Genomic DNA, 288,358 nt, shown 5'->3' with positions numbered 1-288,358 from the left:
AACTAAACCAGAGTCATTCAAAACACATGGACAAGCAGATGGATTCTGGGATCCCACTTAATTCTAGTCCCAATCCAAAAACATTTATTTCTAATAACGTGGCTATGCGCCATACTCGCCTTCATGAAGAGATCTCTGAAGATAAGGGTCCTACAGCAAGATGTGGTGAAGGAAGCAGATGGTGCCCAGCTAGCAATTGGAATAGTATCTGGGGTCTTAATGACTTGTATTCAAACAAGCCATCATCTAAGTGAGGAGTCAACTAAATCCACATGGAAGAAGCACACCAGCTGGTGTGACCCAGAGATGACAATTACAAAATCCAAATATGATGAAGGAAAAAGTATCAGAGCTTAAATTGTGAACACCCAATTTGTAGAAGGCAATGGCAGACAGTGGGACCCAAAGTCCATCTGCGAGTATATAGTGAGATTAAGCCTCTGGCTGATCCACTCTAGCCACAGGCAAGGGACATGGACAGCTTTCCTATCAGACAGAGATTATTGTACACTAGACTCTGGTGGATAGCACCATGGTATAATATGATACTTGGCCATTTGATCTCCCTCTTGAACCAACCTGAATTTGCTCTGGGTCAAGTATTTCTCTCTTTTTCTAGGACAGAATTTTCTTCTCTGTCTTTTAAAATATTGATGGCGGTCTTTTCTTTCTTATTCTTTATTTTATTCTTTTTGAAATAGTTTTATTAGGGGTTCATACAACTCTTATCACAATCCATACATACATCAATTGTGTAAAGCACATTTGTACATTCATTGCCCTCATCATTCTCAAAGCATTTGCTCTCCACTGAAGACCCTGGCATCAGCTCCTCAATTATCCTCCCTTCCTCCCTGCCCCACCTCCCTCATGATCCCCTGATAATTTATAAATTATTATTTTGTCATATCTTGACCTGTCCGATGTCTCCCTTCACCCACTTTTCTGTTGTCCATCCCCCAGGGAGGACTTACTCTTTATGTTTATCTCTATATTATTATTTTCTTCTGTTTTTTATGGTTTCTCAGTTTGTGAAACACAGTAGGCATGGATGCATAGAAACAATACCAGATGCAATGGTTTATCGGGACATTAGTGGGGGAGGGTGAAGGGACTTGGGGAGTAAGCAATGAAGCAGGGGGAGGGCGCATTAGAACGTATTGTGATGATATAGATGCAACTCTTTAAAAAAGTGATTTCAGTATGGAAGTGTATGATGTGTGAATACTGTATCAAGAAGGAGGAAGAGTTTTTGCTTCCGGGGCATTGAGTTTATGTTAATGGTGGGGGACTAATTTGGAAAAGGATATCAAGAATGACTGTACAACAAGAAGAGTCTAATCAATAACACTGAATTATACATGTAGAGGTTGTGTCATTGGAAAATGTTTTGTTGTATATGTTTTTGCCACAATTTTTAAAAATTACATGAATGAATGCAAAGGAGAAAATGTTCTAGAACTGAGAGTGGCAATAATTGCACAACTCTTCTTGACATGACTGAATTATTGAATTGTATGACATGTGATAAGTGCCAATAAAACTATTAAAAAATAAGAGAAGAAAAACAACAGATTCTAAAATGTATATTCATAGTATGAGAACAGTTTGCTCACGTGGACAATAAGTTAAACATATAAAGCACCTCATATGAATGTATTGACATTTATAGCAAACAGGGAAATGTTAAGTGTTGAGTCCTGTTGGGATAACCAACCTTCTCAAGAATGCATGTATAAAGAAGAGTCCACCCCAAACCTCATGACCCCAACTCCAACATTCTTGACCACAATATTCCTTATAAAAATCCCATATGAGAAGGATGATTTTATGACGGTCTAGATGAAGGTGAGTTGATTGTCCTGAATTTCAGGTATTTAAAATTATTAGATAGGGAAGAACAGAGAGATTTCAGGTGAATATGCAGGATTGGTAGCTTAGGAACCAGGTGAAAAATGTGAAGGTGTAACGATGAAATCTGTCATAGGAACCTAAATCTGAAATGGCTTTGAGATCGCAATTGATAAATCCCGCCCCCCCCCCCAAATCACCAAACATACTTTGTTTAAGTTTACATTTTCATGGAGCTTAGTAGAAACCAGAACCCTGGATCTGAAGATGCCAAGAACGTTCCTCTATGAGATGTAAGTTCCCTGTACAAACCCACAACAGAGTCGGCCTTTCCTCCGCTTTCCTCTTCTTCTAGTGACAACAGATGTCCAATGTGAGGATCCAAGCAGCAGAGATAAATGTGTGCTTCCACTGGTGGACCCCACTGACATAGCTGCATCCTATGCTCTGTAGGTCTTTGGAGGATGCAAGGAAGCTGGTAGCCATGAGTAAATCGAGATACCTAATGACTTTGAAAAAGCAACAATGTAGGATGTAGAAATGTGTAAAGAAGAAAGCAATATGAGTTTTGGAAGGAAAAATAAGTCTCAAGGTGGAACATCAGCCTTTAGGGTGACTAGAGGAAGGGCTTCAAAGGAAACTGATTTCAATTTTCAGTCAGTCTATTCACAGTATGAATCTTCCAGGTTGTTGCATAGATTTATGTTATTGTTTCCCTAATTTACTCATTTCACTGCTGTGTGGCATCCCTATATAGTTACCATTTAGTCTACTATAGTAACTATATAGGAAACCATTATGGATGGATATTTCAAATGTTTCCATTTTGGGGGTATTGGTACAATAGAATTTATATAATACAGTTGAACACGTTTTGTTGAGCACGTGTGTTAATTTCATTTGGTTATATTGCTCTTTTTGTATAGAATGGAGTAAATTCTGACCCACAGTGACTCTACATGATGGACGAGCACAGCTCTGTGGGTTTTCCCAGATGTGGTCTTACGGTGGCATAGTGATTGCATGTTGGGCTGCTAACTGCAAGGCCAGGAGTTTGAAACCACAAGCCACTCTAAGGGAGAAAAACCAGCATCACTAAGAGTTGGAATAAGCTCAATACTAGTGAGTTTGGGTTTTTGTTTTGTTTGAATCCTCATGAGAGCATATTGCCAGCTCTTTTCTCCTGCAAAGTAGCTTCAAACCATTGCCTTTCTACTAGCCTAGCACCAAGCACTAGCCGCCACCAGAGCGCCTCCTTCATGATACAGCAAGGTGTGAATTTACTGGTGAATGAGGTGCATATGCTGAGCTTTAATAGGCTCTTTCAAACAATGTTCTGAAACGGATGAACGTTTTTAAATTTCTGGGAGAAATTTGAGAACTGAGTGGCCAGTACTTTGTTGTAGAGGTCTTTTAAGTTTATCTTGGTTGCTTTGTGCACAATGAGGACTCATTGTTTTAATTTGCCTTTCCTTCATGTGGTCTTTCATGAGCCTACTTTTCATTGGACATGACTTAGTGGAAGGCGCTGTTCAAGGCTTTATTCACCTTTATTTTGTGTTCTTTACTTTTCTATATTGAAGTAGAGTCTTTATGAATTCTAGAAACGAGTCTTTTGTCCTCTATTTAAATACATATTTTTCTTCAGATGTGGTTTCTCAATCCTTTTTTTCATGACTACTGAGGAATAGAGACTCGTCATTTTAATATTATTCACATTAGAATGCATAGTTTTGTGGTGAGAATGTTTGACAACTTGTATCCCATAAAAATCTATCTCCACTGTAGTCATGAAACTATTATCTTCTGTTTTCTTAGGAATGCTACTTTTAGTTATTAATTTAAATCCTGTCATTTCAAATATATCTTTTTTGTATTGTCCAGAGGGTAAAAAACTTTTTTCATCTGAACATTTTACCAATTCAACATAATTTATTGAAAGATAATTCTTTACCTACTCTACTGATGTCATCTTTGTTATGCTACAAGATCATCTATAGTTGTAGTTCTTTTACGTGGACTTAATAAGTTGTATTTTTCAAGTAATTAGTTTGATCTATATTTAAGATTTTATTTTGAAATATAAGCAGAATACACCGATTCAATACTTTCAAACCATATGGCTTTTGGGCATGTGTTATAATTTTATAGATTAATTAATTTTTCAATGTATAATCCAGTTACAGGTCTGAAAATATCCCAAAGAATATTCACTCATTAATGTTTCTCTTCATCTTTGCCCTGATGCCAGGTTCTACATAGGCCCATGTAGTTGCAAACTCTTCTACAACTTGTATTGTTGTTGTTATTGTTGTTACTATCTCCTAGGAGATATCTATATGTACACAAACACTGAGAAGTTACTGTTTTTCTTAAACTGCATTGGGTTTCACTGCTTGACTTAGCCTAATTAATTCAACACAAAATCAATGTGCATGAAAGCTGCAGTCAAACAACCAAACGACCCACTGAATTGGGCCCATCTGCTGTGGATGACCTTGCTAAAGAGCAAGGATGTCACCTTGAGAACGAAGGTGGGCCTGAGCCAAGCCATGGTATTTGCAATCCCTTCATATGCATGGGAAAGTTGGATAGCGAATAAGGAAGACTGAAGAAGCGTTGATTTATCTGAAGTATGGTGCTGGTGGAGAATTTTGTAAGTACCTCGGACTGCTGAAAGAACAAAGAAATCTGTCTTGGAAGAAGTCCAACCAGAATGCTCCCTGGAAACGAGAATGCAAGGCTCCCTATCACAGATTTTGGACATAGAGTCAGGGGAGCATGCGCACTGAAAAAGGACATCATGCCTGGTATGTTGGACAGGGTTCTATAGAGAAGCAAAACCGGAATGCTAATAATTATATATATTTACACATAGATATATAACATAAGAAATAGGCAGTTAATTAAATTATAAAGCAGTACAAATGGCTCAGTGCAACTCACTCCCCTGAGACAGTTGTGAGACACTGGCAGTCCTGTAAGTCTTGAGAGCAATTCAGGCTATCCGGGCACAGGCAGCAAACAGCAAGGCAGGTCACCAACAGTCAGCCAGATGACACAGTCCTAGAGTCCCCAGCTCAAGAGATGTAAATTCCAATGGTGTGGCGAAGCAGGTCTTGAAGGAACCTGAAATTACAGCCACACAGTCCACGGGTTAGGTGTCCCACAGGTAGTGTAGCTTGCAAATCGAGGCAAAGAACAAGCAAGGCAATCACACACTGGTCCGATGATCAAAGAACAAGAAACAAAAAAGGCAAGGCTTGCCCAGCCATTTAGCGCTCCGCCTTTCAATTAATCCCACATGTGTTTATCAGTCAGGTTGGCACAATACACTAATTACCTCACTTGGTACAGCAGGCCAGTGAAAAAGAGGAAGACAGAGCAGCTGAAACATAACAAGTGTGAGGCTAGGGCACGGCCAGGCAGTATTTCATCCTGTTGTGCTTATGTCAGATCCAACTGGATGGCACTTAACAACAACAACAACAACAACCACCACCACCAATCAACCAGTACCAAATTAGTAATCATGTATGTTGTACCCAGTCCTTGAAATTATAAACCATGCTGATGTGTATATTTTGGGAGTGGATTAATTTTTTTCACAGAGATGTATGCAGCATTCATTTCTCAAAACACAAAGTAATTGAATCAAAATACATACACGCTCCTCATTTTATTATCACAATCTTGGCAACAGTAAAGACTTTTTTCCACCAGCAATGCATGAGAGCAGTTTATATGTTTTTGCACACTGTTTTCATAAGGTTCAGTTAATTTATGATGATACCTGCTGGGCCAGAAATATCAAGAAGTGGCTTACCTTTAGTGGATGGAGAAATCAATTTCTTCCATCAAAATGTGAGCAGACCAGGACCTAACCAGGTGGGCATCCCTGCTGATTGACATGAGGGAACTGAGGCTGACATAACTATTAGAAGTATTTTAATATTAAATATGGTTGGATCATTTGTCAAGAAACAAACAAAAAAATCAGTGCTACTGAGTTAATTCGGATCCACAGCAACCTTACAGGACAGGGTAAACTGAACCTGCCTGTACCTGGGACTGTAACTCTTCACAGGAGTGGAAAGCTCCATCTTTCTCTTATGGAGTGGCTGGTAGTTTCAAAATGCTGACCTCATAGTTAGCAGCCTGAGGTGTTACCACTACGCCATAGGGTTCCTATTTGCCAAGAAGGAACCTATATAAAAGAGTAGAATGAAATCTGCCCTCAATACTCTAAAGAGGTCTTGTGAAGCAGATTTCCCTAATGCAATCCATCTGTGATCGCTTCCATGAACAATGGTTGTGGACTAAATCCTTGACAACTTCAAACTTGTTTCCCGTCCATTTATCATGATGGTATCTATTGGTGCAGTTGTGAGGATTTTGGTCTTTCTTACATTGAGTTATAATTCATAGTGAAGGCTAAAACCCTTGGTCTTCATCAGCAAGGACTTCAATTCCTCCTTACTTTAAGCAAGCATAGTCGTGTCATCTGCGAACCACGGGTTGCTCATAAGCCTTCCTCCAATCCTGATGCCACATTCTTCTTCATATAACCCAGCTTCTGTGATTACTTGCTCATTATACAAATTGAGTATTACTTATAGTATTAAGTAATACTTACAGCAATAAGTATGGTGAGAGGATACAACCCTGATATAGCATTCCCTTGCTCTCTTTCCACAACTGACTCTTGATTCATGTAGACGTTCCAAATGTACATAATGGAATGTTCCAGAATTCTCATTCTTCTTAAGGTTCTGCACAGTTTATTATGGTCGACACAGTCGAATGCCTTTGCAGAGTAACCATGGTTCTGGTGTTCTCGGCTTTGAGCTAAGACCCGGCTGACGTCAGCAAAGATATTCCTTGTTCCATGTACCCTTCTGAATTTGGCCCGATTCCTGGCAGCCCCCTGTCAATGTACTGCTACAGCTGTTGTTGAATGATCTTCAGCAAAATTGTACTTGGGTGCGATATCAATGACATCATCCTATAGTTTGAGCATTCTGTTGGGTCACCTTTCTTTAGAATGGGCACAAATATGGGTCTCTTCCAGTCAGCTGGTCAACTACCTGTCTTCCAAGTTTCATGCATAGACAAATGACAATTAGACAAAAAAAACCCAAACAAACGAGTGCTTCCAGTGCTTCTTCAGATTACTGAAACAGTTCAGTGGATGTTCCATCAATTCCTGAAGCCTTGCTTTTGACCAACGCATTCAGTCCAAGAGATAATTGATGTTATAATCTATATTCCATTCATATGGTAGAAGATTGGGTAGCTATTTGCGGGGGAAAGGGTCAGCCCCTCCCAACTAATCACGGGTTCTATAGGTACAATTATACAGTTGAGATAGATAAGGATTATAATAAAGCCATAGAGAACAGAGAGATAGAAGAGAGATTGAAATAATGGAGTCAGACACATTTCATATTAGCATGCTCACCTCCTGGATGGCCATGATCTTACCAGCCAGGTCTGCGCACAGCGTGGGCAGAGGCAAGGTGGGACAGGGACCTGGCAGGAGGCTCTAGGACTCCCTTTATTGCTAACCAAGGGTTATATCTACATTGGGGGGCGTGATTGCAGGTAACCACCTGTAAAGGAAGGGGCAGTACCATAGGCATAAACATCATAGGAAGGGGATGTACAATAGGCATAAGTGTGACTGGAAGGGGATGAGCTAGGGGTGTGCACATAGGAGTGGGAGGGACTAGAGGTATACATGTGACAGGATGAGCGGACCCTAATGGCGACCTAACCTTGGTCATCCTTGGGTGGGCTTCACCTCTGGGGTCTCCTAGAAGGAAACAGTCAACTACTGTCCTTATCAGAAGGGAGTGGGTCCTACTTGTTGTGGGATGAACAGTGGTGACTGCTTGCTCTAGATGGCTGATAACCCTTAGGGAGAATAACCCCTGATCTACTTCTGATGGCCTCCAAGTGTATCGTCATTCGCAAGCAGCTAAAAAGACAACTTGAGAGAAATCCTCTGTTTCCCATAGCTATTCAAAGAAATACTGCACTGGATGCAGTTCTTTGAAAAGCTACCCAATCTTCCACTATATGGATGTAACACATTGTTTTTCTTCTTCAACTAGTTCCCTTTTGGATGTCAGTGTCATTTTCATAATTTCCAATTGTAAATTGCACTGTAGGAAACACATCATTTGGTGTTTTTGCCACTAATTCCCTTGGATAGATCTCTAGAGGATGGCGTACTGTATCTATTGGTTAAATCATATATTCTTTACTTCACTTTATTCAAATAGGTCTAGAGTGTATGCTCATTAGTGCAAAACACCTCACAGTTAACTATAAGAGAGCCAGAAATTAGCTCCACAAGTGGGATACCTTCGAGGGAATGTATTAGAATTTAGAACAGATATCTAAACTACAGCAAAAACACCAATGTTATGTACTCATCTAGATTTATTTTGGGGTGTGTGCATACTGATGTAATTATCACCAAGACTGAGGCACAGAATATTTGTTAGCCTAGAACATTGTCTCATGCTCCATCCCATCTTTAAAATTGCAGAGCTAAATACTCGTCTGATTATATTACCTTTGAATAGATTGACCTGCTTTTGAATTTTATGTATATGGAATAACATACTATATATACTCTTAAGTCTAGGCTCTTTTTGCTTAATGTAATGTCTGTGAGAGTCTTCCATGTTGTTGCATTTATCATTAGATTGCTTAGCCTATTGCTGTCTGTAACATATTATATAATACAATATCATACATTTCTACTTCTGGTGAATATCTCAGATGCTCCCAATGGTTGGCTATTATTATTATAAGTACTAGAGATAATATTGAACATGTCTTTTGATGAACATATTCCTCATTTAGTCATATAGTTGTTGTTGCTGTGTGCCATGGAGCTAATTCTGAATTACATAGACACTATACGACAGAGTAGAAATGCCCAGTAGCGTTTCCTAGGCTACAATCTTAATGAAAATAGATCATCAGGTCTTTTCTCCTGTAGAACCATTCTCAGAATTGTTATGTTTGAGCCCATTATTGTAGTCACTGTGCCAATCCCTCTGTTGCGAGTGTTCCTCTTTAACGCTACCCCTCCACTTTACTAAGGCTGATGTTCTTCTCCAGGGACTCGGTTCTATTGATAAAAGATGCAACAGACAAGAGACAATATCTCACCATTCTTGCTTCCAAGGAATATTCTGGCCATACTTCTTCCAAAACAGTTGTTTGTTCTTCTGACAGTCCAATACTCTTTGCCAACACAATAATCCAAGCGCATCACTTCTTCTGCTGTCTTCCTTATTTATTATCCAATTTTCACAGGCATATGAGGAGATTAAAACTACCATTGCTAGGGCTGGGTACGCCTTCGTCCTCAAAGTGACTTCCTTGCTCTTCACCACTTTAAAAAGGTCTTGTAAAACAGATTTATAGAGCCCTGCTGGTGTAGCAGTTGCCAGTTGGGCTGCTAACCACAACTCAGCCGTTTGAAACCACCAGCTGCTCCTTGTGAGAAAGAAAGGGCTTTCTACCTCCATAAAGAGTTACAGTCTCCGAAACCTGTAGGGGCAACTCTACCCTGTCCTATAGGCTTGTCACGGATCAGAATTGCACACATGTCTAAGCAGCTGGACATGACAGCCCAAGGGTGGCAACCATGTCTTGGGCTCTAGCGGCTGCTTTAACCAAGGAGGCCCTCAAGTTAACCTTGGGGCAGCCCCTCCAAACACTGTCTTCACATAGACTTCAGGATCTTTTGTCGCATTGCTCCCTCTGTTTGCTCCCTCCGGTCTGGATGCAGGAAATCTCCCTCCTTTTCATGGAAAATCCTGATTTAGGCCTGGGCCAATCTCCCTCCCTAAACCCTGCAACTCTGCTGCCATGGGTGCACATCAGACCTGACGATCACTCAGATCCCCCGATAACCGAGGAGCTTACCTTTTCTGACCAGGTCTACCCTAACCCTGATTTGACCCTGTTTGTGGATGGGCAGTCCTCTATTGATGCCCAAGGACAGCGGCAGGCGGCCTACACCGAGGTCTCACTCGACAGTCTGGGAGGCAAAGCGCCTTCCATGGGGCACTATCTCCCAGAAGGCCAAACTTATTGCCCTTACTCATCTAGCAATGGGAAAAACTACCAATATATAACGGACTCCAAATAGTCTTATCTGATAGCCATTGTCACGTTGCAATCTGGAAAGAAAGAGGGTTCCTCTCGACCAAAGGATCCCCAATAATCAATGGCAGATTAATTTCCCATCTTTTGAAGGCTCTCCAGCTGCAGCCCAGGTGGCCATTATTCACTGCAAAGGCCATCAGACTGACAATTCCCTCAGCTCACAGGGCAACGCCAAGGCCGATGCCACAGCTAGCGGCCTCACAGCTGACCCCGCATTATGGGCCACCATAATGTTAGTTTTTTTTTTTTTTTTACCATATGAGGTAGTTAGTTTATTGTGCCAACCTGACCGATAGACACATGTGGGGTTAATTGAAGGGCAGAGAGATAAATGGCTCTGTGAGCCTCACCTTTCTAGTTCTTGGGTCTCTTGCTTTTTGATGGTCGGACCAGGGTGCAGCTGCCTTAGCCAGTTTCCTTCTTCACCTGGCAAGGCTCACTTCCTGTAAGACATGCCCGAGGAGAAGCCACATGGACCTACCCCGATGCAGCCCTGGATACTGGAGCACCCGTGTGGAGACCCCTGCCAGCGCTGAGATGCTTACACAGTCACTGATTCAGTTTTCCTCCTGCAGTTAGCATCATTGTGTGTGTCTTGTGAGATGGAGGAGGACTTTGTGGATTGGTGTTGGACATATGGATTAATAGGTTAATGTTGGACTTGTGTGCTTGGGCAGCACTGGGTTGGGATGTTTTCTTGATGTGCACTTAATCTTTATATAAAACCCTCTCTTATACATAAGTTTCTGTGGATTTGTTTCTCTAAAGTAGCCAGACTAACACACCATACCTGAAGCCCAGCCCTCATATACCCTGCAAGAGCTAGCCAGGCTGATGGGAAAGGGAGGTAGGGCTATGCCAGAGGATGGATACTTCTATATGACAAATTGGCTCTGCCCTCCCAGCAGGCTGAAGACCTTAGTCACCAAATACATGGCTCCATGCATATAGGACCCCAGGCCTTATCACAGTTTTTGCAGCCAGTTTTCTATCACCCTGCTTTATTACAAATCATTCAAACAGTCAGTTCTTCTTATACGGTTTGCAAAGCCAATAATACCCAAGGCGGACTTAGACTCCGAATACCAATACACCAGTTGCGTGGCCATTTACTGGGTCAAGATTGGCAAATTGATTTTATACATATGCCAATACACAAAGGTCTCAAATTCCTCCTCACCATGGTTGACACCTTCTCAGGGTGGGTCGAAGCCTTCCCTCCCAGATGGTAAATTGTGGATACCGTTTTTTTTGGGGGGTAGGGGTTAAAAATCATTTTATTGGGGCTCGTACATTTCTTATCACAATCCATACATACATACACTGTGTCAAGAACATATGTACATTTGTTGCCATCATCATTCTCAAAACATTTGCCTTCTTGAGCCCTTAATATCTGCTGCTCATTTTCCCTCTCCCACCCCACTGCCCCCTACCTCATGAACACTTCATCATTCATAAATTATTATTATTTTGTCATATATTACACTGTCTGATGTCTCCCCCCCCCCCTCCTGCCTTCTACCCCCAGGGAGGAGGCTATACCTAAATTCTTGTAATCAGTTCCCTCTTTCTACTCCACATTCTCTCCACCCTCTAGGCATCACCACTCTCACCACTGGTCCTGAAGGAGTCATCTGTCCTGGATTCCCTGTGTTTCCAGTTGCTATCTCTACCTATGTACATCCTCTGGTCTAACCAGATTTGTAAGGTAGAATTGGGATCATGACAGTGGGTGGGGGTGGGGGGGGAGGAAGCATTTAAGAACTAGAGGAAAGTTATATGTTTCATTGTTGCTCCCCTGCAACCTGACTGGTTCATCTCCTCCCCACAACCCTGCAGTAAGGGGTGTCCAGTTGGCTACCAATGGGCTTTGAGTCTCCACTCTGCACTCACCCACATTTTCAATATGATTTTTGTTCCTTGGTGCTTGATACCTGATCCCTTTGACAGCTCGTGGTCACACAGGCTGGCGGGTTTCTTCCATGTGGGCTTTGTTGCTTCTGAGCTAGATGGCCACTTGTTTGCCTTCGAGCCTTTAAGACCCCAGATGCTATATCTTTTGATAGCTGGGCACCATCAGCTTTCTTCACCACATTTGCTTATGCACCCATTTGTCTTCATTGATTGAATCAGGGAGGTGGGCACCACATTCTTATCTCCCAAATTATTCCTAGGTTTGGACTCCCCAAATCCACCCAATCACAGGCTGTATATCAAAGCTCACACAGCAGGTCTCTTTCACATTAGACATAAAGTGGAAGCTGCATATCCCATATTGGCCCCAGTCATCAGGGAAAGTGGGGAGGATGAATGGCATAATTAAAAGTCACCTGTCCAAACTAGCGTTAGGGCTCCGCAAGTCATGGGTGGATCTGCTCCCTTTAGCTCTGGCCCGTGTTCGTGCAGCTCTATGCTCCCCATCCTGCTTAATCCTATTTGAGTTCATGTACAGCAGGCCTTTCTTAATTAACCACAACCTACCAATGCAACCTCCTCCTCTAGCCACTTACCTGCCTTACCTCTCTCTCCTAAGCCAGCTCCTTTGAGAACACTCAGATCAGTGTTTGTCTAGCCCGGACCCAAAATGGCCTGACCTGATTGCTGTCAGCCCCAGAGACACAGTTCTCCTGAAAGAACTACAACCACAGACCCTCCAGCCAAGGTGGAAAAGACCTAACGTAATCCTTACTACCCCAACAGCGGTTAAGGTACTTGGGAACCCCAATTGGCATCATCTCAGCTGAGTTAAGCAAACAACTCCAAGACATGGCCCCCTGTATTCCACCCAAGTTGTGGGGCCCGCTCACATTCGCTTTACAAGGGTGTCCCCTGCAAGTCATCCTAAACCAAGGTAAAGCTCCGAAGCCCAGAGTAAACCCTTTGCGTGGCAATTCATTGTCCACGAAACCTATCAGGCTAACAAAGCCGCACAAGCCCATGTGGCCGGACAAGGACGTTGCACCACAGCAGGGTGCCAGTCACAATTTTCAATTTACCTTCCCCCTGGCATCCTAAAATCAATAGCTACTGGAGCCCCCATGACGGCCCTGTGTTTCCATTTGGACCAAACTGAAAAGTATTGCCAACGGTGGCCAGACATCTATGGTGGATGATGACCATACTCCTCTTGCAAAATACACGTAGCATGGGATTGGGGTGCAGAGCTCAGCATAAACAGGGCAGGCGTTTTTGTAGGGGATGGAAGCAGAACCTATCACTCTAATATCACAGACCCTTGGGACAACAGATGGCTGTCAGGGGTAGAGGGCAAACGATATTCTTGGCGATGCAGTGGCAAGCCCTCCGGCACCCGTAGGATTCATTGGCAATATGTAAGAACTCTTCCTGGAAATTTTGATAACTTAGACCAAGTGGCACAGGAAATCCAGGACAGTGGACAATCCTTAGCCAACCAGCTACCGGCAAGAGAGGGTTCGGCACAGACAAAATATCCTGACAACGCGCTCACCCGGGTAGAAATAATGCAGTAGACCACTACACTCCTTAATGCCTCAGGAGTTGACAACGCTTACTGTTATCTCTGTGCCTCCCTACAGCGTCCATTTATAGCTGCTGTACCCCTGCTGACTTTCTCCCTTTCCAATAAAAGTATAAGCTGTTCAGCTCATCACTTAAATGTCCCCTTGTATACTCCTGAAGGGAATTTAAGTGTTACGTATCGTATGTGCTATAAGCCACCCCAGGCTCCTGGAAACCCAGTGTGAAACTCTACTCACGATGTCACAGGCACCCTCAGAGCCTCCCCAGGTATGGTTTTTTTTTGGTGTAATGGGACCCTCACTAAATGCATCAATAATTCGACACCACACCCCTGCTTCCCAGTTAGCATACTATTGCAATTTACCGTGTATGGGCAAGCAGAGTTTAAATGGCTGTGGAATTTAAAAACTAGTTCTGTTCCCTGCAACTGCAGGAATGCATTCTTCTTCTTCTTCTTTTTAATCATTTTATTGGGGGCTCATACAACTCTTATCACAATCCATACCTCTACCGCCCCTTAAAAAACCTGTGCCCCCGACTGCTGGGCGTGACTTCCCTTACCTGTTTGCCTAGGTCACAGAACCTCATCTGGGAGCTTCCCTCTAATAAAGTTATTAGAGATTCTTTCCTCCCTTTGTCCTGTCAGCTAGTTTTGTCTGTCTCCTTGTGCCTCAGTTTACCTTTACAGACTCGACTTACCTATTTCTACAGCTGGGTAAGCCATTTCTTGACATAAATCTCTTTCTATTTATAAGGGTCATTGATTTTGTTTCTCTAGAGAACCCAATCTAAATACTCTTAATTTATATATTGTTCATATTATAATTTATTCCTTTATGATTGGCGTGTTTGGCAACTTGTGTCCTTTAAAAATTATCTGCACTGTGATCGCAAAAATTCCCTTTTATTTCCTTATAAATGCTTTAATACTGTAGTTATTTCTTTAAATGTTCACGCTTCCTCAAATAAGTATTTTTGTATCCCGAAGTTTATAAGATCAAGTGTATTTTTCCTTATGGATATTGCACCTAGCTAACACATTTTATTGAACCTTGATCCTTTATCCACTACAGTTGCATAAAGTTTTTCATTAAACAGATGGCTATACACATATGGTCTGGGGTGTTTTCTGGTTCGTTTATCGGTATGCCTATTCTGGTAACAAAAATCACACAACTTTATTACTGTATATTTATAATATCTATACTAGAAACTTCTACTGGGGTGACCTTATGTACATATGAATAGAACTGCATTTCATAGGTTTTAAAGAGCTGACTATTTCAAAAGAATATCACTAGGCCTTTCTTTCTAGGCTCTCTGGTTAGACTTGACCCTCCAAGCTTTGGGTAGACATCCAAGCATGTTGATTATTTGCACTATAAAGGCACTCCATGCATTTATAATGGATGGAAGATTCTTTGGAGTTATACTTTTTCTTGCATCAATTTTGATAAGTTATATTTTTCAATTAATTCATTTGATCTACATGAAATTTTATTTTATTTGGGAATATGAGCATAGAAATCTCTTTCAATACTTCAAATGTGGAGAGATTTCTAGGCATTTATGATAATTTTATAAATTTAGTTAACTTGCATTTCCATGGGTATTTCAGCTAAAAAAAATCTAAAATACCATCCATTTATTAATTTTCATCCCCATCTTTGCTAATTGTGAAAGAATTGTGGCTCATGTATTTACCACTCACGTGACCTTTATTTTAGAAATACTAAGGGGTACCCAAAAATCCTGGACTTGTGCTGGGTGGAGTGGAGCTTTCATAGAATGCCTTTTTCCCACTAGGTGAGTATCCAACAACTCACTCTGAGTTAGTGCTCCCAGTGGTAATGCCTGGGAAGGTTCTCTCTGGTCACAGTGTATTTTTTTCGTAAAAGTTTTGCTTGAACCTCATTTTTTTGGTGAAGGCTGATTTAAGAGAATAGTGTGTGGCTGTGAAATTTTGTTTCCTCCTTGGGAAAAATGCCACAGAAACTGTTGTGATGTAGAACGCAATTTACAAGAATAGCGCTATGGGAAAAACTCAAGTGTGGGAGTGATTTTCTCATTTCAAAAATGGTGAAGTGGTGATTGATGACAAACCTCATTCTGGACATCTGTCAACTTCCCGAACAGAGGAAAATGTCTAATGGTAGTGCATTTGGAGTTCATTCTACCAGGTCAGATAGTCAAGCGTTCTATTTACAGGTTCTAAAAAGATTGTGTATCAATATGCGACCAAAAAAGCCTGATTTGTGGCAGACGGCGGACTGGTTTTGCCACCACAACAATGTGCTTGCTTACGCAGCCATCTTAGTGTGCCAGTTTGGGGTAAAAAAAAAAAATCAGCATGCCTCTCTTGCTGCACACACCTGACTCACCTGACCTTGCTCTGCGTGACTACTTTTTGTTTCCATGAATGCCAAGGGACATGAAAGGACAGCGATTTGAAATGTAGAAGAGGTGAAGAAAAAAATGAGGGAGGTCTGTCAGCCATCCAAACAGATGGGTTTGAAAAATGTTTCCAAGAATGGAATTGCATTATATAATATAATAAATATAATATATATAATGACAAATACATTAAGTGTACTGGAAAGTACTTTGAAGGTGATAGGCTGTTTAGTAAAAGCATTTAAATACATAGCTTAAAAAAATCTTGGCCTTTTGGGGCACCCCTTGTATGTAATTCCTTCTTTTTAATATAAACAGCAGTACATTTGGTACTCATCCAAAGCTTGATTTTTTCCCCCATTTATTAATAGTTTGAGGTGATCCTCATACATTGGCACATTGAGATATTCTTATTTTTCTCAAAGTTACCTAGTATTCCTCTGTTTGATGTGTCCTAATTTGCTCTACTGGTTCCATATTAAGAAATATATATATTATATCCAGTTCTTGAAATCGAATGCCATGCAGAAATGTATATTTTGAACATAGAACACCCTTCACATATATGCAGCAGCATTCATTTCTTGAAACAAAACAAAACACTGAATTAACGCATGTTTGTATTACATGATAGTTAGGTTTTGTGTCAACTTGACTGCGCCAGGATTCTCAGTGGTTTTACAGTTATTACCTAGCAGTGAGGTGACCTAACACAATGTAAGTAGCACTGTAATGAGATCTGCTGGACCAGCCAAGCAGGTGTAACAGGACTAGAGTAGAATTCAAACCCCATTCTCAGCCTTGATGCAACGGAAAAGAAGTTTCTGTGGAAGTATAACTTACTTCCTATGTAAGTGGACGCTGTGGGAAAACTTGATTGATTTTTCTGGGGTCTTAATCCTGCATCTGGTAAGTCAACCTCCAGTTCTTTGGACTTGAGTCAATGGCTTTCTATGTTGCCTGTCAGTCCTGTTCTGTCATCTGATTTGCCAAACTTGGAATCATTCACCCCTCCAGTGACAAACCTGACCTACTGACTGGATTCATTCTCCTCTGCAGCTGCCACTCTGTGGTGGCACTTCCAATAATGAGTTCATCAGTTCCTGAAGCTACTCAAGTTAGAAGAAAATTCAAAACTCACTGCCATCAAATCAATTCTGACTCATAGTGGTCCGATCAGACACAGTAGAACTGTCCTTTGGGGTTTCTGAGGCTGTAAATCTTTACAAGAGCAGACTGCCTCTTGTTCCTTCCACAGAACAGTTGATGGGTTCCAGTTGCTGTATTTATGGTTAGCAGCCCAGCACATAAGCCACTACAATACCAGAGCTCCTAGATCAGAAGAAATCATCAGCTTAACATGCTGACCCATGGCTTGAACCGGACTTTCCCACTTCTACAACTGTGTAGGTCATTTTCTTGCTTCTCTAGAGAAACTAGCCTAAGATGCTTGGTACTTGGAGTGGTTCTAGAGAAATAAAATCATAAGGGTGAGTTTTCTAAATTGGTTCTCAAATCTCATCTGTGTCCAAGATATTGATAACTCAGTTTCCATTACTGCTGATATCTCTGCCTTCATTAGTACCAATGTGGTAGTTACATAATCTGTTGCTAACTTGAGACTTAGGAGCGAAGGGGTGGAGTTTAGCCTGTCAATCAGGTTGCAGCTTGCTGACCTCATTTGGAGATAAAAAGCTCGCTGGAAGCAGGGCACACACTTCCTGTGAAACCTTCCTGTTGACAACCCATATGGAGCTATATACTAATGGAGCCAGAGCCCTGGAGCTGGAGGAGACCCATGCCAGTACTGAGATGCTTCCACCACCATTGGATCCATAAGACTTCCCACCCACTGGCCTGCAATCTTTCTGCATTTGGCATCATTGCTTGTGTTGCATGAGTCTGAAGAGGAATTCATGGATTGGTATCAGACATATGGGCTAATTTTGGACTTATGGACTTAAACTGGAATGGGCTGGGATGTTTTCTTAATAAACAATTACTCTTTTATACAAAGCTCTTTCTTATACACCTATGAGTCTCCCTAGATTTGTTTCTCTAGTCTACCCAGAATAACACAAGCAATAACTCTGACTCTATTAGTAAAGAGGATGTTGTTCATCCATAGCATATGGTGGCAATAGTAATTGAAAAATATCACCACAAACAGATGAAGTATTGATGAGAAACAAGGTTCTGGGTGACCGTGTGTTTGATATATTTCAGTACTTTTGTCAGGATAAGAATTATAGGAAGCTGGTTGGTTGGTACTGCCTTCAATAGACAAAATGGTACAGGAAAGAGATGAGCTCAGGGCTTCAGTCACAGTTCAAGCACTGCACACAACACTCAAAATTCCCCATGTGCCCTGAAAGAAAGCCCTTTTCTTGTAGTAAAAGAAAAGATACCGCTGAAAACCAAACCCAGAGTCTTATCATACGAATGGCTGAATGACAACCCCAGTTGAAATCCCAGACTCAAATGGTGTCTGATGTTAAAGTGAGGGCATTGGTTGAGGGAAACAAAATGTGACCCTGAAACTTGGAATGGGGACATATGGGCAGGAAGATGAGACATCGGGCCCCTGAATTTAACTGAGTAACTTCAGCCAACACCACATCCCTCCAATCTAAAGAGATTACTCCACCTTTTGCCTGTCAATCCATTCTGAGTCCAACCATTATCCCCTCAACCCATATTTGAGGGGGTTTTCCCAATTTTTGTACATACTGATTTGGCCCCTGGGGCTTGGTCTGAAGTAGCGCATGAGGCAGATACCTTAAAAGACATTGCTTAGTGTTCCTAGGAAACACCCTGACCTCCATTAATATCTCCAGACCTATAACTAGACTTAAGCCCAGTAAGAAACAAAAGGTAAAGAAACAAATGATGACCCAAGAAGAGTTGTGCCGGACTTGTACTCCTACATAGCGGCTAAGCATTTTCTAATATATACAGACAGAAAACTGGAGAATGTATGTGGCAATGGATATTAAAAGTGTGAGACAATAGTGCAGCGAACATAGCATTGGATCAGGTTGAATTTGTTGACATGGGTCACTAAACACAGATTTTTCTTTTGTTTTTTTTAAACAATTTTCTTTTTCATGTTAGCAATTATTTTATCTCATAGTTTTATTAAATAAACTTATATATGTACTTTACATCTATAATTCAATTGTTCAATCACATAAAGATTTGTGCAATCATCGTCACAATCCATCTCAGAACATTTTCTTTTCCAGCTCATTGTTGCTAAAATCCCCACTCCCCTTGCCTCCTACAATTCTCCTAGGAAACTATCAATCCAATCACTCTATCTATAGATCTACCTATCTAGATTTTATATACATTAAATCAGGCAAAACAAACCAGAGTCAAATAAAGAAACAAAAATCAACAACAACAGACAAAACATAGAAAACTTCATTAAGAAAACAGAAAATATTAAAAACTGAAACAACTTTAAAATGGATCACAAGGGCGAGCGCATGATGAGGTATTACATTTTAACGTAACTACGTCTGCCATAATCAACTTTATAATGCTTTCTGTCTCATAGCAAGGTTATTCACATGCCTGTACTATGGTCAAAGGTGATTCTCTCACAGCCACTGAGTCAGTGCAAACTCTTAGTGACCCTAGGATAGGATAGAACTGTCCCTGTGGGTTTCCAAGACTAACATTTAAAACATTTTTTTAGACTATAACTCTTTAAGAGAGCAGAAATCCCCATCTTTATCCCATGGTGTGGCTGGTGACCTTGATGGTCACAGCTCAGCTCCTCACCAGGACACGATCAGGGCTCATGTACAGGATATTAATCCATGTGGGCACCCTGAAATGGATTATCAATAGCATTTTTTCCAAGCCACATGTTCACAATCGAAGCTCTGATCTCATTGTGTCCTTTGGATTTGAATATTATTATTTACAATCCTGGGATCACATGGGTTGATGTGCTTCTTCCATGTGGACTTAGTTGATGACTCACTTAGAAGGATGCTTGTTTGAGCACAAGTCATTAAAAATGACCCCAAGTGCTATTTTTCTGATAGGCATCATCTGGTTTCTTCACCATGCTTTGCTATAGCACCTGCATCTTCAATGATTTCTTCATGAGGGAGAGCATTAAGCAAAACCATGTCATAAGAATTAATTATTCAAAATTGTACAGATTTTTTTGATGTTTTAGAGGGAGATAATTAGGAGAGGACCTTATAGTTTATTTGCTTGAATTAAGACACCTAACTACAATGAAGTTGATTGACTGTGACAAGGTGGTAGTGATTACTGTGATGGACAGCAGCAGCAAAGTAGTAATCAGAATAGCCTGACTCGTATGGAATTATCGAATTTGCTACTTAGAGTGTCCCTAAAAGTGAAATCAATGGGAAACCCTACTAAGTATTTACTTCATCTGTACAGCAAGGATTTGAGGTCCGGTGAATAACAATATAATTTGAATCACGAGAAGAGAGAGCCACGACCCCTCAGTTAACAGACACGCAACCCCTTGAATAAAGGGAAGGGTGGGCTCCTTTGAGGAAGCGACCCACTACACCACCTAAAACAGCCTTTCTCCCAGCCTTCCTCAAAGAGCTCTGTAGCCTTTTACAAGTGAGTGTTCATTGGGGAAAAGAAAATAATCAGACTCTGCAGAGAGTATTGGAGGTGCTAACTCAGAATTGACACTAATCCCAGGCCACCAGAAACATTGTGATGGCCCACAAGTTAGAGTGGAGGCATATTGGGTTCAAGTTAATAGTGGAGTCTTAGCTCAGGTTCATCTCAGTGTGGGCACATCTCTGAAGCCATCTTGTAGTTATCGTATATATTTGAATATGTCAACCCAAGAAAACAGAAAATATTAAAAACTGAAACAATTTTAAAAGTCAAGGTGCCTAATTATTACCTGGGAAACCAGAAAAACTGATTGACTCGAGTATAAGCCTAGGGTGGAAAATGCAGAAGCTATTGGTGAGTTTCAATAATCAAAACAAATGAAAATAAAATTGCTAAAAGTTGAGACATCAGTGGGGTAATGTATTTAAATATTTATTTTAAATAAAAACATAAATAAAAGGACAACAAGTCATTTAACATTAGTGAACCAGCACAGTAAGTGGAAAATAGGTTCAACAAACACAATATGGTATTAACAATGATTCCTTAAGAGTACTATTCCCTGAGCTCAATCAGCAACCAAGCTAAAATGTAAAGAGTTAAAATCCTTCGAAACTGGATTCTTCATCATCATCCGTATCCCAGTGCAGAGCTTCAGCTGGTGTGAAGTCATCATAGACGCTGTCCTCACTGAGATTGCCGTCATCACCATCACTGCTGTCATTTTCATACAAAGCGCAGTCTTCACTGCCATCCATGGTATTACTAATACTACATTTCTGGAAGGCAGGTCACACCATGTCTTCTGGAATGTCTTCCCATGCATCTCGAACCCACTTTGCTATTAACTCTATGTCAGGCTTCATGAGATTTCCTCGTTTTGTTAGTCAGGCTTGACCAGATGACATCCATTCATGTCACACCATTTGCACACGGTCTTTAAAAGGCTTTTTGAGAAATACACGTCATAGGACGGCTCTGATTGGTTAGATGTGAGTAAACAAACATTCAAAGCCCTGCAGTGTTAGCGGTTCCGTTACCTTGGGGGTGGGGGGCAGCGAGATGTTACACCTCGCCGGGGTACCACTGACAGAATCCCAGCACATTTTTTTGTGTTGAAAAACTCGGCTTATACATGAGTATATATAGTATTTTCCCAGAATGCATAAACGAAATAGATGTACTCAGCATCTGGTGGAAGCCCATATTGTATCCCAGACACATGGACTATGGGTTTGTGGTAGGAAAAACTAACTGAAGCCATTAGACCACCTTTACTCAAAGCAGTGCCACCTTCTTTCCTGTAGGGATTATAGAGATGAGCAACACCACGAAGGATTTGAAGGATATAGAGGTGCTGAGTCTCATCACATCTCCATTTTAACTGGCCTATTTAGTCTGTACAAAAGAACAACAAAACCAGATGGATCTTGTAAAATGACAGTGGAGTATTGTATGCTTTACCAGGTGTTGACTTGAATAGCAGCTGCTGTTATAGAAGTAATTTTGTCACATAAGCAAAGTAATACTTCTCCTGGTACCTGGTATGCCACTGTTGATTAGGATCATACTTGTTTTGTGGTCCATTGACTTTATTAGCCTCCCGGCCCACTCCTCATATCTCTCAGGAGGGTTTGCTCTAATAAATTCCTGCACATCTAATTTTTCTTGATATATTCTTCTCAAATCACCCAGAGCAAGCACACTATTTTTATAAGGCCCCATTAATTTATGCTGAGACATCCTTGGCAAGAAATGACAGTACATGATATTGCTTATTTGATGGAGGAATCAAATAGAAAGTAGTTTCCTAACTTCTCAATGAGTAGGCCAGCAATTATCCATATGGAAATTCCTACTGATGAACACAAAGGGACTAAGACTGGCATAACCAAGTGTTAGAAATATTTCAATATTCAATATCATGGGATCAAATGTTGACATGGAACCTATGTAGAAGGAGGAAATGAAATCTGCCCAATAAAAGAATAGGAAACAGATCATGAGAATGAGAGTGCTCTGAGTAGCTCTGATCTCGGGCCTGATTTTGTTTTTCTGGATTAACCTGGATTTCTGAAGGTAGAGGACACGCTTATGATGCATATACAGACAAACAACCATATACCCACTGCTCCAACCCATGAGACTCTGGAAGATGATATCCCGAACAGCCATCAGAATAAGGAAAAGCCACCTAACAATTTGTGTAGATGGCAGTAGATAACAATATCCAACATGCTGACTGGCTTCAGATCTGTTCATGCTTTTGACTGATGTGATGTAGTAGAGCAAGTTAAAGCTTGTCAAGGTATTAAAGGTCCAGAAGATGAGGAGACAGAAAAGAAGTTGCCCCGCAGTCCACAGTTTGAGTTTTGTCCAGGGGGTGGTCCTAAAACTAATGGTGATGGCCTGAACCACACTGAGGAGACAGGTGGTACAAATGGAAAGGCCCCGCGCCACCCTTCCCAGGTAAATCACAGTTTTACAACCAACATTACTTAGGAAGTTACTTGGATGAAAAACTGGTATTACATCCGAGATTCCTTTGGCACAAAGGCTCATTGAATTTGTGAAAGCCAAGTGCATCATAATAAGGTTTATGTTTTTCTTCTCTGGACTTCTAATAAACGTGTACATATGCTCCACAAACATAAAGAAGTTCCCGCCAAGTCCAGGTCCAATAAGAGAAAGAGCAAATATGGCCTTGATGAAGTTACTCCAATTCATCTTCTTCCTTCATGGACAGAAACAGAAAAACGTTTTAAGAAACACAAATAAGTAAGTATGGTATATTTAAAGACTGTGGCGTCTCTGATTTATCAGAGTGAATCGAACATCAGAAATAGACCATCAGACTAGAACATCAAACTGGAATTTGTCACACCCAACCACTTCCTGATTGTAAATTATGCAAATGCGCACGGTTCTGTTCATTATATCCTATCTTCTGTTCTTTCACTTTTCTGTGACTTGTGTTGACTTTGGGACAGTAACGACTCCTAACTCTATGCGTGCAGTCCGTGATTTTTCTTCTATGTTCCACCCTCTATGGATTCCGCATGTCTGAAACACAGACCTATGGGACAACCTTTCCCCTGAAAATCCTGATTTCTGTCTTTTCTAACCTATAGTCGATTTATGTCCTGTGTAGCGAACCTTGATGCCCCTTTCCTGACTCTCAACAGCAAACCCATTTCGCATGGTCGTGTGTACTGTGGGGGCACTGGCCCACTCATCCTTAGAAGCACTGTGCCCTACCCCAGCTGCTGGGATTGTTGACTGCAGACAGTTCATGGCTGCCACTTTCTCTGGAGAATTGCTCTTAGTCGAAAAGAGTAATTTCTACCAAACAGACAAGCACTCTCCCTCCTCACCCGGAAGACTCAGGCCGTTGACTAATTGAAATGGACCAGCTTCCTCCTCATCCTCAAGATGCTTATGAATTTTTGCTTCCTTGTCCTCATGGACTGGTGACCGTCTGACACTCTCTGATAGCTGAAAGTAAATTATGGTTGCTTCTCCTCTTGTCACTCCTACTTTCTCACCTCCTTTTTCCTCTAACTTGCTCCAATCACACGAGGAACACTTTCATTCTCAGAATCTCCCTGTGGAGAACCTAGCTGAGAAAAATGTTAATTTTATCGATTTGCATCTGTCGCACCTAACCTCTTCCTGATTAGAAGCAGAAGCATGATGCTTGGTACAATAGTTTTCTTTCTAACTCATCATTCCTTCAAGGTTTGCCCAATCCATTTTTTGGAAGATTCAGATTTCAAAACAGACCCCTGCTTTTTGAATTCACATCTTACATTTCTTGAATTACTTTATATTAGCCCAACAACACTCATCCTCCTGTGAGCTGTGAAAAATTTACATCTTTGGCCTCTGTTTTTTTATGAAACATATGCTGGGCTGTAAAAACTACATTCAACTCTCCAAATAAATGAAATCTTACCAGTCTTTCCATCCACAGCTTAGACTTCTTTTGCAAAATAGGCATTGACTGAACTTATTAGCCCGTGTGGCCATTATCTGTTCATCACTTTTCTTCTTCCATTTAACTGTGGAATACGTTAAAGACTTCCCATCTAATATTTAAGTGTCTGACTCAGGGCCTGAGAAATAATATTCAATAAGGAATTTATAAATAATCAATTGAGGCATAACATTTTGGTCGTAAAAATACATACTACTGTTAATGATATAGTTCACAGTGGAGCCAATTCTTGGTTTTAAGCATTGCTTTCAGATGAAGACTAAGGTCCGAGGTTCCAAAGGTTCACACCACTTGGCTTCCCCGGAGTGGCTGGGGGTTTGGAGCAGCCATCCTTGCGGTTCAAAGGAGCAGGAGTCAGGGGCCATGCCATCGCGGATGCAGGAGCCAATTCTTAGGGATAGTTGAAGACGTCTTTTTCCTTATGAATGCAAAAGGAATGTAATCTAGAGATGTTCATTAGATCCATATGGGCTAGCGCATTCCTTAAGGATTCACTAACACCTCAAATTCAGAAATGGGTTTGAAGCTCAAGGTCACCAGTATTGATAAAAGTTCCAGGAAGTCACGTACACGATCCCTCAAGACATATAAATGGACAAATGTATACGTACTCTGCCCTGCACTGTCCTCCTTCTGACCAAGCAGTTGTTATTTTACGTGTGCACACTCTGATACACTACTAGTAGTTTGGGGGATTGAGAATTTGGTCTTTGCTACATAGAAGATATGATTCATTATAGCAAAGGTTCTGATTTCTCCCATTTATATAGACAAGAATGGCATCTGGCTTTGAGAGTTCCATGATAAGAAAAATCTGATCAAACCTGTTTCCACATTATGTCAACTCAGGGAAGCCCATCACTCACTCGCTGACTGCCATCAAGTCGATTCTACCCATAACAGTCCTATGAGACAGGGTAGAACTGCCCCCTTTGAGCTCCCAAGATGAGCTGGTGAGTTCAAACTGCTGACTTTGCAGTTAGCAGCCTAATTCCTAGCTACTGCACCACCACGGTCCCTTTAAGCCTGACTTAAATTCTGATTCTGGCCTAAAGCCTTCATTGATCATCAAATAGATATAAGTCCCTAGTATGGTTCCCCCCCCCCCTCTACCTGATTTAAGACATTCAAAATGAACCAGACTAGAACATAGGACAGGGGTACTCATAGGGAGCATATGATCTCTACCTTAAAATATATTTATTGAAGTACAGTTCTGAATGCTTCACTACGGATCAATTCAACATCTGGTACAAGAAATGGATGGACCCAGGATCACAGATTGTGCACCCCTCCCTAGTTTATGGAGGTTTCTGCCTGTGGTGGCCAGGAAGCCCAGCTGCAGGACAAGACTCCAAAAACCTAAACTCATTGCCATTGAGTTGGTGCCGACTGATCATGAGTCTCTAGGGTAGAGTAGATCTGTGTCTGTACATTTTAGAGACCGTAGCTGTCTATATTCTAGAAAGCCCAGTCTTTCTTCCTCTGAGCTGCTGGTGGTTTGAACTGTGACCTTGAGGAGTGCAGGCCAAAGTCTAATCACCGTGCCACCAGGGTTCCCTAGAAGAAGAAAGAGAACTTAAATGGAAAAAATAAAATAAAACAGCAAGTGGTAGACCAAAACAAACTCACTGCCACCGAGTCAATGCCGACTCATAGTGACCTAATAGGACAGGGTAGAAGTGCGCCTGTGGGATGCTGAGACTTTATTTTTGTCAGCTTTGGCAAGAGAACTCTTGCAAGACACAAAAGAAAATCCCTCCAATATTCCTGACTGGTTAATCTCAGAGTTCCAGAGATGTGTCAATATTGATCCGAAAGCAGAGCAGAATTTTCCCTTGATTAGCCTGATTTTCTGAGACCACACCCAAAAGGAAACTGGGAAATCAGAAGAGTGTGCCCACAGAAAGTCCCATAGGATCTTGGAAAACAGGATCGATTTTGGCGGAAATGCTCTGCATAATAAAACATTAAGGGTTCTTTGTAACAAGGCATATAGCGTCAGCAGTCCTTACCAGCTAGTGTGCGTTGGCTGAAAAAAAAATCAATCCTAAGATTATTTCCAAACTAGATTTGTTTTGTAGTGGGTTTAATAGATGGAGTGGAAAACTGTATGTGGAATGTTTTATCACTTTATAATAAGACAAATACACAAAGACCGAGATTTAATTTCCTAAAGACAAAGGAGACAGAGCAAGCAAAGGGAAACCGGAGGCTGGGGTAAGTAGAGTCTCACCTTCCCACACTCATTGTGGACCACATTCAGTCCTGCCTCCCCATCAGGGCGATCCCCTCTCAGAAGGTGCCAGTGGCTGGGGAATTGCCAGGCAAACCAGTCTGTTTCTGCCTCTAACTCAAACAACTAGAAATAGCACCTGCCAGCCTACCCAACTGAGCTTTTTGATAAGACTGAAATTTTCCTCATGTGTTTGCTACCCACCAGGACGGATTGTCAGGCTTTAATAGACGCCCTCCTGGTGGCTCCGGAAAGACAGATGATCCAGCACAAAACACTAGAGAAACGGTGGCAGAAAGATAAAGTGCGGATTTTAGTTACTGGAAGCCCTGCAGCAGACGACCAGCTGGGATCCCAATACCAGCGTAGAAGGACATTTCATTGCTAGCTGGGAACTTATTCTTCATGAATTGAAGCATCGAGCACCATGCCAGGTACGTTTTGGCCAAAGAAATCTTGCAAGACACAGAGGAACATCCCCCACTTCTCTTGACCAATCCATCACATAGTTCCAGAGATGGATCCAGAGTAATCAGGAAGCGCAGCAGAATGCCTCTCTGATTGGCCTCCTGTCACTGGCCGAGGTGGCCCACATGAAGGTGAACAGAGGGCTAGGGATGCTGTCCGTTTCACCGTTTCAGTTTCCACGAATAGACATGAGTTTAGGGAAGCAGCCTGGCAGAAGAAAGACGAGAACATAAAGAAGCCAGTTGTCCTTGTTCTAAATGGCCGAGAAAGAGTTAGCGAAGTAGGAGAAAGATGGGGAACTTTGAGAAAGAAGAAGAAAAAAATGTCAGTGTGCCTTTGGTTAAAAAAGGAAGGGTTTAACAAAATGAGTTTCTGAATTAAGGGAGAGAGCAAGAATGAAGGAAGTTAAGGCAAGGAAGAAGTGATTTTCAGGGAGTAATGAGGGGAAAGAAAGTGGAAGAATAAGGACAGCCAGGGGGACGATCAGCGAGTTCCTATCCCTCCTCTTGAGCCCCTGGCAGAAGTAGCTGAAGACGTTCTTACAGATGCCGGGGCAGCTTATTCCATTCTGACTTGACCTCTTTCTGGTTCATGCATGACCAGGAAGGCTCAGGTAATAAGAGTCACAGGAAAAGAAATGTTCCTCTCTTGCCTACATACACCTCATAAAATATAAATTAAGGAAAACTGCAAGCCAGCTAGACAGCAGTTAAAAATCCTCAGGCTTTTTAATAACTCAGCGGCTTCTGATGAAGTGCAGGGAGGCCAAAGCCAGTCTTGCCCCATCCAGAAATGGCAGGCATTCAACCCTTATATCTGACTACCCAAGGAGCCACGACGACCCATTTGGAATAGATCTTTCAGTGCCAGCATGTGTTTACAAAGATTAAACAGGAGCTCATGAAGGTCCCCCCTCCCTCCGGGACTTCCCAGACTTTGAAGTACCCTTGAAGAAGAACACTTTCCCTAGCTTGGTCACGCCAGCATCTGGAGACACCCTACAGCCTACTTGTTTAAAAACCTGGATTCTATGTCTCAGGGCCATGATTGCTACTAATATCATTGCAACATAAGTAGATCCATTGCGACAAAAAAACCTAACAGAACTGTTATGTTTACTCTGCATGCAGTGACGGTGTGCTGAAAACAACAACAAGCACTTGGGACTGGCTTCCAGCTCACTAGCTTGGTACCAGACCACTGCGGAGCCAGGTACTACGACTTCGCCTTCCCGACTCTTTGACAAGAATGGAAGGCTTAAGCGGGCTTAAGCGTTGGTCTATGCCAAAGCTTCTTAAACTGGGGGTCACCCCTTATGGGGTAGAGTAGAGGTCGCAAAAAATTTTTGGCAACATTTAGAGGCTTTCTCAACTCTCAACAACCCCACATTAGTTCAAAATAAAAAACGTCATGAGTTCAAGATGTGTCTGGCAGCACTTTCCCATGTTGCAAATCTCCCCGTCTCAAAGGGTTCACAGTGGAAAACGTTTAAGAAGCCCTGGGCCAGACCACAGCACCATCAGTTCCAAGTAGCTAAACCCCCCACCCCCTGCCCTCCTCCCGCACACCCTTTGTTCACAGACGAATGGATTGCTTTCCTGCTGGGACCAGGGCCAGCCCTGCCACTGACATTTACTTCAGCCAAAATCGGGTTCCAGAACCGGCTATACAAGAGCAGTCAGCGCACCAGGAGAAGTCCCTGGGACAGGTGGCACAGCCCTCCAGGGAGGCCATAATTTCAGCGACACAAGTTTTATAAGTTGCTATTTCTTTTGTACCGGGCAATACATTTAGAGAAGCTATGTTTGATTGCCTCTATGAAATATTGGCAAGTGTTTATTGATTTCCTTGTAGAATTGGTAGAGCACAAGAAGTTGCCCATGCCCTCTTGCAAAAATCCTCCTTGGAGGTGGGAGGGGCAAAAAGAGGAGCTGATACCAAGGGCTCAAGTACAAAGAAAATGTTTTGAAAATGATGATGGCAACATATGTACCAATGTGTTTGGTACAATTGATGTATGGATTGTTATAAGAGCTGCAAAAAGCCCCCACTAAAATGATTTATTTAAATTAAAAAAAAATCCTTCCCGGAAGTGACCTCTCCTACAGCCTAAATCACTCACTGCCATCGAATCAATTCCGACTCATAGGAACCAAAGAGGACAGGGCAGAGAACTGCCTTGCTTTGTAGCTGGTGGTTTCGAACTGCTGACCTCTCATTAGCAACCCAACGCGTAGCCACTATCTGAAGAATGGTAACAATCGTAACAATCACTCCAAGTGTTTTTCCACAGAGGACTAAAGCCGGAATGCCCTTCTACTTGGAAATCACCATCAAGTGGAAAGAGAAAGACAGAACCCAAACCTGACTAAGCAGCTCAGCAAACTGTTAGCGGGAACTGAATGCCTTTGGTGTTAGAGACCACTTACTATACAACTCCCAGGGAAACATCTCAATGTAGCCCTTTTTGATGCTAATGGGCAGATGAACGTAGTAGCTCCATTTCCTGCCCCGTGTGCCCTCTACCCAGTTTGGAAATGAAATTTGGACTAATTGCTTGCTTTATTAGACCTCAGTTCTACCAAACCTCACAAGGCAGTATAGGTTAAGACAGCAGTTCCCATTAGAAATCACTGCACGTTTCTTTTCCCCAACCAGGAAGCGAGTTGTTCCTGCATTCCTGGAAGGACTTTCTGCTTCAGCCAACACGACTGTGAAGCTGGACGAAGGGGAATCTTAAGATTCATCACACCAAGCCTATCCAGTTGACGCTGAAACAAACATAGCCCAAGTCCAAAGGAAACACCAACAGCAGGGACTGGACCCTTCACCCCCTTCAAAACCATTAAGTATAAGCGGAAACGAATGCCGAGTGAGTCTTTCCATATTGCTTTTCACTGCCACCAAATCAGGGCAATGGTTTGTGTTGTGTCTCTGAAATAGCAGTGGTATTGTTTAGAGGTGAGTGTTCATAATCAACTGCAGGATCGTTTGGATGATGGAGTCGCTGACATGAGGACTCCTATTAAACCCCTTAGGCGGGTTCTTACTTTGTGGCGTACCCCTGTATCTCGGCCAGCTCTACAGAAGGGCCTTGGTCTATTAGGTAACTAAGCTTAAACTGAACTTGGAAGCCCTTACTTCCCCTGAGATCTGCCACAGAACTGAGTTTGACCACGTGTTGAACTGTGACCCATCTCACCTTAGCAAAACTGAATGGGTGTCCTCGAATGCCGTCCTAGTCAGTGTCCAGGGTCTGGCTATCCGGGATCACAAAGAAAGCAGCGCTTTGCTTGACTCACGGCTGAAACCGCACATGCCACCTCTCGGGTTTTAGATGCCAACAGTCAAGAAATAGGTGAGTCCAAAAAGTCCCTTAAAAAAATACAGTTATCGTGGACTATTTTACACGAGTATCAAGAATTTAAGAAAGCATGTTGCTTGAATCTCTCCGACAATTCCCAATCGATAGAATAAAAGGTCCACCATAACCATGTAAAATTCAAGAAAGTGTGCAGCCATGCTGTATTTTTTTGCCTTAGAGTTTTATGGTTTATAGTAGAGCTCTTCAATTACTTATAGTTAAAGTCAGTTTTGTTAAGAAGAATAACTTTCTTATGCTTGAGCCTCTTGGTCTACTGCTATAGTCAGCAGGCCCCCAATATCACAGCAATAAAAAAAGTGCACTCTGTTATGTTTTGGGACTGGATATTACTTTAAAGGAAAATGCAGAATAGGTTTGAAATGAACTAAAACAGTAAAATTTAATAACGAGGGCAAAAAATTAATGAAGGCAAGACTACAGGAAGACTACAGGAAATAAGAAACATACATAACTGAAAATGCCCACTGCTTGGAGGAAGAGTAAACAGATGTGAAAGGAAGCCTGCTTACATGAGCCCAGGTTGACTCCTACACTTTCCTCCGTTGTGTGAACAGGGCCTGCTCTGACATCAAACACTCTGGTGCACAATAATTCCCAGAGAAAAGAAATGATTCTGGCCAGCACCTAGGAAACGGTCAGCTGCACTCTCATTGGACCCTGGCACTTTCCTCTTGCATAAATCAAAGAGGTGCTCAGACTCCTCTCTCATGATTGTCCTGAACAACCCTGCCTGAGCAGCCCCCATTGCAAAGCCAAAGATAGCGCCAACCCACAGTCGACAAGTATCCTCACCTGGATAGCTCTGCACCACATGACTGGAAGTGAGTGATCTGGCAAAGCAACACCTGCCAGGTCCTCTTTGCACTTCCCAGAGGCCCAGTGTCCACAGCCAACTCTCCTGGCTGTCAACATGTCAACTTGCTACGTTCTGGCTTCTCCGAGGGAAAAGGCCTCCTTTGCACAATGTCCACCCCTGGGGCACAACTCTGCCCTCTGCCTGCTGCTTCAGAGTCTATAAAACCCCCCTCCTAATTAATAGTCAATGTGCAGTAATGATTAGGAGATGCTTTAACACGGAGCATTTACTAAAGCTTCAGTGGACCCAGGTGTCTTGATTTTATTATATTTACATTTGACAGGCCTCATTAAAGCTTGAGAACCAACTTGAAAGAAAGTGAGAATCAAGAGTGGGTATTTCGAATGGTGATAATAACAGACCGTCAAGTGATTTACCTGTGCTGCAAATAGATTCATGGATGTGGTGGAGCATGCATGAGGGAAAGTTATGAGAACTCCTTAGACAAGCAAAATACCTTGAGGGACTAAGTCCCTGTTCACAGAAACTTACGGGTCATGAAGTTCAATTGGCATAACACAGTTCATATGAACAATGTTCTACATCCTGCTCTGGTGAGCAGTGGCTGGGGTCTTACAAGGTCATTAGCGATCAACTAAGGCGCAACTATCAATCTTTCCCTGTGTGGAGGTAAGAAGAATGAAGAAAATAAAAAAATACAGGAAAAAATTAGTACAATGGTTTAATGGGGCTATGTGAATATCATCTTCGACAACCCTATAAAGCAGTGGTTCTCAACCTTCCTAATGCAGCAGCCCTGTAATATAGTTCCTCATGTTGTGGTGACCCCCCAATCATGAAATTATTTTCATTGCTACTTCATAACTTAATTTTGCTAAAGTTATGAATCGGGTGACCCCTGTGAAAGGGTCCTTTTACCCCCAAAGGGGTTGCAACCCACAGGCTGAGAACCACTGTAGAGGATGGTGTCTAGCTGCTACTAGATGCTGTCTGTCTACTATTATCAATGGCTCTGAAAGGGATCACGTTAGAAGGGCTGTGAGAGATTGGGAGAAAATGTGAAATAAATCTCAGAATTATGAAAGAGACCAGGCTTCCTTGTCAGACAGACACTGGTGGAACCCCCAAGACTATGACCCTTTGTCACCTTCAGGCCTGCAAATAAACTCATCTCCATGGCTCAACTTTCAGTCAAATAATAGGTCTATAAAAGGAAGCATAACATCAGTGTGGTATGCACACCTTAGAGTAATCAACCGTTTGAGATCAAATAGGGCAGAACTTACCCCTAATCAAAGTTATTAAAGAAAAGTTATTAAAGAAGGAGAAATGGAAGCAGAGAACAAAGAGAGGAAGTGGGGCAAGTGATCAATATTGTGAGGATTGCAATCAGTGACATGGATCAACATGTGTATGAATTGTTGCCTGGAAAACTGAACTGCTCTGTAAACCTTTATCCAATTGGCAATTGGAAAAACAAAACATGATGAGTAACCACTTAGGTTACAACTATTAATCTCTCCGAGTCCAGAGGGAAAAAAAGGACGAAGAAATGAAAAGACTACAGAAAATAATTAATCTAAAGGACTTATTGACTCATTGAAGCCAGCCTTCACTACATGAAGACGAGAAGACTTGGATAGTGCCAGCCGACCACTCTGATACGGGTCACAATAAAGAGTTCTGGACAGAGAGGGATGGGAGGCTGTAAAACAAAATGCAAAACCATGAAGAAGACCAGGTCTATTGGTCTGACTGAGACTAGTTGAATCAGAATCTGCCCCAAGCAAATCTCGAAAGGCAAGAAGGAGCAGAGAGAAGAAAAACTAGAAATGGGGAACCCAGGGAAGGAGGGGAAGGAATACTCTTATATTGAAGGGACGTAACCAATGTCTGAAACAAAATGCGTATAAAGTATTTGAATGGCAAACTAATATGTCCTGTAAACTTCCACTCAAACTACAATACAAAATAAGTTGTTACTAACCGAAGAAATAAAATTAAAATGATAATTCCAAAATTAAAAGATCAACAAGTGCTAGAATCATGGTTCTGACTACCTGTGGAGCAATCTGTCTAGAACAGTGGTTCTCAGCCTTCCTAATGCTGTGACCCTTTAATACAGTTCCTCATGTGTGGTGTACCCCCAATCATAAAATTATTTTTGTTGCTACTTCATAACTGTAATTTTGCTACTGTTATGAATTGGGCAACCCCTGTGAAATGGTCGTTTGACCTCCAAAGGGGTCGTGACCCACAGTTTGAGAACCGCTGGTCTAGAAGATGGCAGGGTTTCTACTGTGCTCGGCCTGTTTGCTTCGTGATCTGTATGCCAATTATAGGCACATGAATCAAGACATACAATTAATATACTTATGATTTCTTACTCATTTGTACGTATATTTGTGTGTATGTGCATTTTACACTTTTATTACCTATCTTAGGCTGGGTTCTCTAGAAATGCAAAATCAATGAGAGCAAGAGAGAGAGAGAAATTTGTATCAAGGAAATGGCTCACCCAGTTGTACAGGCAGCCAAATCCAAAATCTGTGAGTCAGATATCAAGCTGAAGGCTTGATCAGCTGGTTAGAAGACAGACTGCAGGTTGCAGAGGCAAATAAATTCAAGGTGAGCAGGTAAGGTAGCAGGCTGCCGACAACTCTAAGGATGAGCCCATGTGTCAGTCTGGGTAATTTAGAGAAACAAATCCACAAAAACTTATATTGTGTCAACCTGGCCAATAAACACATGTGGGATCAATTGAAGGGCCGATGAATAAAAGGCTCAGTGAGCCTCGCCTTTCTAGTTCTTGGGTCTCTTGCTTTCTGATGGTCGACCAGGGTGCAGCTGCTTTAGCCAGTTCCCTGCTTCAGCTGGCAAGGTTCGCTTCCTGCAAGATATCCCTGAGGAGAAGCCACATGGACATACCCCGATGCAGCTCTGGGTGCTGGAGCAGCTGTGTGGAGACCCCTGCCAGTGCTGAGATGTTTACACATTCACTGACTCAGCTTTCCTCCTGCAGTCGGCATCATTGTGTGTGTTTTGTGAGATGGAGGAGGACTTTGTGGATTGCTGTTGGACACATGGATTAATGTTGGCCTTGTGGGCTTGGGCAGCACTGGGTTGGGATGTTTTTTTGATGTGCACTTACCCTTTATATAAAACTCTCTCCTATACATGTGAGTTTCTGTGGATTTGTTTCTCTAAATTACCCAGACTGATACAGCCTGCAATACAGGAAGCTGTGTTGAAAGGCCAGGTGCAGAATCCAGACCCAGCAAAAAGCAAGCAAGCTTTTCCAAAATGTCCACTTATATTGGAAGCAGGCCAGACCTTCATATCTCATCAAGTATCATAACTGCCAAACTATTGAAAATCCTGGCCCAGCCAAGGGGATATAGAATCTTAACTATCCTATAGCCGAACATTGCCTTTGGTTCTAGAAGCTCAAGTCATGGATTCATGGCACAGATCCAGCTCTGGGTGGCATGGGCATAGCTCTGGCTGACAGAATAGTGGTTTTGTTCTTCATTCCTAATGCCATTTTAAAAAAAGGTTGCATTGACCCTTGTTCATTAAATAACAAAGGAGATTCAAGGAGGGGAGAGCAGCTGCTTTCGATATTCACTACTAGCCGGCAATGCAGACTGATTTCCATAAAGTATTTCTGATCTCTACCCTATTTTTCTGATGCATGTAGCCTGGCCCCAGATGGGAAGAAAGGCACTGAACTGGTGGGGACCTAGCTCTCAGGACACATGAATCTTCTAGTCACAAGAGCAGCTGTTTCTATTTGTTGAGTTAGGTAACTACTGAGAGCGAGAGAAAGAAAAGGAAAGCTCCTAAAAATGTCCACAAAACCGGCCCCAAGGCACAGCCTATGGGATTTCCTGGCACCCTGCTGAGTAATGCAACGCCAGTTTTCTCTACTGTTGTCCTCTGAGTCTCACTGATAATCACTCTGAAACCTGCCCTGCTGGTGGCTACTCACAAGGCAATATTTCTTACATCTATCATGGCTACTCACTACTTTGAGTTCCCCTTAATTTTAATTGTATGTGTGTGTGTGTGACATTATAAGCACAAGCATAAGATCTACTATGATTAGAGCTTGTGTAGGGATAGTGAAGACATTGACAGTAGTAACGTCCTTTAAGAAAACAACAGATTCTAAAACTTGTGCTCATGACTAGAAATGAGGGAGGGAGAGAGAGAAAGAGAGAGAGAGAGAGAGAGAGAGAGAGAGAACAAGACAAAAAACCAAGGTGATGGGGGAATAGGGCATTAATACACCCATGGGGAGGGTATTGTTTATGTCTCCACAGGAAAGGGAGAGACGGAACAGACTCCATCCCAGAGCACCAAACCTTGAGAACAACATACCAGCATGGAGCAGTGAAGTAACAGAGAGGATGACCAGGGCGGACCTAAGCACAGCTATATTGACCCCCTACCCGAGAAACAAAGTAATACAGAGAAAAACACTGAAGGTATGTGGCAAGTCTGTTCTGACCACACTGGTACAAATGAAGAAGAAGAAGAAGAAGAAGAAGAAGAAGAAGAAGAAGAAGAAGAAGAAGAAGAAGAAGAAGAAGAAGAAGAAGAAGAAGAAGAAGAAGAAGAAAGAGAGAGAGATTGAGAGAGAGAGAGAACCTCATCATGGCCCATCAAGCCCCTTTGGAGCAGCCAATGCACAGAGAGGACTGTAGGTCCAGCCCACCATGAGACACAATGTCCCCTCGCTGAACCATGGGACTATGGGGAACAGCACTGGCGACATTGTGTGGAATGTGTGCCTGGTCTTCCCCATGCACAGCGGGGCCAAATACGAAGGGAGTGCAACAGGGCAGCAAGGGGGGCCAAGTAACAAAGTCCCTGAGAAATCCTGAAAATAGACTTTTGACTTGGGGTACAGGGCTTGGCGCCTCATCAGACCCGACTGGAAACCACTCATAAGGTTCAGCAGCCAGACCTGGGACTATCTATCCTTTTCTTTCTTTCTTTCTTTCTTTCTTTCTTTCTTTCTTTCTTTCTTTCTTTCTTTCTTTCTTTCTTTCTTTCTTTCTTTCTTTCTTTCTTTCTTTCTTTCTTTCTATGTCTATTTATATAAGATAGGCAGGACAAATAATCCCAAGGAGAAAACAACAGGTCCAGTGGTCCTGGGGGAGCAGAGGGGGCGGAAACATGCGAGAGGTGGGGAAGCAGGTAGCTAACAAATTCAGGGATAAGGGAACAATAAGAGATCTATAAATTGCCTAGTGGGGTTTGATCAAGGGCAATGTATCTGAGAGGAATTACTGAAAGCCAAATGGAGGGTGAGCATGATAGTGGGACAGGAGGAAGGTGAAAGGAAATAGAGGAAAGAAGTAGGAGGCAAAAGCTATTTATAGAGGTATAGGTATAGGCATGTACATATGTAAATACATTAACTTTTAAAGAGTGGGATAGAGGTCAATGTACATATATTTATGTTAAGTAATAAGATCGCAGATGGATTTGGGGCCTGAACTCTAGGGCCCCCTCAAAAAGACCATTTTGCTGTAATAATCTGGCACTCTTTGATACTCACCTTCCCAACACAATCACTGAAAATAGTACTTAAGCAAATGTGGTGAAGAAAACGGATGGTACCCGGCTGTCAACAAATATGGTGTCTGGGGTCTTAAAACTGAACAAGCAACCATCTAGCAGGGAAGCAAATACCCCACATGGAAGAAGCACACCAGCCTACAAACATGATCATGAAGTGTCCATGGTATCAGGTATCAAGTATCAAAAGATCCCCAAACAATTATATCAATGCAAAAGAGGGGGTTGGAGTGGAGACTCAAAGCCCTTCTGTAGATAATTGGATGTCCTCTCCTAGAAGGGTTACAAGGAAGGGATGATTCAACCAGGATGCAGTATAGTATTGATGAAACACACACATCCCTCTAGTTCCTGAATGTTTCCTCCCCCAACCCCTCACTACCCTGACCCAGTTATGCCTTCCAAATCCAGCTAGAAGAGAGTGCTTACATTGGCACAGATATGAGCGCTCAACATATGGCATTCAGGACATATAAAACCCTCAGGAATAGTAGTGGTAGTCGTGATATCATGGCGGTAGGACAATGGTGTGGGGGGCGGAGCAAAGGGGAACCCATCACAACATTGGATATATAGTCCCTCCCACCCCCAGAGGGATGAATAATAGAAATGTGGGTGAAGGGAGGCAACAAACAGTGTAAGGCATGAAATAACAATAATAATAATAATATAATTGATCAAGGATTCATGAGGGTGGAAGGGTAGGGGAGGGAGGGGCAAAAAGAGGAACTGATACCAAGGGCTCAAGCAGAAAGAGGATGTTTCGGAAATGTTGATGGCAATATATGCACAAGTGTGCTTAATACAATTGAATGATGTTATAAGATTTGTAAGAGCCCCCAATATATTTTTTAATAATAAATTTGTGCTCAGAGTATAAGAAAAGTTGGCTACAATACTAATAATAACTTACACATCTAAAGCAGTTCATATAAATTATTTGACTTTTATAACAACTGAAGAAATACGTTAGGTGCTGAGGATTTATAGCAAAAATACACATGGAAGGTGTCAGTCCATCCAGTGGATTAATGGACCAAGCAAACATCAGTCTCCACAACCTTGTGACCAGAAGAACTAGATGCTGCCTGGTTGCCACTACCCAGTACTCTGAAATGGATCACATTAGAAAACCCTGGATTGAATGGGAGAAAAATTCGAACGGAACTAAGAATCATAAAAGGGATCAGGCTTACTGGTTACAGAGAAAGTGGTGGGACTCGCAAGGCTATAGCTCTTACTCCTCAGATCTGGAGCGGAACTTACCTGCATTTTAGAATAATCAATCATTTAAGATCAAAAGGGAAGAGCTCACTCAAAGGAAAGTTCAGAGAGTTAAGAAGGAGGGAGAAATGGAAGTGGGACATAGAGAGGAAGAGGTGTAAACAATCATCCATTGAGGCCATTGCAACAAGGAGTCGAATTGGATGTGTATGAATTATTGAATATAAAACCATGGTCTGCCATATAAGCCTTCACCTAGCTCACACTAAAAAAGTTAAAAGGGAAAAATGGAATACATTTACTCAATGACACAGAAGAATGCAAAAGTGACCTGCAACTCACACATCATGAGCCCATGTGGTTTCCAAGGCTACAAACCTGCCGAAGGAGGTTGCCACGTCTTTCTCTCAGAGTCATCTGGTGGGTTTGCATTGCCAACTTTTCTTTCAGTTAGCCCCGTTGGGTGTTTCTCCACTGTACCACCGCCAAGTCTCCTCAGTGAACATCCAATCAAAACCCAAACCCTCTACCACTGAGTCAATTCCAACTCACAGTGATCCTCCACGGGGTCTCCACGCTGGTAAATCAGACAGTCTCATCTCTTTCCCAAGGAGTGACTACTGGGCTTGAACTGTGGATGTTATAGTTAGCAGCCCAATGTCTAATGTACAGCATTACTGGCACGCCACTGGACACATAGTCACTTCGTCTTAGCAGTCACTTTGCATCCACTTGAACGCTAAGGTGCACCCAACTCAAGTCATGATATTTTCAAACACCTCATGTGCAAAGATTGAAGAATTGATACCTTTGAATTATGGGGCTGATAAAGGATATTAATTTGGACTGCCAAAAGAAAAGAAATAAATTTGTGTGAAAGAAGTATAGCACCCCACCCACCCCCCCCCCCAAAAAAAAAAAAGTATAGACAGGATGCTCCTTCGAAGCAAGGATGGCAAGACTTTGTCTCGTGTGTTTTGGACATATTTTTAGGGACAACCAGCCCCTGTAAAAGGACATAATTATTGGAAAAGTAGAGGGTCCCTGAAACAGAGAAAGACCCCAATGAGATGGATCAACACAGTGACTGAAGCTATGGGCTCAAACATAACAGCAGTTGTGAGCATGACACAGGCGTAAGTAAGCAAGGTTTCTTTCTATTACGTACGGTCCCTATGAGCTGTAACGGACTCCATGGCAAAAACAATTTGGGTGAAATATTTAACGATGTAGGAAGCATCAAACGAAGTTAGAAGGAATACATAGAGTCGCTGTGCCCCAAAGAATTGGTCGGCATTCAACTGTTTCAAGAGGTAACATGTGATCAAGAACCCATAATCTTAAGGAAAGAAGAACAGGGTTCATTGAAGGCATTGGTGGAAAACAAGGCTCCAGGAATTTACAGAATATGAATTGAAATGTTTCAACAACTGATGTACCAATGGAGGCACTCATTCATCTATTCCAAGGAATTTTGAAGACCGTTACCTGACCAACCGACTGGAAGAGATCCACATATGTACCCATTCCAAAGAAAAGTGACACCGCAGAATGAAAGAAGGCATCAAACAATATCATTAATATCCATGCAAATAAAACTTTGCTAAAAATAATTCAAAATAGATTGCAGCAGTACACCAACAGGGAGCAACTTGTCAGATTCAAAGGAGAACATGGAATAAGGGTTATCATTGTATGAAGATGAAGAGAGTACCAGATTAGAGGGAAGCTTATTAATAACCTTCCACGGGCACATAATGCAACCTTGGTTGCTGAAAGCGAAGAGGTCTTGAAACACTTATGGAAGAAAAGCAAAACCACAACCGCTCAACACAAAGAAAACAAAAATCCTTACAACTGGACCAAAAAAACGTCATGATACATGGACAAAAGATTGACGTTGCCAAGAATATAATTTCCCTTGTATCCATAATCAACACATGTGGAAGCAGCAGTAAAAAAAAAATCAAACTATATATTACATTGGAAAATTTGCTGCAAATGCTTTCTTTAACATGTAAGAATCAAGGTGTTAGTTTGAGGACTAAAAATCACCATATTCTAAAATATCCAAGACATAGTATTATCCATCATCTTCTATGCCTAGGAAAACTGGACAATAAATAAAGGAGACTGGAGAAAAATTGATGCCATTGAATCGTGATGTTGGCTAAGAACTTCCTCCGATGCTGATGCTTCATTCCTTTTCCTATAATCCTGCTTCTCTGAATTTTTGATAAAGCAGGTCAGTGAATAAGAGGAATACAATGAGATGGACTTACACAATATCTGCAACAATGGGTTTGTGATAGGTAGGCTTATTGTGCCAACCTGGCCAATAGGAACATTTGGGATTACCAAGGTCACAGTTTGATTAGAGGGCAAAGAGACAAATGGCTTGGCAAGGCCCTCCTCTTTTTCTCTTGCTCTTTGGTGATTGGACCAGCATGCAGCTGCTTTAGCTAGTACTTTGCCTCAAGTTGTGAGTTACATGACCTGTGGGACAGCCAACCCGTGGATCATGTTGCTAGAGCTTGAGGTTCCTTCGAGACCTGCTTCACCATGCTGCTGGTGTGTACATCGCTTGAGTTTGAGACTGGTGGTTCCTGTTGTCTTGCATTGCTTGAGTTTGATATCCCATCAGGACCTTCTTCACTAAGCTCCTGAGCTGGTCACCACCCTGCTGTTTGCTGCCTGTGGGAAGACTACCTGCATTGCCTGAGGGAAGACTCAGCTGTCTGCTTCCTTGACCTTGGACGCAGCAACCCTCTTGAGTTGAAGGACTTTCGGTTCCACGGAAGTGAGTTGAACTGAGCCCTCTGTACTTCTATGTGGACTAATTAGCTGTTATATTCCTACGTCCCGTATAAATCTATATACCTATCTATCTGTTTATCTATCTATCTATCTATATCTATATGTGAAGATATAATCATGTGTCCTGGAGTTGTTTCTCTAGAGAACCCTGCCTAACACAATTGTGAGACTTGTGTAGGATCAGGCAGCGTATCATTCTGTTTTACAGAGAATCACTACCTAACAACACGTGTATACAAATTCTTGCAGAGACAAAAGACAGAGCGTGACTTTTAATTAATAGATTTATTTAGGGATGTGAAATTTCTAGAGAACAGGAAATCTAAGGAAATGAGGTGAAAGGGATTTAGGATAACCAGATAAAGAAGGTTAGAGGTGGTCCTTTGTCTAAAGCCAGAGAATTAACTAACCTAAAAGCTATAGAGACACGAGAAGCCATTTTTACAGAAAGGAAGAGAAAATTAGGTTTAACACAGACTCACTAACTAACTCCAACAGAGTTTGGCGGGGATAGAGTTAAACGCCTCTGGTGCCACAGCCACTGCTTCTGCTGTGAGCACTGAACCTGGCAGAGAAAGGGACAGTGGGGGGAGAGAGAGAGACAGACAACACAACGCACTGCAGGCATTTAGGGTAGTGAGTAGGGGTGAGAGGCAAGAGAGAACCAAGCCAAAGGAAATTCCACAGCATTTAGGTTTTGGTGACATCTATAAATTTTGGTCGGTGCGGATAACTCCAATGGGCCGGGCACCAGCTTGGGTAGGCTGACTTCGCTTAACCTGGCTGGACGTTTGAAGAGCACGCTTTGTAAACAGAAGACATGGCTGCTGCTGTCCTTAGTTACTACCACTGCCACTGGATCCTAGACTACGAAGGGGCTTAAATAATTCATGGAAAAATTCCATTATCTTCTCTTCTATCTTTCCATAAATGTTTAAGCTCCCTTGTATATATCTCGGGAGCTATTATGGCATAGTGGTTCTGTGTTGGACTGCCGACAACAAAGTTAACAGTTCCAAACCACCTGTCCCTCTGAGGGGGAAAGACAAGGCTTTCTACTCACGGAAAGAGTTACAGTTTCAGAAACCCACAGGGGCAGTTCTACCCTGTCCTCAACTGTGGGAGAACCTGTCCACGGAGGCTGGCCTCAGCCATGGGAGGTGATGGTCCTGTGCTACTTGCCCAAGGAGAAGACAGCTTCACCCGTAACAGTAATCTATTGAATAAGTTGAAATTCCACTAGTCCGTAACTGAACCAAATTAACAAATTAAGTGAGTGATCAAGAAGAAACAGCTCCAAATTCATTAAAAATGCAACTCACAATGTAAAAAGAATAATGAAGTCAGAAAGTTGCCACTTGGCTGCTAATTCTGTATTATACTGAATAGCTTTATCACCATAAAATACTCTCCTGGGTGTTTTATTTTTAAGTCAATAATTCACCCATCCTTTAACGCTGGCAACCACTGATCTGTTTTCTGTCAGGTTGAACTTTCATATTTAGATTGTCATATAAGTGGAATATATTTAACTTTGGGGCAGGGGTTCTGTTTTGGGTTTTTGTCAATTGGTAAAATGCATTAAAGTTTCACTTATGTTGTTGCATAAATCAATAATTTGTTCCTTAATTTTCCTGAGTCCTATTGCATTGTATGACAATTGTGTTAGTTACACGATCCTGTGTCAACTTGATAAAGAGGGTGAGGGGGTGGAGTCTAGCCTCTAAAGTAGGGCTTAGCCTAATTATGCTTCCTTGTGGGCGTGGCATTCTCATGAGGATTCTGGGTCCCTCCACTCTCTGCTTCAACTCCCTGTTGACAAGCTACATGGAGCCACACTGATGGCCGCCAGAGCCCTGGAGATATCCTGTTTCCCCGAAAATAAGACAGTGTCTTATATTAATTTTTGCTCCCAAAGATGCGCTAGGTCTTATTTTCAGGGGATATCTTATTTTTCCATGAAGAAGAATACGGTACACATTTATTGTTGAACAACAAAAAAGGATTTTATGGTAATAGTTGTCATCACAAACCAGCATAACCAGACAAACTGAATCTTACAGTATCAATAATTTCTTCTTACTATCATTATTTCCATGTACAACAATCGTACATTTACTCATAATCCATGGTGCATTTACTCACACTTCCTGCCTGTTCTGACTGCGCCATGGCCAACAGTGAGCTGCGCGGCGGCGCCCTCCACTACAGTCCAGAATCCAGGGTCCAGAGTTACGATAGCTGTGGGGGGCCTTATGTTCGAGAGGTCTATTTTCAGGGGATGCCTTATATTTCAGTGAGAGGCAAAACTGTAAGTAGGTCTTCTTTTCGGGGGGATGTCTCACTTTCAGGGAAACACGATACATCCACTGCCATTGGATCCACAAGACTTTGCACCCACTGGCCTGTGATCTTCCTGCATTCAGCATAATTGCATGTGAGTCTGAAGAGTGATTGATGGGCTAGTATCAGATTTATGGGCTCATATTGAATTTATGGACTTGATCTGGACCAGGCTGGGTGGTTTTCTTAATACACAATTTCTCTTTGATATAAAGCTTTTTCTTATACACATACAAATGTCCCTAGATTTATTTCTCTAGTTAGGCTAACACAACAATGCAGACATTTGTTCATTTATTTGCCTGAAGGACATCTTCTTAACATTCCTTGCCCCCCACCCTCCTTGGGCTCTGGAACCATATTAAAGGAGCCCTGCTGTCACAGACAGTTAAGCATTCAGCATCTAGTGTACTGACTGAATGCTTGCCTCTTTCTTCACACACCAGGAGTTCTTGGGAGAAAGGCCTGACAGAAGGATGACAGATAAGCCAGTGTGAGCAGCAAATCAAAATAGTAGTTTTGGCATCCTCGGTGGACTCAAGCCATGTGCTTTTTCAATGACCTTGGAGAGTGGAGCACAAACACAAGTCTGAAGGAGCACATTAGGACAGGAGGGTAAGTAGGGTCAGATTTGCCAGTAGAATATGAGCAGGTGTGTTGTAATGGGGGGGGGGAGGGGGGTTCCCTGGTGCAACTTTCTTGGCCTCTTCTCACCAATACATTTTCAAGTTTCTTAACGCTCCCTGATAAGTATTCCATGTGATCATCCTATGTCATTCGAGATAACTTTCAAACATGACTCTTTTGGAATTAAAAATTGTCATAACTTTTGGAGCTGACCACTCTGTCTTAAATTTAACTGGCCCAGAAGAGCCCCTTCAAAGCCACTGTTTTGATTGGACCTTGCTCTCTGAATTCTATTGATAAATCCAAGACTCACCTCAGTTACAACTCGTTCCAAAAAATCATCTTCCTCAGCTTTGGTCTTTCTTAAAGGACTTGTGGAAAACTCAGCTCTCTGAGCTAGCTGATCGCACTCAACCCCTTTGGCACCCGTTGTACAAATATCACTGGGACCAAGATGTTCACTTAAAACTGAAAATGCCAAAGCATGTGAGATCACAGTTTTAGTAGCGGCCACACAGATTACTCTAGACTTATTCTACCCTATAGAATCTATAATCTGCTTCCAGCAGTTCCTGGACTTAAGTACAATGTCTTTATTCATCAAGGTTGATGGTCGTCCCTCTCCTGGCTCATCTTTGAAGTCTGCCTGACCATACTTAAACCTTTTGGTCCAGCTAAAAATTATTTCTCCATGTGGCCAGCATTCCTATATGCTTGTGGAAAGCTTTAATGATTTAGGAAGAAGTCCACTGACTTTGTTAAAATTTGATAGTAGCACTGACATAAATTCATTTCTTCCATGGTACAAAAAATATCCTTTCTATAAAATATATACTAAGGTCACTATGAGTCAGAACGGACTCAATGGCAGCAAGTTTGGTTTCTTTATTTTAATAAGACTAGGGGAGCACATTATGAAGACTAATTGTCAAAAGCCATCCACTGGTTACAGTGACACATTTAAATATGTTTTATTTGGAATAAATCTGTGCATGAACTGAAATACTAGTACTAGTACTTTTTGACTGACCTTCACAACTTTAAAATCAAGGCTGTAAAACAAGAAACGTTCAGGGAAATAGTTCATATATCCCTGGCTCTTCTCCACATTCTTACTCTTCTTCAATAGTCAAAAATAACTTTAATTTCTCTTTCCTTTTGTTTGAAAATAAAATCAAATACATGAGAATACTCCCATTTCATCATTCTTTTTTTTAACTAAAGGCATTACGTCTTCACTAACTTATTTATCTGTTTCACAATATATCCTGAGATTAACTTGATATGTAGCATCATTCCTTTGAACAGCTGCCCATTCTTCCATTATATGGATGTAACATAGGCATTTTTTTCAAGCAGTCCTCTCCCTGTGTCATTTTCATCATTTCCAATTGCACATCACACTGTAAGAAACATAAGTCCAGAATAGATTCCTAACACGGGCATGCTGGGCCACTTGGTAAATCCATATGTACTTTATTCAATGTTCTTCACTATGAAAACTTCTCTATTGGTAGATCAAAGTTCAGTAGTGAAAAACACTCTAAACTGAAAGAGATACACTTTTTCTCTCTAAAAGTAGAATACCTCAGAAATAATTTCTACAGGTTAACAAAAGGTCTGTTACACACTCATTTACTTTTAAAAATAGGCATTACTAATATATGGTAAATGTACAAATCTTACAAATGCATCTTGACTTGTTCCTGTGTTATGGAGACTGATGTAAGAGACACCCAGATGGAGGCTTAGAGGATTTGCTACTCTAGCACTGTTTCATTGTTTCCCCAAGAGGACAATACCAGCCCCCACCCCCACCCACCGGTGCCTGGCACTACAACAATCCTAGAGGGCTGCAGAAGCAGATAACTACACTTTGTATGGGACTGTGGACTACTGTACAAAAATTTTTAATTGTCAGAGGAGCATGTAGTAATTTTTTTCCTGAAAAGGGGGAAATAGGGCAAATAATTCCCCTATGCAACGTTTCCTTATGCTCCATCTGGTCAGCACTACTCCACAGGTGCCCACTCTTCTAATTCTTTCACCTTCCAAACTCCAGAACACAAACTCACTGCGACGGAGTCTGTCTCGACTCATAGCGACCTTGTGGACAGAACAGTGCCCCCTCGGGTTTCTTTATGAGAGTAGATAGCCTCATTTTCCTCCCCAGGGCTCAAAAAGCTAACCTTGTGGTTGGCAGCCCAGTGCTTAGCCACTACACCACCAAGGCACCTTTAATCTGTTCTGGGATTTTATGTATATGGAATTATATTTATGTGCTCTTAAAACTGTCCTGGCAAGAGGTTGTACACTGGTACATATGAGGGCTGGAGGCACAGGGAATCCAGGGTGGATGATACCTTCAGGACCAAGGGTGTGAGGGGCGATGCTGGGAGAGTGGAGGGCGAGTGGGTTGGAAAGGGGGAACTGATTACAAGGATCTACATGTGACCTCCTCCCTGGGAGAGGGACGGCAGAGAAGTGGGGGAAGGGAGACTCCACATAGGGCAAGATATGACAAAATAACGATGTATAAATTACCAAGGGCACATGAGGGCAGGGGGAGCGGGGAGGGAGGGAAAAAAAAAAGGACCTGATGCAAAGGGCTTAAGTGGAGAGCAAATGCTTTGAGAATGTTTGGGGCAGGGAATGTATGGATGTGCTTTATATAATTGATGTATGTATATGTATGGATTGTGATAAGAGTTGTATGAGTCCCTAATAAAATGTAAAAAAAGAAAAGAGGAGGAAAAAAAAAGAAAATGATTAGGGCAAAGAATGTACAGATGTGCTTTATACAACTGATGTATTTTAATGTATGGACTGTGATAAGAGTTGTATGAGTCCCTAATAAATTGTTAAAAAAAATAAAATAAAATTGAGCGCTTAAAAAAAAACTGCCCTGGCAGTCTAATTATGGCAGTAATTTTGTACCCAAAGTGGTACATTGTTTTGCACAAAATGTGTTGTTTTATATTGCAGGCCTGTAATTCTTAAGAAAGTACTCATTTTGATCTCTCTAGTAGACATTCCAGGTACGATCCACTTTAATACACAGTTAACATTTACCCTGAGATACACTCGGGATTACCGCCAGGGAGGTTCAATCTGGCCTCGTTCTGTTACCAGGAGGTTTGAGTTTCGTCCATGTTGCTGCATTTATCCTTAGTTTGTTCTTTCTATTGCCGTGGGATATGCCACTGCTGATATGCCATTCTGTAATATATTTTTACTGCTAGTGGGTATCTCAGATGTTTCCCACTTCTGATTATGGTGATTGTAGGCACTAGAACTATTGTGGGTGAAAGAAGGGCCCCCTAAGAAATCATCACTGATCTGGTAGGCACAATTGTACGGCGATAATAAGTAAAGATTATAGTGAAGTCACAGAGAGTGTGAGAGATAGAAGTAATGGAGTCAGACACAATTCATGGTAGCATGCTCACCTCAGCACCACTTGGTGATCCTCGTGGGAAGACCCCTGAGAGCAAGAGCAGGAGAGCCCCAAATTTTATTGCCGACCAAGGGTTATCACTACTTAGGGGGGCGTGATTACGGGTAACCACATGTCACAGGAAGGGGCAGTACAATAGGCATACACATCATAGGAAGGGGATGTACGATAGGAATAAGCATTACAGGAAGGGGATGAGCTAGGGGTGTGCACATAGGAAGGTGGTGGTGGTGCTAGAAGTATACATGTGACAAGATGGGTGGTCCTAGATTCATGATGGCGGTCTAACCTTGGTCACCCTGAATGGGCTTGACCTCTCAGGGGCCTCCTACAAGGAAACAGTCAACTACTATCCTTATAAGAAGGGAGTGGGTCCTACTTGTGGGATAAACAGTGGTGACTGCTTGGTCTAGATGGCTGATAACCCTTAGGGAGAATGACCCCTGACCTACTCTGTTGACCTCCAAGTGTATAGTCATTTGCCATGTGTAGCAAGCAGCTAAGTTGGGGATATATTTGGCGGGGACAACTTGGGAAAAACCTTTCTGTTTCCTACAAACTATTATTACACATGTCTTTTGGTGAACTTTTGTATTCATTTCTTTTGGTCAGGTGACTGTCATGGGGTGCCATTGTTATCTTAAACCCATCCCACTCCAATCGAGTGGATTGTCACACATAGGGATCTCATATCGCATTTCCAAGGCTGTAAATCTTTATGGAAGCAGATCGCTTTATCTCTTGCAGGTAAAGATAAAGCTTGCAGGTAAAGATAAAGCGATCCACTTCTGCAACAGCTTCCTGGACCTTGGAGCACCTGGGGGATTTGAACCGTGGATCTGGTAATGAACAGTCCAAAACTTACCTGATAGTGCTACCAGTGGCTCCTTCTGGTACCCTAAGGAAACTAAGGCTCAGGAGCCATATGTGGCTCTGAAGTAAGATTAAAAATGAAAATAAAATGATCATTCATAAAATTATATAAAAATTTGTCAGGATGTTATTCAGATAATGATAATTTCATTTGTTTGTAAAAAATATTTTATGGCTCTCAAATAATTTTTTAATTGTCTTGAGGGACAGGATTGGCTCTTCAATCTAAAAATTTACTGACTCATGCCCTAGTCGGCTTCAAAAATTTCTTGGAAAAAATTGCATCATCTTTTAATTCCATGTTTCCAGGAGCTTTTTGGAACCCGCTATTATGACAGAATAGAACGGTCCCATAGTGTTTCTTAGATTGCAATCGTTACAAGCACAAAGCACATAGTCTCTTTCATATTGAAGAGCTGGGTGGCTTCTAACCATTGACTTTCAACCCCTGCAGCCAGTCACATAATAGTGTAACAAAGCCTCCTCTTTGGTTATATTACTTTAAAAATAACAAAACAAAACAAAACAAAAGACGTCACTACCATTGAGTTGATGCTGACTCCTAAGACCCTATCGGGTGGAACAGAGCTGTCCTTGTGAGTTTTGGAGACTGTACCTCTTTAGTAGATGTATTAGTCCAGGTAGACTAGAGAAACTAATCCAGGAAGACTCATATGTGAGTAATAGAGAACTTTCTATCAAAGAGTAATTGTATATTAAGAAAACAAAACAAATAAACCATTCCAGCCCAATCCAGATCAAGTCCATAATTCTGATATTAGCTCATATGTTCCTCTTCAGATTCACACAACACATGCAATGATGTCGAATGCAGGAACATCATAGGCCGTAGGTGGAAAGTCTTGGGGATCCAGAGGCGGTGGAGGCATCTCAGCACTGGTGTAGCTCTCCATGTTGCTCCTCCTGCTCCAGGGCCCCGGCCGTCATCACTGTGTCCCCATGTGGCTTGTCAACAGGGATGTCTCACAGGGAGACAAGCAGAGAGACTGGTCTATTTGGCCTCCATTGAGTTACTTATCTCCATCGTGCCTCCAAATGATGTCATCAAGCTGCGACCCGCTTGACAGTTTAGACTCAGGCGATTATGTAACTACCACACTAGAGTAGAAGACAGCTCGGTCTTCTCCTGTGGAGCAGCTGGTGGTTTCAAACTGCTGACCTTGCAGTTAGCAGTCCATATCGTAACCACTATGTCACCAGTGATCCTTAGTTATAGCACAAGGTGTGGGATTATTGGCTTATGAATAAATCACATGTTTAGTTTTAATAGATCCCTCCCCCAAAGTTTCTGAAATGGATGAGCAGGTTTAAATTTCTGTGAATATTTTACAAGAATTTGAATTCTTCTATATTTTGGCCAACATACTGACATACACTGGTCTTTTAATTTTATCCCTGTTGGTATGTATAGTGATTACTCATGGTTTTCATTTGCAGTTCCTTGACGTGTCCTTTTCTTGAGCTCATAGGACATGGCATGCTATTTAGTGGGAGGGGCTTTTCAAGGCTGCTTCCATTTTTAGCAGGTTGTTGATTTTTCTATATTGGTCTTTAAGAGTCTTTCCATAATTGAGACCTAGTCCTTTATCACCTATATGCATTGGGTATTTCTTCTTTCTACATATGGTATCTCTATTCATTTTCTTAATGGTAGCTACTGATAATAGTTCTTGAATTTAATATTGTCCACATTATAATTTATTCCTAGAGCCAAACACTGGTGATTCATTAAGTGAAACAGGCAGTTCTCTGGTTAAAAAGAGCTTCAGAAGCCAGGCATATGTGTTTCTGCGATATGGGGAAGGAAACAATCTACCTCCCCCTCACTTCCTTCATTTTCTATTTTCTAAAAATATCCTGCCTCAAGGGACCCCTCACATGAGATCTGGACAGCCAAGAATGCCATACAAGTGAAACTTCACTGACAAATAGAAATTTAATTTATTTTTATTTTTTTAAAGAACCCAGATTATAATCTTGAGCACAAGAAATGGCCTCATGAGAACATGCATTTCTCAGGCTACTGTAAAATAGCAACGATGGAGTAATATATTTTTGCCAAAGAACATATCCCAATATCTGGAAGACATTTCTAAGAATGTCTTGCTCTTCTAACATAGATGTTTCTCATTCACCTGCTTGTTGCTTTCTTCTTTTCTTCCTTACTAAGAATGTTGTAAAGACAAGGTGACCGACTGATCGTTACATAAGAATGAAAGGCTTCATCAAACTATGGTGGACAGAAATCCTGGAAGAAATCTGTCTTTGTGACGCCATTAGAGCTGCTAACAAAATTTAGACTGCCCAGCACTAGACTGCATCTTATAAAGAACAATAATAGTAAACCCCATTTATGGTGAACATGAGATTGTGTCTTATGAAGCCACTCATAAGGGAAACTGTTTAACAAGCACCCATAGCTGTCTTATTCTGAAATGCTTTGCTGTGTTGACACTGAGTCCAGGATTCCCATAAACTGTCAATCGCTGGAGGCAACAGAAATGTTAGTGTGAGCCCATTCCTGAGACCCCAGACAGGTGGTCGGATGGTAACTTTGATTCCACAACTCCTCAATGGTTTTTCTCACCTCGACTTTGGGGTTGTGCAAGGGGCTGCTGTCCTTGCAGATAGCAATTTGAAACTGCCAGCTGCTCCTCTTTTCTGTCAGGTTGTCGTACTGTGGTGACTTGTGCGTTGTTGTGATGCTGGAAGCTGTGTCACTGGTGTTTCAAATGCCACAAGAGTCAACAAAGTGAACAGGTCTCATTGGAGTTTCCAGACTAAGACAATGAAGAAGGACTTACCTGCCTCATTCGGAGAGAGTAGCCACTGAAACCTATACATCGCTTCCAAACATCAGATCCTAGAGGTTTAATGAATGGAAGCAGAACATTCTCATAGATAATGCTGCAGGATGGGCCCCTCAGATTGGCGGGGACTCAAAATGTGACTGAGGAAGCGATAACTTCTCAAAGTGGAGTCCATCATGGTGCCATGCATGCAGTAAAGTCTGTGGTAGTGGACACTCTGGATCTTCATTTGCTGATAGGACACGAATAAGGTGTGCAGAAATACCCGCAGCATTTTACTAATCATCGGAACTTGCAATGTGGGGAGTATGAATCTAGGAAAATTGAAAATCCCAGAAATGAAATGGAATGCGTAGAGACAGATACCTAGGCATGGGTGAGCTGAAATGGACTGGTATTGGCCATTTTGAATTAAAAAAAAATCATCATATGATTTGCTAGGCCAGGAGTGACACATTCAAGAGGAATGGTGTTGCATTTATGATCAAAAAGAACATTATAAAATCAATCAAGAAGTTCAATGCTGTCTGTAATTTGATTATAGCTATCTATAGCTTCAAGGAAATCCAATTACTACAACTGTTGTTCAGACTTATGCACCAACCACAAAAACTAATGATGAAGAAATTGTAGAATTCTACCAACATCTTCTGTCAGAAATTTATCAAATGCGCCATCAAGCTCAATTGATAATTACGGATGATTGGAATGCAAAAAATTGGCTAACAAACAGGAAGGAATAGTAGTTGGAAAATATAGACTTGGTGAAAGAAACTAAGCTGGAGATTGCATGGTGGAATTTTGCAAGACCAGCAACTAGGTCATAGCAAATACCTTTATTGAACAACATAAAAGCTGACTCCTCCAGATAGAATACACAGAAACCAAATGGACTGCATCTGTGGGAAGAAATGTTGGGAAAAGCTCAATATCAGAAGCTAAAACTAGGCCATGGGATGACTGTGGAACAGACCACCAATTGCTCATATGTAAGTCCAGGTTGAAGCTGAAGAAAATCAAAATAAGTCCACAGGAGCTAAAACGGACCTTGAATCTATCCCATCTGAACCATGAGAACATCTTAAGAACAGACTTACACATTGAACACTCATGGCAGAGGCCTGATGAGCTATGGGAGCACACCATTCATGAAGAAAGCAAACTGATGCCAAGGGCTCAAGTAGAAAGAAAATGTTTGAGAATGGTGATGGTAACAAATGTACAAATGTGCTTGACATAATGGATGGATGTAGGGATTGTGATAAGCGTTGTATGAACCCCCAATAAAATGACTTTTTTTAAAAAAGAAAAAAAGCTAAAGGTCATTAAAAAGACAGGTGTGTTAGTCTGGATAGACTAGAGAAACAAATCCAGGGAGACTCATATATGTATAAGAAAGAGGTTTACATACAAGAGCAATTAGATATTGAAACAACATCCCAACCCAGTCCAGTCCAAGCCCATAAGTCCAATATTAGCCCATATGTCCGATACAAATCTATAAAGGCTCAGACTCATGAAACACATGCAATGACCCCGAATACAGGATGATTACAGGCCAGTGGATAGAAAGTCTTTGGATCCAGTGCCGCTGTAAGCATTTCAGTGCTGGCAGAGGTCTCCATGTGGCTTCTCCAACTTACCGGGGTCTGGTTGCATCAGGGTAGATCCATGTGGCTTCTCCAGCTCAAGGCACTAGTGTAGTTCTACGTATCTTGTCAGCTGCAATGTCTCCCAGGGAGTAAGCAGAGAGAGAGAGAAGTGTCTCCCACCTCCAACAAGGAAATACCAGATTTCCCAGAATCCTCAGGAGAAGTCTATGCCCACACAGAGGCCTCACTCACTATGACCCAATTGACTGGCTAGACCCCACCCCTTTACTCTTAATCTTCTCAAGTCCCATATTGACACCAGATTATATAACTACCACAGAAGGACAGAAAGAAAAGATCAAAGTGGATGTCAGAAGAGATGCTGAAACTTTCTCTTGATCATAGAGTAGTTAAAGCAAATGTTCACTGCTCCCTTCCCCCTAAGTCCCTTTGGAACTGTCTTTCCCATTGCTTTCTCCATGAGATTCCTTCCCAAAGTACCACGGACTGCTAAAAGGATAAACAAATCTGGGAACAAGTATAGCCAGAGTGCTCCTTAGAGGCAAGGATGGCAAGACTTCACCTTACATACTCTGGCATTGGGTCAGGAGAGACCAGTCTCTGGAGAAGGACATTGTGCTTGGTAAAAGAGAGGTGTAACAAAAAAGAGGAGGGCCTCCAGGAGGTGGGTTGACACAGTGGGGCCACAGTCGACTCAGGCATAGGAACAATGAGAGGATGGCGCAGGATCAGGCAGTGGTTCATCCTGGTGTACACAGGTTCCCTGTGGGTTGGAATCAATGTGATGGCACCTAACAGGCGCTCTGGTGGTGTAGTGGTTACTGTTGCGCTGTGATCCAAATGGTTGGCAGTTCGAAACCATTACCATCTGGGAAGAAAGACTGAGCTTTCTACTCCAGTAAACAGTTGCAGACTCGGAAACCCACAGGGGGTCACTCTGAGTCAACATTGACTAGATGGCAGTGAGTTTAAGAACAACCACGGCTGCTCCTTGGGAGAAAGATGATGCTTTCTGCTCCCATAAAGACCTATGATTTAGTGACTCTCTGCTCCTCCAGTCATATCTTCTCATGCAGTTCCAGATGCATCCCTGAGACAGGATAGTGAGGGTCGGAGTGCACGGATTTAGCTACATTGGGCACCTGGTCACCAGGCTGCTTTCAACTCTGGCAGTGTGGACATTGTGGCCATCAGTGATCCCTTCACTGACCTGAACTACATGGTCCACATGTATGATTCCACCCACAGCAAGTTCAATGGCACTGTCAGGACTGAGAACAGGAAGTTTGTCCTCAATGGGAAATCCATTTCCATCTTCCAGGAATTTATGCCACCATCCAGTGTGTTGAGGCTGGGGCTGAGAATGTTGGTGAGTCCACCGGTGTCTTCACCACCATAGAGAAGTCTGAGGCTCACTGGAGGGGTGATGCCAAAAGGGTGGGCATCTCTACCCCTCCAGCCGATGCCTCCGTGGTTGTGATGGGCATGAACTACGAGAAGTATGGCAACTTCCTCAAGACTGTCAGCAATGCCTCCTGCACCACCAACTGCTTGGGCCTCCTTGTCAAGGTCATCCATAACATCTCTTAGGGTTAGGGTTGGGTTAGGGTTAGAGTTAGGGTTAGGGCTAGACTTACAGTTAGGGTTAGGATTAGAGGTAGGGTTAGGGTTAGATTTAGGGTTATGGTTAAACTTAGATTTAGGGTTAGGATTAGGATTAGGGTTAGGAGAGGAGGGCAGTGGATTTTTAAAATCTCATTTTATTGGGGACTCTTACAGCTCTTATCACAAACCATACATATATCTATTGTGTCAAGCACATTTGTATATATGTTGCCATTATCATTTTCAAAACATTTCCTTTCTACTTGAACCCTTGGTATCAGCTCCTCATTTTCCCCTCCCTCTCTCATGAACTCTTGATAATCTATAAATTATTTCTTTTTTTCATGCCTTACACCAACTGCTCTCTCTCTTTATCCACTTTTCTGTTGTTTGTTCCCCTGGGGAGTAAAGGGTAATATGTCGATCATTGTGATCAGTTCCTCCTTTCTTCCCTCATCTCCCCCTCCTGGTTTTTGCTACTCTCATTATTGGTCCTGAGGAGTTATGTACTGGATTCCCTGTGTTTCCAGTTCCTATCTGTTCCAGTGTACATGTCTGGTCTAGCCAGATTTGTAAGGTAGAATTGGGGTCATGATAGGGGTGGGGGAGGAAGCATTAAAGAACTAGAGGAAAGTTGTATGTTTCATTGGTGCACTTTAATCTCTTTTCATCACTCTGTTATATATATATATATATATATATATATATATATATATATATATATATATATATATATATATATATATATATATATATTTACTCCTCCTCTAATTCTCTCCCTCCCATATCCTTTTCTGTTATCCACGGTGACTGATTTGCTGTCTAAAAAAGTACCTCCCTGATATTTGATCAGGATCAGCAAATTCGGGAGGTATAACAGTGAAGAGGTCATAAGAACTAGCTTGTATTGAGCACTCTGAAGTTCAAATCCTGACTGTCCCAATTCCTGTCTGCATATTGCTTAGCCTTTCTAAGACCCCATGTTCTCATCTAGAAAACGGCATGTGTTTTGTGCTGTTGTTCTATTGTAAGAAATGAATGAGGCTGTGGGTAGTGTTTATGTCAGTGCTTGGAAAATATCCTAGAACTATTTTCTAAGATGCGGGCATTAGGGGTATTATTATGTGTTCTCTCTCTCCATCCCTTTCTTTCTTTCTTTTTTTAAAAACATTTCGTTAGGCGCTCATACAACTCTTATCACAATCCATACATACATCAGTTGTGTAAAGCACATCTTTACATTCATTGCCCTCATCATTTTCAAAGCATCTGCTCTCCACTTAAGCCCTTGGCATCAGGTCCTCTTTTTGCCCCCTCCCTCCCCGCTTCCCCCTCCCTCATGAGCCCTTGATAATTTATAAATTATTATTTGGTCATATCTTGCCCTGTCCGATGTCTCCCTTCACCCCCTTTTCTGTTGTCCATCCCCCAGGGAGGAGGTCATATGTAGATCCTTGTAATTGGTTCCCTCTTTCCAACCCATTCTCCCTCCACCCTTCCAGTAGCGCACTCACATCCCTGGTCCTGAAGGGATCATCCGCCCTGAATTCCCTGTGTTTCCAGTTCCTATCTGTACCAGCGTACATCCTCTGGTCTAGCCAGACTTGCAAGGTAGAATTCAGATCATGATAGTGGTCAGGGGGGTGGGGTGGGGGGTGAGGGGGAGGAAACTAGAGGAAAGTTGTATTTTTCTTCGGTGCTTTATTGCACCTTGACTGGCTCGTCTCTTCCCCTAGACCCTCCGCAAGGGGATCTCCAGTAGCCGACAAATGGGCTCTGGGTCTCCACTCCGTACCTCCCCCTTCATTCACTATGGTAAGATTTTTTTGTTCTGATGATGCCTTATTCCTGATCCCTTCGACACCTCATGATCGTACAGGCTGGTGTGCTTCTCTCTTTCAATGCCTCAGCAATTCCCCATAAAAGTGTAATGCATTACATTCGGGGGAATGGCTGTCATTTAAAGGAAAAGATTAAAAATAAATGAGAAAATTCTTAAGAAACTGAATCTTAATAAAGAAGACATGGGTGCCCCACACTGAGAAGACTGAAGGGCACCATAAATAAGAAGCAGTTAAAGTAAATATTCCCAGTGCTGGGGGGGAAAGTACACAAATACAGAGGAGAGACAGCTTGGGACCCAGGTCTGCACTGATGTCTTGAGTCACCTATACTCCCCATCTGTATAAAAAGGGATCATGTATGGCACAGTGCATCAAACACACCATTACACAACAGCCCTCAGAGGGTTGCTTATTGGCAGGTGGGAAATGATCAGCTGTCTTCTCTCCTTCATCCTAGGACCTTCTTCTCCCACAAGAGCTCAAACTCTCTCCCTCATGCCTGTCCTTCATCAACCCTGCCTGATCAGCCTTCCTTCCCAGCCAAAGGCATCCCCAACCCATGGTGGTCAGGTGTACTCACCTGTGTAGCTCTGGCAGAGTAGCATTAACCAGACCTTCTTTGTATTTCTTGAAATCCCAATGCCCATGCCCAATTCTCACCGCTGTCAGCATGTCAACTTACTAAGTTCTGGCTTCTCCAGGGGGAAAGGACTCCTTCTGAACAATGCCAACCCCTAGGGTACCACTCTGCTCGCTGCCTACTAGTCTATAATTAGCAGACCTCAGAAATATCCCAATCCTAATTATGGTGAGTGTGCAGTAATAAGTAGGAGACACTCTGAGCATGAGCAGTTGCCAAGCACAACTTCCCAAGGGTCCTGGTTCCTTGGATTTTATTATTTTTCATCCTAGCCCCTCCACTCACCATCAAAGCTTAGGAACCCATTTGGAAGCAAATGTGAACCAAAAGTGGTCACTCCCTGTATATTTTAAACATTGATAGCAAGAGATCAACAGAGACTAGAATTATGTAAGCACCTGTGGAGTGCTCTGTCTAGAAGATAAAAGGACTTTTAGAGTATGGGTATTGTCTGTTTCTTGGGTTGGGGCTGGGAACAGGCCTATGAATCAGCTCATATAATTCATAGCAATATTTACTTATGATTTCTACACCTCTTTATATGTACGTTTCTATTACACATCTCATGAGTGCGAAAATTCTAAAGTACTTGGTTTGTAGAAAGCCATGCTTCACCGTGAGGTCCCTAATTCTATTTTGAGTCTTGATATCAATTTGGACTCCATCTGAGTTATTTCTTGATGTGAATCAGCAACGTGAGTGAGTGAGTGTGACGACTTCCAGGGAAACCTGGGCAGAAGAGAGTCTTTAAAAGTAGATTACAACTTCACGACAAGCCCAGGATGGAGAATTTTCCCCAGACTTGCACAGAGCACTGAAATACTGGCCTGGGTGTATCTCTAATACGGTACAAAACAAAAACAAAAACCACCCATGGCTATTGAGTTTAAGTTAAAAGTTGGGGTTCTAGCAACCGTGACTCAGGACCTCGCGGTCATAAATCATACACCAACCACCACCACCCTATAAGCTTTAAAAACCTGCTTTGTGCACATTTCTCAATCATGGTCCTTTCTATGCTTTTGTAATCCTGCATATGACAAAGCTGAGTTGATCTGCCATCAGTCATGATTTTGTGTTGATTTCCTTTGCTTTTCATCATATATAATAAATCTCATGGCCACGAGTCAGCAAAAATTCCCCAGTCTGATGCTAATACTTTCTCTCATTCGGTATGAGTTGCCTTTGTCCTGTTTAAGACTTACTAAAACAGTCTATCTAGAACAGGGCTGGGTAACTTCGAACCTGTGGCCCTTGTAAAACCTGCAACATCATCAATACCAGTTAGCATCGCACACCTCACCAAAGGAATCAGTTCCCGCCATCACGTTAAGGGTGAATTAATGAGGTGTTTGACTAAATATAGCAGGCTGCTTTTTGAATGGATACTTTTGTATGGTCCGCAAACAGTGTTATAAATATCCTTATAAAATATGAACCTTGGCAGAAAAAAGATTTCTACTCCTGGTATAGAAGGTGTTTGACTCTTGGGTGATTTTTCCCTAGCACAAGATGGCAACAAGGATGGGATCCAAAGCTATCTTTCCCACAGGAACCCTTCCCTCCCCACGGGGTCAAGGACTAGAACAGGCACCAGAGAGGGGGTTTCTTGAACTTCAACCTTTTCTGTGGACTCGGAACGTATGGGATAAGTGCCCTTAGATTTGTGAGCTTTATGTTTCAATGTGGCTCTTCCAATCCCTTATTAGGTCTTACTGTATAATTTGGTGTTTTCCATCAAGGAAATCTTAATATTTGCTGTTTGCTTGATGGTCATTGTGACTGCCAAGCTCAGGGATGCCACTCAGTTGGGAAAGTATCTAAATACAGCAGGGGAAGAACTTCCTCCTCAAAAGAGGGTTGACATTACTGACCCAGATGGGTCAAAAATCTCAGGACTTTTCATTCGCTGATGGGGCGCGACTGCAAATTTGGAAGCAGTAGCTGCAAACACCCACTGTAATCAGAACATGTACAAATCTAGGAAAATTGGAAGTCCTTGTCAATGAAATAGGATGCATAAAGGTCCATACCTAGTCAGCAGTGAGCTGAAATGGACTGGTATTGGGCATTTTGAGTCGGAATATCATATGATCTATTAGGCTGCACATGACACAATCAAGAGGAATGACATATTTCAGTCATTATCAAATGAACATTGCAAAATCAATCCTGATATACAATGGTGTCTGTGATGGGACTACACCTATCCGCCTTAAAGGAAATCCAATCAATACAACTCTCAAATTTACACACAATCACACTAATGATGAATATACTGAAGAATGATACCAACGTCTTCAGTTGGAAATTGATCATGCATGAAAGCAAGGTGCACTGACAATTATTGGCAATGGGAACGCAAATGTTGGAAACAAAGAGGAGCAGTAATTGGAAAATATGGTCTTAGTGGTAGAAAGGAAGGTGGAGAATGCATGATAGAATTTTGCAAGACCAGTGGCTTGTTCCTAGCAAATATATATCTATCTATATATCTATATCTATATCTATCTATCTATCTATCTATCTATCTATCTATCTATCTATCTATCTATCTATCTATCTAATTTCATTGGGGCTCATACAGATTTTACCACAATCCATCCATCCATTGTGTCAAGCACCTTTGAATATATGTTGCCATCATCATTTTCAAAACATTTTGTTTCTACTTAGCCCTTGGTGTCAGCTCATTTACCCCATCCCCGTCTTTCCTCCTTCATGAATTCTTGATAATTTATAACTTTTTTCATGTCTTAAACTGTCAAATACCTTTTGTCAACAATACAAATGGCCACTTTACATACGAATTTTGCCAGATTCGATACACAGAAGTCAAATTGATTATATCTGTGGGAAGAGACAATGGAAAAGCTCAACATCTACAACTAAAACTAGGTTAGGATTTAACTGCAGAACAGACCATCAATTGCACACATGTAAATTCAAGTTAAGCTGAAGAAAATTAAAACAAGTCCACAAGAACCAAAATATGGCTTTGAGTCTGTCCCATCTGAATTTTGAGAACATCTCAAAAACCAATTTGATACTTTCAACACTAATAACAGAAGACTTGATGAGACATGGGGAGGATATGAAGAATATCCTTCATGAAGAAAGCAGGTCATTCAGACAGAACGAAAAGATAAAAGTGGATGTCAGAGAGACTTTGAAACACGCTCTTAATCATAGAGTAACTTAAGCAAATGGAAGAAATGATGACGTGAAAGAGTTGAATTAAAAAATTCAAAGGGCAGCTGGAGAAGACCAAGTCACATATTATAATGAAATGCGCAAAGACTTTGAGTTAGAAAACCAAAATAGAAGAAGATGCTCAGCCTACCTTAAATGGAAAGAGTTGCAATATGGAAAGATTCTATGGGCAAAGTATTGAATGATGTGGGAAATAGCAAAAGAAGATGGAGGGCAGGCAAAGCAGCAGCAGCCAGCCAGGTAACTCAGCTTTCAAGAAAGTTCTCTAGGCGCCCTGTAGCCCACAGGTCTCCCGAAAGCGCCCCCCTCACAGCCAAGATGCCCCAAAGGTCTGCTCCATGAAGAGAGGGTGAAAGAGGAGCCTGAGACTAGATCCACCAGCTTGTCAGCAAAACCTGCACCTGTGTACGTGGAAACAAAGCAGCAACAACAACAACAACAACAGCAGCAGGAAAGGATAAATCTCCAGACAGAAAACAGGCTGAAAGAGCTAACCAAGAAACTAAAGAAGATTCATCTGCCGAAAATGAAGGAGCAAAAATCAGAGAGTCTAGCCAGCCTCTGGTGAAGCAGTAGCCTGTGAAGCTGGCAAGTCTGATGACTGTTTGTCCACCATGTCTTATCAGTGGCTCTGTTATCTCCCTTCTTGTACAATCCATAGGAACATTTTAATCAACTATTGTGTAAGTACAAGATTTTTAGTAGCTCTAGGAACATTTTTAGGAAGGAAGAAATCCCAATTCTTTCTATGTTTTAAAACATTTTTTAAAAGATATATTGTCATCATGGTTTTTTTGTCAGAACTGTGTGCATACTAGAACACCTTTGGTCGTGGTACTCCAGTTTTCCTGATACCTTTGTTACATGCCGTGAAGGGCTGGCCACTTGAGAGTGTAGTGCGTGTGACATTAAATTGTGAATTAGTATAATTAGGATATAACAGCTTATCAACACTTGAAGACAATGGTGCTTGATACCTCTTCTTAAAATTGCCTCCAAGGCAAAGAACACTTATAGAGGTCTAAATACAGGCATGTATATATGTAAAGATATTTATAAATACCAATAGGAAAATAGATTTATATACTTATATTTATACATTAAATACTAAGGTAAATGGATATTGGGCCTCTACTCAAGTACTCCCTCAATACAAGAACACTTTGTTCTAATAATCCAGCATTCTGTGATGCTAACCTTCCCAACATGATCACTGAAGACCAAATGGATGCATACGCAAATGTGGTGAAGAAAGCTGAAGGTGCCCAGCTATTAAAAGATATAACATCTGGGGTCTTAAAGGCTCAAAGATAAACAAGAGGCCATCTAGCTGAGAAGCAACAAAGCCCACATGGAAGAAGCCCACCAGCCTGTGTGATCATGAGGTGTCAAATGGATCAGATATCAGCCATCAAATTCCCAGAACAAAAAATCATATCGCTGTGAATGGGGTCGGCGGGGTGGGTGGAGTGGAGGCCCAAAGCCCATCTGTAGACAATTGGATATTTCCTTAGAGAAGGGTCACAAGTAAGAGATGAGTCAGTCAGGGTGCTGAATAAGACTGGTGAAACATACAACTTTCTTCTAGTTCTTTAATGCTTCCTTTCTCTCCTTCCCCTCCACTATCATGGTCTCAATTCTACCTTACCAATCTGGCTAGACCAGAGCATGTACACTGCCAGGGATAAGAGCTGGCAACACAAGGAATCCAGGACAGATAAACCCCTCAGCACCAACAATGAGAATAGCGATACCAGGAGAGTAAGGGGAAGGAGGGGGGAGAAAAGGGGAACCGATTATTATGATCCACATATCACTTCTTCCTAGGGAGATGAACAACAGAAAAGTGGATGAAGGGAGGCAGCGGTTGGTGTAAGACATGGGGGATTGGGGTGGATTTAGAAATGATCAAGGGTTCATGAAGGAGAGAGGGTGGGGGAGGGGGAAAATGAGGAGCTGATATCAAGGGCTCAAATAGAAAGAAAATGTTTTGAAAATGATGATGGCAACATGTACAAATGTGCTGGATGGATGGATGGATGGATGGATGGTGCTAAGAGCTGTAAGAGCCCCAATAAAATGATTAAAAATAAAACAAAAATTGCCTCCAAATTTAAAACTGGAAAATCACTGGAATGTAGAAACGAATTGTATCTACATGCCATTTTAGGATTTGGGCACGAGGATTAAGAATTGTGTACAAATTGCACATCATGTCTCTGTGCTGATCTCAAAACAACCAACGAAATGGCAGTTACAAAAGAGGGTAAAAAAAGGAGGGAAATAAATTTGGATTTCTTTCAAATGCCAGGAAATTTGAAAGACAGCTACTTGACCGGCTGACTGGGAGAGATCCATCTTTCTACCCATTTCAAAGAAAAGTGACCTAAGAGAAAGCTCAAATGACAGAACAAAATATCAAGGACATCGTATTTGTTCAAGTAGCAGGGTATCCCAAAAGAGGAAGACCTTTCACAAGATGGATGGACACAATGGCTGCATCCATGGGCTCAAACAGAAAACAATAGTGAGGAGGGCTCAGGGCAGAGCAGTGTTTCGTTCTGTTGTACATAGGGTGGCTATGGGTCAGAACCGACTTGATGGCACCTACCAACACCACTTGGATTAAATCTCCATAGCCAGGGATACGAATACTCTTGTCAGACAGAGCGCTTTGGAAAGTGGCCCAATGCTGATCTAATTAGGTTAAAGTTTAACCTATTTAATGCTGATGTAGTTAAGTAAAAAGGCAACACCTTATGATCTGTTTCTCTTTTGGCCCATTTAAAACTTGTCCTAATTTTTATTCATTTCTGTTAGCTTTCCACCTGAAGTGTTTCTGTTTTATTTTGTTATTGTTGAGGCTTTTTGGGTATGTTTTTCTTTCTTTTTTCTTATGAGTGAGTGAGTGAGCGAGAGTTAGTGAGTGTGAGTGAGTCAGTGAGTGAGAGAGTGAGAGAATGAGTTGAGAGAGTGTCAGTTGAGTGAATGAGTGAGTGAGTGAGTGAGTGAGAATGAGAGAGTGAATGAGAGAGAGAGAGAGAGAGAGAGAGAGAGAGAGAGAGAGAGAGAGAGAGAGAGAGTCAGTGAGTGAGTGAGAGAGTGATTGAGAGAGAGAGGTATGTTTTTCTTTATGTGAAACCCAGGATAAATAACTCAATAATAGAGACAGAAACTGGATTGCTAGTTTCTTGGTGTTATGGCAGAGGAGGTTGGGGAAAATGGAGAGCTAATAAAAAGTATAAGAAGAAAATATTCTAAAATCGACTGTGATGATTGCACAATTCTTTTAAGTCTAATGGTAGAGGTCAGATTTTTAAAGGGAATTTTTGTTTCTATGATCAGTGCAGTAATAAAACCAAAATTCTATAGGAAAACACTAAGCCAGTGAAAGGAAAGTAGTTGGCCCAGCTAAGAGCTAAGAGCCCGCGGGAAGCAGAGTGTCTGATTTGGAGTGGTAGGGACCACTATCTCCAGAAAATGTGTTTCTTAGGGCTCATCTTCAAAATTCTTTCCCCGGATATTTATGATGGGCTCTGAAGCTCCTTCCTTGTAGTGAGTTACGGTTTGGAGCTGTTGACCGTATGAACCGAGCAGCCCCTCCAGGCAGAGAGACGTGGTAATCTTCTGCAAGTCTTCCAGAACCCAAAACGCAATTAATTCACTTCCATGGAGTGGATTCCGACTCACAGCGACCTGTAGGACGGGGTAGAACTGCCCCAGTGGGTTTCTGAGGTTATAAAGATTACAGCCGTGAAAGCTCTGTGGGAGCACTTCTACTCCGTTCTATCAGACCACTTTGAGTCCCGATCGTGGGCAGTGGGTTTGATTTTGGTTTTAAGCTCATTAATCTATGCTTTTTATTCAACCCATCAAGCAAACAAAACGCAACGGAAACAGCTTTTTCCTCCCTTTTCTTAAGTTATTTTCTCAACGTTTTCAGCATCTTGGAAAATCGAATCAAAGTGAAGCAATCTCTGTCCTAGCAAACGACCATAACGCACGGGTATTTGGAAAAGAACAAAATAGAACAAAGAACAAATGGTAATTTGTTTTTAAAACCCCTCTGACGCTGATGAGCGCGGAATAAGAGCTCCACAAATGATCGATTCTTCTCTGCGCCATTTCATCCCGTAGTACCGAGGAAGCGGAAATAACACTGAATGGAAATTGAGCATCGATTGCCTTACTCAGATTGCTCACCTAATTAGATAAAAACAAAAACAAACTTGTTGCCCTGGACACACCCTTACTGAAGGGTCTGGGGAGAAGAGTCAGTCAGGGTGCGATGCAGCAACGACGAAACATAAAACTTTCCTCTAGTTCCTAAATGCTTCCTCCTCTCCCTCTATCATGATCCCAATTTTACCTTACAAATCTGGCTAGACCAGAGGATGTGCACTGGTACAGATAGGAACTGGAAACACAGGGAATCCAGGACAGATGATCCCTTCAGGACCAGTGGTTAGAGTGACGATGCCGGGAAGGTGGGGTAGAAAGCCGGAACCGATTACAAGGGTCTACATATAACCTCCTCCCTGGGGGAGGGACAACAGAAAAGTGGGTGAAGGGAGCCGTCGGACAGTGTAAGAGATGACATAATAATAATTTATAAATTATCAAGGGTTCATGAGGGGAGAGGGGGGAAATGAGCTGATATTAAGGGCTCAAGTAAAAAGCAAATGTTTTGAGAATGATGGTGGCAACAAATGTACAAATATGCTTGACACAATGGATGGATGTATGGATTGTGATAAGAATTGTACGAGCCCCCAATAAAATGATATAAAAAAACAAACCCGTTGCGTAGCGGGGTTTTTCTCACTGAAAACCTTGGTAAACCCATCTATCTTCAGCGGAGATTTCGAACCGCTAGCGAACCCAACACGTAACCGCTCGTCCCCAGGAGCTTCTCCTCCAATCTCTCTTCATCACCGCACTAGATTCTCCTGCTCAGAAAACGCTAGGTCTGGTGGGACCAGTGCGAGGGTGGGGCGGGGCTACGGAGGGAGGGCGTGTCCTGGCCCGTAGCCACGCCTCCGTCCCCACCCCAATTTCGACCCTGTGCTGATTGCACTCGGGTTCCTATGGACCTGGGAGCCCTGGAGAGGAAGTCATCCACCACTTTCCCAAGTCCCGTGGACGCGAAGCACGTTTTGTTTGGGCTCGTTTGGTTTTCGTTTCCCTAAAAGCTATTCCACTCCAGTTCCTTGTCTGTTCTTGTAGAGATGAAAAACCACACCCCGCTGCCATTGGGTGGATTCGGACTGGCAGACCTACAGCATTTCCAAGGCTGTACATCTTTAGGGGAGTGACAGTCTCTTATTTCTCCTGCCGGGAAGCTGCTGGTTTTGAACCCCGACCTTGCATTTGGCAGAATCTAGTGTTTATGGGGATCAGTGCCAAACCTGCCAGAGGAGTGTCTCACCAGCCTTTTATCCAAGAGCATAGGTGAGTCACTAAATACAAAGTCTGGAAAGGAAGTGATGATGAATGTGTGCAGTGACGAGGTGGCCGAGTGGTTAAGGCGATGGACTGCTAATCCATTGTGCTCTGCACGCGTGGGTTCGAATCCCATCCTCGTCGGTCTGAATGTTTTTCATTTAGAAAACTTTTCAGATGTGTCCAGCCATTATAAAGTCTGCTCAGAGCCCCAACTCTCACCAGGAGAATCCTTTCCCCCTTATTCCGTTTTTTTTTTTTTAGTTTCCTCAATCCCCTGTCTAGCTACTATGGCACATTTGTGATTGCTCCTTTATAAACCGAGATATGATGCCCTTTATGGCATGTTGGGAATTCTTTTTTTTTTAATATCATCCAATTAGAGTGCTTAATTTAATAACATATACCCTATGGAAGGGAGAGATATTTCATAAAACAGGAAGAAAGAGTTTGATCATTCTAATTCCTCACCACCCCTTGCTTGGACTAAATGACTTGATTGGATTTTGAGTTTTTGTTTTTAAGAAACCATGGCTTCTCTGAGCAGCACAATAAAATGCATCAAAACCATAAGATCAGCAGAAAAATTGTGTATCGGGACAATCACACAAAAGGAACAACTTCCATTACTTAGATTTTCAAAAACAAATGGACCAAAAGTGAAGAAACAATACTTACAAGATGGACACAGATGTTTAAAAAGAATTAAGACATGTGAAGGTAATTTATTTTAATGTGACAACAAAAATCTACTCTTGTAACGGCCAGATTCTCTTGGCTATACTTATGATTCTTGACAGGCCTTCATAACAATTGCACTAAAATTAAATCCCAACTCTTCCAATTAGCAGCACATCAAATATTTTTCTTTAAAATTCAGTCTTTTATAGCTGCAAAATACTCTGAGGAGTTGGTAAATTGTAATATATAAGCACGTTAGACATCTTCCTGTTTTCAAATTTTTAGTTTAGGAGATTGGGTCAAAGGATTCTTTGTGACAGAAATGGTGTGGGGGTGGGGTGGGGGTGGGGGTGGGGAGACCAGCCTCCCCACACTGAATGAGTCCAAGGAGAGATTAATTAAAGAGAAATCAGATAAGATAAAACATGCTAGGGCTCACCTCTTTCATGATGACTGGAGCCAGAATGAGACTGTACTTTATTCTCTCACAGATTTATATAATCTCAGGCAAGCAAGAAGGGGTTGTCTTAAAAGCATACATGTAACATGAGGGGGACAAGTTAGGAGGATACACACAATCAGAAGGGGTTGTACTAAGGGCATACATGGGACAGGAAGGTACACATGTAACAAGATGGGTGGGCTCTAGAGTCAAGATGGCAGCCTAACCCTAGTCTCCCCTGAATTGGCTTGACATTAGGTGTCTTTGAGCTCTCCTCCAGTGGAACAAGCTATGATCCTTATCTGAAGGGAGTGGGCCCTACTTAGGGTGGAACAGAAAATAAGGTCATATTGGTTTTGATGGTAGATAACCTTTAGACAGATCGCCTTCAAGCAGTTGACCTCCAAGTGTATAGTCAGTGACCCTGTGTTTGCAAACAGCACCTTAAATTTTGAATTATTACAGGGGGCACATTGAGGGGAATGACTTTTACTTAGGAGAACGTGAGTGGGATGACCCTTTCACTGGGGTTGCCTAAGACCATCATAAAACACATATTTCCAATGGTCTTAGGAACCAAGACATTGCTCCTGTATCTGTCTCCAGGTGGGTCTGCCTACATCAGATATGCCCACATACAAGTACTAGGCGTGATGACATCTTCGTGACAACCCCGTCACATACACCCCGTACACATACTGGTGTGACGGGGTTGGCACCATAATGTACTTATGCGGACCAGTCACGCATGTGCAGAGAGCAGCTACTGTGTTGAGAGCAGCTACCTGTAGAAAGCAGCTGCTGTGTTGAAAGCAGCAGTATTGGAGGCCAAATGACACTTCATGAATTATAATTACTGGGTAAATGTAAATTCATCAACTACTGCAAATATCTATATATCTGTGCCATGGGAACTTAATCTGGATGCTGATGGGTCTTTTTACATTCAACTGTGGTTGATGTGAATCCTGCCACCCTGTGATAGTAACAGGTATGTAAAAAAAACAACAACAGAGAATGGTAAATCATAGGAAACTTTAATGAACTGCATTGACCGAACTATGCTATGTATTATCTTTTGTATTAGTAAAGCTATTGTTATATATTATTTTCATTATCAAACCATCCCTTGACAATTGAAACAGAGTGGTTAATTGTTAACAAATGCCATAAAATGTTCAAAACTTTTGAGCCCTTTTCCGTGGAAACAGAACCAGGAAGTGAGTGTATACAGCGAGAGAAACTTAAAGGGCACAGTGACATGAGCATTCAACCAGTAGTCACAAAGGCTTCACAAGGATGTTTTTGTGTTTGTATTAAGATATTCTGAATAGATAAATGGGAAATTTATAACATGATTCTTTTCAGGATCTGGGTAATTGGCGACTGAGTTGGACATGGAATCGCTCACTGTATTATTCTCAGTACATCCGACTATTAAATCCTAAAGTTGATAAACCAAAAGTTTACCCAAAATGGCCACACGAGGGCAGTCGTTTTTCACTCTTGCTAAAAATCCGTACTCTCCTCTGGTCTTTAACATAGTCTAGTTACCAGAATTTCTCTGCCGATTTGATTTCCCTCAGCGTGACCCTCTGTTAACCAAATAAGACATGTATACATTAATTGATCCGACTTTATTTTTTAATGTTGGGGGGCAGGAGGGGGAGGAAATAAGCAAGCATATGCAAAAATACTGAAAAGAGGAAATTGTACTTATTATGCATACTTCAACAATTACCAACATTGAGCCAATTTTGTTTCATGCATTACCAACACATACATTGAGGGGGGTGCGGGCAAGAAAATCAGAAGCATTTTATTTCAATCATGATTCTTTTCACAAGCATCCAAACAGGGGTGGACTTGAAGAAAACAAATTTTCACACCTGAGAAAATTAAAAAATTTTGTGCTACCAATCCAATGCCCTTTAAAACAAAATAATCCTCTATTTTCAAAAATATTTTTACAATGATTTTGTCTGAGTAGTGATCTCCTCAGATCCACACATAACATTTGGCTATTTCTCTATCATCTATTCAATCCATAGCCGGTACCCAAATCCCCAAGTTGTCATGTATGTTCTTAGGAAAAGGCCTTGGGGAACTTCCTATAGTGTAGGTGGTGGGGATTCTTTTTGTTCATGGGTTGTCATTTCCTTTAAACATTTTCCTTGAAGAGTGCTTAGGGGTTGGTGGGGGGAGCTTTTGTTTAAAAACAGATTTAAGATCATACTTGTAAGGTAGTCGAAAGGTGCCAGAGACCAAATTAGTCAAATTAGAGCAAACAGCCTTTATTGGGGAGAAAAACCCAGCCTGGGAGAGGTCCCATGGTCCACAGTGCCCCGGGCTGAGGGAGTCATGCCCCAGGCTACAGGGGTGGTGCTTTTATGGCCAGGGAACATGTGACTGGGCTGTTTTGAGTTTATACAAAGTAAAGTAGTCAGGGATTGGGAGATACAGGTATGTCCAGGTTTCTGGAATATAAGGTGTCTTCCTGGTTCTGGGTGTATTCGTGCCTGGTGCAGAGCAGCGGCCAAGAGCAAAGCGAGCACTGAGACAAATGGGCCATGCCAGGTGCAGAGCCTAGGGTTGAGAACACAGTGGACCACTAGCCAGCTCTGGTCAGCTCTGCAGGTGTGTATGGGAGATTCAAGGTCACTCGCTGCTAGGAGCCGGCCTGGTATTGATCCGGCCATACAATACTGATATTTCCCATTCAAATTAAAGTTAATTTTTTTCTAACCTAACAAACTTTTAGTTCGTAATGAAACTCTTTTATTCCGAAAACTCTTTATTCCTGGCACAATAAGGATACCTTTCTGTTATACATATAGACAAGATAATTAAAAGACATCTTAACACTTTTATGGTTCTAAATTAGGAACAAGAAGAAAAGGGGGAGTTGATGAAAAAAATGAAATTGACTCCATTCTGAATTAAAAATCTACAATATTACTAGAAATGCATTTTCTATATTTAGATAGAAATATTATATAAACACAAATAATATAATTCATAGAGAAAATAATCATTTAGAAATAAAAATGAGGAAAGAAAGAAAATTGAATCAGAATTGACTCAATGGCATTGAGTATTGGAAGATAAATAAATATCTTTGTCAAACTTACATTGGAAATAGGACGATAGTTTGTTCTCTGTGTTAAATGAAAAAGAGTGATTTGCAGGGAACCAATAGAGAGGTCTGAGAGGCCAGCCCCAATCCCAACTATGTGGACAGCCCCCCTCCCTGCAGAAGAATTCACTTCAGAGGACAGCACTGAAGCTGCAGCTCAGGGAGAGGGACATGTCTGATCAGAGCACACAGGAGCAAGTGAATCTGGAGGGAGAGAGAGGGGAGCACATCCTGGCCCACCAAGCCTTGAGGATATTCCCGCTCAGAGCAGCCAATGCACAGAGAGGACCATATGGCCGGCCCCACTATGAGACATGGCATTCCTCACTGACCCATAGCGCTACAGAGGACAACACTGGAGACACAGGGCTGGAATTGCACCTGATCTGATCCCACCACACTGAGGCGAAAGACTACAGGTATGCAACAGATAGCAAGGGGAACAGAGCAACGAAGTCCCCGGGAAATACTGAAAACAGACTGTGGACCAGTGCATGGCACCCCAGCAGACTCTACCAGAAAACACTCCTAAAGGTCAACAAATAGACCTGGAAATACAGTATTTGCAGGCTTTTTTTTGGCAGGGGAGGGGCTTTGTCTTTGGTTTTTGTTGTTGTTTTGTTGCTTTGAGTTGCTCTGTCTTGTTTTTTGTGCATATTATCATCTCTGCAGGTCTATATAGATAAGATAGGCAGGATAAACAATCTGGAGGAGAAAACAAAGGGACCAACTGTTCCAGGTGGACATGGGAAAGGGGGAGGTTAGGGGAAGAGAACAACAAGTGATCTGAAATTGATGGTGAGGAGGGTGTAGGAGGCCTGGTAGGGCTTGGTCAAGGACAATGTAAGCAAGAGCAATTACTGAAACCCGAATGAAGGCTGAGCATGATAGTGGGACAGAAGAAAGTAAAAGGAAATCGAGGAAAGAGCTAGGAGTCAAAGGACATTGATAGATGTCTAAATATGGGCATGTACATATGTAAATATATTTATATATGACAATGGGGAAATAGCTCTATCATCACATATTTATAGGTTTAGTATTAAGGTAGCAGGTGGACACGGGACCTCTACACAAGTATTCCCTCAATGCAAGAACATTTTGTTCTATTAAACTGGCATTCCATGATGCTCACCTTCCCGACATGATCGCTGAAGAGAAAGCGGGTACATAAACAAATGTGTTGAAGAAAGCTGATGGTGCCCAGCTCTGAAAACATATAGTGTCTGGGGACTTAAAAGCAATTTAGCCGAGAAGCAACAAAGCCCACGTGGAAGAAGCACACCAGCCTGTGTGATCATGAGGTGTCGATGGGATCAGGTATCAGGTATCAAAGAACAAAAAATCATATCATTGTTAATGAGTGTGGAATGGAGACCCAAAGCCTATCTGTAGGTAACTGGACATCCCCTTATAGAAGGGTCTCGGGGAGTTGACGAGCTAGTCAGGGTGCAGTATAGCACCAATGAAACATGCAACTTTCCTCTAGTTCTTTAATACTTCCTACCCCCACTCACCCACTATTATGATCCCAATTCTACCTTACAAATCCAGCTAAGCCAGAAGATGTACACTGGTACAGATCAGAGGTGGAAACATAGGGAATCCAGGACAGATAGACCCCTTAGGACCAATAATGAGAGTAGCGATACCAGAAGGGTAAGGGAAAGATGGGGTAGAAAGGGGGAACTGATCAGAAGGATCTACATATAACCCCCTCCATGGGGGACGGACAATGGAAAAGTGGGTGAAGGGAGACATCGGACAGTGTAAGACATAAAATAATAATAATTTATAAATTATCGAGAGTTCGGGAAGGAGGGAAGGTGGAGAGGGAGGGAGGGAGGGGATAAAAATGAGGAGCTGATGCCAAGTGCTCAAGTAGAAAAATGTTTTGAGAATGATGATGGCAATAAATGTCCAAATGTGCTTGACACAGTGGATGTATGGATTGTGATGAGTTGTATGAGCCAGAAAAAAGAAAAAGAGTGATTTGTAAGAATGCAATGTTTTGAGCTCCTATGACAAATAACAGTACCAATCACTGCATTTCATGTAGACACTTACATTTTGAAATTATAACCTGGACAGGTCAATTGTTGTTATGGCTAGCTGCCATCCAGTAGCTTCTAACTCATAGCAACCCTGTGTACAACAGATCAAGACACTGCCCGGACCTGCGCCAGCTTCAGTTTTTCTTATGTTTGAGCCAGTTGTTGCAGCCACTGTGTCAGTCCGTTCTGTTGAGGGCCTTCCTCTCGTTCGCGGCTCCTCCACTTTAGCAAGCATCATGTCCTTTTCCAGAGGCTTGTTCCAAAAGAGTGTCTGGTATTTTGAATTGCCAACCTTGCAGCCCAACGCCAACAGGATTCCTTTCAGCCCCAACACAGATGAGGGCCATCTCTCACTATCCAGGAATCTGGGACTCGGGCTGCTTATCAAGGGGTCTGGAGACAATGTTTTCCTCTCTGGCTCAATATTCAGTACATTCCCACTTTTTTTTTTTTTTTTTAACATTCCCACTTCTAACCCTTGTTCTCCTTCTCTCACCCCCTGGATCCAAGGAATTGCAACTTGATTCCTTTGGCAATGAAACTTCCCTCATGTCTGTACTGAACCAGCTGACCCTCCTCTGAGCCTGTTACAAGGGGAAAAAGAAAAGACAAAAACATTTAGCTTGGAAAGTATCTGATTATTTAGCTCAATGAAATATCAGGGTCTCGTGTAGTATAGCAAGTGTATCAGAGCTGACTTCTGAGGGCTACATCGGAGGAACGCTATGGTTTATAGTAAATCCATTTTGGGGTTTCCACATAGTTGCAAGGAGCCCCCTGTTGTTGTGGAGGATAAAATTCTACTCCTGTGATTTCTAGTTTCAGAAGCCTACAGGGGCAGTTCCTCTCTGCAATTAACTTGTTGGTCTTAGCTTTTTGAGTTTGACATAGATTGAAACTGCATTCAATTCTTCCTGGCCTTTAAAGTGAAACCCTCTCCCTTGAGGCACCCTAACCAGTGCAGAGAGGGGCAGTCTAGGCCTGCAGGACTTTCTTGGGTGTGTTCTTGATGGGATTTGGGGTACTAGGGCAGTCTAGCCATGATCCGAGGGACATGAGCCAATTTTAGAAACTTTTCCATGTGAAAGAGTGTATGTATTCCAATCGGGGTCCCTTTCCAGTTTCTGTCATCCCATCTGAAACTGGTATGAGTTTAGCTGCCCCTTATCATGGTTTTGTGTTTCATCTGCTCTGTAGATCCTGTTTAAACGACCACATTGCAAAAGCTTTATGGCCTTGTGCTGATAATCAATCTCATCCAGATTGTTTGTCCTGTTTCAGGCTTAGGGTCTTTATAAATTAAACTTTAAGTTGGGGTCTCTTTTCTCCCCTGAGCCACAAATCATGGCCTACAAATCTTCTATTTTGTATCTATCCACAAGACCCAGTTATCATTAGCAATGGAAAAGAAGAAAGGCTTGGATTTTGTTCCCTCTTTTTCACGACATAGTGAACGTACACTTCCTAACTACATACATCGTACATACAACAAACCAGTTGTAAGAAAACTATGTGAAAGCCCTTTCCAAATGTTTAGGTGTTAAACACAGCAGCTTAAGAAAAGGCAGAAATTTCAGAGAACTGGTAAGATTACAGTAGACCTTGAAAAGAGGTGTAGGAATTGAATCAAAAAGAAAATGATTTAACTAATCATTGTTTCAGACATGTGGATCCATTTTAGATGTGGAGGCTTTAAATACATTAGGTACTAATTTATTTAAATTACCTAAACCCAAATCCATTCATAGTAGATCAGCTTTTCAGACTCTGGCTTTTTACCTAAAAGGGGCCTAACTTGGCTGATTTTGAATAGATTATGAGAAACAATACAATTTGGTGAATAATTGGTTCTCATTTACCTGATGAATTGGAACTTTTTCCCTGGTGGTTCCAGGCAGTCAGAAGCAGTATTTAGAATGTCAAAGGTAAAACTCTACAATAGATTGATTTGTTTCAGAAGAGACAATAAGCACCGTCACCACGGCCTTCATTGCACTTATTTCCTCTGGTGAGGTGGTGTTAACTCGAATATCTGGTAAAGGCAAGTTTCCTAAATAGAACCACTCCACCCACTTCAAAAATCAAACTCACTGCCATCGAGTCAATGCGGACTCAGCGACCTCCTGTAGGTTTCCGGAGCTGTAACTGTTTACTGGCATAAAAAGCCCAGTCTTGTTCCGCGGAGCTCCCGCTGGATCGCAGCTCAAGCCCTAACCACTACACCACACGGCGGCGCTAAACTTTCCCAAGCTGGGAATTGCATTTCCCTTGGAAACATAAATTCCAGGCAAATAGTAAAAATCATTCCGGAGAAGTCGGGAGTCCTATGGAGAAAATAAAGATTGTCTAAAAGGAATTATTCTCAAGTGCTGTAGATCGGGTCTGATTCAGCATGCGCATAGCAGTCAGCGGTCGGCACAGATCCAGAACGCTGCCAGCCAATCAACGCTCCCCAGACAAATTCAAACTGCCCGCGCATGTTCGGGGTCGGGCTCAATGAGACCTAAGCTTGGATTTGCTTGCAACTTCCAATTCATTTTCAAAAGTGTGTAAGATCCCTAACTGATAAAAGCTCAGAGCCACTATTTCCACCAGGCTTTGGAAACATCAAATATTAGACCTATTTTATCTTTTCGCAGCAAACAGTTATACAATGCAAAACTGGAACAAGTAGCTTTGCCATGTAATAAAGGTTTTCTAGTAATTACTAAGGTTTCAGTAAGGTTTAAGCGGTACCAAGGACAAAAACAAGCACCAGCCTTTTCTGTGAATGGATGGTGGCTCTTAAAAGAGCCGTTTTATTGTGCGTTTACTGCCAATTTACTGCTTGCTCACTTGGCGCTGGTGTACTTGGTGACGGCCTTGGTGCCCTCGGACACGGCGTGCTTGGCCAGCTCCCCGGGCAGCAGCAGGCGCACGGCCGTCTGGATCTCCCGCGACGTGATGGTCGAGCGCTTGTTGTAATGCGCCAGGCGGGACGCCTCGCCGGCGATGCGCTCGAAGATGTCGTTCACGAACGAGTTCATGATGCCCATGGCCTTGGACGAGATGCCGGTGTCCGGGTGGACCTGCTTCAGCACCTTGTACACGTAGATGGAGTAGCTCTCCTTGCGGCTGCGCTTGCGCTTCTTGCCGTCCTTCTTCTGCGCCTTGGTCACCGCCTTCTTGGAGCCCTTCTTCGGGGCGGGCGCCGACTTGGATGGCTCAGGCATGTTGAGTAAAAGCAGAACAAGTCTCTCAACAGAGATGTAAAGCTACAAGCATGTCTTTTCTTTTTATAGAAAATTTCATGCAAATAAGGAAGAATTAAGAACCTAGTGTCTGATTGGTGATACGTCATAATGACGCCAGAACTTGATTTTTGCCCAATCAGAACAAAAATATATACAATGGGACATTTCCATTGGTTAAGCAGTGGCTACAAACTTAACCAATGACACGACTTCTTTTTTCGCGCCTGAAAATGATTATAAAAAGTACTACTGCTGAGCAGTTAGTTCTGATTCTTGTACCTGGAACAACGGAAATATGTCTGGACGCGGCAAGCAAGGCGGCAAGGCTCGCGCCAAGGCCAAGACCCGCTCCTCCCGCGCCGGCCTCCAGTTCCCGGTGGGCCGCGTGCATCGCCTGCTCCGCAAGGGCAACTACGCCGAGCGGGTCGGGGCCGGCGCGCCCGTGTACCTGGCGGCCGTGCTGGAGTACCTGACGGCCGAGATCCTGGAGCTGGCGGGCAACGCGGCGCGCGACAACAAGAAGACGCGCATCATCCCGCGCCACCTGCAGCTGGCCATCCGCAACGACGAGGAGCTCAACAAGCTGCTGGGCAAAGTCACCATCGCGCAGGGCGGCGTCCTGCCCAACATCCAGGCCGTGCTGCTGCCCAAGAAGACCGAGAGCCACCACAAGGCTAAGGGCAAGTAAAAGATGGAATTCCTCTGCGGCAACTGAGAATTCCCATCCAAACCAAAGGCTCTTTTTAGAGCCACCCACATCTGCAGAAAAAGGATGTAACACGACGTAGACTAATACAGAACTTTAAAAAAATGGGATTATTGGCAATTTAAAATCTCCCTTCTCGATCCCTTAGGAGTCCTGGTGGCGTAGTGGTTACATGTTGGGCTGCGATCTGCAAGGTCCAAGTTAAAAGCCATCAGCTGCCGCTTCACCGGGAAACGATGGTGTTAGTTGTGGAAACCCACAGATTCCATGAGCCCTTAGTAAAATTCTGAAAGTAACTCGTGTAAAGGTCAAATGTAAGCAACCAGACATGTTAGGAAGCCTTTGGAGTAATAGTGATCAGATATTTCACTTGCTAGTTGACAAACACCCCTGAGCCCTTCCCAGGTAAGCAATCTGATCAGTATCAGCAAGAGAAGTCAGGAGAGGGTTTGCTACATTTCATGGGTTAGCTGTAGAAAGAACCAGATTGCTCTTATCCATAGATAACCTCCAGGCACGGAATAGGCAGACACAGGTAAGAGATACCTTATATGGTAGTCTCTATGACATATCCTTACCAGGGGTTATTGGAGGGAATGTGTTCAGACATGAGAATGTGTATTAAGAATTATTTATATCTCATAACCATAAAGGTCTCCCCATCGGAGTTGGCTTTCCAGACCCATAATTATGAGCACAGAGACTTTAGCTGCATTACATTCTCATCCAGTCCCTCAGTTTAGCACATAAAACTATTGCCATTCAAATACCACGTGTCACTAGTCACCCAGGCTGCAAAGCCTGTCTCAGGGGCATCTATAGGGAAACAGAAGTGACTCGATTTGACAAGAAATTGCCAGTGAGCATTGAAAGGTGCTGGGAGCTCCTGACAGAAACAGGCTGCCTAAGCACTGCTGACTCACTCATTTAGGGAGGGATGGCTTTTAATGAGACTTGCAAATCTCTGTCTTCACCAAATAAGGACTTTGCATGCCAGTGTTACTGTTGAGATTACAGCATTTTACCCCCTCCTTTCCGCTTATTGAATTCCTTTAAATTGACAATGTTGAATTTTGTCTGAACCCTGTGGTCCGAGTAAACAGCGTGTTTTATGAATTCTTCATGTTCTTTCTGCAAGTAAGGAAGCTTTCCCATCTGATTTAAGTAAAACTCCTGAATATGCCCTTGTTTACCCGTTACAGGGTCATATCTTCAAATAAGAAAACCAAACTCATGCTTTCAAACTACTGACTGTGTCATTCATTGGTAGTTCATAGGGCAACCCACTATACCACCTCGGCTCCTGTAGAGGTAGAAAGAGACCATGTATTCTAATTCCTAACCTCTGTGCCTATGGTTAAGAAGCCCTCCGGGCACAGAGATTAACAACTCAGCTGCTTATTGGGGAGGGAAAAAGGTCCCAGGTTCAAATGCAATTTGTAGACACTTCCATTAAGTCTTAGAACAGGAAGAGAAAGAAAAAAACCCACTGATGTGGGAGACCAGCAGGAGGCTGGGATTTACAGAAATGAGGTCACTCAATTAGGACATGGGGTACAAAGAAAGGAAACTGTCACAAAAGCGTGATTGGTGACAGATGGATACATCAGTTGCAGGCAGAACTGCAGCAGCAGGAAAAGATGGAATCACTGGATTCCACACACTAAAATAGATTTTTAAAAAAGTTTTCAAGATTGACTCAGGGCACTGGGACAAAGGGAGTCCAGGTATGAGTCATGAGCATGCGGACCCGAGCACCCCAAATTCTGTCATGGGCTCATCCAGGCAAGTTCCTAAGGAGGAGGATCCCAGGACTGGCTAAGGGAACTGTAGAAATCCACTTTCAAACACACTCTGCCTGAGGGCAAGGCTATTCACAATGTCTTGAAAGAATTCAATGGAGGCTGAATCTATATGGAGACTTAAATGGATTTAGGGCTTTCACTGTCAGCCACACCTAGTCTTCTTCGAGCCTAGTAGCCAGAATGTAAGGTCTAATATCACTGCCACCAGCTGCTATGCGGGAGCAAGATGTGACGGTCTACTTCAATCAGGATTAAACCCTTGGAAGCCCTCTGGAGCACCTCTACTTGTCTGATAGGCTCACTCTCGTTACCCCTCCCCCTGACCCCCAGTGGGTTTGGTTTGAGTTTTATGGCTGTGGTTATAATCCCATTTGCCCTTGAAAACCTGACAGAGTCTCACAACAATAAATATAAGAAAAAACTGTTCTGAAATTGATTGCGGTGGTGATTGCATAAGTCTTCATGATATTTAAAATAGGTAAATGTTTGATTTGCTTTTTTTGCGGGGGGGGGGCAGTAATGTAGTAAATTTGCATTCTATGTTCTTGGTTTGAGAAAGGCTACAATTTACAGTGAAGTTACCATAGAGTGCCAAAAGAACAAACAAATCTGTCTTGGGAGCAGAACATCCAGAATGCCCTTAAAGGCAAGAATGGTGAGACTCTGTCTTACATACTTTGGACATGTTGCCAGGAGAGATGAGTTCCTGGAGAAGGACATCATGCCTGGGAAAGTAGAGATGCAGCAACAAGGAGGAAGGCCCTCCATAAGGTGGACTGACACAGTGACTGCCATAATGGGCTCACAAGTTGTGAGGTTGCCCCAAGACACGGTTGTGTTTTGTCCTGTTATCCACAGGGTTTCTTAGTCAGGACAAACTAGAGAACACCTGACACCAACAGTTAACAGGAGGAACCCTAAGTCTATTTTTAGTCTTGACATAATCCATTCAGTCTCCATTGAGTTGATTCTGATTATTGAGCTGTGTCTGGAGTCATGAGGCCGGCCATTACTTGGAACTTATTAGGACCTGTCCGGAGCCATGAGGCCCGGCTATTACTTGGAATTTATTAGCCTGAGCTCTGGGTAATCTTCTACCCCAGCCTACTTGACAGAGCACTGCAGCTGTAAAGCTTGAGCAAACAAGGTGTGATTCTCTTTAGATAAGTATCTGAGTCCTGCATCCCCTTGATTGGGTAAAAGATTGTCCTCGCCTGTGCTTGATTTGCATAAACATGCCACTGCAAGCCCTTGTTGACTCATGGGCATGGCGCGCTCCCCTGAACTCCCTGATTGGCCTGTTACCAAAGTAGCCTAATTTGCATGTGTGGCGGATGCTTCCCTCCCCCCCCACCTTGCTGGCCCATATAAGCTGTAACTCTTTGTTCATTAAAATGAGACTTGATCAGGATATTGTCTTGTCTCCATTTTCCTTGTCTCTTGTCCCCCTAATTCCCACTCTCTCCTCCAGGATCCACATTGAATGTCCCGCGGGACGTGACATACCTGCAATGTAAAAAGCTTGGCCCTCAGGCACAATGTGTTTGAAAGAGGATTACTCCTCCCTTAGCCTACCCAGGCAGTGTGGTCCTCAGGGACTTGCCTGAGTGTGCCCTTATTGGATATTGGAGTACCAAGGTCACATGGTCCTGAGTCATACATGCAGGCCAAGGCAGAGGTGGTGGTGGTCAGTACCAATCCTGGAAATGTTACCCATCTCCAAAAGCGTGCTTATCCTAAACACGGTCCCTTTCCTGCTTCTATAGCCTGCCTTGGACTGTGATGAGTTTAGCGATTGTCATTTATGATTTTGATAAATGGTGATCATTTTGCGTGATTTGTGACAAATTGCTTGTATTTTCTATGTTCTATAATTAGCCATATGGTTATGGACCATTTGGGCATCATTATAGCCTCATAACAGTCCTGTTCATTCTGATCCTTTGTCTTGTCTTGGCCTGGTTATTGATAGGGGTTCATTCTGACTCAGTAACACTATGCACAACAGAACACAAGACAGCCCAGCCGTGCCCCGTCCTTACAACTGTTCTTACATATGAGGCCATGGTTGTAGCCACTCTTATCAGTCCATCTCACCGAGGGACTTCTTCCTTTTTGATAACCCTGTACTTTACCAAGCATGATGCCTTCTTCAGGACTGGCCTCTCCTGATAAGACTTAAATACATTTTATAAAAGAGACTCTGCAAAATATACTAGAATTTGGAGCCTTCCCCTTCGAGGATAATAACTACATTGTTTTTAAAAAGGGAAACGCAGATTACATTAATTTTAATATATTTTTAGATGAATGCATAAATGAATATTAATTAAAAGTGTACCTAATCACAATTTGCAAATTTCTCTTATGTCCTTAAAATCCCACATGTATTTTATGCTTAAAGTCCAGCAAAATTTGGATTTTAGGATTTCAGTGTAAATACAAGGGGGCTTAAAAAGTTCTTGGACAATGCTTACTTTTTTAATGCCCCTTTTTAAAGCCCCCTTGTACTTTCTGCAGTTTTAGAATTTATAGCTAAATTTGTGGATTCACATAGCAATTTGTTCCACACATAAACGTTATCCAATTGTTTTAAAATGTTAACTAGTTAACATAGCCTATCTCATATAAATGTTTTAAGTATTGGATGAGAATGTAGACATTAGAATCTCCTGTTTACTATTCTTTCTCATACTTTGCCAGTTAGTCCGTTTAATAGACATATATAGATTAATCTATCATAACTTTCTCAGTTATTACTATGCCTACAGCTATCAGAAAAACTTCACAACTCAAGAGTTTTCTTTGCCTTTGATGCCTGAAATTTTAACGATAGGCTACAAAAGGGGCATTTTTGAAAACGATAAAAAAGATTCAGTATTACTCAATGCAACTTTGGTACATCCAGAGATCATACGGATTTAAAAACCCAGTAAGGTGTACTTGCAAAGTGCAAAAAGAAATCATACAACAAAAAACCCGGAATATGAACAAGCTGATCCTAGAATGGGGAGGCTGTGGGCAAAAAAATAACCAAAAGCGATGAACTTAACTTTGCTAATTTGCCCCTTTGGGGACATCAATTTAAGGCATTTGTGTTTAACAGTTGAGTGCAGTCTGGTATCCTAAGTGGAGTGATCAAGGAAGCTATGGTGGTAGGCTTTAAGCAACGCTGTTTACCAGTTCAGTGCTTGTACAACCCTTAGGGCAAGCACTGAAGCGAATACCCCACTGAATAAACACAGCAACCTCAAATCTACACCGTTTCGTATTTCACAGCTCCTTCAAATTGAAAGCTTAGGGGCCCTGAAAAGGGCCTTTAACGTCTAGCAAACTGCGGGGCGCCAAAGAATGCTGCTCAGCCGCCGAAGCCGTAGAGGGTGCGTCCCTGGCGCTTGAGCGCGTAGACCACGTCCATGGCCGTGACCGTCTTGCGCTTGGCGTGCTCCGTGTAGGTGACGGCGTCGCGGATCACGTTCTCCAGGAACACCTTGAGGACGCCGCGCGTCTCCTCGTAGATGAGCCCCGAGATGCGCTTGACGCCGCCGCGCCGAGCCAGCCGGCGGATGGCGGGCTTGGTGATGCCCTGGATGTTGTCGCGGAGCACCTTGCGGTGCCGCTTGGCGCCGCCTTTGCCCAGACCCTTCCCGCCTTTGCCGCGGCCAGACATTTTCACTCAGAAAACTGAAGACTGCCTTTCGGCTTTTTGCAGTTCCCTTTTGTATGCAATGTACTGCGGACCGGAGTGAAAACAGAGAAGGCTCTGGCGGGAAGTTTCTTGGTCAGGGGAGGGGCTGTGGGAGGAGTCAAAGTGGATTGTAGTCCCTTTGGTTTCCGGTCTTTTTTTTTTTTTAATCCTCAAAGCCTGGGCTATTTTTTCTCACCTCCATCGCCTTTTTCAGTTTCTACATCACTTTTATTATTTAGCAAAACACGTGGACGCTACATGAAAATAATGATAAAATATTAAAACCCTTGAATTATTTAGTAGTGTTAGGTAGCTAACTTAGGGACAGCGAGGTTGTCCCTCTCAGACCACAGAAGTTGCAAAGAAAAATCAGGCAACCATTGAACACTAATGAAGATTCCAATCTGAGCATGCGCAGACACTAGGCCCAGGTGAAACCAATATCTTGGACACACCTACCTTAGGTACATCACACAGGTGGACATAACTCAGCCAATGGGGTCAACCAGGCCTCTCCGGACTACTCAGCGCCCCACAGCCTCTTGGCAGTCTCTGTTCCCCATTCTCTCAGCTTCTGGGGTTCAAGGGCTTCTGGCCTCCCCGGATCCCCACCCCCCAAGTTCCACACATGTGAGTCCTCTTTACCATGTGGTTGTTCGTGCCCAGTTGTGAACTCGTGTGGCTTCTGTTCAGCTTGGCACGCTTTCCAGAAGTAGCGTGTCCCCCTTTGAGCCTGGAAAACCTGAAACTTGTCCATCCCTTCATAAAAGCTCACTTGGGTCACAAAACCTGCCTCGGCGTGAATTCTTTCTGCGTGCGAAGCAAAGAACAGAGGCATGATCCACTGCAGGAACCTCACACTAGAAGTCTTTATACAGAGACATTTATTTCTCTATCACCTTTGCGTTCCCCACTGCCGTTGAGAGCTTTCCGATTCATAGCAGCCCTATATCGTTTCTGAACCTGGAAATCTTTACAGAAGCAGATAGCTAGCCATTAGACTATGCGATTTGGGAGCACACACACCCGCGCTACCTAAATATTTAATGGAAGTGCGAGCCACGTGCTTCATATGGAAATTTCATAGACCAAGATGATAATCAAACGCAAAATTTGGGGGCATATTGAATTGTTTGAACTTACAGCAGACTGGTTTACTAAAATTGTAAATCCAAAGCCCACGTTCACCTAAGACATTGGACTCGTTTGAAGAATTATCTATACACAGCCAGGGACTTTGGGGCTGGATTGGCAACCATGTTTTAGAGTAAATGGCTAAGTAAACACGGTTCCTGGCCACTTATTCTGATAATATTGCTTGCATAGTGTGAGTATTTGGAAGGTAGGTCTCCCATCTTTCTACCATTTTTGGCTCCCTCAACGAAATGTTGGTAGGAGCCCTAGTGGCTTAGTGTTGGTCTATTAATTGCAAGACCAGCAATTTTTAAACCAAAAGCCGTGCCCCGGGGGGACCAAGGAAGTTTTTTTTCTCCTGTAAAGAGTTAATCTAGGAAACTCGCGGGGCAGTTCTATTTGTTCCTTAGGGGGCGCTATAAGTCGGGATCGATTCAGCAGTGAGTTTGGTAAGTCAAAGGTAGGTCCAGCATGGAAAGAATTGCACTGACATTGCTTCGAAAGTTTCTCGACATTCTCACGCATATTTAAGAAGCTCCAAAGAGGTAATGCCATTTTGTAATGGCATGAGACACTGGTTAAGGCGCTTGGCTGCTACACCACCACTAGATTGGTCATTCTCACTTGCGTCTGCTCTGCTAAAGAGAGACTACATCACTCATTGCTTCTGAAAATATTACAGGTTTAGACACTCCATGGGACATTTTTACTTTATCTTATTGGGTGACTACGAGTTGGAATCCGCTAGAGGGCAATAGGTTTGGATTTGGGGGGTCTGGTCAGATAAGCTGAGTGACCCCAGTGTAAAAATCTCCGGCCGTGTCACAATTTCATCCCCTTTCCCACACCTGGTTCTTCCTAAATGTGTTGACGCTCAGATTCAAAAACTTTTCCCACCAACTCTTGGAGCTGCTTGCTGATTTTATTCAGAGTGTTCTCCCTATTGGAATATCCCATTGTCCCTCATAGGCAATACTTCCACCACCACCACCCCTCCTTCTTCTCTCTGAATAAAGTTGTTCTTTATGGACATCTTTACATTTTTGGCAAACACAAGGGAATCTTTGGATCTACATATTCTTTTGAAATGTATGTGTAATCATAGAAGAGATGGAATTTCTATTGTGATCACAAAATACTGAAACGGTACTAAACTTCTCTCTTGGGCTACTTTACCCTTACTTTAATTTTCCTTTCTTCATACACATGGAGAACTCTACCCTGCCACTAGCACACTGAACTGGGTGAGCTGGTGGCCGAGGCGTGGAGGACTGCATTCTTTGCTCCAGCCTTCAGAAGGAAGACTTGATCGCAGTCAGCGTTTTGTTCCCATAGAACCCGGATAAACTGGAAACAGAAGGTCAATAAAATGTGTCAGTGTAATAGTAACATGAATACTCATGAAGAAAAATAAAGTGATAGAAAAGTGGGAAAGACGCTTAAAAGTCAAATGGGGTTGAGAAACTAGACGCCGTTGGGTTTGGCCACGGGAAAGAGGAGAGAAATGTGGAAGGTGGGCATTTTTAAAGCAGGCCAGATACCGTGAAGGGTTTCAGCAAGAGTACGGTGATTCTATACTAGGGTTTAAATTCTGAGCTCCAGGTTTGAAGAAAGAGATGGTTGACAGTGAGGGTCCTAAATTCATTTCTCAGTTTGCATTTACATTCAGCTCCCATTGAATTCTTTTAGGCCATTAACTAGAAATGCAGATAGCTTTGCCCTCAGGCAGAGTGTATTGGAAAGTAAGTTGCTATCACTCCCCTAATCAGCCCCGGGGGATGCAGCCCCACCTTTAAGGGATTTTCTGGGTGTGCCCTTGATGGAATTTAGGGAACTAGGCTTGCCTGGCCTGGCTCAGACTTCTTCCTTCCAGAGGGCTGGCGGGCCAGGAACTCCCCTGGTAAGCTTTTCTATGTGAACTAGTGTACTTATGCAAAGACAGACTAGCAAAATAAACTCCATTTTTGTTGGCTTCTGGATGACTTGCCTGCTTCCCCCTCCCTTTATGAGAAAGTCTCTGCTGGTGATTAATTTTGGAATGTACTCTCCTGTTTCCAGGTTCCAGACATTATAATTAGTTTGGACTATTCTTCAAGATATTGTTTCTTTTTATTATTTGTCAACATTGTTCCTTTGGATGGTGTCATCTGAATGGTGTGATTAATCTTGTTCTGTTAACCAGGATGTTACAATCAATTGTGGAATTGTTTCTTTTTTGATATCACATGTACCTTTCAATGCTCACTTACTCTTTCTGAAGTTACAGTTAACGCAGTAATTTTGCTTTCTGCTTCTCTCCATGCTTGCTTGAGTCCTACACAGGTGATAAATGAGTTTGCCTTTAAAGCTGGACTGAGAAGTCCACTCGGGGCTGCTCTGAGGAGAAACAACTTTAGTTTCTCGGTAGCCCAGCTAGTTGAATAAAGACTCTTCTAAAAAGATCAAGGCATTATAGTGGCTATCATTTATTTGAACCTGAAACAATACCAAATCACGGTCCCTTTCCCACTTCTCTAATCCTGCATGCAACTGTGATGTATCGATCGGGCACCAATCGTGATTTTGTGACAGTTCCAGAGCCTACTGAAGTGGGCAAGTTTCTGTGAATGCTTGGCTCCATTTGGGCCTCATGTTCATGGTCTTCCTCATTTGGATCATTGGTCTTGGTCTTGCCTTTGTTCTGATGTGAAGATTTAATAAATATTAATTAAGATGTAATATTTGGCCTTGGAAACTCCTTGGGCATTTTTATTCTATCATACTAGGTGGCAATAAGTTGAAATTGATCTGATAGCCTATTTTTCTTTTGATTGGGGGGATGATGTCCTGGAGAAGAGGCTGATATAAATTATATCTTAATTTGGGGCCTCTTCCTCACCCCTTTGAACAATATCTACTAATGAAATGAAGGGATTTCACTCTTGGGGAACAATAAAAAAGCAATATTTCAACTGATTTTCATCCAATGGTTTGGAGGGTCTAGTTGGTCTGTTTATATGATCACTATGAGTTGGAATTGATTTGCTGGGAATGGTTTAATATTTTGGGCACAGCAAAACTTGCAACCATTACAACACTGTTTTACAGAAAAGCAGGCTGTCTAGACAGACTGTGATTCAGGAAAAGACCCCGGTATCACTAAAGAGAACCTTTTGTGGGGTTATCTAGCTGGAGATACAAAACTTTCTTTGCAATTCTAGGCAAACCCAGACTTGAGTTTATAGCTGTCTTCTGAGGTTTTTAATCTAAGTTTACTGTAATTTAGAAATATATAGAAAATACTGAGGATCCCTGGTGGCATAGTGGGTTACTCATTGAGCTGTTAATCAAAAGATCAGCAGTTCAAATCTACCAGCGGCTCCTCTGGATAAAGACAGGGTTTTCTACTCCCATACAGAATTACAGTCTTGGCAAGCCTCAGGGACCATTCTACCCTGTCCTAGGTGGTCATTATGAGACTGGATGACAGTTTTGGGTTTGTTTGGTTTTTTTTTTTAATACAAATATTCTATTGAAGAAGTTGCAAAAGAACACACCTCAGAAAATCAGTGATTGTATCACTGTTTTTTCTACTAGCAGATTGTTTAAAAATTCTCAAAACATGCAGTTTTAGGTAAAGATTTACACAACTACAAATATACACAATAAAATTATTGTCGTAACTACTTTATTATATTCAAATGCAGATAAAATAAGAATTGTAATCTCTGTAAGAATTTAATCAAGCATAACAATATTAATAAGCAAATACTTGATATAAATTTAAGTTTTATATTATTTGGGAAGATCTTAACTATAAACAGGGCTACATATTTTGATCCATCATCTTCGTTAATTCTTAGCATACCTCTATGCAGTATGACTGTCCTCACCATCATTATATGGATGACAAAACTTAGACACGGAGGAAAAGTAACTGCACTAACCCCACAATTTAAACCCTGGCTTGTCTGTTGGTAGAGACTGCCATCCAACCCTCTGTCCCAGGCACAGATCTGTATACAAACACTGAAAAAGGAGATCTTCAATTTAAAATGGTATTATCATTTGGTTATTATCATTTATTTACAATTAAAACTGTTAAATATGAAAATAAAACAAATGTCTCAGTAGTTAGAAGTCATAAAATTGATAGTCATAAAGTTAATGATCTTTAGATTATGAGATTATGGCCGATTATTCTCATTTAATTTTTTAATTAACCATATACATGAATTGCCTTAAGCAGGAAATGAAATGTAGATTGTAATAAACTTATAAAACATAATATTTTGTATGTTTATTGATGACAGGTGGCTAGATTAGGGACAAAGAGAATTGTTTTCCCGAATGTCTGCTCTAAAGGAAAAGTTGTTCATGCCCCAATAACGGGGTTGGAAAGAAATAGGCACACTAATGGTGCCTATAGTGAAAACCCAGAACCGTGCATGCTCAGGTGGGAGGTCCACCGGAGCACACCTATTTTAGGGACCAGCAAATGAAATCTCACAGGTGTGCCTAACTCTACCAATAGGATTAGCCGTACATTCAAGCACGCCTCCCCAGCCGTTGGGGTAAAAAGCAATCTTTGGGAGCCTCTCTCTTGTGCGGGGTTCGGGCTCTGGACCTCTGTTTCTTGGTCTCATGGGATTTCCTGGTTTCCCAATCGTAGGTTTGGGGCTCCGGTTCCTGTATTATTTCCACGTGTGTTTTTTTATTCACCCGTGAACTCTCACGCGTCCTTGCACACTTTCCAGAACATGTGTTTTTTTTTAGACGAATACCTGAAACTTCCCTGCTCATAAAAGTCACTAGGATGACAAAATATGCTTCTGTTGTGAGTTCACAGCGCCCGGAAGCAAGACCGATGTAATTCCATCTAGAAACCTAACATATATTTCCGAGAAATGAAAAACCAACCTGGAACAAAAATTGAATTGTCCTAGGGGGAAATTATCACAAAATTATAATAGTAAGAAAAAAATTAATTTGGCACAGGTCAAAAAGGAAATTCATCAGTGAGCAGAAATTGGAAAATACTGGCTTGTTATGAATTGCTACGGAGCTGGTATTAAGGAGAAATCGTAAGAAGGAATAATTATCAGTCACTGAAAAATAACTTTTTGGAAATCTCAGAAAAGGTTAATTGATAAAAATGCAATCGCTTTTTGAAAAATGACAAAACGACTTGCAGTCAGACAACACCAGGCATTTATCTGTTCACAACATATTAGCAAAAGTTATTTATTGTCGCAGGATAACGGGTTGTAATTTTCTTGTTCGTATTCCGAATTTTCACAATATTAAGGGTTTCCTTCTAAACCAATTTTAGTTACCAAATTACAAAACAGAGAAAGAACAGCGCCTCTTTCCCCGCCCCCTTAGGTTTCCCTGCCCCGCCCTGGCGGGTGAGGTTTCCCGCTTCCTCTCTGGTGGTTCTCAGTTCGGTCCGCACACGGACATATAAAGGCCGGTTTCAGTTAACTTCTCTCCAAGGCTTTCAGAACTTTGTCTCTGTCAACATGTCTGGTCGCGGCAAAGGCGGGAAGGGTCTGGGCAAAGGCGGCGCCAAGCGGCACCGCAAGGTGCTCCGCGACAACATCCAGGGCATCACCAAGCCCGCCATCCGCCGGCTGGCTCGGCGCGGCGGCGTCAAGCGCATCTCGGGGCTCATCTACGAGGAGACGCGCGGCGTCCTCAAGGTGTTCCTGGAGAACGTGATCCGCGACGCCGTCACCTACACGGAGCACGCCAAGCGCAAGACGGTCACGGCCATGGACGTGGTCTACGCGCTCAAGCGCCAGGGACGCACCCTCTACGGCTTCGGCGGCTGAGCGGTATTTACTTGCTGTGCTTTCGTTTTCGCAGAAACGCAAAAGGTCCTTTTCAGGGCCACCACCTTCTCACTTGAGAAGCTGTAGTGCTGCTTTTATTCCCTAAAGTTAGCGTGCTTTGCAGAACCGTTACAAGGAATGCCTTCCTAAATGAGTGCTTTCTTTGCGCTTAACTTACTGAAGGACTTGCTTTTAAATTTAAATTTTACAAAGTATTAAACTCACCGTATCAATATTTGCCAAACTTCTGTGGACATATATATCCCCTACCACTCGCAAGGACGTCTTAAACCTTTGTATAAGGGTGTGCATAAACTTTGGGGGTATGGTTCATTGCTTAACACTTTGGGAAACAATTTTAATTTGTATATACTAAAGGCGAAGTCGGATTAGAAATATGCAATTATCGATTATGGTATTAGTTTCCCATCTCTACCTAACCTTCCCTGCCAAGTTTCCAAACAATTGTTTCTAGATTACCTATCTTGGATTCAGCATACATAAAAACATCTAAAAGCAAAGGATTAACAATAACAAAGTAATGCAAAATCTCTAAAAAGCAGAAAATAAGATGATGCACACTCCGTAGTGACCATATGGAACTGTTGGTTCTGGGTTTGAGACCATGAATTTAGGAGGGTAAAAATCCTTGTCTTACAACAGGAGCGGGTGGTTTTGAACTAAAACTGGTGAGCCGGTCAGTGTACTTGCCCCTTATGCCACTCGGATTCTTACCTCTATCAGTCTTTTTTTCCCCTCCAGCATAGCACAAAATTTAACTGCCAAAAAGAAATTAATGGAGAAAATCATACCGTACCTTACAGTAAATGAGTCAAGATTCAAAATTACTCCTTTGTTTTATATGTCAATAACTGATTCAACCCCAGGCTAATTACATGAGAATCTCTGGGATGGGATTGCCACAAATGAGCCTCATTAGCATTTCTCATTGACACCTGGCTCCATGGTCCTTTTCAAATCTGGGGCTGAGCCAGAAGTCACTTGGAGGCCTAAGATGTGTTCAGCTTCTTCAACCACCTCATACGTCCGTGCAAACTGGACAGCAAATGAGGAAGACAGGAGGAGAAATCATGTTACCTGAGTGATGGCATATAGGCATTACCATGGACTGCCAAAAGAACACACATCCGCGTGAAACGTCTCCTGTCCCCTGGACATGTTATCAGGAGAGACCAGGCCCGGGAAAAGGAGACCGGGCTCGGTTAAATAGAGGCTCAGCACAAGAGGAAGACCCTTCATGAGATGGCTTGGCACAGTGGCTACCACAATGGACTCAAACATGAGACTGTAGGGACAGCGCAGGACAGGGCAGTGCTTCCTTCTGTGTACCCAGGTGGACATGAATTGTAGCCAATTTGGTGGCACCTAACAACAACAACAACAATCTTATGAATATCAGTTTTGAAAAATAGGAGTGGCAATCTATAGGCCTCAAAATAAAGGCCATCATGACAAGCAAAGACTATTATATACTGAAGATATAAGCGCAATAAACATTTCTGCCCCCAATATCAGCTTTAAATAAAAACATATTCAAAGGTAGCTAAACCCCCCAATGAGTCTTTTAAAGAGAAAATCCATACTCCATCAGGCATTCAAGTTATCCCAGACTCCTTGGCACTGTAGTGGTTCTCCATTGAGCTGGTAAACACCACCAGGTCAAGGGTTTGAAAGTACAGTTGTTCTGAAGGAGAAAGATGTGGCTTTCTACTCCCATGAGGAGTTGCAGGCCCGCTTCTACCCTGTCCTATGGGGTCCTGAGGAGCCAGCATGGACTCCATGGCAGAGGAGCCCTGGTGGTGTAGTGGGTTGTGCTTGGAGCTGCTAGAGGAAGTCAGCGGTTCACACAGGCACACCAAGCATTGGAATCGACTCCATGCCAGTGGGCATCACGGTGGTATTTGTTTTTCTCCGTTAGTTCCTCCAAGAGAGGCTGCAGTTAATAACTCCTGGGTTCATCTTCTCTGTAGCTAATTGGTTAAATGTTGTTGCAAGATAGATCTTGTTATAAACAAATGTATAAGGATTTACAGAAATTCAGCCCCTTCAAAGGAAGGGGAGGGTAAAAGAAGCAGTCACACACAAAAAGCACGGTTGGCAGTATGTCAAGAAACCACAGTTGTAGGCAGACTCATTTACAGGAGTGGTTCAGGGCCATCTGACCAAGACAGTCATGACATGGCTTATGACTGAGCGAATGTTACAACCCAATTTCCATCAAGGATGCCCCTAGTCCCTTCCCTGAGGGAGAACCTGCCCCTCCCTGGACTGGCTATGGGAATGATGGTCGTCACATTCAAACATACCCTGCCAGAGGGCAAAACTATTCATGCTTCTGTTTAATGGTCCATAAGAAATTCAGTGGTGGCTTAATCTCCATGGAGATTTACAAGTGGATTTTTTTAGCTAATGGATTTTCTAGTCTTAAAAAAACTCTATGCCATTGGATTTATGTCCACTCACAGTGACATGGGGGTGCAGGGCAGCCTAGACCTCTATTCTGGGTTTCCTCTTCACTGTTTTCGGGGAGTAGAAGGCCCTGGTTTTCTCCCACGGAGCCCTTGGTGATTATAGCGGAACGCATAAGCAATGTAACTGTAGCGCTCAGCAAGGGTTTGAGCACTTTGATACAATGTCTTCAAACGATGGTGGGAAAAAGTCCATGATCTTTCCCTTTTTTCCATGAACATTTTGAAGTCTCCTCATTGTATTCACTGATAATATGATGTAGCTACCTAAGTAGGGATGTAATTTCAGTTCTTTTTAATTTTTATTTATTTATTTTTTAAAAGACACAGCTTAGCAGAGGATGGTTTCGGTCCATCGACCTCTGGGTTATGGGCCCAGCACGCTTGTGCTGCGCCACTCTGTAATTTCAGTTCTTGATGAAGGGTCTTTTTACTATGTGAAATTCTAATATGAATGAAAACATTTAATATCCCATGACCTCTACAACAGCCCCTTAATGTTCAATGGTTTCTTTTAGAAATTAGCAGTTTAAGCTTTAGAGATAGAGAAAAATCTGTTTTTAAATTAAGCCTCTACTGATTTCAGCTAACTTGCTTTTTTTGGCTTTCTAGGTGTTGGCTAGTCACTTGTAAAGTGATATTGGTATAGTAACATACTTTAACTGCTTGTTACTATAGAGCAGAGGTTGGCAAACCTTTGAGATGGAAGAGCTGATCTTGTCTCTCAAAGCAGTTTTTAAAGTCTTTGAGAGTCATTAATATATATATTTTTTATGTATAAAGAAAAGAAATCACCGTTATCTGAATAATAATATCCTTTAAATTTTTTTCAATTTTACTTCAGAGCATCCTTTACATACCAGAAGAGCCACATATGGCTGGAGAGTAGAGGTTTGCCAACCCGAGCTATAGAGAATCCACTGAGAATCCCAGGTGGTGGAGTGATTATGTCTTGGACTTCTAACTGCAAGGTCAGCAGTTTGAAATCACTAGCAGCCACGTGGGAGAAAAATGAGGCTTCTGACTTTGTAGAGTTACAGTCTCAGAACTTCACAGGGACATTATTACTCTGTCTGGCGATGAGTCTGCATGGACTTGATGGCGATAGGTTTGTTTTTGTTTGTTTGGGTCATGGTAAGAATTAATAAAGGTAATTTAAACAAAATGCTTTGCACAGTGACTACTTCTTTCTATATTCTTACTACTGCTAATACTTACATTTAGTCTGTGTTATCACTTACTATTAACACTGAATGAACTTTTATTTTAAACCTGTGCTTATCAAATTTTATATAAAATGTATACATATTTTTAATGTTTATGAGCCTGAAACAAAATAAGCCTCTCAGATTTCAATTGTGCATATTTTTACATTTTATAAAGTATTGTATATTTTGAATCAATTTCTAATTATAATTGTAACAGCTAAAGAGAGTGTTGTAATGAAATGGTGCAACATTAGACTACTGGTTGAAAGGCTGGAGGTTCAAATCCAACCAGAGGCATATTCAAAGACCGGCCTAGCAACCTTTCCAAAAGGTCAGGTGCTTTGCAAACACCATGGAGCAGTCCTATTTTGACCCACAGGGAGTGGTGCTTCCATGGATCACAATCAACTTGAAGGTGATTGTGGACATGTGGGAGCGAGATCATGTTAATGGACTCATTGCTGCTCCCTCACAGCCCAAACCCTACCCTCAGACACCACCACCACACCAGTACAGCTACTGTTTGCATGAACGCATTGCAGTAGTAAGCAAAGAGAAAGTAATTCCATCACCGCCATCAATGATAACAATGGTATATTTTATAATTAAAGGTTGATCAGCATAGAAACGGTGTCATTTATTCTATTGGTCATTCCCAGTTTTGAGTGAATGAATTGTTTAACATTTAACCAAAACAACCCAAGTTGATTTCCATTGAGTTGATTCCAACTCATAGTGCCACCCTGTAGGGCAGATTTGAACTGCCCCATAGGTTTCCCAAGGCTGTAATCTGTAAGGAACAGGATTGTCACATCTCCCTCCACCAGCCACCTTTACATTAGCAGCCTCGCACACTGTCATAAGGTGCTGTTTAAAATGTACATGCAAATAATACATAACTTAAGAAGAGGAAACAAGCAAATGATTAGTTCATTGAAATCAGGATTTGAGTCCTCTAACATCAAATACCATAACAACATAGATTAAAATAGACTCCCCGTGATGACGATTTTGTTCAAAAGGACATTATTTGCAGTTGAGACTTAAACATAGAAAATAGAAATACTCGAGGAGATTCTGAAAATTCTGGTGGATTAGAAGCATAATGGAAACTAGTCTGAGGAAGCAGAGCCATTACCTGATGACGCGCACATCAGGCGGAGTATTGATGGCCTTCCTTAGCTGCGGTGACTCCGGAACTGAGGGGAGGATGTGAAGCGATTATGTTGAGGACAAGGGACAGTAAAAGAAAACAATGGTAGAGCAGCACTCGAATTAGGAGTTTTACGAATCAGATTCAATGTATGATCTTTTGTTTGGTCCCTGTAGTACTTTTTTTTAAATGAAAAACTTTTATTGGAGGCTCTTACATCTATCACAATCCAACAATCACCCGTTATCTCAAGCACATTTGTACACATGCTGCCATCATTTTCAAGTCATTTTCTTTCTACTTGAGCCCTTGGCATCAGCCAATTCCCCCCACCCCCACCCCTCTAGTACTTCAATGAATTCTTGAAACTCAAATCAAACAGGGATGGCTGATTGCCCTTGTGCTGCATTTTAACAAATTATTTACAAATTAGTGCGAGCAGGCACCGCTTTTTACAGCAAGTTATCCTTTGTGTACATTTTACTACAGAATTATTCGGGAAACTTTTCAAATTATGCTGGGTGAAAACCTCAATTCCCTCTCTTCCCTTCCTCTACGAAACCACAACTATTAAGTGTTTTGAAATCGCTGAGTTTGGGCCATTAAAAGCAGTACAGCACAGCTCACGCTATTGATCAATTGAGTGGTTCTGAATAGACTTTGCAGGGAAGCATTCAGGTGACAAATCACTTGGCGCTGGTGTACTTGGTGACGGCCTTGGTGCCCTCGGACACGGCGTGCTTGGCCAGCTCCCCGGGCAGCAGCAGGCGCACGGCCGTCTGGATCTCCCGCGACGTGATGGTCGAGCGCTTGTTGTAATGCGCCAGGCGGGACGCCTCGCCGGCGATGCGCTCGAAGATGTCGTTCACGAACGAGTTCATGATGCCCATGGCCTTGGACGAGATGCCGGTGTCGGGGTGGACCTGCTTCAGCACCTTGTACACGTACACCGAGTAGCTCTCCTTGCGGCTGCGCTTGCGCTTCTTGCCGTCCTTCTTCTGCGCCTTGGTCACCGCCTCCTTGGAGCCCTTCTTCGGGGCGGGCGCGGATTTCGAAGGGTCGGGAACGTTGAGTAGAAGCAGAACAAGTCTCTGAAAAGAGATGTGAAGCTAGAAGTATGTCTTTTCTTTGTATAGAAAATTTCCATGCAAATAAGGAAGAATTAAGAACCTAGTGTCTGATTGGTGACACGTCATAATAACGCTTCTTACAATCGTCCTGCGCCTTGGTCACGGGCCTTCTTGGAGCGTTTTTTTCGGGGCCGGTTAGGGACGAGAAGTGAAAGCACTGGAACATAGTTTATGCAAATTAGGCATGAGCTAAAATGCATCTGATTGGTTTTATTTGGAGTGACGTCTGCTCTAAAGTTTGTTCAATGAAATTAAAGCGAGTTCAATGATTTGTTTCTATTGGTTAACATAAGTTGCAATTTTAACCAATGATATTGCCTCCTTTTCGCGCCTAACAATGTGTATAAAAAGCGCTACCGGTGAAATTTGACTCCATTAAGGAGGCAACTCTTAGTTCTGGTGGTAATCATGTCCGGTCGCGGAAAGCAAGGAGGCAAGGCGCGCGCCAAGGCCAAGACCCGCTCCTCCCGCGCCGGGCTCCAGTTCCCGGTGGGCCGCGTGCACCGCCTGCTCCGCAAGGGCAACTACGCCGAGCGCGTCGGGGCCGGCGCGCCCGTGTACCTGGCGGCCGTGCTGGAGTACCTGACCGCCGAGATCCTGGAGCTGGCGGGCAACGCGGCGCGCGACAACAAGAAGACGCGCATCATCCCGCGCCACCTGCAGCTGGCCATCCGCAACGACGAGGAGCTCAACAAGCTGCTGGGCAAAGTCACCATCGCGCAGGGCGGCGTCCTGCCCAACATCCAGGCCGTGCTGCTGCCCAAGAAGACCGAGAGCCACCACAAGGCCAAATAAGTCTCAATACCAAAGGCTCTTTTTAGAGCCACCTACTCCAGCCAAGAAATAGCTGTGACACACTTGCTTTGCATACAATTTCTGCTGAAGACGCCCTTGAACGTGTAAATGATGCTACTGCAAATTAGATCACCATTTAAACCGTTTTCATACAGACCATTGCATAGCTTTTTGAACGTTTTTCTTACCGCTCAATTTTATTTACATTCTTTTCACTGAATTTCTCGCAGTTGATACCTGTCACACCTCCATTGTCTCTTTGTTCCACATTTGGGTTCAAGCACTACTTAGAGAACTCAACATATTTGCTCATAAGAAATAGAAAATCTAATAACTGCTTCAGAGGCCCCTAGTTACACTTAGAAATTAACTGAAGGGTTTTGTGGGGTTTTGTGTGGGTGTGTAGAATATCATTCCTTGGATATGCTATTGCCATCTAGTCTCTGGTTGATTACAATTAACCCATCTCTGATGTGCATTCTGTTTTGTGGTTAAAGTCACACCTTTTGCTTTAATTAATCCTGGCTTTTGTTCAAAAATACTGATCACATTAGTGATATAGTTAGCCAACAAATCAAACAATTGGTGACCTGAACTAATTTCACAGTGATTTCTTTAACTCTATGGTCATTCTCGGTTTTCTCTGAGTGTTGGTATCACTATCTTTCTTTGGAAGCATAGTGATAATGTTTTCCACACACACACACACACAAAAAAGAATAAAAAAAGCTCACACACAAAAAAATGTTTCAAGTGCCAAACCAAGTCCTACATATTGTCTAAGCAAGAGCTGCACTTAGACTGAAGCTTCACCCCTTTGTGTCAGGGGCCTTGGCAACATGTGACTCGCTCTCAGTCTATACAGTTTTTCAAGTTAGCTTTTTGGTTAGACCATCTAACAAAGTGAAGAACAGGGAGCAGTCGAAAGTTCCACTTTGTTGTTTGAGTAGTAGAAAGTTCTACTTGGAGCTTTTGATAACCAATGCTTCACTGTATCTACATTTTTATTTTTGTTGTTTTGAAGATGATCCTATCATAAAAGGCTCTGTTTCACCTTGGGAAAGATTTCATGAAATCTCAGCAAAAATGTTGATTACTACTAAAGGCCAGAAATGAATTTTAATTTATGGAAGTACTCGGTCCAATCTAGGAACCCACTCTGGAGTATCTTCATTCTCTGTTCACCTCTCTTTCTGTTTTCCTCATATACTGAATAAAATTTTGTGGAGTGTTTTTTTCCTTCACAATTAGAACTTTGGTCAGTTCCCCATAGGGCAGGTGTCCTGAACCCCAAATAGAGAAATGGCTTCAGGAGAAGAAAACAACCAACCATGTCAAACGCTGCTGAGATCAAGTATCTGCTATAGCCATCTGAAGCCGTGAACTTGTAAGTGGAAGTGGAATGTTGGGGCGAAAGGCAGGCAGACGAAAATTTAGTAAACATCATGGCGTGTGTATTACAGCTTAACTCCTGAGCAATGGGTTTGTGGAAGTCTACAGGGTACAATGGGAGTCCTAAGTCCACTTTTTAGTCTCCAGTTAATTCTCTCTGGTCATTAACCAGCAATGTGAAATGCTTTGCCGACAAACAGTATGAGTTAGAAAGTGAATTGCTACCACGTCCCTAGCCAGCCCAGGGGTAGCCTATCCTTCAAGGACTTCCCTAGTCATGCCTCTGATGGAATTGGGGGTAATTGAGGAGCCCCATTGGTGTAGCTGGTTGCGCACTGAACTGTAAATCAGAAGGCCAGCAGTTTGAACCCATCAGCTGCTCCCTGAAAGAATGTGGAAGCTGTCTGCTCTTGTAAACATTTAAGTCAGAAAAATCCAAAGAGTTTCTACAGTGCCCCATGGGGTGTCTGTGAGTCAACATTGACTTGATGGAAGTGAGGAAGGGAGAGTGGAGAGGCCTGAACCGACCTGATAAACGTTCCTATCTGGGAGAGTTTGTGTATCCGAATCCCAATAGGACCCAGGAAGGTCCATTGGAAGCAGCCCCCTTTGTTCTCCATGTCCTCTTTCAGTGGTTGTGTTTCGGAACTATTGGTCCTGTTGTTTTCTCCTGCAATTGTTCATCCAGCTTATCTTATTTAGACAGACCTGCGGAAATAGTAACATGCACAAAAACAAGACAGAGCACAAGCAAGCAACAATATACAACAAAACAACAACACACCAATGACAAAAACAAAACACAACAGGAAAGAAAAGCTTGTAGTTAGTTCCAGGATTGTTTGTTGGCCTTTAGGAGTGTTTTCCAGTCCAGTCTGTTGGGGCACCATGCCCTGGCCCCAAAGTACACCTTCAGCATTCCCTGGGGACCTCGCCACTCCATTCCCTTGCTGTTCTGTTGCAACCCCATAATGTTTTGCCTCGGTGTGGCGGGATCCTATCGGGTGCAATTCCCTCACTGTGTCTCTGGTGTTGTCACCTGTAGGGTTATGGGTCAGTGAGGGGCATCATGTCTCATAGTGGGGTCGGCCATATGGTCCTCTCTGTCGACTGACTGTTCTAATTGGGAACATCAACCTCCTGGCCTGTTGGGCCATGATGTGCTCCCCTCTCTCCTCCTCCCCCTTCATCTGCTCCCGTGTGCTCCGATCAGCTATGTCCCTCTTCCGGAACTGTAGATTCAGCAGCACTCATTTTTAAAGGCATATTTAGTCCAGGAAGAAACAGAATGCTTGCAAAATGATTGTGGTAGCAATTGTACAATCTGCTTGATGCGACTGAACTATGGGATGATATATATATATCTATATATATATATATTCCCAATTAATAATAATTTTCATGGGAAAAAGTGTTATTTATTATTCATTTGGAAGATACCAAATATGAAAATATTGAGTACTAATATTACCTGAGACAAACTGTGTCTCACATCCTTGGGACATGTTTTCAGGAGGGACCAGTTTCTGGGAAGGGCATCATGCTTGGTAAAGTACAGGGCAGTGAAAAAGAAAACGATGGTTAAGGAGATGGACTGACACAGTGGCTGCAACCATGGGCTCAAACCTAGCAGTGACTTTGAAGATGGCACAGGCTTGGGCAGAGTTCATTCCCTTGTAACTACATAGGGTGGATATAAGTCAGAACTGACCCATCTACACCTAAGGACAACTAATAATATAAAATTAGTTCTGACTTTGAAGACCCCTAAAGTCAAAGTCAATCCTAAAGTGTAATGTTTTCCAGAATACGAAGGAACAAAATGAAGGACACAATTTATAGATGGATTCTAAGTGTCTTGTTAAAAACTGAAAAATGTATGTATATGTATAGGAAAAATAGTATTCATATATGTGTGTATATACACACATATATAACTACTTAGATATAAAAATATATTGTTTAGTAAATAATAATGAAAGCATTATTTATAAAATGTTCAGGTAAAATAAAGTTTAAACGCCCTTTATGCTGCATATATGTGGGCAATGAGGCCTGATCTAATGAAATTAGTATTATTTGGTCATTAAGAATATTCTTTTTAAAGAATATTCTTTTGAGATTTCAAAAAAATAAAATGGAAAATCTATAGAAGCTTGTGGGTTTCCCCCTTTTCATTAACTAATTAATTAGCAGTTCATGTTTTGATAGAAAAACTCTGCATTGTTCACATATAGCCTGAATCTGTGGCTCATCAGACACTAGCCTTTCACTGTCTGTGAGCTACTTTTTGATTATTTGTAAACGGTCTGACATACAAATAAATTCCCGTTCTCCATTGGCCAGTAGAGAGTTTCAATTGACTGTCCTTCTGTGGACAAAACAATTTTTATATTCATTCCCAATCCAGTTCCTTTATATAAATGTGTGACGGAGCCCTGGTGGTGTAGGGGGCTCCACCTGGAGCTGCTACCCAGAGGGTCAGCAGTTCCAACCCACCAGCTGCTCTGGGGAAGAAAGATGAAGCTCTCTACTCCTCTGAAGCTCTGAGCATCCCACAGGGACAGTTCTATATGGTCCTATAGGGTCATTATGAGTTGGAAGCAATTGATGGCAGTCAGAAATAAATTTGTGCTTAAGAAGGTACAAAAAAACAAAACAAACAAAAAACTCACTGCCATTGGGTCAGTGCTGAGTCATAGTGACCCCTGTGGGGTACTAAGGTTGTAAGTGTTTCCTGGAGTAGAAAGTCCAATCTTTCTCCTGAGGAGCTGCTGGTGGTTTCAAACTGCCAATCATGCAATGCAGATCACAGCTCAATGAGGAACCACTAAACCACCAGAGCTCCTAACGGAAGGGTTGTTTGTTTTGCTTTTATTCTTACAGGTTCATTTCATTGGAAACTTTCACTCGTTTAAAAATTGCATTTTCTTTTACATTCGCTGATAAAAGAACAATGACCCAGGCTAAAGTAATAAGAAGCAGGAATTGTTTCAGTTTGTTTGTAATTGTCTTCTATGGCTGCTTTAACAAATTAACAGTTTAAATAACATCTCTTTATTATCTCAGAGTTCTGTGGTTTAGAAACCAGACAGGGTGTTGCATCAGAATCATGTCAAGGTGTTGACAGAGCCGCTGGGGGAGAAGCCACATGCAAACTCATTCGGGATGGTGCCCAGCATTAGTTCCACGCTATTGTAAAACTGGGGGCCATTTCCTTGGGGCTGCCATTAGAGGCAAGTTCAACTTCTAGAGGTCACGGGCACTCACTCCCTGGACGGTGGCCACTACACCTACAGAGCCAGCAACAGCCCGTTCAGTTCTTATGTTTCAGATCTTTCTGCTAGCTCTCTCCTCCCCTTGCCTTACATCTTTCTTCTATTGGCAGCCAGGGTATTTGTCTGTTTCAAAGTATCTCTTTGCTTCAATTGAGCCTACCCAGATAAGAAAGGATAAGCTTGGATTGTTTTCACTGGTATTCTCTACTTTAATTCCACCATCTCTTCTAATCTCCATTTCAATGGCTACCCAGAACTCACAGACAATATTCATGATTAAGGGGGTTATGGAGGAACTTGACAGGTTGTAATGCAAGTGAGAAATGCTCAGGATGGTTGTCCATCAGAATGTATTACAAAATTTTTTCAAGTCTGCTAATAAATGCCCAAATGGGGCATACCACTACACTGTAAACCTCAGCTGACAGCCATACAACTCAAGCTCCTTGGCTCAACAAACCAAGCTTCCCCAATAAAGTGCCATGGGGCACGCCATCCCACAAGCCTGAGTCCTGCACAAAAGCACTCAGCTTTGCTTCATCGCGGCCTGGGAAGTCCACCATACTTTTCCAAAGTCTGGCTCTGACTCCTGCTGCTGCTCCTTTAATGTGAAAGCTGTCTTCTGGATCCAGCAGGTTCACTGCACAAGAATCCTACCCGAATTTAGAGGACATTTCAAGAACATACTTGGCCCATTGAGCACTACCCAGCAAAGACTAGATGAGCTGTGGGATGACAAGAGCGTCATGTGTGTAGGAACCAGCCCACATCCAGGTGTGGCGCTCACCTCCCCATGGTTTCAGGAACCTGGTTGGGGAGGTCAATCCCCTTTCCCACCTTTTCTGTCTTAAAAATAACTTAAGACTTTAAAAGATAGGTGGTTTTTAAAGGAAATTGAGTAAGATTGAGCCAATGTACTTAGAAAGATTGGAAATGGGAATTCATTTAAATAAAAGTCCTGAGGCAAAATGTGCTAAGCATATTTTAAAGGTTCAAAGGAAACAAGTAATTCTTGTTGTCCCTAGAGAGCTCAGCTTGTTAACTTGTCGTTACAGTAATGCTAGAGTTGTGCGTTTGAGTCTCTTATGATCCATAGGGGCTGCTTTGATCTCTCTGCGAACCACAGCAGACTACGTCGGTACCCTGCTGGCCTCTGACTCAGGGCACCACATTGGCCACCACCATTGGTAAAATCAAGATCGGCGCTTGGTTATTGGGTTCTATTTTACCATTGTCTTCGGTGCCGCAACTCCACAACCATTTCCAACTTGTCTTCCTTTTATTTTATTTTTGGTACATGGGTCCTAAGAGCGTTGTGTCCAGATTGGAACAGCGTAAGCGGGGTGCACGGTGGAGGAGAGCTGTGTAAGTGCATTTAGTATCTGATGGACAAGGGAGTAATGAGGGCCACAGATGAAGAATGCTTTTCTCAGGTGCGGGCTTTAAGTCACTCATTGTTCTTGATGTGATGGATGCAGCGTTCACCAACTAGATAAAAATTCTTCCTTTTTTTGTTTTGTTCTGTTTACTGAGCACCCACTATGCCCAGGGCACTGTGCTTGGAGGCATTACCCCCACCATTATTTATGGTGGTGCTGATGTGGCGACTTTCTACTCGTGTCCAAGTTACAGGATCAGACTCACAGAGGCAGTTCTACACTGTCCTCTCTAGATGGTGCTATGAGCAGCATCCACTCGATGGCAATTAGCATTGCTGATGTCATTTTCATAACAAGACCATGAGATAGGTATTCACTCTTTTATAGGCTTGCGATCAGAAATGAGGCTGTGACCCCAAAACAACAAACACGTTAAGGTTGCCCAGCAAATAAATGAATTGAAGTCCAGGCAGTCTCATTACAATTAATCTTTTTCATCAGCCTGCTGTGATACAAAGATGCATTCATTATGCATGTGCCCTGATCTCTTCCCATTTAAGCTGACAAGAGCCAGGAGGACTATATTGCGCTTGTTTTCTAATATACCACCTCTTTATGTCTTCCTAGTAGAAGTTGTGGGAGGGATGGCGTAGCTTATAATACCAAGGGCTATATAGATCAGACTATGTGCCGGTCATTGTTTTGAATGGTCATTCATCATTACCACCATGATTTTGTAGCTGAACGAATTGGAGATGGGTAGTGAGTGGAGAGAGATTAAGCAACGTGCTCAGATCAGGACATGCAATAACAGACACTGACTGTAGGTAGACTTCGTTCATCAATGTATGAACTGCACCTTCATTCCAATACTTCACTCCTCCCTTCCTCACTGACAGAAAATCAAACACAATGCCCAATCTCCTTTTTGTGAAAAACAAAATGACATTTCTGTTAGATGCTCCTACTCGGATGCCTGAAAACAGAAATGTGGGGGGACGTCAGACGCTTACAGACATCCTCCCTGAGGGCAGTTAGTCACCAGACTACAGAGTAGGCCTCACTCCCTGATGTGGGGGACAATAAACTATTTCTCCCTGAGACCTGTGACCAAGCATGGTCTCTATCAGTTGAGCCAGGGAACAGACCAAAATGGCTCTGTGACATCCAAAGTTAAGTTGCCATCCTAAATCTAGGATCTGCCCATCTTGCCAAATGTATGCCCCCAATCCCTCCTCTCCCTATTGCATGTATGTCCCTAGACCACCCCCTCTCATTACTGTATTACCTATAACACAACCCCTTTCTGTGACGTTTGTCCTCACCTGTAATTAAGGGGCCTGCATGTCCCCAGAGAATATAAAAGGCCTGGGCTAGCATTGAAGAGCTCTCTCCCTCCATGTGGGCCATCAAACAGGGCTGAGGTGAGCATGCTACCATAAATCATGTCTGACTCCATTTATTTCAATATTTCACTTCTGTCTCTCATGCGCTCTATAACTTTACTATGATCTTTACTTATTATCGCTGTACAGTTGCGCCTACCTGCTTGGTGCGTCTTCATGTTTGACTGCCCTTTTCTCTCCCAGAGCTCCCCTGGGTGGAGTAAGCAGGTTAGTCAGTTGAAGACACTGCATTAACCCTGGTTTTCGGCAGTCAAAGAGGGAGGATTCTGAACTGACATCAATGGGTCAGATGGATCACAGAATGATCAGGTGTCCAGAACAGCTTTTCCTAAACAACCTTTTCTCAATGATAACACATTGCAAACTGCTAAATGGATCCCATCAACTAAGTGTTTTGCAAATAGTGCTCCATGCATGCTTTCTGGATGTTTTTATGTTTTTACTTCATATATCCTGGACAAATAAAGATAAAAAGTAACAAAGAAAAATAATAATAACATAATTTATCAAGAGGTCACAAGGGTGGGAAGGGGGAGAGGGAGGATAAAAAAAGAGGAACTGATATCAAGGGCTCAAGTAGAAAGACAATGTTTTCAAAATATAGATGGCAACATATGTACAAATGTGCCCGATACAATTGATATATGGATTGTTGTAAGAGCCCTCAATAAAATGATATATATATATTTAAAACGTAACAAAGAACAAAAGGAATGCATAAAAAACTACCAAGATAGATTTTAGTACAGATGTCAACGAGTCACTAAATGTAAATTGTCTAAACATACCAGTTACAGACATAGTTTGTTGACTGAATGAAGAGGGGGAAAAAAACAACTATATTTTGTTTACCAGAAATAAAATTAAATATAATCACATGGAAAAAATATATATATATATAAATTCTATACTGCACACACTCAAAACACTAACATACTGGGGAGGCTAAATTAATTTTAGAGGAATGAAATTTCAGAACAAGGACTGTTACCAGATATACGAGTATAACAGTCAATTAATCAAATAACATTGTAATAACAAATGTGTATGCTCATAACAATAGTAAACCAAATCTCATGAAGCAAATAACTTATAGAACTTAAAAGAGAGACATGTAGATGCAGACAGATGCAGACGTATAGTTGGAAACCAACCTTCCTCTCTCAGTTGTTGATAAAACAAGCAGATTGAAAAATCAATGGAATATGAAAGACTATCAACTAACTCGATGTAGTTGAAATTGCTGCAATACTATATCCAACGACTACAGAAAAGACACTGCTGTAAGTAAACCAAGCGATCTACGCCGTTACAGGTCGAGTTTCGGTGGCAGCATTACTAAGGGCAGCAGCAGACATTTCTGTTTACAAAGCTTACTCTGCCCTTCTTCCTGCCTGCTTGAGTGACGTCAGCGTCAGCTGGCAGAAGCGAGTGCCAAGCCCATTGCGATTATCAACACCAACCAGAAAGATGCACAGAAACCCGCCTGTCTAAGAGTCAGACATCCCAAAGACTTACAGTACCCGAATTGATCTTTTGTTCTCTCTTTGGCCCCTGCTCACTACCTGAAATGCTGGCTCTCACTCTACTGGGACTCTTTTTGCCTTTCCTTTTTTCTGCCAGTTTCCAAAGCAAAAGGGGTGGCTGTGACACTGAATGCTTTCCTCACCAGACTCTGTCGTAGTTTGTCATTGGGTCTGTATTAAACCTATTTCCTCTTCTTTTATGGAATAGGGGCTCTCATGGACTTTATACATTTTACATTTGCCAATTCTCTGCCTTTAGACAAAGGGCCAGCTCTAACCTTTAAAAAAAAATCATTTTAGTGGGGGCTCATACAATTCTTATCACAATCCATACATCCATCCATTGTGTCAAGAACATATGTACATTTGTTGCCATCATCATTCTCCAAACATTTGCCTTCTACTTGAGCCCTTAATATCTGCTGCTCATTTTCCCCTCCCTGCCCACTCCCCGCTACCTCATGAACCCTTCATCATTCATATATTATTTATTTTGTCACATATCACACTGTCTGACGTCTCCCCCTGCCCTCTTCTCTGCTGTCCATTCTCCAGGGAGGAGGCTCACCGTAGATTCTTGTAATCAGTTCCCCCATTCTACCCCACATTCTCTCCACCCTCCAGGCATCGCCACTCTCATCACTGGCTCTGGAGGAGTCATCTGTCCTGGATTCCCTGTGTTTCCAGTTGCTATCTATACCAATGTACATCCTCTGGTCTAGCCAGATTTGCAAGGTAGAATTGGGATCATGATAGTGGGGTGGGGTGGGGTGTTCTAACCTTTATCTGGCTGTTCTAAACTCCTTTCACTTCATTTCCTTTGATTTCCTGTTCCCTACAAACTTCACCTTCTAGTAATTAAAGGTATATTTTTCTCCTCAGAAAGAGCTAACAACAGTGGGGAGGGGGGGTCAATAAATTTAAAATACTGTAAATAAAGTGAGTATACTCCCTGACCATAATGGAGTTTAACTAGAAATCAAGAACCTAAAAATTTCTGAAACACTCTCCCCCAAGTATTTGAGAATTATTTAGATATCTAGATAGCCTATGATTCCAAGAAGAAATCAAGAGAAAAATAAGTACATCATTCCGAATTGAATGAAAATGAGTTTACAGAATTGAAGAGCAATAGGAGAGTGCTCACAAATCAATTAACCTATCTTCCTTCTTAAGCTACTAGGAAGATACATATATACAAATTATATCTAATGCCACAAGCTTCTTCATAATGCAAACAATGGTTTGGCTAGACAATGCATCAATCTGTTGTCTTTCCATTAGCATGGCCACCAATCTACTTATCTGGTAATGGGTTCATTTAATAATGTGTCCACTAGCACATAATAGAGTCTGTCCCATTTTATTCAAGGAGCAGGTGAAGTCCCGTTGTGGACGTTGGAAACAATCCAAGTAGTTGAATTTTACGAATAAAATCCATTTCCAATGGGTAGACACGGTGTCTGTTTACTTTATAAATGGGAATTAACATGAGGACCTTAACATCTGAGGAAAGGGCCATTTGGATCGTCTGATGAATAGATTTCAGAATCACTAGCGGTAAAGGGGTGGACACAAGCTAACGCCCCACTTTGCACACACGGCCATCAAATCAGAGGCATTAATTAATGTTATTAGCCCCATGTGCTAACCAACCAAGCGAAATAATCACAGGATGACTGATTCTTTTCCTCTTAAGAAACCATAAATGATAACCAAATGGCATTGTCTGTACAAAATTTTTTTTCCTGGGAAAACAACCCTAAAGACCTACAACAAATTAAAACAAAGTATAACCCCAAAAAATGTCTACGTTCTTCGTATTTTGAAGACACAGGGAAAGGAAAAAGAAAAAACCTCTTTATTTGGCAACGATGAACCTCTGTCTCTCGCGGGAATATTGTCTTTCTCAAATGGCCAATTCTTGTCCAGTGTGTTTCAGATCAGCATCATTCATCCCTAGTCCAGGAGGGGCCCGTGCAAATGCATTGCTGCTGGGTGCCGGGATGGGATCTCTGTGGGCAGGTCCCTGAGGTGTCCACGCTCATTGGAGGATGTTACTGGAACACACGCTGTGCCAAATGCTTCTCTGCGTTGGCTCTTCCCAGAGTTGTTGGGACTATGCTCCGTGGTGTGGGTTGGTACCTAGTCACTGCCTCTCTCCTGAACCCAGACAGCAGAACCCAAGCCCCGAAACCGATGACAAGTACCTATGCCCACTAGGAAGGAACATCCCACTTTTTTCTGCATCCTCGAAGCAGGATGCACTCCCGCACCTGTAGCCCTGGGATAATCTTGAAACCTTCAACCGCAATTATCCTCTCACGTCTCCTGAACACCAATGATCAGGTTAGCTGGACTAGAAAAACATGCCTGCCGGGGCTCTGTGCTCTTTACAAAACTGTTTATCTGGGACCACAATTAACGACACCTAGATCAGAATCTGAGGGTGCTGAGTGTTCTGTTACTGCGGGAGAAAGAACTCAGGGAAGGAAGGGAGAATGACTACACATCCTGGAAAATGTGATCAGTTCTGAATGGTGCACAGAAAATCTGCTGGGCCCCTGTGTTGTGCTCTGCATACTCTCAACAACCACCACAGCACAAATTAATGGGAAAGAACTATCCTAGGAGTTGTGAGCAAGACTTGTGCAGCCATTTTTACCAAGTCAGCGGCATTTGAGTAGGATCGATTTTGTTATACATTTATTATTGTGTGTTTGTGCTGTTTCCAAGAGTTCAATGATTTTAAGTGTTATTTACCATTTGAATTCTACTTGGAGTTAAATCAATCCTGATAAGCAGTGAGTTGCAAATTAGTTACCAAGGCAATAGATTATCGAATGTTTCTGTACTCCCTGATTTATGTACTCCCGATGCCTGGTGGCTTTTTGTAACTTGCCATGTAGATCAAGAATTACAGCCCATCTGCATGTAATTTAGGATAATATTGTTAAAAGAGGGGCCCTGTTTGTGGGGAACTGCGTGTCTCCCTATCCTGGATTTAAGCCATGAATTTACTCTGTTTCCTGCCATACAAACTGCCCTGAGGTTTTACTGCCTTTTGTCTCAATTCCCGCCAGAGGGTGGCTGCCCTGACCCTTGCTAGGAGTGGTGCTCTTTCACTAGCAGCTGCTATGCTCATTGGTCAATACATGACTGACGGCATCTCCCCCCAGGCTCACCAGGAATGCTTCATTAGCATACTTACCTGTTTGATCAGTTGCCCGCCATCCCTTCCTTGTTTGGAGATGCACGACGATTGGCTACCTCAGCTGTACCTTATTATACATGTGACATAATGGTGCCAGCTCCTTGCTGGCTATTTAAACCTTTTCTCTCAACTCAATAAATAAGACTCAATCAGATTCCTGTCTTGCCTTCCTCTCTCCGCGCCCTTGCCCATCTTCATTCCCAGTCCCTCTTTCAGGTCCACGTTGTTGATGTCCCGCTGATCAGGACACCTGTTGACGTAGTTGTTACCCGCTGGGTTCCTAACAGTTTGAAACCACCAAACACTGCTCTCCTCAGGAGAAAAATGATGTTTTCTATCCACATCAAGAACAACTTGGCATGGAAACCTGCAGGGGCAATTCCACCCTGCCATATAGGGTTGCCATAAGTCAGACTGACTCAACGGCAGGGAGTTTGAGTGAGTTATAGTTAGAAGAAATCAATATAAATATCACTTGGAAATTTGGAATAATTTGAGGCTCCCCAAACAGCTTTGTTGCGATAGCTCCTTGTTAGTTACCCTTTTAAGAAACCAGGTCTTCCTCTTTCTGTGTTCTACTTGTGATGACTATTGATGAGGCTCATCACCTCAGGGCACTGACCCAATAATTAGGGTAACAATTCCACTTTCCTATTTGTTCTTTCCTCTATCACTTCTGCCAATACACACTTCCCATGATAAACCTGGAAATGCAAAAGGAATTCGTGGAACTAAATTTAAATAACTGGGCTTTAAGTAGAAGTTATTTGACTTTTGTCACTACGAGATGGTTGATAACAACCTAGAATCAGATAGTTCCAATCTGCAAACTGGGCTATAAAATTCTAGTTGATGCACATGAAGGATGGAAAATGAATCCAGAAGACTAAAGGTGCAATGAAGCACTTCAAATATGGTGCTGGTGACGAACATTAAAAGCACTATTGTCTTCCTAAAGCACCAACAAGAATATCTTGGAAGTACAGGTAGAATATTCCTTAAAAGCAAAAACGATGAGACTTCACTTTACATACTTGGGTCAGGTTACCTGGAGAGACCAGACCCTGAAGAAGGATATCATACTTGGTGAAGCAGAAGGGCAGCAAAAAAGAAACAAAGAGAGAAAGAAAGACTTAAAAGAAAAATAAAGTCTTCAATGCGATGGATTGGCAGAGTGGCTACAAGAATGGGCTTCAGCAAAAAAGCCCATATGGAAGAAGCACACCAGCCAGTGCGATCACGAGGTGTCAAAGGGGCCAGGTATAAGGCATCATGCAAAAAAAAAAAAAAGAATATGTGTGTATGTGTATATATATATATAAATGTATATATATATTTATATATATACCACATTGAATGAAGGGGGAAGTGCAGAGTGGAGACCCAAGGCCCAAGTGTCGGCCACTGGAGATCCCCTCATAGAGGGGCTTAGGAGAGGAGATGGGTCAGTCAGGGTGCAAGGTAGTACCGACGAAGAGCACAGCTTTCCCCCAGATCCTGGATGCTTCCTCCCCCCAACTACCATGATCCGAATTCTACCTTGCGGGGCTGGATAGGACAGAGGTTGTACACTGGTACATATGAGGGCTGGAGGCACAGGGAATCCAGGGTGGACGATACCTTCAGGACCAAGGGTGTGAGGGGCGATGCTGGGAGAGCGTAGGGTGAGTGGGTTGGAAAGGGGGAACTGATTACAGGGATCCACATGTGACCTCCTCCCTGGGAGAGGGACAACAGAGAAGGGGGGGAAGGGAGACTCCGGATAGAGCAAGGTATGACAAAATAACGATGTATAAATTACAAAGGGCACATGAGGGAGGGGGGAGCGGGGAGGGAGGGGAAAAAAAAAAGAGGACCTGATGCAAAGGGCTTAAGTGGAGAGCAAATGCCTTGAGAATGATTGGGGCAGGGAATGTGCGGATGTGCTTTATACAATTGATGTATGTATATGTATGGATTGTGATAAGAGTTATATGAGTCCCTAATAAAATGTAAAAAAAGGGAAAAGAAAGAAAGAAAAGAAAATGATTAGGGCAAAGAATGTACAGATGTGCTTTATACAATTGATGTATGTATATGTATGGACTGTGATAAGAGTTGTATGAGCCCCTAATAAAACGTTTAAAAAAAAAAAGAATGGGCTTCAGTATACCAATTGTGAGGATGGTGCAGTAGAGAGCTGTGCTTTGTTAAGTTGGGTTTGAGGGGACCCAACTTGATGGCACCTGATAACAACACTGGTGCCACATACTATTCTAGATAATGGGGACACTGGAGCAAAGTTATGGACAAAAACTCTGTCTTACAATGACACTGAATATGGAACTGTTTCAGGAATGACATGATGGGAGAAATTATGTTGGAGAAAAATAAAAGTGGACATGGAGGCAGGCTGGGGATTTGAGTTTGCGCTTTCCCTCCTCTCTTAAAATGCTTCAGCTCTCACTCTGTGAAAAGGTGTTGGACCAGGACATAGCATAACACATTTCTAACTAAAATGACTTAGGTGAGTTAGGTGTCAAGTCCTGATGTATTGGGATCAGGTGCTGGCTATTCCCAACTCACTGTAGGCATGAGATGAGTGTCACTGGGAAGAAAGGCAGATGATGGGAAGAGCAGACGTGAGACCTCATTCTTGGATCTCATGGGGCATTACCCAGCAGCCCCTCTCTTCGCGATGCGCCTTTACTTTGCCTCCCCCTAGTTATCTTCCGAGGAGCCCTCCGTTTCCATGACTTGCTGTTTTCTGCTGCTGAGGACGGTGAACAGGGCACAATGGAGGCACTGAAGCAGGCTGAGCAGCTCCGGTGAGACCGAGCCCACCTGCCCAGGGCCTGGGGATGCCTGAACCAGGAACGACTGCTCAGAACCTAGGCTTGGGAATCAGAGCTAGCAGGGAGTGACTACTTGGATTGCATGAAGAGATCGTGAGTGGGGAATTTAGCAAGAATATTAGAGCGCACACACACACACACACACACACACACACACACACACACGGGCCAAGACTTAATGGTGGGCAGAGAGAAAGATATATATATATATATATATATATATATATATATATATATATATATATATATATATATATATATATATAACATCATACACAGAGTCTGAAAGAGACAGAGAAACTGAGAAGACAGTGGGAGAGAGCATTAGGGAAAGTCTAGGGAGAGGGAAATAGCTTGACTCACTAGAAGCACAGAGAACAGGAAGGAAGATAGAGAAGGGAGGTGATTACACGGACTTAGAGACAGCCTGAGAAACAGAAATATAGACTCGGACATACACACAGAGATAGAGATAAAGGTATTCAGACAGATGGAAGCAATTGAGACAGACAGACAAGACAAGAGAAGAAACTGGGGAGATGGAGATGGTGAAGTAACAGTGAGAGCTGAGATTAGGTCCAGGTTAGAGGTTCAGACAGACACACACTGTAAGGCACCCACCAAGCCCAGGAGCTGAGCACCAGGATTTGAGCTGAAATCTGATTCACAGAGGAGGAACACCAGCAGCAGAAGCCACATCTATTTGCTTGTTGACATTCAAAATACCCAAATCATCAAGGAGGATGATCATCAACTTGTATTGACTTGACTCTTCCAGAAGGCGCTTTCTAGTTAGGAGTGAAGCCCTTTGCAAAGGGTGACAGTTGTATGTGAAATCGGTGTGCATTCCCAGCTCTTGAGAATTTCCTTCTTCACAACAAGCCGCTTCCTTCTGTTGAATGAGATGTGTCCATGATCCACGTGGCCACATAGGAAGGGGCAAGGGCCTGCGGCTCAGGCCCCCACCCTTACTTAACCTGGTTCTCCTTCACCTGCAAGAGCCAGGTCTGCAGCTGCTGGAAGATTTTCTGTGAGCAGATGGGGAGAATTTTGAAAGTCAACCAGCACTACCAAAGAACCCAAGTACATAAATTAATATGCCCAAAATGCAAATCATCCAGAGCCTATCTCCTCTCACCTGGCGGGCTAGGCGGAGGCTGGGGGCATCTGAGGCTCTCTCTGGTGCCATGTCCAAGCAGTGGGAGGCATTTGGAATGAGAAGGGCTGACTCCAAGGACCCCAAAGACTGTGTGACACTTAGCACATGCCAGGGGTCTGAGTCCCCTGCGAAGGCAAAGACAGAGTGTTGAGCTGGGGGGAAGGGGGGAAGCTTTAGAAACCAGGTCCTGGGTGGCATGCTCACCATTAACGAAAAGCACGTGGGTAGCCCTTGGGCTCTGGCCGCCATAGTAGCAATTTGTCTGCTCCACAGCCTGGGACACTGAGGAAATGGAGAGGCCGAACACCTGCTCACATAGACTGAGCTGGGAGGGCAGCGTTGGGAGCTGGGAGAAAGGACATGCAGGGCCCGCACAGGTGATATCTGTGCAGGGAGACACCTGTAAGTGCATGGGACATGCTAGCTCTCCCTCCTTCTCTCATTTAATCATAATTTACAGAGTTCTCCCAAATTATACCCCCCAAAAACAAACAAACCAAAAACCCTGCTCCTCATTTCAATGACCTCACAGTCCACTGAGAAAGAGACAGACATCACTACCACCACTTCCCAGCCCCCCAGTCAGACAGCCCATGGTGACCAGCGCTGTGATGGGGTAAGGTCAGGGTCAGGAAACGCAGAGGAAGCATAAGGGATTCAGGAAGGCATCTTGCAATGAGGAGCCAAGCAACGAGAGAGGAGGAGAAGCGTAACATGTAGAAGTAAGAGCATGTGCGGACGTCGGAAAGGGAGAGGGAGACTGGATTACAGGAGGCACAAATCAGGTCACATCTCCCCTGCTTACAGTCCACAGCTTACATGCGCTCTCAGGATAAAGCGAACCTCCGCGCCTCCCATTCATTCTTTCCTTCACCTTTTATTGAGCACCTACTATGTGTTCATCTGGATGTCCTAGATGTTGGGCAATATTGTGCACACAGTGCCAAGCAAGGCAACTCTAGGCTTTGCTGTCACAGGAAGTCAGTCCACAGGGAGAAAGGCGACAAAGAAGGTATGTTGACAAACTGTGGAAAGTACTGAGAAGGATGAAGAGTGTGTGTGTGTGTGTGTGTGTGTGTGTGTGTGTGTGTGTGTGTGTGAGAAGGATCAAGGAACCCTTCCTAGGAGGGGGCATCTTGTATTGAGAGTTGAAAATGAGTAAAGTATGTCAAGATGAGTAACCAAACAAGGAGAGAAAAATCCCCGAAACACTAGGAAGAATGACTTATTAGCATGTTAAAATATGTAAAGCCTTTATAAAAACAAGATCAAGCACATAAGAGCTACTTAATCTAATCCACACTATTATAAACACTATATAGATAGCTTTCTTTAATCCCCGTACAACCGAGTGAAAGAGGCACTGTAATTTATCCCATTTTACAGACATGGAAACTGAGGTAGAGGAATAAACAGTCATTTGTACGTTTTCCCAAGGCCACACAGCGAGGGAATGGTAGAGCCTTGGCTCTGAAATCCCCCAGAGTCATTAACCTCACTGAATCTAGGGGATTTTGAACTTTAGAGTGGCCAGATATAGCCACACAAAAAAAACCCCACTGGATGTTCAATTAAAATTAAATTTCAGGTAAACAAGAATTGGACATTTTAAATAAAAGTATGCCATGTTTGAAATATGATTGTATTAAAAACCTACTTGTCGTTTTAGGCAAGAAAAGACAAGGTAGTATTCAGGAAGACCTCTTGAAGTCGTGCAGAAGGTGGATGGAGGAGTTGAAGTGAAAACAGAGCAGACAGAGGAAGGGACTGAGGCAGCCAAGGATGAGTGCCTGGGCTAGTCCCTATAGGGAGGGGAAGACAAGGTCTAGAGAATTACTTGGCAAGGGGCATTCAGTAAATGACAAGTGATAGGGGTATAAGAAAGAGGCACCCAAAATAACACCGTGATGTTTAGTCTGGTGACTAGTGTCAGGGTGGGCCCATCCCCATCCCTGGGACGGAGGGGAGATGCAGAGGAAGCAGATTGAAGGGGAGATTGTGCATGTTGAAATCGAAATATGTGAGAAGGCAGGGGAAGGTCAAGCAAGTAAGCACACATACACACACACAGTGGCTGTCTGCCCTTCAGTGGACCGTAGCAGCAGGCTCTTCAAGGTGCAGGAGTCTGACTCAGTTTCCCATGGAAATGATCCTGGCCCATGTCTGGGCAGCATCCAGCACACATATTTGGGGAATGAAGATTGGGCCAATCACTCACAGAAGCCAAACTCAGTACATGTCTGGTACAACCACTGCCGGTCACCAATGCTGGACACTTGAGGATCTGTGTCCCTCAGCTGTGCCACTGTCTCTGCTCGGGAGGTGCTTAAACACTTCTGTTTCAGGCTGTGCAGGACAATCTGAGGGCAATATACAAACAAACATGTATATATACATACCATGTTCCCCCAACTCACTCCCAGGCCAGACCAGGCCAGGGTCTGGAGACGTAGACCCCTACCGGCCAAGACTCCTAAATCAGAGGGTGGGTTCCTGGGTTCTCCTGGGTTCCTGGGTGCTTGTGGGTCAGAGGACTACATGACTGGGACTAGTACTTGATGATTAGAGTACTATATGATTAGAATGTCAGAGTATTTGATGATTAGAGTCCTATAGGCCTGGGGCGCTGACTTTGAGACTTGGACCTCACTTTCCTCATCTGTACCAGCCAACTGAACCCTGTGGGCCCAAGCTGAGTTTCCAAGGCTATAGACCTTCACAGAAGTTGACTGTCACCATCCTTATCCTGCAGAGTGGAACCTGGGTAGGAGTAGTTACGAGCCATCAGGGCTCCTTCTTCTCTCTGAAGTTTTCGAGGATTTCACTCTATTTGGATCAGCACTCAAAAAGAAAATGATGTACTTACTGCACTGGGCAACTCTGCTGCAAAAGGCCTCTTTAGGTGTTAAAGAGCAGATGTCACTTTCAGGACTTAGGTGCACCTGACTTGAGCCAAGGTATTTTCAAAGGCATGCAAGCATGCATACATCTCATAGGCATGCAAAAGTTGAACAATTATGGATGGATGCCTTTGGATTGTGGTGAAGAATGTTGACTATATCATGGACTGCCCAAAGAGTGAACAAATCTATCCTTGGAAGAAGCATGGCTACCGTGCACCTTAGAAGAAAAGGTGGTGAAACTTTGTCTCATATATTGCGAACTCGTCCCTGGGGCAGGACTTTACGCTTGGGGAAGCATGGGGATAGAGAAAGAGGACGACTCTCAACAAGTTGCATGGACTCAGACGCTGTAGCAATGTGCTCAAACAACAACTGGGAGGATGGTGCAGGACCGTCAGGATGTCTTTCTGTTGCACACAGGGTCGCTATGAGACGTTACCTCAGCATCGCCACCCTGGCTCCAGCAACAGCTAAATGTCCAGTCCTACTGCAGGCCCAGGGAAGAACGTGTTAACAGTATAAACACTCCTAGACGAGACGGTAAACTCATAGATAATAATCCTGGCCCGCAGTTAGCATTTGCATACTGCGAGCTCACAGATTACCCTCACCTCATTTCATCTTCCTGAAAGGCACTGTGTCAACCCTCTTTTACACGCGGGAGACCAAGGCTCAGAGAGGGCTCTGGTTCGCCAGAGACTGAGGAGCGGGGACAAAGCCGAAAGCGCCCGCAGCAGCCTGGGCTGCGCCCGGCGGGAGTCCTCACCTGCGCGGCTCGCCGCAGGCCGCCGTAGGACGCGGAGCGGCTGCGGCCGCCCCCGCCCGCGACCAGGAGCCCGCAGAGCTGCCGCACGCTCAGCGGCGCCCCCGCCTGCCCGTCGTACTGCACCGCGCCCCCCACCAGCGCCTGCAACGCCTCCAGCAGCTCCGCCTGATCCTCCGCGCGGCTCAGAGGGCCGCACGTGCCCAGCTCAGCCCGCAGCGCCGCCTGGGCCGCCCCGCCGGCGCGCAGCCGCCGCTCCACCTCGGAGAAGGCCTCGGTCGCCGCCGTCCAGCACTGCGGGGAGCGAGAGGGGCTCAGGGAAGACTCGCCCCGGTTCCGAGCGGCCGACCTTTCCGCTAGAGCCAGGTCCTCCCCGGCCTTCCTTCTCCCTGCGGAGCCACGCCTCAATGGAGCTGGTGCAGACAATAGGCCCCGCCCTCTTGCTAAGAGGGCCCCGCCCTTGAGAGATGATTGGCTCCTATGAGCCCCGCCTTCTTATGTGGGATCCTCCCACTACATGGCCCCGCCCACATTCCAACTGAGCTCCCGCCTTCTCCCCTGACCCACTCACATTCCCTGGCCGCCGCCTACCTCCTCCCTCCCTCCCGCCTCCCCAACTGGCTTCCAGGCTGCCTTCTCGCTGCCTAGGACCCACATCTTACCTCTGGGGACCCGCCAAGCGCCGCGTTCATTAAACTTCTGGACACTACCTGTGGCCAGACCACGGGAGAACATCTCAGGGCACCTCAAATACTGAGACCACCCCCTTCCTCCGCCCTCACCCACTGGCAACCACCCTTACCTGGTTGTACTCGGAGAAGTCCAGCACAGCGCGCAACGGGGCGGAGGAGGCCACGGAGGCGAAAATGAGATGGGGAAACTGAGGAAAGAAAGCACATCAGCACGGGGACCCCGCATCCTCAATCCCACTGTTCCTTCCCGCCTCGCAGACGGAGTCCTGGTGCATGTGCCCCTTACAGGAGGAATGGTCTCACACCAGTCCCTTTCTTGTCTGGAATCCAGTCTCGGGAAGATAGCATAAGGAAATCTTTCCAGGGTGGGAGATGGGTAGGGAAGTCCTGTGTGAGACAGCGACCCCCAAATGCGGATTCCCTTCCCCAGGCCCGCCCACAGGAGTCCCGGGGACCTTCAGCCGGGCCCAGGCGGCCAGGGAGCCAGCATAGGAGCCTCCGAAGCAGATCCACGGGCTGGAGGAGGAGACGTTGAAGAGACGGGAGAGGGCGAGGTGGGCAGAGGCCATGTCTGCCAGCCTGGAATCAGAGGGGAGGGGCAGCTGGGTTCATGCCTGGGAATCCCTGCAGTATCCCATTGCGCACTTGAGGAAACCCAAACCGGAAACCAAAAACACCAGATTGACTAGAAATTTGGACTTCAAATTGAATTAAAAAGAATGGAAAATTTTCGCAGATTTTTTGAAGGCTACCTGCCCCTACCCCCACCCTCTGCCTATAGCATGTCTGAGGATTCCCCCCACCCCACCCCCACACATACATCTACACTTGTGTGAGGACAGGAAGCCCCTGGCTGCCCTCGGAATCCTCTGTCTTCCTTCCCTTCCAGGCTACGTGGGAAAGAATGTCTTCAAACCAAACTCGCTGCTGTGAAGGAGATTTCAACTCATACCCACCGTCTAGGACACAGGAGAACCGCCCCTGTGGGTTTCTGAGACTGGAAATCTCTCTTTCTTTTTCCTTTCCTTTCTTTCTTTGACATAAGTAGCAGTTATTTAATGGTCAATAGTAGGCATTGCATTGAGATATTTGTTTGCAATCATTTATCCTAACCATATTCCAGAAAACACTTCAGATTTGCTTGCTAACCATTACGATTAGACTGAGATTATGGAATACATAATTCTTGAAGTGAAGAGCTTGGTGTGCTAGTCAACTCTAGTTTGTATTTTTAAGAACTCTACTCTAGTTTGTATTTTTTAAAATTCTTGTTGATATTTAATCACACAATTGAGGCTGGAGATCTTTATGGGGGTAGAAAGTATTGGAGGAAAGAGAGAGGCAAGTAGAACTAGAGATAGAGATTAGGAGATGTCTAACATCCTCTTTCCCATCCTAAGGGCTTTCTGTTCTACAGAGCTCTTCTAACAGGGTTGCAGTCAGGGTCAGCCTGCTGCAGAATGAGTCCAGGTTAACTGTGGAGAAGACTGAGCCACAGAAGACAGGAGCTATCGACACAGACAGATGGACAGAAGAACGAACCAGAAACAGGCAAGAGAGACTGAGGCAGATAGCTACAGCGAGGGAGAGAGATGCCATGAAGACCAGAGACCAGTGGGGAGAGGAATGGTGGGGTGCTGTGACTATGAGCAGAGTGATTTGAAGTGGGTGAGGAAAGAAGCCACATGACTGTCTAGGGGGAGCAAGAGTTCAAAGGCTCAAGGCAGGAAGGTGCCTCTAAGTGTGGGGGATGTCACGGACCTGGTTGTATCTGGAGCCCCTTGAGCACAAGAGAGTGGAAGTCAGGGAGTTAGTTGGGGGTGAGGGGCCAGTGAAGCAGATCAGTGTCAAGACCCCCAGCTTCATTCTTCATGAACTCAGAGACACCAGAGGGATTTGATCACAGAGAGTCACAATCTAGTTTCCGATCTAACAGATCAAGCTGGATTCAGTGTGGAGAACAGACTGAAGTAGGCAAGAGCAGAAACCAGGAAATCAGGGAGTAGCTGTAATGGGGTAAGAGATGTTGTCGGTTTGGACCAGCCAGTCACAGGCTACTGAAGTGACAATAGTCTACTTCAGACAGTGAGACTGAAACAGACTCAATCCAGTTTAAGACCAAGACATACATAGGGGAGAGATCGAGCAGGAAAAAATAAGACACCATGAAAGACAGAGAGAAGAAATCAGAGGGAAACTGAGACTCAGAGATTGACTTTGGACAGTGGGAGAGAAGGGTCAAGATCAGAGGTGTTTAGATATAAACATCTCCACTTCAGTGAGCCCAGAGACTTTCGGTACCCCGACTCACGCATGGCGGCTGGACAAGAAGCGGAGCTGGCCCATATCCAGGCCCCCAGCAGGTACACTTAGGCCATAGAATCTGTGTTCCAGACCTACCACCAGGGCCCCCATGGCTGGGGCCAGGGCTGCAGGGTGGCCTGTGAAGAGTGCAGGAGGGGGGACATCTGAGCTCGGTGTACTGGCATCTAACATGCGCTCTCCCACCAGCTTCCTCAGCCGTGCCTTACCCCCTTACCTCTCATCACCGAACCAGGCCCGAGGGTGCCCTCACCCCCCAGATGCAGGAATACGGGTCCATCAGGGCCAGTCCAGTATTGATCATTCACCCAGTACCGCTAACAGGTGGACAAGGAAGAAAGAAATGTCACTGTGAGCGTCCTGACTCCACTCACCCCGATGGGGCTTTCTTCACGCCCTCAGTAATATGTGCGATGTGCTCTCTCTGTGTTCATTTCCTACCTTTTTACCTCTTTGAGAAGGTGAGATCTATCTACAGAAATTTCTGTCTTCTTTTCTACTCTGCTGTCCCCAGGGCCGGGAGAGTGGCTGACACTTTTTATTGGTTGAAATGATTGTAGAATAAATAACCAATGTGGCTAGATTTTGGAATCAAACCTGGAGGGGATGGCCTTTTGAGGTTGCATGTAGGTGACTTTGGTTGTATGTAGTCCCTGTGCTAGGGAACTGGACGAAGCAGCTCGAGTCAATGCCATGGGTACTGCTTGCTTAGAGATCACTCTCTGAGTTGGGGAGACAGATAATAAACATCCAAGCAGTAAGTATCAATAGAGCAATAAATATAGTAAGGAAAACTTCCTGGTAATGTGTACCAGCAAGAAAATTATCAGGTAATGCAGTGGAGGATTGATCATGGAAGGGTGTGACAGAGAGCAGTCAGGGAAGACCGGGTGTCGAGTAGAAATTTCAGCTGAAATCTGAAGAACGTGTCAAAGTTTGGCCATGGGCAGATGTAGGGCACGTCTGGAAGTACATCCTACATGGAGGGGACATCAAGGCATGGTTCGGAGGTCAGAAAGAGTTGAGGAGGCCCAGGTAGAGGAAGGACATGAACATCTGGGCAGAGTAAGTTCTGAGTGGGTGGGGAGGGATAGGGAGGGGAAGGAATGAGTCTGGAGAGTCCCAGGTACAAAGAAGGAAATTCGGGGGGGTGCGGGAGGGGGGGGAGAGAAGAAAGTGGAAACTGAAGGAGAGTGTAGAACTGGGGGGTTCAGAGAGGAAGACACTGCAGGACCATGTGAGGGAGGAGAAGGAAAGATGTGAAGTGGAGACTGCTGGACAGTGTGGGAGAGGGTTGAGGGGCAGTGCGCTCTGCTCGCCTTTTCCCACCTGCAGGAAGAATCGTCCATCAGATGCATTGAAAGGGTCCAGCTGCTGCTCCAGCCAGCCCTCTTTGGGGAGGACCGGTGCATCTGGGCCCTGGTTGAGCCCCAGGAGTGGTCCGGAACGCTCCTGAAGCTGCTGAGTATGTTCAGTGAGTCGCCTAAGAAGGAAGGCTGTGGGACACAGAAGGGGGAATCAGGCCAGGCCCTGTGAACATCCACTGTTTCCACTGCTGCCCCCTCCCCTTACCGGAGTCTGAGGACCTCAAGAAGGAAACTAGGAGGAGTAAATGCAACCAGGGGGCAGATCCAGTGGCCATTCTGTCCAGTCCTCTTTGCAACGTCTTCAGGCACTCTGTCCTTTCCTACCCACTGGGGACCTTTATTTTCTTCTCTGAGGCCAGGCTCCAGTGCATCATCCATCACTCATCAGGAATGCAGGTTTCTTTTCAGGCGCCTCCAGGGCAGCAGGGCAGGCGTCCATGGGAACTGCTGAAGCGGCACAGGGACGCCTGAGTCTGCATAGAAGCCTGCCCGCAGGGCTATCCACTTTCCTCTCTGCCCTGAACTCTCCCCCTGCTCTGGTTCTTGGCTTCCCTTGCTGCTGTGCTTTGGTATCCCCTGTCATGCCTCCAGTGTTCCTTTCTTTAAGTTAGACTCCTCCTTTCTATACCTAAATCTCTTCCCCACTCACCTTCAGTCTTCACTCTCTTTGTGTCTCTTCATGGGCCCTCAATTGTCCATCTAGTTTTCTCTCTGCCACTCAGCATATCTTCAGTACCCCAACTTCCCTTAATACCCAGTCTCTCTTCTCTTTGTCCTCTAGTCTTCTCTGTCTTCTCTCTACTCAGCTCCCCTCTCTCTGTCCTACAGCCTTGACCCCTCTATTTTCCACTCTCCCTGTTTTCTGTCCCTTAACTCTCTGCTGTGTCTGGCAATCTCACCATGCTCTTCAGACACCCTGCGGTTCCGACTCTGTGTATCGCTGCTTTGCCATAAACCAAATCACTGTGGTGATATTTTTCCTTAGATAACTTATGCTCAGAAAGCTTTTCCATGGTCACCTTTATCAAGGGTTCATGAGTGGGGGGAGGGGAAGGGAGGGAGGAAAAAAAATGAGGAGCTCTTAGAAAGAAAAGGTTCTGAAAAAATGATGGCAACATATGTACAAATGTGCTTGACGCAATGGATGTAATTATTGTTATAAGAGCTGTATGAGCCCCCCAGTGATTTATTAAAATTTAAAGAAATAAATTAGCCAAATGCGTACCTTTTTGCTTCCTCCTTATTGCTGTCAGATATGTGAAGGGCCTTCTAAACCTCCAGGGGAAAGCGCCATTACTTTTCCCTGCATTTCCATGACTTTTTTGAAGCCCCTCATACTATGCAAACTTTCTTTATTTAACTGGCTCCTCATCTGTCTCCCTGACTAGCAACTCCACTCCAGGAAGGTCGGACTTTTTATCCTTTCATCCACTGCCAAATGCCTCTTCTTTGAGAACAACCATGGAGTACAATACTAAATATCCTCTTCTAGCCACAGTGTCTGTGACCCACACCACGATGGGTGAGACCGTGCAGACAAAGTAAGTGCCTGTGTCCCAACAAGGGGTTCGAGCAGTTTGTTGTCACCAAATAAGAGGAATGGAAACTGTGATGGCTCAGGCTGTGTATCAACTTGGCTGACCCACGATTTCCAGCAGTTTGGCAGCTATATAGGGATGTAGTCATCATTCATTTTGTAGTCTGGTGTAACTGTCCTCCACTTTATGTATGTACGAGTACATACATATATAAGCGGTACAGTTATGGCTAGTTCTTAGAAATAATCAAACACTTCATGGGATAAGTATTCTGGATTTAGGCTTTGGCTCATAATCTCATGGGACAACCTGGTCAATCAGCATAATCTAGTTGATAAAGTGTGTTCTACATCCTAGTTTGCTGAGTATTGTCTGGCATCTTAAAATTGGCATGTGACCGACCTGATGCAAGGGGCTTAAGTGGAGAGCAAATGCCTTGAGAATGATTGGGGCAGGGAATGTATGGATGTGCTTTATACAATTGATGTATGTATATGTATGAACTGTGATAAGAATTGTATGAGCCCCTAATAAATTGTTAAAATTAAAAATTTAAAAAAAATTGGCATGTGACCATCTAAGTCACAACTCGTGGTTTCTACTTGTCAGGCACAAACAAGAAAGGAACTCAAAGGCTAAAAAAAGAAATTCGTTTGCAGGACTGAGAGTCTGCACAAACCATTGTTTCCTATGCCCTGAGAACAGCTGAGCTAGATGGTACCTTGATACCACTACCTAGTGTAGCAGTTTCTGTATGTGTGTGCTGATGGATGGGGAGAAGATGAGAAACGGAACTCAAGTTCTTCCAAGTCCAGACTGCCAGCACCAGTTGAGACTAGAGGATTTCCTAGGACTATTGTCCTGAGATGCCTTTTCAATCTTGGGCCAGATCTATTCTCTTAGGTCGCCAATTCGAGAGATTAAAGATTGGCTCATGAATGGAATCATATGAACAGTGAGTACTGCACTGCTTTTAAAAATCATCCAAAAAAAGAGGACCTGATGCAAAGGGCTTAAGTGGAGAGCAAATGCTTCAAAAATGATGAGGGCAAAAAATGTACAGATGTGCTTTACACAACTTATGTATGTATGGATTGTGATAAGAGTTGAATGAACCCCTAATAAAATGTTTTTAAAAATCATTCAAATGGTCTACCATTACTCTACAGCAGAGTTGAGAAGGTAGGGGCAGGGCACTGAGATGACAGGAAATAGAACAAACTAGAACTGAAATAATGAGATGACAACACTTTGTGAAAAAATGTAATCAATGTCACCCAACAATTTGGGTAGAAATTGTTAAGTGGGCCGTGCAGGCCCTAATTTGCTGTGTGAACGTCCACTGAAAATAGAATGAAATATTTTTGGAAAGTGATTGAGTCATGACACATCTTACCAACATTGGGCTGCTAACTGTTAAGTAAGCAGTTCCAAACCACCAGCCGCTCTTGTGGAGAAAGATGAGGCTTTGTATGCCCACAAGGGAGTTCCAGGCTGTGAGTCAATATTGATTTGATGGCAGTGAGTTTGGGGATTCTTGGTTACACTAATATGACCTGACTAAAAGCTCAATAAACCCTATCCCAAATGAGATTTCACCCACAGGTATAAGGATTCGAATTTACAACAAATAACTTTGGGGACACAATTCAATTAATAAGAATATATTAAAATTGTAAGAAACTCTAACACTTGTCTAAAGTGGCTGTGTCCTTCTACGTTTCATCAGCAGTGCCTGAGAGCACCAACTTCTCCTCCACAACCCAGCTCTCCGTCTTTTCTCCTGTGTACAGTCTAGTAGGTGTGAAGGGCATATCGCCTTGTGGCTGAATTTGTACATCTCTAATGAATGATGATGAAGCTCAATATCTTTTCATGAGCTTGTGAGTTATTAATATGTCTTCTGTGGAGAACTGTCTATCCAAATATTTTTTTCTGATTTTAATCAGGGTTTTACTTTTTTATTATTTTTAATAGTTTTATTAGGGGCTCATACAACTCTTATCACAATCCATGCATACATCAATTGTGTAAAGCACATTTGTACATTCATTGCCCTCATCATTCTCAAAACATTTGCTCTCCACTTAAGCCCCTGGCATCAGCTCCTAATTTTTCCCCTCCCTCCCTGCTCCCCCTTCCCTCATGAACCCTTGATAATTTATAAATTATTATTTTGTCATATCTTTCCCTGCCCGACATCTCCCTTCACTCACTTTTCTGTTCAACATCCCCCAGGGAGGAGGTCACATGTAGATCCTTGTAATCCGTTCCACCTTTCCAACACATCCTCCCTTCACCCTCCCAGTATCACACTCACACCACTGGTCCTGAAGGGATCATCCGCTCTGAATTCCCTGTGTTTCCAGTTTCTATCTGGACCAGTGTACATCCTCTGGTCTAGCCATATTTGTAAGGTAGAATTGGGATCATGATAGTGGGGGAGGAGGAAGCATTTAGGAACTAGGGGAAAGTTGTATGTTTCATCATTGCTACATTGCACCCTGACTGGCTCTTCTACTGGACACCCTTCTGTAAGGGGGTGTCCAGTGGCCTACAAATGGGCTTTGGGTCTCCACTCCACACTACCCGCCGCCCCCCCCATTCACTATGATATGATTTTTTGTTCTGATGATGCCTGATAACAGATTCCTTCGACACCTCATCATCGCACAGGCTGGTGTGCTTCTTCCATGTGGGCTTTGTTGCTTCTGAGCTAGATGGCCGCTTGTTTATCTTCGAACCTTTAAAACCCCCGGAAGCTATATCTTTTGATAGCCAGGAACCATCAGCTTTCTTTGCACTTTTACTTATTCACCCGATTTATCTTCAGCGGGTGTGTCGGGAAGGTGAGCAGGGTTTTTATTTTTAAATTATTAATTGGTAATCGTCTGTATGAGGGCAGCGAAGCCTAGAGCCCTTGTTTACTTTTCTAAGAACCGATCATTCACAAGCAGGATCTTCTGTGTGAGCTCTTCCATCCGTGAAATTAATCACTGGGCATCCCTCCATGCCGGGCAAACTGCGGGACCCAAGAGGAAAGGAGCCGACACCGTCCCGGAAAACTCCGGGAAGGGATAAAGGAGCAGAAGCAGTTATTTGCTCATTAAAATAGCCACATGGACCAATAGGGTCTCCGCCACCCACCGGGGGTTTGCACCCAGAGCTGAGAAGGGCGTCTCCCAGGGACCGTCCGGTCTGCAGAGCGATCCCCACGCCCTGAGCCGGGGCCAGCTGGACTAGATGCTGACGGGGCTTCATCCTGGAGGAGGAGGAAGACTCTCAGGGAATGTTGCTCCCGGGACGAAATCGACGAGCTCCAGGAGGCCTTCAACCCAGAAAGACCTAACTGAGGAGCCAAGCTCCTTTCTGTCGGACCTAGAGCTTTCCTTTCTTCTTGTGCGAGTGCGGAAAAGGGAAAGCGAAAGTATGAACTTAAGATGGGAATAAAGAGTGTTAGTTACACAAACCCAAGGCCATAGATTGTTCCCGAGGTTTTAAATATGTGCCTCCAGAGTCCACTGGAGCGGACTCCTAGCCTAATTCATTGCGCCACGAGAACTTTTTCTATTGAGTTATAATTAAAAATTATTAAAAGGGTCTGTGATATCTTTTGGAGTAGCAGGGGAGCAATCAGCGAACTTACTACTTCTCTAACACATAAAAAGGAGACTTAACGGATGGCCGGTTAGCTCAGTTGGTTAGAGCGTGGTGCTAATAACGCCAAGGTCGCGGGTTCGATCCCCGTACGGGCCAGACTTACTCTTTTCAAAGTCATTGCCTATCTACGTGCAATTTGCGATTAACCGTCAGGTGACTTAAAATTTAAATAAAATGTTTAGTCTTTTCCTTGAACCCTACTAGAGATACACGTTTTGTTCTCTCTCCTAAAAAGATGGGAGGAGCCGAGGAGAAAACAACTAGTAGCAGCAAGTAACATAAAACCTGAAAAGAGAAAGTTTAGTGAAGAAAACCAGGCTTGCATATGGGAGCTAGAGGCACAGGGAATCCAGGGTGGACAATACCTTCAGGACCAGTGGTGTGAGGGTCGATACTGGGAGAGTGTAGGGTGAGTGGGTTGGAAAGGGGGAACTGATTACAAGGATCCACATGTGACCTCCTCCCTGGGAGATGGACCACAGAGAAGGTGGGGGAGGGAGACTCCGGATAGGGCCAGATATGACAAAATAACAATCTATAAATTATCAAGGGCTCATGAGGGAGGGGGGAGCGGAGAGGGAGGGGCGAAAGAAAAAGAAGAGGACCTGATGCGAAGGGCTTAAGTGGAGAGCAAATGCTTTGAAAATGATTAGGGCAAAGAATGTACGGATGTGCTTTATACAATTGATGTATGTATATGTATGGTTTGTGATAGGAGTTGCATGAGCCCCTGGTGAAATGTGAAGAAAAAAATAAATAAATAAAGAGGGAAAAAAGACAGGACAAATAATAATAAATTTATAAATTATCAAGGGATCATGAGGGAGGGGGAAATGAGGAGCTGGTACCAAGGGCTCAAGTAGAAAGCAAATGTTTTGAGAATGATGATGGCAACAAATGTTCAAATGTGCTTGACACAATGGATGGACGGATGGGTGGTGATAAGAGTTGTACGATCCCCCAATAAAATTATTTTAAAAAAGAGAGAGAGGGAGAAGGAAAAAAAGAAAACCAGGCTAAGAGACGGGGTGTTCGTCTGATGGCCGCTAGCTGATAGGCACTCTCTCTCCCTATTACATCCACATCCCTCCGCCTGTCCTCTCCTAGCTTTGAGACTGGAATTTCTAAGAGTTACAATGATCTCAGTCATACACTGGGCATCTTTTCCTTAAACAAACAAAACTCACAAGCACAAAACTACCCGTTGGCTGCCACTCTCATTGCTGTCCATGGAAACGGATTCCTTCGCGCCCAGCCCCCCACGCCCAACCCACCCCACTATTCTGGATTCCCAGGACCTAGAATGGAGCCTAAGTCAGAGCACACATAAATATTTGTGGGGTCCATGCGTGAACCCTCTTTATGTTCTCTTCATGTTATTCTTATGTACAGTCGAATACACATTTTTTTCTCCTAGCTCAAACCAGTTTCTCGTCATCAACATTTTCCTTTACCTACTGCCCTCTATTTCTCAGATTACTTTATTATGAGATCTCCTTATTGAGTTATCAAGGTTTAACTAGCTCCAATTTCTCTCCTGTTCTTTAAATGCATCCCATTTTGGGTTTGTTTTGGGGTGTTTTTTTTAACACTACTGCTTCATAGAAATGTCCCATCATGATCACCAATGGCCTCTTATCAATTTGTCAAGAATTTATCCCTGACTTCTATACTGATTGAATTGTGCCAACATATGTATGGGACACTAAAGTCGCTGTGAGTTGGAACTGGCCTGAAGCTACTTACCAACAACATGCTAGTGAATGCAATCCCATCTGGGAGTTGGATTTTCTTTGCGATGGTGAGGAGTCGGTATCCCTGTAGGGATGTGTTCCAGTTAATCACTTTAAGAACTGGGGAAGACAAATGTGAGGATCATCAAGGGAGTGAGGAATTCTGGGGAGAGAGAAAGGAGCATGGGTGACTAAGCACAAGGTCAGCTGTTGGATCCTGCCAGCTGCTCCTTGGCTAAAAGAAGAGGCTTTCTGCCCCTGTGAGGAGCCCAGTCTGAGAAATCTACAGAGGCCATTCTCCTCTGGCCTATTTGATGCAAGGAGTTTGGTTTGGGGGCTGTAGAAAGTGCTCCTAAAAACAAACACACACGGCCACCTATTGGTGATGCTTCTGTCACAATAGCCTTAAAAAAAGGAAGGAAAAAAAGAAAACATCTCAAGATCATGAAACACATTCACTTTCATAAAACATTTGAAAAAATGTATTTTTTTTTTATTTCTAAAATGCTCTTGTCCTGTGTTTTGACCTCATGGGCTCCTCCTTCTCAGTAGCATCTGCTCACTCATCCTTCCTACACTCACTTTCTGATCACCCCACTGGGTCCCATTGAGATGTCACATCATCATCTCCTGATAATAACCCTCCCAGATGGAGCAGAACTGCCCTGCAGAGATTCCAAAGCTACTGGGTGAGGAAGCAAACCTCGTGGTTAGCAGCCCAGCAGAACTACTTGACAGGAATAGCTCACAGGCATGCAGTGCACAAATTTGTACCCGCAGTTGACTTCGTTATGTAGAAATGTTACAAGTGGCTGATGTGAACAAACACACGCATGCTCTCACGGCTTCCAGTGCTAGCCTGAGGGGAAGCCTTCTCCTCTGTGTCTGCTCAGAGAGAAAGTTCTCATCTCCTGTCAGCATCTATGGGTGTGGTGTCCCTGGAAAACCACTGTACAGCTTGGCATCAAGTCTCTCCTGGGTGTAAGAGGTTCTTAGGCTAGGTACCCAGGCTCCAAAGGCTCCATGTGCCCCTAGCTCCTCCTCTTCCTCTTCTTCTTTGTAGTACTGAGGTCTCTCTCTCTGCTCACATCTCTCCCCTTTTATCTCTTATGAGCTGAGGGTGATGCAGGCCACACTCCAGAAAACCTGCCTGTACATGGGATCAGGATGGTGACTTCAGCAAGGGTATTGTATCCCACCCAAATCCTGCCTCATTGACATAACAGACATACTCTAACCTGTTTTATTTTATTTTCTGACTTTTATTTTAAAAAAATTTTTTAATTTTTATTTTTAAAAACATTTTATTAGGAACTTACACTACTCCCATCACAATCCATACATACATCAATTAACACATAGTCTCTGAAAACTCAATCCTTCTGCAACTGAGTTGATTCTAACTCCATGTGACCCCATATGACAGGCTAGAACTGGGCGCTTGTGAGTTTTCAAGACTGGAGCTCTTGATGGGAATAGAAAACCTCTTATCTTTCTCTAAGGGTAGTTCATGGTTTTCAACTGCTGGCCTTGCAGTTAGCAGCTCAACGTGTAACCTCTATGCCACCAAAACCAGACCCACCACTATTTTGCCTCAGGATTTACAACACATCACAAATGCAGGATAATGATGAAATTGAGTTAAAAAAAATCATTGCTAGGGTTTCAGCTTATACATGCACAGATGACTCCCAACAAAATGTGTTTAAACATGCCTGTGTGATCAGCGGGTGCTATAGATAAGTTCTCAGTGATACACTTCATTTGGGCGCATGAGGCTGCCTTCAATAAATTTTTAAAAGGTCAAATCACAGCAATGGCTTCTTAAGGGATTTGTCGAGCCAGTTAAATCCAAGGCAGAGATTTCAGCTCAAATGACCATGACAACTGCTCTGGGGTGGTTCCAAAGGGGTAATATTGATAGATACATTTGAAGGGTACAGGCTGATTACTGGGGATTATTAGGATGAAGTTTTCAGAAATTTGAAAGCTACATTGCTTGGGGGTGAGGAGGGAAGTCCAGGAAATGCCAGCCAAGTAATTTTCTTTTTCCATTCTGGCAATTCACCTGCTCACTTTTTGAAGGCAGCAAGAACTGCCCTACATGAATTTCCCTGGGGAATCTTACTCCATGCACCGCACAGCCCCAATCTTGCTCCTTCAGGCTTCTTTTTGTTCAAAATGCTCAAAGAGCACATAAAAGTAACATGAAGTGGGTCTCTAGAAGATGCCCAAACTACTGGTTTGATGGCGCATTAATTGAGGAACATAGAATTCTTTAAGAAAGACTCACAGAGCTGGAAAACCCACTGTAAGGAGTACGGAGGCCCAGAGGAGGATATGTCAAGAATAAAATCTTGGATGTTCTGTTATTTTTGTTTATTACAGGTGTTTGTGATTTTATAGCTATATATTTTTTAATTTACTGTCGTATATCAGGTCACACTATGGGGGGGGGTCCATCATTATGTGCATCTCTGTGAATTAATAATGGCCCAACCAAGTTGACAAATATTTTGGGGGACACAATTCAATTCATGAAAGCAGCCTGGGTCACTCTATTCAACCCCAGATTTGGAGATACAACTCCTTCATTCCTTGGTATTATCATCCGGGTGTTGTATTCTAGGCATCGAAAAGGTAGCGTGTATACGATAGAATTCTCAGTTTTCCTCTTAGCAATCCTGCTACACTCAGTTTCACTATTTCAACTGATGGCAACTCAGTTCCTGTTTTTTCAGGTAATAAAACGAAAAGCCATCATGGATTCCACGTACTCTCACCTCTCTCTTCCAATTTGTTAGGTGTTTACAGAGCCTGACTTTTTCTCACTGCCTGGACTGCCATAATCTCCCTCAAGCCATAAGTATGTATGGCATGTAGCAAGAGGCAAGAGATTTAGCAGACTTCTTGACTTTTAATCCTGTCTCTGTTTAAAAAAAAAAAGTCTCTGTAGAGCAGGCAGAGGGATCTTTTAGAAAACATAAGACACATGGAATTCCCTCACTGCTCACAGCCCTGAGACTACTGATTGAATCCGATGGAATCCAGTGCTTAAAAAAACAGCACTGAATCATACATGTCGACGGTGTTGGAGAATGCTTTCTTGTGTATATTTTGGCCACAGTTATAAAAATTACACTAATAATGAGCACAAGGGAGAAGAAAATGTTCTAAAATTGATTGTGATACCGATTGTACAACTCTTCTTGGAATGATCAAACTGTTGAATTGTGTGGTCTGTGGCGGAGGTGCCAATACAACTGTAAAGAAAGAAAGAAGGAAGGCAAGCCTGAAGGAGCCTCCACTTGATTGATCTACTCCCTCCACTGTGCTCAGTCTGCCGCAGGTGGTCTTTGCAGGTTGCTGAGTGTGCAGATCTCTGAACCCTCCGCTCTCTATCCAGTGCCTGCTTTGTTGAAATGCAAATCTATTCAAATGGGATTTCAGAAGTGAAAATAAAGAAACCAAGTCTGTTTCCGCCCGGTCTCGAACCGGGGACCTTTCGCGTGTTAGGCGAACGTGATAACCACTACACTACGGAAACCCGCCTACTTGCCTGTCTTCCTAATTCTCATTGGTTCATCGCATACTTGTCCTTTACGTTATTTTCATGGTTGAGCAGATACTTTCTGTTTACTTCTCTCTACACTTGGAGATGCTTAAAATCGGCAGTACCCAACCCGGAAAGCCATGGATGGCGTGTTACTCTCAGAGTCCCGATTCCTCCAGAAATAAGCAGACAGGAAAATCTTGGCTAACTTTCAGGGAGTTTTCCATATGTTCCAGACCCCGTGGGGTCGCTGCCCACGTAACACACTCTGAGCTTCCTCTCCAGACGACTGAGCAGGGTCCTTTAGGAACCGGGACGAACGGGCTCAGCTAAGGAGCCGTCTGCGCTGTGGTGCCCCGGCAATGACAGGAGGGACCGAGGACAGAGAGTGTGGCTGTCAGGCTGTGGCCAGCTGTCTGTCAAGCGAGGGGGCTGGGAGTGGTAGAGGCTTTGCCAAAGTGCTATCTGTGGTGACTGAGTCTATTCGACGCCAAATCAACTTCCTCTTTGGTTTTTTTTAAATCGACAACAACGTTTAATAGTGGTTACTAGGGTCAGGATAGAGAAAGTGGGGGGGGGGGTGAAGGGTAGGGGTGATGGGAAAACGACATGGATCATGGAATGGCAGCTTGCAGATTCATGGACTTGCTGTCAACAAGGCCTGTAAATAACTGAACAGGCAAAAGTTGTGTGGCAGATATACAACGGGCTTCAAAGGGTTTGTGGGAAACGTCCGTTATTTTAAAATGCATTTGCTGTCATCACTGGGCTATTTCTTGCTGCTGATTTATTTGCCGGCCTGCCCTGCCACCTTCATGACCAAGCGCGGGTCTTCAGGAAACCTTGCAGGACTGAAAACTTGGCTATGGTGGGTTCTGCTTTGTTCTTAATGGTCTCCCTGTCATAGTTGGCTGCTTGATCATCTAGGGAGAGCTTTAGTCAGGTTAGCTTGGCCCTTGCTTTGAGCTGAGGAAGTACATGTAGTCTCTGAGACAAGGCACTGCAGGGCGAGCGCACCAACTGCACACTGCGCGGGCTGGGCCCAAAGTATTTTCTTTATCACTCATGCTTTCTGCTCTGGAACGGCTAATCTTGGGGTCCGATAACCTTTAAAATATTTTCTAGCTTGTGACTCTTCTTTGTTATTTATCCCATTTCAGCTGTAGTAAGTCACTGTCCTTACCCCGGGGAGTAGGACCAATCTGCCTTCCACTGGGCTCTAAAATTAAGTTTTTCTAAGGCTGAATGTTGCTAGCTTAGCAGCTAACGGGTTCGAAACCACCAGCCGCTCTCCAGGAGAAAGACAAGTTTTCTATTCCCGTCAAGAGTTGTAATTGGAAACCCACCCCGCTAACAGTTGCACCTTGTCCCGTAGGGTCACTATGTATTGGAATCGACTCAATGGCTGTGAGTTTGGCGTCTTGGAAAGCTGAGTGCTGGTGACCATGCTCAGCTCAGAAAAACTGCTTGTCCCAAATACTAGAAAGTTGTAAGGAGCGGGAGGCTTATGGCCTCAGAAAGGTCACATTCTGTCTCCTTCTTCTGGCAACTAAAACACAGCCTGATCAAACATGGTCAGTTGATGTGGTTAGGGGCCCCAGAGTGGGTTCCAACTCTCAATCTTTCAGAACCAAAGACTACATGACCCTGGGCCATCCTCACAATTGCTGCTGTGTTGGAGCTCCTGACGACAGCCATGTATCAGGCTATCTCCTTGAGGGCCTTCCTCTCTTTCGCTGATCATCTCTTTGACTAGTCCCTCCTGATACCATGTCCTACATGCCAACCACATCAATACCACAGGGTCTTCTCTAGGAGTAATGAAAAAAAGCTTTACTACTGGTCTTGACAAGATTTTCTGGGGAAATTGAAGACTACCTTAGAGTTGATTTAAAAACAAGTGGGTGATGGAGAAGTTGAATGGAGGGTCATTCTGGCCTCAGATGAACGTTGAAAAGAGTGTGGACATCTTCCGATGTACTGTCCGTGGGCACAAAAGGGAAGTGGAATAATAGGTGCAGGAGCAGGGAAGAGAGGTAGGCTCCTCCACCACATGGAGGTTAGATTTTCATCTGAATGTGATGACAAGGAAAGAAATATGGCATTGCTCATTTTGACCCAAAGGTTTCTTAGGGGTTTGGGTGAACATGGGAATATCTCGGAGCTCAACTATTCAGCCAGTGGTTCTCAGCCTTCCTAATGTCGTGACCCTTTCATACAGTTCCTCATGTAGTGGTGACACCCCCCCAACCATAAAGTTATTTTGAGTGCTACTTCATAACTGCAATTTTGCTACTGTTATGAACGGGGCAACTCCTGTGAAAGGGTCATTTGACCCCCAAAGGGGTCGTGACCCATAGGTTGAGAACCGCTGCTTTAAGCCTTTTCCTTTTCTGTGTTTTCCAGTCCTCTGGCTACGTTCATCCTCTCCTGGTGTACATTTCACATGATCTTTTCTTGAGCACCACGGAGTATCTCTGGCCTACTGGAGATCTCCTTTTTGTAGTCTTATATTAAGTTTCTTGTTCAAATCCATTGAATGGGATCTGAGTCATATTGACCCAACATACAACATTTTCTTCCAATATCACATTATTTGTGAAGTTACCCTGAACGTCCAGACTTTGATTACTGCTTTAGAGTATAAAGCATTCCCAAATTTGAAACATAATTTAAGGACATTATTAAATCATAAACAGAAAAAGACAAGACAAAGACAGACACATCAGGCCCTACTTGATACTCACCCTCATGAAGAGAGTGCTGAAGATTTGTGTGCTCTAGCAACTCAGAAGGTGCCTGGCTATCAGACTGAAGAATGTCTGGGGTTTTAAACAGCTTGTCATAAAACAAGCAGCCTTTAAAGGAAGTGTCAGCTAAGTGCACAGTGACGAAGCACACAAGCCTGTGTGATCCAAAGATTGTAAATAATAAAAACTAAGACCAGGGGAGGGAATTGTATGACAGCTCAAATTCTGAGCACCCAGTTTTCATAAGGCTATGAATGGGAGTGAAAGCCCAAAATTTATTTTCAGAATCCCCAAATTTTAAGCCTCTAATGAATCTCATTTGACCTTTGAAAAGGGATTTGAATAACCTTGCTTTCACAGAGAATGCATTGGAAAGTGGATTAATGCAGATGTAGTTAGGTTAAAATGTAAGGTCATGTCATTTGTTTTCCATTCTAACGTTAAATTTGTTGTCATTTTTATTGTTTTCTTATTTCTCTGGGATTGAGAGTTTTCTATGTTTTTTGTTGGTGGTGTTTTCCCCCTTTCTTTTTAATGAATTTTAAAAATATGAAATACAGGATATTGTGGTGGTTGTTGGTTTCCATCTAGCTGTCTCTGACCCATAGTGACCCTGAGCACAACAGAAGGAAACAATGCACGGTCCTGCGCCATCCCCACAACCGTTCCTACACCTGAGCCTATGGATGAAGCCACTGGGCCAGTACATCTCACTGAGGGACTTCCTTTGTTCACCACACATCCTCTTTACCAAACATGATGTCCTTCTCCAGGGACTGTTCTCCCCTGACAATTCGTCCAAAGTATGTAAGATGAAGTCTTGCCATACCTGCCTCTAAAGAGCACTCTGGCCTTTCTTCTTCCAGATCGATTTGTCCAAGGTACTTCAATAGTCTTCTCCAGCCCCACAATTCAAATGCAGCGATTCTTCTATGGTCTCCCTTATTCACTGTCCAATTTTCACATCCATGTGAGGTGGTTGAAAATACCATGGTTTGGGGTCAGGTGCATCTTTGTCCTCAAAGTAACATCCTTGCTTTTCAATATTACAAAGAGTGTCGTGCAGGAGATTTACCTAAAGCAACTCTTCCTTTGATCTCTTGACTGCTGCTTCCCTGAGCATTGATTGTGGAGCCAAGTAAGACAAAATTCTTGATAAGTTCAAACTTTTCTCCATTTATCATGATTTTGCCTATTTGTCAGTGGAAACCAAGCTCCAACAAAGGACAGAAAGTGCCAATGTATGGTGATAATATTCAAAGATTATAGTAAAGTCATAAAGGATGAGAGAGATAGGAGAGAGAATAAAATAAAGGAGTCAGACACATTGTATGGTAGCATGCTCACCTCAGTTCCTCTTGATGGACCACGAGGAACTGTGAGAAGTTAGAGTAGACCTTTACCTATAGATCTTGGGACATTTGTAGGTAGCCTTAAACATACTCATTCAGTAGTTACCTGTGTCGAAAGGTGGGTGTTTTCTACATTAAGGACCCTGAGTGCACAGGTGAGGAAAGCTAATTCCTGCACTGGGTGAAGGTACAAGGGAGTTGGGTGTAAAGGTGGGAAGAGAGAATAAGAGCCACACAGTGAAACTTTGTTTCAATCACTCACTTTGGACATGTTGTCAAGGAAGACCAATCACTGAAGGGGTGTATCGTGCTTGGTAAAGTAGAGAGGAAGCAAAAAGAGTAAGACCCTCAATAAAATGGATTGCCACAGTGGCTGCAATGGTGGGCTCAAACATGGGAGCAATTATGAGGATGGAGAAGGACAGAGCAGTGCTTCTGTCTGCTGTGCGGTCACTATGGTCTGGAACTGACTGAACAGCGCCCCCTATCAGCGGTCAGTCAGTAGGGACTCCCCACAGAAAATCATGAAAGCGAGGATTCAGATCCTCAGAATTCCTGCGCATTCGGGGTTGACTTCTGAACAGTGGGGTTTGCAGAAAGCTGCAGTTACAGTGAAAGCCCGAATCCATCTTGAGTCTCCATGTGGATTAAGCCTCCACTGAATCTCTGCTCAACCATTTACCTGAAAAGTGAATGAGCTTTGTCCTCAGGCAGCATGTGTTTGAAAATGGGTGACTCGCCCAAGTAGCTCAGTTCGGAGAGGATTAGAGGAAAATGGTTACTACCATTCACCTTACCAGCCCAGGGAGGCCTGGCCTCTTTTAGGTGATTATCTGGTTGTGTCCTCCAGAGAACTTGCCTTAGTGGGGTCACAGAGTCATGAATCATGCCCTGCCTCTTGTAAGACCCTGGACTCGTCTTGTAAGCTCTTCTGTGTAACTCAAGGTGCATGTCCCCATCACGGTCCCATTCCTACTTCTGCAGCCCCACCTGCAACTGTGATGTCCTGCTCTGCCACCACTCGCACTACTGTGACAATGTCCTCTGACCTCCCATGCTCTCCTGAAGCCATTGATTCTCTGTAGAAAGTTTGTAAATGTTTTGTTTCTTTATATGCATCTCTTTTATTGCATCTGATAGTTGCATACTGTCACGCATGATGAATTTTCCACACTTTACTTATTTTTTAATGATGGTATCAATGATGAGTTTTTTTCTAATACATTAAAAATAATTCTGCATTTAATACCCTTCCATAGTCTGCTATCTGTCACCTGTAAGATTTGGGAGGGTGGGTCAGAAAGAGCAGCAGCTGGCCCTCCGGACCACTGTGTAGGGATCATCTCGATTAATACAAGACTGCTCTCCCCAGCGGCTCCCTCAGGATGAACTTCCACCAGGAGACCTGAGAGTTCTTTCATCCCGTGTCTGCAGGAATCGATACCCTGGCATCCTGAGTCTGCCAGTCCCATGGGAGTAGAGTATCATCTCATTTAATTTTGTGTTTTCATGGATTGATGATAGCATTAAATACTTAAAGGAGTTGCTTGTCTTTTCTGTGGCTTCTCTATCCTGGTTTTCATGAGTGCCTGTTCACGTTCCTTATCCATTTCCTATGATCTTTCTGTCCAATATTGTGGATTTTGTTGCCTTCTTACTATATTATATTGATTAATTAAACATTGAAAATATCTTCACTTTTGTCACATCTACTGGTTTACTTTTCCCTGTGTCTTTTCAAGAAATCTACTTTTCCTCCAATAAAATGATTTAAAAACAACAACTAGGTACTACAAAACTTAACTACACTAATCTTCTGTTTTTCCACTCATAAAATGCGGACAATAGTATTCCCTTTACAGAGCTGTTATGAGATTAAATTTAATGAAATAAAATAATTGTATAACAGTGGAAAAATCTACTTTTGATTTGGAGGAATTGAACTAGATCAATGTTTTACTGTTTATGATTTTCAAGTGTCTCTTAGACATCCTTTGTCTGTCTTCTGGGTGAAGAAATATTTTCCCCAATATATTTCTATGAGCTTAATTTTTAAATTTGTCATTTCCAGGTATTTTAACTTTAGGATAAATATATTCCACAAATATTTCATACAGATATATGTGCCGTGAATGGTAAGAATCACATTAACAGGATAGTATAAAAATCTTTGATGTTGGAACTGGAAGCATAGGGAATCCAGGACAGATGACCCCTCCAGGACCATTGGCGAGAGTGGCGATACCTGGAGGGTGGAGAGAAGGGAGGCTAGACAGGGGGAACCGATGACAAGAATCTACATATAACCTCCTCCCTGGGGGATGGACAGTAGAAAAGTGGGTGAAGGGAGACGTCCGACAGTGTAAGATATGACAAAATAATAATAATTTATAAATTATCAAGGGTTTGTGAGGGAGGTGGAGCGGGGAGGGAGGAGGAAAAATGAGGAGCTGATTTTTTTTTTTTGCGGAGCTGATATTAAGGGTTGATATTAAGAAAGGTGATATTAAGAAAGCAAATGTTTTGAAAATGATGATGGCAACAAATGTAAAAATGCGCTTGACACAATGGACATATGTATGGATTGTGATAAGAATTGTACGAGCCCCAATAACATGATTTTTAAAAATCTTTGATGTCATTCTAAAGGGCAACTCCTTTTTCTGATATGAATTTTCACCCAGTACTCAGTCTTTCAAGGCAAGATCAATCCGGCACTGACAGGTTTAGATTTCCCTGGATATCTGGCAAAGGCAAGAACCCCTCCAGACGATCTCTTTGATCTCCAGTCCAGGAAAAAGCCTCAGTCAGAGACTGAGCTGTGAGGTGGATGGACCACGGAACTAAGTGATGCGTTCCTGTCATGGCTTCCTTCATGAGGCCGTGATGACGTGCATGTGGACCAAAGAACCTCTATGCATCCCTCAAAAGGCGGGGGTCCTTCTTCATGGATGGTGTTAAGTCTGAGGAGAGTTGACTCTGGAGCTCTTATATGCATTGACTCAAATGACTCAGCCCTCTTATTTATTATTGTTTCTTTCCTCTGGGAACCAAATCACAGAAGGGTTGAGTGTGTGTGTGCACGTGAGCTCGCGCGCTGCTTAGTAGGTATTTTATGATGCTTATGAATACGGTAACTATAGTCAAAACTGTAATTTAGAAGTTAATTGGTTCTAGAAACACATCTTTGAACACAAACCCATAAATACTCATCAGAGATCTACTGTGATGACCTTTTAAACTGAACTTTCTCAGTTTCTTTCTAAGTAGCATTGCAAGGATTTGCTTTTTTCTTACACTCTTTGAAGCCTACCTTCAGGTTTCACAGGAACGAAATTAAATGACTAGTTGTAGCAACTGAAAAGAAACGCACGCATCTTATTAAGAGATTGGTTGTCCAACATCGGGTTCCAGTAACCGGGATGGCCGAGTGGTTAAGGCGTTGGACTTAAGATCCAATGGACATGTGTCCACGTGGGTTCGAACCCCACTCCCGGTACAGCAGTTTTAGCAGCTATGTTAGCTGGGTTTATATTAGCAGCCGTTTTACCCGGAGACAATAATTTGCGCAATTCTAGGATATAGAATCTTTGGTGGCAAATATAGCTGCTTTCACTTTTTGTCTTCAAGTGTATAGAAATGTCTCGGGGTGAAAATTAAAGAACTGAGTAGATCTATCACAGTGCCTTTGGGTTATAGAGATTAGGGGAAATAAACCTACTTAAATTCAAGAGACTTTAATTCTCCAAACAATTCAACTCCAAGGAAAAGGAGAGACAGCGTGACCTTTTGGGGCAGAAAAATGCATCTGAAGTACAAAAACAACAAAAACCTAGAAACAAAATCCGGTGCCATTGAGTCAATACTGAATGAACCGCGACAGAGTCAAATTGCCCCTTTATCTCTTAGTATATACGATTCACTAGAAGAAAACGAGGTGAGAGAAGAGGCTTCTCGTTATAGTTAAAATTTTCACTAAGAAAAATATATAATATTTAATCAAATTGTGATGAGAGTGTCCTTAGACATGATGGCTGTAACCAGTTCCCTTCAGCGCTTGCTGTTTGGGGATCAGATTCCTGTTCTTTCCCACAGTGACATGGGCCTTAGCATAGTGCAGATTACTTTTGCATTTTAAGCTTAGGGAGAAACAGCCAGACAATTTTCCAAAGCAACTGTACCTATGATGTGTAATCCAGCTAGCAAAATGTGAGTTCAGGTTTCTGGCCAACACATGGCACCGATAAGGATCTAGTCATTAAAGACTTCTCGTCTTTCTGGGGATTTTTCTTCACATTTACATTTATTTTTCATCCATCCATACTCTTTGGTAAAATGTCTGCTCAAATATTCATTCCATTTTCATTGCTTTGTTATTTTTAAATCATTGAATTTTGGGAGTCCTTTGTACATTTTAGACACTTCACTATTATTTTGTATTTTGTCTCCATTTTCTCAACTTGCCTGTAATTTTCTTAACAATGATTTTTTTCAGATTTTTCACTTGAGTAGGGCCCTGGTGATGGTGTGATTATGCGTTGGGCTGTGACCTGCAAGGTTGACAGTTTGAAACCACCCCCAGGGCTGTGGGGAAAGACTGACCTTTCTATAGCTGTGATCTCAGAAATCCACAGGGGGTCACTATGAGTCAGCATTGAATAGATGGCAGTGAGTGAGAGAAAGCTTTATTTATTAATTATTAATTAATTAACTAATTGATTAATTAATTAATTTAGAGAGGTAGTAATTTTATGGGGGAAAGGAAGTGGTGTTAACAAGGGAACAACAAGTGAGCCAAAATTGGTGGCATGGAGGGTGTAAGAGGCCTGGTTGTGCTTGATCAAGGGCAGTGTAACCGAGAGGAATTACTGAAACCCAAATAAAGGCTGAGCATAATAGTGTGACAAGAGGAAAGTAAAAGGAAATAGAGGAAAGAATTAGGTGGGAAAGGGCATTTATAGAGGTCTAAATACAGGCATGTATATATGTAAATATATTTATATATGATGATGGAGAAATAGGTCTATGTGCATATATTTATAGGTTTAGCATTAAGGCAGCAGATAGGCATTGGGCTTCCACTCAAGTACTCCCTCAATGCAAGTACACTTTGTTCTATTAAACTGGCATTCCATGATGCTCACCTTCCCGACAAGATAGCTGAAGGAAAAGTGGGTGAATAAGCAAATGTGGTAAAGAAAGCTGATGGTACCTGACTATCAAAAGATACAGCATCTGGGGTTTAAAGGTAAACAAGCAGCCATCTAGCTGAGAAGCAACAAAACCCACATGGAAGAAGTACACCAGCCTGTGTGATCATGAGATTTTGATGGGATCAGGTATCAGGCATCAAAGAACAAAAACTCATATCACTGTGAATGAGGGGGAGTGGGGAGTGGGGACCCAAAGCCCATCTGTAGACTTCTGGACATCCCCTTACAGAAGGGTTGTGGGGAGGAGCCGAGCAAGTCAGGGTGCAGTGTAGCGACAGGGAAACATACAACTTTCCTCTAGTTCTTAAATGCTTCCTCCCCCAACTACCATGATCCTAATTCTACTTTACAAATCCAGAGGATGTACACTGGTACAGATAGGAACTGGAAACATAGGAAATCTAGGACAGATGACCTCCTCAGGACCAGTGGTGCGAGTGGTGAGACCGAAGGTTGGAGGGAAGGTGGGGGAGAAAGGAAGGAACTGATCACAAGGATCTACATATAAGGCCCTCCCTGAGGGACAGACAACAGAAAAGTGGGTGAAGGGATACACCAGACAGTGTAAGACATGAAAAAATAATAATTTATAAGTTTTCAAAGGTTCATGGCCAGGGGGATGAGGGAGGGGAAGAATGAGGAGCTGATGCCAAGGGCTCAAGTACAAAGCTAATGTTTTGAGAATTATGAGGGCAACAAATGTACAAATGTGCTTGACACAATGGATGCATGTATGGATTTGTGATGAGTTGTATGAGCCCCATTAAAGTGATTAAAAATTTTTAAAAGATGGGTAAGCCCAATAAAATGATTTTTTAAGACATAAAAATTTTAACATATTTTAAAAAATCTTTGCTAATTCAACATTATAAAGAATTTTCTCAAAAAATTTTCTCTCAGATGTTTTCTTCAACAATATTTTTGTTTTAGGTATTGCATTTAGATCTATGATCCCATTATGCATTCATTTTGATAAATATTACAAGGCTGGTCTCTCTCTTTTTTTACATAGAGATGTGTTATGTTTCAGCATAAATTTTGCAAAGATCTTTGTTTATCTGTTCAATTTTCTTGGCGTTATCAACAATCTATTGACCACATATGTAAGGGTCTGTTCCTAGACTCTCTTTTGGTCATTGATCTGTGGTTTTTCCTTACACTAATATCATATTGTCATGTCTTACTCTTGCTTTATACTAAATCTTTAAAGCATTTAATATGAGTCACTTGACTGTTATTCTTCTTCCAAAGTTTTGTCTTTTCTATATCTTATGATTTTCCATGTAAACTTTGGAATATGTTTGTAGAGTTCTAAAAAAAATTGCCTTTCTGCATTTTAAATTTAGATTACATTGAATCTATGGATCAATTGGGGGAATCATTGATATTTTGGCAGTTTTGAGATTTACTATGCTTGAACAAGGTACAACTCTTCGTAATTTAGTTTCTGATGTTTTTAGGATCCAGAACAAATTTCTTGCACAGGTTTTGTTAGAATAATGCCAAAATATTTCATGGAATTTGGTGCTATTGTGTATGGCACTTATTTAAAATCTTAATTTTAAAGTATATTGATTATATATACACATACACATATAATGTATGTCTGTTTATTGACCTTTCATCTTGTTAGCCTGTTAAATTCCTTTATTATTCTAGGAACTTTATAAAGATAATTTGAAATTTTCTATATAAATAATTATGTCTGTCAATTGAAAAGAGCTATGTCTTTAATAATCTGAATGTTTCTTTTGTTACCTTCATTGCCTTTACACTGTTGGAGAGGACCTATCTGGAGATCAATGTTGAACAGGAGGACTAAGAATGAACATTCTTCCCTGTCTTGGGAAAGTATTCAGTATTCCACCGGTAAGTATGATGTTAACTGGAGATTCTTGATCAAGTTGAGAAAAGTTTTCCCCCTAGTGTACACAGGTTTTAACATATAATGGACGTTGAATCTTGTTGAATGTTCTTCTGTATCACTGAGAACATTCTATGACAGTGGTTCTCAACCTTCCTAATGGTGCGACCCTTTTTTACAGTTCCTCATGTGTGGTGACCCCTAACCCTAAAATTATTTTGATGCTACTTCATCACTGTAATTTTGCTACTGTTATAAATCAGGGGAACCCCGTGAAAGGGTTGTTCAACCACCAAAGGGGTCGTGACCCCCAGGTTGAGAACCGCTGTTCTATGGTATTTTTAATTAGTGTGTCATGAATAATGTGGTGAATTAAATTAATTTCTTTTTGAATGATGAACTAGCTTTGAATTGTTGAAATGAACTCTTTCTAAATCTGATATAATAATATAATGTTAAGGATTTATCTGTTTCTATGTTCATGAAGGAGAGTTTTCTATTGCTTTCTTTTCATGTGCTATCTTTGGTTTGAGGAGCAGGGTAATTATGGCCTCATACAATGAATTAGGAAATGTTCCTTTTTCTGCGGAATTCTGAAAAAGTTTGTATACGATTGACTTTCTGACTTAACGATTCTGTAGAATTTGCCTGTAAACTTACTTGTGCTCGTGTTTCAATATTGGAAGCCTTTCTACTATCAATGCCATTCATTTAGTAAATGTAAAATTAATTCATTATTTTTCATAATTCATTATTTTTACATTAGGATATCTTATTTCTTCTCTAATAATGCTTTGCTAGTATGCGCGCTTTAAGTCAATTTTCAATTTTACTAAAGTGAAAAATTGTGGTTATAGATGTTTTGTAACATTCCTTTCTCTCTGTACTAACATTCACTCTTCTTTCCTTAATATTAGTAATTTGTGGCTAACGTATTTTTTATGGATTAGTCTGGCTGGAGGTTTAGAACCACCATTGATAATTTTCAGTGTACCAGCTATTGGTTTGGTTGCCAGTCTCTATTATTTTCAATGTAATTTATTTTTTCTTCTTTTGGCATTAGCTATAATTTGCCTCTATCTTCCTAGTAGCTTAAGGAGACGGTTAAGACAATTGATTGTGAACGCTCTCCTTTTGCCTTTCAATTCTACAAACTCATTTTCATTCAATTCAGAAAGATGTACTAAGTTTTCTCTTGATTTGTTTTTGGAATCATGGGTCATCTAGACATCTACTAAATAATCCCTAAACAGTTGAGGGAGGGAAATGGTGTTTCAGATACTTTTGGTTCTTAATTTCTATTTAAACTCCATTATGTTTGGGGAATATGCTCACTTGATTTACATTAATTTAACTTGATTGAGTTGTGTTGTTTTTAATGGCAAAAATTATGCTCTAGCTTGGTGAATGTTCCAGGTTTAATTAAAAGACTATCTATGCTGTGGTTGTTTGACACACTGTTGTATCATTAATAACGACATCAAGTTAGCTGAGATTCTTTTATATCTCCATTGATTTTTTTTATCTTCTTGTTTTATCAATTACTTAGAGAGGAATGTTGAACTTTCCGACTATAATTCTACATCTGTCTGCTTCCACATCTGTCTTTCTTCTTTTAGTTTTATCAGTTTTTTGCTTCGTGGGATTTGAAATTCTATTTTTATAAGCATACACCTTTATTATTACAATGCTATTTGAGAAATTGACCCTTATACTTGTATATCTGATAACAGTCCTTGTTCTGAAATTTCATATATCTGAAGTTAATTTAGCTTCTCCATTCTTTGGATGATGGCATATTTATTTATTGTGGCATAGAATTCATAGCATTTTCATTTTAACCTGTCCATGTGATTATATTTCGCAGAATAGAGTTGAGTCCTTCCTTTTCATGCAGTCACCAAACGATGTCTGTGATTAGTATGTTCAGACAACATACATGTAGTGACTCATTGCCATCTGTACTAAAATCTACCATCTTGCTAGTCTTGTATGTTCTTTGCTCATTTAGACTTTTAAAAAATTTGTCCAGGATAGACCCAGTAAAACAAACAAATCCAGAACGCATGCAGGGAGCACTATTTACAAAACACCTAATCAGTGGCATCCTCTTAGCAGTTAGCAGTTTGCAATGTGTTGCCATCAAGAAAAGGTGGCTTAGGAGACGCTGTTCTGGACACCCGTTCATTCTGGAAGCCATCTGACCCATTGATCTCAGCTCAGAATCCTCCCTCTTAGACTGCTCGGTGAAAGTGCATCTGGACTTTTATAATACAGGTTCCCTCCACTCTGCCTCGCCCACCCCCCTCCTAAAGTAGAGTTTCTGTGAACCCCCCTGTAACCCTAAAGAGCATAAATAGAAGACAGAATTACCATTCATTTACATGGGAAATAGTTTTTAGTATTTCCAGATCAGAAATGCTTAATTGTATCAAGCTTTGCCTGTGAATGTGACATCCCAAGCAACTATTTCAGGATGCAAACAAGAATTAAGACCAGTTGTGGAGATCACTTTTAAAAAGTGGCTTTTAGTAATTACTAGAGCTTTTATCAGGAGCGTTTAAGTGATCAAGTCATGGTGAGGGGAGTAGAATACACCTCTTTTAGGACACATCTTGAAGTGAAAAACAAACAAACAAACAAACAAAACCTTGGGAGTAAGACATAGCCATCGAGGCTGCAAAAAGAACTATTAAATTGATCCCACTTTATTGCTGTTATCAAATCTCTTGCAAGAAGATATGAGAGTTACAGCATGACATGTCATATCATGTAATAAATACTTTTCAAATTGCTATATTTAAAAAGAAAAAATAACAGGTTAAGATTATTTTAATGTCGTATCTCAACTTTCAATCAATAGAAATATGAATGGATGTTGTTGTCATCTAGAGCTGCTACAAGTGGATGGCATTAGTAAACAAATAGTAAATTCTCAGTTTAGAAAGCTAGAAGTGTGAATTCACAGTGCTGCCCTTCCCCTGGGTGTGCAAGTTTCAGAGGCAGGGACCCCGGATCCCATGATGCACTAAGCTCAAGTCTCTTCTTCATGGTTCTGAGGGACCCTATCTGCTCAGCCTTTTCTCCTTGTCTCTTCTGTAAAGAGAAGAAGGTAAGACGGACTTGAGGGACTTAGTGCCACGGAGTTGGCAGGGCAGGGTAGAACGGGCGCAACTGTAACTCTCTCAACTCACTGTCCTTGAGTCGATGCTGACTCATAGCAACCCTATAGGACAGGGTAGAACTGTTTAACTCCTGTGAAAGTAGAAATCTGAGTCTTTCTCCACCGAAGAGGCTGATCTTTACTGACATTGCAGATAGGATGTACAACACATCACAAAATGGCACACTCTTTGGAGTCATGACCTTGGCAAGAGACTCATACTTTTGGGAGGGACCTACTTTGATCTATCACAATCAGATATAGCTCTTTAAAGAAATCCTAACTCTTTGAAACAGGTGGCAAGGCAAACAATCTTAGGCAGGGCAGCTTCACAACATTCCCAGGCCAGGGAGAAAATTCTCTCTTCACAATACAACCTTTGTAAGAAAACATTTTGTCAGAACACAGAGGTGAAACAAAACAAAAAAATGCTATTAGTGTCTCGGTCCCTGTTTTCCCCACGAAACAGCCCCACTCTCTTCTTGGTGACGCAGGGGAGCTGGGCCACTGAGGCTGTGCTTCCTGGTGGCCTCAAGTCCAACTTCGGTGGGGATAATTGAACCCAGTGACCCAGTAAGTCCCCAGCCCCATCTTTGTTGGCTCAGTGCTTCTCCAATGGCTGTTCCTTCTCTTTTCTTTAGGAGTGATGCTCAGCAGACAGTCCCATGAGAGGGAAGGAGCCTGCCCTGGGGGCAATAGGTAAGCGTGAATATGTATTATGTGCTATTTTCTTTTTCCTTGGAGAGTTCATTGATCAAAAAATTTAAGAGAAGATTTTTTTCTAGTTCTTTAAAAAAAACATTTTATTAGGGACTCATACAATGCTTATCACAATCCATACATTGTGTAAAGCACATCTATACATTCTTTGCGCTCATCAACCCCAAAGCATTTGCTCTTTACGCAAGCCCTTTGCATCAGGTCCTCTTCCCCCCCCCCTCCCTCCCCGCTTCCCCTCCCCCTCCCTCATGAGCCCTTGATAATTCACAAATTATTATTTTGTCATATCTTGCCCTATCCGACGTCTCCCTTCACCCTCTTTTCTGTTGTCCGTCCCCCAGGGAGGAGGTCACATGTAGATCCTTGTAATCGGTTCCCCCTTTCCACCCCACTCTTCCTCTACCCTCCCAGTATCGCCACTCACACCCCTGGTCTCGAAGGTATCATCCGCCCTGGATTCCCTGTGTCTCCAGCACCTATCTGCACCGGTGTACATCCTCTGCTCTATCCAGACTTGCAAGGTAGAATTTGGATCATGGTAGTTGGGGAGAGGAAGCATTTAGGATCTGGAGGAAAGCTGTATTCTTCATTGGTGCTACATTGCACCCTGACTGACTCATCTCCTCCCCTAGAAGACAAGTTTTATTGACACACAATTCACATATCATACATATCACAATTCAGTGATTATATTAAACCTATTAAACAGAGTTGTGCAATCGTCACCAGAGACACACCAGCACTCGCCACTGTAATGCCATCTTGCTGACTGTTGAATGACCTGCTGCCTTCCCCCCCACCCATCTCAGACAGTCCCACTAGTGCTTGCGTTTAGAATGTACTCTCGTGTGCTCAAGATCAGAACATTGTAATTAATTTCTGTAGCTTGTAACACTCCACATACTGCTTGTACCTTCTGACTCTAAAGAATAATAACATTAATTTTACTTTCTGCGTTTGTCCACGGTTGCTGAAGTCCTAGACAATTCATAAATAAGTTTTGTCTTTAAAGATGGACTGAAACGTGCACTGGAAACTAATCCAATATCACTTTTGGATTCTAGCAGTCCGGCTATAAAGACTCTTCTAAATTATCAATACATTCTAGTGGCTAGCATTTATTCGAGACGGCTACACCACAATCACCCTCAGTTTATTGGTTTTACAATACCTTTCAGAAGTGACCTTTCAACTCTCTTTCTCAACGCTAGCAAAAGAAACGAGGCAAAACCCACTAAATTTCTGAAAACTGGTATTTTCAGTATCAATTCAGATTTACTTTGTAGCCAAGGTTGCCCTGTGTGGAAATCCAAAGCCTTCTTTAGTGGGTTCGTTCTCCCAGCGACCTTGTTCAGGGGTTTCCAGGCTGTCAGTCGTCCTGGGAGTAGGCAGATTCATCTTCCTGGTTGGCGTGGCTTTTGAATTTGAACAGCCGCAACCAAAGCAAACACCATCAAGTGGATTGTGGGAGCCAATTGAGGCGATTGCATGGAGAAACTTGCTACCAAATTCCCTAAAAGGCACGAGCCAGCCAGGAGTCGAACCTAGAATCTTCTGATCCGTAGTCAGACGCGTTATCCATTGCGCCACTGGCCCACCTGCTAGATTTACTCACCATTATCGCTATTCAGGAATATGCAACTAGAAATGTGCGCATGGTGATGAGGGTTGTGATGAAACGGGCCGATTTCTTTTTTCGGTAAACTTTAAGAATTACGTTCCCCTAAAATACTTTAAATTTCACCTTTGGAACATCGTTTACGTGATAGAGTGACGCCCATTAAAGTTTTCTTTCCCTTCTTTCTTGATTTGCATTGTGCTTGTATCTATTTTTATCTCCTGGCGAGCACTTCGATCGATCCAGTCCGTTCATCGGTCGGTGCAGCCAACAATTTCATTGATACCGACGCTGTGGGGGGATCAGTGATTAGTGGCGCGTACGAGCCGACTTTAAGTGTATGACACAATGCAAATAAAGTGAATGAAAGACACTGTAAAGGATGAGTCACGTCTTTTCCATCTCAGGCTCCGCAGAGCCATAACTCGCTAAAGAGGAAATCATTCCAGACTCCATGATGCAGATAGAGGCGTTAAAAATAACCCACCCGCCTCCAAGTTAGGCAAAATGCGCACGAGAAATAGCGAAAACACACCCCTTTAGGGCGCCGCATTCACGGAGAAGGTGACCGTCGAGGGGAGGCAGCTGCGTGGCGCTCGGAGTGGGCACGGGCTCGGGCCGTGGGCGGGTGCTGGAAGGAATCCCGGCGCCGGGCGCGCGCGGGGCTCTGCGCGGCGCTGCGGTTCGAAACCACCGTCCTGCTCGATGACCGGAGAGAGATCAGGCCTTTTCCTGCTGAGGATCCACAGGCTCGGAATCTGCACCCCCGGGGCAACGCCACCCCTTCCAATAGGGGCGCGGGGAGTCGGGATCGAGCCGAAGGCAGTGAGTTTGTTTTGTCTTGTTGATCTGCGACCATTTTGATTGTCACTAGCCTGTACAGATAGATGACTTGTTTCTTTCTCTTTTAACTTCAGTCCCACACAGGCCTCTGAAGAACCTAGCTGCATGTGCATCGTCGGCACGAGAACGTTTATTACCAGATTTTCAAAAAACAACAGAAATCCACCTGCGACCCTGAGCGGGGAGGGGGGTGGCGGTGGGGGCGGGGCGGAGGCGGGCTGCGGACCCGACGCTGAAGGAGGCTCGGTCCCCCGGCGCTGGAAGAGCAGGTTCTACCGGCAATGGCTGGCAACGCGCTTTGGTGTTCAACCGGCGGAGAGTGGCGCAGGGAACAGGGAGAGGTGGGAGCATCCACAGAAAGCTTCAGAGCTGCAGGACGCTGTCTTTTTAAAAAAGGTTCCAATTTCTAGGACTTGGGTTTGCTCAAGGAGCTCTGGCGCCGTAGAGACTTAAGCCAAGTTCAAGGCCCAGGATTCCAACCCGAAAGCCACTCTGCGGGAGCCCGATTTGTGGTCTTTGAACCCTGGGGAGAAGTTCTACTTTACCTGACAACAATGAGCTTAGAATTATTTTGGTGTGAAGCTGGTGGGACTCAAGCCCAGCTGGCGCTGTGCCCTAAGCCTTTGTCTCTTAGATCGCGGGTTAAACCCGTCAGTGGCTCTGCTGTCGTCGAGATTTAAGGTCTGGGCTCTGTAAGGTCACTCTGAGTCAGAGTAGACTCAATGGCAGTGAGTTTGGCTTGTTTCGGGTTTGTTTTCGGGGGGGGGGGGTCGGGGGAGGGGCGTACGCTTGTAGAATCAGCAATCCCAGCGGCACAGTGGTTGGGTGCTTGGCTGCTAAAAGAAAGATCGCGGGTGTGAACTCGCCAGCTGCTTCACCAGAGAAAATGGGGCAGTGTGCTTCCGGACCGATCCATAAACCCAGTGGAGCCAGGAGAGCAGCGCACCTTCGTCCTGTGAGGTCGCTTTGAGCGGATCAACAAGGAGACAGGCTTTGCTTGTCATGCTTCTGGGACCGTGCCCTGTGGCAGCTAATAAAGTGAAGAGCTGAGAGTCGCCGTTTATTCGCTTTAATTATTTTTGATTGCAAGTCAGAAAAGTACACAGGAACGCTGTGAGCAGGATTTGAACCTGCGCGGGGAAACCCCATTGGATTTCGAGTCCAACGCCTTAACCACTCGGCCATCACAGCTTGGAGTTGTACACCTTAATATAAACCTTGAAAATACACTGGAGTACTACACACACACACACACACACACACACACACACACACACACACACACTACTACAACCTTGTCTCTCCGTAGTTGGCATCGCCATCTCTGCAGCCTGGATTTGCACTGCTGCTTCGCTGGCCACATTGAGTTCCTCCCGCTGCTTTCTATTTGTCGTGTTTACTTTGCAGAAGTGCACACGGAAGTAATTTGCCAAGCCCCTTCTTCAGACTCTGCACTCAATTCCTTCCCAAACCACACGCACGGCCATTGAAACAGTTCTGACGCACAGAGGCCTAAAGGACAGAGAAGAACTACCCTGCGTGTTTGGTGTTTGCAAGACTGTCACTCTTCACAGGAGCAGAAAAAACACTTCCTTCTGTGGAGCGGCTGCCGAGTTCCTGGAGGTTAGCAGCCCAGCAAGGAACCAAGAGGATCCTCTCCCAGTCTCGCTCCTTTTCATCCCAGCTCTTCAGAACCCAGTGCCAAATGGCACCCTTTGAGGGAATGCAACGTTCCAACACACAAGAATCCCTGTTTTTGTTTTTTTCTGATATGTGTGCATATGAAGATTACCTTGTGTTTAAACTTATTCTCTGCAGCATTATTTGTAACAGCAAGGTGGTAAAGCTTATTATTCAGAATTATTCAGAGAAATTATGGGACATCGACACAATGGAGTGCTGTGCTTTTTGAAACTATTATGAGAAATAACTTGTGTATGCCTGATAAGATTATTTGTTTATATATAATATATGTGTATATATAACAAAAGCAAGGTCTTTACAGAAATGCGTACAGAATATTCTCATGAGAGAAATTGTTGCGGATTCGAATAAACGAGACCCACTCTAATGCCTTGATCATTTAGACGAGTCTCCATTTGCTTATGACCAGACTGGTAGAATCTAAAAGCGATTCTTTGATTGCAGTCCCGAATCCACATTTCAGTCCAGCTTTTAAAGGCAGAACCACTCGTTTTATCCTTTGTCTAAGACTTAAGCAAGCATGAACAGAAGCAGAAAGTACAATTAGTGCTACTATTCTTTAGGGTTAGGGAGCGCTGCAGGACACAGCATTGATTATAACATTCTGGTAACTTCAAGAAGAGCAAGCATACATTACACAGTATATTCCTATCACAAAAGAAACAATGCCAAAATTGACTATAACATACTGGTTACCATAACAAAATTAGCTACACTATTCAGATTACAACATGCAAGGGAACAATATTGAATCGGAACCAAAGATATATTGAAGAATAATCAAAACTCATTGTCAGGTTCAGAACCTGGGAACATGGAGTACATTCTAAAATTAATCACCAGCAGAGTCTTTCCCATAAGGGGAGGGAGAAAGGGTAGGTCAAGTGCAGTCAGCTTTCTGAGATGGGAGGGAGGAACCGGCAAGTTACTTAGCAGCTTACAAAAATTAAGTTTCTTTTGCTAGTCTGCCTCATTATATTTGCATTCAATTGTATATTCATTTGGCAAAAAAAAAAATCCAACAATCCTTAAAAGATAAATTTCTAACAACAGCCCCCAGTGGAAGGACTAGAGCAGCAGTTCTCAACCTTCCTAATGCCTAGACCCTTTCATACAGTTCCTCATGTTGTGGCGACCCCCAACCACAAAATTATTTTTGTTGCTGCTGTTGTACATGAACCGGACAAGAACAACTCAGTCTCTGGTAAGAAGCTAACAGTTTATTAAAGGGGGAACAAAAAGAGAAAACAGAACCTGCGCAGGGACCATCCCCTCCAAAGAGCGGGAGGATGGCTGGTCCCGATCTTACAGACTTGGGTTTTTATAGGGTGGGGTAAACAATGGGGGGTTTTTCAGCTGTGCGAACAAGCAAGCAAGAACAGAAGCAGACTTTGCAGTTAGCCTTGACATTTTAAAACTTTTTTGTCTTCAAGATAGATGGTGTGGCCTTATCTTGCAGCTGCTATTTTCTGGCAAATGTTTGCTTGACCTTAACCTCAGGGGAATCCCATAACTTGATACAAATGGAGACAGCTACAAGGTGTTTCCACTCAGGCTTACTATTACACTGCTTCATAACTGTACTTTTGCTACTGTTATGAATCATCGTGTAACTATCTGATATGCAGGATGTATTTTCATTGTTACAAATTGAACATCATTAAAGCATAGCGATTAATCACAAAAACAATATGTAATTCTCTGTTGTGAAATACTTATTTCTAATTACAAAGAAATGAAATTTTGCCTTGAAGCCTGATGTAGCATGGGTAAGAGTCTTCGCGCCAGGTACTCTTGTGTGAGCGTATCTGCATGTGGGAGGAGAAACGGATAGAGGTCTCGCTTCCTAAGACCATCGGAAAGAGGTGTTTTCTGATGGTCTTCGGTGACACCTGTGAAAGTCGTTCCATCCCCAAAGGGGTCTTGACCCACAGGTTGAGAACTGCTGGGCTAGAGACTTACAGTAGGTTATGGGGTTCATGAGGCGTTGGGGTTCAAGAACAAGACAACTGCCTGCTTTTTTAGACTTCAGATGTTACCTGTTTGAACATTCAAGTAAAATGAAGGAAAACACTGAAAGGTCTTGAATAGTCGAACAGTGTGAGACGTGACCAAATAATAATAATTTATAAATTATGTGGGGTTCATGAGGGAGAGGGGAGCAGGGAGAGAAGGGAAACAACAAGGGGCCGATATCAAGGACTCAAGTAGAAAGCAAATGTTTTGAGAATGATGATGGCACAAATATACAAATGTGCTTGAGACAAAGGATGTATGTATGGATTGTGATAAGAGTTGTATGAGCCCCAGTAAAATGTTTTCTTTTAAGTCTTGAATAAATTCAACTTCTTTGGGTTCCTGTTGACCATCCTTAGGCCACATGAAAACCTTTGGCTCCAGGCAGGGTGTGCTTGAAAAGGGAGGACAACTTTCCTAGCAACCTCTAAAGGGGGAGTCTTACCCTAGGAGCTTGCCTGGGTGTGCCTGTATGAGAAAGTGGGTGCTGGGTGCATGGTCATAAATCATACCTGGAGAGCAAGGTGATTGGAGGGTTCTAGAACCGATTCACGATGCTCCTCTAAAACGCAGTCGTTTATAATCCCAGTCACTGTCTTTTCCCTGCTCCCTGAGCTTCACCTCAACAGTTATGCACTGATGAGCCACCCATCACGATTTTGTGACACCTTGCTTTGTTTCCACGTTCTGTAATTGACCGTGTGGCTGAGAATCCTGTGCACTCCAGTATGGCCTCATTGTGGGATTATAAAGAGACTTTCCCCCCAGCTTTGTCTCCCCTAAAGACATGCCAAACATTAGGGGCATTTCACTAGCATATGGTGGGAGGTCAGATGCTTACAGACATCCTCCCTGAAGACAGTCAGTCGCCAGATTATGGTAGATTCCGCTCCCTGCTGTTAAGGACAATGGGTTACTTCTCCCTAAAGATTTTCAGTCATCCATTTGGTTCCTGTCGGTGGAATTTACACCCTACTGATTAATGGTCTCTATCAGTTGAGCCAGGGAACAGGTCAAACCTGCTCAGTGACATCCAAGTTAAGCTGCCATCCAGAATCTAGGATCCGCCCATCTTGTCACATGTATACCCCCAACCCCTCCTCTTCCTATTGCGTGTATACTTCTAGACCACCCCTTCCCATTATTGTATTACCTATAGCACAACCCTTTCCTGTGACGTATGTCTTCACCTGTAATTAGGGGGCTTGCATGTATCCAGCAAATATAAACACCTTGGTTAGCATTAAATATCTCTCTCTCTCCACGTGGACCTCCAAGTGAGGCTGAGGTGAGCATTGTTACCATGAAATGTGTCTGACTCCATTATTTCAACCTCTCTTCTATCTCTCACACTCTCTATGACTTTACTATGATCTTTGCTTATTATCGCTGTACAATTGTGCCTACCGGACCCGTGCTGATGTTAGGGGCAGGATTCCCCTTGCAACCTCATGCTGATAGTCTCTCTCATCCAGATGATTTGACTTTATTCTCCTCAAGGCTGCTTAAGGGGTCTCTATGAAATGTTGGGATTTGGAGTCTGATTTTCTCTAGAAGAACCCACCACTTCAGAAATGTGGCACCTGATCATCAACTTGGGGAGAAAGGAGGAAACAAGGGAAAAGGGAGCAAGGGAGCAAGAACCAGGGGAGAGGAAGGGGAGCAGAGAGAGAGGGGAGAGGGGGAGAGCTTCTTTATTGCTAACCCAGGCCTATATACCTTTGGGGGTACACAAGCCTCCTAATTACAGGTAAAGACATACGTCACAGGAAAGGATTGAGCTATAGGTGCTACAGTAACGGGAGGGGGACAATCTAGGGGGTAATACACACAATAGGAAGAGGAGGGATTAGGGGCACACATGTGACAAGATGGGTGGATCCTAGATACAGGATGGCAGCCTAACTCTGGATACCACTGAGCTGGTTTCAACTGTTCTCTGGCTCTCCATAGATACCATTTTCAGTAGGGTGTGAAGCCACCTTCAGGGACCAGACTGATGGTCCCAAGCCTTCAGGGAGAAGTAGCCTCTAAGTCCTTAACAGCAGTAGTGGGCTCCACCTGTGGTGGGACCAGATGGTAGTCTGGCAACTGAATGCCTTTAGGGAGAATGTCTCTAAGCATCTGACCTCCCACCTTGTGCTGGCAACCAGTCTCTGATGTTTGGCATATCTTTGGGGGAGACAAAGTTGGGGGAAAATCTCTTTATAATCCCACAGTATAGAGGTCATGCATTGGGCTGCTATAACGCATAGGTCAGTCCTACCCTGTCCAATAGAGTTGCTATGAGAGTCAGCATTGACTTGATGACAATAGTGCCTGTGAGATCACACACACACACACACACACACACACACACGAAGAAGCAGTATGAGATTTCTTTTCATTCTTCTCTTTAAAATATATTACGAAGAGAGAAACTTGAACTGTGCTGCTGGAGAAGACTATTGAAAGTACCATGCATGGCCTGCCAAAAGGACAAACCCATCTGTCTGGAAGAAGTGTGATCAGAGAGTGCTCCTTGGAAGCAAGGATGGAGAGACTGTGTCTCACATGCTTTGCACATGTTGTCAGAGAGACAGGTTCCAGGAACAGGACATCCTGCTTGGTAAAGCAAAGGGACAGAGAAGAAGAAAAAAGAGAGAAGACCCTTGTGTTAGGTAGCGTCGTCTAGAGAAACAAACCAGGACACACGATTATATATATGCATATATATATGCACACATATAGATCTGTGGATAGATTTCCATAGCATGAAGGACTATAACAGTTCAACTCACTTTGTGGAAGAGTTAATATACTGAAGGCTAATATACTTCAACTCTATTGGGGGCTGGTCCAAGGTCAAGGAAGCAAACAGTGGAGTCTGCCCTCAGGCCAGACATGTGGGGTGGGGCAGCAGGAAGCTGGGGAGTTGAGGTGTAGCAGAGGCCAGTAGTAGGAGAGCTTAGTGAGTGGTCCTGTAGTATCTTCAAGTAATGTGGGAAACCCACATTTCTGTTGCTCATCCCACTTGGGGGGTCAGTTTATATGTGACCACGGTGATCCATTCCATCTTTCTTCCCCTTCTCCACCCACATGGTATCGATATTCTGGCTAATGTTCTTGAAGAGTTTAGCTTTCCTGGATTCTGTGTGTCGAGAAACACGGGTGAAGGAGCAGTCTGTGTAAGATATGAAAATAATGATAATTTATCAGGGTTCACAAAGGTGGAGTGTGGGAGAGGAAGGAACCAAAAAGAAGAGCTAAAACCAAGGGCTCAAGTAGAAATAAATCATTTTGAAGATGATAATGGCAATATATGTACAAATATGCTTGATACAATTGATGTATGAATTGTTATAAGAGCTGTAAAATCCCCTAATAAAACTATGTATATATAAACCATATGTAACTATATATATATGAATGTTGTTGGGCAAAGAACTAGTTTTGGACTTAGAATTCCACCATGGTTACGCTGTATCAACCAACACCCTTGTAGGGGTGGCGCCTGGGAAAGCCAAGTGGAGAAGAGGATTTCTTTGGTCACTCCAGCAGTAATGGGGCATCCCTCTCTCTCCCAGCTGGGGCAGTGTCAGAAGAGAGGGAGCGAAGGGACAGAACCTTCACCATTGTATGTTCATCCCTGCACTCCCCCACCACTGCCATCTCTATCCAAAAATCTCACCAGTTCCTACCAGGAATGGAGGCTGAGTGGTGCTTAAACACACCATAGAAACTGATGGAGGTTCATTTAACATATGATTTGCAAATCGGGATGACATTTTGATTACAGAATCAAAAATGTTCCCACGCACCTCAGAAATCTCTAATATACATCTGACTGCTAGTGTCATGGGGCGGGAGTGGGGAGGGGAACAGAACCGACAAACACATTTGTGGTCCGGGGGATTCTCACACAGCATTATCTTGAAGGACAAATCAATAGTAATTTACCCCACACCTAGCTCTGTTTTCTGAACCTGATGGAATTCTTCAAAAGAGTCCAATGCCCAGGGCAAAACGGCCTTACTAATTTATCTAATTGATCATCGGGAGTTTATAATCCCCGTTTCACAGAGCCAGCTCTGACTCCAGAAGTGTCCTGGCCTCGACTTCCCTTTGTCACTGATTTGAGAGTCTTGACTTTGCCCAAGAAAGAGTCCCAGGATCCGGAGATGCCTCCGCAAGGCCTCTTCTCCCAGCGGACGCCAGCCGGCACTGGCGCGCCCCCATGTGCCCAGTGACTGCAGCTGCAGCGCCGCGGCAGGGACTTTCCAGGAAAACAGAGAAGCGGGTGGGGTGGCTGGGAGTGGCGGGGGTGGGCTATGGCAAGCATAGCTGAGGATTGAGGGTGCCCAGCCCTGGCGGGTACCTTTCCAGGCCCGAAAGATCTCCTGGGGCCGCGATCTCAAGCTCGGAGCGTTTGCTCTGGGAATTCTCTGAATAGGAGGAAGGAAACTTCCCTCAGGGCCTACCTCGTTAAGCAGAATCTTCTATCACCATGGACAGTTTGAGAAAGACCCAGTTTCCCTGGAAAAGGCAAGCTTCAGTTGTGTCTCTGGCGGGTGTTTCTCCTTTTCTTTTCATTCGCAAGGAGGAAAAATAACAACTACAACAGCACAACCCGAGACAATAAGAAAAACAGAGGGAATTCCTAGGTTTCTAACCAGAAATAGCAGTTGACATTGGTTGGACATAGTTTAAAGAAGTAAAAGAAAGTTACAGCTTTCCTATTGGCTGACTAGCTCAGTTGTTTAGAGTGCGGTTCTTTTTTTTTAATTTAATAAATCTTTTTATTGGAGCTCATACAACTCTTATCACAATCCATACATACATAAATCGAGTAAAGCACCCTTATATATTCGTTGCCCTCGTCATTCTCAAAATTCGCCCTCCACTTGGGTTCCTGGAATCAGCTCGCTTTCCTTTTTTCCCCCCTCTTCCCTCCCCGCTCCCCCTCCCCCCTGATCCCTTAATAGTTTATAAATTATTGTTTTATCTTATCTCACACTGCCCTGGCGTCTCCCCTCACCCACCTTCCCATTGCCCATCCCCCAGAGAGGAGGTTACACATAGATCCCCAAGATCGGTTCTCCCTTTCTACACCGCCTTCCCTCCCGGTGTCACCACTCTCACCGCTGGTCCTGAGGGGGTCATCCGTCCTAGATTCCCTGTGTTTCCAGATCCCTACTGCACCGCTGTGCATCCTCTGGTCTAACCAGGTCCGCAAGGTAGAATTGGGATCATGATAACTGGGAGGGGAGGAAGCAAGCTTTCAAGAACTAGAGGAAGGTTTTGAGTTTCATTGTTGCTACACTGAACCCTGAGTGACTCATCTCCTCCCCATTACCCCTCTGCACGGGATGTCCAGCTGTCTACAGATGGGCATTGGGTCCCCATCACGCATTCCCCTCATTCACGGTGATGTGATTTATTTCCCTCGCCTTTGTTGTTTGAAACCTGGTCCCCTTGGCCCTTCACGATCACACATGTTGGTGTGCTGCTTCCATGTGGGCTTTGTTGCTTCTGGGCTAGATGACCGCTTGTTTACCTTCAAGCCTTTAAGTCCCAGGACGCTATATCTCTCAATAGCCGGGCACCATCAGCCTTCTTCACCACACTTGCTTATGCACACATTCGTCTTCAGCGTTTATGTGAGGAAGGGTAGAATGTGGTTCTAAATAACACCAAGATCGCCAGCCTGGTACCTGTATGGCCTCAGTGCTCCTGGGACATGTGTGGTGTTTCTGTTTCTTCCAGCTTTGTTCCCTAGTGGATGTGGTTACCTCACATGCAACTCTCAGAAAAAGCACGACAATGCAATAAATTTGGTTCGTCTAGTTAGCCTAATTACTTTTGAGGTTAACTCCTTCACCCCCACGCCAAGCTTTCCTGTCTTAAAAAAATGATGTTTTTATGGCATACTTTACACCATCCGCTATTTCCATTCACACACAGTTGTATTGTTCACTCCCCTCAGGTGGGGTTATGCAGTCATCCATGATGTTAGCTCCGAAGCACCCCCTCCCTCTTTCCCATACCCTCAAGACTTTAATTCTGATGTTTGAGGGTTGAAGGGGATAGGAGAGCCGGCAGTTTGACCGCCTTTGGCCGAGCATGTCCTTGGAAACGGACTCAGCTTGGTAACCGCAGTCAAGAGAAGACAAGCGCTCTGCTCCTGGTCTGGGGCCTGCTCCAGATCCCAGCCTGCTCTGGATCGCCACCTGGCGGCCACATCCTCTGGACTCTCAGATCTTCAGTTCTGCTCTGTCTGCCCTCTTGCCTCCATCACCTCCCTACTTCCCTACTTTTGACAGGCGACTGACCCTGCTCCTTACAGTGCCGGGTGGAGAGATCGCCAGCAGGCCACCCTGCCTTTTCTCCCAAAAATACCTTAAGAGTTTTAGAGATTTTTAAAAAAAGAGTTTTAGGTAGTTGTTAAAAGGAATTGAATAAGAGTGAGCTGGTGTACGTAGAAACATTGGAAATAGGAATTATTTTAGATAAAAAGTCCGTGAGGCAGAACATTGAATGAATAGCTTCAAGCTCTTCAAAAGAAACAAGTGATTCTCACTGTGACGGAAGAGCTGAGCGTGTGAACTCCGCTGTTATAGTAACACTAAAGTGATGCGTTTGACCTTATGATCCATAGGGGCTGCTTTTATCTCTCTGCGAACCACAGCAGACTACGTCGGTACCCTGCTGGCCTCTGACTCAGGGCACCACATTGGCCACCGCTGGTAAAATCAAGATCGGCGCTTGGTTATTGGGTTCTATTTTACCATCGTCTTCGGTGCCGCAACTCCACAACCATTTCCAACTTGTCTTGCTTTTATTTTATTTTTTGTACACGGGTCCTAAAAGCGTTGAGTCCAGATGGAACAGCATGAACGGGGTGCACGGTGGAGGAGAACTGTGTAAGTGAATTTAGTATCTGATGGACAAGGGAGTAGTGAGGGCCACAGATGAAGAATGAAAACTGCTTTCCTCAGGTGCGAGCTTTAAGTCACTCATTGTTCTTGGGAGTATGTGGAAGGGCACTGGTGCGAATATCATGAGCACGACAACATCAAGTTCAAGGGACAGATAGAGAGGAGGTCAGGTGTAAGGAATGACTGCTGCCGCTATAGGGAACAGACCCTGAGAGATGGAACTCCTGCCACCACCTGCGACCTCTGTGCACAAAGCTGCGCAGCTCAGCGTGCGCTCAGCACTGCACAGACACATTGGAGCGTGTGGACACAACGCCACTGAATATCCAAGAAAGCCATACTCCATTTTGTTCAAATATCTCCGCAAGATGTCCCGGAGTTCCGGTATTTTTAATGCGGGACAAGGAAATAGGACAATTGTTAGCCTTGTATAAGGTAACACGGTGCAAGTCTAAGTTCACCAGCAGGCTCCTGATCACGAAACTGAGTCAGACTCAAAAGCAGATGACACGGTTTGTGCAGTCTCTGAGGGGTTGAGACGGAGGTGCAGAAAGGAGGCAGAGCTCAGTCAGGAATGGAAAGTAAAGAAAGGCGTTATTGAGGCAAGGAAAAACTCCCGGAGGAATTCCACGACCCAACGAGCTAGGCCAGGGAAGTCGCAACTTGTCGGTGAGGCGGTGGGGTGTCTGTAGGGCTTGAGCCAGGGAATTATGGGTTGACAAGAGGAAGGGAGGTTTTTAATCCTGCAGCTGTGGGGTCTTGAGTCAGGATGTGGACGCTGAGAAGTCATCTTGTTGTTTGCAAACTTGCTCCCAGGAGTGCTGTGGGGAGGCGCTGCACAAACCAGGCCTGGAGAGATAAGGTCCTTAGAATGCTGGGGCAGGACCTCCATAGTCCAGCAGGTCTTCCTGAGCGTCTGAGGGCTGGGGTGGGGGGGTGGCTGTCTGGTCAGGCCCCCCCCCACCCGCCCAAGCAGTCTCTGCTCAACATTGATAAGCAAATTCCATGATTTACATCAAAATGTTTACATTGACAAAGTAAGAGATCTGAGACCAAACTTCCAAACCAAAATTTTGTTATTCTGTATCAGAAAGTGAATTTTTGCACAACTCATAGATTTTAGTCTTGGTAACCATCCTTTCCTCCACTCCCTGAAAAAATCTTTGTTTGCCTATCAGCTCAAAGAATTTTATTACTTTTCATTTCAAGCCCTCAAATTGTAGATCTTATTCCCTAGCAATAAACTTCTCATGATTGGAACAGCTGGTCAGGACAACTGCTCAAGAGCTATGCTTTTTTAAAATCATCCCATTTAGGGGCAACATATCATTGAAAACACAAAATCCAAAGAAGCAGGCCCCGCTGGGATTTGAACCCAGGATCTCCTGTTTACTAGACAGGTGCTTTGACCAGCTAAGCCACAGGGCCCTTTCAGAAAAGGCTCAGTTACATCATATTTATAGCTTTTCTGCGGAATGTAGCAATTTGCCAGAAACTTAATTGCGACAAAGGAAACACATCTGTGTTTCTGAACGTGTACTAAAACAGAACCTCCAACATTAAAAAGACAAATAGAAAGGGGAGGGTGTGTGTGTGTGTTGAGAAAAGCATTTTTTGAAGCAGGTTTTACAATGACTTCAAATGTAAAGGAATAAATTCTATTTGTGGGTACTATTGCCCTCCACAGGCAATATTTGATATTGCACCATATTTTACAGATACTTCCCCCCCCATCCCCGCACACCCACACACATACTTTTGAAAATAATTTCATTTTGTCCGCACATGTTGAGCTACTATTATGTGCCGGGACTTTTCTGAGTACTGGAGATAGAGCAGTGGATAAAGCAGACGAAAGCTCCTTCCCAATAGGACCTATATTCAAGAGAGAGAGAAAGGAAGTACAATTTAGAATTTTGCTGATACTGCCCAGTTACTATTTAACTATTTTCTGAGCTAATTCAACACCCTTGAGGGAGACTATCATGCTTCCTGCTATTTTATTTCAACTGACACAAGAAAGCAAGCCCGGGGTGGGGGGAGGGGGAAGCATTTAGGAACGAGAGGAAAGTTGTATGTTTCATCATTGCTACCCTCCACCCTGACTGGCACATCTCCTCCCTGCAACCCTTCTGTAAGGGGATGTCCAGTTGCCTACAGATGGGCTTTGGGTCCCCACTCCCCCTCATTCACAATGATATAATCTTTTTGTTCTTTGATGCCTGATAACTGATCCCTTTGGTAAATCGTGATCACACAGACTGGTATGCCTCTTCCATGTGGGCTTTGTTTCTTCTGAGCTAGATGGCCGCTTGTTTACCTTCAAATCTTTAAGACCCTAGACACTATATCTTTTGATAGCTGGGCTCCATCAGCTTTCTTCACCATATTTGCTTATGCACCCGCTTTGTCTTCAGCGATTGTGTCAGGAAGGTGAGCATCATGGAATGCCAGTTTAATAGAACAAAGTGTTCTTGAATTAAGGGAGTACTTGAGTGGAAGACCAATGGCTATCTGCTACCTTAATACTAAACCTAATATATACACATACATCTATTTCCCCATCCTCATATATAAATATGTACATTTACATATGTACACACCTTTATTTAGACCTCTATGAATGCCCTTTGCCTCCTAGCTCTTTCCTCTGTTTCCTTTCACTTTCTGCTTGTCCAACTATCATGCTCAGTCTCCATTTGGGTTTCAGTAATTCCTCTTGGTTACATTACCCTTAATCATGCCCTACCAGGTCTCCTACATCCTCCTCACCACTGATTTGGCTCACTTGTTCCCTTGTCCCTGGGTTTGCTAACACCTCTTCCTTTCCCCCCACCTCCTCTTCTCCCATGTCCCCCTGGAACTGTCAGTCCCGTTGTTTTCTCCTCCAGATTGTTCACCCAGCCTATCTTATTTAGACAGACCTGCGGAGATAATAACATGCGCAAAACAAGACAGAGAAAAACCAAGCAACAAAAGAAAACAAAACAACAACAACAAAAAATCCAATGGCCAAACAAAACATCACAACTTCAACAAAAAAGAAAAGCTTGAGGTTAGTTCAAGGAAAGTTTGTTGGCCTTTAGGAGTGTTTTCTGGATGAGTCTGATGGCGTGCCAAGCCCTGGCCCCTAAGTCTATTTTTGGTATTCCCTGTGGACTTCGTTGCTCTGTTCTCCTTGCTGTTCTGTTGCACACACTTAGTGGTTTGTCTCAGTGTGGTGGGATCCGATCAGGCAGAATTCCCACACGGTGTCTCCAGTTTTGTTCCCTGTAGAGCTATGGGTCAGTGAGGGATGTCCTGTCTCATAGTGGGGCCGGCCCTATGGTCTTCTCTGTGGATTGGCTGCTCTGAGCAGGAATCTTGCTCCCATGTGTTCTGATCAGACATGTCCCTCTCCCTGAGCTGCAGCTTCAGTGCTGTCTTCTGAAATCAATTCTTCTGGTGGTTTATTGGTTTCTTAAAGTTAGGTGTGTGTGTGTCTCTCTCTGCTCAAATTTCTTTGGGAGTATGTGGAAGGGAACTGATGTGAATATCATGAGCACAACAACATTGGGATCAAGGGACAGATAGAGAGGAGGTCAGGCATAAGGAATGACTGCTGTCGCTATAGGGAACAGACCCTGAGAGATGAAACTCCTGCCACCACCTGCGACCTCTGTGCACAAAGCTGCGCAGCTCAGCGTGCGCTCAGCACTGCACAGACACATTGGAGCGTGTGGACACAACACCACTGACTATCCAAGAAAGCCATACTCCATTTTGTTCAATTATCTCCTCAAGATGTCCCAGAGTTCCGATATTTTTAATGCTGGACAAGGACATATGACGTTTGCTATCCTTGTACAAGGAAAAACGGTGTTACGTCTAAAATTCACCAGCAGGCTTCTGATCTCAAAACAGAGTCTGACTCAAAACCAGATGACATGGTTTATGTAGTCTCTGCATGACCCTGATAAGTATATTCCATGGTTTAGATCAAAATGTTTAGATTGACAAAGTAAGAGATCTGAGACCAAACGTCCAAGTCAGAATTTTGTTATTCTGTATCAGAAAGTGAATTTTTGCACAACTCACAGATTTTAGTCTTGGTCACCATCATCCTTCCATGTCCTCCACATCTTTGTTTGCCAATCAGCTCCAGAAATCTTATTACTTTTTTTCTTATCGAAGCTCCTCACACTGTAGATCTTATTCCCTAGCAATAGACGCTCCAGGACTGGAACAGCTAGTCAGTGCAACTGCTCGAGAGCTACGATTTGTAAAAAATCACCCCATTTAGGGGCAACATACCATTGAAAACACCACATTCAAGTAAGTGTTTTGACCAGCTAAGCCTTCAGAAGAGGTTCAGTTACATCCTATTTATACCACTCCTGCGTAATGTAGCAATTTGCAGGAAACTTAATTGACGACAAAGGAAGTACATCTGTGTTTCTGAACTTCTATCAAAGCAGAACCTCCAACAATAAAAAGAGAAATAAAGAGGGTGGGTTTGGGATGAGCGTTCTTTGAAGCAGGTTTCACTATGATTTCAAATGAGAACGAATACATTCCATTTCGTGGGGTCGTCGCCCTCTAGAGGCAATGTTTGATATGACACCGTCTTATACTTATTTTTTCAGTCATTCATTTTGTGCACACATGTTGAGCCACTACTGTTTGTCGGGACTTTTCTGGGTCCTGGAGATAGAGCAGTGGATAAAGCATACCTAAGTTCCTTCCCCCATAGGACGTATGTCCTAGAAAGAGATATTCTCAGACAGATGGGAGACCACACTGAAAAATGCAATAAGGACAGGTATATTTGTATATCAAAAGCCTTTTAAATATATTGTCATAAATGAAAAATTAAATAGCTAGATAACGAGTTATAAAATAAGTGTAGAACAGAAAGGTAGTGATGACAGAGGAAAAACCCAAAGAGAAAAAGGTTGGAATTACACTAATTAATTAATATTACTTCAAAGAAGAAAGGAAAATAGAAAGGATGATAAACTATAAAAAGTCAGGTACAATTCACGGCACTGACCAAAACTGATTTCTAGATAAGCAGGAATCGCTAAATAGTCATTTAAAAAGGCAAACTTGTATATGCCTTACTATGGAGGAAACGGGATCCTAACATGTTGCAGAGAGAATAAAAACTCTAAGCTCCTCTTTTTCAAGGTAGAACCCCAGCCTGCAGCTAGAGAGAGTTTCTGAGCCCTAGTCCAGTGTTCTGCTACAGCTGACTGCTTTGTCCCTCCTTTCTCAATTTCAGGACGTCAGTTTTAACGTCTAAATACCCGTGCACTGTTACCTTCCCCCTTAGTTATTCTAGGGTTGCCTCCGCATTTGCTCCCCTCTGCTCCTTAAACCCAGATTCACTTCCGGTAACACACCGAATGGAACAAAGCCGAAGCTTCACCCACATGAATCTTTCCCAGACCAGTGGACCCACGCAGGGTCCTAACACGCGGGTGCCCACACACCAGTCCAGCTTTTAAAGGGTGGTCCTCAGGTCTCCGGCAGCGAGAGGGGGCTGCTTGTAAGCGGTCTCTTCTGGGTCCCATCTGAGACCAACTGGTTCTCGGTACATTTTAAGCCCTGCAGAGGTGAGGTTCCCTGTGGGTCTGCGGCTCTGAGATGACCCTAATTTCAGAGAGGCCCGGCCTGCGCTCTGAACTTGGAGGCAATACTGCCTTAGAGGCGCCATGGTCTCTTCGAAGATTTCTTCTCCCATCCCAGGAGTTTTGGAAACGGTGGTGGTGTAGGGGGTTAGGCGTTGTGTTAGACACTGTGAGGTTGAGGAGTCAAGCCCACTAGCGGCTGGCTGGGGGAAACACGGAGGCTGCCTGGCTTTGGGAAAGCTGAGATCCTCACTTGCTCTGGTAACCGGGGTGTACTTCATGTGTGGGACGGCTGCCCCTACTCGCAGCTGGCTGTCTGGGGACATGCCTTCTAGAGCCTGGGTTCCAGAAGCTCACCCCTCTCAGTACAAACGATACACTTTTCCTTTCCCTGGCGGAATTTGATCCGTCCTTCACCTGTCTCTTCTGCTTTCATCCATCAGAGGCGCTTCCCCTGACCTCCCTCCACAGTCGCCTGCTCCTTCTAGGTTAAAACGTCTGCATTTGCTTTATTCTTGGCTCCTTTCCCCTGCCCTTCAGTGAATCCCAATGTTGGTGGTTGTGATGTATTAATTATGGAGGTTAGTGCGTTCATGTCAGACCCCTCCTTTGAATATCCACAGGCGATGTCATCATTGTTCAATAGTCTATTAACGAGCCCTCCAATTTAACGGTCCCGCAGGTTCCTGGGTGGCATAAACTGCATTTGCCTTCTAAGCCTGGGTGGGTAGTTGGTTCTTCATGTACGCAGGCCTGCCAAGATGCCAACTCAAACCACCTTCTACAGAGCTCTGCTCTCCAACACTCAGCTGCCCTGAGTGAGAACACCTGGCGACCAATTGCTTTTGTTTTAAACCTATTGTTGGCTGAAGAGTGAATGAAGACACAGGAATGCCATCTACTGAGTGTCACACTGGACCAAGACAAGACAAAGACAAAGGCACATTATCCAGTTGAGGAAGGCCATCAGCACAAGGCCTTCATGTGTCTACAGAGTCACCGAAACATAACCACTGAAAGAGGACATGGAGAACAAAGGGGGCTGCTTCCAATGGACCTTCCTGGGTCCTATTGGGATTCAGATACACAAACTCTCCCAGATAGGAACGTTGATCAGGTCGGTTCAGGCCTCTCCACTCTCCCTCCCTCTCTTCCATTAAGTCGATGCTGACCCACAGACACCCAATTGGATACAGTAGAACCTCTTTGGGTTTTTTTGTTTGTTTGAGATTTCAAATATTTATAGGAGCAGACAGCCTCCACATTCTTTCAGGGGACCGCTGGTGGGTTCAAACTGCTGGCCTGATTTACAGATCAGTGTGCAACCAGCTACTACAACGGGGCTCCTCAATGTGGAGAAGCCCTATTACCACCAATTCCATCAGAGGCACGACTAGGGAAGTCCTTGAAGGAGAGGCTACCTGTGGGCTGGCTAGGGGAGTGGTAGCAATTCACCTTCTAATTCATACTGTTTGTCGGCAAAACATTTCACAGCACTGGTTAATGACCAGAGAGAATTACCTGGAGGTTGAATCTAGGTGGAGACTAAAAAATGGACTTAGGACTCCCATTGTACCCTGTAGACTTCCACAAACCCATTGCTCAGGAGTTAAGTTCTAAACACATGCCATGACGTTCATTTAATCTACGTCTGCCTGCCTTTCACCCCAACATTCCACGTCAAGTTACAAGTTCACGGCTTCAGATGGCTATAGCAGATACTTGATCTCAGCAGCGTTTGACACGGTTGGTTGATTTCTCCTCCAGAAAATATTTCTTTATTTGGTGTTCAGGACACTTGTTCTGTAAGGGAATGATCAAAGTTATACTTGTGAGGAAATAACCCCACAAAATTTTATTCAGTATATGAGGAAAACAGAAAGAGACGTGAAAATAGAATGAAGAGTTATGGCCACAAGAGTCAGGAGAGGCTTTTGTTGACCTACAAGATCAGAAGGGGAGAGGACCAGAAACTGACTGCTTTCTCCTGTCTATGTTTTATGGGACCATAACAAATTATGGGCAGCGCTGAGAAGAATGGGAATTCTAGAATACTTCATTGTGCCCATGTGGGACCTGCACATGGATTAAGAGGCAGTTGTGTGAATAGGTTTAAAGTCACAAAAGGCGTATACTAGGGTTGTAACCTCTCACCATACTTATTCACTCTGTCTGTTAAGCAATCAGAGAACTTGGACTAAATGAAGGAGATTTCAGCATCAGGATTGGAGGACGCCTTATAAACAACCTCCCATCTGCAGATGGAACAGCCTTGTTTGCTGCAAATGAAGCTTGCTGATGATAGATCAAGGACTGCTGCTTTCAATATGGAATACAATTTATTGTAAAGCAAACAATAATCCCGACAACTGGAGCACTAGGTAAGATCGTGATAAATGGAGACAGGATTGAAGCTTTAAAGGGTTTTGTCTCACAGCGTTCAAGAGGTCAAATTGCACTGGGTAAAACTGCTGCACAAAACCTCTTTAAAGTATTGAAAAGCAAGCAAACATTTTTAAGACTAAGGTGTACCTGATGCAAGCCATATTTTGAATAATCTCATCTGCATGTTGGACATTGACTAAGGAAGATCAAATGATGGATGCATTTGAATTATGGTTTGGTGAAGAATAGTTGAAGTACCATGGACTTCAGTGAGGACAAACAAATCAGTCTTGGGAAAAGTCCAACCAGAGTGCTTCTTAAAGGCAAAGAGGGGGAGACTTCATCTCATGTACTGTGAGCATGTTGTCAGGAGGGACCAGCCCCTGGAGAAAGACGTCTTGCTCATTAAAGCAGAGGCAGTGAAAAAGAAGATTGACAAAATGGACTGACACAGTGGCTGCAACCATGGGCTCAAACATCTTAGCAATTGTGAGGATGGCACAGGACACGGAAGTATTGTGTTCTGTTCTACAAGAGGTCATTACGCGTTGGAAGTGCTGGAACAGCAGCTAATCACAACACTAACATGACTTTAGTTCTGAGGATTCTCTTAAGTCATCTACTTTACTCTCTGTGGGTAGATGCTTCATCGGTCTTTTTCCTGGGCAAACTATTCCTGCTTGCCTTCCCAGAAGGATACTTGACCTTTCAAGTCTCCTTGGCAGTTTGGTGGCAGAGATGTCCGATACTCAAGGTGGCCTTAGGACTGTTTCAAGGTTTAGGCTGGAAACAGAGCTCTGACGGCAGACTGAGCAAATGCCTTTGATTTCAGGCACCGGCTTACATCACACTCTGCATTGTTGCTCCCCCACCCCCACCCCTACTCCAGTTCACTAGCCCCTAGTTCTCCGTTTCTAGATTTATTCTTACTTCTTCAAATCCTCAAGGTCAGCACTTGGTCTCCTCCACATCTTATCTCTCCTGCTTGATGGTTACATCTGGTTTTACTCACTCTGCCATCTTGGTCAAGCCCTTACCCAAAACTCTAACCAGCAACTCACTCAATCTACCCTCAGATGTGGAATAGGCCTCTCAATATTTCTGAACCTGAATTCTTGATATTTTCCCTGAAATCTCCAATTTCCAATTCTTTCCATTTCAGTTCAAGGCCCACGTCTTTAAGTGACACTTGATTTCTGCATTTCTTATGTACTTTTGGGCACGCAGACAACCAGAATATATCCCATTAGCCTGTTCTTCAAAACATACTAGCACCTCACCTACTTCATTTGATGGTCACCAAGTTACCCATCATCTCTCACCTGGATCAACTTCCAATTGACCTTGTTTTTACAGTGCTCCACCTGCAGTCTGGCCTCATCAGTGATCCTGCTCAAAGGTGGGCCTGATCATTCCATTCGTCATCTGAAAATTCTCCCGCCCCATCCTAGCTCACTCAGAAGAAAAGTCCTTGAAACAGCGAATAACTACTCAGTGATCTGGTCACCTTTCAAGTCAGGTGACCACAAAATGTTCACTCAAAATGAGGGATTCGGGGAGACAGGGTGATGAAAGGGAGAAAAGAGCACTCACCCATCAAATGGAACTTGCCCATCAAAATCGGATCCCACCCCCACACTCCAGCAACAGGTGACAGGCTTAAGGGAGGGCATCTGGCTGGAGAGAGGTGTTCTGGTTCTCAGGTTCTTTTTGGACAGGTGTGTGCACATTTCAGCTACAGCTATTGCTAGTGAGCTTTATCCTTCAAATGGAGGTGGGCTAATTTCTAACTGCTAAAGGTCTGTCAATTCTTCATGCATTCTAACAGAACAGCAAGCCTGAAAGAATGGGCAGCAAAGTTCATGAAGCCCTATCATCATTTCCATTTTCCTCCATTAGGCCTACAATCCAAATGATCATCATGTCTGTTGCTTGAATATACCAGGTAGACTTCAGTGTCAGAACTTTGTTTTTCTGTGTCTCTGCCTAGAATACTCTATTTCAACTAAAATATCATTGAGCACCCTAACATTTTGGAGCAAAACCCAGAGATGTTATGTGAATGGTTTTGGACAGGGTACTAGATATCTGATTTGACTGGACAATTGAATGACATGGTCTTGTATGTTTCAGAGTTAGTTGTTTAGCTTAAGTAATAGAACAAATCAAGCCAATCCCTGAAACTATTTCTAGTCTGATCAGTCTGTCAGTTTATGAAGTTTTCAATAATCAATTGTAAAGTGTGCAATGTCCTGACCTCTTCAAATGTTTACTTTAGGAAGTCTGTGACTCAGACCAGCTTTTGCTTGCTAAAGCAGTATTAATTTACACCAGAAATTGTATGCACCAAATTCTTTGACAGACTGCAAATATTACAGATTACCTCAGGCTGGAATTCCAGAGTGGGTTCCCAGTTTGGCCTGACTGACCTAGCACTTCCTGAAATTAAAATTTATTTCTGGCTTTTAGTAATATTTGTCATTTCTGATCAGATTCCATGCAATCCTTCCCAAGGGGGAAAGGAGTCTTTTATAGTATGATTTTCATCAAAACATCAACAAAATAAAATTGCAGATATTTTGGTTCTCAAATAGCTCTAAGCTTGCTTTCCACAATTCAAACAGCAAAGCTTGAACAAAAAAAAAATCTGCTCACTGTTCATAACTTTGCTCAAAAACACTGAAAATCTGACTTGAAAAAACCTTTTATGGGCTGAGTCACATCTCATCTTTACACAAAGGGCTGATGTTTCCACCTAAGCACAGTTCTGGCTCAGACAATATATGCTTGTGTTAGTACTTAAAATATTAGTGTGCTTCATTAATTCTACTTTATTTGTGAAAACTATTGTAACCATGACTCCAAAGAAAGGTACAACAATGTTTGAGGAAAACTGGGAATCAAGATGGACTTAAATCACCTTGAAGTTTGAATCGGGTCACCCATTGTCTGTCTTGGTGACTGGCTTCAACATGGCTAACATTCTCCATATTTTTGAGAAACAATGACAATAGGTGTGAAATTGTTAACCGCAAAAGAACACATACCAGAGAAATTGGTTAATTTTAATTAACCAGAAACTAAATGGCAATCATATTCAAGAGTGATATTTTAGAAAGCCTTCAGTTGCCAATGGTGTTATTTGAGCCAATTTTCAAATGAACTGACTATGCAGATGGGGGTTGTTGACTCTTGAGAAATTTAGTGAAAAGGAAAGAATGCATAAATTGAACGGCATGAAAAACATCCAAAAAGACATGCAATCATTTGTACGAAAACCGTCAAGTGAAGATCTAATTTGCTCTAGCATCTTTTACACTCATGACATCTGCAGCAGGAACAGTACATAAAAGTGTCACAGCTATTTCTTGGCTGGAGTAGGTGGCTCTAAAAAGAGCCTTTGGTCTTGCGACTTATTTGGCCTTGTGGTGGCTCTCGGTCTTCTTGGGCAGCAGCACGGCCTGGATGTTGGGCAGGACGCCGCCCTGCGCGATGGTGACTTTGCCCAGCAGCTTGTTGAGCTCCTCGTCGTTGCGGATGGCCAGCTGCAGGTGGCGCGGGATGATGCGCGTCTTCTTGTTGTCGCGCGCCGCGTTGCCCGCCAGCTCCAGGATCTCGGCCGTCAGGTACTCCAGCACGGCCGCCAGGTACACGGGCGCGCCGGCCCCGACCCGCTCGGCGTAGTTGCCCTTGCGGAGCAGGCGGTGCACGCGGCCCACCGGGAACTGGAGGCCGGCGCGGGAGGAGCGGGTCTTGGCCTTGGCGCGAGCCTTGCCGCCTTGCTTGCCGCGTCCTGACATGACTGCTACCAAAGTCACTAAAAGAAGTGGAATGAAGCCAAACTTCACCTGTAGTACTTTTATAAACATTGTTAGGCGCGAAAACGAAGCAATGTCATTGGTTAAAAATCGCAACTTTATGTTAACCAATGGAAACACGTCGTTGAAGGTGAACGTGCTTTAATTTCATTGGACAAAGCTTAGAACTGACGTCACTCCAAACAAAGCCAATCAGATGCTGCATTTTAGCTAATGCCTAATTTGCATAAGACGTTCTTTATAAACGAGGGTACTCCCTCTCCTCTACAGTGCTTTGCTTTTCTCTTGCAAGTTACCTTCAACATGCCTGAGCCAGCGAAGTCCGCGCCCGCCCCGAAGAAGGGCTCCAAGAAGGCCGTGACCAAGGCGCAGAAGAAGGACGGCAAGAAGCGCAAGCGCAGCCGCAAGGAGAGCTACTCGGTGTACGTGTACAAGGTGCTGAAGCAGGTCCACCCCGACACTGGCATCTCGTCCAAGGCCATGGGCATCATGAACTCGTTCGTGAACGACATCTTCGAGCGCATCGCCGGCGAAGCGTCCCGCCTGGCGCATTACAACAAGCGCTCGACCATCACGTCGCGGGAGATCCAGACGGCCGTGCGCCTGCTGCTGCCCGGGGAGCTGGCCAAGCACGCCGTGTCCGAGGGCACCAAGGCCGTCACCAAGTACACCAGCGCTAAGTAACTTCGTCACCGGCACGCCTTCGCACCGAAGTCAAAAGGCTCTTTTCAGAGCCACTCTCACTGTCAGGATTAGAGCTGCAAACACAGGCAGTAAGAGTCTCTAAGCTTGGGTTTAGGAGGAACTTGTAAAAATGTTGCTCCTCTTGCTGGGTCAATGAACTCAGGGTATTCCGCTTAACCGTAATCTTTGGGACTGCAATTGTGCAGTCCAGGTGAAGTTGACTACATTTTTGTGACCAATTCGATCCGTGCGTCTTTAAGAATTGCCAGTCCAAACGTGGGCATGCTTTGGTTGGGAGCGTGGGCGTCCCCTGTTGTAGCAGGGCTCATTTAGGATTGCGGGCATTTTGCTTGAAGGGGTTTGCTATGCCAGGGGATTTCTGACAGTTCCTGAAGCGGCAATCTTAACGCTAAATGGTTGTGACCATTTTTATTTCGCTAATTCCCTCCACCATGAGTGCTTTTCGTAGTGAATTTTGGGTCTTAACCTTATAAAATGCCAAGTAGAATGGGGTGGTAACAGTTTCACTTTCGCAGCTTAAAGTAATAAAGATGACTGAGTAGAATTTTATTCAATTTCTTTTAACAAAGCACTTCCAAAAGGAAGATTTGACGGGAATTATGAGGCAACAAATTTAAGAGCAAAGCTGTCCCTGAAACTAAAGTTCACTTTGGGAGGGAATTGTGCTCCGGGCCCCCAGTGAGCACGAGCTGGTGGTATAGTTGAGTAGCTGACAGGAGGCTAAAGTTGGACGAGGGAAATGTTGTTTCTCTGCATTCTCACTCGTATTGGAGTTTTGTATTTCACCACCTTTGAAACCATCCTTGCCACTGAATGGAGCCCTTGCGCTCAAGATGGGGAAATCCAGTGATTTAATGGATAATCCCATTTGCTCAGTGATGTCTTTTGGTACATTTTGGTAATGGAAAATAATTCATTTCTATGAGCTCCGCCCATGAAAGCTTCAGAGTCTTGTGGGAAAAAGTAATTTGGAGAGAGACATGGTGGAGGCTTCTTTTAAATGCAGTTACTGATTTAGCAGTGGTGGTGTAGGGAGGTACTCCTTGGTTTGGCTGGCAGTTCGAAAGCACCAGGCATTTTGTGGGCGAAAAACGAGGCCTCTACTTCCTTAAAGAGTTCCAGCCTTAGAACCCATAGGGGCAGCTCTACTGTGATTCTGTGTCAAAGGGTTTGGTATGGGGCTCTGTTTATCTTTGAATCTAAAAATCAGAGTTAAAACTTTTTTTTTTTTTAAGAAAACAGAGCTGTCCCATCACAGTTGGATTGCTAACCTCAAGGTCTGTGGTTATTACTCCCCAGTCACTCCCCAGGAACAAATATGAGGCAGTCTACTCTCTGGTAAATATTTACAACCTCGGGGCTAACCTCAAGGTATGCAGTTCTAAATCACCAGTCACTCTCCGGGAGAAAGATGAGGCTTGGTACAATAAAGAGTTACGACAGTCTCAAAAACTTACAGAGGCAGTTCTACCCTGCCTTATCGGGTTGCCAGAAGTCAGAATTCACTTTATGCAGTGGGTTTGGTTTTTGAGTCTGATATAGGATTGCTATGACTTGAAATCAATGTGAGGGACGGGCATTGGTTTTTACGCCTCCGTTGAGCTAGGGAAATTTTATCCAAACCGAGAGCCTAATTTTTTGTGGTTCTCTCTCCCCTGCCCCTCCCCCCACCTCAAGCCTGTTGATCTACTTCCCCAAACCAACTGTTTTCTTTGAAATTAAGAAACCAAAATATATTTTTAAAATTACACTGAATGATAACTATATAGGAGGAGAGAACAGAAACCATGGAATGTGTTGTTTGGTACCTAAGGTATCTGTTCAAAGAAAGCTATCACCCTCTTCAGAAATATAAGAGGAGGAAAATAAATTTTGTATTTTCTTTGGTTTCCCCATTTTTCCCTACTAGGATTAAAAAAAATTGTTTTTCTACTCCCAATTAATGTACTCAGACCTGAAAACTTACAGCGAATTTGTGACTCTAATTAATGTATCACTGCTCAATAGAAATGTGGTTTTTTTTAATTGTAATGTAGTAAAGCTTACATTCTAAGCTCTGAGTTTGAGAAAGGTTGCAAAGTACAGTGAAAGTACGACAAACTGCCAAAAGTACAAACATCTGTCTTGGAAGAAGGCCAGACAGAATGTTCCTTAGAAGCAAGGATGGTGAGATTTTGACCTAGATATTTTTTGGACATGTTGTCAGGAGAGACAAGTTCCTGGAGAGGGACATCATGCTTGGAAAAGTACAGCTGCAGCAACAAGGACTAAGGGCCTCCATGAGATGGGCTGACATGGTGGCTGCAAAAATGGCCTCGGGCATTAAGAAAACTTTGAGGATGGTGCAGGACTGGGTGGTGTTTTGTTGTTCCATCTAGGGTTTTGAAGATTTAATAAGTATGAATTAAAGTTAGTATTTGGCCTTGGAAACTCCTTGGAGCATGTTTATTCTATCTTATTTTAGGTGGCAATGATTTGGAATTGATTCGATAGCCTTTTTGTTGTCTGTTTGGGGGGACGTGCATCCAGAAGAGGCTGATCTAAGTTATATTTTCATTTGGGGCCTCTCCCTCACCCCTTTTAACCATTTCTACTAAGGAGATGAAGGGACTTAACTTTTTTTGTGGAACCATAAAAAAGCAATATTTCAACAGAGTTTTGCATCCTATGGTTTCCAGGGTCTAGTTGGTCTGTTTATATGGTTGCTATGACTTGGAATTGCCTTTTTGGCAAGTGTTTACTATTTTGGAGCCTAGAAAACTTGCAACAATGTTTTAGAGAAAGGCAGGCTGGCCACACAGACTGTGATTAGGGAACAGACTCAAAATCTCTAAAAGCAAAGCTTTTAGATTATCTGGCAAGAATTTGCTTTCCAATCTCTAGGTTCTCTGAAGTTTTTAGACTGCAATTTGTTTTCCCTTAGTGTATACTCATTGGGCTGCTAATTACAAGGTCAGCAATTCAAAACCACCAACTGCTCCTCAAGATAAAGATGAGTTTTTACTCCCATATAGCTTTGCAGGGTTGGCAAGCCACAGACACAGTTCTATCCTGTCCTATGTGGTCATTGTGAAACTGCGTTGACTGGATAATAGGTTGGTTTTTGTTTTACAATAAATGTACTCTATTGATATAGTTCCAAGAGAAGACACCTCAGAGAATCAGTGATTATATCCTATTGTGTTTTAGCTACTAGGACATTGTTGAAAATATTCTCAGAACACACAAATAGAAATATTTGTATATATTGTTGTAAGTACTTTATTATACTCACATGCAGATAAAATAAAAAATTATGATCTCTGTAAAACTTTAAGCAAATACTAGATATAAATATTCGCTTTTCTATTAGGAAGATCTGAACCATAAACGGGCCTAAGTATTTTGATCCCTTATCTTCGTTAATTCTTAGCATACATCTATGTAATATTCTTGTCCTCACCATCAGTCTATGGATGGCCAAACTAAGATACAGGGAGGAAAAGGAACCACACTAACACCTCAATGTAAACCCAGGCTTGACTGATGGCAGAGACTGAGTTCCAAACCTTTTTCCAAAGCACAGATCTATATAGAAACATCAAAAAACAAGATCTTTGTTTTAAAATGGTATTGGGATTATCATCATTTATTTACAATTAAAATAATTGCACAAGTTATCACCATGCATGTAGAAAGTGTTAAATATGAAAATAAAGCAAATGTCTCAGAAATTATAGCCGATTTTTCTAATTTAATTAAAAAATTAACCATGTGCATAAATTGCTTTTAGTAGAAAATGAAATGTATCTTGCAAAAAACTCATAAAACATACTTTGTACGCTTAAAGATACATTTCACAGCAGATATTAAGGGCTCAAGTAGAAGGCAAATATTTTGAGAATGATTATGGCAACAAATGTACATATGTTCTTGACACAATGGATGGATGTATGGATTGTATAAGAATTGTACGAGCCCCCAATAAAATGATTTTAAAAAATAAAATAAAGATACATTTCTGAGAACTAAAAAAATTAAACATGGGCCCAAATTGAAGATTTGAATTGTTCTAGGAAGAAATTATCACAAAGTTATAAAAGAAAAAAATTTTATTTGGCCTATGCCAAAAAATTTCAAAATGAAAATTCATCAGCAGTGAAAAGATGAATTTTAAAATGCTGCCTGCTTATTAATTACTAGAGAATTGGTAGTAAGAATTCATAAGAAGGAATAATTAAAAAGCAACATGTTAAGTTTCCTTATAAAAGGGTAGTTAATAAAAATACAATCACTTGGAAAGATGACAAAACGACTTGCAGTCAGACAACACCGGGCATTTATCTGTTCACAAACATATTAGCAATAGTTACTTATTGATATCAAGTTTATTTGGACGCGAAACAGAACCAGAGACTCAATCAATGAAGTTTTAGGAGCAGGCTTTATTGAGAGGCTTGTGGGCAGGTTCAGCAACTCAAGGTATAGAGCTATTGAAGCTGCCCAGTGCAGAATTTTTATACCCCCTGTTGGCAGGCACAGCTGGGGGGAAGTGTGCACAAAGGGGTAGCAGAAAAGAAAAGGTCGTTAAAGTTACCTAAAGGTCAGGGAAGGGTTGAGTAAACATATCGTCAAAGAACATCTTGGTTCTGGGAACATCTGGTGACAGGAACTTGGGCTTATGCAGAGGGAGAAGCTGGTGAGGGGTGAGTCCTGAGAGCTAAGATGGAGGCGTCAGACTTAAAATGGGGTTTCTTGTGCTAAGACCAGGCATTCCAGACCTTGCCTTATAGGGGAAAGAGGGCGAAGTCAGTCTTTCTGTAACTACTTCCTGTTAGTAGTGGGCGAAGAACCAAGGGGAGGGGATTTTTAGGCAGAGTACTGGGAGTTCTGGCCTGGCACAGGGGGGAGAGGTTGGTATTGCTGTAGCATCATCTGGTGAACAGCAACTTGGGGGATGTCACGGCGCCGGCTTTGTAGGAGCTGGATGAGACAAAGAGCCATTAGAAGTAAAATTTTAACTAAAATTATGGGTCCCAATATGGAGGCTAAGTAGAGGTATAGAGAGGAGTTCCACTAGGAAGAAGACCCGTCTGTCCCGAATCTGTTTTGTAGTTCACGGCTTAGCTTGTTGAGGGTCTGGATATTGGTTTCCACAATTCCCGACTCATTGATGTAGTAGCAGCATTCCTCCTGGAGGAAGAGGCAGGTTCCTCCTTTTTTAGCCCTGATGAGGTCTAAGGCGCGGGCTTGACGGTTCTGTAAGGCAACTTGAGCAACTGAGGTTATTTGCCTCTGGAGGGAGGCTAAAGACTCAGCGGAGGCACCGACTGCCAGCTGGAAGCACGTAGCTAGCTTGTCTGCTGTGACGACAGAGTGTCCAAGGGCCCCGCCACTCAGTCCCACTGCAACTGCTGACGAGGCCAGGGAGAGGCCTGTGACCACAGGGAGAAAACCGGCTCTTTTTGCTCGGCGGCCGTAAACCTGCGAGTACTTGGTTTGGAATTCAGCGGGAGTGTATATAGTCAGCTGTGGGATCAGGGTGACAGGGAGGCAAAGAAGACTTGAGGAAGAGCTAATATTAAGGTGCTTAGAAAGGGTGTAGTTGCACCAGAAGAAGAAGCCTTCTGGGGCTGTCAGAGGTTGGGAAGGTGGTTCTGTGATGTTGCATAATCGAGTGGATGCATTTGAGTAGCAGAACGGTACCTGCGTCTTTTCCGATGGAGGGTATAGTGGGACGTTGCGGATGGTTGTGTGGTTGAGGTGTTGGGTGAGTATGGCAGGGCAGGAACTGGGACTGCTGCCATTGGAGGGCGTTCCAAGGTTGCGCACGAGACAGGTGGCGAGGTTACCTAGCCCAGTGAGGTTGGCAACGGCAAGTCCCTGTTGCAGTAGGGCTAGCCAGGCGAAGGGGGACCCGGAAAATCCAGAGATTCGGTTAGTAAGTTGCTGTTCTTGGGTCTGGATGGCGTGGTGAACGGTAGGCTAGACCTGCACAAGCGTTCTCCATATGAACAGTCTGGATACTGGATAACTATCCCATGATTGCACATACCAACTACCTGGGACCGGGCTGGTCCACCTGTTGTCCCATGGGTAGGGGATGGTTAAGGTGAACTGTGTTCCTGACCAATAGAGCCGGTGGGACCTGGTTATGGGGTAGGAGTGAGCGTAGTGGATATTACAGGACTTCCATGGGCACCCTACATTTTCCTGTATCCACTGGGTTGCGCACCCGGTAGTTGGATTTTGGTCATACAGGAAGCAAACAATGACCCTGGACTCTCTACCTCTCGGGGTTTCCTTTTGCAGAGACTGGATTGAAGCAGGCTGGCCAAAGCGGGGAATGATGTCTTGGAGAAGGTGGGTGGTGACTATGTTTGCTCTCTCAGAGGAGGTGGGAAAGGCTTTAATCCATCCTGAAAACGTGTCAACCATAGTGAGGAGATATTTAAACTGCTTACGTCTTGGCATGTGGGTAAAATCAATTTGCTAGTCTTGTCCTGGCAGGTGTCCTCGCACCTGGTGGAGCTGTTTGCGAGGGTGTTGAGCTCCCTGGCTATTGGAGAGGGCACAAATATTACACTTTGCTTGCACTGAGTCGATAGTGTTCCATAGTCCAGTGGGGTGAAAGATGGGGGTCAGGAACTTATATGAAGCTTTTGGTCCAATGTGTAAAGAGCTGTGAACATCGGTGATGACTGTTTCCTGTTCTAACTTTGGGAGGATGAATAAGTTGTTTTTGTACATCCATCCCTCCCGTCGAGGAAGGGAGCAGTAATGAGTGTTCTCCTGGTCAGTGTAGGTTGGGGTGTAAGGGGGAGATAAGAAGCACACTGAGCTAGGAGCAGGAGAGTGAACTTGGGTTAATGAGTGAGCGGTAGGGTCGGTGAAGGCATTGCCTCTGGCTACGGGGTCGCCAGAGGCCTGATGTCCCCTGCAATGGATGATGGCTAGCTTTTTTGGCAGGAGGATAACTTGAAACAGCTGCCCATTTATAATGGGCAGTGCATGTGTGCTATCAAAAAGGCATATTTGGAATCTGTAAATGTTGGCAACTTGTCCCTTAGATAAAGTGAGGGCCCGAGTGGGGGCTACTAGTTCTACTTGCTGAGAGGTGGTGCCTGGGGGAAGCGGAGTTGCCTCCGTTACCTGGGAGGGTGTTATCACTGCATAAGCTGCTCATTGGCGTCCAGAATCGCTCGATAGGGAGCTTCCATCCACAAACAATGTGACTTCAGCGTCCAGTAGGGGTTGGTCTGTGAAATAAAGTGAGAGGCTAAAATAGAGGCCCCACTCTTAGATCCTGGATCTAAGCGAGTGTATCTGGTGAGTGCCTCCTGGAGGCAGTTGAGAAAAGAGCAGGATTTTCATCTGCCTTTTGAGTGACTTCCCTCAGCTTATTGTAGTTGACTACCTGGTTGGAGACTGCTTCTAGGCCCCTAATGAGGTATCTGAGCATAAGATTTCTGTGGGGAAAGTCAGACCTGACCGGTCTTTGCACAACAGACTCCATTTTGAGTCCTGTACCTCCATCTTAGCTCTCAAGACTGACCCCTAACCGACCTCCCCTCCCCTGCTCAACCCCAAATTCTGGGAACCAGCTCATCCCAAAGCCAGACCGTTTTCTGAAGATATGGTCACTCCACCCGTCCCTGACATATAAATAAGATTAACAACCTTCTCCCTTCTGAAGCACCTGTGTGCACAGATCCTCCCCAGCTTTGATCCTCCCCAGCTGTGCCTGCCAGCAGTGGGCATAAAAAATGCCGCCAGGATTTTTTCCCAGTGCAGCTTCAATAGCTCGATACCCTGAGTTGCTGAACCCGCCCGCAAGCTTCTCAATAAAGCCTGCTTCGAAAACGTCATTAATTGGGTCTTTGATTCTGTTTTTGCGTCCAAATAAACCTTATAAGCCCCTAGGCCAGGCTGCTAATTCCACCCAGGGTCCTCTAGTGGAAATGGCATGTGCCCCTAAGGGGACATTGGGGTCTCTAGCTTGGTCTTTGTCTGCTAGCTGGCGACCTGCATCGGAGACACGCGCACAAGTTCCTCCGAGGAAAGAGTGGAGGCAAGGATTACTTGGATGTCATGCCAGGTTAAATCATATGTTTGAGGAAGATAAATAAATTCCTTAATAAACTTAGAGGGGTCTGGAAAGAGAGGGGGGGGGAAGATGGGGGAGGGAAGAGGGGAGCAAACAAAGGCAAGATTTCGGCTTCTCGGTGAGCGAGACCAGACAGGAGGTACCCAGGCGACCCCAGGTGAGTCCTGCCTGGGAACGCAGTGAAGGAAAGAAGGAGGGATTGGCAAGACATCTCAAGGACAATCACTCCCCCAAGACCCCTGAGGTCAACGGAAGAATCCCCGCCGTAGCCGCTTCTCAGGCGGGAAGACTCCGGTGGAGCCCGAGAAACCGAAACCAAGCTTGGAGCGATAAGGAGAACTCACCAGGGCGGCTGCCCATCGGCCAGAGTGTGCCTGAGCACTGAGTAAGCGCCGCGTTTAAAGGTCCTGGAAATTTAGGAGAGAGGGGGAGGGCGTCTCGAGGGACCCCCAAAGGAGGGGGGAGCCCCAAGCCTCTCGAGTTTCGGCATCAAATAAACTGGATAATTGACGCAGGAGAACGGGTTGTAATTTTCTTGTTCGTATTCCGAATTTTCACAATAAACCAATTTTAGTTACCTACTTACAAAAGAAGAACGCCTCTTTCCCCGCCTCCTTAGACTTCTCTGCCCCGCCCTTGCGGGCGAGGTTTCCCGCTTCCTCTCTGGTAGTTCTCAGTTCGGTCCGCACACGGACATATAAAGGCCGGTTTCAGTTAGCTTCTCTCACAGCTTTTTGAGGCTTTGACTTTCTCAACATGTCTGGCCGCGGCAAAGGCGGGAAGGGTCTGGGCAAAGGCGGCGCCAAGCGGCACCGCAAGGTGCTCCGCGACAACATCCAGGGCATCACCAAGCCTGCCATCCGCCGGCTGGCTCGGCGCGGCGGCGTCAAGCGCATCTCGGGGCTCATCTACGAGGAGACGCGCGGCGTCCTCAAGGTGTTCCTGGAGAACGTGATCCGCGACGCCGTCACCTACACGGAGCACGCCAAGCGCAAGACGGTCACGGCCATGGACGTGGTCTACGCGCTCAAGCGCCAGGGACGCACCCTCTACGGCTTCGGCGGTTAAGCGCTGTATGATTTTATTGTGGAAAAAGGCCCTTTTCAGGGCCACCAACTTCTCAGATCCAGAGCTGTAATACTTTTATTTGGTAGGCCTTGCAAATGGTGTGCTACACAGGACTTACAGCAGTCTATGGCTTGGATAGTCATGCATAACTGGCAAACTTACAATTTATGTGCTAAGGTTTAAGTCGGGTTTTTTTTTTTTCCTGGGGAGTCGTGAGGATGTTTTTGCTAGTTTGGTTTTGGTTGGGATGTGTTTTAAAGAGCATCATGTATACATTTACATAAATTATTAATGTAGGAGAGGGCCGGGCATACATCGCAGGGGGCGCGCACACAAGGATTTTGGGACAGCACACTATGCTACGCAAAACAGCCACATCTAACTGATGAAGTAACCACACCAACGGGTGGGGGAGGGGTCGGTGGCCACCAAGGGCTGTGCTTGGGGAGGAAGAAAGCGGAGGAGCAAGGAGGAAAAGGGACCGGGTCCAAGAGACTGCGCTTCTGCCCCACCCTCGTCACCTCCCCACACCAGCCTTGGCTTTCTGTCTGTCCCTGCCTCCTCCCCACTGCCCAGCTGCCAAGACCCTGCAACTGAGCAGCGTTCTCTCTGGACTCCTTGTGGTGTGCGGGAGGGGTGCCTCCGAGGTCCAGGTGCTCTCTTGGTCGCAGAACCTACAGCGGCTTGTCGCTCTCCTTCAGGTGGCTATAGTAGTCCTCCTGGGCGGGCAGCGGCACAGTGTGCAGAGGGTGATGGGTATGCAGCCACTGCTGCTGCTCCAGCGCCAGGCGCTGCAGCTCAGCCGACTGCGCGTGCATGGCCTGCAGCTGGTGCGCCGCGGACATGGGGGCAGAGAGGGAGGCCGGCAGATCCCGGTGGGGGCGGCAAAGAGCTGGTGACGAAGAACTTTGTTCTCGTGCAGAGGATGAGGAAGAAGGGGGTTGGGGAGGGTCCCGGCTGGGTAGTGGACCCGAGTAAGATGGGACCCAGAAGCCACGGGGTCGATGAGAGGGTGCACCGAGGCAGAGGCTGCATGGATAGCATCCTGCTGGTGCAGGTGCAGGTGCGAGTGGATGTGGGAGTGCTGAGGTGGTGGGGGGTGACGTTGAGTATCTGCAGCCGGGCCAGTGGGTCATTGCCCAGCGCTGCCACCCTTTCTGCGTGCTGCCTCTCAGCTGCCAGCCGCTCAGCATATGTAAGTCGGGGGTTTTAAGATAATTTAGCTTTGATTTACACTGGGAAACTGATTCCCAGCATAATGGACAGAACATTGGGCAACTGACCTCCCTGTTTTTTCCTACTGCTCTTACCCTTCAGTCCTATAAAGCTGTCATTTTTTTAAGCTCTAATTCTTTATTCCAAGATCAGGTTCACTGCCGTTAGCCAGTGGTTAGCAGCTCAATGCACAATCCATTATACCACCCGGGCTCAAGCTCAATACCTCTTTATTAATCTCCCATCTGATTCTTGTCCAGCATAGCACAGAATTCAACTGCCAAAAAGAAATGAAACCAGGGAGACCAGAAATTCTGACCTCACAGCAAATTAGGATCAATGATGAAACTTTTTGTTTATTTGAAATGTCAGTAACTGGTTTTTCCCCAGTTAATTACATCAGAATCTCTGGGATGGGGTTACTGAATATGTACCTCATTAGCATTTCTTATTGACAACTAGCCTCAGGGGCTTTCAAGTGATAAAAGATATTGAGAGGTGGAACGGAGGTGCGGAACAGAGATAAAATTTACCCAGGAATGTGAAGTTGAGAAAGATTTTATTGAGGCAGGGAAAGAACTCCTGGGAGTGAAGGGAGAGCAGAGAAAGGGATGGGGGTGTGGGAGCTCTTGAGCCCCATGGCAGGTTCCATGACCCAACAAGTTAGGTCAGGGAAGTCGCGTCTGGTAATGGTGCAGCGAGACATATATAGGGTATGAACTTAAAGGCTTTATGGGCCGGTAAGGGGAAGGGAGGTTCTTTGTGCTGCGGTTGCAAGTTTTGAGTCAGATGACCTGCCAGTAAATCATGTTGTTTTCAGCAAACTTGCTTCGTGGAATGCCATGGAGAGGAGACTGTCCTGCCAGGGGAGATACGCTTTGTGAAATGCTGGAGGCAGGTGCTTTGAAGTTCAGCCAGGTCATTTGTCTTCTCGAGAAGCTGGTACAAGGGGCTGCCCGGTCCGGACATGACCCAAACAAGGGAAGTCACTGGGAGGCCTAAGATGTGTCCAGCTTCTTCAACCACCTCATACGCCTGTGCACACTGGACAGCGAATGAGGAAGACAGGAGGAGAAATCATGCACCTGAGTGATGGCACATAGGCAGTACCATGGACTGCCAAAAGAACACACATCCACGTGAAACATCTCATGCCCCCTGGACATGTTACCAGGAGAGACCAGGCCCTGGAAAAGGAGACCGGGCTCGGTTAAATAGAAACTCAGCACAAAAGAAGAGGACCCTTCATGAGATGGCTTGGCACAGTGGCTTCCAGAGTCAACTCAAACATGAAAATGCAGGGAAGGCGCAGGACTGGGTGGACATGAGTTGGAACCAACTTGGTGGCACCTGACCACAAAAATCCATCTTCTTCTCAATATTAGCTTTTAAAAGTTGGAGTGGCAATATATAGGCTTCAAAAAGAGGTCATCCTGACAAGCAAAGAACATTCTATAGTGAAGATGGGAAGATGGAAGGACAGTAAACACTTAGGCACCCAATATCAATTAAAGAACATCCTCAAAGGTAGCTACACCCTCCAATTATTCTCTTTCTTTCCTTCTTTCACTCCCACAAGTCTTTTTATTTATTAAGCCAGGTACATTAAAAAATTTTTTTCTGCCGCATATAAAACTGCCTGCTTGAAGTTCTTTCTTCTCATAGTGCTTCCATGCTCAAAATTCTGATCTTTTGTGCTTCATCACATTTCAAGGCTGTTTTACTAGCCAGATTTTTTTTACAAAGCACAGCTACATCTTCAAGTTTCTTTAACAACCAGGAGAAGCAAGGACATCCAGATCCCGGGGCACATGATTCTACTCCCTGATCTCCACCGGAGATCACCAGTCTCAGGTATCCTGGGATCTTCGGCATAGCTGTGATGAGAACAGAACACCAATAGTCCCGGATGACCTGACCTGACTGCTCCTCAGTAACTAAGGTTGGAGGCCAGGCACAATATTTCTTAAGGACAACTGGATCAAACGTTTCCGCTTTGAACACAAGGTGGCCCTTACTGTGTGCTGCATCTTCAGTCCTGATTAAGCTGCAGGCCCGTGACTTTCCCCAGCCCTCACTGTGCTAACTGTGCATGCCAGCCATCGTCAGCATTGCTTCTGGCTCGGGAAAGTGTGCCAATTTGAACAAAGGACTCACTCCGACTGTAATCAGTTTCAGCAAACCAAATAGCGACCATCAAGGACAAATTCAACTGTGGGCTCTCTTTTGACGACAGCAGCTATGTGGAAGGAACTGCAGCTTCAATAAGGGCCACAACTATTCTTTATTTGAATGAGAAAAATACATACTCCATCCAGGAATTCAAGTTATCTAGGGCTCCTTGGTACTGTAGTGGTTTTGCATTGAGCCAGTAACCACAAGGTGAGTGGTTTCAAACTACACTTGTTCTGCGGGAGAAAGAGAGTTACAGGCTTATTTCTACCCTGCCCTATAGGGTCTCTATGAGTCAGAATTAACTCAGTGGCAGAGAGAGGAGCCCTAGAGGCAGTCAATTGGTCAAGAAATCACAGTCGCAGACAGGATTAATTTACAGGAGTGGTTCAGGGCTATCTGATCAAGGCTGAGTTGCCCTTGCAATTCAATTCCATGAAGGACACACCTGGTCACTTCCTTGAGGGAGAAGCTGCCCCTATTTGACTGGCTAGGGGGAATGATAGTTAATCACCTCCAAATAAACTCTACCCAAAGGGAAAGGTATTTATGATGCTGTTTAAAGGTCCATAAGAAATTCAATGGAAGCTTAATCTACATGGAGATTTGCAAGTGGATTTTCTAACTCGTGGATTTTCTTGTCTCAACTCTAAGCCATTGATTGAGTTTTATGTAGCCTCTTATCAACAGGGCAGGATAGACCTGCTCTTATGAGTTTCCTGTACCTGTTTTGGTGAGTAGAAAGTCTTGACTTTTTCCTGGAGAGCTTCTGGTGGTTTTGAGCTGCTGACCTTGCCGATTACAGCCCAAGGCATACCCACTGTAACTGTATTTCTAGTAAGCTTGGACTTGAACGCTCATACAATGTGATGTGTGTTCAAAAGTTACTGGGGAAAATTCCACGATATTTTAATTCTGTTTTCCCAGGAACTTTTTGAAGCCCCCTCATTTTTATGCCCTGATGTAAGGATGTAGCTAGCTAATCAGGGACACAATTTCAGTTGTTACTAGAGGTGCTTATTTTTCTATGTGAACTTCTAATATGAATGAAAGCATTTAATATCCTATAACCTCTACAGCAACCCCTTGTTGTTCAATGGTTTGTTTTAGAAATTAACAGCTTCAATTTTGGAGTTAGGAAAAAAACCTTTCAAAATTAAACCTCTACTGATTTCAGCTAACTTGCTTTTTGCTTTCTACATCTTGTCTAGTCACTTGTAAAGTGATATTGGCATAGTAATAAATACTTTAATGTCCGGAGCCATGAGGTCCGGCCATTACTTGGAATTTATTAGCCTGAGCTCTGGGTATTCTTCGATCCCAGCCTACGTGACAGAGCACTGCAGCTGTGTTTGACTTACTTAACTTGCCTGACATAGATAAGGAAGTCTCTATCTGTCTGTACAATTCTGTTTTGTGGTCAGCATTCCCAGAAAGTACCCAGCCTGTAAAACTTAAGCAAACAAGGTGTGATGTTCTTTAGATAAGCACCTGCATCCTGCTCCCTCCTTTCTTCCACATATAAGTTGTAGCTTTTTACTCAATAAAGGAGACTTGATCAGGCTATTGTCTTGTCTCCATTCTCCGTGTCTCTTGTCCCCCCAATTCCCACTCCCTCCTCCAGGATCTGCTTTGAAGTTCCCTCAGGATGGGACATTTTAACCTCTTATGTTACTATAGAGCAGAGGTTGGCAAACTTTTGAGACGGAAGAGCCGATCTTGTCTCTCACAACACTTTAAAAATTATTCAAGGATTGAAGACAAATGGGTGCATAAGCAAATGTGGTAAAGAAAGCTGATGGTTCCCGGCTATCAAAAGATATAGCATCTGAGATCTTAAAAGTTTGAAGGCAAAACAAGTGGCCATCTAGCTCAGAAGCAACAAAGCCCACATGGAAGAAGTACACCAGCCTGTGTGATCACGAGGTGTCGATGGGATCAGGTATCAGGCATCAAAGCAAAAAAATCATATCATTGTGAATGAAGGGGAGTGCAGAATGTGGCCCCAAGAACCATCTGTAGGCAACTGGATATCTCCTTACAGAAGGGTCGCAGGGAGGAGATAAGCCAGTCAAGGTGCAGGACAGCAACAGTGAAGCATACAACTTTCCTCTGGTTCTTAAATGCTTCCTCCTCTCCCCCACTATCATGATTCCAATTCTACCTTACAAATCCAGCTAGACCAGAGAATGTACACTGGTACAGATAGGAACTGGAAACCCAGGGACTCCAGGACAGATGATCCCTTCAGGACCAGTGCTGAGAGTGGTGATACCGTGAGGGTGGAGGGAAGGTAGGGTAGAAAGGGGGAACTGATTACAGGGATCTACATAAACTCCTCCCTGGGGGATGGACAACAGAACAGTAGGTGAAGGGAGACATGGGACAGTATAAGATATGACAAAATAATAATAATTTATAAATTATCAAGGGTTCATGAGGGAAGGGGAACATGGGAGGGAGGGAAAAAAATGAGGAGTTGTTACCAAGGGCTCAAGTTGAAAGCAAATGTTTTCAGAATGATGAGGGCAACAAATGTACAAATGTGCTTGACATACCATGGATGATGTATGGATTGTGATAAGAGTTGTAGGAGTCCCCAATAAAATGATTTTTAAAAAGTTATTTGAGGGCCATTAATGTTTTTTACAAAACAAATGAAGTCACCATTATTTGAATTATACCCTGTAACCTTTTCCAGTTTTACTTCAGACCCACATATATGTACAGAAAGAGGCACATATGGCTGGAGAGCCACAGTGGGCTGACCCACACTACAGAGAATCTCAGGTACTACAGTTATTAAGCTTTGAACTTCAAACTGCAAGGTCAGCAGCTTGACGTTGCCAGCAGCCATGAGGGAGAAATATGAGGCTTTCGACTCCTGTATAGAGTTAAAGAGTTTTAGGCCTTCACAGGGGCATTTCTACTCTGTCTTATAATAGCCATGAGTTGGTATTCACTCAATGGCAGTAGGGTTTGCTTGTTGGCTTCTTTGGGTTACTATTAGAATTAATAAAACTTTTTAAAGAATTAAATTTAAACAAACTGCTTAGTACAAAGACTGCTTCTTTCAAAATTATTATTAAAACAAAGCTATATTTAGTCTATGTTACCAAATACTATTAACACGAAATCAACTTTTATTTTAAACTTGTGCTTATAGATTTTTAGTGAAATTTTACCTTTTTATATAAAATGTGTACATATTTTTAGTGTTTATTAGCCTGAAACAAGATAAACCTCTCAGCTTTCCATTGTGCATATGTAAATATGTTTATATTTTATAAAGTATTCTATATTGGGGGAAATTTCAAATTATCACTAAAGTGAGTGTTGTTATCAAACGGTTAAACAGTTGATTGAAAGGTTGGAGGCTCAAATCCAACCAGAGGCATATTCAAAGTCTGACCTAGCACAAGGTCAGGTGCTTTGCAAACTCCACGGAGCAGTACTATTTTGACTCACAGGGAGTGGTGCTTCCATGGATCACAATCAACTTGAAGGTGATTGTGGACATGTGGGAGCGAGACCATGTTAATGGACTCATTGCTGCTCCCTCACAGCCCAAACCCTACCCTCAGGCACTACCACCACACCAGTACAGCTACTGTTTGCATGAACTCAGTAGTAAGCAAAGAGAAAGTTACAGAAACATCAAAAGCAACCTTAGGGAGAAGGGAGTTAGAAAGGCATTTGTGGGGAGCTTCATAAATTTGTATGGATTGCTGGACATCCCTTAATCTGGACCCCTAATTCCAACCCCTTATTAGTGTCTATGCTTCTTCAGAGCACCGATTTCCCCATTCACTCAATAAGCTATTTCATTGTTCGACTGGATAATTAATACTCCATAAACCTCAGTAATATCTACTTAAGTGTGATGTTGAAAGTTTGGAAAAGGAAGCAGGATGTAGGCCAAATTAACAGTCATCCAGATGGTTTACCATATCAAGTAATAGTAATCCCAAAACCAAACCCACGGCCATGAAGCTGTTTCTGACCCATAGCGACCCTGTAGGAGAGGGTAGAACGGCCCTGTTGAGTTTCCAAAACTGCAACTGTTTGGGGCCCCATTCTCCCAAGAAGCTGTTGGTGTATTCGAACTGCTGACCTTCCATTATAAGCAGCCCAACTCGCAACCACTACAACCCCAGGGCTTGTGATATTGTTATTAGGTGCCAGTAAGTGACTTTCTGTGCACAGAGGAACTAAATGCTTCCCAGTCCTTCCGCAACACCCACAGTTGCTTGCAGATGACACACTTGAATTTCCAGAGGCTGATTGTCCAGTTGAATTCTTTCCAGCAGGTCTCAGCCCTTCTACTGCCGTTGATCTTAAGGCTCTGTCTCTTTTACTTAGCAGCCTCCACATCTTACGCGAAACCTGTGGGCTTCCATGCGATCGACACCACGTTAACTTTCATTTGTTTTCTTTAGGTCACTGCTTTCCTTCATGAAGATTTTTACTGTGCACACAATTTATTGACTATGGTCTGTGGACTTGCGAATTGCTCGGAGGTCTAAAGCAAAACAAACAAAAACCAAACTCACTGCCATCAAGACCACTCTCATGTAGCAACTCTATAGGAAAGATGAAAACACTGCCATGGAGCTGAATCTGACTCATAGGGGTCCGATGTAAGGGTCAGAGGACGAACTCCCCTGGGTCCCCTACTGCACGGTCCCATTACTAAATGACTAGTGTAATCTAATAGGACAGATTAGAACTGCTCCTTTGGCTTTCCAAGGCTGGAAGTCAATCATTATGGGAGCAGACAGTCCTATCTTTCTCCTGTGGAGCAGCTAGTGGTATCGAACTGCTGACTGTGGTTAGTAGCCCAACTCATAACCATCATGCACCATTACTCCCGATCTAGGGGCCTGGGACCTAGGATCTTGGATGGAACAAATACAAACAAAATCCAGTCTCTGCCGTGAAGTTTGTAAGCTCTTGCATAAAATACACAGTAACTCGAATATGGGAGGATACTGCAAGGTGCCTTTATATTTGTGTAGAGACTGTGGTGAGAGAAATTAGTGGTGAGAACAAGTGGAAATATGCTTCTATAAACTGTTGGTCATTGTCATATTTATCTGGCACTATAATAACAGGGAAACCACTCATAGGTGGCTTTATCAAGCACATGAATGTTCTTCCAGGGTACAGGCTGAAAGGCAGAGTCCAGGGAGGCAGCTCTAGGGGAGCTCTCTCTGTTCTATTCTCTTCAGCTTCTGTGCCTCCGTGATCTTCATGTGGGCTGGCAGCCTCTGTCTCATCTCTGCTTCTCCAGTTTACTGGTTTACGTAATCACTTTTTTATCTCTAAAGAGATAATATACTTCTATATCTACATAGTAGAAATTTTCTGCTATGAGACTGGCACAAGTCAAGTTATAAACTCAGCGAATGTGTGGAAATATGAACAATGATAGATCACACAGAAACATTTAGTTTAATTAATTAATTAATTAATTTAAGATACTAGCATTTGCATTTCCATCTTTCCCTAAATCACACCAATAGCTACAGTGGCAGGAGTGAAGTGTGTGGTGGTTGGCCCTGTTGGGGAATAAACAACGCACTTCAGCAGGCGTTAGTAATTCCATCACCTCCATCAATGATACAATGGTATATTATGTAAAGACTGACCATCCCAGAAGCTGTCATTTATTCTGCTTGACATTCCCAGTTACAAGTGAATGAATTATTTCAAATTTAACCCAAACAACTCAAACTCATTGATTCCGACTCCAGGTGCCACCCTGTAGGGCAGATTCGAACTGCCCCACAGGGTTCCCGAGGCTGTACTGTGTAAGGAAGCAGAATGCCACATCTCCCTCCACCAGCCACCTTTGTATTAGTAGCCAGCACACTGCCCTAGGGTGCCTGTCTAGAATTTACATCCAAATACCTACTTTAAGAGAGAACAAGCAAATGATTAGTTCATTGAAATCAGGTGTGAGTCATCGAACAAGTAACCATACAACGTAGATTGACTTCCCAAGATTGCGGTGATAACGATTTTGTTCCAAATGACATTTGCACGTGACTGCAGTTGAGATTTAAATATGCATCTCCTAAAACACTCTGAAAATACATTCTGGTGGATTAGAAAAAGAATCAAAAGGGAAACTAGCCTGAGGAAACAAAACATTAGCTGAGTCGTGTGCATCAGGTACAAAACGCAAGGCCTTCCCTAGTTTGGGGGTTATTTTTAGCTGAGGGGAGTGGGCTGTTATGAAATGGTTGACCAGGATTTGGGAGCCTAAAGAATCAGATTCAATCTGTGACCTTTCATGACCTTGTCTTTCTAGTTCAAGTAGTCCTTGAAAACTTCAGGAAGGTTTCCTAATTGCCATTTACACATCTATACAAAAAAAATACCTTTTAAGTATTTACAAATTAGTGAGTGCAGGTATAACTTTTGGCAGGTAGTGTATATCCTTCATACCTGTTGTTCCGGTACTAATTTTACCTAACCTTAAAATTACACTAGGTAAAAACGTGTTACCGTCCTTCCGTCCCATTCCAACTGTAAAGCGTTTTGAAATGGCAGCATTGAGACATTGAAGCAGCGCAGCACAGCTCACTCATGATAAAAGTGCGTGGCTCTGAAAAGAGCCTTTGGTTTGGATGGAGTTCTCAGTTGCTGCAGAGCAAGGTCATCTTTTACTTGCCCTTGGCCTTGTGGTGGCTCTCGGTCTTCTTGGGCAGCAGCACGGCCTGGATGTTGGGCAGGACGCCGCCCTGCGCGATGGTGACTTTGCCCAGCAGCTTGTTGAGCTCCTCGTCGTTGCGGATGGCCAGCTGCAGGTGGCGCGGGATGATGCGCGTCTTCTTGTTGTCGCGCGCCGCGTTGCCCGCCAGCTCCAGGATCTCGGCCGTCAGGTACTCCAGCACGGCCGCCAGGTACACGGGCGCGCCGGCCCCGACCCGCTCGGCGTAGTTGCCCTTGCGGAGCAGGCGGTGCACGCGGCCCACCGGGAACTGGAGCCCGGCGCGGGAGGATCGGGTCTTGGCCTTGGCGCGAGCCTTGCCGCCTTGCTTGCCGCGTCCAGACATGATGACTAGGAAAACTACGAGTTGCCTCCTTAATGAAGTCCAGTCACTGGTAGCGCTTTTTATACACATTGTTAGGCGCGAAAACGAAGCAATATCATTGGTTAAAAATTGCAACTTTATGTTAACCAATGGAAATACGCCGTTGAACTTGCTTTATTCTCATTGGACAAACCCTAGAGCAGACGTCACTCCGAATACAAGCAATCAGATGCAGCGTTTTAACTCATGTCTGATTTGCATAAGCTGCTCTTTGTACAGGAGGATACATTAACTCTTCAGTTCTCTTCCTGCCTCGCACTAAAGTCACATTTGAAAACCACTTTCATCACCAACATTGGAGCTGCCAACAGATATGCAAGTAGTATCCAGGATGTTCAGAGAATTTACCGAAATTACTTGAGACTACTTGCCATTGTTGTGTAACCAGGGAACTAGGTTTTTGTTATTGCCAGTAAACCTTGTACACCCATCTTGTGTTAAAGCGTGAAGCCCAGGTGAGATCAACTACAGTTAGTGAAGACAATTAGATCCGTGCTTACTGAAGAATTCTTGCCGCTGTCCATACTTCTTTACAAGTTGATGTGTTCCATGTACACTTCTGGAGAGCCTGGAGTTAGAAGCTTGCAGGTGCCTTGCTGTACCTAGGAATGTAGGCATCATTTTAAGGAATGCGCAAGGAAATTTTCTGATAGGTCCCTGGCATGGAAACCTTTACACTAGATAGGCATGAATGCCTAAACGTTTTGCTATTTATTCCTCTCATCAGCATTCTAATAAATGCTTTCGTAATTAATTTTCTGAAAGGCAACAGCCTTCAGCTCTTAATTTAGCACTGGTCTCTGATGTGCCAAGGATTAGAATGGGGCAGGGGAGCAAACAGTTTGATTTTAGCTTTTGCAGCTCCCCCAGGGTTGTCTCAGGATTTTTTGGTATCAGTTAAAGCAGTGGTTCTCAACCTGTGGGTCGTGACCCCCATGGGGGATTGAACAGCCCTTTCACAGGGGTCACCTAAAACCATCGTAAAACATAAATGTTTCAAATATATAATTACATAGTTTTTGTGATTAGTCACTGCTTTAGTTTTGTTTAATTATGTTGTTCGTAACAATGAAAATACATCCTGCATATCAGATATTTACATTACGATTCACAACAGTAGCACAATTATAGTTACGAAGTAGCAACAAAAATAAATTTTATGGACTCACCACAACATGAGGAACTGTATTAAAGGGTGGCGGCATTAGGAAGATTGAGAACCACTGCTTTAGAGTCTTTTCTGGGAAACTAAGAGTAATTTTGGGATAGACACTTGGAAGCTTATTCTAAATGTAGTTAATAAGTTAATAGTGGTGCTATAGTGGGTTTCTCCTTGAGTTGGATGAGAGTTTGAATCCACCAGCCATTTTTTGGGAGAAAGATGAGGCTTTCTACACCCCTACAGAGTTATAGCCTTAGAACCCCACAGGCACAGTTCTACTCTGATTCTATGCCAAGGAGTTTGGTTTGGACTCTGTCAGGAGTATCTTTGAGTCTAAAAATCAGTAAAAAGAAGTCAGCTTAAGAAGCCAGGGAGGGCGGGGGGGGGGGGGGGAGGGGGGAAGAGGACCTGATGCAAAGGTCTTAAGTGGAGAGCAAATGCTTTGAAAATGATTAGGGCAAAGAATGTACGGATGTGCTTTATACAATTGATGTATGTATATGTATGGATTGTGAAGAGTTGTATGAGCCCCTAATAAAATTTTTTAAAAAGAAAAAGAAGCTGTCAAGTCAGAGTTGGACAGCTAATATAAAGATCTGTGGTTCCCACCCACCAGTCACACTCCAGGAACAAAGATGAAGCTGTCTACTTTCCTGTAAATATTTACAGCTTCAGGGTTAACCTCAAGGTCAGCAGTTCTAAACTACCAGCCACTCCCAGGGAGAAAGAAGAGGCTTTGTACCAGAAAGTGTTACTACAGTCTTAAAACCCCACAGAGGCAGTTCCACCCTGCTTTCTAGGGCTACCATGGATTAGAGGGCGGGGGTGGGGTAGGGGTTTTTGAACCTGATAGAGGATCACTATGACTTGGAATCAATCTGATGGAGGGCATTGGTTTTTACCCTTCAGGTGAGCTAGGGAAATCTTTCCCAAACTAATAGTTCTTTGTTGTCTCCCCAAAGAGGCCTGTTGATCTACTTCCCCAAACCAACTGTTTTCTTAGAAACAAACCCCCCAAATAAACCAAAAATCATTTCAGAAATACATAACTCTGAATGCTTAATGTATAGGAAAGAGACCAGAAGGCCTTGGAATATGTTATTCCAGGGTGGTTTTTTTTTTTTTTTTTTTTTGTATTATCTAAAGTTTATGTTCAAAGAAATCTGTCTCCATCTTCTGGAGTATAAGGGAAGGAAAATGAATTTTGTCTTTTATTTTGATTTCTTCTACTTTCCCAATTTTCTGTGCTAGGATGAAAAAAATTTTACTCCCAAATAATGTACTTAGGTCTGGAAACCTTCAGCGTTTCTTACTCTAATCAATGCAACCACTGCTCATTAGAAATATGGGATTTTGTTTCCCTTTTTGGTTGTAATGTAGTAAAGTTTACATTCGAAATACTTGATTTGAGGAAGACTGCAATTTACAATAAAGTACCAGAGACTGCCAAAGTACAAACACATTTGTCATGGAAGGCCAGACAGAATGCCCCTTAGAGTCAAAGATGGTGAGACTTTGTCTTGCATCCTTTGGACATGATTTCAGAAGCCAGTTCCTAGCCCATGGCATCATGCTTGGTAAAGTAGAGGGCCAGCATCAAAGAGATGCTGTGAGATGGACTCAATCAGTGGCCGTGACAATGGGCTCAAACATTAAGAAAAATTATGAGGTTGGACCAGGACCTGGTGGTGCTTTGCTCGGTTACGTTTAGGGTTCCTATGAGTCAGGACAAACTAAAGAGCACCTGACACCAACAGTTAACATAATCCTTTCAGTCTCCATTGAGTTGATTCTGATTATTGACCTGCAATATAAAAAGCTTGGCCCTCAGGCATTGTGTTTGAAAGAGGATTACTCCTCCCCTAGCCTGTCCAGGCAGGGTGAGCCTCAGAGTCTTGCCTGAGTGTGCCCTTATTGGATATTAAAGTACCAAGATGACACCATCCTGAGTCCTATATCCAGACCAAAGCACAGGTGGTGGTGGTGGTGGCCAGTACCCATTCTGGAAATGTTACTGATCTCCAAAAGTGTACTTAGCCTAATCATGGTCCTTTTTCCTGCTTCCATAGCCCACCTTTGACAGTGATTATCTGTTGCCAGTTATCGTGTGATATAGTTCTTGTTTTTTCTATGTTCTACAATTAGCAACATGGCTATGAACCCTTTGGGCATCATTATGGCTTCATGGCAGTCCTCTTCATTCTGATGCGTTAGCTTTGACTTGTCTCTGGCCCGTTATTCCAAAGTGCAAACCAATGCTTCAAGCATAAACATGCAATTTCCATGTTTTAAAATGTTAACTAATTAATAAAGACCATCTCATTTAAATGCTTTAGATATGATAATGAATATAAACATTTGAATTTCTTTCCTCTTGTTTTCTCATGCTGTCTCCCTAATCATTGTTAATCCATTCATTATAAAATATAAACATTAGTTGATCAGAACTTTCTCAGCTGTTAATGCTATGCTTCCAGCTATCTCAGAAAACTTTACAGTTCAATTTTTTCTTTGCCTTTTGATGCCTGAGGCTAAGGCTACAAAATTGCTCTATAAAAGGGGCGTTGAAAGAAAAAACAGGTTCAGTATTACTCAACGCAACTCTTGTATTGATTTAAAAGCAAACCCAGTAAGGTGAGCTTGCCAAGTGGCAAAGGGTTAAAAAAACAAATCACGAAAAATGGGAGGCTGTGGGCAAAAATTAAAAAAAGGAAAGCAAGCCATGTACTAAATTAGCCCGTTTTGGGACACCAATTGAAGGTATTGTATAAAAGTTCACTGCCCTGGAGTAGTTAGAATTTGGTATTGCAGATGGTAAGCTATGGTTGCAGTCTTTAAGAAGCGCAGTCAGAGGGTTTCAACTGGCCCCCCCAGAATACAGCAATCTCATCACCAATCCGTATTTCACAGCTCCTTCAAATTGAAAGCTTAGGGGCCCTGAAAAGGGCCTTTAACGTTTAGCAACCTGCGGGAGCGCCAAAGAATGCTGCTCAGCCGCCGAAGCCGTAGAGGGTGCGTCCCTGGCGCTTGAGCGCGTAGACCACGTCCATGGCCGTGACCGTCTTGCGCTTGGCGTGCTCCGTGTAGGTGACGGCGTCGCGGATCACGTTCTCCAGGAACACCTTGAGGACGCCGCGCGTCTCCTCGTAGATGAGCCCCGAGATGCGCTTGACGCCGCCGCGCCGAGCCAGCCTGCGGATGGCGGGCTTGGTGATGCCCTGGATGTTGTCGCGGAGCACCTTGCGGTGCCGCTTGGCGCCGCCTTTGCCCAGACCCTTCCCGCCCTTGCCGCGACCAGACATCTTCTCTCAGAGAATTGAAGACTGCCTTTCGGGTGTTTGCAGTTCCCTTTTATATGCAATGTACTGCGGACCGGAGTGAGAACAGAAGGCTCTGGCGGGAAGAGCTTCTTGGTCAGGGGAGGGGCTGTGGGAGGAGTCAAAGTGGGTTGTCGTCCCTTTGGTTTCCGGTCTTTTTATTTATTTATTTATTTTAATCCTCAAAAGTCTGGGATATTTTTCCTCCTCCCCCAAACTCCTACCCCTCCTTTTCTGTTTCTCTACCACTTTTATTATTTAGTAAAACATGTGGACGATACGTTAAAAAATAAAAAGAGAGGAAAATACTAAAATCCTTGGTTTATTTACTAGATGTCTTTATACAGACACATTTATTTCTCACCTTTGGATTCCCCACTGTCATTGCGTAGTTTCCAATTCAGACCCAGAGCAAAAAATCATATCAATGTGATTGGAGGGGAGTGTGGAGTGGAGACCCAAGTCCATCTGTAGACAATTGGACATCCCCTTACAGTAGGGTCACAGGGAAGAAATGAGCCAGTCAGGGTGAAGTATAGCACCGATGAAACATACAACTTTCCTCTAATTCCTTAATGCTTCATCCTCCCACTATCATGAACCCCCCATTCTACCTTACAGATCTGGCTAGACCAGCGCATGTACATGGATACAGATAAGAGCTGGAAACACAGGGAATCCAGGACAGATAAACCCCTCAGGACCAATAATGAACTTAGTGATACCAGGAGGGGAAACGGAAGGTAGAGGAAGATAGAGGGAACCGATCACAATGATCTACATATAACCCCCTACTTGGGGGACGCACAACAGAAAAGTGAGTAAAGGGAGACATCGGTCAGTGTAAAACATTTAAACAATAATAATTTATAAATTATCAAGGTTCCGTGAAGGAGGGAAGGTGGGAGAGTAAGGGGGAAAAAAATGAGGAGCTGATACCAAGGGCTCAAGTAGAAAGAACATGGTTTGAAAATCATGACAACAAATGTACAAATCTGCTTGACGCCGTGGATATACATATCGATAATAATAAGAACTGTATGAGTCCCCAATTTAAAAAAAAAGAATGGTCATATCACCTATTTTCAAACATCCTCTGCTTGAGGGTGGTGCTTTTTATTTCTCCTTTCCCAGAGAGGTCAGAAAGAACGCCAGTGGAAGCTGAATTGATGTCAAGTCAAAAGAGCGCGTTTGTAAACCAGACTTCAGCAAACCATGTGTTTAGAATTTAAGCTGGGGTTACACCTATAAAATGGTCCCATGGGCTCTCCAAGGCTGTAATCTTTTTTTGTATATTTAAAAGCATTGCTGCCTTATAAAATGTGCTAATTACATGTCATAAAAACGGCTAAAGCCAAAGTAAAAAAGAAATAATGAAAATATTCAAACTAACAACACTCCAAATCCCCACTCCTTGCTTCAGTGTGTAACTGAATCACTTGTCTCTTCTGACCAAGCAGAAGCAAATGGCTTGTTAATCAGACTTCCTTCGGTTAAGCTTTGCTTTTCTAAGGCCCTACACTCTGGCCTGCCCTCAACTTGAGTCTGCTGTTGGGTTGCTAAATGCCATCCAGTTGGTTCTGACGCAGTGACCTTGTGGGCAACAGAAGGAAAGTGCCCCGTCTGGTACCATCCTCACAATCATTGTTATTGTGAGCCTGCTGTTGCAGCCACTGAGCCAAGCCACGTCATTGAAGGTCTTCTAGTTTGTCAGAGACCTCCTACCAAGCATGATGTCCTGTTCCAGGGAATGGTCTCTCCTGAGAGCGTGTCGAAGTAGTGTGATGTGTCACCATCCTCATTTTTTTAAAGATTATTTCAAAGTGTAACATATACTGTTCATAATTCAGATAGATTATAATGAAGGTTGTGCTTTCATAATTTTCCAAGTCTGTGTACACCGTCCTCATTTTTAAAGGAGTATTCTGGTTGTACTTTCTCCAAGAACAATTAGTTTGTTCTGGAAGGTCATGGTACTCTCGATATTCTATGCCTACACCATATTTCAAATGGAATCAATTCGCCATCTCTGAAGTCATAACTCTTCAATAGGAAACAATTATAACAAGTTATAATAAGCATAGAAGTATTTTCTAAGCTTTTTTAGTTTCTGAGATTGGTAGACCAAACATGAAGCCAAACTCACTGCCATAGGATCAATTCACACTCTTGGTGATCCTGTAAGAGAGGGTAGTACTGTCCCTGTGAGTTTTGGAGACTGTAACCCTGACTGATCTGTACTAGAAGGAAGGTCTGAATGCTCCTTAGAGGAAAGGATGGCAAGACTTAGTCTTACATCTTCTGAAGACGAGGCTTTCTTCTCAGTCCAGAGTTGCAGTCTCAGAGCCCGGCAGAGCCAGTTCTACCCTGCCCTACCTGGTCACCAGGACTCAGAAGTGACTGGATGGCAGTGTGGACCTTATCACCTTATCCTTCGATACAAGTTGTTGAGCGTCGCCACTTTCTATACATTTTCAGATTGGCCTCAGACATAGTCTTGACTTCCTAGTACTGCTGTGAGAGAAATACCCCACGTGGGTTGAGAGCTTTCATTTGGTACCTTTCTATTTTCTCCCATCTGATTCCCAGCCTCAGAAACCCCGTGTAAGAGTCGCTAGTGGTTGGAATGAACTTGGTGGAAGTGGGGTTTTGTTGTTGTTAATTTATTATTAAGTGGGAGTGAATACATGTATCATTCCATATTTCAATGATGTCAAGCAGAATTGTCCAATTACTACCACAATCAGTTTTCAAACATTCTTTTGTGTCCTGGACTCCTTGACATCCTCTCCCTTTTATCCATCACCAACACTGTACCCCAGCCCCTGCCCCTACCACCTCAACTCCTAGTCTACTTGTTGTCCCAATAGGTCCATCAGTCTTGGGTTTCGTATACTGAAACACAGAACAACACATAACACAACAAGAGGGTGACTTCCACTGATAAAATACCTCTAAAATACACCCCTCTTATAAAAAATCATTTTATTGGGGGCTTTTAGAGCTTTTATCATAATCCATGTACACATACGTCCATTGTGTCAAGATCATTTGTACATGTTGCCATCATCATTTCCAAAACATTTTCTTTCTAATTGAGCCCTTGTTATCAGCTCATTTCCACCACCCCTAATACACCCTCAGTTGTCTTGTATAAACAGAAAGAGTGTAAACTTTTGCATCAGAACTCAAACAATGTAATGGAATATTTAATAATTGGAGTTTTGATAACTATTTCCTCGGTGCATCCAAATCTTGAAGAGATTCCAAAGCACAGCAAACCTTTAGGACCACATAGAATTGTTCTGTTTGATTTCCGTGGCTGTCTTTCCCACTGAGTACCTGGTGCTTCAAGTCACCAGACTGTCAGGTGGCAATTCTTAGACATATTTTCTCACAGTACACCATCCTAAGCAACTAGGATTGCTCTCCTGACCTGTCATGAATAAGCACGTTTTTGTTTGTGTAAATTTCCATAGGCCTGATTATTTTAACCCCCAACCCCAAATCATCCAACAGTTATTTAAATCTTCTCTTGGGTGTTGAGCTACACCCAGGCTTCTCAAAATTCCATCTCTTTGACGACTTCTTCCTTGATATCATGTCTCTCCATCTGACCCAGTTTCCCTCTGCACTGCGTACCCATGGCAGCCCGCCCCTCATCCTGAAGCATCATCTCCACCTTCCTCCTGTTTGCCTTCACAGCCCACAGCACCTCCAGCTGGATTCTCAAAGTGGCTGTTTCACGTTGCTGGAGCAGATCCTCCAAAATATTCTCAGAAAGGGAGTGTGGTATTCGAATTTCATGCAAGGTCAATTTGAACATGTCTCTAATTCATGCTCACGTGTGACTGGGTATAGAAAGAATTCCAGGTTGAATTTTGACTTCCTCGCATTGGAAGCCATTTTTCTACTGTCTTCCAGCATCGAGTGCTGGTCTTGAGCAGTTAGTTATCGTGGTGACTGATTTGCTGGCCTGTTTTTATTCTCTCTGCAATATGTTAGGATCCCCTGTTTCCTCCATAGTAAGGCATATACAAGATTACTTTTATAAATGACTATTTAGTGATTCCTGAATATCTAGATATTAATTTTGGTCAGTGCTGTGAATTGCACCTGATATTTTTTCAGTTTATCATCCTTCCTATTTTCTTTTCTTCTTTGAAGTAATATTATTTTGATATTGTAATTCCAACCTTTTTCTCTCGTATTCTCTTTGGGTTTTTCCTGTGTCATCACGACCTTTCTGTTCAATTTACCTACACTTATTTTATAACTCGTTATCTAGTTATTTAATTTTTCATTTATGACAATATATTTTAAATGCTTTTCATAAAAGGCTGCTCTTGTGGTCTCCCATCTGTCTGAGAATATTAATATTGGTTTATTCTTACCATGTTCTTCTTATAGAACTTTGTTCCACCTTGCCCTTCTCCCCGCAAAAGAAATCGGCTTGTAGCTAACAGATTCCTGGGCACCACGGGCAATAATTCTGATGTAACAGCCTGGACCCAGGCCTAGGAATTGCAGTTTTTCCAAGTGCCCCCACCTGTTGTGACAGCTGGGCTCTCTAGAGAAGCAAGAGCAATGACGCGTATGTGAATGTTTATCAAGAAAGGGCTGATGCAGAAGGGAGTGGGTAAGTTGGAGTCCATGGTCAGGTGTAAGCTACCTCCTGACTTCTGTGGCTGCAGGGGCTGGTGAACAGGAAGCAGAAAGATAAAACAGGAAGACAACAGGCTGGTGGCTAGAGACCAGCTGAATGAATCCCAGGTCAGCAGTCCACTGCTCTTGGGAGGTGCAGGTGATATGCCGGGAAGTTTGCAAGTCAGATGCAGGCCCAAGATCCAGCAGGAGAAGAAAGCTCTGCTCTGCGTGTAGGCCAGACTCTGAAGGACGCCCCTGCAATGGTCAAGACTGTGATCTGATTGGCTGCTTCTCTCTCAGAAGATCCCATCATGCCATTGGCCACACTGTTAGATCACATCATGGGAGCATCCTGGCCCACTCAACTTCACATACAGTCTAACTATCACCTTATATTTGCACAGAGGAGAACATCTTTTTACTTACTAATAGGAACTTCAGAAGTACAAACTATAAAAGGGTGGGGAAGCATACATTTGATTACCAGCAGCTGTTCATTTGCTGGTTGACAAAGTTAATAGGTAAAGAAGTGGTCGCTAATATTACAAGGTCAAAATTCCACAAACTAACATATTGAGAATACAATGTACTCCCACGTGCACCAGCCCCAAACTGCACAGCCCTAGTAAGAATGTGGGCAAAGGACAGGAAACATCAGAGCACACAAACTGACATTCAGACAGCTTAGAAACATCCAGACAGACTCTTGAAAGACAGGGAAGACACAGAGAGGTTTCATGCAGCAGTAAAAGTTATAAGCTAGTTGTCCATAGGTCAACTTTGTTGGATCTTAAAGTCCTAATGATATAACTAGAGGCATAAGAATATACAGTCCACCACTAAGGGAATTTAAAATATATTTGCGCAAAATGGAAGTGTCCCTACTGCAAAACTACATTCCAGGAGACTTTAGTGGACAAACTCCAGGATCTGCTCATGTCCTACACCTGCATATTCCTACAAACGGTGTGAGGCCCCCTCATATACCCGATAGACACAGTGCCTACACCCATGGTCTTCAGCAATTTTGAGGACGGAGCTGGAACAGCTGGTGGTTCCTGATGTTTTCTGTAGGATTGCTATGACCGGGACAGACTGGACAGCAGCTCACAGCACCAAGTATAACCCCAACGAGGCCCAATAAATACATGGGAAATGGCAGTAGATGTCAGGAGAGGAATGGCAATGGGGCATGGAGACCACAGGGGATGAATCTTGCAGTGCTGTAGGAAAGACCCATCAGGGACAGGCCACACTGGGAGACCGGAGCTGGGAAAGCAAGTCTACAGAGATCTAGCTCAGCCAACTGGTGTGATTTCTCATCCCTCCTGGACCTTGCACATAGCCCATGCTCAGTGAATGCTCAGGTCCCCGTCCTTCACATGGCCCGAGGCCCTTGTAGAAATGCTTCTGAAGGTTGGTCTTCTCTGTCATTCCCCATGCCACATTGTATTCAGTCAAACATGCCACAACCCCTTTAACATACCCTGTTTGGGCTTGAAATATGAGATTTCCCCGGGCTTTGCTAAGTCTCACCCAATGGGGCAGTCCTGGGAGTCTCCTAGGATACGGTCTCTGCCTGCCCAAGGGAGAAGCCCCACATCATCCTCTGGGCTCATTGATCACAGTGCACTTGAGCTTTCTCTTGATTTCTTCGTACCGTACACTCAGTTTTACAACCTAGGGGCCAGGACTGAAGTCCATTTCAACCCAGAGGACCAACACCAGACCAAGACAAACACAGAGATATTCTATCTTGTGAGACCGCGGGCTTCAGCCACACACCCCCAGTTTGGGGTCAAGGTGTCCTGTGAGAGATCTCATGGTGTCTGGCTGGCTACGCATCTCCTCTGGAAAAAGGTGTCACTCTCTGGGCTTGCTTTCTCGTGTCAGTTGAAATAAAATAGAAGGAAGCATGAGAGTTGAGGTGGTTTATTGGGCCAACCTGGCTGATAAACACACGTGGTACTAATTGAAGGGCAGAGAGATAAATGCTCGGTGAGCCTCGCCTTTCTTGTCTCTTGCTCTTTGATCATTGGACCAGTGTGTGGCTGCCTTGCTTGTTCTGTGCCTCAATTTGCAAGCTACACTACTTGTGGGACACCTAACCCATGGACTGTGTTGCTGTAACTTGAGGTTCCCTCAAGACCCGCTTCACCGCACCATTGGAATTTACATCTCTTGAGTCGGGGACTGTCGGGCCCTGTCATCTGGCTGACTGTTGGTGACCTGCCTTGCTGTTTGCTGCCTGTGCCTGGATAGCCTGAATCGCTCTACGGAGGACTACCCGGCGGTCTCACAACTGCCAGTGTCTCACAACTCTCTCACAGGAGTGAGTTGCACTGAGTCATTTGTACTGCTTTATAATTTAACTGTTTCTTTTTTTATGTTATCTATCTGCATAAATATATATAATTATTAGCATTCGGTTTTGTTTCTCAAGAGAACCCTGTCTAACACAATACCCTCCCTCAAGTGTGATGAATTAGCTCAGTAAATAGTTAAATAATAACTGGGCAGCATTAGTAAAATTCTAAATCTTACTTCCTTTGTCTCTCTCTGGAATCTACGTCCTACCGGGGAAGGAACTTAGGTATGCTTTATCCACTGCTCTATCTCCAGGACCCAGAAAAGTCCGACACACAGTAGTGGCTCAACATGTGTGCACAAAATGAATTACTGAAAAATGAAGTATAAAACTGTGCCATATCAAATTTTGCCTCTAGAGGGCGATAGTCCCCACAAAATAGAATTTATTCGTTCCCATTTGAAATCATTGTAAAACCTGCTTCAAAGAATGCTCACCCCAAACCCTTTATTTCTCCTTTTATTGTTGGATGCTCTGCTTTGATACTAGTTCAGAAACACGGATTGTGTTAGGCCGGGTTGACTAAATCCAGAAACATCCATCTATGTATAAGAAAGAGCTTTGTATCAAAAAGTAAGTTTACGTTGAAAAAACATCCCATCCCAGTCCAGATCAAGTCCATAAGCCTGATATTAGCCCTTATGTCTGATACTAACTAGCCCATACGTTCCTCTTCAGAAACAGCACATGCAATAATGCCAAATCCAGAAAGATCACAGGCCACTGGGATGGAAGTCTTGTGGTTCCAAGGCTCTGAGAAGTATCGTAGCACTGGCTCCTCCCGCTTTCTAAGTGCCTGCTCCACAGGACAGTGAAGCAGTGTGGGGCCCGCCTCCAGGAAGACGGAGAGGAAGTTCCCAGAAATCTCATGAGAAGGCCACGCCCACAAAGAGGCATCATCAGCCTGTGACCTGATTGACAGGCTATTTCCGCCCCTTCATGTTTTCTTTTTTCCCCACCTTCACTCAGTATCCTCAAGTTGACACAAGATTATTTAGCTACCCCATGGATGGATTTTCTTTGTCATCAATTAAGTGTCTGGCAAATTGCGAAATTCTGCAGAAAAGCTATAAATGTGATGTAACTGAACCTTTTATTTAGGAATCTTGTGGCTTAGCTGGTCAAAGCACATGTCCAGTAAATGGGAGCTCCTGGGTTCAAATCCCAGTGGTGTCTACTTAATTGGATTTTGTGTTTTCAATGGTATGTTGGGGTGATTTTAAAAACCATAGCTCTTGAGCAGTTGTACTAACTTTCAGTCATGAAGAGTCTATTCCTAGGGAATAAGATCTACAATTTGAGGGGTTGAGATGAGGAGAAAAGTAATAAATTTCCTCGAGCTGATCGGCAAACAAAGATTTGCAGGATGTGGAGGGAAGAAACACAGAAAACACATATTTACAATGGTCTTAGGATCCGAGCCATGTGGTTGGAAGGCGTGCCAGCCCCCACCACTAATCATGGGTTCAGTAAGTCCAATTGTACAGTTGAGATATATATTATAATATAGTCATAGAGAGCATGAGAGATAGAAGAGAGATTGAAATAATGGAATCAGACACATTTCATGGTAGCATGCTCACCTCCTGAATGGCCATGATCTTACTGGCCAGCTCCCCGCACAGCGTGGGCTGAGTCGAGGTAAGGCGGGGAGACCCTGCAGCCGCCTGGAGACCTGGCAGGAGGCTGGAGGACCCCGTTTCTTGCTAATCCAGGGTTATATCTACTCGGGGGAAGTGATTACAGGTAACCACAAGTCACAGGAAGAGGCAGTACAATAAGCATACACATTATAGGAAGGGGATGTACAATGGGTATAGGCCTAGCAGGAAGGGGATGAGCTAGGGGTGACAAGATAGGAAGAGGAGGAACTAGAGGTATACATGTGACAAGGGCAGACCCTAGATTCATGGTGGCAGCCTAATCTTGGCCACCCTTGGGTGGGCTTGCCCTCTCTGGGGTCTCCTACAAGGAAACAGACAATTACTATCCTTATCAGAAGGGAGTGGGCCCTACTTGTGGGATAAACAGTGGTGACTGCTTGCTCTAGAGGGCTGATAACCCTTAGGGAGAATGACCCCTGATCTACTTCTGATGACCTCCAAGTGTATTGTCATTCGCAAGCAGCAAGTTTGGCATATATTTGGGGGAGACAGCATGGGAGAAATCCCTCTGTTTCCCACAGAGACACCCTCAGGCGGGCCCACCTACATGCAGGTATGCCCACATACGAGTACCCAGCATGAAGACTCTTACCCATGCCACACCATACTTCAAGACAAAATTTCATTTATATGTAATTGGAAATAAATATTTCACAACAGAATTACATATTGGTGCCCGGCTATCAAAAGAGATAGTGTCGGGGTCTTAAAGGCTTGAAGGTGAACAAGCGGCCATCTAGCTCAGAAGCAAAAAAGCCCACATGGAAGAAGTACATCAGTCAGTGCGATCACGAGGTGCCAAAGGGACCAGGTATAAGGCATCATGCAAAAAAAAAGATATATATGTGTGTATATGTGTGTATGTATGTGTGTGTATATGTGTGTATACACATGGGGACATATTGAATGAAGGGGGAAGTGCAGAGTAGAGACCCAAGGCCCAAGTGTCAGCCAATGGAGATCCCCTCATAGAGGGGTTTAGGAGAGGAGATGGGTTAATTAGGGTGCGAGGTAGTACTGATGAAGAGCACAGCTTTCCCCCAGATCCTGGATGCTTCCTCTCCCCAACTACCATGATCCGAATTCTACCTTGCAGGGCTGGATAGGGCAGAGGTTGTACACTGATACATATGAGGGCTGGAGGCACAGGGAATCCAGGGTGGATGATACCTTCAGGATCAAGGGTGTGAGAGGCGATGCTGAGTGGAGGGCGAGTGGGTTGGAAAGGGGGAACTGATTACAAGGATCCACATGTGACCTCCTCCCTGGGAGAGGGACGGCAGAGAAGGGAGGGAAGGGAGACTCCGGATGGGGCAAGGTATGACCAAATAACGATGTATAAATTACCAAGGGCACATGAAGGAGGGGGGAGCGGGGACGGAGGGGAAAAAAAAGAGGACCTGATGCAAAGGGCTTAAGTGGAGAGCAAATGCTTTGAGAATGATTGGGGCAGGGAATGTATGGATGTGCTTTATACAATTGATGTATGTATATGTATGGATTGTGATAAGAGTTGTATGAGTCCCTAATAAAATGTAAAAAAAAAGAAAATAGGAGGAAAAAAAAGAAAATGATTAGGGCAAAGGATGTACAGATGTGCTTTATACAATTGATGTATGTGTATGTATGGACTGTGATAAGAGTTGTATGAACCCCTAATAAATTGTTTTAAAAAAAGACATATTGTGTTGTGATTAATCACTATGCTTTAATCATGTTCAATTTGTAACAATGAGAATACTTTCTGCATAAAACTATTTACATTACTATTCATAACAGTAGCAAAATGACAGTTATTAAGTAGCAGCGAAAATAATTTTATGGTTGGGGGGGTCACCACCACATGAGGAACTGTATTAAAGTGTCGAGGCATTAGGAAGGCTGAGAACCACTCCTGTGAGGGGATTTCTATGTTTTCAAGTGTTTCTTTGATTTAATTGAGCCTACCCAGATAAACCAGGATAATCTTGATTTGTTTCTACTTTAATTCTAGTTTCTAATCTCCATTGGAAGAGCTACCCAGAACTCACAGACAATATTCATGGTTGAAGAGTTTATTGAGGAAATTGACAGATTGTAATGCAAGTGAGAAATGCTTGGGATGATTGTTTATCAGGACATGTTACAAAGTTCTTTCGGGTCGACTGGTAAATGCCCAATGGCTCATATACTCCACTGTAAATCTCAGCTGAAAGCTGAGTGGATCAAGTCAGTGGATCAGCAAATCCAGCTTCCTGAAATAAGTATTCAAGGGCACACCATTCTGCAAGCCAGCTAATGCACAAACACACTCAGCCTGATACTGGTCTATTGTCGATCACGGAGAGATTAAAATGCAGCCCTTACAGAATATAAGACACTCAAGCCGTAACTTTAGTATTCTTACGACAGGTCAGCATGCTGAGCTGTTCAGTGACCATGAGATCTACTTGCTTCTTTTGAAACTTTAAAATATACCATCAACGTTTTGCCTAAAGGACTTTTGTAGAAAATAATTCCTATTTTTAATCTCGCTAAGGACACCGTCTCAATCTTATTCAGTTTCCTTTTAAAAAAGGACCTATCTTTAAAACTCTTAAGTTGTTTTTCAAGGAGAAAAAAAGGGGGGTAGGTGGGTGTTAAACCTTTTAAAAGTAAGTAGACTCTAACCAGATGAACAGTTAGGCCATGTTTGGGTTGAGACTTAAATGACTGCATCTGTTGTGATTTTTCTGAGAGTTCATGTGAAGTAACCGCATCCACTGGAGACGAACTTGGACGGAATTGGAAAACTCCACTTGTCTGCGGAGTGGCCGCTATGGGGATCGAACCAAACGCGGTCACAGGCCTATGCAGAGAGCAACTCTTCCTTTTACCCCTTAGAAATGATGCCCAACTAACGTCGGCGGCTGTTCTTGGTTAAAAGCGTACATGTTGCTTCTCTTTTTTCTGTTGTCTCGGGTTGCTGCTTTTGTTGTTTTTCTTCCTTGCCCGGGGGGGGGGGGGGAGAGAGAATACGTCCACCGGCGGCACATTTGAATCTTGCCTTTTCAAGGGAAAACTTGTCGATATTGATGGGAAAGAGAAGGTTTCCATGAACGATGAACGTCCGCGAAGGATGTTTCCTTCCTCCTATTCAGAGAATTCCCAGAGCAAACGCTCCGAGCTTGAGATCGCGGCCCCTGGAAACCTTTCGGGCCTGGAAGGGTACCCCGCCAGGGCTGGGCACCCTCAAATGTCAGCTGTGCTTGTAGTAGCCCCACCCCCGCCATCCCCGGACACCCCCACCCCCTTCTCTGTTTTCCTGGAAAGTCCCTGCCGCGGCGCTGCAGCTGCAGTCACTGGGCACATGGGGGCGCGCCAGTGCCGGCTGGCGTCCGCTGGGAGAAGAGGCCTTGCGGAGGCATCTCCGGAGCCTGGGACTCTTTCTTGGGCAAAGCCAAGACTCTCAAATCAGTGACAAAGGGAAGTCGAGGCCAGGACACTTCTGGAGTCAGAGACGGCTCTGTGAAAGGGGGAACCTCCCGAGTCTCCTGAAACTAGGAAGAAGGAATAGGCTGTCCACTTCTGAGGGATTGACACTAAAAACGCCATGAATAGCCCAGAATATTGTTTGATGCAATGCCAGAAGATGAACCCCTCAAAGCAAGAATGGGAAAGCAGAGGCGACCTCAATGACATGGATTGAGTTAGGCGCTCGGGTTCTTCATTGGCTATTGGGGCATGACTCAAAACGAGAAGAAATCGCTGCCAGCAGTCCTTAATAATCCGAACATGGAACGTACAAAGCAGGAATCTATGAAATGTGGAAGTTTAGCAAAAAGGTAATGCATGAAGATTGACATATGGGGCATCAGTGAGCTCGATGGGCTGGTCTGAGCCATTTTGAGTCAGTCAATCCTATGGTTCCACCATGCCGGAAATGACCAAATCAAGAGGAAGAGAGTCCCACCCATTGTCAAGAGAAACATTTCAAGATCTATCTATGCTGTCTGTGAGAGGACATCGATATGCTTGCTAAGAAGACCAGTTGATACTATTCATCAAATTTATGCATCAGCCTCTAAAGCCAGTTATGAAGAAATTGAAGAATCCTATTGATTTGTTCCATCTGAAACTGAGGAAACATGTAACAACAAAGATGCATTGGTGAATTGCTGGAAATTGGAATGTGGAAGTTGGGAACAAAGGGAAGAATCAGTAGTTGGGAAAGATGGCCTTGAGGACACAAGAGCAGCTCGTGATCACATGGTAGCATTTTGCAAGACCAATGATTTCGTGGAAAATACCTCTTTCCAACAATGTAACAACAGTGAACTGAGCCAAATGGATACACAGGACAAATGGAGCTGGGTGGAAGACACAGGAATGAAGTTGGCCGCATCTGTGGGAAGGGATGAAGGAGAAGCTCCTTATCATCAACCCAAACAGGACCAGAGCCAGCTGTGAAATAGACCATAAATTGCTCATATGCAAATTCAGGTTGAAGCTGAAGAAAATTTTAAAAGTGGAGTGGTTTTATCCACAAACCTGAAATTTGGATATTTGCGGACACTGGTGGATTGCTGTTGCCAGGAGGTAAGTAAGACCCTTTTTTTGACTTTTAAAAACCTTATAACTCCTGGTTTGTGCCTAAGACTGAAACAAAAATTAAGCCATGAAGAAACTCTCCTCTCTAGGACTAAACATTGAAAGGAGCCTATGAGCAGCCTGCAATGCTTGCTAAGCAACCACCTGGGTCCCCTTGTGTGGAAGTGGAAAGAAATGCAGCAATGAGTAAACGGGTTCTGTCTGGTCTCTAACACCTGAGAACTTGGTTCACAGGAACTAAAGAAGAAGATGAGAGCAGGTTGGCTGATGCTCATGGCCTAGCCCAAGGGGACTAAAGTTGTTAAAAAAAAAAGAAAAGAAAAGAAAAATTGTGACTGGGCCCATGGTCAAAGGCACCCTGGTGGAGCCAAATGAAGCAGCTCACATTGAGTTAACCAAAACCTGACCAGATGATAAGAAGATTTTTGAGCCTGTCAATTGGTGCATATTGCTGTTGACTTGATGGATGACCTCTGTAATGTGACATTGCTTATGGATGCAGACTCACAAGGTTTCAGTCAGAATGAAGATTCTTCACATCAAAGAATATGCTTGTCTCCTCAAAGCACTAGGTTAATATAAATAGGCAGAATAAAAATTGAATGCCCCAATTCAATTTTTGAATTGGGAGATAAAGGCATAAGGTAACTGGCTTACAAACTTTCTTTTTTTCTTCTTCTTACAAACGTTCATAGATATAAAGTATTTTTGTTTTGTTCACTTATAAAATATTATGTTTAAATAAGGCTGGGACATTTCAAACTGTATGTGTTTTAGTTTTATTTTGTTAGAACTATTGTCCTTGTTTTGAACATTGCATGTGGTTAAAAAGTTGTGTAAGGAGCGTCATGTTGACCCGACACTAACCCCTTGACTGTCCCAAGGACACCTGCAGGCAAAGATTCATGATCACAATTTGCTTAAGTCCCTGCAAACCTGACAGATTGTTGAACACCAACTCCACCACTTCTTGAGGAAGGCAGCACTCCCGCCGCCAGCAAGCAGCCTCCCTGTGCACCATTCCAACCCGGTGACTGTGTCCTCCTAAAGCGGTTCATGTCCACTGTACTAACGCCACATTGATAGAGGCCCTTTGTCATCATATTTGCAACTCTGACCACGGTCAGAATGGACTTTGGGCCTGAGCTCACCACTAGCTTCACAAGGCTGCCCTGCCCGACGCAGAATGAAAGGTTGGGTTTCTTAATACTGTTACCTCAGTCAGGGTTTTCTGAAAATTGTAATTAAACTATTAAAATGTGTTCCAACAGCTCACAAGTGTATTTTACGGCTTTCCTGAGAACATGGTTTTCTTGCTTTTTGGCCCCGCCACCGGCTTGTCCCCTTGTCTGTTTAACAACCAGGTGTTGCTGGTTCTGCAGCTACAGTTGTCTCTGCACTCATCACCCAGAGTCATGGCTTCAAAGGCCTCTTTTGTATAACTAATGTAAAGACTAACGGACTCAAAGTCATCACGATGTCAGAATAAATTCCTTAGGAGAGTTCATCCAAACCCGTGTAGAAGCTGTTAAGCTTATGATATTGAGAACCGAGTCTACCAACCTGAGTGCAGAAGAAGTTACTGATGAATCGACGATTTGATTCCCAAATAAAAAGAATAGGGAATGAGGCAGACTACAAAAAGAAACTCCATTTTTGTCAGCTGCTAAATAGCTTGCCCGTTCCTCCCTCCCATCTCAGAAAGTTGGCTGCTCGTTGACCTGCCTGTTCTCCCTCCCCCGATGGGAAAGTCTCTGCTGGTGATTAATTTTAGAATGAACTCCCGTGTTCCCGGGTGGTGGAAACTTAGTTTTGATTATTCTTCAATATATGTTTGTTCTGATTCAATATTGTTCCTTTGCATGTTGTCATCTGAATGGTGCAGTTAATCTTTTTGTGGTAACCAGGACGTTACAATATAATTTTGTGATGGTAACCAGGATATTATAGTCAATTTTTGGTATTGTTTCTTTTATAAGAAATGTACAAAAAAAAGAGAAATGTACCTTGTAATGAATGCTACTCTTCTTGAAGTTACAATTAATCCATTAATTTTACTCTCTGCTTCTGTTCATGCTTGCTTGAACCCTGGACAGGTGATAAATGAGTTTTGCGGCCTTACAGATGAACTGAGATGTGGACTCGGGACTGCTCGCTTTTAGATTCTAGCAGTCTAGTTATAACCGAATAAAGACTTTTCTAAATTATCAAACCATTATAGTGGCTGTCATTTATTCGAACCCACAACACAGTTTGTGATCACATTATAGAATTTTGCAAGACCAATGATTTCATGAAAAATACCTCTTTTTGACAACATAACCGATGATTAACTGAGCCAGTTGGATACACAGGATGAGCCAAGCTGTATGGAATACACAGGACTCATAGTGACCACATCTGTGGGAGAGATCAGGGAGAAGCTCAGTATCATCAACCAAAACAAGACCCGAGCCAGCTGTGATATAGACCATGAATTACCCTTATGCAAGCTCAGGTTGAAGCTAAAAAAAAAATAGATTAAGTCCATGAGAGCCAGATGTTGAGTACATCCCACCTGAATTTAGAGACTATTTCAAGGACAGATAGGATGCATTGAGCACTAACCAGCAAAGGCTAGATGAGCCGGGGTATGACATGAAGAACATACTATACAAAGAAAACAAAGATCGTTTGAAAAGGACAAGAAAGGAAGAAAAGACCAAAGTGTGTATTAAAAGAGGCTCAAATTTTTTTCTTGAACTCAGAGCAACAAAAGTGCCTGCAAGGTTTAATGCAGAAATAAATATGGAAAGAATACGAAGACCTTGAATTAGGAGACCAAAGGGGAAGAACACACTCAGCATGTCTCAAGCTGACAGAACTGAAGAAAACAATCAAGACTTGAGTTGAAATATTGAAGGATTCGATGGGAAATGTATTAAATGACGCAGGAAGCATCGAAAGATGTTGGGAAGAATACACAGAGTTTCTATACTAAAAAAACATCAGTGGCCATTTAACCACATAAAGGGGTAGCTTATGTTCAAGAACTAATGACATTGAAGAGAACGCTCCAAGCTGCATTAGCAAAAAGTGAGACATTACTGTAAAGCAAGGCTCTGGGGATTTACAAGATGTCGATGGAAATGCTTCACCAAGCTGAGCACTGGAAACACGACTATGCCAAGGAATGTGGAAGACAGTGTATTGGACAGGGTTCTCTAGAGAGACAAACCAGATTGCTAGTAATTATATATAAATATATTTATAAAGATATATATATATAATTCAAGAAATATACCATTAACTTATATACAGATAGCTAATGCAAGAAATTAACAGTTAAATTATAAAGCAGTGAGACACTAGCAGTCCTTCAAGACTTAAGAACTGCCAGTTGCCAGTCCCCTCTGTAGAGAGAGCTGGGCTATATATACCCAGGCAGCAAACAGCAAGGCAGGTCCCCAACTGTCATCAACTGTCAGTCCCCAGCTCCAGAGATGAACATTCCAATCATGTGGGCTTAAAGGGACCTCAACTTACAGCGACACAGTCCACAGGCTAGGCATCCCACAGGTAGTGTACCCCTTTAAACTGAGGCACAGAACAAGCAAGCCATTTATCCCTCTGTCCTTCAGTTAATTGTACTTGTGTTTATCAGCCAGACTGGCACAATAAACTATATCAGACAGTGACCTGGCCAACTGACTTGAAGAGATCTCTATATGTGCCCATTCCCAAGAAAGACGACCCAATAGGTTACAGAAATTATTTAAGCATATCGTTAATGTTACATGCAAGTGAATTTTTGCTGACGGTAATTCAAAAATGGCTAAAGAAATTCAAACTAGAAGTAGAAGAGGGTGTGGAATGCAGGATATCATTGCTGACATCAGCTGGCTCTTGGCTGAAAGCAGACAATACCAGAGAGAGGTTTGTGGGTGTTGACTAAGAACTGTACAAAAGCATGTGACCCCGTGGGAAGCAAAACAAACTCTGGGTACCTTTGAGAAGAATGGAAATTCCAGAACACGTAATGGCACTCATTTGCAACATGTAGAGATACCAAGAGAACAAGCAGATGTGTATGGTCTACCCTCAGTAAAAGGTGTCCATTAGGGTTGAATCCTTCCACCTTACTTATTCAACCTGTATGATGAGCAAGTACTTAGAGAAGCTTGACTGTTTGAAGCAGAAAGCACCATCGGGGTTGGAGGAAGGCTCAATAACAGTCTGCCACATTCACAGACACAGTCTTGCTGCTGAAAGCCTAAAGGACTTGATGCTCCTACTGATGGAGATCAAACACTGCAGTAACTAGGACAGTTCCGAATAAAGGAAACCAGGATTCTCACTCTGGACCAATGGACGGCATCATAACAAATGGAGGCAAGATTGGCGTTGTAAACGATGACATTTCATTTGCTTGGATCCAAAGTCAAAGCTCATGAAAGCAGCAGGCAAGAAATCAGGAGATATACTGGGCAAATCTGTGTCACAAGACCTCTTTAAAGTGTTAAGAGTACAGAGGTCACTTAGTAGACTATAGCATGTCTCACTCAGCCAAAATATTCTCAATCGCCTCAGATGCATGTGAAAGCTGGACATTGAATCAGGAAGACCAAATAAGACTCAATGCATTTCAATGACGCGGTTAAAGGCTATTGAAAGTCCCCTGGACGGTCAGATGAGCAAACAGGTATGTCTTAGAAGAAGTACAGCCAGAATGCTCCTTAGAGGCCAGGATGGCAAGACGTAGTTTCACATACTCTGGACACGTTGCCAGGGGGGTCTGCCTTTTTCTTTCCACCTCCTTCACTCCAGTGTTCTCCAGCGCACAGTGGGTGGTGCAAACAGTGCATTTCATCTACGAACCCACCAGCACTGCAGAAGCAAGGCCTGGAGAAATCTGCCTCCAGAAAGATTGCAGCCAAGAAAATCTCACGGGGCTCAGCTGTCCTCTGTGCCGCCCTGGTTCTCCAGGGGCCCACAGTGATCCTGTTAGGTAGCCAGAATGGGGACTAAGGCTGGTTCTCTCCCCTGATGCCTTCATAGGGTCACAACAAAAGGGTTGGAAGGAAATTGGGCACATTAATTAAACACCTATGGAACGATCCAAACTGAGCATGCTCATACACAAGCCCCCACGTGCACCACCACCACCCTGGCCCAGCTGGGTGCATAGACTGGGCCCAGTCACATGACATTACCCAGATGTGCTTAAACTCAGCCAATGAGGTGGCCAATAGATAGTCAACCACGGCTCCAGAGCTGGAGGGGGTAAGAGACTGCAGCAGAAAGGCCAAGCCCCTTTGACTCTTCTCTCTGATTTCTTTATTACTTAGGTACACTCTTAGGGGTAGGAGAGTAGGGCGCGCGCACACACACACACACACACACACACACACACATGCTGCCCAGCCCCTGGGGTCTGAGTTCCCTCTCAGGCCTCTCTCTCAGGGCCCTCTTTTGGGATTTCTAGTGAATACCTGAAAACTTCTCTTTTCCTCATAAAAGTCACTTGGATTACAAACGTGTGTCTGCCGTGTGAATTCTTGCAGCGTTTTGAACAAATCCAGGTAAACTGAGGTAAACAGATCCAGAAACCTGACAATCACACAGCAGTGAGTTCGGTTTGGGTTTCGGTTCTAATATTTTCCCTGCCCTTAAGAGGAGGAACAGAGATAGGTTTCATAATTGTATTTAATTGTATTACCTTGAATGCAAATTTAAGGTTTCTAGAACAGAGAACAGAATTATTATTAGAAGCAGAGGGTCACCCCTTCAGTCTTTCTGCCTCACTTGTAGACCTTCAACGTGATGAGAGTTCAGCCTCTCCTCACTGGCCCTCGGTACCTGGGCTGGACTGTAGGCAAAGGGCCTAGACACAGTATCCAGAATCTGGGGGCTCCTGCCCCTCATCCCAAAAGGGAGAGAAACTTAATCTCCCTAAAGAGAACAAGTAAAGGGGGAAATCATTGGGTTCTTCTTTTATGTATTAAAACTTTTATCTTTAGCGTTAGCCAGCTGGACTCAGATTAGGTGATTCCAATTTCGTTGGCAGCATCTCGAGCAGTGGTTTTCAACCTTCCTAAAGCCAGGACCCTTTCATACAGTTCCTTGTGTATGAAACCATAGCATAATTTTCGTTGCTACTTTATAGCTGTCATTTTGCTACTGTTATGAATCGTCATGTAAATATCTGATAGGCAGGATGTATTTTCATTGTTACAAATTGAACATAAGTAGAGCATAGTGATTAATCACACAGTATGTAATTCTATATTGTGAAATATTTATTTCTAATTACAAATAAATGAAATTTTATCGCGTAGCATGGGTAGCAGTCTTCATGCCCAGTACTGTAGATGGGTATAACTGCATGGGGAGGACCCACCTGGAGATGGATAGAGGAGCGTTGTCTCAGTTCCTAAGACCATTGGAAATATGTGTTTTCCCATGGTCTTATGTGACCCCTGGGAAAGGGTTGTTCGATCCCCAAAGGGGCCGCGATCCACAGGTTGAGAACCGCTTTAGATTCTAAAGCGTCTAGTTAGGAGCCAGTTGAACTTCCTGCTGGCAGTCCTGATGAAGGTGTTGATCTTGGCTGTGTCAATGAGCTAGAGCTTCTTCATAGCCTATCTGATGTGGTGCCTGTTGGCCTGGACATCCACAATGAACACCAGTGTGTTGTCTCCGATCTTCGACTCAATGGTCAAGGGGAACTTGATGAAGACACAGTGGTCCAGCTTGCTTCCCCTGGGGCGTTCTTCCCAGGGGATTTGGGCTGCCTTCTTAGCCTCAGGGTCTGGGGCCTCCGGAAGGTGGGTGATATGGGGATCTTTTGTGCATACCTGTGGATACCCTTCAACACAGCCTTCTGGGCCTTTAACGCCCTTGCTTTGGCTTGCATTTGGGGAGGGGCAGGAGCTTCCTTCTTTGCCTCTTTGGCATCTTCATACAAAAGGCAATTTGTATCTTATTCTTTAAAAAAAATAAAACTCACTTCTATCAATTAAACCCTGACCCATGGGGACTGGATTGAGCAAGGTGGAACTACTTCTGTGGGTGCCCAAGACTGTAATTCTTCAAGGGAGTAAAAGCCAGGCCATTCCCCTGGCAGTGCCTGGTGGTTTAGAACTGCGGACCTTGTGGATTACAGCCCAAGAACTAATCTATACACCATCAGGGCTCCTCTTATTCTTAAAATATATGTATTTTTAAAACCGTCTCCAGGTGGAAGATAAGATAAGCATCTCTGGGATTAACAGCCCTTGGAGTGACGTCAAGTTCCAGGAGAGAGTCAGTTATTACCATAAGGATGGAGCAAATAGCTTAGAATGTGAGTAGAGATCAAATTGGCAAGGAAAAGGAAAATCCTTCTCTACCATGTTGGTTTCTTTGGTTCAGGAAACAAAACCTTGCAGACACATGACACTATTTCTTTCCTGTTGGTTCCCACCCATAGGGATGCCGTGCACAACAAAAGGAAGCTCTGCCTGGTCCCGTGTCATCCTCACAATTGTTCCTATACTTGAGCCTGTTGTTGCAGCCCCTGTGTCCATCCATCTGGATGAGGGTCTTCCTCTTTGTCTCTTCCCCTCTGCTTTACCAAGCAGCATGTGACAACACGTCCAAAGCATGTGAGACGAAGTCTCCCCCTCCTGGCTTCTAAGGAGCACTCTGATCATGCTTTTTGCAAGACAGATCAGTTTGTCTTTTGGGCACTTCATGGTACTTTCAATATTCTTCTCCCGCACTACAATTCCAATTTCTCACCTAGTAATGTATTTCAGAAAGAACGATAAAGAATCTCAAACTGCTTATCTGTGTGTGAGTGTGTGTGTAAGTGAGTGTGTGTGCGCGTGTGTCCGTGTGATCTCACAGGCACCATTGTCATCAAGTCAATGCTGGCTCTCATAGCAACTCTACTGGACAGAGTAGAACGTCCCTATGCAGTATAGCAGCCCAATGCATAACCTCTACCCCACCACGGCTCTACTTTTTAATGGGCTAGAATATAGTGCGAAATGCTTCCACACATTTCATTTGCCTCCTTTCTCCCTAGTTTTATAAACAGGTGCCACAATTCTGAAGTGAAGGGTTCTTCTAGAGAAAAATCAGAGCCCAGATTCCAACATTTCAGAGACCCCTTAAGCAGCCTTAAGGAGAACAAAGTGAAATCGTGGGGATGAGGGAGACTATCAGCATGAGGCCATAATGGAGTCCACAGACTTCTCAGCCACACGGTCAATTACAGAACGTGGAAACAAAGCAAGGTGTCACAAACTCGTGATCGGTGGCTCATCAGTGCATAACTGTTGAGGCGAAGCTCAGGGAGCAGAGAAAGGACCATGACTGGGATCATACACTACTGCGTTTTAGAGGAGCATCCTGAATCGGTTCTAGAGCCCTCCCATCACCTTGCTCTCCAGGAATGACTTATGACCATGCACCCAGCACCCACTTTCTCATACAGGCACACCCAGGCAAGCTCCTAGGGTAAGTCACTCCATCTGGGAGCTGCTAAGGAAGTTGTCCTCCCCTTTCAAGCACACCCAGCCTGAAGCCAAAGCTTTTCATATGGCCTAAGGATGGTCAACAGGAACCCAAAGAAGGTGGGATTTATTCAAGACTTCTTATATGGTTTTTCCTTCATTGTACTTAAATTTTCAAACAGGTGACATCTGAAGTCTAAAAAAACAGGCAGTCATCTTTTCCCTCTTGTTCTTGAATCCCAGCTCCTCATGAACCCCATCTCATGAACCCCATCCCCTAAGTCTCTAGCCCATCAACTGGTTGCTGTTGTTATAAATTTATCGTTCAAGAGTTATTGCTGTTTTTTGCCAAGTGAGTACACAATTAAATGCAATTATGTCTCTCACGACAATATTCTGACACATTGCTCTAAAGACCTTGCTATTATATATATACATATATATATACATAAATAATTTTATTATACACAATAGTTTCAAAATGCACAACACTCCATTGTGTCGATGTCCTATAATTTCTCTAATTAAATAATTTTGAATATTAAATTTTACCACCTTGCTATTACAAATAATGCTGCAGAGAATAAGTTTAAACACAAGGTAATCTTCATATGCACACATATCAGGAAAAAAACAGGGATTCTTGTGTGTTGGAACCTTGCATTCCCTCAAAGGGTGCTCTTTGGCACTGGGTTCTGAAGAGCTGGGATGAAATGGAGCGAGACTGGGAAGGGATCCTCTTGGTTCCTGCTGGGATGCTAACCTCCAGGAACTCGGCAGCCGCTCCACAGAAGGATGTGTTTTTCTGCTCCTGTGAAGAGTTACAGTCTTGCAAACACCAAACACGCAGGGCAGTTCTCTGTCCCATAGGCCGCTGTGCTTCAGAACTGTCTCAATGGCCGTGCATTTGGTTCAGGAAGGAATTGAGTGCTGTCTGAAGAAGGGGCTTGGCAAATGACTTCCGTGTGCACTTCTGCAAAGTAAACAAGAATGAAGCAGCGGGAGGAACACAATGTGGCCAGCGAAGCAGCAGTGCAAATCCAGGCTGCAGAGATGGCGATGCCAACTACGGAGAGACAAGGTTGTAGTAGTGTGTGTGTGTGTGTGTGTGTGTGTGTGTGTGTGTGTGTGTGTGTGTGTAGTACTCCAGTGTATTTTCAAGGTTTATATTAAGGTGTACAATTCCAAGCTGTGATGGCCGAGTGGTTAAGGCGTTGGACTCGAAATCCAATGGGGTTTCCCCGCGCAGGTTCAAATCCTGCTCACAGCGTTCCTGTGTACTTTTCTGACTTGCAATCAAAAATAATTAAAGCAAACAAACGGCGAGTCTCAGCTCTTCACTTTATTAGCTGCCACAGGGCACGGTCCCAGAAGCATGACAAGCAAAGCCTGTCTCCTTGTTGATCCGCTCAAAGCGACCTCACAGGACGAAGGTGCGCTGCTCTCCTGGCTCCACTGGGTTTATGGATCGGTCCGGAAGCACACTGCCGCATTTTCTCTGGTGAAGCAGCTGGCGCGTTCACACCCGCGATCTTTCTTTTAGCAGCCAAGCACCCAACCACTGTGCCGCTGGGATTGCTGATTCTACAAGCGTACACCCCTCCCCCGAGCTCCCCCCCCCCCCCGCCCAAAAAACAAAACCCGAAAGAAGCCAACCTCACTGCCATTGAGTCTACTCTGACTCATAGTGACCTTACAGAACCCAGACTGTAAATCTCGACGACAGCAGAGCCACTGACGGGTTTAACCCGCGATCTTCCAGTTAAGAGCCCAAGGCTTAGTGCACAGCGCCACCTGGGCTTGAGCCCCACCAGCTTCACACCAAAATATTTCTAAACTCATTGTTGTCAGGTAAAGTAGAACTTCTCCCCAGGGTTCAAAGACCACAAATCGGGCTCCCGCAGAGTGACCGTCGGACTGGAATCGTGGACCTTGAACTTGGCATAAGCCACTACAGCGCCAGAACTCCTTGCGCAAACGTAGGTCCTAGAAATTGGAACATATTTTCCCAAAAAAGACAGCGTCCTGCTGCTCTGAAGCTTTCTGTGGATGCTCCCACCTCTCCCTGTTCCCTGCGCCACTCTCCGTCGGTTCAACACCAAAGCGCTTTGCCAACCATTGCCCATACACCCTGCTCTTCCAGCGCCGGGGGACCGAGCCTCCTTCAGCGTCGGGGCCGCAGCCCGCCACCGCCACCCCCCTCCCCGCTCAGGGGCCAAGGTGGTTTCATGCTGTTTTTGAAAATCTGGTAATAAATGTCCCCGTGCCGACGATGCACATGCAGGTAGGGTCTTCAGAGGTCTGTGTGGGACTGAAGTTAAAAGAGAAGAAACTAGACATCTATCTGTACAGGCTAGTGGTAATCAAAATGGTCGCAGATGTTAACTATCCATCAGACAGACTGCAAGCGCCCAGGAAACAAGAAGGCGGACAGAAGCGACCCACGCCGAAGCCCGGGATCGGCGGCGGGAGGCAGGGCCGCCTGGGCGTCCTGCTGCACGGACCCCAGGGCTCGTCCGCAGGAAAAGGCCTGATCTCTCTCCGGTCATCGAGCGGGACGGTGGTTTAGAACCGCAGCGCCGCGCAGAGCCCCGCGCGCGCCGGGCGCCGGGATTCCTTCCAGCACCGGCCCACGGCCCGAGCCCGTGCCCACTCGCAGCGCCACGCAGCTGCCCCCCATCGACGGTCACCTTCTCGGTGAATGCGGTGTGTGTTTCGTTGATCTTGTGCGCATTTTGCCTAACTTGGAGGCGGGTGGGTTATTTTTAACGTCTCTATCTGCATCATGGAGTCTGGAATGATTTCCTCTTTAGCGAGTTATGGCTCTGCGGAGCCTGAGATGGAAAAGACATGACTCATCCCTTACGATGTCTTGCTTTCACTTTATTTCCATTGTGTCATACATTTAAAGTCGGCGACAACATGGCGGTTTGGCCGTGAGGACCCGTCAAAGGATGAAAATAGATGTGCCTGGAAGCGGATGTTTCAGTTTCTCAGCATAACATCTTTTGCCATACCTTCTGATACACATGGTCCACCATGGCAGTAGCAGCAGTAACATGGGCATTGTCAAACAGAACTGCCCAGAAACACTTCCTATGAATTCGAAATGGAGTTTTATACAGTGTTTGCCATCAATCTACACCTCCTCTCCCAGATGACTGTAACTGCAAGGTAGAGCTTGCTTTGACATCAGAAGGCAGGACAATAGTATGCTACCACGCTTCTGTGGACATTCCATATCAACATACCAAACCTATTCCTCGGCCAGATCCTATACATAACAGCGAAGAAACACATGATCATGTGCTGAAAAGTAGGTTAGAAGTGAAAAAGCAGCCCCTTCAACAAGGACAACTTAGCAAAATGTGCTTTACCACGAAGCACCGTTGGCGTCCTCATGGGTAGTCTCACAGACGTCCTAAGAAATTCAATCCTCCAAAAGACAGATGATTTCGAGGTTCTCATTAAGAATCAGAGAAATGTTATCTTTTTTTGGTTTGTTTGTTTTTTGAAATGTTATCTTTTGTCTCATTTGCCACTTGAGAAAAATATCCGATGTAGTCCCTACTATGTTACAAATGAGGTAATTTTTTAAAATACAAAAAAAATTAAGGGAGCTCGTACGCGTCACTAACCACTGATCCCCCCCACAGCGTCGGTATCAATGAAATTGTTGGCTGCACCGACTGATGAACGGACTGGATCAATCGAAGTGCTCGGCAGGAGATTAAAAATAGATACAAGCACACATGCAAATCAAGAAAGAAGGGAAAGAAAACTTTAATGCAGCGTCACTCTATCACGTAGACGATGTTCCAAAGGTGAAATTTTAAGTATTTTAAGGGAACGTAACTCTTAAAGATTACCCCAAAAAAAAAAAAACCGATCCGTTTCATCAGAACTCTCATCACGTTGTGCACATTTCTAGTTGCATATTCATGATTACTGATAGTGGTGTACTATACCTTTATGTGGGCCAGTGGCGCAATGGATAACGCGTCTGACTACGGATCAGAAGATTCTAGGTTCGACTCCTGGCTGGCTCGTACCTTTTAGGAAACTTGTAACCAGTTTGTTTCTCCATGCAATTGCTTCAATTGGCTCCCACAATCCACTTGATGCTGTTAGACTTGGTTTGCTTTGGTTCCTGAACATTGTGGCATAAACATTTAGCTGTTAAACTAAGGGGTGGCTATTCAAATCTAAAAGCCCATGCCAAGCTAGAGAGTTGAAGCTGCCTGCTCTCAGGAGTATGGACAGCCTGGAAACCCTGAACAAGATCACTTGGAGAAAGAATCCACTGAAGAAGTGTGGTGTTTGGATTTGGCATTTTGGATTTCCTCACAGGGTAACCTTGACTACACAGTAAATCTGAATTGTTACTGAAAATATCTGTTTTAAGAAATTTAGCTGTTTCTCCCTCATTTCTTTTGCTAGTGCTGAGAAAGAGAGCGGAAAGATCCCTTTAGAAAAATATACCAATAAACCAATTTTGAATTGGGTTACGATTCTGAAAATCAATCAACTTAGGGTGATAGTGGTGTAGCCACTTCAAATAAATGCTAGCCACTAGAATGTATTGATAATTTAGAAGAGTCTTTATAGCCGGACTGCTAGAATCCAAAAGTGATATTGGATTGCAGTTTCCAGTGCACGTTTCAGTCCATCTTTAAAGACATAACTTATTTATGATTTGTCTAGGACCTCACCAACCGTGGACAAACGCAGAAAGCAAAATTAATGTTATTATTCTTTAGATTCAGTCGGTACAAGCATTGGTAAGTAGAGTGTTACAAGCTACAGTATTAATCATAACATCCTAGTTAATTAAATTAAAATAGCAATATCCTGGTTACAATAGCAAAAGGCACAATATAATTAATTGCAATGTTCTGATCTTGAGCACATGAAAGTACATTGTAAATGCAAGCACTAGTGGGACTGTCTGAGATGAGGGGAAGGAGGCAGGTCATTCAGCAATCAGCAAGGCGGCATTACAGTGGCGAATGCTGATCTGTCTCAGTGGTGACAATTGCAAAACTCTGCTTAATATGTTTAATATAATCGCTGAATGTGATATGGATGATATGTGAATTAGGTGTCAATAAAACTTGTCTTAAATTTTTTTGATCAATAAGCTATCAAAGAAAAAAATAACAATACATAATATATATTCATGCTTAACTTTTGTCCACCAGGGCAGGCTCAATAAACCTTCAAAGAAAAAAAATAACAATACATGACACATTTTCATGCTTAACTTTTGCCCTCCAGGGCAGGCTCCCTCTCTCTCTTAGAGCAGAATGGCCTCTGTGGGTTTCTCAGACTGGGCTCCTCACAGGAGCAGAAAGCCTCATCTTTCAGCCAAGGAGCAGCTGGCAGGATCCAACTGCTGACCTTGGGCTTAGTCACCCGTGCTCCTTTCTCTCTCCCCAGAATTCCTCACTCCCTTGATGATCCTCACGTTTACCATCCCCAGTTTATGGCCCCTGTGTTCTGTTCTTTTTAGATCCCAAAGTGATGAACTGGAGCACATCCCTACATGGACACAGACTCCTCACCATCACAAAGTCCATCTCTCAGGGGGGATTGCATTCACCAGCATGTTGTTGGTAAGTAGCTTCCAGCCAGTTCCACCTCACAGCACCTTACAGGGCTTTAGCGTCCCATACATGTGTTGGCGCAATTCAATCAGTAACAGAAGTCAGGGATACATTCTTGACAAATTGATAAAAGGTCATTGGTGATCATGACAAGAAGTTTCTATGAAATGGTAGTGTCAAAAAGCAGAACAAACAAAGACCTCAAAAAAAAACCAAAAAAAGGGATGTAGTGGATTTAAAGAACAAGAGGAGAGAGATTGGAGCTAGTTAAACCTAGATACCTCTATAAGGAGATTTCATAATACAATAATCTGAGAAACAGAGGGCAGTAGGTAAAAGAAAATATTGATAAAGAGAAATGGGTTTGAGCTAGGAGAAAAATGCATATTCGACTATACATAAGAATAACATGAGAACTAGAGAGTGTTCACACATGGACTCCACAAATATTTATGTGCGCTCTGACTTTAGCTCCATTCCAGGCCCTGGGAATCCAGAAAAGGGCCCTGGGGGATGTGGGCTGCAGCAGGGAGGATTCTGTTTTCATGGACAGCAATGACAGTGGCAGCCAACGGGTAGTTTTGTGCTTGTGCGTTTTGCTTGTTCAAGGGAAAGATGCCCAGCGTATGAATGTGATTATTGTAACACTTAGAAATTCCAGTCTCACAGCTAGGAGAGGACAGGCGGAGGAATGTGGATGTAATAGGGGAGAGAGAGTGCCTATCAGCTAGCGGCCATCAGATGAACACCCCCTCTCTTAGCCTGGTTTCCTTCACTAAACTTTCTGTTTTCGGGTTTTGTGTTACTTGCTCCAACTAGTTGTTCTTTCCCCGGCTGCTGCTTTCCTGTTAGGAGAGAGAACAAAACGTGCGTATGGGTCTCTAGTGGGGTTCAAGGAAAAGACTAAACATTTAATCCAAGTTTTGTTTTGTTTACTTTTTAAAAATCATTTTATTGGGGGCTCATACAACTCGTCACAATCCATCCATACATCCATTGTGTCAAGCACATTTTCACATGTTGCCATCGTCATTCTCAAAACATTTTCTTTCTACTTGAGCCCTTGGTATTAGCTCCTCATTTTCTCCTCATTCCCCACGCCACCTCCTTTACAGACTCATGATTATTTATAAGTTATTAATATTTTGTCATTTAATCCCAACTTGATGTCCCATGAAGGCTAGTCTCAAATTACAGGTAAATGAGCAATGACGAGAAAGGAAAAATAACTGGCCCGTACGGGGATCGAACCCGCGACCTTGGCGTTATTAGCACCACGCTCTAACCAACTGAGCTAACCGGCCACTTGTGTGCCTTTCTGTTTTACATTTCATAGAAGTAGTAAGCTCGCTGACTCCTCACCCTTGTATTTTAAAAACTATTTCCCTTTAATAACGTAAATTATAATTCGATTTTACAAAAAGTCCACGTAGCGCAATGGGATAGGCTTGCAGCTGCTCAGAGCACGTCGTTGTTTGGCACCCAGGAGTCCGCTCCACGGGGCTCTGGCGGCACAGATTTAAAATCTCGGGAACAATCGGTGGCAGTGGGTTAGTGTAACTAACACTCTTTTTTTCTAGCTTAAGTTCATACTTTCGCTTTCCCTGTTCCGCACTCACACAAAAAGGAAGGAAACCTCTGCGTGACCCAGAAAGGAGCTTCGCTCCTCTGTTAAGTCTGTAAAGGCCTCCTGGAGCTAGTCCGTTTCGTTCCGGGAGCAACATTCCCTGAGAGGCGTCTTCCTCCTCCTCCAGGATGAAGCCCCGTCTAGCGTCTAGTCCAGCTGGCCCCGGCTCAGGGCGTGGGGCTCCCTCTCCAGACCGGACGGTCCCTGGGAGACGCCCTTCACAGCCCAAGTTGCAAACTCCCGGTGGGTGGAGGAGACCCCTGTTGGACCATTCCGCTATTTTAATTAGCATATAACTGCTTCTGTTTCTTTTTCCTTTCCCAGAGTTTTCCCCGGGCTGTGTAGGCTCCTCCTTTCCTCTTCTGGTCCCGCAGTTTGCCCTGGCAGGGAGGGCTGTCCAGTGATTAATTTCACGGATGGAAGAACTCACATAGAAGGTCACACTTGTGGATGATCGGTTCTTAGAAAAGTAAACAAGGGTTTCTGGGTTTCGCTGCCCTCATGCAGACGCGTATAAATTAATAATTTTTAAATATCTTTAAATTAAATTTGGACAAAATATTTAAATATATTTTCTCCACAGAAGACATACATATGTCTCACAAGCGCATGAAAATAAAGCTTCTTCATCATTCATTAGAGATGTGCAAATGAAACCACAATGTGATAGCCTTCACACCAACAAGACCAGTGGTTCACAACCTTCCTAATGCCTTGTGATCCTTTACTACAGATCCTCATGTGGTGGTGACCCTCCAACCATACAATTATTTTCGTTAAAAAATATTAATTTCGTTGCTACTTCATAACTGTAAATTTGTCATTGTTATGAATCGTCATATAAATATCTGATATGCAGGATGTATTTTCATTGTTACAAATTGAGCATAATTAAAGCACCGTGATTCATCACAAAATCAATATGTAATTCTATATTGTATAATATTTATTTCTAATTAAAAATAAATGAAAATTTGTCTTGAAGCATGGTGTAGCATGGGGAACTGTCTTCACGCAGGGTATGTGGGCATATGTGTATGTGGGTGGACCCGTATGGATAGAGAAGTGGTGTCGGAATTCCTAAGACCATGTGAAATATTAGTTTCTGATGGTCTTAGGCGACCCCTGTAAAAGGGTTGTTTGACCCCAATGGGGTCTCGACCCGCAGGTGGAGAACCGCTGGGCTAGACTGTATGTAAATAGGAGCAAAAAATGGACAGCTGGGTTGTGGAGAACTTGATGCTTTCAGGCACTGCTGATGGAAGGTAAACGGAGACAGCCACTTTAGAAGTTTTAGTTTCTTACAATTTTAATGTAGTCTTATGAATTGAATTGTGTCCCCCTGTCAGAGCCATTCAATGAGTGGAACAGTCCTGAAAGGGGAAATGAGGATTAAGGAAAAAAAGAGAGACAGAAAGTATTGGATGGGCAACAGTCTGATGGACTGAAGCACCCGAGTTTATTCTACACGCTCCTTATATCCATGCAGAAACAACCCGGGGTTAATGATCTCATTGTTAAGCAAGCACATTTGATACACATAGCAACTCTGTCTTCTACCAAGCCAGACATCCCTGAGAAAATTAAACCACATGTTTTTCCCAGACCTTGCATACTTTCTTGTCCTTGACAGTCTGTTCAAAACATAAAGTCACAGAAGAAATCAGCAAACACTGACACATAGGTCATCAGATTTCTCAGCCATTTCAAGGCTGAGTCTTTTTTAAAAAAAAAATCATTTTATTGGGGGCTTGTACAATTCTTATCTCAATCAATACATCCATCCATTGTGTCAAGAACATATGTATATTTGTTGCCATCATCATTCTCAAAACATTTGCCTACTGCTTGAGCCCTTAAAATCTGCTGCTCATTTCCCCCCTCCCTCCCACTCCTCCCTACCTCATGAACCCTTCATCATTCATATATTATTATTACTATTTTGTCATATATTACTCTGTCTGACGTCCCCACCCCCACCCTCTTCTCTGCTGTCCATTCTCCAGGGAGGAGGCTCACCGTAGATTCCTGTAATCAGTTCCCCCTTTCTACCCTACATTCTCTCCACCTTCCAGGCATCGCCACTTTCACCACTGGTCCTGGAGGAGTCATTTGTCCTGGATTCCCTGTGTTTCCAGTTACTCTCTGTACCAATGTACATCCTTTGGTCTAGCCAGATTTAGGATCATGATAGGGGAGGGGCGCGGGGAGGAAGTGTTTAAGAACTAGAGGAAAGTTATATGTTTCATCGTTGCTACCCTGCACCCTGCCTGGTTCATCTCCTCCTCACAATGCCTCAACAAGGGGTGTCCAGTTGGCTAGAATTGGGCTTTGAGTCTCCACTCTGCCCTCACCCACATTTTAAATGATATGATTTTTGTTCCTTGATGCTTGATACCTTCAAGGCTGAGTCTTAATGGCCTTCAACAGTCCCCAAAGTTATTTGTTGTAAATTCCAACCACTATACCTGTGGGTGAAATCTCATTTGGGATAGAGTTTATTGGGCTTTTAAGGAGGCCTTATTAGTGTGACCAAAAACCTCAAACTCACTGCTATCATGTCGATATTGACTCAAAGATTGTAACCCCCTTGTGGGCATACAAAAGCCTCATCTTTCTCTACTGGAGCGGCTGGTGGTTTTGGAACTGATTACTTGGCAGTTAGCAGCCCAATGTTTGTAGGATGTGTCATGATTCAGTCACGTTCCCAAAATATTTCATTCTATTTTCAGTGGAAGCTCACGCAACAAATAAGGGCCTACACGGACCATTTCATAATTTCTACCCAAATGGTTCCATGAGGTTGATTCTATTTTTCGCAAAGTGTTGACATCCTTTTATTTCAGTTCTGGTTCCTGTCATCTCATTGCCCTGCCGCCTACCTTCTCAACTCTGCCTTAGAGCAGTTGTTCTCAACCTATGGGTTGTGACCACAGGGGCCACCCTGTGGACCTTGAACTTGGCGTAAGCCACTACAGCGCCAGAGCTCCTTGCGCAAACGTAGGTGCTAGAGATTGGAACTCTTTTTTTTTTTTTTAAGACAGCGTCCTGCGGCTCTGAAGCTTTCTGTGGATGCTCCCAGCTCTCCCAGGTGCCTGCGCTACTCTCCCCAACTCAGGGTCGCAGGTGGTTTTCTGTTGTTTTTGAAAATCTGATAATAAATGTCCTCGTGCCGACGATGCACATGCAGCTAGGTTCTTCCGAGGTCTGTGTGGAACTGAACTTAAAAGAGAAAGAAACAAGTCATCTATCTGTACAGGCTAGTGGAAATCAAAATGGTCTCAGATCAACAAGACAAAACAAACTCACTGCCATCGGTTCCATCCCGACTCCCCGCGACCCTCTGGGAGAGGATGGCGTTGCCCCGGGGCGTGCAGATTCCGAGCCTGTGGATCCTCAGCAGGAAAAGACCGGATTTCTCTCCGGCCGTCGGGCGGGAAGTTGGTTTCGAACCGCAGCGCAGCTCAGACCCACGCGCGCCGGGCTCCGGGATTCCTTCCAGCACCTGCCCACGGCCCGAGCCCGTGCCCACCCCGAGCACCACGCAGCTGCCTCCCCTTTTTGTCGACTCCTCGACGGTCACCTTCTGCGTGAATGCGGTGCCCTAAACGGGTGTGTTTTCCTTGATGTCTTGTGCGCATTTTTGGCTAACTTGGAGGCGGGTGGGTTATTTTTAACGCCTCTATCTGCAGCATGGCGTCTGGAATGATTTCCTCTTTAGCGAGTTATGGCTCTGCGGAGCGTGAGATGGAAAAGACGTGGTTCGTCCCTTACGGTGTCTTTCATTCACTTTATTTGCATTGTGTCATAAATTTAAAGTCGGCTCGTACGCGCCACTAATCACTGATCCCCCCACAGCGTCGGTATCAAAGAAATTGTTGGCTGCACCGACCGATGAACGGACTGGATCAATCGAAGTGCTCGCCAGGAGATAAAAATCGATACAAGCACAATGCAAGTCAGGAAAGAAGGGAAAGAAAACTTTAATGCAGCGTCACTCTATCACGTAGACGATTTTCCAAAGGTGAAATTTTAAGTATTTTAAGGGAACGTAACTCTTAAAGATTATCGAAAACAAAACAAAAAACGGCCCGTTTAATCAGAACTCTTATCACCTTGCGCACATTTCTAGCTGCGTATTCATGAATAGCGATAAATGGTGAATTGGAATCTTAGGTGGGCCAGTGGCAATGAATTATGCATCTGACTAAGAATCAGAAGATTCTAGTTGTCCCTCTCCCAGGGAAGAGATCAGGGACAGCAGAGAAGGGGGGAAGGGAGACTCCGGATAGGGCAAGATATGACAAAATAACGAGGTATAAATTACCAAGGGCACATGAGGGAGGGGGGAGGGGGGAGGGAGGAGAAAAAAAAAAGAGGACCTGATGCAAGGGGCTTAAGTGGAGAGCAAATGCCTTGAGAATGATTGGGGCAGGGAATGTATGGATGTGCTTTATACAATTGATGTATGTATATGTATGGATGGTGAAAAGAGTTGTATGAGTCCCTAATAAAATGTAAAAAAAGAAAAGAGGAGAAAAAAATGATTAGGGCAAAGACTGTACAGATGTGCTTTATACAATTGATGTGTGTATATGTATGAACTGTGATAAGAATTGTATGAGCCCCTAATAAATTGTTACAATTTTTAAAAAAAATGAACAAGAAGATTCTAGGTTCCACCGTTGGCTGGCTCCTGCCTTTTAGGAAAGTTGCTAACAAAAGGTTCTCCATATGATCAATCGCCTCAGTTGTTTCCCACAATCCACTTGATGCTGTTAGATTTGGCTTACTTTGGTTCCTGAGGATAGTTGCTTAAACTTTAAGCTGCTAAAGGGTTGACTGTTCAAATCTAAAAGCCACGCCAAGCTAGAGATATGAAGCTGCCTGCTCACAGGAGGATGGGCAGCCTGGAAACCCTGAACAAGGTCACTGGGATGAAGAATCCACTCAAGAAGGCATTTCCACACAAGACAACCTTGGCTACACAGTAAATCTAAATTGATACTGAAAATACCTGTTAGCAGAAATTTAGTGCCTCGTTTCTTTTGCTAGCACTGAGAAAGAGAGCTGAAAGATCCTTTCTGAAAGACATAGCAATAAACAATTCTGAAAACCAATGAACTGAGGGTGATAGTGGTGTAGCCGCTTCAAATAAATGCTAGCCACTAGAATGTATTGATAATTTAGAAGAGTCTTTATAGCCGGACTGCTAGAATCTAAAAGTGATTTTTGGATTGCAGTTCCCAGTGCACATTTCAGTCCATCTTTACAGACAAAACCTTATTTATGATTTGTCTAGGACTTTAGCAACCGTGGACAAACGCAGAAAGCAAAATTATTGTTATTATTCTTTAGAGTCAGTCGGTACAAGCATTAGTAAGTAGAGTGTTACAAGCTACCATATTTATCATAACATCCTGGTTAATTAAATTAAAATAGCTATATCCTGGTTACAATATCAAAAGGCATAATAAAATTAATTGCAATGTTCTGATCTTGAGCACATGAGAGTACATTCTAAACGCAAGCACTAGTGGGACTTTCTGAGACGGGAGGGAAAGGAGGCAGGTAATTTAGCAGTCAGCAAGATGGCATTACAGTGGCGAGTGCGGGTCTGTCTCAGTGGTGACAATTGCACAACTCTGCTTAATATGTTTAATATAATCACTGAATGTGATATGGATGATATGTGAATTAGGTGTCAATAAAACTTGTCTTAATAATTTTTATCAATAAACCGTCAAAGAAAAAATAACAATACATAATAAATTTTCATGCTTAACTTATTTCCCCCAGGGCAGGCTCCCTCCCTCTCTTAGTACTGTCTCCTGAACTTCACACCTAGAGAAAAGAGAAGGAACCGCAAGGGCAGAAACACTGAGCCAAGGAAGGTGGGGCTGGGGATTTACTGGGTCAGTGGGTTCAGTGATTCCCACTGAACTTGGACTTGAGGCCACTAGGAAACACAGTGTCAGTGGCCCAGCTCCCCTATGTCACCGAGAAGACAGTGGGGCTGTTTTGTGGTGAAAACAGCGATCAAGAAACTAATAGCATTTTGTTTTGTTTCACCTATGTGTTCAGACAAAATATTTTCTTACAGAGCGTTTGAGTTGAGTCTGAAGTAGACAGCCCCCATTTCAACTAAGCTGAAGCAGGTCGCGGCCCTGCACATGCTTCCCTGCACATCCCAAAGGTCAGCAGCAGCCAGCAGCCAGATAAGATAACCAGTGAAACCAGATGTTCTGGGTTCAAAGAAAGCCGCAAGGAGTCCACAAGCAATTCTCCCAGTTTCCAGACTCCATATGCTAATTGCCCTACATTCCTCACCACCCCTTTAAAAACCCTCGCTCCCAGCTGTTGACCTGTTGGCCTAGGTCACAGAATCTCTTCCGGAAGCTCCCCACACCTAATAAAGCTATTTCTGTTTCTGCTTTCCCTTGTCCTGTCAGTTGTGTCTGTCTTCCTCCCTTTTCCTCAGTTTTGCCTTTACACAGAGGTTATATTGTGAAGAGAGAATTTTCTCCCTGGCCTAGGAATGTTCTGAAACTGCCCTGCCTAAGATTGCTTACTTGCCACCTGTTTCAAAGAGTTAGGATTTCTTTAAAAAGCAATATCTGATTGTGATAGATCAAATTAGGTCCCTCCCAAAAGTATGAGTCTCTTGTCAAGGTCATGACTCCAAATAGTGTGCCATTTTGCGATGTGTAGTAAATCCTTACACCTGCCTGTGGTTGAAGGGGCAGGATCATATTGAATTTAAAAGGAGTAGACTGTGATGTTAATGAGATAGGATTAGAGAGGGCTGATCTTCAGCAATCTCCTCAGGAGGGTAAGTATCAAGTAGGGCCTGATGTGTCTGTCCTTACTTTGTCTTTTTCTGTCTATAACTTAATAATGTTGTCCTTAAATTTTATTTGAAATTTGGAATCCTTTTTGTACCCTAAAGCAGTAATCAAACTGTGGAAGTTCCGGGTAACTTCACAAATAATGTGATATTGGAAGAAAATGTTGTGTGTTCGGTCGACATGAGCCAGACCCCATTCAAAGGCATTGAACAACCACAAGAAGCTTAATTTAAGACTGCCGAAAGGAGATCTCCAGTAGGCTAGAGATACTCAGTGGCGCTCAAGAAAAGATGGTGTGAACTGTGCACCAGGACAGGATGAGCTGACAGAGAACTGGAAAATGTAGAAAAGAAAAAGGCTTAAAGGAGCAGTTCTCAACCTATGGTTCAGGCCCCCTTTTGGGGTCAAATGACCCTTCCACAGGAGTTGCCCCATTAAAGCAGTAGCAAAATTACAGTTATGAAGTAGCAACAGAAATAACGTTATGGTTGGGGGGTCACCACCCCATGAGGAACTGCATGAAAGGGTCACAGGGCTTTAGGAAGGTTGAGAGCCACTGGTCTTGTAGGTGTGAGGGCAGCACATTGTGGTGTAAGTTGCGCGTCTCTAATGAAAGATGACGGAAGCCGTCTTTTCATGTGATTGTAAGTCATTTGTCTTTTGTGGAGAATCTCTATTGAAATATTTTTTCAAAATTTAATTTAAAGATTTTTAAAATTATCATTTGTAAGCGTCCGTATGAGGGCAGGCAAGCCTAGAGCCCTTGCTTATTTTTCCTTTTCTTTTAAAAAAATCATTTTATTGGGGACTCGAACTGTTCTTATCGCAATGCACACATACATCCGTTGTGTCAAGCACATTTGTACATTTGTTGCCATCATCATTCTCAAAACACCTGGCTTCTACTTGAGCCCCTACTATAAGCTCCTGTATTTCCCTCTCCGTCCCACACCCCGCCGTCATGAAGCCTTCATAATTCATAAATTATTATTATTTTGACTTATTTTTCTAAGGTTCAATCATCCACAAGCGTGACCTTCTGTGTGAGCTCTTCCATCGTGAAATTAATCATTGGACAACCCTCCCTGCCGGGAAACTGCGGGACCAGAAGAGCAAAGAAGGAGACGACACAGTCGGGAAAATTCCGGGAAAGGAAAAAGGAACAGAGCAGTTATTTGCTCATTAAAATAACCACATGGACCAACAGGGGTCTCTGCCACCCACCGGGCATTCGCACCCAGGGCTGAGAAGGGCGTCTCCCAGGGACCTCCGGGTCTGGAGAGGGAGCCCCACGCCCTGAGCCGGGGGCAGCTGGACTAGATCCTAGACTGCGCTTCATCCTGGAGGAGGAGGAAGAGGTCTCTCAGGGAATGTTGCTCCCGGGACGAAACCGACGAGCTCCAGGAGGCCTTCAACCCAGAAAGACCTAACGGAGGAGCCAAGCTCCTTTCTACGGCATGTAGAGGTTTCCTTCCTTTTTGTGCGAGTGCGGAACAGGGAAAGCGAAACTATGAACTTAAGATGGGAATAAAGAGTGTTAGTTACACAAACCCACTGCCACCGATTGTTCCTGATATTTTAAATCTGTGCCGCCAGAGCCCGTGGAGCGGGCTCCTGGGTGCCAACCGCCGACGTGCAGTGCGCAGCTGCAAGCCTATCCCATTGCGCCACGAGGACTTTTTTGTTAAATCGAATTATAATTTAAATTATTAAAGGGAATTAGTTTTTTTAAATAGAAGAGCGAGGAGTCCGCGAACTTATTACTTGTGTAATATGTAAAATGCTGAGTCTTTGTATGGCCGGTTAGCTCAGTTGGTTAGAGCGTGGTGCTAATAACGCCAAGGTCGCGGGTTCGATCCCCGTACGGGCCAAGCCCTTTTTTCCCCTCTCCGGTCCTTGTTCATTTACCTGTAATTTGAGACTAACCCTCAAGTGACTTCAAGTTTGGATTAAATGACAAAATAATAATTTATAAATAATTAAGGGTCGTTGAAGAGGGGAGTGAGAGGAAAAATGAGGAACTGATACCAAGGGCTCAAGTAGAAAACACATGTTTTGAGAAAGATGATGGCAACATGTGCAAATGTGGTTGAAACAATGGATATATGGATAGATTATATGAACCCCCAATAAAATGATTTTACAAAACAAAACAAAATTTGGATTAAATGTCTAGTTTTTTCCTTGAACCCCACTAGAGACACTTACACGTTTTATTCTCTCTCCTAAAAGGATGGGAGAGCCGGGGAGAAAACAACTAGTTGCAGCAAGTAACATAAAACCTGAAAAAAGAAAGTTAGTGAAGAAAACCGGGCTAAGAGAGGGGGTGTTCATCTGATGGCCGCTAGCTGATAGGCACTCTCTCTCCCCTATTACATCCACATCCCTCCGCCTGTCCTCTCCTAGCTGTGAGACTGGAATTTCTAAGTGTTACAATAATCTCAATCATACGCTGGGCAATTTTTCCTTAAACAAACAAAAGACAAGCACAAAACTACCCGTTGACTGCCACTGTCATTGCTGTCCATGAAAACAGAATCCTCCCCTCCCCAGTCCACTCCCAACCCCCAGGGCCCTTTTCTGGATTCCCAGGACCTGGAATGGAGCCAAAGTCAGAGCGCAAATAAATATTTGCAGAGTCCATGCGTGAACACTCTCTGTTTTCTCTTCATGTTATTCTTATGTACATTTGTCTCCTAGCTCAAACCAGTTTCTCTTCATCAACATTTTCTTTTACCTACTACCCTCTGTTTCTCAGATTATTTTATTATGAAATTTCCTTATAGAGTTATCTAGGTTTAATTAGCTCCAATTTCTCTCCTCCTGCTCTTTTAATCCACTACATCCCCTTTTTTTTGTTTTGTTACTGCCATTTCTTGGAAACTTCCTGTCATGACCACCTTTTATCTATCTGTTAATAATGTATCCCTGACTTCTGTTACTGATTGAATTGCACCAACACATGTATGGGACGCTAAAGCCCTATAAGGTGCTATGAGGTAGAACTGGCTGGAAGCTACTTACCAACAACATGCTGGTGAATGCAATCCCCCCTGAGAGATGGACTTTGTGATGGTGAGGAGTCTGTGTCCATGTAGGGATGTGCTCCAGTTCATCACTTTGGGATCTAAAAAGAACAGAGCACAGGGGCATCAACTGGGAAGGCAAACGTGAGGATCCTCAAGGGAGTGAGGAATTCCGGGGACAGAGAAAGGAGCACAGGTGACTAAGAAAGGTCAGCAATTGAAACCTGCCAGCTGCTCCTTGGCTGAAAGAAGAGGCTTTCTGCTCCTGTGAGGAGCGCAGTCTCAGAAACCCACAGAGGTCATTCTGCTCTGGCCTATTTGATGCAAGGAGTTTGGTTTCGGGGCTGTAGAAAGTGCTCCTAAAAACAAACACACACACAGCCACCTATTGGTGATGTTTCCATCACAACAGCACTAAAGAAAGAAAGAAAACAACATCTCAAGATCAGTAAACACGTTCACTTTCTTTTTTGTTGCTGTTGTTTTTTCCATGTCTCTTTTTGTTGGTTTTTTCTTTTTCTGTAAAATGTCCCAGTTCCTCCATAACTTATAAATATGATTTATACTGAGGTTGGAGGAAAGGGGGAGGCTAGGCTGTGGGCTAAGGAAGCTTCTGCTTGCCGCCCCAGAAGGGGGACTTGGCCCTGGACCCCTGGGAGTTGGGGACATCCGGACACTCCTCTCTCCCTGAGGTGTGTGGCCGCCCCTGCCAGTTGGTGCTCAAAATGCCAAGTGGCCCCTGGATTCCAGAATCCCTTCTGGGGGACCCCCAGGCCACTGAGAACACAGCTCTGGTGCTCAGGATCCTGTGGCACCCCTTCAGCTGCACAAGCCCCTCTTTGGCTGCTGGGGTGAGGGCACCCCTCCTTCCTGATGCCCCTGGCATCAGCTCCTCATATTTTCCCCCTCCCTACCCATTCTTCCTCCCACATGAACCCTTGATAATTTATTTATAAATTATTATTTTGTCATATCTTACACTGTCGGACATCTCCCTTCACCCACATTCCTCTTGTCCATCACCAAGGGAGTAGGTTATATGTAGATCCTTGTAATTGGTTCCCCTTCCCACCCCACCATCTATCCACCCTCCCAGTATCACCCCTCTCACCACTGGTCCTGTAGGTATCATCAGCCCTGGATTTGCTGTGTTTCCAGTTCCTATCTGTACCAGTGTACATCGTCTGGTCTAGCCATATTTGTAAAGTAGAATTGGGATCATAATAAGGGGGGTGGAGGAAGCATTTAAGAACTAGAGGTAAGTTGTATTGTTTCATTGTTGCTACACTGCACCATGACTGGCTCCTCTCCTCCCAGTGACTCTTCTGTAAGGGGGTTTCCAATTGCCTACATAGGGGGTTTGGGTTTCCAGTCTGCACTCCCCCTTATTCACAATGATATATTTTGTTCTGATGGTACCTGATGCCTGATGCGTTTGAAACCTTGTGATCATGCAGACTGGTGTGCTTTTTCCATGTGGGCTTTGTTGCTTCTGAGCTAGATGGTCGCTTGTTTACCTTCAAGACTTTAAGACCCCAGAAGCTATATCTTTGGATAGCTGGGCACCATCAGTTTCTTCACCACATTTGCTTATGCACCCTCTTTGATTCAGCGATGGTGTCAGGAAGGTGAGCACCATGAAATTCCACTCAGTAGAGCAAAGTATTCTTTCATTGAGGGAGAACTTGAATGGAGGCCCAATGTCCATCTGCTACCTAATACTAAACCTATACATATATGCACATAGTTCTATTTCCACATAACTCCATGGGAATAGAAAGCCACATCTTTTTCTCTTATGGTAGCTCATGGTTTAGAACTGCTGACCTTGCAGTTAACAACCCAATGTGCAACCTCTATGCCACAACAACCAATGCCATCCCATTTTGCCTCAGGATTAAAAACCATTACACATGCAGGATAATTATTTGACAAAGTATTAAAAATGTTACTAGGGTTCCAGCTTATACATGCACAGATGATTCCCAACAAAATGTGTTTAAACATGTCTGTGATTAGCAAGTGCTGCAGATAAGTTCTCAGTGACTCACTTGATTTGAGTGCATTCAGCTGCCTTAAATAAATTTTTAAAAGGTCAAATGAAGGCAGTGGCTTCTTAAGGGATTTTCTGAGCCAGTTAAACTAAAGACAGAGAAAAAATTCAAGGCAGAGATTTCAGCTCAAATATCATGACAACTGGTCTGGGGTCATCCCAAAGGGCCAATATTAATACATTTTTTGGACGGATACACGATGACCCCTGGGGTTTATTAGGGTTAAATTTTCAGAAAAGTGAAAGCTACATAGGTGAAAATAGTGTACAGGAAAGGTGAGCCAAATATTTTTCTTTCCCATTTCGACAGTGCACCTGCTCATTTTTGAAGTCAGAGGGCTGCCCTACATGAATTTCCCTGGGGAACCTTACCCCATGGTTCCATAGCCCAGATCTTGCCCATTCAGGCTTCTTTTTTTTTTTCAAAATACTCAAAGAGAAATTAAAAGTAACATGAATTTGGTTGCCAAAGATGCTGAAACTATTGTTTTGATGTAGTATGAATTGAGGAACATAAAATTCTTTAAGGAAGGTTCTCAGAGATGGAAAACCCACTTTCAGGAGTGTGTAGGCCTAAAAGGAGGATATGTCAAGAATCAAAATTTTGATGTTTTGTTATTTTTGTTTGATAAAGGTGTTTGTGATTTTATAGCCATATGTATTTTTAATTTACTGTCATATATCAGCTCACATTATGGGGGATAGGTCCATCATTATATAGCTGCCAAACACAATTCAATTCATGAAAGCAGCCTAGGTCCCTCCATTCAATTCCAGATTTGGAGATACACTCCTTCTCTTTGTGACATTATAACTGGAGTGTTCTAGATGAGGCTTCGAAAAGGTACCGTGTATAGGATAGAATCCTCGGTTTTTCTCATAGCAATACCCAGTTTCACCATTTCAACTGGTGGCAATTCGTTCCTTTTTTTAGGTAATAAAACGAAAAGCCATCATGGATTCCACTCTCTCTTACCTCTGTCATCCAGGTTGCTAGGTATTTAGTCCATCTCTATCTTCATAGGACATCCAGAATCTGTCACTCACTGCCTGGACTGCCATCATCTGCCTCAAGCCATACGTGTGTGCTGAAGTAGCAAGAGCAAGGAGACTCAGCAGATCTCTCAGCTTTTAATCCTCTCTCTGTTTTTTTAATTAAGAAAAAGTCTCCGCAGAGGGATCTTTTAGAAAACGTAAGCCACATGGAATTACCTCACTGCTCACAGCCCTGAGACTACTGATTGAACCCGATTGAATCCAGTGCTTTAAAAACAGCACTGACTCATACACGTCGATAGGGTAACATTGGAGACGGCTTTGTTGTGTAAATATTTGCCACATTTATAAAAATTACACTGATAATGAGTACAAGGGTTCAGAAGAGTACTTTCTAAGATTGATTGTGATACCGATTGTACAACTCTTCTTGGTATGGTCGAACTATGGAATTATGTGGTCTGTGGGGGAGGTGTTAATAAAACTGTAAAGAAAGAAAGAAGGAAAGCAAGCCTAGAGGAGCCTCCACTTGATTGATCTACTCCTACTACTCCCTCCACTGTGCTCACTCTGCCACCATTACCATGGCTGCTGGGTGGTCTTTGCAGGATGCTGACTGCGCTGATCTATGGGCCATCCACTCCGTATCCCCTGCCTGCACAGAGGTATCCATAGTCTTTGCCCCACGGGCAGGTCCTTCTCAAACTCCACGGAAAAGCGAGGGCTGACCACCAGACTGAGGTGATGAAGACTTTATCCTCTTGTGAAATTTTTGTGATTTCAGTCTGGAGCTGCAAAGCACGCCCACCCAAAGGCTTGGTTGCAATGCAAGAATGTTCCAATAAAGTTTCAGAAATAAAATCGGGAGGCCTAGCTTGTTTCCGCCCGGTCTCGAACCGGGGACCTTTCGCGTGTTAGGCGAACGTGATAACCACTACACTACGGAAACCTGCTTGCTAGATTTTTTCCCTTAATTCTCATTGGTTCATCGCATACTTGTCCTTTACGCTATTTTCATGGTTGAGCAGATACTTTCGGTTTACTTCTCTCTACACTTGGAGATGCTTAAAATGGGCAGTACCCAACCCGGAAAGCCATGGATGGCGTGTTACTCTCAGAGTCCCGATTCTTCCAGAAATAAGAAGACAGGAAAATCTTGGCTAACTTTCAGGGAGTTTTCCATATGTTCCAGACCCCGTGGGGTCGCTGTCCACGTAACACACTCTGAGCTTCATCTCCAGACGACTGAGCAGGGTCCTTTAGGAACCGGGACGAACGGGCTCAGCTAAGGAGCCGTCTGCGCTGTGGTGCCCCGGCAATGACAGGAGGGACCGAGGACAGAGAGTGTGCTGTCAGGCTGTGGCCAGCTCTCTGTCAAGTGAGGGGGCTGGGAGTGGTAGGGGCTTTGCCAAAGTATTATCTGTGGCGACTGAATCTATTCGACTTCAACGCACTTCTTTCTCACACACGATTTCTGCTTTCGAACGGCTACACTCGGGTCCGACCACCTTTGAAATATTTTCTAGAAGGAAGGTGACTCTTCTCAGTTACTTAGCCCATTTCAGCTGTAGTAATCACCGTCCTTACCCGGGGAGCAGGAACAAACTACCTTCCACTCGGTTTTAAATGACGCTTTTCTAAGGGTGAGTGCTGCTGGCTTAGCAACTAAAGGCAAATCGGCAGTGTGAAACCAGCAGCTGCTCTGCGGGAGAAAGAGGCTTTTTTTCTTTCTTTTAAATATCATTATATTGGTCTTATCACAATCCATTCATCCATCCATTGTGTCAAGCACGTTTGTACATTTGTTCCCATCATCATTCTCAAAACATTTTCTTTCTACTTGATCCCTTGGTATCAGCTTCTCATTTTTTGCCCTCCCTCCCTCGTGAAGCCTTGATAATTTATAAATTATTATTATTTTACCATTACTTACACTGACTTCTCTTACACCCACTTTTCTGCTGTCCGCCCCCTGGGAGGGGGTATACATAGAATAGATCGTTGTGATCTGTTTCCCGCTTTCTCCCCCACCTTCCCTTCCCCTCCTGGTTCCATTACTCTCATTATGAGTCTCGAGGGGTTCATCTGAACTGGATTCCCTGTGTTTCCAGGTTTTAGCTGTACCCATGCACATGCTCTGTGCTAACCGGATTTGTAAATTATAATTGGGGCCATGATATGGAGGAGAGGAAGCATTAAAATTGTATGTGTCTGTCACAAGCGGTACGATCAATAATTACTTAATGTTCTTTAGACACTTTTGAATGCCTGGTTTATTCACTGCAAACACCTCAAACAATCTAAAAGTAACTCAAACTGCTAAGGATCTTAAACTTAACTACTAAGTAGAAGAACATCAGGGCAAATATAAGAGTATAAAGGCAGCACATTGCTACACACATTATTATTTCAGCATCATCGTCCCAATAAGCATTGTCTTCATCGGTGTACTTACCCCTGGTAGAGTTGGAGAGAGCAGAGATTGATGTCTCCTTGGTTCCTACCTCTCAGTGTCTCCACTGGGGTTTTTATGGACAGCTTATTTACTTGTCCTCTTGGCTCTTTGGCGTTCTCACTGTTCCAGAGTCAAGTCTTATTGGAGTTCCCCATATTTGCCTTAAACCATCTGTTGATTCTTGGCGATGGTTCAACTTCTTGGCTGGGCCCCAATGTCACGCTTTATTTATTTATCTAAAATGGAGTTTCTTGTAAGGTGGCTCAATGTCTTGCAAGGAAGTTCTGTAATGCTCTCATCAGTTTCATCGGTGTTATACTGGACTGAAAGACAGGCTGTCTACTCCGTCAAGAGTTGTAATTGGAAACCCTCCCGGCTAAGAGTTCCACCTTGTCCTATAGGGTTCCTATGTATTGGAATCGACTCAATGGCTGTGAGTTTGGCATCTTGGAAAGCTGAGTGCTGGTGACCATGCTCAGCACGGAGAAGATGCTTATTCCCAAATACTAGAAAGTTCTAAGGAGAGGGAGACTTCTGGCCTCTGAGAAAGGTCACATTCTGTCTCCTTCTCCTGGCAGCTAAAAGACAGCCTGATCAAACTTCGTGAGTTGGTGTGGTTTAGGGGCCCCAGAGTAGGTTCCAACTCTCAATCCTTCTATGTACAACAGAAGGAAAGACTACACGATGACCGTGGCCATCCTCACGATTGCTGCTGTGTGGGAGACCTTGGCTATGTGTCAGCCATTCCCTTGTGCGCCTTCCTCTTTTTCGCTGATCATCTCTTTCACTAGTCCCTCTTGATAACATGTCCAACATGCCAAAGACTTAATACCACAGGGTTCTCCAATAGCAGTGGTTCTTAACCTTCCTAATGCCGTGACCCTTTCATACAATTCCTCATGTTGTGGTGACAACCAACCATAAAATGATTTTTGTTGCTACTTCTTAACTTTAATTTTGCTGCTGTTATGAATTGTCATGTAAATATCTGATAGACAGGATGTATTTTCATTTCTACAAATTAAACATGAATAAAGCATAGTGATTCATCACAAAACAATATGTAATTATAGATTATGAAATATTTATTTATAATGACAAAGGAATGAAATTTTCTGTTGAAGCATGGTGTAGCATTGGTAATGGTCTTCACGCTGGGTAGTCTTTGTTTTTTTTCCACATTGGGTACTCTTAATTGGGCATGACTGCATGTGGGCAGATGTGCCTGGAGATGGATAGAGGAGCCGTGCCTCGGTTCCTAAGGCCATTGGAAATATGTGTTTTCAGATGGTCTTAGGCGACCCCTGTGAAAGGGTCATTCGACCCCAAAAGAAGTCACAACCTACAGGTTGCGCCTATAGGAATAAAGGGGCGGGGGAAGTATTACTCTTGGTGTTTTTTTTAATTAATCATTTTATTGGTGGGCTCTTACAAATCTTAAAGCAATCCATCATTCAATTGTATTAAACACACTTGTACATATGTTTCCATCATCATTTCCAAAGCATTTTCTTTCTACTTGAGACCTTGGTATCAGCTCCTCTTTTTTCCCCTCTCACCAATCCCTTCCCATTTTTGTGAATCTTTGAACAATTATATATATCATTATTGTTATTTCATATCTTACACCGTCTGTTGTCTCCCTTCACCCATATTTCTGTTATTCCTTCCCCTGGGATGTGTGTGGCTTTATATCCAACCTTGTAATCGGTTCCCTTTTCTCCTCAGTCCCCCTCGCCCCCCTCCCATCATGGTATCACTTCTCCTATGACCCTTCCTGAGGGGTTTATCTGTCCTGGATTCTATGGGTCAAGAGCTCTTATCTGTGCCAGTGTATATACTTTGGTCTCGTCGGATTTTTAAGAAAGAACCGGGTCATGACAGTGGGGGGTGGTGTGGGGGGGTGGGTAAAGCATTCAGGATAGAGGAATGTTGTTTATTCCCTGGCTGCTAAACTGCACCCTGCTTGAATCATCCCTTCTTTGTGATCCTTTTTAGGGAAATGTCCACTTGTCTGCATATTTGCTTTGAGTCTCCACTGTGACCTCTCTCGTTCACATCGATATAATTTTTTCTTAATTTGAATACCTGATCCGTGGACGTCTCATGATCACACAGGCTGGTTCGCTTCTTCCATGTGGGCTTTGTTGCTTCCTTGCTAGATGACCACGTGTATAACTTCAAGCCGTTAAGACCCTGGACACTATATCTTTTGATAAACAGGCAGCATCTGCTTTGTTCATCACATTCACTTATGCGCCCATAAATAGAAAAAGACAAGACAAAGACAAACACATCAGACCCTACTTGATGCTTACCATCATGAAGAGATTGCTGAAGATGTGTGTGCTCTAGCAAATCAAAAGTTGCCTTCTATCAGAAAGAAGAATGTCTGGGGCTTGAAAAAATTTTATCTTAAAACAAGCAGCCTCTATGTGAAGTGTCAGCTAAATGCACATTGATGAAGCACACAAGCCTGTGTGATCCAAGGATTGCAAATAATAAAAACCAAGGCCAGGGGAGGGAATTGTATGACAGCTCAAATTCTGAGCATCCAGTTTGGAGAAGGCTATGCATTATGAATGGCAGTGAAAACCCAAAATTTATTTTCAGATTCCATAAATTTTAAGCCTCTAGTGAATCTCCTTTGACTATTGCCCAGGGCTTTGGATAGCCTTGCCATCAGACAGAATGCCTTGGAAATTGGATTAATGCAGATGTAGTTAGGCTCAAATGTATGGTCTTATCATTTGTTTTTCCTTTTGACTATCTTTAAATTTGTTCTAGTTTTTTATTATCTTCTTATTTCTATGGGATTGAGGGTTTTCTATGCTTTTGCTGTGTTGGTGGTGTTCCCAACCCCTTTTTTAATGAAAAAAATTTTTCCACTTAATATTTTAATTCATAAAGTAATTCACTCATTTTAATAAAAATGATGTAATAACATATTTTTAATTGTGAACCTATATTTTGACTCCAAATTTCAAATGTAAACATTGACTGCTCAATAGGATAGTTGAATAAATTAATCTTTGACATTTTCCAATTTCCTTTCTTAGAAACATGGAATTTCTTATTTTTTTAAAATCATTTTATTGGGGGCTGTACAATTCTTATCATAATCCATGCACACATCCATTGTGTCAAGAACATAAGTACATTTGTTGCCATCATCATTCTCAAAACATTTGCCTTCTACTTGAGCCCTTAATATCGGCTGCTCATTTTCTCCCTCCCTCCCCACTCCCCTCTACCTCATGGACCCTTCATCATTCATGTATTATTATTATTTAATGAAAATGTTTATAAGAAAGACAAGATATTGTAGTTGTTGTTGGTTTCCATCGAGGTATTTCTGACCCATAGTGAGCCGGTGCACAACAGAAGGAAACACTGCACAGTCCTGCGTCATCCTCACAACTGTTCCTATGTCTGAGCCCATGGATGAAGCCACTGGGCCAATACATCTCACTGAGGGCTTCTTTTTTTTACTACACGTCCTCTTTACTAAACATGATGTCCTTCTCTAGGGACTGTTCTCCCCTGACAACATGTCCAAAGTATGTAAGACAAAGTCTTGCCATTCCTGCCTCTAAGGACTACTCTGGCCTTACTTCTTCCACAGAAAATCAATTTGTCCAAGGAAACTTCAATATTATTTTTTAGCACTGCAATTCAAATGCGGTGAATCTTCTATGGTTTTCCTTACTCAGTGTCCAATTCTCACATCCATATGATGTTACTAAAAATACCATGGCTTGCGTGAGGTACACCTTAGTCCTCAAAGTAACGTCCTTGCTTTTCAACACTATAAAGAGGTCTTATGCAGATTTACCTAATGCAATATGTCTTTTGATCTCTTGGCTGATGTTTCCATGAACATTGATTGTGGATCCAAGAGAGACAAAATCCATGACAACTTCAATCTCTTCTTCATTTATCATGATGTTACCTATTGGCCCAATTGTGGGGAGTTCGGTCTTCCCTTACATTGAGTTGAAATCCATACTGAAGGCTGCAACCCTGGATCTTCATCAGCAAATGCTTCAAGTCCTCTTCTCTTTCAGCAAGCAAGGTTGTGTCATCAACATATTGCAGGTTGTTAATGAGCCTTCCACCAATCCTGACACCGTACACTTCATATAATCCAGCTTCTCTGAGGATTTGCTCAGCATACAGTTTGTACAGTATGATGAGAGGGTAAAACCTTGACTCACACCTTTTCTGATTTTAAACCATGCAGTATTACCTTGTTCTAGTCTCCCAACTGCCTCTTAACTCATATATGAGTTCTGATGAGCACAGTGATGTGGTCTGGAATTCCCATTCTTCTCAGGACTTCCCACAGTTTATTCAGTCACATGCCTTTGCACAGTTAATGAAACACAAGTAGACATCTTTCTGGCATTCTCTGCTTGAGCCAAGATCAACTGACATCAGCAATGAGATCCCTTTTTCTACATCCTTTTCTGAATATGGCCTGAATCTCTGGCAGACCCCTGTCAATGTGTTGCTGTAACCATTATTGAATGATCTTCACAAAAAATACTTGCTGGTACTATCAATGATATTGATCTACAATGCGCACATTCTGTTGGTTCATCTTTCTTTGCAATAGTTACAAAAATGGATCTCTTCCCATCAGTTGACTGAGTGAGTTGCTCTCTTCCAAAATTTCTTGTATAGACCATTGCTTCATTCGCCTGTTGCAACATTTCCCTCGGTGTTCCGTCAACTCCAGGCATTTGAGATGCCAGTGACACAGTTCCAGCATCTCAGTATCACACAGAAGGATAAACTGACAGACAAGTGGTGGCCCTGCACTGATATGTCCTCATTAACACAACAAAGAAACCCCCTTTCCCAAGTGAGAGTACATGCACAGGTGTGTGTGTTCCATGTGCCATTGAGTCCCGTCTGAGGACACACTGCACCATCCTGCATCATTCGCCCAGTTATTGCTGTGCTGGAGTCCATTGTTTCAATCCGTCTTTGGGAGAGTCTTCTTCCTCTGTTTTCTGATGCTCAACTTTACCAAGCACCGTGTCTCTTTCCAAGAACTTGTCCCTTGAAAGAGCATTTTCTCAATATGGTAGCTAAGGTCTTACCATGCTCGATTCTGGAGGAGCATTCTGGTTGTACTTCCTCCAAGACAGCTATGCTCACTCTCCTGGCAGCTTATGGCACAGTCAATGTCTGTGAAGACCATGGTTCAAATGCGTCAATTCTTCTTTGGTCTTCTTTACTCATTGTCCAACTTTCACATGCACGTGAGGCTATTGAGTACCCATGGCTTAGGTCAGGGGCACTTGAGTCTTCACAGTGACATCTGTACTTTTTAACCCTTTAAAGGAGATCTTCTGCAGCAGAATACTTCCAACTCACACTTTTAGAATATTAATTCATCCATAATAATGACATTTAATGTTTGTTTGTTTTTTAACAATAGAACCGTCTTCTGCCTAAGAATATTAGATTATTAGCCATATGGTGAGATGTTGGTTTACTCGTGTACTTTAGACATGTTGTTAGGAGAGACCAATCCCTGTCACGCTTGGTCAAGTAGAGAAAAAAAGAAGGCAGTCAGTGAGATGGATTGACACAATGGCTGCAAAGGTGGGCTCAAACCTAGCAATAATTATGAAGATGATAAAGGACTGAGCAGTGTCTCAGTCTTCTGTGCAGTCACTGTGATTGGAAGTGAACCCACAGCGCCCCCTACCAGGGGTCAGTCAGTAGGGACCCCTGACAGAAAATCATGAAGGCTAGAATTTAGATTCTCAGAATTCCTGTGAATAAGGGTTTGCCTTCTGGGCAGTCTGTCTGCAGAAACCTGCCTTTACAGTGGAAGCCCCAAATCTACTTTGAGTCTCCATGTGGATTAACCCTGAATCTCTGCCTAATCATTTACCAGAAAAGTGAAAGAGCTTTGTCTTCAGTCAGTGTGTGTTTGAAAATGATGATGTCATGTCAAGTGGACATATACAATTCTGAGGGACAACCCCAATCCGATCTATGCTGACCCCTCCCTAGAAAAAGGAGCTACAAACGTCATCATTGAAGCTCTAGGGTTGGGAGAGGGGCGGCCCATCCAGCCCACAAGATAGCAAACTATGAAAGAACGAGAATGAGGGACCAGCCCCCACTCTGCCCCACCAAGTCCTGAGGACTAGTTCCTGCTGGGAGCAGCTAAAGTGCAGAGAGGACGGTGGGCCAACCACAGCTCCAGACACGGTGTCACCCCAGGGAAGCATAGCGCTACAGAGGACAATATTGGAGACCCAACACAGGGAATGAGCCTGGTGTGTCCTCCTCACCCCTCTTGCTTCTCCCTCCGTGGGGCAGAACAAGAATGGAAAGTAACATACCAACAGTGGGAGCTAGGTCAGGAAGACTCCTGAAAATAGATTTCAGTCGCTGAGGGGCAGTGACTGAAGCCCCCCAGGACCAATGAGGAGATTGTCAAAAATTTCAGAGGACTGACCGGGACCCTGTAGAGGTTTTTTGGTTTGGGTTTCTTTCTCCTTGTTGTTGTTGTTCATTTGTTGGTTGATTGGTTGGTGTTTCACATTCATTGGTTCTGTTTTGTCTACCTGTATATGACAGGCACGAGAAGCAAACCCCAAAGCCACTGGACGGACAGTAAGGTTGGTGGGGTCTTGGGGGAGGAGGAGAGGGAGGCTGGGCAAGGGCCAGAAGGGAGCATTAAGCAAACAAGGTCACAGACAGGGCAACAATTAGGGATCTAGAGGGGAAGTGAGTAGTAGAAACCCTGGGAGTGGCTGCGAAGCTATCATCTAGCCAGTGGAATAACTGAGAGGCAAAGGAGGGGTACACAAGACAGTGGGACAGGAGGAAGGTGAAAGGAAATAGATGAAAGAACTAGGAAGTAAAACTCTTTGTAAGCTCTTCTGCATAGCTCCATGTGCAGGTCCCAATCAGGGTCCTACTCTCACTTTCACTGTCCCACGTGCAAGTGTGATGTCCTGCTCTGCCACCACTCATGCTGCTGCGACAGTGTCCTCTGACCTCCCATGCTTTATCGAAACCACCGATTCTCTGTAGAAGTTTGGAAATGTTTTATTACCGTACGGGCATCTTTTACTACATTGGACAGTTGCATACTGTCCTACATTATGAATTTGCCACATTTTACCAGCTTATTTTCTAATGATGGTATCAATGATGAGTTTTATTCTAATAGATTACAAATAATTCTGCATTTAATACCCTTCCATAGTCTGCTATCTGTCACCTGTAAGATTTGGGAGGGTGGGTCAGAAAGAGCAGCAGCTGGCCCTCCGGACCACTGTGTAGGGATCATCTCGATTAATACAAGACTGCTCTCCCCAGCGGCTCCCTCACGATGAACTTCCACCAGGAGACCTGAGAGTTCTTTCCTTCTGCAGGAATCCATACCCTGGCATCCTGAGTCTGCCGATCCTATGGGGGTAGAGTATCATCTCATTTAATTTTGTGTTTTCATGGATTGATGATAACATTAAATGCTTAAAAGAGTTGCTTGTCTTTTCTGTGTCTTCTCTATCCTGGTTTTCATGAATGCCTGTTCACATTCTTTATCCATTTCCCATGATTTTTCTGTCCAATATTGTGGATTTTGTTGCCTTCTTACTATATGATATCAATTAAGCACCTGTCATTTGTAAACATTGCAAATATCTTCACTTTTGTCACATCCACCTGTTTCCTTTTCCCTGTGTCTTTTCAAAAAAATCTACTTTTCATTTGGAGGATTTGAACTAGAGCAATGTTTTACTGTTTTTGATTTTGAAGTCTCTCTTAGACATCCTTTTTCTGTCTTCTAGGTCAAGAGATATTTTCCCCAATATATTTCTATGAACTTAATTTTTAAAGCTTTCATCTCTAGGTATTTAAACACTTCAGATAAATACTTTCCATAAGCATTTCAGACAGATGTATTTGCGGTGAATGGTAAGAATCACACTAACAGGACAGTATAAAAATCTTTGATGATGTCATTGTAAGGACAATTCCCTTTTCTGATATGCCTTTGCACCCACTACTCACTCTTCCCATTCCATCCTGAGGAGGCACTGACAGAGGTCTACATTTTCCTGGATATCTGGCAAAGGCAAGAACCCCCAGACTATCTCTTTGAGCTCCAGCCCAGGAAAATGCCACAGACAGAGACTGAGCTGTAAGGTGTATGGACCAAGGAACTAAGTGATGCATTTCTGTCATGGCTTCCTTCATGAGGCTGTGACACCATACATGTGGACCAAAGAACCTCTAAGCATTCCCCCCAAAAGGCGAGATTCATTCTGCAAGGATGGTGTGAAGTCTGAGGGAAGTTGTCTCTGAAGTTTCCCTATGATATGCATCTGACTCAAATGACTCAGCCTTCTTATTCATTGTTGTTTCTTTCCTCTGGGAACCAACAGCACAGAAGGGCTTTGTGTATGTGTGTGCCTCGCAGTAAGTGTTTTATGCTGCTCTGGATGGTATATTCAGAACCATACATTAGAACTTAATTTCTTCTATGGTTCCAGAAACTTTCACATGTCTGAACACAAATCCACAAATATCCATCAGAGATCTACTTTAAAAAAATCATTTTGTTAGGGGCTCATACAACTCTTATCACAATCCATACACACATCAATTGTGTAAAGCACATTTGTACATTCGTTACCCTTATCATTCTCAAAACATTTGCTCTCCGCTTAAGCCCCTGGCATCAGGTCCTCATTTTTTCCCCTCCCTCCCCATTCCCCCTTCCCTCATGAACCCTTGATAATTTATCAATTGTTTTTTTGTCATATCTTGCTGTGTCCCACGTCTCCCTTCACCCACTTTTCTGTTGTCCGTCCCCCAGGGAGGAGGTCACATGTAGATCCTTGAAATCTGTTCCCCATTTCCAAACCACACTCCCTCTACCCTCCCAGTATCGCCACTCACACCGCTGGTCCTGAGGGGACCATCCACCCTGGATTCCCTGTGTTTCCAGTTCCCATCTGCACCAGTGTACATCCTCTGGTCTAGCCAGACTTGCAAGGTAGGATTCAGATCATGACAGTGTGTGGGGGGGGGGAGGGGGAGAGAAAGGAAGCATTTAGGAATTAGAGGAAAGTTGTATTTTTCATCATTGCTACATCACACCCTGACTGGCTCGTCTCCTCCCCAAGATCCTTCTATAAGGGGATGTCCAGTGGTCTACAAATGGGCTTTGGGTCTCCACTCTACACTCCCTACCTCATTCACTATGGTAAGAGTTTTTGTTCTGAGGATGCCTGATACCTGATCCCTTCAACACTTTGTGATCGCACAGGCTGGTGTGCTTCTTCCATGTGGGCTTTGTTTCTTCTGAGCAAGATGGCTGCTTGTTTACCTTCAAGTCTTTAAGACCCCAGACAGTTATATCTTTGGATAGCTGGGCACCATCAGCTTTCTTCACCACATTTGGTTATTCACCCTCTTTGACGAACTTTTAGACAACCATCTCACTCCCTGCCACCATCCCCATGCTGTTGAATGTTAACTTTCTCATAGTTTCTTTCCAAGTAGCATTGCAAGAATTTGCTTCTTCCTTACACTCTTTGAAGCCTAACTTCAGGTTTTCACAGCCATGAGATTACATGACCATCTCTAGATAGATATCTATAGGGTCACTATGAGTCAGGATGGACTTGATGGCAGTGATGTCATTTTTGTTTTCCCTTCAAATAGCAACATCTGTATTACTTCTAGAAGAGTCTTAGAACCAATGGAAAGTCTCTAGGGCCAGCGTTTAGACTTGTGTTTGATAGTTTCTCCCAATGATTCTCCTGCACACTAACATTTAGGAAGCATCTGTTTTAGGGGGGCTCCACATTCTTTGGGCAACCCTCCCTTTTGAACATGCTCACAGTTCAATAGAGGGTCACAAACTTGGGGTGAGAGTGCAGTGGGCCCAGTCTTTTCACTCCCAGATCACACTGTCCAGTGTCAATAAACTTTTGTAAAATAAATACATGCAAGCTCACACTCTTTCTTGGTTGTGTGCTTTTTCCAGCCTTCTCTTTGATTTTTGTCCCCCAAATTCTCCACTCTGCCTCAAACTACAGGAATCCCTTTCAAGAACAGCAAGAAAAGAGTCGTTTAATGAGATATACTAAAACCAGCTACTTCCCTGTATACCCCGTATCTGAGTGCTTAACTTTTGGTCTCAAAAACAAAACAAAAAATAAAACCCAAACTCCTTGTCATCAAGTCAATTCCAACTCCTGGTAACCCGATAGGACAGTGTGCAACTGACCCCATGAGTTTCCAAGACTGTAACTCTTGACCAGAGAAGAAAGCCGCATCTGGGTCTCAAAGAGCAGGTGGTGATTTTGAACTGCTGATCTGCAGCCCAGCATGATGAGGAGTCTTTGACAATGCTATTAGCTTCTCCATCCCTGTTCTCCCAAGGAAACAACTGCATGAAATCTCCCTGAGCCTGGGGAGCTGGGGGGTGGAGGCTTTGCTCCATGGTGGCCTCCAGTCAGAGCTTGGCGAGGACGCTATGAGTCCCAGTTTCACCTTTCTTAGCTCAGTGTTTCCCCAGTTGCTGTCCCTTCTCTTTTCTCCAGGAGGGACGCTCAGGGGACAGTCCTAAGAGAGGGAGGGAGCCTGCCCTGTGGAGGATAAGTAAAGGATGAAAACATCAGTGATATTTTGTATTGCTATTTTTGTGCGGTTCATTGATTTAAAACAAGCTTTATTGACACGTAATTCACATATGAAAATTGTGCAGTCGTCACCACAGTCAACCTAAGTTCATTGGTTTTAAAATCTCTTTCTGAAGGGATCTTTGGGCTAACTCTCTTTTTCAGCAATAGCAAATGGAGTCAAAGTAACTAACTTTCCGAAGACAGGTATTTTCAGCATCGATTCAGATTTATTGTGTAACCAAGGTTGTACTGTGTAGTAATCTAAAAACCAAACCCTTCTTCAGTCTATTCCCGCTCACCGGCACCCTGGACAGGCTGTAAATCCTCTTGGCAGTAGGCAGCCTCTGGTTTCTTGCTAGGCGTGGCTTGTGGGTTAGAACAGCCAATCCTTAGAGTAACAGCCTAATGTTGAAACCATCTTCTTGGGTTCAGGAACTAAATAAAAGCTAAGTCAAGTGGGTTTTGAGAGTCATTTCAGACAAATTCCATCCAGAGGCGTCTGTTACCTAGTTTCCTGAAAGAAAAGGAGGCAGCCAGAAGTTAAACCTACAATCTGATTCATTGTCAGAGTCCTTCTCCACGGTAGCAGGGGACCTTTCAGTATTGTAGGTTCTGATGAAATGGACCGATTTCCTTCTTTTGGTAAACGTTAAGAATTATGTTCCTTTATAATAAAGAAAATTTCACCTTTGGAACATCGTCTATGTGATTGAGTGACGCTCCATTAAAGTTTTATTTCCCTTCTTTCTTGATTTGTATGTGTGCTTGAATCGATTTTTATCTCCTTGCGAGCACTTCGATTGATCCAGTCCGTTCATCGGTCGATGCAGCCAACAATTTCTTTGATACAGATGCTGTAGGGGGATCAGTGACTAGTGACGCGTACGAGCCGACTTTAAATTTATGACACAATGCAAATAAAGTGAATGAAAGACATCGTAAGGGATGAATCACGTCTTTTCCATCTCAGGCTCCGCAGAGCCATAACTCGCTAAAGAGGAAATCATTCCAGACTCCATGATGCAGATAGAGGCGTTAAAAATAACCCGCCCGCCTCCAAATTAGCCAAAATGCGCACAACAAATAGCGAAAACATACCCGTTTAGGGCACCGCATTCACGCAGAAGGTGACCGTCGAGGAGTCGACAGATAGGGGAGGCAGCTGCGTGGTGCTCGGAGTGGGCACGGGCTCGGTCCGTGGGCCGGTGCTGGAAGGAATCCCGGCGCCGAGCGCGTGCGAGGCTCATCGCGGCGCTGCGGTTCGAAACCACCGTCGCCCAACCGGCGAAGGGAGATCCGCCTTTTCCTGCTGATGATCCACCGGTTCATAATCTGCACCCCTGGGCAAAGCCTACCCCTCCCATAGAGGCGCGGGGAGTCGGGATTGAGCCGACGGTAGTGAGTTTGTTTTGTCTTGTTGATCTGAGACCATTTTGATTTCCACTAGCCTGTACAGATAGATGACTTGTTTCTTCTCTTTTAAGTTCAGTCCCACACAAACCTCAGAAGAACCTAGCTGCATGTGCATCGTTGGCACGAGGGCATTTATTACCAGATTTTTAAAAAACAACAGAAAACCACCTGCGACCCTGAAGGGGGGCGGGGGGGTTGGGTGGAACGGAAGGAACAGGGGGAGGGACTGAGCGGAGGTGGGCGGTGGACAAGACCCTGAGGGTGGCTGGGTCCTGGCAATGGTTGGCAAAGCGCTTTGGTGTTAAACCCGCGGAGAGTAGCGCAGGCACCCGGGACAGCTGGGAGCATCCACAGAAAGCTTCAGAGCAGCAGGACGCTGTCTTTAAAAAAATGTTCCAATTTCTAAAACCTACGTTTGCGCAAGGAGCTCTGGCGCTGTAGTGGCTTATGCCAAGTTCAAGGATGACCCACAACCCACAGGTGAGAACCACTGCTCTAAGGCAGAGTTGAGAAGGTAGGCGGCAGGGCAATGAGATGACAGGAACCAGAACAACCAGAACTGAAATAACGAGATGTCAACACTGTGAAAATTATAATCAACGTCACTGAACAATTTGGGTAGAAATTGTGAAACGGGACGTGTTGGCCCTCATTGGCTGCGTGAGCTTCCACTGAAAATAGAATGAAATATTTTGGGAACGTGATTGAGTCATGACACATCCTACAAACATCGGGCTGCTAACTGCCAAGAAATCAGTTCCAAAACCACCAGCAGCTCCTGGGAAGAAAGATGAGACTGTGTATGCCCGCAAGAGAGTTACAATCTGTGAGTCAATATCGACTTGATGGCAGTGAACTTTGTTTTTTTGGTTACACTGAGACGGCCTGCTTAAAAGCCCAATAAACCCTATCCCCAATGAGATTTCACCACAGCTATAGGGCTTGGGATTTACAACAAATAACTTTGGGGACACAATTCAATTCATTACATTAAAACTGTCAGAAACTGAAACTTCTAAAGTGGCTGCTTCCGTTTACCTTCCATCAGCAGTGCCTGAGAGCACCAAATTCTTCTCCACAACCCAGCTTGTCCGGTTTGTTGCTCCTATATACAGTGTAGCACAGAGTTTCTCAGCCTGCGGGGGTCGAGCAACCCTTTCACAGGGATCATCTAAGACCATCGGAAAATAATCTTTCAGACGGTCTTAGGAACTGATACATCTGCTCCTCTATCCAGGCGGGTCTGCCCACATGCAGATACGCCCACATACGAGTACCCGGTGTCAAGACTTACACCTGCTACACATGCTTCAAGACAAAATTTGACTTCCTTTTAATTAGAAATAAACATTTTACAGTATATTATTACATATTGCTTTTGTTTTGGATCACTATGCTTTAATTATGTTCAATTTGAAATAATGGAAATACATCCTGCATAGCAGATATTTATATGACAATACATAACAGTAGCAAATTTACAGTTATGAAGTAGCAACAGAAATAATGTTATGGTTGGGGGGTCACCACCACATGAGGAACTGCATTAAAGGGTCACAGGGCTTTAGGAAGGTTGAGAGCCACTGGTCTTGGAGATGTGAGGGGCAGCACATTGTGGTGTAAGTTGCACATCTCTAATGAATGATGACGGAAGCCGTCTTTTCATGTGATTGTAAGTCATTTGTCTTCCGTGGAGAATCTCTATTGAAACATTATTTCAAAATGTAATTTAAAGGTTATTTTAAATGATTAATTTATAAGCATCTGTAGGAGCGCAGGCAAGCCTAGAGCCCTTGCTTATTTTTCTTCTTCTAAAAAAATCATTTTATTGGGGGCTCGAACTGTTCTTATCGCAATGCACACATACATCCGTGTGTCAAGCACATTTGTACATTTGTTGCCATCATCATTCTCAAAACACCTGGCTTCTACTTGAGCCCCTACTATAAGCTCCTGTATTTCTCTCTCCGTCCCCACACCCCCGCCGTCATGAAGCCTTCATAATTCATAAATTATTATTATTTTGGCTTATTTTTCTAAGATTCAATCATCCACAAGCGTGACCTTCTGTGTGAGCTCTTCCATCGTGAAATTAATCATTGGACAACCCTCCCTGCCGGGAAACTGCGGGACCAGAAGAGCAAAGAAGGAGACGACACAGTCGGGAAAATTCCGGGAAAGGAAAAAGGAAAAGAGCAGTTATTTGCTCATTAAAATAACCACATGGACCAACAGGGGTCTCTGCCACCCACCGGGCATTCGCACCCAGGGCTGAGAAGGGCGTCTCCCAGGGACCTCCGGGTCTGGAGAGGGAGCCCCACGCCCTGAGCCGGGGCCAGCTGGACGAGATGCTAGACGGGGCTTCATCCTGGAGGAGGAAGACGACTCTCAGGGAATGTTGCTCTCAGGGAATGTTGCTACCGACGAGCTCCAGGAGGCCTTCAACCGAGAAAGGAGAAAGACCTAACGGAGGAGCGAAGCTCCTTTCTGGGTCACGTAGAGGTTTCCTTTCTTTTTGGGCGAGTGCGGAACAGGGAAAGCGAAAGTATGAACTTAAGCAGGAAAAAAAGAGTGTTAGTTACACAAACCCACTGCCACCGATTGTTCCCGAGATTTTCAATCTGTGCCATCAGAGCCCCTTGGAGCGGACTCCTGGCTGCCAACCGCCGACGTGCAGTGAGCAGCTGCAAGCCTATCCCATTGCGCCACGAGGACTTTTTTTGTTAAATCGAATGATAATTTAAATTATTAAAAGGACGTATTCTTTAAAACAGGAGAAGTCAGTCAGAGAGCTTACTACTTCTGTAATATGTAAAACGAAGGGGCACGTGGATGGCCGGTTAGCTCAGTTGGTTAGAGCGTGGTGCTAATAACGCCAAGGTCGCGGGTTCGATCCCCGTACGGGCCAACTCTTTTCTTTTTTCCGTCATTGCTCATTTACCTGTAATTTGAGGCTAACCCTCATGGGACTTCAAGTTGGGATTAAATGACAAAAATATTAATAATTTATAAATAATCATTAGTCTGTGAAGTAGGGGCCGTGGGGAATGAAGAGGAAAATGAGGAGCTGATACCAAGGGCACAAGTAGAAAGCAAATGTTTTGAGAAAGATGATGGCAACCTGTGCAAATGTGGTTGACACAATGGATGCATGGATTGATTGTGATAAGAATTCTATGAGCCCCCAATAAAATGATTAAAAAAACAAAACAAAACTTGGATTAAATGTTTAGACTTTTCCTATAACCCCACTAGAGACCCATACACAAGTTTTGTCCTCTCTCCTAACAGGAAAGCAGCAGCCGGGGAGAGAACAACTAGTTGGAGCAAGTAACACAGAACCTGAAAACAGAAAGTTTAGTGAAGAAAACCGGGCTAAGAGAGGGGGTGTTCATCTGATGGCCACTAGCTGATAGGGACTCTCTCTCCCCTATTACATCCACATCCCTCCCGCAGTCCTCTCCTAGCTGTGAGACTGGAATTTCTAAGTGTTACAATAATCACATTCATAAGCTGGGCATCTTTCCCTTGAACAAGCAAAACGCACAAGCACAAAACTACCCGTTGGCTGCCACTGTCATTGCTGTCCATGACAACAGAATCCTCCCCGCTCCATCCCCCATCCCCCAGGGCCCTTCTCTGGATCCCCAGGACCTGGCATGGAGCCAAAGTCAGAGCAACATAAATATTTGTGGAGTCCATGCGTGAACACTCTCTAGTTCTCATGTTATTCTTATGTACAGTCAAATATGCATTTTCTCCTAGCTCAAACCAGTTTCTCTTTATCAATATTTTCTTTTACTTACTGTCCTCTATTTCTCAGATTACTTTATTATGAAATCTCCTTATTAATTTATCTAGGTTTAACTAGCTCTAGTTTCTCTCCTCCTGCTCTTTTAATCCACTACATTCGGTTTTTTTGTTTTGTTTTTTTGGGTTCTGTTTGTTTGTTTTGCTTTTTTGACACTGCCACTTCTTGGAAACTTCCTGTCTTGATCACCAATGACCTTTTATTAATTTGTTAAGAATTTATCCCCGATTTCCGTAACTGATTGAATTGCGCCAACACGCTTTATGGGACGCTAAAGCCCTGTAAGTCGCTGTGAGGTGGAACTGGCTGGAAGCTACTTACCAACAACATGCTGGTGATTGCAATCCCCCCTGAGAGATGGACTTTGTGATGGTGAGGAGTCTGTGTCCATGAAGGATGTGCTCCAGTTCATCATTTTGAGATATAAAAAGAACAGAGCACAGGGGCATCAACTGGGAAGGCAAACGTGAGGAACATCAGGCAGCCAGCAATTCTGGGGACTGAGAAAGGAGCATGGGCGACTAAGCACAAGGTCAGCAGTTGGATCCTGCCAGCTGCTCCTTGGCTGAAAGATGAGGCTTTCTGCTCCTGTGAGGAGCGCAGTCTCAGAAACCCACAGAGGCCATTCTGCTCTGGCCTATTTGATGCAAGGGGTTTGGTTTGGGGGCTGTAGAAAGCGCTCCTAAACACACACACACACACACACACACACACACACAGCCACCTATTGGTGATGTTTCTGTCACAACAGCACTAAAAAAGAAAAGAAAAGAAAACAACATCTCCAGATCAGTAAACACATTCACTTTCTTTTGTTGTTGTTGTTGTTTTCTCAATGTCTGTTTTTTGTTGTTTTTTCTTTTTTTCTATAAAATTTCCCGGTTCTTCCATAACTTAGAAACATTATTTATACTGAGGATGTGGGAAAAGGGGGAGGCTAGGCTGTGGTCCAGGGACGCTTCTGCTTACCGCCCCAAAAGGGGGACCTGGCCCTGGACTCCTGGGAGTTGGGGACACCCGAACACTCCTCTCTCCCTGAGGTGTCTGGCCACCCCTGCCAGTTGATGCTCAAAACGCCAAGTGGCCCCTGGATTCCAGAATCCCTTCTGGGCCCCCCCAGGCCACTGAGAACACAGCTCTGGTGCTCAGGATCCTGTGGCACCCCTTAGCTGCACAAACCCCTCTTCAGCTGCTGGAGTGAGGGTCGCCATCCTTCCTGATGCTCCTGGTCCCCTGAAGAAGCAGGGAAAGGAAGGGGAGGGAGGCTGGGGTTGATGGAGGGAGGGAAAGAGGGTGGCCACAGGGTGAGGCTCAGCCAATGGTGAGGCCAAAGCCCTACTGGAACTTGTTTTTGTGGTGATTCAAGAAGGACCCCAATGCCAGGGTCACGGGTAGTGGCGGCAGCTTCTTCTCCAGGGAGACGCTCATGATCCAGTTGCTCTCCATGGAACCTTTGAGGAGGAGGTGCCTTGGGCAGGTCCAGCTGTTAGCCAAAGGAGACACTGGTGTCCTGCATCTGTGTGCTGGCCTCAAACCCCACCCCTGCCTTCAGCTGGTCACTGGCTTTGTGGGAGTATGTCGCATGCATGCCAGCCTGGTCATTGTCACTGTCACCAGCCAGTTGTCCAACGTGTATTTCCCTGCTAGATACATGACTATGCCTACCTTGCCAGGTCGCTGGTGGTAACCAGCTCTCTGCCCAGGGCCCGACACGGCGTGAAGCTCTGGAAGTAGTGGGCCATGAGGAATCCTGAGCCCACCAGGACACCGAGGTTCCCCAGGGTGACGGCTGCTGTGAAGTCGGAGCCCCAGTACTCCCCACCCACCTGCCAGTTCACGAACTTGGACTGCTGGGTCTGGATGGCCATCTTGGACCGAAGGCCAGCGCCCAGCTGGTGAATAACACCGCCAGCGCCAGGAATGCCTCGGTGGGGCTCAGCTGCTTTGTCCCCATGGACGTGACCCCAAAGTGGTAGTTGGAATGTCTGTGTGCATCCTTGGATCACACAGGCTTGTGTGCTTCGTCAATGTGCACTTGGCTGACCCTTCACGTAGAGGCTGCTTGTTTTAAGACACACCTTTTAAAACCCCAGACATTCTGTGTGATTCACTTGGAAGTGGCGAGCTGGCGGCCAACATGTTCTCCATGGTCGCCTACAGAGGAGGGGTCAGAGACCAGAGGTCAGGGCCCAGGCGCCCCAGGACCAGCTAGCCCCAGCCAAACTGTTAGTCCTGGTTCTCACTGTTGCCCGTGTTGCCTGCTCCCACTCCCAGCCTGGGCTCCCGCTCCCACCCCATGCGCCACTCGCAACCCAACCCGCTGCTGTCACCGTCTCCTCACATTCACTTTCTTAAAACATTTGAAAAAATATTTTTTTAAACTTCTAAAATGTTGTTTTCCTGTGTTTTGACCTCATGGGCTCCTCCTTCTCAATACCATCTGCTCACTCAGCCTTCCTACACCCACTTTCTGATCACCCCACTGGGTCCCATTGAGATGTCACATCATCATCTCCTGATAACACTCCTCCCAGATGGAGCAGAACTGCCCTGCAGAGATTCCAAAGCTACTGGGTACAGAAGCAGACTTTGTGGTTAGCAGCCCAGCAGAACTAATTTTTAAAAACTTTTCCCCCCAGCAGAACTACTTGACAGGAATAATTCACATGCACACAGCACACAAGTTTGTACCCACACTTGTCTTAGTTATGTAGTGTTACAGAAACACCACAAATGGATGATTTGAACAAACACATTTGTTCTGTAATGGTGCTAGCCTGAGGGGAAACCTTTCTCGTGTGACAGCTCTGGGAGCAAGTTGTCATCACTTGGCAGCATCTGTAGGCCTGGTGTCCTTCGAAAACCACTATACATCTTGGCATCAATCCTCTCCGGGATCACAGTCACCCAGGCTCTAAAGACCATACCAGCCTCTAGCTCCTTCTCTTCTGCTTTGTGTAGTACCGAGGTCTCTCTCTCTCTCTCTCTCTCTCTCTCTCTCTCTGTCGCTCTGCTCACTGCTCTCTCCTTTCATCTCTTATGAGAAAAGGTGATGCAGGCCACACCCCAGAAATACTTCCCTTACATGAGGGCTGTGAGTTGAGAAGAGGTATTGTATCCCACTCAAATCCGGCCTCATTGACATAACAGACATATCTTTTTTTGTTTTTTTTAACAGACATATCTTAATTCTGCCTTATTCACACGTCTAGTTCAATTCCTGGAACTCGCCCCTTGTGAATTTTCAAGACTGTGCCCCTTTTTATTTTTAATCATTTTATTGGGTGCTTATACAACTCTTATCACAATACGAACATGCATCGATTGTGTAAAGCACATTTGGACATTCGTTCCTTTATCATTCTCAAAACATTTGGTCTCTACTTAAGCCCCTGACCTCAGCTCCTCATTTTTTCCCACTGCTTCCTCCCTCATGAACCCTTCATAATTTATAAATTATTATTTTGTCATATCTTACACAGTCCAATGTCTCCCTTCACCCACTTTTCTCTTGTCTGTCGCCCAGGGAGTAGGTTATATGGAGATCCTTGTAATTGGTTCCCCCTTTCCACCCCACCCTCCCACCACCCTCTCCAGTATCGCCCCTCTCACCACTGGTCCTGTAGGTATCATCAGCCCAGTATTCCCTGTGTTTCTAGTTCCTATCTGTACCAGTGTGCATCCTCTGGTCTAGTCAGATTTGTAAGGTAGCCTTGGGATCATAATAGTTGGGAGGGGGGTGGAAGCAGCATTTCGGAGCTAGAGGAAAGTTGTATGTGTCATCGTTGCTACACTGCACTCTGACTGGCTCCTCTCCTCCCTGAGACCCTTCTCTAAGGAGGTTTCCAATTGCCTACATATGGGGTTTGGGTTTCCCCTCTGCACTCCCCTTTATCCACAATGATATAATTTTTGTTCTGATGATGCCTGATATCTAATCTATTCAACACCTGGTGATCACACAGCCTGCTGTGCTTCTTCTATGTGGACTTTGTTGCTTCTTAGCTGGATGGGCCACTTGTTTACCTTCAAGCCTTTAAGACCCCAGATGCTCTATCTTTTCATGGCTGGGCACAATCAGCTGTCTTCACCACATTTGCTTATTCACCCATTTGTCTTCAGCGATCTTATCGGGGAGGTGAGCACACAGTGATATGATTTTTAGTTCTTTGATACCTGAAAACGGATACCTTTGGCATCTCGAGATCACGCAGGCTGGTGTGCTTTTTCCATGTGGGCTTTGTTGCTCCTGAACTAGGCGCTTGCTTGTTTACCTTCAAGCCTTTAAGACCTGATGCTATATCTTTTGATATCTGGGCACCAACAGCTTTCTTCTCCACATCTGCTTAAGCACCGTTTTGTCTTCAGTGATTGTGTCAGAAAGGTGGGCATTGTGAAATGCCAATTAGTAGAGCAAAATATTCTTGCATTGAGGGAGTACTTGAGTGGAGGCCCAATGTCCATCTGCTACCTTAATACTAAACCTATACATATATGCACATAGTTCTATTTCCACATAACTCCATGGGAATAGAAAGCCTCATCTTTTCTCTTATGGTAGCTCATGGTTTAGAACTGCCGACCTTTCAGTTAGCAACTCAATTTGCAACCTCTATGTCACAAAAACCAATGCCATCACCATTTTGCCTCAGGATTAAAAACCATCACACATGCAGGATAATTATTTGACAAAGTATTAAAAAATGTTACTAGGGGTCCAGCTTATACATGCACAGATGATTCCCAACAAAATGTGTTTAAGCATGTCTGTGAGTAGCGAGTGCTGCAGAGAAGTTCTCAGTGATTCACTTGATTTGAGTGCATTCGGCTGCCTTCAATAAATTTTTAAAAGGTCAAATGAAAGCAGTGGCTTCTTAGGGAATTTTCTGAGCCAGTTAAACTAAAGGAAGAGGAAAAAAAAGTCAAGGCACAGATTTCAGCTCAAATGATCAGGACAACTGGTCTGGGGTGGGCCCAAAGAGCCTTATCGATACATTTTTTTTAGACAGGTACATGATGATCAGTGGGGCTTATTATGATTATGTTTTCAGAAAATTGAAAGCTACATAGGTGGAAAAAAACGTCCAGGAAAGGTGAGCCAGGTATTTTTTCTTTCTCATTTCGACAGTGCACCTGCTCATTTTTGAAGGCAGCAAGGACTGCCCTACATGAATTTCCCTTTGGAACCTTACCCCATGAATCCACAGCCCATATCTTCCCTTTCAGACTTCTTTTGTGTTCAAAATACTCAGAGAGCACTTAAAAGTAACATGAATTCCATTGCCAAAGATGCTAAGACAATTGTTTTGATGTAGCATAAATTGAGGAACATAAAATTCTTTAAGGAAGGTCACAGGATGGAAAACCCACTTTCAGGGGTGTTTAGGCCTAAAAGGAGGATATGTCAAGAATAAGACCTTTGATGTTTTGTTATTTTTGTTTAATAAAGGTGTTTGTGATTTTATAGCCATATATATTTTTAATTTACTGTCATATATCAGCTCACATTGTGGGGGATAGGTCCATCATTACATAGCTGCCAAACACAATTCAATTCATGAAAGCAGCCTAGGTCACTCTATTCAACTCCAGATTTGGAGATACAACTCCTTCTCTCCATGGCATTATAACTGGAGTGTTCTAGACAAGGCTTCGAAAAGGTACCATGTACAGGATAGAATCCTCAGTTTTTCTCTTAGCAATACCCAGTTTCACCATTTCAACTGATGGCAATTCGTTCCTTTTTTTTTTTTAGTTAATAAAATGAAAAGCCATCATGGATTTCACTCTCTTATCTCTCTCATCCAGGTTGCTAGGTGTTTAGTCCATCTCTATCTTCAAAGGACATCCAGAGTCTATCTCTCACTGCCTGGACTGCCATCATCTGCCTCAAGCCATACGTGTGTGCTGAAGTAGCAAGAGCAAAGAGACTCAGCAGATCTCTCAGCTTTTAATCCTCTCTCTTTCATTTTTTTAATTAAGAAAAAGTCTCGGCAGAGAGATATTTTAGAAAACGTTAGACACATGGAATTACCTCACTGCTCACAGCCCTGAGACTACTGAGTTAAATCCTATTGAACCCAGTGCTTTAAAAATAGCACTGAATCATACATGCCGTCAGTATTGAACTGGATGCTGCTTTGTTGTATATATATTTGCCACATTGATTTAAAAATTACACTGATAATGAATACAAGGGAGAAGAAAATATTCTAAAATGGATAGTGACACCGATTGTACAAAACTTCTTGGAATGATCAAACTATTAAATTATGTAGTCTGTGTGGGAGGTGTCCATAAAACTGTAAAGAAAGAAAGAAAGAAAGAAAGAAAGAAAGAAAGAAAGAAAGAAAGAAAGAAAGAAAGAAAGAAAGAAAGAAAGAAGGAACGCAAGCCTAGAGGAGCCTCCACTTGATTGATCTACTCCTACTACTCCCTCCACTGTGCTCACTCTGCCAACATTACCATGGCTGCTGGGTGGTCTTTGCAGGCTGCTGACTGCGCTGATCTATGGGCCATCCACTCCGTATCCCCTGTCTGCACAGAGGTATCTTTGCCCCACGGGCAGGTCCTTCTTAAACTCCACGGAAAAGCGAGGGTTGACCACCAGCCTGAGGTGATGAAGACTTTATCCTCTTGTGAAATTTTTGTGATTTCAGTCTGGACCTGCAAAGCACGCCCACCCAAAGGCTTGGTTGCAATGCAAGAATGTTCCAATAGAGTTTCAGAAATAAAATCGGGAGGCCTAGCTTGTTTCCGCCCGGTCTCGAACCGGGGATCTTTCGCGTGTTAGGCGAACGTGATAACCACTACACTACGGAAACCTGCCTGCTGGACTATTTTCCTAATTTTCATTGGTTCATCGCATACTTGTCCTTTATGCTATTTTCGTGATTGAGCAGATACTTTCTGTTTACTTTTCTTTATGTTTGGAGGTGCTTAAAATCGACAGTACTCAACCCGGAAAGCCATGGATTGCGTGTTTCTCTCAGAGCCCCGATTCCTCCAGAAATACCAGACAGGAAAATCTTGGCTAACTCTCAGGGAGTTTTCCATATGTTCCAGACCCCGTGGGGTCGCTGTCCACGTAACACACTCTGAGCTTCATCTCCAGACGACTGAGCAGGGTCCTTTAGGAACCGGGACGAACGGGCTCAGCTAAGGAGCCGTCTGCGCTGTGGTGCCCCGGCAATGACAGGAGGGACCGAGGACAGAGAGTGTGGCTGTCAGGCTGTGGCCAGCTGTCTGTCAAGCGAGGGGGCTGGGAGTGGTAGGGGCTTTGCCAAAGTGCTATCTGTGGCGACTGAGTCTATTCGACTTCAAATGCACTTCTTGATCACTCATGCTTTCCGCTCTGGAACGACTACACTGGGGTCCGATCACCTTTGAAATATTTTCTAGAAGGAAGGTGACTCTTCTCAGTTACTTAGCCCCTTTCAGCTGTAGTAATCACCGTCCTTACCCGGGGGAACAGGAACGATCTACCTTCCACTCGGTTTTAAATGAAGCTTTTCTAAGGATGAATGCTGCTGGCTTAGCAACTAAAGGCAAATCTGCAGTGTGAAACCAGCAGCAGCTTTGTGGGAGAAAGAGGCTTTCTTTCTTTCTTTCTTTTAAAATCATAGTATTTGTCTTATCACAATCCATCCATCCATTGTGTCAAGCACGTTTGTGCATTTGTGCTATCATTTTCAAAACATGTTCTTTCTACTTGATTCCTTGACATCAGCTCCTCATTTTTACCCTCTCTCCCCTCCTCTTCCCTCCCTCCCTCATAAACCCTTGATAATTTATAATTATGATTATTTTCCCATGTCTTACACTGACCGATGTCTCCCTTCACCCACTTTTCTGTTTTTCCCCCACGGGAGGGGTACTATATAGAATAGATCATTGTGTTCGGTGCCCTCTTTCTCCCCCAACCTTCCCCTTACTCTCCTATTGCCATTACTCTCATTATTAGTGCCGAGCGGATTATCTGTCCTGGATTCCCTTGTTTCCAGCTTTTATCTGTACCCATGTACGTATTCTGTTCTAACCACATTTGTAAGGTAGAATTGGGGTCATGATAGTGGGGGAGAGGAAGCATCAAAGTTGTATGTTTCATCGGTGTTGTACTGGACTGAAAGATGGGCTGTCTACTCCATCAAGGGTTGTAGTTGGAGACCCAACCGGTGCACAGTTCCCCTTGTCCCGTAGAGTCACTGTGTATTGGAATCGACTCGATGGCTGTGAGTTTGGTGTCTTCGAAACCTGAGTCCTGGTGATAGTGTTCAGCGCGGAAAAGATGCTTGATCCCAAATACTAGAGAGCTCTAAGGAGAGGGAGACTTCTGGCCTCTGAGAAAGGTCAAATTCTGTCTCCTTCTCCTGGCAACTAAAAGACAGTCTGATCAAACTTCGTGAGTTGTTGTGGTTTAGGGGCCTCAGAGAAGGTTCCAACTCTCAATCCTTCTATGTACAACAGAAGGAAAGACTACACGATGACCGTGGGCCATCCTCACGATTGCTGCTGTGTGGGAGACCTTGGCTATGTGTCAGCCATCTCCTTGTGCGCCTTCCTCTTTTTCGCTGATCCTCTCTTTCACTAGTCACTCTTGATAACATGTCCAACATGCCAAAGACATAAATACCACAGGGTTCTCCAATAGCAGTGGTTCTCAACCTTCCTAATGCCGTGACCCTTTCATACAATTCCTCATGTTGTGGTGACAACCAACCATAAAATGATTTTTGTTGCTACTTCTTAACTTTAATTTTGCTGCTGTTAAGAATTGTCATGTAAATATCTGATAGGCAGGATGTATTTTCATTGCTACAAATTGAACATGAATAAAGCATAGTGATTCATCACAAAACAATATGTAATTATAGATTATTAAATATTTATTTATAATGACAAAGAAATGAAATTTTGAGTTGAAGCATGGTGTAGTATGGGTAATTTTCTTCATGCCAGAGCTCTTAATTGGGCGTATCTGCATGTGGGTGGACCCGCCTGGAGATGGATAGAGGAGCGCTGTCTTGGTTCCTAAAACCATCAGAAATATGTGTTTTCCCATGGTCTTAGGTTACTCCTGTGAAAGGGTCATTGGACTCAAAGGGGTCATGACCTACAGGTTCAGCCTATAGGAATAAAGGAGGGGGTGTATTGCTCTTGGTGGTTTTTTTAATTAATCATTTTATTGGGGGGCTCTTACAAATCTTAAATTAATCCATCATTCAATTGTATTAAGCACACTTTTACATAAGTTACCATCATCATTTCCAAAGCATTTTCTTTCTACTTGAGCCCTTGATATCAGCTTCTCTTTTTCCCCTCCCTTCCCCAACATCCTATCCTCATGACTCTTTCATCAATTATATATTATTATTGTTATTTCATATATTACACCATCTGTTGCCTCTCTTCACCCACATTTCTGTTATTTCTTCCCCTGGGGGTGTGTGGCTATATATCCAACCTTGTAATTGGTTCCCCTTTCTCCTCTGCCCCCCTCGCCCCTCTCCCCTCATGGTATCACTTCTCTCACTACTGTTCCTGAGGGGTTTATCTGTCCTGGATTCTATGTGTCAAGAGCTCTTATCTGTACCAGTGTATATAATCCGGTCTAGCTGGGTTTTTAAGGTAGATCTGGGTCATGATAGTGAGAGGTAGGGAGGGGGTTGGGAGGAGGGAAAGCATTCAGGAACTAGAGGAATGTTGTTTATTCCATGGGTGCTATACTGAGCCTGCTTGAATTATCCCTTCCTTGTGATCCTTTGTAGGGGAATGTCCACTTGTCTACATATGGGCTTTGAGTCTCCGTGTGACTCCGCCCTCGTTCACATCGATATAATTTTTCAAATATAGTTGAATACCTGTTCCTGTGGATGCCTCATGATCACACAGACAAGTTTGCTTCTTTCATGTGGGCTTTGTTGCTTCCCTGCTAGATGGCCGCTTGTTTTACTTCAGGCCTTTAAGACCCTGGGCACTATATCTTTTGATAGACAGGCAGCATCTACATTATTCATCACATTTGCTTATGGACCCATTTTGTCCTCAGCGATTGTGTTGGGAAAGTGAATATCAAAGAGTGGCAAGTTATTAGAACAACGCATTCTTGTTTTTTGGCAGGCCTTGAGTAGAGGCCCAAAGTCCATCTGAGATAACCGGCCACCCACGTGCTCTTGCTTTTTACATTTTACAGAAGTAGTAAGCTTGCTGACTCCTCACCCTTCTCTTCTAAAGAATATTTCCCTTTAATAATTTAAATTACAATTCAATTTTTTTTAAAAAGTCCTTGTGGCGCAATTGGTTAGGCTTGCAGGTGCTCACTGCACGTCGTTGGTTGGCGCCAAAGACCCCCTCCATGGGCTCTTGCGGCACATAATTAAAGTCTCGGGAAGAATCGGTGGCAGTGGGTTTAACTATCATTCTTTATTCCCATCCTAAGTTTATACTTTCGCATTTTCCTTATCCACACTGGCACAAAAAGAAAGGAAACCTCTATATCCAGCAGAAAGGAGTTTCACTCCTCCGTTAGGTCTTTCTCGGTTGAAGGTGTTCTGGAGCTTTTTGGTTTCGTCCTGGGAGCAACATTCCCTGAGAGGCATCTCCCTCCTCCTCCAGGATGAAGCCCAGTCTAGCACCTAGTCCAGCTGGTCACGGCTCAGGGCTTGGGGCTCCCTCTCCGGACCGGAAGGTCCCTGGGAGACGCCCTTCTCAGCCCTGGGTGCAAACCTCCGGTGGGTGGAGGAGACCCCTGTTGGACCATTCTGCTATTTTAATTAGCAAATAACTGCTTCTGTTCCTTTTTCCTTTCCCGGAGTTTTCTGGAATGGTGTCACCTCCTTTGCTCTTCTGGTCCTGCATTTTACCCCGGCAAGAAGGGTTGACCAGTGATTAATTTCACAGATGGAAGAGATCACATAGAAGGTCACGTTTGTGTATGATCTGTTCTTAGAAAAATTAATAAGGGCTCTAGGTTTTGCTGCCCTCATGCAGACGCTTACAAATTAATAATTTTAAAATATCATTAAATTAAATTGTGAAAAATATTTGAATAGATATTCTCCACAAAAACATATAAATGACTCACAAGCACATGAAAATAAAGCTTCGTCATCATTCATTAGAGATGTGCAAATTAAACCACAATGTGATGCCATTCACACCTACAAGACCAGTGGTTCTCAACCTTCCTGGTGCCTTGTGATCCTTTAATACAGATCCTCATGTGGTGGTGACCCCCCCAACCATAAAATTATTTTCGTTCAAAAATATTATTTTTGTTGCTACTGCATAACTGTAAATTTGCTATTGTTATGAATCGTCATATAAATATCTGATATGCAGGATGTATTTTCATTGTTACAAACTGAGCATAATTAAAGCATAGTGATTCATCACTAAGACAATATGTAATTCTATATTGTAAAATATTTACTTCTAATTAAAAATAAATGAATATTTGTCTTGAAGCATGGTGTAGCATGGGGAACAGTCTTCACATCACGTACTCATATGTGAGTGTATGGGCATGTGGGTGGACCCGCATGGATAGAGAAGCGGTGTCGGAGTTCCTAAGACCATCCGAAATATTAGTTTCCGATGGTCTTAGGCAACCCCTGTGAAAGGGTTGTTCAACCCCAAAGGGGTTGCGACCTGCAGGTTGAGAACCACTGGGCTAGACTGTAAATAAGAGCAAACAATGGACAGCTGGCTTGTGGAGAACTTGGTGCTCTCAGGCACTGCTGATGGAAGGTAAATGGAAGCAGCCACTTTAGAAGTTTTAGTTTCTTACAATTTTAATGTATTCTTATGAGTTGAATTGTGTCCCCAAAGTTATTTGTTATAAATTCCAACCCCTATACCTGTGGGTGAAATCTCATTGGGGATAGGGTGTATTGGGCTTTTAAGCAGGCCTTATTAGTGTGACCAAAAACCCCAAACTCACTGCCATCAAGTCGATATTGACTCACAGATTGTAACTCTCTTGTGGGCTTACAAAGCCTCATCATTCTCCCCAAGAGTGGCTGGTGGTTTTGTAACTGATTTCTTGGTAGTTAGCAGCCCAATGTTTGTAGGATGTTTCATGGCTCAATCACGTTCCCAAAATATTTCATTCTATTTTCAGTGGAAGCTCACGCAGCCAATGAGGGCCTACACGTCCCATTTCACAATATCTACCCAAATGGTTCCGTGAGTTTGATTGTATTTTTCGCAAAGTGTTGACATCTCGTTTTTTCAGTTCTGGTTGTTCTGGTTCCTGTCATCTCATTGCCCTGCCTTAGAGCAGTGGTCTCACCTGTGGGTTGTGACCACAGGGGCCACCCTGTGGAACTTGAACTTGGCATAAGCCACTACAGCGCAAGAGCTCCTTGCACAAACGTAGGTCTTAGAAATTGGAACTTTTATTTATTTTTTTAAAGACAGCGTCCTGCTGCTCTGAAGCTTTCTGTGGATGCTCCCAGCTGTCCCGGGTGCCTGCGCTACTCTCCGCGGGTTTAACACCAAAGCGCTTTGCCAACCATTGCCAGGATCTAGCCACCCTCAGAGTCTGGTCCGCCTCCCGCCTCCGCTCAGTCCCTCCCCCTGTTCCGGCCTTCCACCACTTCCACCCGTCCCCTCCCCACCCCTCACCCCCCCATTCAGGGTCGCAGGTGGATTTCTGTTGTTTTTTTTTAAATCTGGTAATAAATGTCCTCGTGCCGACGATGCACATGCAGCTAGGTTCTTCAGGAGTTTGTGTGGGACTGAAGTTAAAAGAAAAGAAACAAGTCACCTATCTGTACAGGCTAGTGGAAATCAAAACGGTCTAGATCAGCAAGACAAACAAACTCACAGCCATCGGCTCGATCCCGACTCCCCGTGACCCTATGGGAGAGGGTGGCGTTGCCCGTTGCCCAGGGGGCGTGCAGATTCCAAGCCTGTGGATCCTCAGCAGGAAAAGACCGAATTTCTCTCCGGCGGTCGGGCGGGAAGTTGGTTTCGAACCGCAGCGCAGCGCAGCGCAGCTCAGACCCACGCGCGCGCCCGGCTCCGGGATTCCTTCCAGCACCGGCCCACGGCCCGAGCCCGTGCCCACTCCGAGCACCACGCAGCTGCCTCCCCTTTTTGTCGACTCCTCGACGGTCACCTTCTGCGTGAATGGGGTGCCCTAAACGGGTGTGTTTTCCTTGATGTCTTGTGCGCATTTTGGCTAATTTGGAGGCTGATGGGTTATTTTTAACGCCTCTATCTGCAGCATGGCGTCTGGAATGATTTCCTCTTTAGCGAGTTATGGCTCTGCGGAGCCTGAGATGGAAAAGACGTGATTCATCCCTTATGATGTCTTTCATTCACTTTATTTGCATTGTGTCATAAATTTAAAGTCGGCTCGTACGCGCCACTAATCACTGATCGCCCCACAGCGTCGGTATCAATGAAATTGTTGGCTGCACAGACAGATGAACGGACTGGATCAATCGAAGTGCTCGCCAGGAGATAAAAATAGATACAAGCACACATGCAAATCAAGAAAGAAGGGAAAGAAAACTCTAATGGGCGTCACTCTATCACATAGACGATGTTCCAAAGGTGAAATTTTAAGTGTTTTAAGGGGACGTAACTCTTAAAGATTTCCCAAAAAACCGGCCCGTTTCATCAGAACTGTCATCACCTTGCGCACATTTCTAGTTGCATACTCATGAATAATGATAGTGGTGAATTGTACACCTATATGGGCCAGTGGCGCAATGGATAACGCGTCTGACTACGGATCAGAAGATTCTAGGTTCGACTCCTGGCTGGCTCGTACCTTTTAGGAAACTTGTAACCAAAGTTTGTTTCTCCATGTAATTCCTTCAATTGCCTCCCACAATCCACTTGATGCTGTTAGACTTGGTTTGCTTTGGTTCCTGAGCATTGTGACTTAAACATTAAGCTTTTAAGCTAAGGGTTGGCTGTTCAAATCTAAAAGCCACGCCCAGCTAAAGAGTTGAAGCTGCCTGCTCCCAGGAGGATGGACAGCCTGGAAACCCTGAACAAGGTCACTGGGAGGAAGAATCCACTGAAGAAGTGTGGTGTTTGGATTTGGCATTTTGGATTTCCTCACAAAGTAACCTTGACTACACAGTGAATCTGAATTGTTACTGAAAATATCTGTTATCAGAAATTTGGCTGTTTTTCCCTCGTTTCTTTTGCTAGCGCTGAGGAAGAGAGCCGAAAGATCCCTTCAGAAAAACATACCAATAAACCAATTTTGAATTAGTTACGATTCTGAAAATCAATCAACTTAGGGTGATAGTGATGTAGCTGCTTCAAATAAATGCTAGCCACTAGAATGTATTGATAATTTAGAAGAGTCTTTATAGCCGGACTGCTAGAATCCAAAAGTGATATTGGATTGCAGTTTCCAGTGCACGTTTCAGTCCATCTTTAAAGACAAAACTTATTTATGATTTGTCTTGGACCTCAGCAACCGTGGACAAACGCAGAAAGCAAAAGTAATGTTATTATTCTTTAGAGTCAGTCGGTACAAGCATTAGTAAGTAGAGTGTTACAAGCTACCGTATTTATTATAACATCCTAGTTAATTGAAATAGCAATATCATGGTTACAATATCAAAAGGCATAATATAATTAATTACAATGTTCTGATCTTGAGCATATGAGAGTACATTCTAAACGCAACCACTAGTGGGACTGTCTGAGATGGGGGGAAGGAGGTAGGTCATTCAGCAGTCAGCAAGGCGGCATTACAGTGGCGTGTGTGGGTCTGTCTCAGTGGTGACGATTGCACAACTCTGTTTAATAGGTTTAATAATCACTGAATTGTGATATGTATGATATGTGAATTAGGTGTCAATAAAACTTGTCTTAAATTTTTTGGATCAATAAACCGTAGAGAAAAAAAATAACAATACATAATACATTTTCATGCTTAACTTTTGCCCCCCAGGGCAGGCTAAATAAACCATCAAAGAAAAAAAATAACAATACATAATACATTTTCATGCTTAACTTTTGCCCCCCAGGGCAGGCTAAATAAACCATCAAAGAAAAAAAATAACAATACATAATACATTTTCATGCTTAACGTTTGCTCCCCAGGGCAGGCTCCCTCTCTCTCTTAGAGCAGAATGGCCTCTGTGGGTTTCTCAGACTGGGCTCCTCACAGGAGCAGAAAGCCTCTTCTTTCAGTCAAGGAGCAGCTGGCAGGATCCAACTGCTGACCTTGGGCTTAGTCACCCGTGCTCCTTTCTCTCTCCCCAGAATTCCTCACTCCCTTGATGATCCTCACGTTTACCATCCCCAGTTTATGGCCCCTGTGTTCTGTTCTTTTTAGATTCCCAAAGTGATAAACTGGAGCACATCCCTACATGGACACAGTCTCTTCATCATCACAAAGAAAATCCAACTCCCAGATGGGATTGCATTCACCAGCATGTTGTTGGTAAGTAGCTTCCAGCCAGTGCCACCTCACAGCACCTTCGTTAGAGCTTTAGCGTCCCATACATGCGTTGGCACAATTCAATCAGTAACAGAAGTCAGGGATAAATTCTTGACAAATTGATAAACGGTCACTGGTGATCCAACAAGAAGTTTCCATGAAGCGGTAGTGTCAAAAAGCAAAACAAACAAACCAAAACCTCCAAAAAAAAAAAAACAAAACAAAACCGGGATGTAGTGGATTTAAAGAACAGGAGGAAATTGGAGCTAGTTAAACCTAGATAACTCTATTAGGAAATTTCATAATAAAATAATCTGAGAAACAGAGGGCAGTAGGTAAAAGAAAATGTTGATGAAGAGAAACTGGTTTGAGCTAGGAGAAAACTGTACATAAGAATAACATGAAGAGAAAACAGAGAGTGTTCACGCATGGACTCTGCAAATATTTATTTGCGCTCTGACTTTGGCTCCATTCCAGGTCCTGGGAATTTAGAAAAGGGCCCTGGGGGAAAAGGGGTGGGGTGGGGAGGATTCTGTTTTCATGGACAGCAATGAGAGTGGCAGTCAATGGGTAGTTTTGTGCTTGTCTTTTGTTTGTTTAAGGAAAAGATGCCCAGCGTATGACTGTACGAAGGGTATTATTGTAACCCTTAGAAATTCCAGTCTCACAGCTAGGAGAGGACTGCGGGAGGGATGTGGATGTAATAGGGGAGAGAGAGTGCCTATCAGCTAGTGACCATCAGATGAACACCCCCTCTCTTAGCCTGGTTTTCTTCACTAAACTTTCTATTTTCAGGTTTTGTGTTACTTGCTCCAACTAGTTGTTTTCTCCCCGGCTGCTGCTTTCCTGTTAGGAGAAAGAACAAAACGTGCATATGGGTCTCTAGTGGGGTTCAAGGAAAAGACTAAACATTTCATCCAAGTTTTGTTTTGTTTTTAAAAATCATTTTATTGGGGGCTCATACAACTCAACACAATCCATCCATGCATCCATTGTGTCAAGCACATTTGCACATGTTGCCATCATCTTTCTCAAAACATTTGCTTTCTACCTTCAGCCCTTGGTATCAGCTCCTCACTTTTCCTCTCATTCCCCACGCCCCCTCCTTCACGGACTCTTGATTATTTATGTTATTAAAATTTTGTCATTTAATCCATACTTGATGTCCCATGAAGGTTAGTCTCATATTACAGGCAAATGAGTAATGACGGTAAAAGAAGGGAATTGGCCCGTACGGGGATCGAACCCGCGACCTTGGCGTTATTAGCACCACGCTCTAACCAACTGAGCTAACCGGCCATCCACATGCTCTGTTGTTTTACTTTTTACAGAAGTAGTAAGCTCTCTGACTGACTTCTCCCTTCTATTTTAAGGAATACTTCCCTTTAATCATGTAAATTATAATTCGATTTAAGAAAAAGTCCTCGTGGCGCAATGGGATAGGTTTGCAGCTGCTCACTGCACGTCGGCGGTTGGCACCCAGGAGTCCGCTCCAATGGCCTGTGGCGGCACAGATTTAAAATCTCGGGAACAATCGGTGGCAGTGGGTTTGTTTAACTAACACTCTTTATTCCCGTCTTAAGTGATTACTTTCGCTTTCCCTGTTCCGCACTCGCACAAAAAGAAAGGAAACCTCTATATCCAGCAGAAAAGCGCTTCGCTCCTCTGTTAGGTCTTCCGTGGTTGACAGACATAATTGTTTATATCGTAAATTTCAAATTTTCTTTATAAATTTCCTAGAATAATAAAGGAATTTAATAGGCTAACAAGATGAAAGGTCAATAAACAGGCATACAAAATATGTGGTTGTGTATATATAATCAAAATACTTTAAAAGTTCAGATTTTAAATAAATCCCATGCGCAGTAGCACTAAATTTCATGAAATATTTTGGCATCAATCATCTGCAAGAAATTCGTTCTGGATTCTAAAACGTCAGAAACTACATTATGAAAAGTTGTACTTTCTTCAAGAATTGTAAATCTCAATATTGCCAAAATATCAGTTATTCTCCAAATTGATCCATAGATTCATGTAATCTAAGTTAAAATCCCAGAAAGGCAATTTTTTTAGAACTCTACAAACATATTCTAAAGTTTATATGAAAAGTCATACGACATAGATATAGAAAAGACAAAACTTTGGAAGAAGAAAAACAGTATTAGAAGATTTCAAGATTTAGCACAAAGAAACAGTAAGACACGACAGTGTGATATTAGTGTAAGGAAAGGCCACAGATCAATGACCAAAAGGAACAGACTCTTACACATGAGTTCAATAGATAGTTGATAACATTGCCAAGAAAATTGAATGAAGAAACAAAGATCTTTGCAAAATTTATGCTGAAACAATAACACATCTATACGTAAAAAAAGAGAGAGACCAGCATTGTAATATTAACAAAATTAATGTAGAATGGGATCATAGATCTAAATGTAAAACCTAAAACAAAAAATATTGTTGAAGGAAACCTCGGAGAGAAAATTCTTTATAATGTTGAATTACAAAGATTTTTTATTTTTTAAAATATTTAAAAATTTTTATGTCTTTTAAAAAAGTCATTTAAAAAAATAAAAAAATAAAAAAGTCATTTTATCGGGCTTAACCATCTTTAAAAAAATTTTTTTAATCATATTATTGGGGACTGGTACAGCTCATCACAAATACCTCCATACATACATACATTGTGTCAAGCACATTTGTACATTTGTTGCCATCATCACTCTCAAAACATTTGCTATTTACTTGAGCCCTTGGTATCAGCTCCTCATTCTCCCCTACCTCATTGCACTCCACCATGAACATTTGATAACTTATAAATTATTATCTTTTCATGTCTTACACTGCCCGGCGTCTCCCTTTACTCACTTTTCTGTTGTCCGTCCCTCAGGGAGGGGGTTATTTGTAGATTCTTGTAATCGGTTCCCCCTTCTCCTCCACCTTCCCTCCACCCTTCGGTATCACCACTCTCACCACAGGCCCTGAGGGGTTCATCTGTCCTAGACTCCCTGTGTTTCCAGTTCCTATCTGTACCAATATACATCCTCTGGATTTGTAATGTAGAATTGGGATCATGATAGTGAGGGGAGGAAGCATTTAAGAACTAGAGGAAAGTTGTGGGTTTCATCATTGCTATACTGTACCCTGACTGGCTGGACTCCTCCCAGAGATCCTTCTATAAGGGAATGTCCAGTTTCCTACAGATAGGCTTTGGGTCCCCACTCTGCACTCTCCTCATTCACAATGATATGATTTTTTGGTTTTCGATGCCTGATCCCATCAACACCTCATGATCACACAGGCTGATGTGCTTCTTCCATGTGATCTTTGTTGCTTCTCAGCTAGATGGATGCTTGTTTGCCTTTAAGACCCCAGATTTATATCTTTTGATAGCCTGGCACTATTGGCTTTCTTCATCACATTTGCTTATTCACCCACTTGTCGGGAAGGTGAGCATCATGGAATGCCAGCTTAATAGAACAAAGTGTTCTTGCATTAAGAGAGTACTTGAGTAGAGGTTCAATGTTCATCTACTATCTTAATACTAAACCTACCAATATATGCACATAGTTCTAATTCCCCATCAACATATATAAATATATTCACTTTGCACATGCTAGTATTTATATTTCTATAAATTCCTTTGCTTCCTAGTTCTTTCCACTATTTCCTTTTACTTTCCTCTTGTCCCATTATTCTAAGCCTTCATTTGGGTTTCAGTAATTCCCCTTGGTTACACTGCCCTTGATTAAGCACTATCATGCCTCTTTCACCCTCCAGGCCACCAATTTTGGATTACTTGTTCCCTTTTCCCTGGGTTTGTTAACACCACTTCCTTTACTCCATAAAATTACTACCTCTCAATAAATAAATAAACAAACAAATAAATAAACAAGCTTTTTCTCACTCAAGGCCATCTATTCAATGCTGACTCATAGTGACCCACTGTGGGTTTCTGAGACCACAACTGTAGAAGGGTCGGTCTTTCCCCACACACCTGGAGATGGTTTCAAACTGTCAACCTTGCAGGTCACAGCCCAACGCATAACCACACCATCACCAGGGCCCAACTCAAGTGAAAAATCTGAAGGAAAAAAAAATCATTGTTAAGAAAATGAAAGGTAAGTTGAGAAAATGCAAACAAAACACAAAGCAATGGTGATGTGTCTAAAATGTACAAAGGACTCCCAAAATTCAGTGATTTAAAAATAACAAAGCAATGACAACTGAAGAAATGTTTGAGCAGACATTTTACCAGAGTATGGATGGATGACAAATAATCATATTCGATGATGTTCAACATCATTCGTCTTTAGGGAAATGTAAAGAAAAATCCCCAGAAAGAATAGAAGTCTTTAATGACTAGATCCTTATTGGTGCTATGTGTTGGCCAGAAACCTGAACTCACACTTTGCTAGCGGGATTTCAAGTCATAGGTACAGTTGCTTTGGAAAATTGTCTGGCTGTTTCTCCCTAAATTTGAAATGCAAAAGTAATCTGCACTATGCTAAGGCCCCATATCACTGTGGGAAAGAACAGGAATCCGATCCCCAAACAGCAAGGGCTGAAGGGAACTGGTTACAGCCATCGTGTCTAAGGACAGTCTCATCACAATTTGATTAAACATCGTACATTTTTCTTGTTGGAAAATTTAACTATAACGAGAAGCGTCTTCTCTCACCTCATTTTCTTCAAGTGAATCTTATACACTATAAGGTAAAGGGGCAATTTCACTATGTTGCTGTTCATTCAGTGTTGACTCAAAGGCAGTGGATTTTGTTTTTTGGTTTTTGTTTTGTTTTTGTACTTCAGATGCATTTTTCTGCCCCCAAAGCTCACGCTGTCTCTCCTTTCCCTTGGAGTTGAATTGTTTGGAGAATTAAAGTCTCTTTTGAACTTAAGTAGGTTGATTTGCCCTAATCCCTATAACCCAAAGGCACTGTGATATTTTATTCAGTTCCTTAACTTTCACCCCCGAGACATTTCTATACATGTGAAGAGAAAAACAGAAAAGAAGCTACTTTGCCACCAACGATTCTAAATCATAGAATTGCTCAAATTATTGTCTTCAGGTAACATAGCTGCTAATATTACCAAGGTAACAAGGCTGCTAAAATTGCTGTCCTGGAAGTGGAGTTCAAACCCAGGTGGACACATGTGCACTTGACCTTAAGCCACTCGGCTATCCAGATTACATATAAACAATGGATGGCAACTAATCTCTTAATAAGATGAGTGTGTTTCTTTCCAGTTGCTACAAATTGTCATTTAATTTCGTTGTGTGACACCTGAAGGCAGGCTTCAAAGAGTGTAAGAAAAAAGCAAATCCTTGCAATGCTACTTAGAAAGAAACTGTGAGAAAGTTCAGTTTCCGCAGCATAAGGACCACCACTGGGATGGCGGCAGAGTGAGAAGGCTGTTTAAAAGTTCATCAAAGTAGATCTCTGATGAGTGTTTATGGGTTTGTGTTCAAAGATGTGAGTTTCTAGAACCAATTAACTTCTAAATTGCAATTTTGAATATAGTTACTATATCTCATAAGCATCATAAAATATCTACTAAGCGGCGCGCGCGCACACACACACACACACACACACACACACAATTCTTCTGTGATTTTGGTTCCCAGAGGAAAGAAACAATAATAAATAAAAGGGCTGAGTCATTTGAGTTAGATGCATAGAAGAACTCCAGAGACAACTCTCCTCAGACTTAACAGCATCATGAAGAAGGAACCCCGCCTTTTGATGGATGCATAGAGGTTCTTTGGTCCACATGCACGTCATCACGGCCTCATGAAGGAAGCCATGACAGGAATGCATCACTTAGTTCCGTGGTCCATCCACCTCACAGCTCAGTCTCTGACTGAGGCATTTTCCTGGGCTGGAGATCAAAGAAATGGTCTAGAACATTCTTGCCTTTGCAAGATATCTAAGGAAATCTAGACCTGTCAGTGCCGGATTGATCTTGCCAGGAAAGACTGAGTAGGGGGGTGAAAATACATATGAGAAAAAGGAATTGTCCCTTAGAATGACACAATGATTTTTAAAAAATCATTCTATTGGGGGCTCGTACAATTCTTTTTTTAAAAACATTTTATTAGGGGCTCATACAACTCTTATCATAATCCATTCATATACATACATCAATTGTATAAAGCACATCTGTACATTCTTTGCCCTAATCATTTTCAAAGCATTTGCTCTCCACTTAAGCCCTTTGCATCAGGTCCTCTTTTGTCCCACTCCCTCCCCACTCCCCCCTCCCTCATGAGCCCTTGATAATTTATAGATTATTATTTTGTCATAACTTGCCCTATCCGGCTTCTCCCTTCACCCCCTTCTCTGTTGTCCGCCCCCCAGGGAGGAGGCCACATGTAGATCCTTGTAATCAGTTCCCCCTTTCCAAACCACTCACCCTCTACTCTCCCAGTATCGCCCCTCACCCCCTGGTTCTGAAGGTATCTTTCACCCAGGATTCCCTTTGCCTCCAGCTCCTATATGCACCAGTGTACAACCTCTGCTCTATCTAGACTTGCAAGGTAGAATTTGGATCATGGTAGTTGGTGGGGAGGAAGCATCCAGGATCTGGGGGAAAGCTGTATTCTTCATCAGTGCTACATCACACCCTGACTGACTCATCTCCTCCCCTAGACCCCTCTGTGAGGGGGTCTCCAGTGGCTGACAAATGGGCTTTGGGTCTCTACTCTGCACTTCCCCCTTCATTCACTATGGTAAGATTTTTTTTTATGATGATGCCTTATCCCTGATCCCTTTGGCACCTCGTGATTGCACAGGCTGGTGTGCTTCTTCCATGTGGGCTTTGTTGCTTCTGAGCTAGATGGCCGCTTGTTCACCTTCAAGCCTTTAAGACCCCAGACACTATCTCTTTTGATAGCCGGGCACCATCAGCTTTCTTCGCCACATTTGCTTATGCACCCATTTGTCCTCGGTGATCATATCATGGAGGTGTGCAGCCAATGATATGAATTTTTGTTCTTTGATGCCTGATAACTGATCCCTTTGGGAACACGTGATCACATAGGCTGTGTGTTCTTCCATGTAGGCTTTGTTGTTTCTGAGCTAAATGGACGCGTGTGTATCTTCAAGCCTTTAAGACCCCAGACACTATCTCTTTTGATAGCCGGGCACCATCAACTTTCTTCACCGCATTTACTTGTTCACCCGTTTTGGCTTCAGAAGTTGTGTGAGATCATAGAATGCCAATTTAATAGAAGAAAGTATTCATGCGTTGAGGGAGTGCTTGAGCAGAGGCCCAAGGTCCTTCCACCACCTTAATACTAAACCTATAAATATAGACACATAGATCTATTTCCCCATCCTCGTGTATATATATTTGCGTGTATATATATTTGCATGTACATGTCTTTGTCTAGACCTCTATAAATGTCCTTTGTCTCCTAGCTCTTTCCTCTATTTCTCTTGACTTTCCTCCTGCCCCACTATCATGCTCTGTCCCCACCTGGGTTACAGCTATACCTCTTCTTTACGTAACCTTACCCTTGATCATTCCCTACCAGGCCTGCCATTCCCCCCTCTTCACCAATTTGGATCCCATGTTGTTCCCTTGTCCCTCCTGGGTTTGTTAACACCACTTCCTCCCCCCCCCCCACCTCCCCCTATCCCAAGTTCCCCCGGAACTGTCGGTCCCGTTGTTTTTCCTCCAGATAGTTCATCCAGCCTGTCTTATTTAGACAGACCTGTGGAGATAATAACATGCACAAAAACAAGACAGAGCAAAACCAAGCAACAGCATACAACAAAACAACAACAAACCACTGACAAAGAACAAAACAAAACAGAACAAGAAAGAAAAGCTTGTAGTTAGTTCAAGGATCGTTTGTTGGCCTTTAGGAGTGTTTTCTAGTCCAGTATGTTGGGGCACCACGCCCTGGCCCCAAAGTCCACTTTCAGCATTCCCTGGGGACCTTGCCCTCAATTCTCTTGCTGTTCTGCTGCACTCCCCCAGTGCTTTGCCTCGGTGTGGGGGGATCAGGTCAGGTGCAGTTTGCACACTGTGTCTCCGGTGCTGTCCCCTGTAATGCCATTGGTCACTGAGGGGCATCATTTCTCATAGTGGGGCCAGCCATGTTGTCCTCTCTGTGGACTGGCTGCTCTAATCAGGAACATCATCCTCATGGCCTGGTGGGCCAGTCTGTGCTCCACTCTCTCCTCCTCCCCCTTCATCTGCTCCCGTATGCTCTGATCAGATATGTCCCACTCCCGGAGCTGCAGAATCAATGTCGTCCTTTGAAACAAATTTTTCTTGGGGGTGGGGCAGGAATCCACTTAATTTTTGGTGCTGGGGCCAGCCTCCCAGACCTCTCCACTGGTTCCCTACTCCATGCCAGAATGTTGCATTCACACCTTGCGGTACTGGGTTGAAATCTGATCCCTCTTTCACTGTGGAGATATAAACAATACCCTCCCCTTGGGTGGGTTAGTGCCCCATGCCCCCACTCCTCTTTTCTTCCTTCATACAATTCTTATCACAATCCATACATACATCCATTGTGTCAAGCACATTTGTACATTTGTTGCCATCATCATTCTCAAAACATTTGCTTTCTACTTGAGCCCTTGGTATCAGCTCCTCATTTTTTCCCACCCTCATTGCCCCCCCCCATGAACCTTCGATAACTTATAAGTTATTGTTTTGACATATCTTACACTCTCTGACGTCTCCCTTCACTCACTTTCCTGTTGTCCATCCCCCAGGGAGGAGGTGATATGTAGATCATTTTAATTGGTTCTCCCTTTCTACTCCACCTTCCCTTCACCCTCCATGAATTGCCACTCTCGCCACTGGTACTGAAGAGGTCATCTGTCCTGGATTCCCTGTGTTTTCAGTTCCAACATCAAAGATTTTTATACTATCCTTTTTCTGTGATTCTTATCATTCACTGCACATATATCTATCTCAAATATTTCTGGAATATATTTCTCCTAAGAGTTCAAATATCTAGAGAAAACATATTTAAAAATTAAGCTCATAGAAATATGTGGGGAAAATATGGCTTGACCTAGAAGATAGAAAAAGAATGTCTAAGAGACACTTTAACATCATAAACAGTATAACATGGCTATAGTTCAATTCGTCCAAATCAAAAGTAGATTTTTAGAAAAGACACAAGGAAAGTAAACAGGTAGATGAGATAAAAGAGAAGATATTTGCAATGTTTACAAATGACAGGTGCTTAATTGATATCATATAGTAAGAAGGCAACAAAATCCACAATATTGGACAGAAAGATCATAGGAAATGGATAAAGAATGTGAACAGGCACTCATGAAAACCAGGAAAGAGAAGACACAGAAAAGACAAGCAACTTTTTAAAGCATTTAATGTTATTATCAATCCATGAAAATACAAAATAAAATGAGACAATACTCTACCCCCATAGGATCGGCAGACCCAGGATGCCAGGGTATCGATTCCTGCAGACACGGGATGAAAGAGCTCTCAGGTCTCCTGGTGGACGTTCATCCTGAGGGAGCCATTCAGGAGAGCAGTCTTGTATTAATTGAGATGATCCTTACACAGTGGTCTGGAGGGCCAGCTGCTGCTCTTTCTGACCCACCCTCCCAAATCTTATAGGTGACAGATAGCAGACTATGGAACAGTATTAAATGCAGAATTATTTTAATCTATTAGAATAAAACTCCTCATTGATACATTAATTAAATATAAGTCCGTAAAGTGTGGGAAATTCATAATGTAGGACAGTATGCAACTGTCAGATGTAATAAATGAGATGCATATAAAGTAGCAAAATTTTTACAAACGTTCTACAGAGAATCAGTGGCTTCAGGAAAGCAAGGGAGGTCAGAGGACATTGTCACAGTAGTGCGAGTGGTGGCAGAGCAGGACATCACAGTTGCAGGTGGGGCTGCAGAAGTAGGAATGGGACCGTGATGGGGACATGCACCTTGAGTTACACAGAAGAGCTTACAAGACGAGTCCAGGGTCTTACAAGAGGCAGGGCATGATTCATGACTCTGTGACCCCACTAAGGCAAGTTCTCTGGAGGACACAGCCAGGTAATCACCTAAAAGAGGCCAGGCCTCCCTGGGCTGGTAAGGTGAATGGTAGTAACCATTTTCCTCTAATCCTCTCCGAACTGAGCTACTTGGGCGAGTCACCCATTTTCAAACACATGCTGCCTGAGGACATAGCTCATTCACTTTTCAGGTAAATGGTTGAGCAGAGATTCAGTGGAGGCTTAATCCACATGGAGACTCAAGATGGATTGGGGCTTTCACTGTAACTGCAGCTTTCTGCAAACCCCACTGTTCAGAAGTCAACCCCGAATGCGCAGGAATTCTGAGGATCTGGATCCTCGCTTTCATGATTTTCTGTCGGGAGTCCCTACTGACTGACCGCTGATAGGGGACCTGTTCAGTCAGTTCCAGACCACAGTGACCGCACAGCAGACAGAAGCACTGCTCCGTCCTTCTCCATCCTCGTAATCGCTCCTATGTTTGAGCCCACCATTGCAGCCACTGGGCCAATCCATCTTATTGAGGGTCTTACTCTTTTTTGCTTCCTCTCTACTTTACCAAGCATGATACACCCCTTCAGTGATTGGTCTTCCTTGACAACATGTCCAAAGTGAGTGATTGAAACAAAGTTTCACCATGTGGCTTTTATTCTAATATTCTCAGGCAGAAGAAGATTTTGTTGTCAAATCATTTTTAAATGTCATTCTTATGGATTAATTAATTTTCTAAAAATATGAGTTGGAAAACTTCTGTTGCAAAAGATCCTCTTTAAAGAGTTAACAAGTAAAGGAAGAAGTCACTCTGCAGAATCAAGTACCCCTGACCTAAGCCAGGGATACTCAGTGGCCTTATTTGCATGTGAAAGTTGGACAATGAATAAAGAAGACCAAAGAAGAATTGATATATTTGAACCATGATTTTCACAGACAGTGTGCCACGAACTGGCAAGAGAGTGAACATAGCTGTCTTGGAAGAAGTACAACCAGAATGCTCCCAAGAATTGAGCTTAGCTACCATATTGATAATATGCTATTAGGAGAGATCAGTCCTTAGAAAGAGACATGATGCTTGGTAAAGGTGAGTATCAGAAAACAGAGAAAGACTCTCCAAAAGACGGATTGAAACAATAGACTCCAGCACAGCAATAACTGGGCGGATGATGCAGGATGGTGCAGTGTGTCCTTGGATGTGACTCAATGGCACCTGGAACACACGTACCTGTGCATGTACTCTTACTTGGGAATAGGGTTTCTTTGTTGTGTTAACGAGGACATATCAGTGCAGGGCCACCACTTGTCTGTCAGTTTATCCTTCTGTGTGCTACTGCGATGCTGGAAGCTGTGTCACTGGCATCTCAAATGCCTGGAGTTGACGGAACACCGAGGGAAATGTTGCAACAGGCCAATGAAGCAGTGGGAGCACTTATTGATCGATGCCAGGACTGTTGGGAGATAAGTACTGGGTCAACTGATGGGAAGAGATACATATTTGTACCCATTCCAAAGAAAGATGATCCAAAAGGATTGTGCACATTACAGAACAACATCATTGATATCACAAGCAAGTATTTTTGCTGAAGATCACCCAGTCATGGCTGCAGCAGCACATTGACAAGGACCTGCCAGCAGTTCAGGCCATATTCAAAATGGGACGTGGAACAGGGGATATCACTGCTGATGTCAGCTGGATCTTGGCTCAAGCAGAAAAAATATGTTTACTTGTGCTTTATTGATGGTGCCAAGGCGTTTGTGCCAATCATAACAAACTACGGAAAGCCTTGAGAAGAATGGGTATTCCAGAGTACCTCATTGTGCTCATGTGGAACTTGTACTTGGATCACGAGGCAGTTATGAGAACAGAACAGGGAACACTGCAGGATTTAAAATGAGTAAAGACGTGCATCAGGATTGTGTCCTCTCCTCATACTGTTCAAACATATGCTGAGCAAATCATCAGAGAATGTGGCATCAGGATCTGAAGAAGGCTCACTGACAGCCTGCAATATGCAGATGACACAGCCTTGCTTGCTGAAAGTGAGGAGGACTTGAAGCGCTTGCTGATGAAGACCGAGGGTTACAGCCTTCAGTATGGATTACGATTCAATGTAAGGGAAGACTGAACTCAAAACTGGAGTGGAATTCTAACACTGAGGGAAATATGATGAGGACTATATTCCCTAACTTATTACGGAGGGAATTTGGAAAGCTGGCACTCCACGGTAGGGAAGCCTCCACTTGGGTAAGTTAGAGGTAAAGTCCACGTACATTATCCAGCTTTAAAAATCATCCCCCTGCGATCTGGAGGCACAGGGAATCTAGGACAGATGAACCCCTCAACACCAGCGGTGGGAGTGGCGACACCAGGAGGGAAGGGGGTGTAGAAAGGGAGAGCCGATCTCAGAGATCTATGTGTGACCTCCTCTCTGGGAGATGGGCAATGGGGAGGGGGGTAAGGGGAGATGCCGGGGAGTGTAAGATAAGATATAATAACTATTTATAAACTACCAAGGGACCAGGGGCGGGATCGGGGAAGGAGGGGGATGGGGAAAAAAAAGGAAAACCGAGCTGATTCCAGGAACCCAAGTGGAAGGTGAATTATGAAAATGACGGGTGCAACGAATGTATAAGGGTGCTTTGCTCAATTGATGTATGTACAGACTGTGATAAGAGCCTTATGAGCCCCAATAAAAAGATTTTTAAAAAATCATCCCCCTGCAAAAACAAAATCATCCCCACAGATTCTCCCCTTACCAGCTATGCTGCCTTACAGACATCACTTGTTTGATTATATCTCCCTGTAGAAGCAGACATTGTCCATTTACCTTCTCTTCCCACCGTGACACCCAGCTCCCTTGTACCTTCACCAAATGCAGGCAATAGTGTTCCTCACCTGTGCACTCAAGGATCTTAATGTAGAAACCACCCACCTTTCAACACAGGTACCTACTGAATAAGTATGCTTGAAGGCTACCTACAAGTGTCCCAAGATCTATAGGTAAATGTCTGCTCTCACTTCTCCCAGTTCCCCGTGGTCCATCAAGAGGGGTTGAGGTGAGCATGCTACTATAAAATGTGTCTGACTCCTTTATTTTACTCTCCTATCTCTCTTATCCTTTATGACTTTACTATAATTTTTATATATTATCACCATACATTTTCACTTTCTGCCCTTTGTTTGTTGGAGGCTGGTTTCCACTGACAAATAGGTAACATCATGATAAATGGAGAAAAGTTTGAATTCATCAAAGATTTTGCCTTAATTGGATGTACAATCAATGCTCAGGGAAGCAGCAGTCAAGAGATCAAAGGAAGAGTTGCATTAGGTAAATCTTCTGCACGAGACCTCTTTGTAATATTGAAAAGCAAGGATGTTATTTTGAGGACTAAGATGCACCTGACCCCAAGCCACGGTATTTCAATCACCTCATATGGATGTGAAAATGGACACTGAGTAAGGAAGACCATAGAGGAATCACTGCATTTGGATTGTGGTGCTGGAGAAGAATATTGAAAGTACTTGGACAAATTGATCTGGAGTGCTCCTTAGAGGCAGGAATGGCAAGACTTCGTCTTACATACTTTTGATATGTTGTCAGGGGAGAACAGTCCCTGGGGAAGGACATCATATTTGGTAAAGAGGACGTGTGGTGAAAAAAGGAAAGCCTTCAGTGAGATGTATTAGCCCAATGGCTTCATCCATGGGCTCAGGCGTAGGAACAGTTGCGAGGATGGTGCAGGACCATGCAGTGTTTCCTTCTGTTGTGCACCGGGTCACTATGGGTCAGAAACAGCTCGATGGAAACCAAGAACAACAACAATATCCTGTACTTCATATTAAAACATTATTTTTTAAAGGGGAAAAACATCACCAACAAAAACATAAAAAATAATAAAAACTAGAATAAATTTCAAGTTAGTCAAAAGGGAAAACAAATGACACGACCTTACATTTTAACCTAACTACATCTGCATTAATCCACTTTCCAATGCATTCTCTGTGAAAGCAAGGCTATTCAAATCCATGTTCAATGGTCAAAGGAGATTCATTAGAGGATTAAAATCTGGGAACCCTGAAAATAAACTTTGGGCTTTCACTGCCATTTATAGCTTTCTGCAAACTGGGTGCTCAGAATTTGCGCTGTCATACAATTCCCTCCTCTGGTCTTGGTTTTTATTATTTACAATCCTTGGATCACACAGGCTTGTGTGCTTCGTCACTGTGCACTTAGCTGACGCTTCCTTTAGAGGCTGCTTGTTTTAAGACAAGCCGTTTACAACCCCAGACATTCTTCAGTCTGATAGCCAGGCACCTTCTGAGTTGCTAGAGCACACAAATCTTCAGCAATCTCTTCATGATGGTGAGTATCAAGTAGGGCCTTATGTGTCTGTCTTTGTCTTGGCTTTTTCTGTTTATGATTTTATAATGTCCTTAAATTATGTTTGAAATTTGGGGTCTTTTTATACCCTGAAGCAGTAATCAAAGTCTGGAAGTTCAGGGTAACTTGACAAATAATTTGAGATTGGAAGGAAATGTTGTGCGTTGGGTCGATATGAGTCAGAGCCCATTCAATGGCATTGAACAACAAGAAACTTAATATAAGACTACTGAAAGGGGATCTCCAGTAGGCCAGAGATACTCCGTGGTGCTCAAGAAAAGATCATGTGAAATGTACACCAGGAGATGATGAACGTAGCCAGAGAATTGGAAAACACAGAAAAGGAAAAGGCTTAAAGCAGCGGTTCTGAACCTATGGTTCAGGTCCCCTTTGGGGGTCAAATGACCCTTTCACAGGAGTCACCCCATACACAACAGTAGCAAATTTACAGTTATGAAATAGTAACCAAAATAATTTTATGGTTGGGGGGGGGTCACCACAACATGAGGAACTGTATGAAAGTTTCTCAGCATTAGGAAGATTGAGAACCACTGGCTGAACAGTTGAGCTCCGAGATATTCCCATGTTCACAGACCCCTAAGAAACCTTTGGGTCAAAATGAGCAATGCCATATTTTTTTCCCTTGTCATCACATTCAGATGAAAATCTAACCTCCATATGATGGAGGAGCCTACCTCTCTTCCCTGCTCCTGCACCTATTATTCCACTTCCCTTTTGTGCCCACGGACAAGCACATCGGAAATGTCCACACTCTTTTCAACGTTCATCTGAGACCAGAATGACCCTCCACTCAACTTCTCTTCCATCACCCACTTGTTTCTAAATCAACTAGAAGTTAGTCATCAATTTCCCTAGCAAGTCTTGTCAAGACCAAGAATAAAGCTTTTTCCATTACTCCTATAGAAGAACCTGTGGTATTGATGTGTTTGGCATTTTGGACATGTTATCAGGAAGGGCTAGTCAATTCGATGATCAGCAAAAAAGAGGAAGGCCCTCAAGGAAATGGCCTTACATAGCTGTAGTGATGGTCTCCAACAAAGCAGCAATTGTGAAGATGGCCCAGGGGTGTCGTGTAGTGTTTGGTTCTGTTGTACATAGAAGGATTGAGAGTTGGAACCTACTCTGGGGCCCCTAACCTGTGGGAGCCAGCCGACAAGTGGAACAGTCCTGAAAGGGGGAGTGAGGAGTAAGGACAAAAGAGAGACAGAAAGTATTGGGAGGGCAACAGTGAATACCGAAGCCCCGAGTTTATTCTACATACGCCTTTTATCCATGCAGAAACAACCCGGGGTTGATTATCTCATTGTTAAGCAAGCACATTTGATACACATAGCAACTCTATCTTTTTCCAAGCCAGACATCTTTGAGAAAATTAAACAACCTGCTTTTCCCAGAACTTTCATACCTCCTTGCTTATGTTCCTAACGGTCTGTTCAAAACGTTAAGTCACAGAAGAAATCAGCAAACAATGACACATAGGTCATGAGAATTCTCGGCCGTTTCAAGGCTGAGCCTTAATGGCCTTCAACACTAACCACAACAACTCACGATGTTTGATCAGGCTGTGTTTTAGTTGCCAGGAGAAGGAGACCGAATGTGATCTTTCTCAGAAGCCAGAAGCCTCGCTCTTGTTACAAGTTGCTAGTATTTGGGGACAAGCACATTTACCGCGCTGAGCATGGTCACCAGCACTCAGCTTTCCAAGACGCCAAACTCATAGCCAGCAAGTCGATTCCAACACACAGTGACTCTGTAGTACGAGGTGGAACTGTTAGCCAAGTGGGTTTCCAACTACAACTCTTGATGAAAGCAGAAAACTTGTCTTTCTCCTGAAGAGCGGTTGGTGGTTTCGAACTGCTAGTTTGCTGTTTGTTAGCTTCTAAATTAGCAGCATTCAGCCCTGGAAAAACTTAATTTTAGGACTGAGTAGATGGCAGATTGTTTCTACTCCCCAGGGTAAGGACGGTGACTTTCTACAGCTGAAATGGGATAAATAACAAAGAAGAGTCACCTTCCTCCTAGAAACTATTTTAAAGGTTATCAGACCCCAAGATTAGCCGTTCCAGAGCAGAAAACATGAGTGATAAAGAAATTACTTTGGGCCCAGCCTGCGCAGTATGCAGTTGGCGCTTGCGTCCAGTGGTTCCATCTCCCTGAGACTCCTTGCACCTCTTCAGCCCAAAGCAAGGGCCAACCTGATTTAAGCTGTCCCTAGATGACCAAGCAGCCCGACTATGACCTGTAGACCATTGAGATCAAAGCTGAACCCACCGTAGCCAAGTTTCCCAATGACCTCTCAGTCCTGCAAGGTTTCCGGAGAGCCCCGCGCCTGGTCATGCAGGTGGAAGAGCAGGCGGGCAAATAAATCAGCAGGAAGAAATAGCCCAGTGATGACTGCAAATGGATTTTAAAAGAATGGAAGTTTCCCACAAACGTTTTGAAGCCCGATGTATATCTGCCACACAATTTTTGCCTGACAGACAGCTGGCCACAGCCTGACAGCACACTCTCTGTCCCTCGGTCCCTCCTGTCATTGCCCGGACACCACAGCGCAGACGGCTCCTTAGCTGAGCCCGTTCGTCCCGGTTCCTAAAGGACCCTGCTCAGTCGTCTGGAGATGAAGCTCAGAGTGTGTTACGTGGGCAGCGACCCCACGGAGTCTGGAACATATGGAAAACGCCCTAAAAGTTAGCCAAGATTTTCCTGTCTGCTTATTTCTTGGGGAATCGGGACTCTGAGAGTAACACGCAATCCATGGCTTTCCGGGTTGGGTACTGCTGATTTTAAGCATCTCCAAGTGTAGAGAGAAGTAAACGGAAAGTATCTGCTCAACCATGAAAATATCCTAAAGTATGCGATTAACCAATGAGAATTAGGAAGGGGGGTCTAGTAAGCAGGTTTCCGTAGTGTAGTGGTTATCACGTTCGCCTAACACGCGAAAGGTCCCCGGTTCGAGACCGGGCGGAAACAGGCTAGGTTTTTGTTTCTGAGACTCTATTTGAATATGCGTGCATTTCAACAAAGCCTTTGGATGGGCGTGCTTCCCAACCCCAGACCGAAATTACAAAAATCACACAGGAGTAGGCAGGGTCAAGAGATCAGCGTAGTTGGCGCCTGCAAGGACCACCCAGCAGCCATGGTAACTGCCGTAGAGGGAGCAGTAGAGTAGATCAATCAAGTGGGGGCTCCTCTAGGCTTGCGTTCCTTCTTTCTTTCTTTACAGTTTTATTGGCACCTCCCCGACAGACCACACAATTCAATAGTTCAATCATACCAAGAAGAGTTGTACAATCGGTATCACAATCAATTTTAGAACATTTTCTTCTTCCTTGTACTCATTATCAGTGTAATTTTTATAACTGAGGCCAAAATACACACAACAAAGTATTCTCCAATTCAACGCCATCGATGTGTATGATTCAGTGCTGCTTTATAAGCACTGGATTCAATCAGTAGTCTCAGGGCTGTGAGCAGTGAAGGAATTCCATGTGTCTTACGTTTTCTAAAAGATCCCTCTGCCAAGACCTTTTTATTATTATTTAAAAAATCAGAGAGAGGATTAAAAGCTGAGGGATCTGCCGAGTCTCTTTGCTCTTGCTACTGCAGTACACACGTATGGCTGGAGGAAGATGATGGCAGTCCAGGCAGTGAGAGATAGACTCTGGATGTCCTTTGAAGATAGAGATGGACTAAACACCTAGCAACCTG

The 288,358-nt window shown here is 43.6% G+C and overlaps 12 protein-coding genes, 18 non-coding genes and 2 pseudogenes across 30 annotated transcripts; 15 read left to right on the top strand and 17 right to left on the bottom strand.

Annotated features, from left to right (window-relative positions):
• Positions 1 to 65,651: 65,651 nt before the first annotated feature.
• Positions 65,652 to 65,733, top strand: TRNAS-GCU (transfer RNA serine (anticodon GCU)). Its single transcript has one exon. It is a non-coding gene; the product is annotated as a tRNA-Ser (tRNA).
• An 8,970-nt stretch (positions 65,734 to 74,703) lies between these two features.
• On the bottom strand, positions 74,704 to 75,133 carry LOC142427885 (histone H2B type 1-J-like). The gene has a single exon (XM_075533014.1). It carries the CDS (start codon positions 75,112 to 75,114, stop codon positions 74,734 to 74,736), a length of 381 nt encoding a protein of 126 aa, XP_075389129.1. The 5' UTR covers positions 75,115 to 75,133; the 3' UTR covers positions 74,704 to 74,733.
• A 297-nt stretch (positions 75,134 to 75,430) lies between these two features.
• Positions 75,431 to 76,018, top strand: LOC142427859 (histone H2A type 1). The gene has a single exon (XM_075532969.1). It carries the CDS (start codon positions 75,431 to 75,433, stop codon positions 75,821 to 75,823), a length of 393 nt encoding a protein of 130 aa, XP_075389084.1. The 3' UTR covers positions 75,824 to 76,018.
• Positions 76,019 to 81,004: 4,986 nt separating this feature from the next.
• LOC142427914 (histone H4) lies at positions 81,005 to 81,316 on the bottom strand. Its single transcript, XM_075533040.1, has one exon. It carries the CDS (start codon positions 81,314 to 81,316, stop codon positions 81,005 to 81,007), a length of 312 nt encoding a protein of 103 aa, XP_075389155.1.
• A 6,637-nt stretch (positions 81,317 to 87,953) lies between these two features.
• Positions 87,954 to 88,455, top strand: LOC142427904 (histone H4). The gene has a single exon (XM_075533031.1). It carries the CDS (start codon positions 87,970 to 87,972, stop codon positions 88,279 to 88,281), a length of 312 nt encoding a protein of 103 aa, XP_075389146.1. The 5' UTR covers positions 87,954 to 87,969; the 3' UTR covers positions 88,282 to 88,455.
• A 4,160-nt stretch (positions 88,456 to 92,615) lies between these two features.
• Positions 92,616 to 94,427, bottom strand: LOC142442012 (histone H2B type 1-H-like). Its single transcript, XM_075543496.1, has 2 exons — positions 94,323 to 94,427; positions 92,616 to 94,240 (listed from the first exon to the last, which is right to left on the bottom strand). The coding sequence occupies exons 1-2, from the start codon at positions 94,425 to 94,427 to the stop codon at positions 93,818 to 93,820; spliced, it is 528 nt and encodes a 175-aa protein (XP_075399611.1). The 3' UTR covers positions 92,616 to 93,817.
• A 242-nt stretch (positions 94,428 to 94,669) lies between these two features.
• Positions 94,670 to 95,056, top strand: LOC142427876 (histone H2A type 1-H). Its single transcript, XM_075533005.1, has one exon. It carries the CDS (start codon positions 94,670 to 94,672, stop codon positions 95,054 to 95,056), a length of 387 nt encoding a protein of 128 aa, XP_075389120.1.
• A 15,360-nt stretch (positions 95,057 to 110,416) lies between these two features.
• PRSS16 (serine protease 16) lies at positions 110,417 to 122,643 on the bottom strand. The gene is made up of 12 exons (XM_075543494.1): positions 122,565 to 122,643; positions 119,254 to 119,420; positions 118,142 to 118,241; positions 117,914 to 118,043; positions 116,058 to 116,181; positions 115,713 to 115,790; positions 115,573 to 115,620; positions 114,914 to 115,204; positions 113,463 to 113,604; positions 111,449 to 111,628; positions 111,224 to 111,369; positions 110,417 to 111,113 (listed from the first exon to the last, which is right to left on the bottom strand). The coding sequence occupies exons 1-12, from the start codon at positions 122,641 to 122,643 to the stop codon at positions 111,054 to 111,056; spliced, it is 1,545 nt and encodes a 514-aa protein (XP_075399609.1). The 3' UTR covers positions 110,417 to 111,053.
• Positions 122,644 to 124,511: 1,868 nt separating this feature from the next.
• On the top strand, positions 124,512 to 124,585 carry TRNAI-AAU (transfer RNA isoleucine (anticodon AAU)). Its single transcript has one exon. It is a non-coding gene; the product is annotated as a tRNA-Ile (tRNA).
• Positions 124,586 to 129,696: 5,111 nt separating this feature from the next.
• Positions 129,697 to 129,769, bottom strand: TRNAV-AAC (transfer RNA valine (anticodon AAC)). The gene has a single exon. It is a non-coding gene; the product is annotated as a tRNA-Val (tRNA).
• Positions 129,770 to 137,293: 7,524 nt separating this feature from the next.
• On the top strand, positions 137,294 to 137,376 carry TRNAL-UAA (transfer RNA leucine (anticodon UAA)). Its single transcript has one exon. It is a non-coding gene; the product is annotated as a tRNA-Leu (tRNA).
• An 8,984-nt stretch (positions 137,377 to 146,360) lies between these two features.
• TRNAR-ACG (transfer RNA arginine (anticodon ACG)) lies at positions 146,361 to 146,433 on the bottom strand. Its single transcript has one exon. It is a non-coding gene; the product is annotated as a tRNA-Arg (tRNA).
• Positions 146,434 to 148,407: 1,974 nt separating this feature from the next.
• TRNAS-CGA (transfer RNA serine (anticodon CGA)) lies at positions 148,408 to 148,489 on the bottom strand. The gene has a single exon. It is a non-coding gene; the product is annotated as a tRNA-Ser (tRNA).
• A 10,800-nt stretch (positions 148,490 to 159,289) lies between these two features.
• Positions 159,290 to 159,363, bottom strand: TRNAT-AGU (transfer RNA threonine (anticodon AGU)). The gene has a single exon. It is a non-coding gene; the product is annotated as a tRNA-Thr (tRNA).
• A 9,867-nt stretch (positions 159,364 to 169,230) lies between these two features.
• LOC142427872 (histone H2A type 1-H) lies at positions 169,231 to 169,732 on the bottom strand. The gene has a single exon (XM_075532990.1). The coding sequence runs from the start codon at positions 169,730 to 169,732 to the stop codon at positions 169,346 to 169,348; it is 387 nt and encodes a 128-aa protein (XP_075389105.1). The 3' UTR covers positions 169,231 to 169,345.
• A 254-nt stretch (positions 169,733 to 169,986) lies between these two features.
• On the top strand, positions 169,987 to 171,185 carry LOC142427896 (histone H2B type 1-K). The gene has a single exon (XM_075533022.1). The coding sequence runs from the start codon at positions 170,054 to 170,056 to the stop codon at positions 170,432 to 170,434; it is 381 nt and encodes a 126-aa protein (XP_075389137.1). The 5' UTR covers positions 169,987 to 170,053; the 3' UTR covers positions 170,435 to 171,185.
• An 8,112-nt stretch (positions 171,186 to 179,297) lies between these two features.
• Positions 179,298 to 179,792, top strand: LOC142427925 (histone H4). Its single transcript, XM_075533048.1, has one exon. It carries the CDS (start codon positions 179,298 to 179,300, stop codon positions 179,607 to 179,609), a length of 312 nt encoding a protein of 103 aa, XP_075389163.1. The 3' UTR covers positions 179,610 to 179,792.
• Positions 179,793 to 182,970: 3,178 nt separating this feature from the next.
• On the bottom strand, positions 182,971 to 183,100 carry LOC142438402 (small nucleolar RNA SNORA16B/SNORA16A family). The gene has a single exon (XR_012782780.1). It is a non-coding gene; the product is annotated as a small nucleolar RNA SNORA16B/SNORA16A family (small nucleolar RNA).
• Positions 183,101 to 189,455: 6,355 nt separating this feature from the next.
• On the bottom strand, positions 189,456 to 190,060 carry LOC142427862 (histone H2A type 1). Its single transcript, XM_075532982.1, has one exon. The coding sequence runs from the start codon at positions 190,058 to 190,060 to the stop codon at positions 189,668 to 189,670; it is 393 nt and encodes a 130-aa protein (XP_075389097.1). The 3' UTR covers positions 189,456 to 189,667.
• Positions 190,061 to 194,251: 4,191 nt separating this feature from the next.
• On the bottom strand, positions 194,252 to 194,563 carry LOC142427934 (histone H4). The gene has a single exon (XM_075533057.1). It carries the CDS (start codon positions 194,561 to 194,563, stop codon positions 194,252 to 194,254), a length of 312 nt encoding a protein of 103 aa, XP_075389172.1.
• Positions 194,564 to 217,494: 22,931 nt separating this feature from the next.
• TRNAS-CGA (transfer RNA serine (anticodon CGA)) lies at positions 217,495 to 217,576 on the top strand. Its single transcript has one exon. It is a non-coding gene; the product is annotated as a tRNA-Ser (tRNA).
• A 1,769-nt stretch (positions 217,577 to 219,345) lies between these two features.
• On the top strand, positions 219,346 to 219,759 carry LOC142427857 (large ribosomal subunit protein mL42 pseudogene; annotated as a pseudogene).
• Positions 219,760 to 220,282: 523 nt separating this feature from the next.
• On the top strand, positions 220,283 to 220,355 carry TRNAR-ACG (transfer RNA arginine (anticodon ACG)). The gene has a single exon. It is a non-coding gene; the product is annotated as a tRNA-Arg (tRNA).
• A 2,787-nt stretch (positions 220,356 to 223,142) lies between these two features.
• TRNAI-AAU (transfer RNA isoleucine (anticodon AAU)) lies at positions 223,143 to 223,216 on the bottom strand. The gene has a single exon. It is a non-coding gene; the product is annotated as a tRNA-Ile (tRNA).
• An 8,968-nt stretch (positions 223,217 to 232,184) lies between these two features.
• TRNAI-AAU (transfer RNA isoleucine (anticodon AAU)) lies at positions 232,185 to 232,258 on the top strand. The gene has a single exon. It is a non-coding gene; the product is annotated as a tRNA-Ile (tRNA).
• A 5,080-nt stretch (positions 232,259 to 237,338) lies between these two features.
• Positions 237,339 to 237,411, bottom strand: TRNAV-AAC (transfer RNA valine (anticodon AAC)). The gene has a single exon. It is a non-coding gene; the product is annotated as a tRNA-Val (tRNA).
• Positions 237,412 to 253,837: 16,426 nt separating this feature from the next.
• TRNAI-AAU (transfer RNA isoleucine (anticodon AAU)) lies at positions 253,838 to 253,911 on the top strand. Its single transcript has one exon. It is a non-coding gene; the product is annotated as a tRNA-Ile (tRNA).
• A 2,214-nt stretch (positions 253,912 to 256,125) lies between these two features.
• Positions 256,126 to 259,013, bottom strand: LOC142441980 (mitochondrial import receptor subunit TOM40 homolog pseudogene; annotated as a pseudogene).
• Positions 259,014 to 261,565: 2,552 nt separating this feature from the next.
• TRNAV-AAC (transfer RNA valine (anticodon AAC)) lies at positions 261,566 to 261,638 on the bottom strand. Its single transcript has one exon. It is a non-coding gene; the product is annotated as a tRNA-Val (tRNA).
• Positions 261,639 to 268,521: 6,883 nt separating this feature from the next.
• Positions 268,522 to 268,594, top strand: TRNAR-ACG (transfer RNA arginine (anticodon ACG)). Its single transcript has one exon. It is a non-coding gene; the product is annotated as a tRNA-Arg (tRNA).
• Positions 268,595 to 271,457: 2,863 nt separating this feature from the next.
• Positions 271,458 to 271,531, bottom strand: TRNAI-AAU (transfer RNA isoleucine (anticodon AAU)). Its single transcript has one exon. It is a non-coding gene; the product is annotated as a tRNA-Ile (tRNA).
• A 16,016-nt stretch (positions 271,532 to 287,547) lies between these two features.
• Positions 287,548 to 287,620, top strand: TRNAV-AAC (transfer RNA valine (anticodon AAC)). The gene has a single exon. It is a non-coding gene; the product is annotated as a tRNA-Val (tRNA).
• The last annotated feature ends 738 nt before the right edge of the window (positions 287,621 to 288,358 follow it).

This window comes from Tenrec ecaudatus, chromosome 1, assembly GCF_050624435.1.
Source record: "Tenrec ecaudatus isolate mTenEca1 chromosome 1, mTenEca1.hap1, whole genome shotgun sequence".
Lineage (NCBI taxonomy): Eukaryota > Metazoa > Chordata > Mammalia > Afrosoricida > Tenrecidae > Tenrec > Tenrec ecaudatus.
This window is presented reverse-complemented; position numbering and strand designations above follow the sequence as displayed.

Excerpts from the sequence above, each read along its gene's own strand:
- LOC142427885 (XM_075533014.1), bottom strand. The coding sequence starts at position 75,114 with ATGCCTGAGCCATCCAAGTCGGCGCCCGCCCCGAAGAAGGGCTCCAAG.
- LOC142427859 (XM_075532969.1), top strand. The coding sequence starts at position 75,431 with ATGTCTGGACGCGGCAAGCAAGGCGGCAAGGCTCGCGCCAAGGCCAAG.
- LOC142427914 (XM_075533040.1), bottom strand. The coding sequence starts at position 81,316 with ATGTCTGGCCGCGGCAAAGGCGGGAAGGGTCTGGGCAAAGGCGGCGCC.
- LOC142427904 (XM_075533031.1), top strand. The coding sequence starts at position 87,970 with ATGTCTGGTCGCGGCAAAGGCGGGAAGGGTCTGGGCAAAGGCGGCGCC.
- LOC142442012 (XM_075543496.1), bottom strand. The coding sequence starts at position 94,427 with ATGTTCCAGTGCTTTCACTTCTCGTCCCTAACCGGCCCCGAAAAAAAC. Across the intron at positions 94,241-94,322 it reads GTAAGAAGCGTTATTATGAC|CTTCACATCTCTTTTCAGAG; the intron begins GTGTCACCAATC and ends ACATACTTCTAG.
- LOC142427876 (XM_075533005.1), top strand. The coding sequence starts at position 94,670 with ATGTCCGGTCGCGGAAAGCAAGGAGGCAAGGCGCGCGCCAAGGCCAAG.
- PRSS16 (XM_075543494.1), bottom strand. The coding sequence starts at position 122,643 with ATGCCCTTCACACCTACTAGACTGTACACAGGAGAAAAGACGGAGAGC. Across the intron at positions 115,791-116,057 it reads CCGCCTGGGCCCGGCTGAAG|TTTCCCCATCTCATTTTCGC; the intron begins GTCCCCGGGACT and ends TTCTTTCCTCAG. Across the intron at positions 113,605-114,913 it reads GCCTGCGGCGAGCCGCGCAG|ATTGTCCTGCACAGCCTGAA; the intron begins GTGAGGACTCCC and ends TATTGCCCTCAG.
- LOC142427872 (XM_075532990.1), bottom strand. The coding sequence starts at position 169,732 with ATGTCAGGACGCGGCAAGCAAGGCGGCAAGGCTCGCGCCAAGGCCAAG.
- LOC142427896 (XM_075533022.1), top strand. The coding sequence starts at position 170,054 with ATGCCTGAGCCAGCGAAGTCCGCGCCCGCCCCGAAGAAGGGCTCCAAG.
- LOC142427925 (XM_075533048.1), top strand. The coding sequence starts at position 179,298 with ATGTCTGGCCGCGGCAAAGGCGGGAAGGGTCTGGGCAAAGGCGGCGCC.
- LOC142427862 (XM_075532982.1), bottom strand. The coding sequence starts at position 190,060 with ATGTCTGGACGCGGCAAGCAAGGCGGCAAGGCTCGCGCCAAGGCCAAG.
- LOC142427934 (XM_075533057.1), bottom strand. The coding sequence starts at position 194,563 with ATGTCTGGTCGCGGCAAGGGCGGGAAGGGTCTGGGCAAAGGCGGCGCC.